Source organism: Budorcas taxicolor, chromosome 2 (assembly GCF_023091745.1).
Source record: "Budorcas taxicolor isolate Tak-1 chromosome 2, Takin1.1, whole genome shotgun sequence".
In the NCBI taxonomy this organism is placed as follows: domain Eukaryota; kingdom Metazoa; phylum Chordata; class Mammalia; order Artiodactyla; family Bovidae; genus Budorcas; species Budorcas taxicolor.
Window position 1 is genome coordinate 82,787,890 of NC_068911.1, and position 288,358 is coordinate 83,076,247.

Consider the following 288,358-nt stretch of genomic DNA (forward strand, 5'->3'; position numbering starts at 1 on the left):
CTCTATGTCTATGTGTACAAGTGGACACACAGGCATGTAATGCCCATGGAGTTTGCAAGCCTTTAAAGAAATTTTGAAAACACATATCAGACTTGTAACAGTGGTTAAATATATGGAAGGGAGTAAAGTGGGAAGATGTGGATAGAGGAACTTGAACTATTTACTTTTGATGTATTGGGTTGGCCAAAAAGTTTGCCAATCCGCCTTCAGGGGAGAGAACTGAAAGAAGGAAGAAGACTTCCACAATACTCTTGATTTCACCCTGAGGTTTGATCTCACTTGACCCCATCTCAAGGGGAGGTAAGGGATGGGTGAAGGCCACTGTGCAGTGGACCAGTCGCCTGCTTCTGCCAAAGAGGGAGAAAGGCTTATTATCTGCGAGCAGCCACATCTTTCATTCCCTTTCACAAGGGGCCTAAGGGTTTTCAGATGGCAACTCAGATCCAAGGGTCCCAAAATTGCATGAGAAGACGATCAACCTGGGTGCCTGTTACCAAAGGGTGATTCAGCAGGGGGTGGTCTGTGAGAGGCCACAGGAGTAGTTGAGTCTGTACATTAACAACTCTTCTCAGCTTTTTGGCAAGTTAACAGGATAGAAAAGGGCCCAAAAAACCTATATAAATTGAATGAAGTTTGTTTCTTACAGCTTTGGTTAGACAGATTTTCAATACATTTGACAAATGTATGTAAGGTGGGGTATTCGTTTCCTGCAGCTGCTGTAACAAATTACCACAGAATTGGTGGCTTCAAACAACAGAAATTTATCCTCTCACAGTTCTGCAGGCCAAACATGGAAAGTCAGGTTCACTCAGCAGAAATCAAGACATTGTCCGGGCCACGCTCCCTCTGGAGGCTCTCAGGGGAATCTGTTCCTTGGCTCTTCTGGTTTCCGGTGGCTGTCAATGTTTCTTGGCTTGAGGCTGTGTCATACTGATCCTCTTGTCTTTGCATTGCCTTCTCCTCTGTGTGTGGGTATAATCTCTCTCTGAGACATGTGTGGCATTTGGGGGCCACCCAGATGATAATAATTAGGGCTTACCCAGGATAATCTCATCTCAAGATCCTTCACTTAATCACATCTGCAAAACCCCTGTTTCTTTATAGGTTAACATTTACAGGTCCCAAAGATTAGGACCTAACATCTGTGGAACTGCTATAGACAATTTAAAATACATAATGAATATGAAATCAACTTTGGGGGCGCTGGCTTTTTGAAGAGCAGTCTGCTTCTAGAGCCCCAAATTGAGAAGCAGTGTGCAATCAGAAGGGATTAGCACATCACAGATAGAGAAAATAATCAGTGGTTTCAAACATGAGTTCTGGAGACCCCCCTCCCTAATCCTGACCTATTGAATCAGAATCTCTCCATCTGATTCTCACCCTCACTAAAGGCAGAAGAGTAGTTTACTGGTGTATAGGCTCCAGTTCACAGTCAAGCTGTTTCTCACACAGGCAACTCCATGTAGCTGACTTCTGGATAATTAGGAGAGATTAATTTGTTTACCATGTAGGATCCAAATAACTCAAGTTGAAGTAAAAAATGTATTATAGCTAACATTTACTGAACATTTATTATATTCCTAGTGCTGAGCAAATTCCCTCACATGTATTTTATTTAATTCTCTAAACTGATACGTGAGCTGGATTGATTTTGCTTAGGCTCTTGGTTTGTATCCTACTTAAACAAAGAGAAAAGATTTATTGGAAGGCCTCTGGACTGGCTCGTGGACCAGAAGGACTGCACGTGTAGAGCTAGGAAAGAGAAGGAACGGCAGCTCTGGGGAATTCAGCTCAGTTTCAGCCCTTGATGCTTTCCTCAGTCTACGGCGCTGTCTTCAGATGACTTTCTAAACTACCTTCCACTTCTGTGGGTTTTCACTTGCAATTTAAATTCCAAGTCACGTTAATCTTATCTTGCTGGGATAAAGGTGCTATCATTGGCCCCTGTTTGAGACAAAGCCCACCTTGGGCCAAAAGATCAGGTTCAGCTGTGAAGAGGAGGAATGGAGCAGATCCAAGTGATAATTGCTTCATAAACAGTGTTACCTTTATTTTAGGATGGGGAAGAAAACCATGTCTCAGAGGCTAAACTTTGTAGCAAGTTATAAAGCTGTCATCTGAACCCAGTTCTGCCCAATTTAGAGTTTGATTTCTCAATCACGATTCTCATCCCCAGATCTGCTACAGCCCAGAAACCAAAACAGATTCTGAAGTAGGTTCCAAGTGACGTGACCTGAAAGAGTGGTATTTTAGTGAATGTTGAGACCCAGAAAAGTATTTGTACAGTGAGATCTTTTCTCTGTTCATTCATTTGGTGAGTATTGTGTGAGCACATATTGATTGTTAAGCATTGGAGATGCAGTGTTGAACAAGGTGGGCACATTTTATAGCTTAAGTCTGGCTGCAAAAAGCAAAAACTCAAACAAGATGAATCCAAACAGTACTTATTGACTCAAGGGAATGGGCAATGTAAGAGAAACAGGCTACTGCCAAGCTAGATGCAATGCCACTGGGGCTTCTTTCTCCCTCTCCATCTTTGGGTTCTGTTCCCCTCTGTGTTAGCTTTGTTCCCCCATAGGCTCCCTCCATGTGAGTGCAAAGACAGCAACCAGCATCACCAGACCTGCGTCATCCCAATAGCCAGCAACAGCAAGGAAATAAACCTCTTTTCTCCCAGCATTATGGCCACTTTGAAAAAAAGTTCTGACTGGTCCTTCGTGGATCATTTGCTGAACAACTTAGATTCCAGTCACAGTGACCAGGGACGTGGTGCACACATTCTGACCTGCCCTTCTGACTCCTGTGTTTACTCCTACGGTGCAATATGTGAGGCCACATGATTGACAGAACCACCAGGATCACACAGAGTGGGCTAAAAGCGCTCCCCTAAAATAAAAGAGAAGTGCTATTGTAGAAAAAGGGGGTCGGGTGACGGGCAGAGAAAGAACATCGTGTTCTGTACAAATGACGGTTTGCTGCTCTTGTGACCTTGAGAGTCTATCCTCTCAAAGCTTTTTCTTTATTTTTGTTGTTGTTTAGTTGCTAAGTCATATCCAACTCTTTTGTGACCCAATGGACTGTAGCCCACCAGGCTCCTCTGACCATGGGATTTCCCAGGCAAGAATACTGGAGTGGATTGCCATTTCCTTCTCCGGGGGCAGGGGAGGGGGGTCACCTTCCTGGTCCAGGGATTGAACCAGCCTCTCTTTCATTGGCAGGCAGATTCTTTACCACTGAGCCATCAGGGAAGCCCTTTTTTTTTCTGTCTGTGCCTGTTGTAATTGAAGGCACTGGAAGTACAAGCTGATCTTCCCTGTGGAGGAGAAAGTACAGAAGCATATGAAACCCTTCCTACAGATCAGCTAGTTAGAAAGGCTGAAAAGTGAATATATTCCAATACATTCAAATGAAATCTACCAATCAGTGGCAGCCTGAGAAATTGTTTGAAATGTACATCCTTCATCCCCCCTTCACCAAGTCAATCAGAATATTTCTATGATTCTTCAGTTCAGTTGCTCAGTCATGTCTGACTCTTTGCAACCCCATGAATCACAGCATGCCAGGCCTCCCTGTCCATCACCATCTCCCAGAATTCACTCAGACTCACGTCCATCGAGTCGGTGATGCCATCCAGCCATCTCATCCTCTGTCATCCCCTTCTCCTCCTGCCTCCAATCCCTCCCAGCATCAGAGTCTTTTCCAATGAGTCAACTCTTCGCATGAGGTGGCTAATATCTGGTCTATACCAGAGTCCATGAAATGAAAGGAAGTCCAGAAAGAACAATGAGGAAAAATAAGATCATGGGGGAGAGAAGTAAATCAAACCTAGGATGAGGCATAAATAATTAAGTATGAAATAAAGGAGAGAAAGAAAAGCAAAGACATCCACAGTAGCAGAAGCAGTATTTGGATGGACAAGGCAAGTTCTCAGGAGAACTTTCCTTTCAATCCTATGGGCAGCTTTATCCTCATGTATCTGAGGGTTTTCTGTAGAAGCGATGACTCTGCAGCACAAGCATAGAAGGAACATGGGCTTAGGAGATAGAAAGACCTGGGTGTGAATTCTCATTTTGCCTCTGATCAGCCTTATTAATTAAGGTAGATTATCCATCCTCTCTGATAGCAGTCTTTTGATCTGGAAATTAGGCACAATATCTTTCTCACAGTATCCTCCTGAGGCTTGAGAGATAGAATGTATGTAAAATGCCTAGCAAAATGGTGTTTATTGGATTAGCTGCCTCCTATTTCCCTAGGGCTTCCCTGATGTGTTGGGGGGCTCAGCGGTAAAGAATCCACTTGCTCATGCAGGAGATGACGCTTCGATCCCTGGGTCAGGGAAGATCCACTGGAGAAGGAAATGGCAACTCATTCCAGCATTCTTGCCTGGGAAATCCCATGGACAGAGGAGCCTGGCAGGCTACAAGTACATGTGGTTTCAAAAGAGTCAGACATGACTTCACAATAAACAAGAACTACAAAAGATTCCCTTAAGCCTTTCTGAAGAGCTAAGACTAAGAAGGGCTTTGGAAAGAGACAGATTGGGGCCTAATGAAAAAGAGTTTTCTAATAATTTGAATCCCACTACAGCCCAATGAGCTGTGATCTCCTTGGTATAGACTGAATGTTTACATCCCCCAAAGATTCATGTACTGAAACCTCAACCCCCAAAGACAACCCCACCTGTTTTTGCAAATATGGCCTTTATGGAGGTAATTGAGGTGATATGGGCTTATAAGGGTAGAACCCTCATCTCATAGTATGAGTGTCCTTATAAGAACAGATACCAGAGAGCTTGTTCCTGCTCCACCCTGTGAGGACACAGCAAAGAGAGCTTTCACCAGGAGCTGGTCCCTGCTGAAACCTTGATCTTGGACTTTCCAGCTTGCACAGCTATGAGAAAATAAATTGCTGTTGTTTAAGCCACTCAGCCTATGGTATTTTATTATTTCAGCTGAAGCAAACTAAAATGCTCTCCTCACTAGAGTCATTAAAACAAGCTGACAATCACCTGTTGGAGATACAGAGGAACTTTCAGCAGGAGAGTGCATGAGAGCAAACTACCCCTGAAAGCCTTTCCCAGGACTTCTCAATCGTGGCTGCATGTTAGAATCTCCTGGGAAAGTTTCAGAAAAAAATATTGATGCCCAAGCTCTCTCTCCCAGACCGATTAAATCAGAATCTCTGGGTGTGTGCTTTAAAAAAACTGTTCAGCCAAGGCAAGGTTGAGAATCACTCCCTTAAGAGATCTGAGACCATTTCCAGCTCTGAGTTATTATTAATTTATGGAGATTTACATCTGGTGATACAAGAAAGGAATGTGTCGTAAACTTCATTTTACAGATACAGAAGAGGGAAAAGATAGAATTGTGAAGTAAGCTCCCAACATCAGATGTGAGCTGATAGTGACATTATAATATCACATCTTTCTGTCTGTGACCTTTGGAACCCTCTAATAAGATGCAAACCACTTTTAGCTGTGCAGTAGATGTCTACCGTTTTTGCTAGGCCAGCATTCCTACCCTTGTTTTGAAAGCTGCTTGTCTTTCAGGGGACTGCAACTTCTCAATTCTGTGGAGTCTTACTAGGGCTGTCAATCACAGGGCCCACCCCACATGACCCAAACTAAGCCAGTCAGACTCTTCAGGGAGAATGACAGTGGGAATATAGGTTGGTGGATTGGATTGTTCCCATTTGTTGTGGTGGTTTAGTCACTAAGTCTTGTCTAACAATTTTGTGACCCCACGGACTGTAGCCCACCAGGGGCCACTGTCCATGGGATTTTACAGGCAAGATTACTGGAGCTGGTTGCCATTTCCTTCTCCAGGGGATCTTCCAAACCCAGGGATTGAACCCGTGTCTCCTGAGTGACTCCAGTTTGTCAGGAAAGATTCTTTACCACTGAGCCACCTGGGAAGCCCCTGGCACGACCTAAAGAAACAGTATGTACTTCTTACTGAGATTATGTTGCTTCCTGCTTTTCTTTCTTCCCAAGCCCTGGCTCTGAGCATTTCCTTTAATTCTATGAACTATAGTATTTGCTTCCAGCAAATTCTATTTTCCACTTGGTGAGTCAAACCTTCTTTCAGTTGCTTGCATAACTGGCTCAAAATTGGTACCTGGAAGTGGACACGGCAAGAACAGACTTTTAGCTGTGGAAATAGCAGAAGTAGGTAGGTGCAAGGCAGTAAGAGTTCCCCGATTTAGTTGAGAAAGTTGAAGCCTGTTCTTTTTCTTGAAACTCCCAATTTTCATAAGCACCAAAAAATTTTCCCTTTTACTCAATCTAGTCCTGATTAATGTAAACTACTTATTCAAGATGCAAAGACTTATACTAGTAAGGTGTTCTTATTTGTGGCTATTTTGGGGATTGGCAGGTTAGGGCTACCACTGGGTATGCCTGGTAGCACTTTTTAAAAACTCATTAGAATAGCCTGCAGAGAAGGCAATGGCATCCCACTCCAGTACTCTTGCCTGGAAAATCCCATGGACGGAGGAGCCTAGTAGTCTGCAGTCCATGGGGTCACGAAGAGTTGGACACGACTGAGTGACTTCACTTTCACTTTTCACTTTCATTCACTGAAGAAGGAAATGACAGCCCACTCCAATGTTCTTGCCTGGAGAATCCCAGGGATGGGAGAGCCCAGTGGGCTGCCGTCTATGGGGTCGCACAGAGTCAGACACGACTGAATCGACTTAGCAGCAGCAGCAGCAGCAGCAGCAGAATAGCCTGTGTGCACATGAGGGCCTGGCCCAAACCAAGCCTTTTGCTTTTACAGCCCTTACACCAATAAGTGAGAACAGAAATGTAGGTACAGAAAGAAATACCCTACCAAACTCACCGTCTTTCTAAAATGACTAGAAAGAACCTATGGAAAACAAAAAAGGCAGAGCAAAGCAGATGAGCATCATGGTGATAAGGACGGCCACCGTTTGTTAAATTCTTACTATGTGCTATACACTGTGTTATTTAATCCTAGAAGACTGATACTATTTTATTTTGTTTCATTTTGTTTCTAAGGTTGAGCTGCAGATGCCCAGAATTGAATTGATTCAATCAGTCATTCTTCCGTTCCTGGCATGATATAATCATCCGTCTAGACATGACCCCTCTTTTTTTCTTATCTCTTTTGTCCCTCATCCCTGAGTGTATCTGATGTGTGTCCTTCCAATCTACTTTCCATAGACTTACAGATTCACAAAAATATGTAGCGTAGTGTCTGCTTTTAAAATGTATATAAATGGAGCATACTGCACATCTCACTCTGCAATTTGCTTTTTTTACACAGCATTAAGTTTCTGAGCTCCATCCCTTTTGATGCATACGCACATAGAGCTAGTGCATCTGTTTAAACTGCTCCACTGTATACTATCATGATGATATACTAGACTTCATGTATAAATTTTTCCTGATGGATATCTACATGGGTGTCTAGTCGCTCGGTCGTGTCAGACTCTGCAACCTCATGGACTGTGGTATGCCAGGCTCCTCTGTCCAGGGGATTTTTCAGGCAAGAATGCTTGAATGGATTGTTATCTCCTCCTCCAGGGGATCTTCCGGACCCGGGATCGAACTTGCGCCTCCAGTGTCTCCTGCTTGGCAGGCAGATTCTTTACCACTGAGCTGCCTAGGAAGCCCTGATGGATATCTAGGCTGTTGCTAATTCCTATTATACGAAGTGCTTCACTGAATAATCTTACAGACATCTCTCAGTGCATTGTGCAAAAATCTCCATAGGATTTACCTAGAAGTGAAATTGCTGTACCTTAAGTTTCATGTATTTTCAGTTTTATTATACTAAACCCTGCTAAATTATTATACTTTATAAAGCAGTTTTACTAATTTACACTTCCACCAAGAGTATATGATAGTTCTTTGAATAGATACTAGTATTATCTCCATTTTGCAGATGAAGAAATATACAGAATGTCCAGAGTTAAGCACTGTATCTACCTGCAATATGTCTATCTAGTTCCAGAACTACCCTCTACAATATACCTTAAATAGCAGTTGAAAATGCAAGTGGCAGAACCCAATAACAATGGCTTAAGCAATCTGGGGCGTTTATCATGTCACTTAACAAAGAAATTAGAGGGAGCTGGTTCCAGAGCAGCTGTATCATCAGCAACCTGAACACCCTTCAATTTCACCATCCTTAGCTGCTGAACTTTCACCCTTATGCTATCTCCTCTCAGCCCTAGGATAGCTGACATTGCTCTGACATCACAACTGAGTTTAGAGCAGGAAAAGGGAGGTAGCAATGACACTATGAAGCTCTTTTCTTGTTCTTACCCTTTTTCTGGGAAAGAAAAATGCCTTCCTTGAATCCCCATTCACCCCAAGCTACTTCCTTTTTTGTCTCATTGATCAGAGCCCAAATCTTCAGGCAAAACAGAATGAGATTATTGGGTCTAATTTAAATCAACCATGAATCAGCCACTGTGGCTTACAGGAAGGGTTTACTTTCGTGGATTTCAAACCATCTTCATGTCTGAAACTTGTTCTGTCAGCAAGAAGCAGAAGAAATGACTGTTAGATAGCAGTTTGGTTTTTCTTCCATCCTTTCAGCCTTCTCTTCACAGATTTTTTTTTTTTTTTTTTGCCAGCTTCTCCTGACCACTCAGATGTTAAATACTTGCTTTGTCTTGAAACTTTTCTCTTCCCAACAAGACCAACAGGTGGCCAGCAGGCCAAATATGAGTTTGTGAACGTCTCCCTATGCTGACAGTATCCATTTTCGTAGCTTCAATTCCTACTTACATATTGATAACTCCTAAATTTGTATCTCCAGCTTCCACCTCATTCCAGAGTTTCATATCCATATGTACTCTAGCCTAATTAGATATTCCTCAGACATATCAAACTCAGTATATCCAAAACTGAGCTTTTCATCTCCCACCCAAAGTTGCTCTTTCTTCTGGTGCATCACGTCTAAGTGAATGTCAACCTCTTGCACCAAGTTGTTCAAGTCAGAGCCCTTCTAGACTTCCACAAGGAAAGCTCTCAAATTTGTCTGCTTTTCTTTATTTCCATTGCAGACACCTTGATCTAAAACTCTGTCACTTAAGTATTGTATGGACCAGAAGCATGAGCAACTGTGTTGTAAATGCAGATCTCAGACCCTACCCTAAGCAACCTGAATCAGAATCTACTTTTTGTCAAAATTCAGAGAATTCATTAAAATTTGAGAACTTATCATCTTGGCTTTTGACAAAGCTTAATATCTAGAGGTGATGAAATTCCAGTTGCTGCTGCTGCTGCTGCTAAGTCACTTCAGTCATGTCCGACTCTGTGTGACCCCAGAGACGGCAGCCCACCAGGCTCCCCCGTCCCTGGGATTCTCCAGGCAAGAACACTGGAGTGGGTTGCCATTTCCTTTTCCAATGCATGAAAGTGAAAAGTGAAAGTGAAGTCGCTCAGTTGTGTCCGACTCTTTGCACCCCCGTGGACTGCGGTGTACCAGGCTCCTCTGTCTAGGCAAGAGTACTGGAGTGGGATGCCATTGCCTTCTCCAGAAATTCCAGTTGAGCTATTTCAATCCTAAAATATGATGCTGTGATAATGCTGCACTCAATATGCCAGCAAATTTGGAAAACTCAGCAGTGGCCACAGGACTGGAAAAGGTCAGTTTTCATTCCAATCCCAAAGAAAGGCAATGGCAAAGAATGCTCAAACTACCGCACAATTGCACTCATCTCACACGAAAGTAAAGTAATGCTCAAAATTCTCCAAGCTAGGCTTCAACAATACATGAACCATGAACTTCCAGATGTTCAAGCTGGATTTAGAAAAGACAGAGGAACCAGAGATCAAATTGCCAACATCTGTTGGATCATTGAAAAAGCAAGAGAAGAGCAGAAAAAACATCTACTTCTGCTTTATTGACTACGCCAAAGCCTTTGACTGTGTAAATCACAACAAACTGTGGAAAATTCTTCAAGCGATGGGAATACCAGACCACTTTACCTGCCTTCTGAGAAATCTGTATGCAGGTCAAGAAGCAACAGTTAGAACTGGACATGGAACAACAGACCAGTTCCAAATCAAGAAAGGAATGTGTCAAGGCTGTATATTGTCACCCTGCTTATTTAACTTCTATGCAGAGTACATCATGAGAAATGCTGGGGTGGAAGAAGCACAAGCTGGAATCAAGATTGCTGGCAGAAATATCAATAACCTCAGATATGCAGATGACACCACCCTTATGGCAGAAAGTGAAGAGGAACTAAAAAGCCTCTTGATGAAAGTGAAAGAGGAGAGTGAAAAAGTTGGCTTAAAGCTCAACATTCAGAAAACTAAGATCATGGCATCTGGTCCCATCACTTCATGGCAAATAGATGGGGAAACAGTGGAAACAATGACAGACTTTATACATGAGTATGAGTAAGCTCTGGGTGTTGGCAATGGACAGGGAAGCCTGGGGTGCTGCAGTCCATGGGGTTGCAAACAGTTAGACCCTACTGACTGAACTGAACTGAACTGAATATCTAGTCTTCCTATATCAATCTCTTGGCCCCTAAAACTCTTTCTCTATACTGCAAACCACATAAGTCATGTTCCCTCATTAAATTCTTAACTAGCTTCCCATTGCTTTGCAGATAAAAGGCAAAAGCCTACAGAATTCAAAGCCCTACCATAGTCCCCCTCCTGCCTAGTTCCCAGCCCCAATCTGGCTTGCCCACTGGGCTCCAACCACATTAGTATTCTTCTAATTCCTGTGCCAGGCAATGAAGTCCCTGGGAGTTTTTGCCTGCTGCTCCCCTGTAACAGCATGATTTCAGCTTTTCTGTGTGCCTGCTAGGGCTTCCTCTGTGGCTCAGCTAGTAAAGAATCCACCTGCAATGCAGGAGACTAAGTGACTTAGTGCCTGCTAGTCAGCTGTGTCCGTCTGCAACCCTATAGGCCATTGGCTGCAAAGCTTCTCTGTCCATGGATTCTCCAAGCAAGAACATTGGTGTGGGTTGCCATGCCCCACACCAGGGCATCTTTCCAACCCAGGGCTCAAACCTGCCTCTCTTTTCTCCTACATTAGCGGGCAGGTTCTTTACCATTAGAACCACATGGGAAGTCCACCTCCCTAGTGCATAGAGAACTCCTTCACTTCCTCAAAGAATTCCCCTCTCTTACAACCCATGTGATGTCAGCCACCCTCATGCTAAGCTCTCTTTGCACACTGTGCTCCTTCAAACCTTTATCATGTTCCTGTGGCCCAGATGGTAAAGAATCTGCCTGCAATGCAGGAGACCAGGGTTCAATCCTGAGTCAGGAAGATCCCCAGGAGAAGGGAATGGCAACCCACTCCAGTATTCTTGCCTGGAGAATTCCATGGATAGAGGAGCCTGGTGGGCTACAGTCCACGGGGTCGCAAAGAGTCGGACACGACTAGTTGTATTTAACAACGGAGTGTGTGTGTTTGGTTATTTAACAGCAGTCTGTCCCCATTGGATTGAAGTGTTCAGGCACTGCTTCAGCTTTTGCATTGTTACATCCTTCCAGCACCTCTCACAGTGTTTGACACATTGTACACATCAATGAGAGCTGTTGACTTGATGAATATGAATGAATAATCATCCCCAGGGTGCTGTCCTGGCTCAGGGTGCCCCTTCTTTCTTAGTTCAGTGGGAATCAAGAATCTGAAAAAGACTGAGGTCCAAGGAAGTATAATTTGGCCACCAGCAAGCAAATCAGGATGAAAATGTCCAATTCTGACAGATGTACCCCATGCACGTGCTGAAAGGAAAACAGAAACAGCCCGCCTCAGAGTGATGGTAAACATTTTGTTCCCTGGCCAGTGCCCTCCTCTTCAATACACTCCCAAGCTGACCTTTAGAAGGACTTTTGTCTAGTGGGAGGTCTCTTTTAACCTCCAGTGAATAAGGGTGTGAAGTGGTGTTTGCTTTTTTCCCTTTGTTCTCTGGCTGAGAAAAGTCTGGAGGCGGTTGAGTGAGGCTTAGTAATACAATTGCCTTCCCTTTCAAATGCTAAAAAGGGTTTTTGCTCTTGGTTTGGTATAATCTGAGTCTTGTAGAGGTCTGGAAGGGATCCACTCCCCTTTCTTTTGGCATCTTATTTCCTGTAGGCTAGGGCCAACTTCACAATTAATAGAAAAACCAAAGCTGTAAAAATATAGTCAACCTTGCCCTCCAAGCATCTCTGTGTGGTGAGCCAGCACAGGAGAGTTAATCACTACACTGACAGAGAAGGCCTCCAGGAGAAATGCAGGATGTCTATAGTCCCGCTGTCCTGGATCTGGCTGGAGATCCTGGCATCGAGGCATTCTCTTCTCTCCAGAGAGAGCTGGAGTCAAAGGTTGACTTACTCAAGTCAGCTGTTATCACAGACTTTTGATTCCCATACAGGTGTGGATCCAGGGCTTGGGGGAGCCCAATGTTTGTACAATTTGGTGGGCTCTCTTTAAGAAAGAGAACACAAACCATGAATAGTGAGATCTGAGGCTTTGAAAAGAACAACTGAGGGTCATCATTGGCTTCATGATACTGTTACCCAAACACAGAGTTTGCCTCTTGCTGGGTATCCAGCCAAAGATCAGGAGAAGGAAGGATTTATTACTTGCAGCAAGTAAGGTGATCACTGGGGTCCTTTCCCAGAGCAGCAAAATTGCAGTCTCCCTGTATTGCAAAATTGGAGAAGTTTTAGGCTAAAGGTACATGCATATCCATGAAGGGGGCTTAGGCAGTGTATGCATACTGGTAAAGGGGCTTGAGCAGAGGAGAATTCAGCATAGAATTGGGGAAAAGATTGACAGAGTGCAGGCTTTAACTGACTGAAGTCTCAAGGGTCAGAAAATGTCACCATCATCATATCGTAGGTTCTGACCAGTCTGTGGTCTCAGCATGTAGTTACAGTCCTCCACCTGGGTGGGAGCCTTAGTTCCTGCAGAACTCAAAAATGTGTATCAGATTGTGATGTATATCCCTTGAGGAGGAATTGGGACTCTTTTTGTTGTTGTTGTTCAGCTGCTCAGGCTTGTCCAACTCTTTGCAACCCCATGGACTGCAGCACGCCGGGCTTTCCTGTCCTTCACTATCTCCCGAAGCTTGTTCAAACTCATGTCCATTGAGTCAGTGATGCCATTCAACCATCTTGTCTTCTGTCGTCCCCTTTCCCTCCTTCTTCAGCCTTTCCCAGCATCAGAGTCTTTTTCAATGAGTTGGCTTTTCGCATCAGGTGGCCAAAGTATTGAAGCTTCAGCTTCAGCATCAGTCCTTCCAATGAATATTCAGGGTTGATTTCTTTTAGGATTGACTGGTTGGATCTCCTTACAGTCCAAGGGGCTCTCAAGAGTCTTTTCCAACACCACAGTTTGAAAGCATCATTTCTTCAGCACTCAGCCTACTTCAAGGTCAACTCTCACATCTGTACGTGACTACTGAAAAAAATCATAGTTTTGACTAGATGGACATTTGTTGTCAACGTGATATCTCTGCTTTTTAATATGCTATCTACATCACAGAGTGGCTTAGGCCAAAATTGGCTTCTCTAATATCAAGAAAACTGCCTGGTTCTCTTTCTGTGAGGACCCTCTACCCTGTCTGCTTACAGTTTCTTTGCCTCTGCCCCAGTAGAGTGTACTAGAAAAGCAGAGGCTTGGAAGCCGTTGGACAAGTTTTTCCCTCCCTAGAGCCTTAATTGTATAATCTGTAAAATGGGGCCGTCTATCTACAAAATTGATGCATGAGAAAGATGAAAGAGAGAAAAGAAAATACCTTGTGTTTGGTAGGAGGCATTAATTAAAATGCCATTTTGAAGACCTCCTCTCTGGGATGTTGCAGATTTATTATGAGCTAGCTTCTCTTTTTTGTGTCTCTTAGCTTTATTGAAGTTTTTCTCAGGTTTCATTCTAATCCACTTGAAATATATATTATTATTAACACTTTGAAACTTAGCAAAAGTTCCTGAACTGGTAGCTGAAGTCAGTACATTTCTTTTTTGAGATTTCAAGAATTTCTAACAACTTTAATTTGTTTTACTTTTAAAAGAGCCAGTCCAAGTTTGTTGTTGCTATTGTTTTCCTTGGGGACTTGATAAATTTGATGTGTTGTTTAATTTTTTTTACTGCTGTGCAAAGGTCATCCAAAGGTCAGTCTGGTGTGTGGTGTGTGGTGTGGTATGTGTGTATGGGGGGGGTGTGTGTGTGTCTCTGTGTGTGGTGTCCTGGCTGAGAATCATATTGTTCACCATCTCTAATGTCTGCCATCCCTCACCAGCTCTATGTTTATAATCCTGAAGGCATCTGAGTTTATCACAAATCAAAATCAGCTAGTAAACCTGCAGAGGAATGGGAAAGGATGAAGGCAAATAAAAGGATGACGAAGTGAAGTCATAGGTCACAAGTAGGTCAATAGTACTTGGGAGTCCCTGGCCTCATACCTTGTTCAACCCCCAGCCTTGCTACTACCAATTTTTAACCTATAGCCATATTCATCTGAACTTTTAAAATCTCACTTTGCTTATCTATAAAACTGAGATATTTATAGGACTTTTCTTAGAGGTTCACTGTGAGGGTTAAATGAGAAAATCCTCTCAGTGTGCAAAGAACAGTAACTGGAATAGGGTAAACCCTCAATAAATGGTAGTTATCATTAAGAGCATCCTGTATAGTCTGTATTGAGCATGATATACATTGCCTCATGTCCACAATACTGCCCAAGATGGGCAAATTCAGTCTTGACAAGAGTTTCGTTGTTTTAACGAGTCTCCACTTACTGCTCTTTACCAAATCAAAGATCCGTGGGTTTGTAAGATGAATGCCTATTTTCAGGTATCAAATTGTGGGGAAAAATATGTTTCTCAGAAATGAAATAGAGTAGTGCTCTTTCCATTACACTACATCTTGTATCTCTCCTCTCAAATTTCTCTTCATTAGAACTGTTAAAAGATAAACTGAAATGTATTAAAAATTTTAAGAGTTCATTTGAGAAAAAATGGGTTTGGATCTGGCAACATTCAATTGAGCAGATAGAAAGGAGCTCCAAGGAGCTATACCAAAAAGACTGTTATTATATGCAGAAAGGAGCAGCCCTTTTTTGTTAAGCAAAAGAATGAATTGGTACAAGGTTATTTTCTTTAGGGCATGGTGGGGATATATCAAACAGATTACTTAACTAGTGATGATCAGGAGATTCCTGACTGACTGGTTTAAGATTCCATTTCTGAGAGAGCAGAAACGGTAATTAAATCTCAGTATGGTGATATGGCAATGGCACCCCACTCTAGTACTCTTGCCTGGAAAATCCCATGGACGGAGGAGCCTGGTAGGCTGCAGTCCAAGGGTCGTGAAGAGTCAGACGTGACTGAACGACTTTACTTTGACTTTTCACTTTGATGCATTGGAGAAGGAAATGGCAATTCACTCCAGTGTTCTTGCCTGGAGAATCCCAGGAACAGGGGAGCCTGGTGGGCTGCAGTCTATGGGTCGCACAGAGTCGGACACGACTGAAGCGACTTAGCAGCAGCAGCACCAGCAGCATGGTGATATGGGGCTTATTCTAAGTGACTCCGTTTGGGGCCTGTTGTGTTTTGTTTTTTTTTTTTATAACACATAGTTCAATAGTAGATGTGCCCATTTTCAGCATAATTTATTAGCTGGATTACATACAAAGATATCAGTGTTACGTATAGGGACATCAGTGTGGGGTTCTGTAGAATTTTCATTGTACCCTCCATTGTCATCACTTTCGACCTATAATCCAAATACTTGGCAGATCAAGCTAACAAGGCAACATTTTTCCCATCTCAGGAAAACTAGTAGGCAGCTGTGTGGTGATGTTCAGAATTATCTTAATTCAAGCTGTAAGCTGATAAACTCTGTAGGACACTTTGGCTGAGGCTGAGAAGACCTGGATATGCAAAACTCACTGTGGGAAACCACGTGATGTAGGAAATAAACATGTTGTTTGGGATGGAGAACCCAAGTCCACCCGTAAATTCTTCAGCACAGTAGCTTTGAAACTTTAAACAAATGATATTGTCTATAAAATGACACCAGTAATCCCACCCTGCCTACTTCCGAACATCAGAGTGAAGATCCAGGAGATAATGCATGTGAAATATAATGTATGTGGATGTGCTATACAAATAAAATGTTTATTAATGTAATTGTTCATTGCTATGCGTGTGTGCTAAGTCACGTCAGTCCCACCCAACTCTTTGAGACTCTATGGACTGTGGCCTGCCAGGCTCCTCTGTCCATGGGCTTCTCCAGGCAAGAATACTGGAGTGGGTTGCCATGCCCTCCTCCAGGGGATCGTCCCCACCCGGGGATGAAGCCCCCATCTCTTAGGTTTCCTGCATTGGCAGGCAGGTGTTTTTTACCACTAGCGCCACCTGTTCATTGCTATAGCGTGTTATTTTTAGGGGGAAATTAGATGGTGGGAGTGGGACATGTTACATTTAGAAAAGGGACATGCATATATGCTTGTGTGTGTATTCTGAAAAGCCTAGAAGGGTATATGCCACACTGTTTATTGTGATGGACTTTTCCCTTTTGGGGGCCATGCCTTGGAGCTTATGGGATTTTAGTTCCCCAACCAGGGATCGAACCTGGGCTCTCAGCAGTGAAAGCACAGAGTCCTAACCACTAGATAGCCAGGGACTTCCCCTAGGGTGTTGTCATATTTACTTCTATATGGATTGCTTGAGTTATTTTTACAACAAGCATGTATTTTTATAATATTTTTATTTCAAGAAATTCCTCAAAAGCAACAAAGATCCCCTGTGCTAAACAGAAGTTCTTTCAAAACCTGTGATTTGGACAAATCGAATCCATTTTAACACATCTTATTCTAGACCTCCACCTTACCCCCAATATGTTATCAGATTATGTGAAAAGCAGCCCCTACTCTCCCATTTCACTTTAAATTCTACAGCCTAATATTTGGTGGTTGTTGCTTTTATTTGGATATCCTCATGTAATATTGGAATACTAATTTTCATACCACTGAGTATCAAGATTTGCAATTAAAAGGGATCCAATTTGAGCAGAGAACCAGCAGTTTCCATAAATCAGAAGCACAACATCTCAGAAATTAAAAGTTTCCTATGGGATTTGGTGCTTTCACTGCTGTGGCCTGGGTTCAATCCCTGGCTGGGAAACTAAGACCCCACAAGCCATGCAGCATGGTCAAAATTAAAAAAAAAAAAGTTTCCCATAAAAGGTTAAAAACAAACAAACAAAAAGCTTGCCTTTTAGGAAAAGTAAAATATGCAATATTTTCTCAGTAGCCAGGCTTGTCTGGCTCTTTTGCTAGTTGAATATCTTCCTCTCATTTTAGAAATTGGTAATATGTTTGTAGCTCTGTCTTCAACCTTCTATCTGACAGACTTTTCTCTGGAGATCTTTTCCATTCCTTGATTCTCCATGCATCTAGTACTATCTCTTTGCATATAAACCCCAAATGTTTTTCTCTAGCCCAACCACCCTTTTTATTTCTGTAAGACTTCTAAATTATCAGCTCAGTTAGGATTCATTCCTGGTATCTCAACTCTAGAACAAACTCAAAGCTCAAGTAATCTTTTTTTTTTTCCTCGCTATAATTCTCCCCAGTCAGCCAGGGTAACCAAGACTGTCATTTTATCTTGAGCTTCTCCCTTCTCTGTGTCCCCTTCCCCACAATGCTTTGCTTAGATTTTCATAGCATTCTTTGCTTCTTTCCCGGTCTACTCCCACCTCCTGGTTCAGGCTCTTGCTTTCACAAAAAGCAGTGAGAGTGAAGAGAGACGAGCAACGGGTGGTCAGGAAGCCCTCACAATGGGGCTGGCATGTGACTCAGAACTGTGAAAGATACTATCCTTGAGTGGAAAAAGTTATTCCAAAACAATGGAACAGCATCAGTAGAGGCACCCCAGGCATAGAGATGCCTGGCCTCATTAAAGAAAGGCAAGGAGGTGGAGCTTTCACCTTGGGTATGTATAGATATTCTCAAGGATCAGGTTGGACAGGTATGTTCATTGCTGGAAGACTCTGAATTTCAATCTGTAAACAGTGGAAAAATACAGACCTATGTGGCAAGAAAACCTATTATAAAACTGTGTGATAGTTAAGGGAATAAATCACACAAGCTTTGATTATGGCAATAGGAATTGATGTACAACACATTGATCTCTCAGAAGCAATTGAGTGACTAGTTGATCATGGGAGCAGAAAGGGTGGGAGATTAAAGCACCAGAAATGACTGAGTTAAAGTAGCCTGGGTGTTTAAAAGCATGCCTAACATTGAAGAGGAATGTAAATTAAGCTTTGTGCTTGTGAATGACAGTCAAGCTCAGTTTTAGGCATGTAGAATGTGATGTGTCAGTGGGATATTCAGGTGGAGGTGTCTAAAACACCCTATTACCTCTGTGAGGATGATCACCTAGGAAATCTATTCCTAGCTCCCTGCTGGATATATGACTTTTGTTTATATGTTCCATCAGCACAAAGACAAGCTGTCTAGCGTTGATTCCCTTACCACAGGCCACCTTCAGCTTCCACTGCCCCATGTTGGTTAATGATATTTTCATTTCCCAGACCCCCTTGTCTACCACCTATGGGTTGTTTTCAATTCCTTGCTCCTTTGATGCTTGTACTTATTTAGGCACCAAATCATATTGATTTTTCCTTTACAGTGTCTCTCATGTCTATATGTCTCTTTCTCTTCTAACTCTTCAGATTGCCTAACTGCCTGGTCCTTATTTTTTATAGCATAATAACCATCTTTTGATGAGACGCTTGCCTCCAGAATGTCTCCTAACAACCCATCCTGTCTACCACAATAAGGTTACTCTTCCCAAAACCCTAAATTGATCCTGCCACTCCCTTTCTCACAAACTTTGATTGACTTTCTGCCATCAACAAGAGAAAGTTCAAATTCCTTAATATTATAAAATTCATAATATGTCTACTCTAGCATTTTCTCTAGCCAAACTGATCTATTTGCCATCTGGGAACCTATTTTTCTCTCTCCCAGCCTTGCGTTATTGCTTGCAATTTTATTGGAATACATGTAGAGTGAAAGATAAATTTATAGAAATACCTTGAAATGTAAGAAGAGAGAGGCTTTGTGTTCTGGCAGAATCTCAGATGGGGCTCCATTGAATACTCCCAGCTACTCCTGGTATGCTGGTGGGCTCCAATAACAGACCTAAAGTCTAGCAAAGGGAAAGAATAAAGAAAAGGAAATGAGAAAAGAAGGGAAGAAAGGGGAGATACAGGAAAGGTGTAGGAGTTAGCCGGGAATCATACAAATACCAGAGTACTAAATAAGAGTCTTCATAAACTTTACAGTGATTATCCTCTTGTCTCTGAGTTTCTCAAGGCCAGAAACCAGATCTGATTCTCTTTGTCTCTCAGCACCCAGCACAGACTGACACACAGAGGCGGCTTCATCAGGAATTCTTCCATGAATTGTCTTCCTCATTGGAAAGTTCTCGGTTCCTATCCCCTCAGGTTTTATTTAGCAATTGTAAGGGTTTCTGCTGCTTTTCCATATACCTTTTCCAATATGTGCAGAACACTGTTGAAGAAAAAGGGGGAAAAAAACAGCACTTGAAAAGAGTTTTTTAAAATATGGCATGTAATAGGAAAAATTATTTACCCCCACCTAGTCCTATTTTTTTCATACATTTCCAGAATCATACTCAACTTTCTGTCTCACTTCCGGCAGCTTATGAGCAACTTTAACCGTTAACTCTTTCCAGCAACAATCATTCGTTGTTAAGTCGTGCCCTTGTCATGCGAGTATGTAATGTTTTCCCCCTTAATAAACATATTACTCTGTGCTAGTTGCTAATGAAGTTCATCCTCTCTGCCTCCACCTCTTCTCCATCTTGCCAGGCCATTTGGAATTCTAATCCTGTCCTGGATGCCCGCCTTCCTAACTGACGATGGGTGTCATCTGCTAACAGCATGTATCATCTGTCAGCTCTAGGAGCTTAGTTTCTGTTCTATCCATGTAAATCATTGATGAAATATTAAAGAATCAGTCCCAGAATAGAGTCCTGTGGGATATGATGTCTGACCTCCCTAAGTTTGACATGAGTGCTGTTGATAATGCACCCATAAGACTACCTACCACAGAGCCACACTTGCCTCAATGTGTTGATTGAAGGCAGTCTTGGGGAAGATAATTAAAAGTCTTTCTGGAGCAAAGAGCTATGGAGAAGTTTAGAGAGAAACTTAATACACTCACTGCCCAACTTTCTGCTAGGTACTTTACACCTACTGATTTACTCAGTCCTTTCACAGTTCTGTAAGGCAGTGTAGCGTAATGGGACACCCTGGACTCTAAGGTTGAACTGCCTGACATTGAAATTTCGCTCCGTACTTTCTAGCTCTCTGCCTTGGCAAGATGTTGAAATTTTCTGCACTTTAACTTTGTCATCTGAAAAATAAGAATAGAATTCACCTCAGAGGATTGTTTTGAAGATTTCATTGCACATAAAGCACTTAGCGCCTGACACATAGGGAATCTTCTACAAATCTTACCTATTATTATTATCCCAAATTAAAATCGAATAAACTGAGTTGGTATGCAACAGAGCCAAAATTTGAGTCCCTGGGCTATCTGACTCCAATTCTTAAGCTCTTTCTACTTTAACATGCAAACTTTTAAATTTATATCCCACATATTTCCAAAAGAGACTTCAGATGAAAATGACCATAGCAATCAGAACTGCATTTATGCCAAAACCTCATAATTTAAGTCAGATTTTTTGGTAGGGAGGTGTTTATATTTGATAGAAATCTTTTTAAAAGATGAGTTATTTTATAAGAGAAAAAAATTAACCTGTTTAAAATTAAAACTATAAAATATTAGATTTAAAAAATTATAGACATTATATATTTCAAACTACTAGTTAATAAGAGACTCTTTGGAAGTTCTTTTTGTTTTACTTTCCCGCTCTAATAACATAAGTGGTAAATGCTTGAAGTAGAAAACTTGGAAAACTATGAGAAGCCCAGGAAAGGAAACTCACCCATAATTCAAACACTCATAGTAATTACTATTAATGTTTTCTTGTATGCACTCTTTAGAGTTATTTTTCTATACAGAAATTTTCTTTACAAAATGGTATCACAAGATATATGCTATTTTGTGTAGACTGTTTTTAACTTAGTAATAGATTATAAGCATTTTTAATATCATTATTTTATTGCTATGTAAAATCTGTAAAAAATAAATGGTGTGAGAGTACCTTAAGTAATCTAACTAATCCCCTATTGTTGGGCATGTAGGTTGATCCTATTTTCTTTCCTATGATTATAAATAAAACTGTCATGAAGAATCTTGTATTATGTTGTTGCATAATTCTCTCGTTATGCACAAATCCTTTTTATCCTTAACAGATGGTTAGCCAGCCTCTGTTTGATCACTTCCAGTAACAGGGAGCTCACTTCTTTGCCAGACAGTTCATTCCATTTATGGACAACTCTAATTGTTAGAAAGTTCTTTATTTTTAACTAAAATCTGTTCTCCTTAACTTACTCTCATTGATTCTAGTTTTGTGGTCTGGAATTACCCAAAGCAATCTTTCCTTTTTGTACTTGGCAGCCCATCAAATACACAAAGAAGACCGTAATGAAACTCCCTAAGTATTCTCTTCCTGAAGATAAATATCTATGCTTATAAGTCTTATGATAAAAAAGGATAAGGCATTGGTAGCAGTAGGGGGTTCCTCATATAGGATATAAATTTGGTAACATCATATTCCCTTTTTGCTTTGGCCTCCTGGAAGCTCAGAGTCTTATTGGTTGTCTCATCTTTATAACTTTATCACCTCCATGTATATGCACTCTTTGCCCTTAGGTTTAATCATCGTATTTTGCCTGTATTTTTCCTATTATTTTTTTCTTAAAATTTTTTTCTTTATGGAAACATCTCTGTAAGCTCTATACCTCTGTGGTTCATCATAATCATATGATGCATCATAATCAAATATGTTTCTCTATTTTCTTTAGCCATTCTTTGCATGAAATTAGTTAAGCATTTTTGTTCCATATCATCTTTTAGCATATATTCAATCTTTTACTCCCAGTAGCTACCAGAATAATGAAATAGTTTTAATTCCCTACCCCTTTTCTGTGATGGAAAACTTAATGCGATAGGGAGATAGAAAACATAATTTCAGTCCTACTGAATCATTAATGTCTGCTGTGCTAAGCCTCTTCAGGTGTGTCTGACTCTGCAACTCTATGGACCGTAACCCACCAGGCTCCTCTCTCCATGGGATTCTCCAAGCAAGAATACTAGAGCGGGTTCATGCCCTTCAAACCCGTGTCTTTTATGTCTCCTGCATTGAAAAGCAGGTTCTTTACCACTAGCACACCTGGGAAGCTGTATTCATTGATAGTTTCTATCAAACTGACAATATCTCCTCTGTCATCCAGCAGCACCGTTTTCTGTTCTTGAAATAAATTAGAGTGCATATCTAAGCCTTCGGATCAATGATTAATACACATGTGCCATGGCAGAGTTTACAAACCTTTCTGTACCCAGCTAGAGGATGGATAATCCTCAATTGCAACACCTCTGAGAGAATGGTAACATTGTCCTCCTTTTACCCTGAGGGAACAGAGGCTCCCACATGTGAGACTTGAACCCAGGTCCTCTAGCTCTAAATCTGTGAGCCCAACCCCGCCCCTCAGGTACACTGACTTCAGAAGAGCTCTGGCCTGGCCTGGGCCACAAGGATTCCACTGTTGTTGGACGGGAGGCAGGCAACTCTGCATGTTTCCCCTTTCATTCGGAATCCGGCTCTGATTATCCTCTTCCCACAGAGAGAAGCGTGGTGGCTGCCAGTTGCATATGGCTTGACGAAGATAGGAGAGGACATAAAGGCGCCCCCCTCCTCCCTGTGCTCCCGGATGAGAATCAAGCAGATTGTTTCCTATTTGGAGGAAGTGCATGTGAGAAACCTAAGGCAGCAGGCAAACCTCAGATGAGTGAGAATAAAAACTACTCCCCCGACCCCCTTGCGCGGTTTTGCCTGGAGGAGCCAGGTAGGAAACCACCAGGGCTGTCTGTGGGCCAGAGAGCTGGGATGCTTCTGCCCCAGGAGCTTCCTTCCTGAATGTCCTCTCCTAAAGAGAGGCTGTGATTGCCTTCAGCCTCCCTGGAAGACCTCCGCGGCTGGCAGGCTGGCCTGGTGCAGCAGCTCAGAGTTGAAACCCTCTTAAAAATAGCTCTGTTCCCTTCTGGGTTTAGCAACTCACACTTGAAAAGCTCTTTATTCTTATAATGAATAGAGAACAGGGACTTTTCATTGAAAAAGAAGAGCTATAGCACAAAATAAATGCAGGCTGAGGGTGGTTATTCCTTTGAAGCGGTGGACAGAGAGGACTTCAGCACTCAGTTTTCACAGGTATCAGCCCTTTCCTTGGATTATTCCTGAAATAGAGGCATGGAGAGGCTTTTGAGCGGCTCTTGCTGTCAAAAGCACATGTGTGGCGGGCAGTATTTCGAGTGACAGCACTACTAGAGACCAGCTGAGCAGCCTGAAGTTGAAATTCCAATCTAATTAATTGACGGAAGAAGCTAAAGACCTGAAGGAAAGGTTTAACTCTTTGCTACCCATAAGCTACTTCTAGGGTGTTGTCCATACCCTTGAAGGACCGAGAGGGGCTGAAAATAAAAGGATGGGTGTGGGGGTTCAGGAAGCTGACACCTACTTTGGTGGAAAGAATTGCTGTTAGGTGTATGACGGGGAATCTTGTCAGTCAGAGAGGTCAGATTCCTCAGTTATGCCTTTTCCAGAAAGAAAAAGGAGTGTGGGTAGAGATATGAGGTAAAACTCTTAGTCTATGTTGTCAAGTCTTGTTTCCAAGTAATGCATTTTCTTTACGTCAAATGAAATGCAATTTTCAGGATCCCATTGAGCCAGTGAGAAATTCAATCTCAGCCATTATTTGTATCTCCTCCCCTACTTCAGTTATAAGCATCTGGGAGGCATATGTGTTGCATGAGAAAGAAGGGTGAGACATCTGAATCAGGTGTGTAATTAAAACTAGTCATTAGACAAAAGATGTCGAATTACAGTGTCTTAAGTTTGCTTCTTACCCAGGCTAAGGTAGCCAGGTGCTCTTTGACCAGGGAGCTGTTTTTGGCAGCTCTCCTTAGGTGGTAACTCAGGCATCTGGGCTCCTTCCATCATCGGCCCTTCTAATCATTGTCTAGACTTTGCAGTCCTTTGCTTTCTGCTACCCAGACCAGAAAGACATTGGAGGTGGCAATGGACAGATCATAAGGACATCTTAAGGGCCAGGCCTAAAAGTGGTGTATGTTACTTAGGCTCACATTCCATCAGCCAGATTTAGTCACTTAGCTCTGGTAAGATGTGAGAGCGGTGGCAGAGCAATAGAGTGGGTCTGTGTGCCTGGGAAGGAAAGGTGAAATAGAACTGTGAGGAGTAAATTTCCGTCGTTTAAGCCACCTTGTCGATGGTAGTCTGTTATAACAAGTCCGAACTGAGAAAGTAATCATTTCGAATTATGATGAGTTTACTCAAGTCATACCAAATTCATTCATTTTCCCTTTTGAGTTGGAGTATTATACTGTCAGAGTAGGGGGCTATCATAGACTTGGTTTATTTTTGATTCGTTTGAAGGCCTCAATAGCTATATATCTTGAAGGATTTGAAGTCATCAGACAGTTAAATGTAAGTGCTAAGCCTGAGCTTTGCTAACTGTTTATTAATAATAAATTGCTCTTATCTGTATAAATTCTGAAGCAACAGAAAAGTAAACGCAAATGTCAACCCAATAGAGAAAAAAATCCTCAGCTTTGCTTTTGGTAAAACTGATGGGAGACTATGGTTGGTAATGTGCCCACAATCTAACCCCTAATCATTCCTGATATTCCGACACCCTGTCCAGTCATGGGCTTAACTGGACCGCTGCAGGTTTCCCCCTAGGAGGCAGCTCAGGGCTCGGTGGAAGAGATTTAATGTGTCCTGAGCAGAGAGACTGAGAGAAACTTCGAAGAACTCAGAGAGGATTCAGGCAGCATTTGCAGTGCCTTCCCCCAAATTCACCAAGCATGGTTAGAAGTAGATGGAGTGGGCTAAAAGTGGCAGACATTATAATCCTGACATTTCTGGAAGGGCAGAAATTCTTATTTTACCAGCCAAGTTAGGATTGCAAGGAGAGAAATAGAGTGGTTACGTCTGGCAAAAACGGATGAACCTCGAGTTGGTCTTCTCTTCTTGTTGCTGTTTCAGTCCACATTTTGCTACTGGATTCATATGAAGATGTAGAAGGAATGTGTATCTCTTTTGAAGTTGTTTCCAAAATAGGAAGAATATCTGACATGACAAACGATGGGACCCAATTAAAAATTGTCTCAACTGAGTGCAACACAGGCTGGACTCTCCTACAAACACTTGAATAGCAATAAATATCAAGGCTTTTATTTAGGTTAAATTTTTTTCAAAAAAAAAAAAAAAGAAACCCCATATACAATGCAACTGCTCAGATACAGGGTTGAGACAGACAGCTTTGACATAAATTTTTATAAAAATGTTCCAGGGGTTTTATTTCATCTGAACTTAATATGACAACTATTATGTGTCTGATAAAAATGTTAATGCAGTCTCCAGCTGCATATGTTCAATAAATGATTGCTTAGAGTGTATTCCATGGTAGGTGTGATGCTGGATCCTGGGAGCTGATGGTAGCACTGTGTCTGGAATAATCTGTCCAGTGAAGGGCACGTACTTTAAGAGCAGAATTAATTAATTAAAGTGGAGCATTGGTAGGTGGAGACTTAATTCTGTTTCTTTAGGTTTCCATGAGGCAACTTCTAACCTATGGGAATAATATTTGAGTATTTTATTGTTAAATATTTTACCTGGAAATGACAAAAACACAGATGTAACTAGCTTAAACAATAAGGAAATTTAGTGTCGTTCATAACAATGATAATAAATTCAAAGGTAGTGCAAACATGTCATAACTGGAGTGAGGGACCTACATCTCTGCTCTACTTTGAACTCTTCTAGCCTCTAGGTAGAAGCTTTTTCTTCAAACCCTCTCCTCTAGTGGTTAGAAGATGGCTACCATCTGTCCTGGGACAAAATGCTTCCTCATTAGAAAAGCTCTCTTCTAACCAGTGAATAAAAGTTCTCACCTTCAGTCTAATTAAGCTAGTATGTATCCGGCACCCATCCCTGGTCCAACAGCAGGCTCTAGGATAATACCATGGACTGATTGGCTTAAGCTTACATTCTGGACCAATCACTTGACTGAACCAATCACTCTGACTGGCTTGAGTTGAGAATAGAATCAGTTTCCTGAGACATTTAGGCAACATGAAAGAGAGGGGCTTTTGTGAACATCAGGGCTCTTTTTGAAAGGAGGAGAATAGTAGAGATGAATGCCATATAGATGCTAAATCTAGTCAGAGGAGAATGAAGGTCTTACTGGGTGGGTGAGTTCGGGGGGAAGAGAAGCTAGGTAGCTTTCCTTTCTCTTTGAGGAAAATCGGCCCTCTCCTAATGGTGGTCTTTCTTTTTGTGGTATAGCTATAACACTTATCCTTAAAGCCCTGCTCAAAATGTAGGGCTTTAAGGGTAAGCCCTGCTTCAGTCCTACTTCTCTGTATCTGACTGTGTCATATGAAGTCAATTAGGTAGTGCTTAGTAAGAAGGCTAATTATGGTCAAGGTCCAGGTTCTACTCTCCACTGTATATTTACTGGAAATAAACCTGGCTATTTGATCATCACCAGTTGGATTCCTGTGTCTATTTCTAATTAATTCATAACCAGTGGGAGGCATGATTATCACCCCTAAAAACTTGCTGTCTGGAGCAAGCCAGAATCTAGAGGACTCCAGGAACTCTGTCACACAGAGGAAATGTAGAGTTCAATGTTGAAACATTCAGTTGCCATCAAATATCTAGATATATCTAGATATATCAGATATTCAGGAAGTTCAAAGGGTGTGAATTTTCACAGGCGTAGCTGTGGAGAAGGCTGTTCTGCTAGTAAGGAGAACCCTGTCATTGGAAGTATTCATGCACAGGCTGGATGGCAATCTTTCAAGTGTGCTTTAAAATGGAATTCTGCACATTTGGGAAGTTGAACACAGTTGTTTCTATATCATGATCCAACTTTTAGTTCTATGTATTTCTGCTTTGTAGATATTTTAAACCTATGGTTTTCAAAGTGTGGTCCCTGGAGCAACAACAGCATCACCTCAGAGGTTGTTAAAAGTACATATTATCAGATTTCACCCTAGACGCCTGTTATGGATTGAATTATGTCCCTCCGCCAAAAAGAAATGTTGAAGTCTTAACCCCCTGTTGCTGCTGCTGCTGCTGCTGCTGCGTCGCGTTAGTTGTGTCTGACTCTGTGCGACCCCATAGACAGCAGCCCACCAGGGTCCCCCGTTCCTGGGATTCTCCAGGCAAGAACACTGGAGTGGGGTGCCATTTCCTTCTCCAATGCGTGAAAGTGAAAAGTGAAGTCGCTCAATCATGCCCGACTCTTAGCGACCCCATAGACTGTAGCCTACCAGGCTGCTCTGTCCGTGGGATTCTCCAGGCAGGAGTACTGGAGTAGGGTGCCATCGCTTTCTGCGTAACCCCCCTAGTACATCATAATGTGAAGTAAGGTCACTGAAGATGTAATCAGCTAAGTCGAGGTCATACTGGAGTAGGATGGAAACTTAGCGCAAAATGACTGGTGTCGTTAGAAGAAGAGACAGACACAAGGCATAGATACACGAGAGGAGAATGCCATGTGATGATGGAGGTGGGAAGTGAAGTTGCACCTTCAAGCCAACCAAAGATGGCCGGCAAACCACTGGAAGCTAGGAAGGGGCAAGGAAGGATTCTTTCCTACCCAAGGAAGTTTTCAGAGGGAGCATAGCCTTGCCAACACTGATTTCAGGCTTCTAGCCCCCAGAATTGGGAAAAAGAATGTATTTCTCTAGTTTTAAACCATCTGATTTGTAGTCATTTGTTATAACTGCCCTAGGAAACTAATACACCAACTAAATCAGAAACTCTTACCTTGCTGCCCAGCAATCTGTGTTTAATCAGCCCTCCAGATGATTCTGATGCAGACTAAAATGTGAGAACCCCTGATTTCTATTCTAGATGTAGACTGATGCCTTGCACTCGAATATACATGTGAATGAATTGGGGACTTTGTTAAAATGCAGATTCTGATGCTGTGAACCTGAGGTAGGGCCTGAGATCCTGCATTTCCAATAAGTGCCCAGGTGATACTATATTGCTGGTCAGCAGACCACACCTGAGGGACAAAGATCTTGAGCAGGTTTATCTAACAGAACTTTCTGTAATGATGGAGATGACCTATGTCTGTACCGCCCAATAAGAAAGTCACCAGCCATCCAGAACTACTAGACCCTTGAAATGTGGCTATTCTGAGAACGGAACTTGAATATTTTAAAAAATATTTATTTATTTTTAATTACTTTGTTTTTGGCTGTGCTGGGTCTTCATTGCTGTGTGGGCTTTCTCTAGTTGCAGCGAACAAGAGCTACTCTTCGCTGCGGTGTGCCGGTTTCTCATTTCAGACTTCTCTTGTTGCGTAGCAGACTCTAGACTTGTGGGCTTCCGTAGTTGTGGCCTGTGGGCTTACTTCCTCCATAACATATGGGATCTTCCCAGACCAGGGATCCAACCAGGGTCCCTGCATTGCAAGGCAGATTCTTAACCGCTGGACCACCAGAGAAGCCCTGAACTTGAATATTTCATTTACGTTTAACTAACTTGAATTTCTATAGCCACATGTATTCAACAGGGCAAGTCACCATCTCCTTGTTCCTAGATTCTGCTGCCATGCTTTGCAGAGCTAACAGAGCTCCTGACTTTTATCTGCATCATCCCTAATTTAGTAGTCAGGACTGGTGGTAGAGTGCACCATGCAAGACTATGTATACTTGATAGTATATATATATTAGGAGCCACTGGAGAACATAAAAGAAATAGATTACAGGGTCTTTGCCCTTAAGGAACTTCCTGTTTATAACTGATTCTCATTGTATGTCTACCAGTTCCTGCCAAGCCTGAAAGTGTTAGTTCAATGTTAAAGGGGGGTCGGGGGTGGAATTAAGCAATAATTAGAAGAGATGATGCTTGGCAGGGGCTTTTTTATCTCAAGGCTACCAGATTTTGTTCATGGAATTTGAGAACATGAGTGATTTGCATATGTTGCATAAATTTGCATCTTGTATTCAAGCGACCTGACTCCAAGTCTATGAAGTACAATTTAATTAATTAGTGGAGCCTACTAGTGTTGTATTCAGAACAGAATTCAGGGCACCACACACTTGAAAGAGCTAGCTATTGACAACAGTTCAGGAGATTTCAGACCAGGTCAGGAGACAGAGAAAAGCAGAAGTTGACAGAGGAAAGGGAAAGAGAGATATGAGGAGCTTTGCTATCATCCCCACACCCCTGCCTTCTGCATACCTCCAGCCTTTGTGTCTTGGGTGGTTTATTTTGCACAGACTGCACTAGGTCAAGTGAAGTCCCACAAATGAATGGGATTAGAATTTTGTGCCAACTAGTGTCCATTTCCTTGTCTTTGGCATATTCCACCCCCCTTTGCCTTGCTTCCTTGCCTTCAGCTAAATTCTGCATGGGTGTTAGCAGACAGTTTTGAAGAGAAAAGATAGAGTAAAAGAGAAGGTGTTAGGCCCTGGAGATAGAAAATTAAATAACACAGGATCCTTGTCACAAACCAGCTCAGCACTACAGCAGGGGGGCTGGACCAATGAGCAGTCACTACCTTGCCATGAGCAAAGAAAAGTGATGAAGGTGTGTCCCAGGAAGAGCAGGGCCACAGGAGACAGACAGAAGCCCTGCTCATGTGGAGGGGTGGGAGGGAAGTTTTCACACAGGAGGAGCTTAGAGAAAGAGAAGGACTGTGGGTGGGGTAGTAGATTCCAGGCAGAGAGAACACCATGTGCAGAAACAGCATGGTGTGTTTAGCAAACTGTAAGTGTCACTAAATGGGAAGAGGAGGAAGGAGGTCAGGTAAGGCACAAAATCCAGATCAGCCTATAAATGCTTTATTAACTTGCTTTCAAGAGCAAAGGGGAATGGAAATAAAATAGGCACTTCAGTCCACCTCACTTAGGAATGATAACAAGCCAAAAATCCAAATAGAAACGCTAAGGCATTTCTCCCCAGTGACATTCTTCCCCTCCTAGAATCCCCTGACCTATGCTTGCTGTAAATCTACCCTTAACATTTCCTACACATGCCCCTTGCTAGAAGAACCGGAGCTTTTTTATGACCCAGGTTGACTAGAAGCAAGCACTTAAACAATGTAAGGTCTGTTTGCTGCCTGTAACCAAATATACCCCCCAGCCTGCTGGGTGGCCTGTACCAGTCAGTTGTGCCTGTGTGCTCACTTACTTCAGTCGTGTCTGACTTTGCAATCCTATGGACACTAGCCCACCAGGCTTCACTGTCCATGGGATTCTCCAGGCAAGAAGATTCAAGTGGCTTGCCATACTCTACTCCAAGGGATCTTCCTGACCCAGGAATCGAACCAAAGTGTCCTGCATCTCCTGCATTGCAGGTGGATTCTTTGCCCACTGAACCACCTGGGAAGCCCAGTGGTCAGTTGCTGCTACTGCTAAGTCACTTCAGTCGTGTCCGACTCTGTGCGATCCCATAGACAGCAGCCCACCAGTCTCCCCTCTCCCTGGGATTCTCCAGGCAAGAACACTGGAGTAGGTTGCCATTTCCTTCTCCAATGCCTGAAAGTGAAAAGTGAAAGTGAAGTCACTCAGTCGTGTCTGACCCTCAGCGACCCCATGGACTACAGCCCTCCAGGCTCCTCCATCCATGGGATTTTCCAGGCAAGAGTACTGGAGTGGGGTGCCATTGCCTTGTCAGTTAGGTAGAGCTAAAGGGTCATCCGGGCTTCCTTAGTAGCTCAGCTGGTAAAGAATCCACCTGCAATGCAGGAGACCCCAGTTTGATCCCTGAGTCAGGAAGATCCCCTGGAGAAGGGATAAGTCTACCCACTCCAATATTCTTGGGCTTCCCTTGTGGCTCAGATGGTAAAGAACCTGCCAGCAATGTGGGAGACTTGGGTTTGATCCCTGGGTTGGGAAAGTGCCTGGAGGAGGGCATGGCAACCCACTCCATTATTCTTGCCTGGAGAATCCCCATGGACAGACACGCCTGACAGGCTACAGTCCACGGGGTCAAAAATAGTCAGACATGACTGAGCAACTAAACACAGAACAGCACAAAGGGTCATCCATAAATGATCATGACAAGCACCTGAAAGAGTCCCCTCAGATCAGCTCACCTCTTTGCTGCGCTGTTTACTCCCTTTTTCTTCTGAAACCTCAGAATCAAATGTGGAACCTGGGTGCAGCCCCAGAGATCCTGCAGATTCTCAGTCACCAAACCTGAGCACCACAGATCTCCCCATCCCTGCCAAGCTGGTAGGATGGCTCAAGGATAGAGATTAAGTGTGGTGCCTCCCCTGTCTAACCCAAGTAACTGTACTGTATGAGAACACTGGCTTCTATATCTCATCGTTTACTAAATATTTTAGGAAAACGCAAAGTATAGAGCGTAAAGTAATGATCACTCACATATCTGTTTCTCAGCTTAAGAAATAAACATTTCAAGATCAGTTGAAGCCATTGTGTATCCCTCCCAAATCACATTCCTTTCCCACCTCTCAAGAAGTATTCAGTTCCTGAATGTGTTCATCACACCAAATACTTGCCTTTATAAGCTTACTGTGATATACTGTTTTAAATATTTCTAAAAATGTTACCCAGTGGTATCCTGGTAAATATTTAATAGCATTTACTAGGGAGGTTCTCCAAGGAGGAAGAAAAAAAAGACCTGACTTAAGTCATCTGCCAATTTCCATGGTGTAAACATTCCCACGATGGCCAGTTTCAAGTTACCACATGACGTGAGCACACAAGGATCTGGGGAGAGATGAGCCAGTTCTAGCGTCTCATTGATTTGTTATCATGCTCTGGGTCCTCTGGTAACTTGATTTTTTAAAATAGAAATCACACAAAAGTTTAATAGCATATTATACATGGGAGAGACCCAGGAAAACTGAGTAACACGCCAAAATGGCTGAAGCCCTCCTCTTAGTTACCATCTTCTGCTAAAGACTATAATATCTTGGGAGGGATTTTTCATTGGCCTGATTTGGATCACCTGCCATTCCCATGTTCAGTCATTCCAGCTAGAAGAATGGGCTGCCATGGTAGACAAGCCTGGGGCCTAAGCCCTCATCTGTAATCAGAGAGTTGGTCCAGGGGAGGTTTGCATTATGTTATAATCACACAGTGAGTGACTGGCAAACCTGCTAAAACTACCTGGAGGGTGGGAGATCATATCCACTCAAGAAGGGATCTTGATAAATGATAGAATCTCCCGTGGCTATAGAAATACCCAACTCTATTTCTCTAGCCTGCCTCACTCCTCTTCACTTCTGAACTGATACTGTATTTAGAGCACCTGTCACTAATTGTCAAATATCTTATGTTTCCTGCTGAATTATATTCAAAGTTAGTGATTATATCTCTGCTTTCTGTGTATCCTCTGTAGCCCCTGGCAGAGAACTGAGCTTATATTAATATGAGGCGTCTGATAAATATTGATTCTTAGAACCTGTGGCCTGCTATTTCAAATGGGAGATCTTTTCAATCCATTCCTATTGATTTCAACCAGAGTTTTAACTCAGAACTTTGACATTTTAATGAGATTCTGGAGATAATAACATTACCAAAAATGCATATAGTGCATTGCAATTTAGGAACCACTCTCACATTTTTTGGTCCTTACAACTGGATAGAAGGCAGGTACTATCCCCATTTTATAAATGAAGAAACTGGGGCTCAATGTGGCTAAATGTCTTACCCAAAGTAGACCTGGCTTTTTAAGTGGCAGAAACCGATTAGCTAACTGAGCTTTGGGAGGAAAGATTTCTATCACAGCCCCTGGAGAGGGCTCAGTGTTGTAGGAGATGTGGTAAGGGACTCTTCTGGAAAGAGCACTCTTGGGGGCTGATCTTGAGAAGCTTTGATCGCCTCTCCATCCATGAATGGATCAGCCTATGGAAACTCCAACTACGGTTGGGCATTTGCCGCCTGGAACATGTGTTCAAAGCCTGCAACTGAAGCATCTTTGTGGCCCCGGACTTTACTGAGGAGAGATTCAGCCCACGTTTAAATGCCAGATGATAGAAGCAAGTGGCCAAGCCGTGCAGGCATTTTTGCCAAGTTGGAATGGGAGCAAGTGTGACTAAGCCAATGGGACTAGAGGTGGCAAACAATTCGTGTCTGGTTGGAACCAAGCACCATGTTGGCGATAGCACTTCAGAACAAGCAAGGGTGACCATAAACCCGTGTTCCAAGGAGCCCTGTAAAGGAATGAGCTGTACACACTTCTGTTATTTAACAGGAGTTCACCAGAGGGGCCCATCTTTTGACCTCAGCAAAAACAGAAAGATTGTCCATGTCACTGTCAGGCCTTCCCTGCCTGCTGCTAGCCGGGCAGAAGCTTGTAAAGGCAGAACTTGGGGCCCCAGACATCTTGTTTCTGTTGCTTTTGCCAGAGAGTTGCTCCAGAGGAGGTTTGCATTGTGTTATAATCACATGGTTTGCAAAATGATAGTTAAGAGTCTGTTAGCATTTCCACCCCAAACCTCATATTTTCAGCTGCTCACAGTGACTCAAATATAAGAATTCTCTTTAGGCTGAAATTTGGCACACAGGGTCTCAGGCCCAGCTGGGGAGCAATTTCAACCTTTTTTGGGACCGGATTTCAATAACATCCATTTGGCTGTTTTTGAATAACAGCAGAAGCACAACAGAAGAGAAGTTAGCATTTTTATAGCAAAATGTTGCCATTATGTGACTGAAAAACTGGTACTGGGGGTAAAAAGGAAACGCACCCTAGCAACTCTCAATAAACCTGGCAGGTGATTATCCTTTAAGTGGACTAGGCATGTGTACTATTTTCTTAAATCTGTATTAAAAAACCCAACCACAAGTCTGTTGTTCAGAACTGAAGAAAGATTTTGTTTAATAACATATTGTGTTTTTGAAAAGCAAAGTTGACTCAGGAACAATGACACATACCAGTGGATACTGAATTTCTGCTACACCCACTCCTTGGTGCAATTGGGACAGTGGCAAATTGTAGGGTGCAACTGAATTCCCAAATATAAAGGGAAAGAAATTGCAAAGGAGCAGGGGACAGGGGAGAGTAAGGCAGCACTGTGACTGCAAAGGTGTGAGGAGCATCGCTGATGATCTGAGATCAGGGACCCCAGATCTGACCCTTCCTTCTGGCAGGAGGGGGACATCACAACTCAAATTCTCTTCTCTACCTCTCTGCTAACGACAACTCATCAAATTACAAATGAAAGATTCCAAACAAGCAAAATGATACCAAATTTGCTAATGAAATATTTCAGAAAAAATGAGAAGAAGGCATAGGGAATAATATAACATACACCCTTGTACCCACTACTCATTGCAAATATGATTCAGTTTTCTCTGTGTATTTTGGGCTTCTCTTGTGGCTCCAATGGTAAAGAATCTGCCTGCAATGTGGGAGACCCAGGTTCAATCCCTGGGTTGGGAAGTTCTCCTAGCAAAGGGAATGGCTTCCTGCTCCAGTATTCTTGCCTGGGAAATCCATGGACAGAGGAGGCTGGCAGGCTATATAGTCCATAGAGTTGCGAACATGACTAAGCGACTTTCACTTTTTCTGTGTATTTATCAGCTGTTGTGATGACTCTGTGTCTCTTAATATGAAGCTTTATTGTTCTTTTTATAGGACATTATGCCTCTACTTTGTATTTCTTTGAAATAATTATCTATATGATTCCTCCTCCTCTTCCTCCTATATTATTTAAGTTTATCTAAATTCTGTTTAAATCTATGCTTTTCCCCCTAGAAGTTCCTAAGTTCCATCACTGAAGAGGGTCACCTAAATCATGGTTTGGAACTTGAGATTCAAAAGCACCTTTCTTGGTTAGAACCAAAGTAGGATAATTTTCCTCAACGTCTGCCAAAATGTTGCCCCAACATACCTGAAGAACTCTGTGACTGTTCCATCACAGGGACTTATCCCAGAGTCTCTAAATTCCAGCCTTTGTATGCTTTTGCCATATCAATCTTCTGTATTTAGGAAAACTGCCCGTTGGCATGGCCGTAAGCCCCACCCCTTCTGTAGTGGTCAATGCCTTTGCAAACAGAAACATTGACTTACAGGTGCATTGATTCTGTGCATGCTACGCGGGCTCTCTCCTGATCTCCTAACCATGACCTCTGGGACAGCATCCAACCAATAATAAAGGGGTCAGTTTTAAGACCTGGAGATACATTTGCCCCAAGAAATCCCAATGCAACAGGCTGTAAAAGTCACGGTAGTTCCCTCTTTAGAAGCATTTCTCACTTATTTCTAGCTCATAGATCCCCGATTCTATTCAGGTATCAGGCAACCATATGCATCAGGGAGGCTGGACCCCCTCCAGGCCAAGGGAAGAAACAGCTAAGATTACATACCAGCTAAGAATCTAGGATCACCATTCCTCCATTAGCAATTGTGTAACTCTAGGTGAGTTACTAAAACTTGTGTTCTCATTTCTAGTCCTCTTGTCAGAGATTATTACAGCTGACTTGCTGGCGTTGGCAGAGTTTAAAAAAAAATAACAAAAACAGTAAACATAAACCCTAGTAACTTGTTGATGTTGTTGAGTTCCTGAATTAACCAACCATAGGAATTTTTGTCTGCTGTATTCACTCAACCATCTCCAACACATAAAGCAATACTGGCATATAGCAGATGTTTAATACATATTGGCTGAATTGAACTGACTTGAATCTCAGACTCACCAAATTTCAGACAAGTTGTTTTATTATGTGAGATAGTGAATAACCTCTTACTTCTAATTGAAAGCATCTTGATACACTGATACAATTTGTGTAGACCAGTGGTCCCCAACCTTTTTGGCACTAGGGAACCATTTAGTGGAAGACAATTTTTCCACAGTTGGGGGAGGGGGGATAGTTTCATGATGAGTCAAATGCATTACATTTATTTATTATTATATCAGCTCCACCTTAGATCATCAGGCATTAGATCCCAGAGATTGGGGACCCATGGTCTAGAAAATATGATTCTTTTCTATGACTGTTCCATCTAAATGAATATGGTTATGAAGAGAGCTAAGTTCATTACAGTGTGACTCCTTTCACACAGTTAATTCATTCAGGATTGGGTACTTTACCCAAAATGGGCCAATCATAGTCCTTCCCAAGGAGTCTGGAATTAAACTAAAGAGATTTAACTCACTCTTGCTGCTTTTTGAAATGGAAGAAAGGTAAACCTGTAGATTGTTGGCAATTGTATTTCCTGTGTGTACTTGTGAGCACCACCTAAAGATTGTCCATGGGATTTCCCAGGCAAGAGTACTGGAGTGGGTTGCCATTTCCTTCTCCAGGAACCAAAAGATTAGCAGTTAGCAAAAGGGTGGCATGAAGCAGATTGATGGAGAAATGAAGACAAAAGATAGAGAATGCTCATGGTGTATGTGTGGTTCCAATTGTTTCTGAAACCCACCTATATCTCAGTTTTGGGGATCTGGGAAAAAAATGAATTTTCTCAATAAAATCTCCCTTTTCCTTGGGCTGTTTTGAGTTCAGTTTAGTTCAGTTGCTCAATTGTGTCTGTCTCTTTGGGACCCCATGGACTGCAGCAAGCCAGGCTTCCCTGTCCATCACCAACACCCATAGCTTGCTCAAACTCATGTCCATTGAATTGGTGATGCCATCCAACCATCTCATCCTCTGTTGTTCCCTTCACCTCCCACCTTCAATCTTTCCCAGCATCAGGGTCTTTTCCAGTGAGTCAGTTCTTCGCATCAGGTGGCCAAAGCATTGGAGTTTCAGCTTCAGCATCAGTCCTTCGAATGAATATTCAGGACTGATTTCCTTTAGGATCAACTGGTTGGATCTCCTTGCTCTCCAAGAGGCTCTCAAAAGTCTTCTCCAACACCACAGTTCAAAAGCATCAATTCTTGAGTACTCAGCTTTCTTTATGGTTGAACTCTCACAACCATACTACTGAAAAAACTTTTGACTAGGTGGACCTTTGTGGGTAAAGTAATGTCTCTGCTTTTTAGTGTTCTTGTCTAGGCTGGTCATAGCTTTTCTTCCAAGGAGCAACCATCTTTTAATTTCATGGCTGCAGTCACCATCTGCAGGGATTTTGGAGCCTAAGAAAATAAAGTATGTCACTGTTTCCCCACCTATTTGGCATGAAGTGATGGGACTGAATGCCATGATCTTAGTTTTCTGAATCTTGAGTTTTAAGCCAGCTTTTTCACCCTCCTCTTTCACTGTCATCAGAAGACCGTTTAGTTCTTCTTTGCTTTCTGCCGTAAGGGTGGTGTAATCTGCATACCTGAGGTAATTGATATTTTTCTTTGCAATCTTAATTCCAGCTTGGCCTTCATCCAGCCCGGCATTTCACATGATGTACTCTGCATATAAGTTAAATAAGCAAGGTGACAATATACAGCCTTGAGTTTTGAGCTGGGTTCTGCTAATTGCAGAGAAGAGACCCTAAGAGTGTTTTGTTTAATTATAGCTATGAATGCTGAGCAAACAGCACCTTACTTCCTATAACTTATATGTACCCAAGAAAAGTAACAATTTTATATAAAGTATGTTATTGTTGTTGTTGTTAAGTCACTAAGTTGTGTCCAACTCTTTTGTGACCCTATGAACTGTAGCCTGCCAGACTCCTATGTCCGTGGGATTCCCAGGCAAGAATGCTGGAGTGAGTTGCCATTTCCTTCTCCAGGGGATCTTTCTGACCTAAGGATCAAACCTATGCTTCCTGCACTGGCAGGTGGGTTCTTTACCACTGAGCCACCAGGGAAACCCAAAGTAGAAATACTGAAGGACAAATATACTCCTGAAACACTATTGTAAACTTTGGGTAACTTACACCAATAACAATCTATAAGAGGCTAGTTGTCTCAAGTCTACCTTTAAGCCATCTTTTATGACCCTCTCATACCAACTCTCTGTCTTTGCCCATACAGACATAGGGACCAGTCTAAGATTCTTCAAGCTTTATTTACGATGCTGTGCTCTGCTACCATGTCCTGGTTATTCCTTGTGTCATATTCTGTAAGTAGAAATCCTTTCTATTCTAGGTGTTCAGTACGTAACTCCTGTATTCCGCCCCCCGCCCCCACCCCCACTTTTTTGGATTAGCTTCGAATATCTTCATGGTTTTCCTTTTATTTTTCTTTGAGGATTCAATGCACTATTCCAAGATTAACTATGTCTATTAACCTTAAACTATTCTAAAAGCCTCTTGATGAAAATGAAAGAGGAGAGTGAAGAAGTTGGCTTAAAGCTCAACATTCAGAAAACTAAGATCATGGCATCTGGTCCCATCACTTCATGGGAAATAGATGGGGAAACAGTGGAAACAGTGTCAGACTTTATTTTGAGGGGCTCCAAAATCACTGCAGATGGTGACTGCAGCCATGAAATTAAGACACTTCCTCCTTGGAAGAAAAGTTATGACCAACCTAGATAGCATGTTGAAAAGCAGAGACATTACTTTGCCAACAAAGGTCCATCTAGTCAAGGCTATAGTTTTTCCAGTGGTCATGTGTGGATGTGAGAGTTGGACTGTGAAGAAGGCTGAGCACCGAAGAATTAATGCTTTTGAACTGTGGTGTTGGAGAAGACTCTTGAGAGTTCCTTGAACTGCAAGGAGATCCAACCAGTCCATTCTAAAGGATATCAGCCCTGGGATTTCTTTGGAAGGAATGATACTGAAGCTGAAACTCCAGTACTTTGGCCACCTCATGCGAAGAGTTGACTCATTGGAAAAGACTCTGATGCTGGGAAGGATTAGGGGCAGGAGGAAAAGGGGACGACCGAGGATGAGCTGGCTGGATGGCATCACTGACTTGATGGATGTGAATTTGAGTGAACTCCAGGAGTTGGTGATGGACAGGGAGGCCTGGTGCGCTGCAATTCATGGGGTCACAAAGAGTCGGACATGACTGAGCAACTGAACTGAACTGAACTGATTGCTGGGTTCCATGTTGGTAATTCTTCACTAGACTGCAGGGACCATCTGGTTTAAGGCCATGACTGTTTGCCATTTGTGCAGCTGCCTGCACATCTGTATGTTCTGATACATCCTTTTATTATTTTCTGCTCTCCATTGCATGTTGTCAATGGCCTGGGGACTGCATCTGTTTGAGTTTTGTCTGTAGGGCTCCAAGCATTAAGTAGTATGTCAAACACTATGTAAAACAGAAAACATTATCTTAAGCAAGCTGGATTCATGGAGTCATGATGAATGGAAATGATGAGAGAGATTTGAATCCATGACTGGGACTGGATTCCATATTCAACTCCTAGCTAAGAAAGATTATTTTAAGTGTTACCACAATGAACTGCCATTTCAAATGCTTTGAGCTGAGACTGCTCACACAATGGTTATTTCCTTTGTAAGTACTTGTTATTTAGATGACTTAGCTATTTAAATATTAAGAGTTTTTTGTATTAGCTTTTTAGAATTGCTCAGGGATACACTCTTTTTTTTTAATTTTTATTTTTACTTTATTTTACTTTACAATACTGTATTGGTTTTGCCATACATTGACATGAATCCACCACGGGTGTACATAAAAATATGGAACGCTTCACGAATTTGCGTGTCATCCTTGCGCAGGGGCCATGCTAATCTTCTTTGTATCGTTCCAATTTTAGTATATGTGCTGCCGAAGCAAGCACTCACGGATACACTCTTTAGCATGTATTCCCCTTCTCCCTCTTTTAGGCTTCCCTGGTGGCTCAGCTGGTAAAGAATCCACCCGCAATGCAGGAGACTCTGGTTTGATTCCTGGGTTGGGGAGATCTGTTGGCGAAGGGATAGGCAACCCACTCCAATATTCTTGTGCTTCCCTGGTGGTTCAGTTGGTAAAAGAATCCACATGCAATGTGGGAGATCTGGGTTCCATCCCTGGGTTGGGAAGATCCCTTGGAGAAGGGAATGGCTACCCACTCCAGTTTATTCTGGTCTGGAGAATCCCACGGACTATATAGTCCATGAGGTTTCAAAGAGTTGGACATGACTGAGCAACTTTTACTTTTCACTTTCACTCCCTCTCTCTCCAGCTACACACACACACATAGAGGTGTTCATTTGAAAAATCAGGCCTTACGGCTAGATCTATACTTGGCCGACATCCTCAAGGTCACTGATTTTACTTCTTGTCTCTGCTGTGCAGGAGCCAAAGAGAGTGACTCATCAGGGTGAATAATGCTCTGTAATACTACCAGATTGTGTTGGTCTCCACTTCAAAGCTCTTCGTTTTAACAGAATAGTATTTCTCCATCCCGCTCACCCAAACAGCCCGCCGGGATGGCTGAGAGGCAACAGTTAGATGAACGGTAGCATCATTTCCATAGGATGGACTATGTTCCACCCCACCTATGCAACCCCCCAAATCTGGCAGCACCCCTTACAGAAGATCTCAGCCCAAATTCTAGTCAGGTTTTGGCTGACCAGTGATTATATCTCATCACCGCCTCTTCTCTTTTTTTCTCTCCTCCCTCTCTTTTACCTTTCCTTCTTTGTTTTCTTCCTGCCTCCCTTTCTTTCTTTCTTTCCTTCCTTTTCACTTATTTTGTTTTCACCCCTCCCATGATTATAAACATACTTTTCTTGATTAGTCTTCTGTTACTCCTCATCCCTTTAGTTTCTTTCTATCAAAAAAAAAAAAAAAAAAAAAAAGGGTTTGTGGCTTTATCAGAAAAGGAAGAAAGAAAGATGGAAGAAGGAAGAAGTTTCCATAGACTGGAATCTAGGAATCTAGTCTCATTTCCACAGCACCCTCATGACTCCTTGCAAGGACTGATTACTTTAAAAGTCACATCTCTTTGGTGGATCTACAGTGCAGGGTGGTCATGATGGGAAGAATTGATGGCAGAACTGCTGCTATTGAGCAGCCAGCTAATCACAGCACCAGGTGCTTTATACACGTATCATGAAATCCTCACAATTGAAGTAGCTTATTACCTTTATACACATGATTAAAGTGGGGTTCGGAGACATTGAGTAACTTGCCCAGAGTCACAGCCAGTAGCAGAAAGACAGATAATATCTAACTCTATACAGTGCCAAGATCTGTGCCTTTTTGCTCAGCTGCTTTGGTGAAAGGGGAGATATTAAGCAGTCTAGAATCCTAGCTTTTCTATACCTTTCTTTTCTTGATACTAATTTATAGAATAACTTGAAATAAAACAATTTTATGTGATCTTTCCTGGGTCACTTCAGCCCAAAGCACCTCCGTGTTGTTGCTGATGGTATTTAGACATATCCTTTTTACTGGTGAAAAACACATCTTAGATATTTTGCCAGTCCTTTTTCATGTCCTACATGTGAAGTCAGAGTAATAATATAATTAATCATTCAAACTGGGACACTTTTAAAAATGAAAAGAAGTGCTTTAATAACTATGCTGGGCAACCTGGAGCTGCCAGAGGTAAACTGGGATGTATGGCCACCCTCTCATGACAAACTGTAACCAAGCGAGTGTCTCTTATGAACAAAGAGAGTATTGATGATCTGGCCTTAACTAAATACTATGGAAAACTGTTTCTATGGTATGAAGACTTCACACGCTTAGTCTACAAAGGTGGGGCTTAATGGCAAAGGAAGTCCCTGCAGGACTTAATAATGCAGGTATTTACAACATGAAGATTTGTGCATAGATAATGTCTGTTTGACCTGAATCACCATTTGATTCAAATCATTTGAACCATGTTAACTTTATAATTGCTTTCAACGTAGATTCTCATGGATCCTTAGTCATGTATATGTGTGTATACACACACACACACACACACACATTCTTATTATCTTTATATTGAATTCAAAGAAAAGAGAACATGTTCCATGCTTTTTGATAATCACAGTAATAATAGTTGCCATTATTGAGCACTGGTCCTATGCCAGACATTTATATATATTACCTTGAGTACAAACACCCTCAGCAGTAAGTCATGTTAGCTGTTTTATAGATGATGGACCCCAGGCTCAGAGAAGTTAACTTCCTGAGGAGTCACAGCTAGTACCTGACAGACCTGCCAATTGAAACCAGATCAGCTGCCTTGCCCTTGAAATATTTAGTGAACGCATATGCGCCATGTAAGCACAGACAAATACTTGTTGGAAGGCCACACCATGCGTGTGAACTAGCATGTCTTTCTGGAGGAAGCATTCCTAGACAGAGTGAAGCCCTGAGTGTGACTCTGGAAAATGCTGAGGCATCGCTTGATATAAAAAGGCAGGATAAAGCTGATTCTCAGTTAACATTTGGAAACTTGGGGGTACAGCTCACTGTTTTCCCGGCTGGCCTCTGGATTGATTTCTCCTTTGTTGGCTGTGCTGCTGCTCTGCTCTTTATTCGTATTTTCAAGGAAACACAAGTAAAGCGACTGTTCTTTCATTGCACTCCCTTCCTGCAGTCAGCCTGCTCCTCCAAGCACCATGGGCTGGTTCCATACGCAGCGTGTCGTGTGGAAGGGCTGGTGGCAGCTGCAAGTTGGTGTGTGACACATTGAGTAGTCATATTTCTCTTCTCTGTGGCCCTCCAAAGCCCTTTCCAACATAACTTTTCCCCATCTGTTCTCGTTTGCACTGCATAATAGGGGACAGGTTTTGGAACTTGGGATTCAAAAAAACATTAAGAGAAAATAAAAATGAGATAGAATTTGAGTAGAAAGAAACTCACTGGCTCCTCCCTCCCCCTCCTCAGTTACTGGGATCATTACCAGAGTATTAAATTGATCAAGGTTTTCCTCTAGTTGATTCTCTTTATGTGGTAGTGGGGAAACATGGGAGCATTTGAAAATCTCTTTAAGCTGTCTGCATAGCAATGAGATAGACAGCATGGCCGAGTCATTAGCAGATACAGCATTGCCTGGTACCTGACTTAAAGCTTTCCCCCATTTGCTTAGGATCTCTAATAAGTTCCGTTAATTGCCTCATGCTCCCCTATAAAATGGAATGCTTTATGTGAATTTTAGAATACTTACAGACAGTTTTCTAAAATGCCATAAGCTCACCTCTGAGTATGCACTAAATGATTTTGGCAATGATACAAACATCTTTAAATTTTAAAAGTAATAAATTTCATCTAACATACACTAGGAAAAGAACTGCAAATGGCACAATATACCCATGATTTCACAGATATTTTTGCACAGGATGAGTCTAAACTAGGCATTTAAGTTTAAAAAGTGAACAAATTTAAAGAAGAGTATTCAGCAAGTAATAATAAAAATGAATATGGCAAAACACAAACAGACATGCAAACTTAGCAGCTTAGGAAGCAACCATAGCAGAGCAGTGGTCTTTTAATTCTTTATCTTAGGAAAATCTTTATTGTGTAGGCCTCAAGTTCCCAATGTTGGATGAATCACAAAATCATCGTCAGTCTAGCAGGGCCTTCTAATCCTTTTGAGATCAGCCTTCTTTGAGAATCTGATTAAAGTTATGTATTTACCCTGAAAATGCATATTACCATATACAAACACACTTCTGCATATAATTTCTGAGTTTTCAGAACCACTCAGGGCCTATCTGTGGAATCTTGCAGATTGGGGGAACATAAATTCAAGGTTGTGTCCACTTACTCATTCTCTGCTTCCTTAAATTCACAGGTCAGTTGAGCCTTTAAGCTACACCTTCTATATATCTGCAAGGAACACCATTTCCTTCACTGCCTGCTCAGGGCAAAGCCACCCAGCTTGCTGCCTACAATCATGTAGATAGTAGGGAAAATATCCTCTCTCTTCCCTCTCTCCCCACTTTTAAAAAATCATAAAAAGTGCAAAAAAGTTCCTTGGCTGACACTTTTGTTGCTTGTCCCAAGTCAGACCAATTAGTAGTGTCCTATTTTCCATCAGAACTTGAAAACAGAGGTGCATGATATGAAGCTCAGGAAAGGGTCCTTATTTGTTAATTCTGCAGAGAAGAGTGCCAGGTGCAGAGAGGTGATCTATAAATGCTTTCGATGGTATTGAACCCTTCAGCAAACTCCTTTGGAGCTGAAAATGCTCTGTTCTAGTAAATTATTCTCATAACCCATTTCCACCCTCTTCCCCAAATACCCAGTCATCTGTGAGAAAGCCAGTGGTAGTATTACTAAGAATAATGGTGACCACCTGCACTGAATGAATGTATCCCAGGCGCTGTACCTCCTCCCCTGCAGGTTATATATTCCTTCACTTAATATCTTCAGCTCCCTCATGAGGCAGGTAGTATTATCTTCTCATTGTGCAGATAAGGAAACTGAGGTCATAGAGTCAGAAAGTGCTAGAACCAGTAATCAGAGTCAGGACTGCCTCACTGCAGACCTAGCAATTTTTTCCTCTAAATGCTGAACTTTTTCCTTTTCAAAGAAGTGAAACTTATTACCCTGTCCCTGTCTTTCTGTTGTTCCCTTTTTCCTCCATCCTGCTATCTCCAATAATTTTTGTCCAATTATACTAGCCAATACAAATGTATTATCTCTCCTTCTGTTTAAACTCAAATGGTAGCCTATGACCCAATTGCCTTTTTTTCCTCCCAGTTATCACTATATTGAAGAGCTCAGTTCATAGCAATACATGAAGAATTTCCTTATTATTATTAGTTTTGATGATTTCAAGTTCTTTTCCTACTCCTACATTATGTATTTCATCTTCTGTAAAATGTTTATCAAAAAGAATAACATAAGGCTTAGAGCTGGACTGTGAAGAAAGCTGAGTGCCGAAGAATTGATGCCTTTGAACTGTGATGTTGGAGAAGACTCTTGAGAGTCCCTTGGACTGCCAGGAGATCCAACCAGTCCATTCTAAAGGAGATTAGCCCTGGGTGTTCTTTGGAAGGAATGATGCTAAAGCTGAAACTCCAGTACTTTGGCCACCTCATGCGAAGAGTTGACTCCTTAGAAAAGACCCTGATGCTGGGAGGGATTGGGGGCAGGAGGAGAAGGGGATGACCGAGGATGAGATGGCTGGATGGCATCACTGACTCGATGGACGTGAGTCTGAGTGAACTCCGGGAGATGGTGATGGACAGGGAGGCCTGGCGTGCTGTGATTCACAGGGTCGCAAAGAGTCGGACACGACTGAGCGACTGAATTGAACTGAACTTAACTGAAGGCTTCCACTCAATTTCCCTGTTCACATATAGAGAATTTTTCCTGTTTTCACCTACTTTGCTTAGAGCTACCCCTAACTTCCAAAGGAACTTCAGAGTATACAGTTTAAGGACTGATTCTCAGCAAATTAGTACCTGTGGAACCACTCAACCAGCAGATGGTTGATCTCTAGGCCATTTACCCTTAAGCCTTTCCCTGGAATTTCCAGTAACATCTTCTTCCTCCCTATCCTTAACCACCCCTCCCCTCGGTCCACTGTCAGGCATGCCCACCACAAAGCCCCCTGACTTTAACCTTTCTGATGGTTTGCGCCAATTCCATCTTTGCTGCCACTCTATTTCTTCTTCACATTTCTTTGAAATTTAATGGCTGGAAATCTAAAATAGCCCCTCGTTAGGAAGTGGTAAATTCTCTTAGAATAATAGAAACCAGCCTTGAAAGAGCTCTTGAATTCATCAGCATTTTCAATGAATTCAAATAAAAATTCAAGATGGTAGAATGAGCAGTGACCAAAATGTGATAAATTAATATGGATACTGTAACCATATAAAATATCTCAAGGATAAACAGAAGCACCCTCCCTCTATCTCTCTTCTTCACAAATTCACATCCTTTCTGCTCTTTTAAGTTGTTTTTCGATATCAGTTATGTAGAAAAGAGGAAGCAGCAGAAGCAGAAGAGCCAGAACTGCTCCTCTTCATAGTAATAAGGCTTTGTCTTCACAGGAACTCAAGTTCAGTTCAGAAACTTTCAAACGTGGTTTTAAAGGCTTTTTGTGAGGCAACTGTTCGTGAATCACACAAAAGTGGCCTTTATTAATAAGCATATTCTCTTCATTATAAAGAAACGAAAGCCTCAGAATAATTCACCAAATGTTTAAAGAGAAAACAAAAAACAATGTGGTAAACATATCAGGACGTGACGAGCTGTCCAGGTAATTGGCTGTTACTGTGCACCTGGTTCCAAAGACAATATTTAATGTATAATCTGTTTCATTTTGCTTGGGGGAGTAAGTGTAACCCTACCCCCTGGATCACATCTGCATTAAAATTAGGGGAGGCAGTCTTGTTTCAGTGAGTGGAAATTTATGCACATGAGTTGTCTTTTACATGGAGACAGCAATTATACCCCTAGAAATGCAGTCTGTGGGAGAAAATGACATATTCAATGCTGGGGAACAAAAGCCTAATGCGAAGGGGACATTAACAAGGTTGGGAACCCCTTCCCAACAATTAACATGATCATTTACAAAATCTGCAATCTATAAAATTATTTTAAAAACATGTTTTTCAAACAATGTGTTTTTCTCCTTTCTTCTCAGAAAGAAAGAAAAACATATTCAGCAGCAACCATGCAGAATCTATTCTACTGTAACAAATATTTTTAAATCGCTTCAGATATATTTAAGAATTGAAATAAACTCCAGAGAGTGGTAGATGACCCCTGGTTTAACAGCCTTATGAGGATGGAGGGGAAAACGTGGCCAAGAATTCTTCATTTTTATGTGAGGAAGTTGTGGTGTTCGAAAGTAACAATTCCTAATCAGAGTTCTTGAACGCAGGAAGACTGCAAACAGCATATGCAAATAAAAGTCTTTATTAGCTAAAACTGGATTAAAAAAATGATTTGTTGGTTGACTTGTTAAAAAGGACAAAGCTGGAGCCATTAAAATGGATTTAAGTTTTGTTTCTTCTCTCCATCTTCTCCGGAGACTCTTCAGAAAGGGATGAAAGATGTGTTTTTGGCCTTCATTTCCCTGTGCCCTCTCTACCTTCATGCTTCCTGAGAATATATAAACTACCAAGGATCATGTTTTACTTCATGTACTAACTCTATCACCAGTAGAAAAATATAAGTCCTGCTTAACTAAAATAGGTTTCCATAAATCAATTTGTTTTTGACATTTTCTAAGTTTTAATGCCTGATCTCAATTTTTGGTGCATTTTATTATTGTTTGAATAATTTTGTTTCAGATTCAAAGCACTTGTACGTTTTATTAGTCTGCTATGAGTTTCTATTTTATTTGGAATTTTTGAAAGCTTAAGTTTTTCAGTGAGTTTTTGTATATTTTCAGAAAGTAACATTTATAGAGTAACTTCAATGGACCAGGCATTGGGGAAACGCAAGCTGCAAATTCTAAATCCTGACTAACTTTTGGGAAATAGTAGGAATTTTAAATGTAAATAATCCCAAAAGAAATTAAGCTTAAAATGTTCTTAATATGTTCTGAACCACTAGAACATTAAAGTCATAGATATTGTAAAACAGCATGACAACATTATATATGGGAAAAGGGCATGATAGGATGGGGTTAGGAGCTCTGAATTCTGCTCTATATTGATTAACTACCTCTTCATGGGGGACTCACTCAAATTTTTTAAGCCTCTATTTCTCCTCCAGTTAAAAAGTAAAATGGAAGTAGAACCCAGTGACCTGGTTTCATCAACAAATCAATGGCATCAACTTCACTTACCACCATGACCAACAATAACAAACATGGGTGAGGGTGGGGTATGGTTTAGTTCAGTTCAGTTGCTCAGTCGTGTCCGACTCTTTGCGACCGCATGAACCGCAGCACACCAGGCTTTCCTGTCCATCACCAACTCCTGGAGTCTACCCAAACCCATGTCCATTGTGTAGGTAGTGCCATCCAACCATCTCATCCTGTGTCGTCCCCTTCTCCTCCTGCCCTCAATCTTTCCCAGCATCAGGGTCTTTTCAAATGAATCAGCTCTTCAAATCAGGTGGCCAAAGTATTGGAGTTTCAGTTTCAACATCGGTCCTTCCAGTGAACACTCAGGACTGATCACCTTTAGGATGGACTGATTGGATCTCCTTACAGTCCAAGGGACTTTCAAGAGTCTTCTCCAACACCACAGTTCAAAAGCATCAATTCTTCAGTGCTCAGCTTTCTTTATAGTCCAACTCTCACATCCATATATGAGGGTGGGGTATGGAGCGAGGATTAAATGATCTCAAAATTAAAAGAGACTTAATAATAGGCCAAACAACTAAATGATATAAGCAGGCATTGTCTGGATCATGATTTGATGAAAGACTTTTCTGAGAAAAGCTAGGCAATTAGAATCTGAACTGGAGATATACCAAGTAATTATTAATTGTGTTAGGTATGAAATGTCCCTATGTATTAGAGATACTTGCTGAAAAAGTAGGAATAGAATGATATGACAGCTGAAGTTTACTTCTGAATAATACTTTTTTCCTCTGCTCACCAAAAAAAGGGTGTGTAAGGGGGCATGGGAAATAAGTGAATCAAGTCTGGCCTAATCTTGATAGTTGCTTAACCAGGCAATAGGTTTATGGGGTTTGTTATTCTATTTTTTTTTTCTTTTATGTTTGAAAGTTTTCTTTAAAAAGAAACTATAGCATCACAAAATCCTCAAAAAAAAAAAAAAATTGAAAAACAATAAGAAAAGATAAGTGGAGGCTGTACTACATTTTTCTAAACTCTCTTCAAAATAGAAGACTCCATCATTCTTTTTAAAGGCTAAACAATGATCACTGTAAAGATAATAAAGCGGTTTTTGTTTTGATTTAAAAAAACAAATAGTACCTATTAATAATTAGAGCTGTGTTCTGAGTATTAAATTTACTGGTGCCTAATACATAAAACTGAAAATTAAGTAGAAGCAGACAATTCACAGTAGAAGACCTTCTGATGAACATTTGATTTGTCAACAAATCTTTGCTTGATTTGTCAACAGGGAACCCCAACCTTTACCAGCAATAGAGTAAGGTTTTCTAAATTGAAAGCTTGTCTCAGCTCTTTGAGAGGTTGTATGGAATAGCCTTTGCTGTGTGTTCACTCAGATCACTAAATTGCCTTTTTCCTCTCTCTATCAACTGGGTTATGTGACCATTTTCTATCCAGGAATAATTGCTGTCATCAATATCTTTTCTTTGCTGCTTATGTATTTCTTTTCCTTTCCAAGTTATACTGATGAGTACAACATCTTTAGCTGCTGAAGAGTGATAGGTTTACTTTTTTCATTCCACATTGGATCTCTAGGATAGCAACTGGAGGATTTGGTAACCTTTTGTACTCTGGTGAAGCACTTGGGGGAACTGAGTCATAGTTAAAACTTCAGACTATTAATTAACACAACACTGTGAATCAACGATAAGTCAATAGAAAAAGTTAATATCAAACACAAAAAATTCAGACTGTTCGCTGGCTTGAAAACTCATGGCTGTCAAAAAGAAAAATGGAGTGAGCCTTGAGTGCGTTTTACATACCCTAGTATACTTGGCAAAGTGTTGATGTTACCTTTTACAAGAGTGGGTGAACTTGACTCAACATAACTTACCTGCCTACTTAGAAAAATCATACCTTATTAAAATAGTTTTTATATTACTAGTAGTAAATAAGGTATTATTGTGGAGCTTTAGAATGAAATTGGTGAACTGTTTCATCAAACTGCAAGGAATCACAGACTGCCCCTCATCCTTAGTGATTTCTTTAGTAAAACAGAAATGAAGAGTCCCCTTAAAGAAAAGCAGCCAGTCCCACTTAAAAAGATCTGGGAAATAATAAGCGAAAACCAAGCTAATCTTTAAAACTTGTTTATAGGTTGGAATTTCTACCTGGTCAGTGCTCAATAGGAAAGAAAAATAGAAAGCTCTTTATATTCTTGTCAATAAAAATAACACTAACATTCCAATGGGATAATAGGTAAAGGGCATTAAATAGAAAGAAAATTGAAAAAACATAGTTGATATATTTATGAGCAAGTTACAATCTCACTAGCAATCAAAAGAATGCAAATTAAAACGTAGAAGTTTTTAAATTCCCAAATTGGCAAGGATAATAGAGGGTATGGTGACAAAGACACCAAAAGGTGTGGTGAGATGGACTCATAGTCTTAAATCAGTCAAAAAATCATACTCTCAGAGAGTATCTACTGACCTGAGAAAATGCTCATATATAACTGAGTAAGAGTAAACTATGTTATTTCCTTGTAATATATAAATATGCACAGAAAACACCAAGAGAAAATTATCCAAAATATTATATCTATTTATATCAGAAATAGTACAATTATTTTGTCTTATTTGAAATATTTTTTTCTTTCTATTTCCTCTGTATATTTTCACAGTGAATATTGCATTGTTATATTTCTGTTTCAAATAGATGTATTTTTATTATAACAGTACCAGTTACTTCAAAATTTTTAGGAAATACAAAATAAGAATTAAAAATGTAAATCAGGACAGCTAATGTGCTCAGGGTATCTTTGGAGATATTGAAAATGTTTTAAAATTGATTGTAGTGATAGGTATAAAAACCTGTGAATATACTAAAAACCATTGAATTGTACACTCAAATGGGTTAAATGGGTTAATTGTATGGTATGTGATTTATACCTCATAAACTTGCTGCCTGCATTGCCAAGATTACCACTGACAGCATCTTTTTGCATGGCCTTCCAAACTCATTTCTGTGCTCATACATATCTGCTTAAAGATTAAATCAGATTTTACCATGCATATCACTTAAAAAGCACTTTTAACTGCAACAGGTATAACTTTATAATCAAGAAGTATAATGGGACCTAAAGATGATTAGGAAAACCCAGTTCTGAATCCAGCCTTACTTTAAGGGGTTGAGACCTTGAGGAATCACGTGACTTTTTGGTAACAAACTTTTTCCTTGTAAAAGGCAGAGCTGAGACTAGATGAGATTTTTGGTCCCTTTCAATTTTAGACTTCTGTGAGTCTATGCTTACTTGAAGAGGAGAACAAAAACAGTACTAAAACTGGTTGAAACTACTTTGTAATAGCAAAGACTATTCATCAATGGGAACCGGCATTATTGGTTTGGTGATAAACAAAGAAAACAAAGGACAGAAGAGTGTATGGCATGGTATGATCTGTTTTAAAGCAAAAGAGAACACGTGTAGTTTTGCTATGTTTACAGAGTTTCTGTATTAAGAGGGTGGGTGACTGGGAAACTGATGATTCTGAAATTTCCATTTCCTTATACAATATATCCTTTTGTACTTGCATACTTTGTATCTTAAAAAAAAAAACAACAAAATAATCATTAGGGGAAAAATCTTGTCAACAAAGGGGCATAGATGTCTTGGGTGGAGTGATAAATGACCTTAAGCAAACTTGTCACTCACTCCTTTGCTTAAACCCCTTTAATCACTTCATCACTTCCCTGGCCTGATTTTGGGATACCTGCAAGAATGGGCCAGTCCTCTATGGTTGCTTTATGATATGCTCCTTTCATTCCAGACCCACTGGGCTTTGGACAGTTCCTAGAGAATCTTAAGCGCTTCATTCTCAAAATGTCAAACACAGCATCAGCAACTTCATATATTAAGCTTCTTAGTAATTCTAACTCGAGTTGTGGAATTTTGAAACTGAGAGACCTCTGAAATGCAACTCACCTCTCACGTTTACACTGGAGGAGAAGGTAGGCTGAAGCTAGGCTCTGAAATCTAGAAGTTACCTGCCTAAGGTCACACAGCTAGTCCTCCGCTATATGTAATTAACCTTAGCAGCTAATCTCTGGAGTTTCATTAAACAAAAGTAGGTTAATAAAAAGGAAGCCTTTGGATTTTAGATATTGGTAGAGTGGGGCTATACTAGGACTTGGAAAATTAATTTGATTTCTTATTCATGACAATGTCTTCATGATGCCAATGTTCAGAGGGACCAGTGAGGCAAAGGGATGTTCCTTAAAAATGAAAAGCCACTGTAATGCTGAATTCTACTAAGAGCTACACAGTTATATTCAAAATATACCGTTTAATTGGAGGAAGAAATTAATTTGGTTGTCCTGAGGGCATTTATCCACGGAAGTAGCTTTTAAAAATCCAAATCTCCACAATGTAGCTAAATTAACTGTAGTTAAGGGAATTAGATATCCTAAAGGAAATCAGTCCTGAATGTTCATCGGAAGGACTGATGCTGAAGCTGAAGCTCCAATACTTGGGCCACGTGATGAGAAGAACTGACTCCTTGGAAAAGACCCTAATCCTGGGAAAGACTGAAGGCAGAAAGAGAAGGGGACGACAGAGGATGAGATGGCTGGATGGCATCACCGACCTGATGGACATGAGATGGCTGGATGGCATCACCGACCTGATGGACATGAGTTTGAGCAAACTCTGGGAGTTGGTGATGGACAGGGAAGCCTGGCGTGCTGCAGTCCATGGGGTTGCAAAGAGTCGGACACAACTGAGCGAGTGAACTGGCTGAAGGGAACTAGAAACTCAAGCAGCTTCAGAATGTGAGCAAGACCAAGAACAGGGCTGATGGCTGATAGCCCTCGATAGCCCTCAAGGTTGTGAGGAACTGAGTCACAAGGAGACTGAGATGCAAGCAAAGAATGAGAGAAGACTCTGAGATCTCAGAGAAATTCTCTTTGGAAGGAAATGGACATACTAGCAGAGCACAAAAATGCCTAATTTGAATTCTGTTCTCTAATTCCTAACTCCCACTTCACACATACAAGTCCATATATGCTCCTTACCAGTTAGGTTTGTCCCATGACTGTCAGACCCTTTAAAAATACAGGCATTTCTATTTTTATAATGATTATTTCTGCTTATGAAATACAGAAAAGTTAGAACACACAGACATGTGTAAAAAAGAAAATAAGTCAACCCTATCCATGATTCAAAGCTATTACTACACATCTGAAAAAAATTGTAGCCTTTCATCTTATGTGAGTGTGAGGGATTCATGTGTTTATAATATCATGGGATTGGAATATTTGTATCCTACTTTTTCAACTTATGCTTTATCGTTTGCATTTCCAAAATTATTAGATGATGATCATTCTTTTACATAAATCTTTGTGTGATTGATGATTATTTTCATAGAATAAATTCCTGAAATGGGATTAAAGTATCTGGGTATAAATATTTGTAAGGTGTTTGATACACATCAATTATCTTTAAGAAACTGTTTTCCAGTTTACACTCTCCATAGCAACTAAATGTCCTTTATAAAGTCAATCTTACCACTAGAGAATATGCTCAATTGCTAACAAACTGTATAAAACATTTTATCTTAGTTTTATTTGCATTACCATCTCAATTTTTAGAGTGAACTTTTTCCCTAATATTCATATGTAAAATTTTATTTTACATAAAATAAAATTTTTATCTATTATGACATCTACTCAACTTTCTATTAAAAGGTACATTTTGTTAATTTTCAAATTTTTTAATATATATTAGAGTTTAGATAATTTTATAATTTTTAAATATATTAATTTAAAATTTTAAATGTATTAATTTAAAAAATATTTAATTTTTTAATTTAAAATTTTAAATTTAATTTAAAAATATATTTCATTTTTAATATATTAAAGAGTTGGGACATCCTTGATGGTCCAGTGGTTAAGAGTTCGGCTGCCAGTGCCCCAGGACAACTAAGTTTGTGGGCCACAACTACTGAGCCTGGGCTGTGCAACAGGAGAAGCCACCACATGAGAAGCCCACGCACAGCAGCTAGAGAGTAGGCCCCACTCACCAGGGAAAGCCTGCAGCAACAACGAAGACTCAGAGCAGCCAAAACATACCAAACAACACATTTTAACCCTTCTGAGTGTATGTTGTAAGTAGCTTAACTGCTTGGCTCCCCCGTGGTTTTATTTATTTGGTGATTCCCTGAGACATTTTAGGGGGAAAATTTTACATAGTCAAGCCAACCAATCTTTCTTATTTTTATTTATTATTATTATTTTTCATCTAATCTTTTTAATTTCTTCCATAGCTTTTATTTAGAAAGTCCTTTCCGGGAATTTTCTAGTGGTCTAGCAGTTAAGATTTGGTGCTTTCACTGCCATGGGCCTGGGTTCGATCCCTGGGCGGGGATCCTACAAGCCCTATGCTGCGGTCAAAAAAAAATAGTCCTATCTCCATCCAAAAGTATCTACCTATATTTGCTCTGAGTTAATTTATAATTTAAAAAGTAAGCTTTTTTATTTCTTCTGGAAATATTTTCAGGAATAGTGTGAGAGGACGCAATAACAGGATTTTGTCCAAGTGCCTCGACACTGTTTAATGAATAATCTTTCTTTCTGCAACGGCTTGGTAGTGCCTCTTTTATCATATGGTTGGCTCATAGCCGAGCACTGCTTTGCTTGTAACCTGCTGTGTGAGGAGTGACTGGATGAACTTTCCTAAATGGGAAGTGGCTATAGCCCCCACAGCTCTTTGAATATGGTGGATGGTCAATAGAGTTTTATAAGAAATGTAGTTAATGAGTCATTCATACACCTGTCAAAGTTTAATTGGAAGATAAACAAGTATCTGTCCTGATGGGTTAAATGTTTACTGTTTGAGGAAAAGGGTGCCAGTAATGATAGGATTTTTAGTGACCCTTTCAGGTTAAGATTTCCTTTCCACCCCTTACTATTCTGATCCAGTCATTTCAATCTTCGGAACATAATACTGGTTAACTGGTTTCTTATGGGCTTCAGGATTAGGACTAAATTCCAGATCTCAGGGTCTTTGAATTTATCATTGCCCAGGAATAGTAAAGATGCAGTTTGGTCAGCATTTCTCACACTTGAGTAATGTATGGACACATTTAAGAGGAAAAAAGTTCCACAGACCTTCACAGATCTGAAATAAGTTTTATAAAATTTCATTTAAATAAACTACATGAAAGGTACATAGCAAAAAATGGTAGCGGAATCACGGTTGCCTGACATACAATCCAGAATATGCATATTAATTACTTTAATATGACATCAATTAAAAAAAATTATAACGAAAGCAAAAGAACAAAGTTCATTGGAGATCCCCTAAGAGTATGTGTCCCAATTCCAATTTATCAAAACAAATTGGAGAATCACTATGCCATAAACCACATCCAGTCCTCAAACTTTGCCTTTTTTCCTAAGCTATTATGCCTATCTAGCTTTCAATGCTCAACTTAAATGTGAACAACCACCAAACTAGATGTAATCTCCATATGCTTGTAACTGTTACACAACTGTAAAATCCAAACTAAGTATGAACAAAACTGTAAAACCAATGCTTCAAATAACTTTATTTAATGAGACAGATGATATTGTCTTGCTGAACAAAAATGTCCGCTCACATTGTAAACCCAGTACTATCGCCTGCTGGAAGCAGAGATTTTTGGTGGGGCCATTCTACATGTCCAGACCAAATGAACAGACTTATTAGAATTTGTTTATTCATTCCTTCAACCATTAATCCTTATTTTTCTTCCAGAAACTTCTAGAAATTGAATTTCAGCACATCAATCCATCATGATTCTCATCAACACCAGCTCTCAAACATCCCACCAATACACTTCTAAAGAATTTGCTTCTGAAAGTTGATATAAATAAGTTGATTTTTGCTTTATAGGTTTTAATAAGACATGTTCCTTCATACCATTATGAAAGGAAAACTCACTTGGAGCCAAAAAGTAATGGCTTCAAGATGAGAGAAAATCACTCAATGGAATTACATAGTTATTTTAAATGAAATCATTTCTAAAAATTTACAATTTATAGTCTGTATTACTTACACTCTGCAAAATTTTGTGTAATAAATTCCCCCAATTTTAAAGGAAAATATTGTACAGGACTCTTAGGTTGCTCAAGACTGTTTCCTAATAGTTTTTGAAAGCTGTTGACTTTTAGAAATGAACATGTTGATCTGGGCGTAAAGGAGGAGGATATGCAGAAAACAGAAGAGTTGCCAATTCACAATGCAGCAGGCAATTAATTAACAAGAGTCTCGCTCCTTGAAACATACGATGAAGGAGATCTGGAAATCTTAGACCAACAGAAGATGTATTTCCTCCAAGTTACTTTTCTGGTGTGATTTTCCACCAGTTAAAACAGTGGATTAGATGTTGAAGTAAGCTATGGTTCTCAATGGACAGTGATTTCACCTCCCTGTACCCTCCCTAGACATTAGGAAATGGCAACCCACTCCACTATTCTTGCCTGGAAAATCCCATGGAAAAAGGAGCCTGCGGGCTACAGTGCCTGGGGTCTTAAAGAGTCAGACACGACTGAGTATCTGAGCCCACACAGAGCACAAGAGACATTTTTGGTTGTCATGACTTTGGAGGGAGTCTTATTTACATCTAATGGATAGAGGTCAAGGGTGCTATAAAACCTCTTACTCTGCACAGGACAGCACCCCACAATAATTATCCAGCCAAAGCCAAAGATGTCTACAGCACCAACACTGAGAAACCCTGGATTAAGATATCCAAGCCAAATGACTGTATCTGGACTGTACCCTTGTGTTAGTGGGGCTTGTTTGAAGGGCTTATCCTTGTGTATCCTCTTTTTTTATAAACACACACAAACACTCACACACACACTCAATCAACTTCTCTATGTTACAAGGCCACAAATAATGACTCAGAATCCTCCCAGAGAGTCTCCTGGAATACAACTTAGTTTACATGAGGGTTAAGTTAGAAAGGTTCTGCATTGAGCCAGCCATACAAAAAGACCACTATGAAGGAAGAGATAAAAGGAACAGTTAAGATCATAATAGGATTCATTAGTTCATTTATTGACTTATTCAGCAAACCTTTATTGAGTACTCACATGTGCCAGTCTGATAGGCATGATGATACACTGTGGACACAACCAAGCCTGGTCCCTGCCCTTATGGAGTGAGCCAACAGGGAAGCCCCTTACAGCCTACAGGATACTATAAAGAAGGTTACCTGAAGAGGTTAGTAACATGAGGACTCCCTAAACGGACCCTACTGAGAAACATTTACACAGAAGCTTGAGAAGCTCCCACATGTGTGTAATCTCATTTGAATTGTGCAACAAACCTCCTGAGACAGGTTGTACTCCCTTCATAAAGAGGGTAAAGATGTGCCCAAGGTCACAAAGGTTTTAAGTGACAGGGATGATGCTTCAGCCAAAAGACACTGACGTCCCTGCCACACTGTTCTACAGGGGAAGGTGGGTACATACAGGCACACATGCTTGATTGACCTGGAGTTTCCTCTCCAAATTCCCACCAATCATACAGGTACAAAGCCCTTCTCCTTCTGCATCTTCTTGCTTATATTACCTGGGGATTCTTTTCTAGGGGTTTCATGTATATTTGCCTTGTGTTTCTAATTAGATTGTAAACTCCTGCCCGCAGGGACCAGATCATCCATTTTCTTTGCAACCTTCTGCAGTACTGCAGTCACCCAGTAATGCCTGCTGCATGAATGAACCTGTAGAGATAAAAATACTTTATGGTATTACCATTTATTGCTTTCTTGCTTTTATTTGGCTTTGTGATAGGACTACATTGTAAACTTCTGGAGAGCAGAGAAAATGGCTTAGTGCTTTCCTTATACTCATCAGGCACCGTGCAAAATTTGATCCTCACATGCCTTTTTGATGCTCTGGATAATATTAGCACACTGGAGTGTTTTGTGTATCTAAGGACCGGGGTTGTCAACCTCTCTGTGTCGGGGAATGTTCCTTCCTTTCCACTGTAAGCTCCCATGGCGCCTAGGACAGGGCTAGATTACCGCAGAACACCAGCGCCCCCCCCCCCCCCCCCCCCGCCCCAAATGCATATTTTTATTCCTAAGGAGGCGGTCTGCGAAAATGGCAAGCTCTTGCATAACCCCAGACCTTGCGAGGAAATGAGCAAAGTGGAAGGGGATTTGAAGGCAGGTCAGAAATGGCCTGGGTGAGAATGCCGAGGCTTTTCTCTGTGCATCCAGCCTGAGTCAGCCCAGCAGGAGTCCAGCCGCGCGCCGCCCGCAGTCCCGGGCCGGGAGGCAGTCGGCCCGCCCGCCCCGCGCGCCCCCCGGGAGCTGTCCAGACGGCCCCGCCCGCGCCTACCTGGGCACTCACCCCGCCGCGCGGCCTCTCCGCCTCCCACCCCGGCCGCAGGAGCCCGTCTTGGGCCTGCCCCGCCGCCTCCCCGCCTCCGAAGAGCCCCGCAGGCGGCGCGCTCGCAGCCTCCTCCGGGCCGGCCAGACAGTCAGGGGCGCGCCGGGGGCGGCTCGGCCAGGCTCGGCGGGGCTCGGCGGGCTCGCCCCCGGCCGGGCGCCTGCAGGGGGCGCGGGGACGGCCCCGCCCCGCCGTCTTCCCTCTCCCTCCCGGCTCCCTGGATCCGCGCCGGGAGGAAATGATGTGTTGCTGCCTGGTTAATCACAGCTCCAGACACTCATTGGCCGAGCGCTCCGCAGCCACTTCCTTCTCCTCCTCCTCCCGCTCCTCCCGCTCCGGCTCCGGCTCTTTGCAGCCGCCGCCGCCGCAGCCTGCCCCTCGGCGCTGGGGGAACTTTTCTACTCTCAGTGACCGTCCCCCCCGCGACTGCCCCCCGGGCCAGCCCCCATCCGGCCCGCCCCGCCCGCGGCCGTCCTCCCAGCCCGTGCCGCGGCGCCTCGGGAAGTTTATTCCGCCCGCCCTCCTCCCCTTCCTTCTCCTCCGCCTCCTCTTCACCCCGCCTCCCCTCCCTCCCCCGGCTCTTTCCCCGGGGTGGCTGCCGCTGCCGCCGCCGCCGCCGCCGCCGCCGCTGCTGCTGCCAGGCTGCTCTTCGGCCAGCCGCACCGGCCCCAGGGCTGGAAGGCACCCGGCCCCCCGCACCCGCCCGCCGCCGCCGCCGCCGCCGCCGCCGCCGCCGCCTCTCGGGGACGGCCGCCGGCCCTCAGCCCCGCGGAGTTCCGGGCTCCCTCGCCGGCTGCACCGCCCCGCCCCGCCCCGCGCCGACCTGCAGCGCCCGGCTGGCTAGCACTCCGCCTCCCCCCGGCTCAGCCCCCCGCAGCCGCCGGACAAGAGGTGAGGGCAGGTCGCCCGCCGCGCCAGCCGGAGCCCGGGGGACCGAGGGAGGGGAGAACCTAGCGGGAAAAGGGGCAGGAATTGGGGGTGGAGGGTGGGCGTCTGCGGTGCCTCCCCCTCGCTTTCATTCCTTTCTCCCCCCAAGCCGATTCACTCTCGGTGGGGGAAGCAGCCGCGGAACAAAACTGTCTTGCGGTGGGCCTGAACTGCTGGTGGGATGTGGGAGAGGGCAGAGGCATGGAGTGGGGTGGTCTCGGGTTTGCAGTGTGTGTGCCTGTAGTGAACTCCTTCAGGGTGTGCGCCTCAGACTTGTAAATCGATCTGGCCGCCTGACCACGGGGCTCACCTTCCCAGCTGAGCTTGGTAGAGAGTCAAGGGATGGGCAAATCACCCCCACCCTCAAAATATCCGTCTCTTCCAAGAGGAATTTTCTGCTGGAGAGACAGCCAATAAACTCTGCTCAACGCCCTCCCTCCCTCCCTCCGTTCTTCCTAGCTGCAGTTTCAAAAAGCTTCAAAGCCAGGAATGTGGGATTCATCTTCCGATCCCCAGAAGGCAAATGTGGTTACAGATGTTGCACGGTACTTTGCCAAGTTTAAAACCCTTCCTTCAACACTGTAACCAAAACAGTGAGGCTGGAGCCGTGGGTGCGCTGGGGAGAGAGGTGGGCCTCTACCGTGCTGGAAGCACTCACTTCCGTCGGGTTCTAGACTGTTTCAGCTCTGTCCAGTTTGTGCTAGATAGGTCTCCCAATCTTCCCCGACCCCCCCCTTTTTCCCTCTGGAGTTTTGAACGCTCCTTGCATGGGAAAGAAGCTGTAGAAGCAGCTCCTTAGGGAAGAAAACATTCCACTTAGTAGCAGAAGAAAAGTCTTGGTTAAAAAGTTGTGCTTACTGTGGCTTTGGTAGAGAGATAGGAAAGTAATACAATGGATTTGTTAATTTCATTGGGCTTTCTTTCTTTTTTGAAGTGTGTGTGATGGGAGTTAGATTGTGAGAGAAGGGACTATCTCATCCGCATTTTGTATATTTTTGAAAAGAGGCCTGGCATTTAAACACAGACTAGCCCAGTGGTTTTAAAGAATCCTGTTCGAGAGATGCAGATTACTCTGACAGCCCAATGAAAGTCGGTGGCAAAAAATAGACACCACCTCCCCTTTCCCCCCAAAAAATTCTTCCTGGAAAGGTGGTGGTAAGAAATTTCAAGAGATGGGCTGATCCAAGTGGCGGGCCTTAAATGGAAACACTATAGTATGTCCTGGCACTTGTCTCTGGAGGTGGGTGGCTGGCGGGGGGCCCGGGCTCTGGCAGCCAGCAGACGCTAGACTTGTGCTGACCTCAGACACTGGCCTCGCCCTCCAGTTTTACAGTATGCTTGAGTGTGAAACATGGATCTTCCCCATTTTGCTGATGGGAACACAGGGGTCGTTCGGGAGGTTATCTTAGGCCTAGACAGGATTTGGATCACCTGGCTTTTGAGACCAAACCACTTTTTTTTCCTGATTCAGTTGTTTTTGTTTTCTATCCTGGAATTAAAAAACAGAAGTCTTTTGAGGCTGAGATGCGTAATCCTTAGGTTGATGGAATTGTGTGTTGGATAATCACATTTCTACAATCAGCCCTTGTGAAGATACTCAAAGGTAGTTAATGATGTTGCAATAAATTCTGGACAGATGAGAAAACAAGGGCCAGGATGGATTCATTCTCTTCAGTATGGGTGAGATTTACTTGAAGTGGAGAGAGTGGCTTTAGATAAAACTTGATATAGGTAGTAGTTTTACAGCTTTTGTTCCCTGGAACAGAGTGATTATTTGAATACGAATAAGTTTCTTGTTACCTCTGAGTAACTTAAAAGGATACCAAGGATGATGGAGGGTAAAGATGGAGGAGAATGCCGCATTCTGGAATGTGATGAATTAACTTCAGATGTGAGGAATTTAATTCTGTTAATAGTACTGATCGTTTTTCTAAGTAGTGATTTACCAAATTTGTGCACCTGTCCGTGGAATGGAAAACAGTGACTGAATCAGTAAAGAGAGACTATGCCTGGTTTACTCTACATTACACAGACCTAGTCCTGTGATGATTGTAATAGGCTTCTAGGTAAGGTTGGATTGAGTAGTACAGGCTTCTCAGCGAGGAAGGGCCAGGGCAGAAATGGATTTGAAAAATGATCCTGCTATTCAAGGTCACGAGGTGGAGATGGGATCAATGAGTGTATACTATAATTTTAGGCAAACAGGAGCTGGAACTAGGAATTGTCCTCTGTGACTGTTCTGCTGTTGGATCCCTGCCTCTTGATTTATTTTTACATGTTAGAAATTAGGGAAATATAAACTATTGGTGGTGGCAAAATCCTTTGATATGTTTTGAGTGAATTTAATGACAGATATGATTTGGGGAGGAGGGGACTGGATGTGTGCCAGACACTGTGCTCAGATCTTTACACGCACTTTTTCATTATATTTTCACAACAACCATATGTTTTATTATTATTCCATTCCTTTACAATAAAGAATTGTGGCTTGGCAAAACTTAGTTGCCCTAAGCTGTAGAGCTCATCAAGGGTGGAGTAAGGATTTGAACCAGGAGTTTGTGGGATGCTGGAACCTATGTTCTCGGCTGTTTTTGCCAGTGTTTGCCAAATTTAATTCATTTCTACACTATCGTCATAAGTTTACCATAATTAAGTCTGTCTCACTTAGTCTGTTAGTATTTTTCTTTAAAGCAGCAGTTTACCTAAAAAAAAAAAAGCCTTAAAGACACCGCGTTTTAAGAAGAAACAGTATATCACTGCTGTATTTGGAAAGCCAACTCACCTATAATTAGGAGATAATCCTAAAGATGCATTGACACTTAGATTGAAACCCATATTCTGGATAATGAATTCCTGGGTGTGTGTGTGTGTGCTGAAGGCACCTGGGGATATGGGTGGGGTGGAGGACGTAGGTAGATGATACAGTGTTGGTTGATATTCTGGTTTTTGATTGAGTGATGGGTTCATGGGTGCTGATTTTATTTTTAGACTTTATAACCTACATACAGGATACATACTTTTTTTGTAAAAAGATGAAGAAAATTAAACACATAACTATTAACATAATGATTACTTGGGGAATATTTCCCTGCACTATATAGACTTAGCTTGGTGCCTGTGTGAAGTAGGCACACAAGAACTGTTGGCTGATTGACAAGAACCCAGGTGATAATTTTAAAGCAAGCTGATTGTTGTCATACCCAAATAAGATTGAGGTAAGCCCCTCTGCCCACCCCCCACCCATTTTCTCCTGCTTCCACACTTATTTCCAGTGTTGTGACTAAAATAATAGCGGGCTGCTGTGTGGTTTCTCCTGACTGCGGTCATGGGAGAGATGGGCTGGGCTGAGGCTGGCACTTCTCAGTATCACCTTGTCTTATACATCTCGTGCTCAGGACGGGGCAAAGAATACTGTCATGAAGTGTTAAAACGCTTTCGTTTTTCTACCCGGTGGTAAGTGTGACTTATTCAGACTGGGGAGTTGGTATTTAAGTTAAATTAGTGCCTGGCTAAAATGTTCACAGCCTTAAACTGGTGAGGCTGGGAAATAAAGCTGTCAAGAGATTTTAACTGGAGTCCACATAGTCTCCTGTTTTATTTTTCCCAAGCAAATATTGGGCACTGTGGCTTTATTCCTGGAAATGAGGATTGAATTGGGTTTCCTGGTACAAAATGCCTTCTTTGATCTGTTGGAGTGAAAACTTGCTGTTTCTTTCTGCAGCCAACTCCAGCTCTTAGAAGAACCAAATGGAAGATTTACCTCTTCTCTTTTAGTCCTTAGCCATAGAGTGCCCTTGCTTGCTGTGGTAGTTGAAGAATCAGACGTTCTAAACCGGGATTTGTGTATTGGGAAGACCACTTACAGAAGAGCTTCCTCACGTGGGCGTGACTGGCACATCACAGCATTTGGTTCAGATAGAAGGTAGTTTTACTTGAACTTACGCTCGCAAAATTATTTAAGAGGCTCAGCAGCTTCCTTTTTGACGTCAAAGTGAGCGTATTTCCCTCCACCCCAATACTCACATCAGCTGCACGACTGATCAGTGTTCTTGCGCTCTTATGTGTGTCTGTGGAAATCTGAGCTTGTTTATGTGTCTAAAGACTCTGCTGTGATCATGAGAGCTTTGTTTTCCAGAGCCACCACGACTCAGTTGTTTGATTTTTGGGTTTGAGTCTCTGACCAACATTCCACTTTGCCCACTGGAGTTGCTTCACTGTTTGCTCTGGGTATTTGACCTTTATTTCTGTGACTGGGAAAGTGACTTTAAATTTTAGCCTTTCCAGAGTTTGTGGAAGTTCATGCAGCAGGTGAAGTTTGTGTTTTGGAGGATGGACTAGGTCAGAGGGACCTATTTAGCACAGATGTCCTGATGGGTTTGTAGGAGTTCAGCTCTTTCATCATAAGGCTAAGTCTTGGCTGTTTTGTCCTTTTCCACACTTTTGGGGAGAACCAAATCCTTCAGGGCTCAGAGTGGTTTCATAGCAAGCATGTGCTTCCTGGATTTTACCTTTTGACATTCTGCTAGTGTTTGGCCATCTTCAGTACTCATGCTGGGATTTGAGTGATCTCTTTGGGAGCAAGGACTTGAGGTTATTCATTTCTGTATTTTTAAAATTCTAAAGAATTCAGTTTCTGTCACTAAAAATTTTTCAAATCCTCTTAATGGGCTCCTTGTGTCTTATTCATCTTTTGTGTCTCTCTTGCACCTTATATAATACCTGACCCAGACCACACAGTCAGTAAATCATTTTTTAATTGCTAAGAGAATGAATGGATGGTTGTATATGAGAGGGGCAAAATAACCCAGTACTCTGGACAGTCAGGGAGGTGGTCTCAAGAGATGATGATGCCAGACACAGGTCCTTAAATGTGAGTTTGGGAGCTGGGGACAAAAGACACTCTTTAAGTAGAAGGAACTGTTGTTTATATCCATTTATTATGCATGGTATTATAACTTGTACTTAGTGATCTCAAAAGACATCTATTCTTTTTGATATATGTTTCCTTTTTGGATTGTTTTTGAATTTCAGGGTGACACTTCTTTTGGGGGGAAGACTATCTCAACTTATTTTTCCTACCCTGCAGAGCTAGGACTCCTGAAGTACTGTGTATGTGTGGGGCGGTGGGGAGTGGGGCTGGTACTCAAACATTGGTGAATGGACTCCTTGACACTGATTTTCTCCTGTTGCGTTTGTTCTCAAACAGTTGACAGTGAAAATAGTGTGGTAGGCAGTACTCGTGTGAGAGGTGGACGGTGGATGACCTCTTGGGTAAATGGATGGAATCCAAAGTAAACTTCTCTTTCAGTAGGTTTTTAAGGGCTGCTTTGAGTGGGTATCCCACGTAGACCTTTTCCACTTAAATGCTTGATGGCAGGGTGCCTTGCTCATTTGTGAAAGCCAGATAGGCCTTGGTGGCCACCATGCAGTATTGAGACCATTGAAAATAAGACTGCTGTAGTTTTTGTTTCTTTTTTTTTTTTTTTAGGTAGTTATGGAAGAATTATTGACTTAACTAAAAAGTAACTTTGAGTTTGATGAGAAATGTGCAGAAGGGATAAAGGAAGATAGGGGTGATCTTGGACAAAGCTAAATGTTAGATGTAGGGTGATACTTGGAGTTTGGAGAGCAGGGACTGAGAGAAACATAAGAAGAAGTTGAGCAAAACTATTTCTTGTCTAGAGGAGCTAGACTGAGAAGGTATCTTAAACCAAATTCTGAATCTTCACTATTGAAGATTGATGAGTGATGTTACACTCTGGGTGAAAATTGACTGTGCTTGCTCACTCTCCCTAAGTGATAGTTTGATGCTTATAAGCAAATATCACTAAGAGAGCTAGAGCTTTTGAGCTTGTAACTTGAGGTTAGGAACTTAAACAAGATAGAAATATATGGAGGGACCACTACAATATTGTAAAGTAATTAGCCTCCAATTAAAATAAATTAATAAAATAAATACCATCATGTCACCTTTTTCACATTTCCTAACAGAATGCTTTGTATGCATATAGTTGCTCAATAAATGTGTTGATAATTTGCATCAATCTTAAAAAATAGAAGTTACTGAATAAATTAAACAACCAGCCTAACAACAAGAACAAAAAAGAAATATATGGAGGGACAATCAGTAGGAAGAAAAAGTGAAGGTGGTTTTCTCAAGTGACCTTTACCTTCCTTTCTGGGAATAGGAAAATGGTAAGGGAAAAATATGCCAAATGATAATTTTTAATGCACTTTTTTGAACCTGAAGAACTGAACTATTGTGCACAGCAGGTTTCAAGAACAGACATTCTCTTATTTTATGAGTGTGGCCTAGTAAAAAATGGAAAATCTTAGTCCCCAGAGATTATATAAACACGCACGTTCTATTTCAATGTTTTAAAAACATCTTTGACTCTTTCTTGGTAATTCATTTTACATCATGACCAAGTACATACACGTGCATATTAAAAATAAAGCTGAATTACACATTTTACAGAACAATGTTGCAGGGCCTTCTAATTTCTAATTCAATTTTTGTTACAAAATATTCTGGTCTCTATGTAGTAAATTGATTTCATGACTTGCTAATGCGTTCTAACCAGCAGTTTGAAAAAACCTGTTCTAGGTATTGTGAAAATTAGCCGTAATTCGTTTATTGAATATTTTCTAATCTGGGTGAGAATTTTGTTTTTCTTCTTGTATGAGCCTTAGTCATTCTTACAGATGACCCACACCACTTTGCTCCCCCATCTTCTCCCCTACCCTGTTGTTCTTTTCTCTGTGTAAGGGTCTTTGATTGTTTTTCCAGATCAGGTTAAAGTGACTAATATGGGTTTTGGACCAGCTTCAAGAGTGCATCATTATCTTGATCCCAACCAACATCGAAGGTGGGGCTAATTGATTTAAACTGGTGGCAGGAGCCATTTAGCTCCCTGTTTATTTAGATTATATTTGAATGGAAAGGGGACTTTTCGGTAATACGGGGACAGTAGGTAACATGCCCCAAAAGGATGAGAGAGAGGTGGAGAAGGTGACCCTGTACATTTATTGTTCAGAAATGCAACACGGGATTAATAGGGGACAGCTCTTTGCATTAAAAGATGTAAGTAAGAGCATAAATCCCATGGCAGCAGCCGTCGTTGTTGTCATTGTCCTTATCGTTAACATTTCCTTGCCTTGCTGCTGCTGCCGCTTCATCTTTTTCCCCTTCTTTGTTCTTCGTTTATTAAACATTTATCAAGTTCAGTAAAAAACCAAGTTGATCACAAGGGGCACTTGAATCAGGGTTTGAAGAACTGCACATGTAACTAACTAATAGGGCAGAACTCCCAGGTATCTTGGTCACAAGATACAGAGGGATAAGGATAGACCAACTCCTTTGAGGAAGTAGCTGTTTAGCTGGCCTTGGAAAGAAGTACCATTTTGATGCTATCATTTGGAGAGGTATCTATTATGTATATGTGTAGGTTACAGAACAGGCAACATTCCGAAAGCAGGGAATGGGGCAAGTAAATATGAGGTAGCTGGCTTTTGTTTAAGAGCCTAGTTGTAAAACACAGAACTGTACATATTTTTAATCACTGGAATCAGACTCAGTGCCTTGGGGTATAGCTTCTCGGAGAGGCATTAAGACCTGAGACATTGCAAAGGAATAGCAGACTCTTGTCTTCCAGTTTGCGCTAATTTCAGGGCCAAAGTGTCCTGAGTAGAATGGCCAGTGTTATTTAAATGATTATATTGCATACCCTGCCCCTCTCCCACTTTTTTTTTTTTTTTTGGCTAAGCAAATATGGAAATTAATAAAGTTAAAAAGCTGTTTGCAATGTGACTGGAGTACCTGAAGGTCAGCACTTTAGAAGAAAACTTAGACAGAGTCAAATTATGGTTTACTTTGAATGCCAGGCTGGAGGTTTTAGACTTGATTTTTAGAGAGTGTAAATAACATAATAGTACCTGTGAAGGAGGCCCTGATCAGGCTCCTTATTTGCATTCTCTCATTCAAGGATCACACAACTCCATGTGGTAGTTCATCTTATATCCTCATTCTACAGAAAGAGAAACTGAGACTTAGAGGGGTGACGGAAGAAGTCTGAGGTCCCATGTCTGAGCTTTAATCCAGGCTATGCATCCCCACGTCGTCATGCTGTGGAGCGGAGCTTGAAAACTGAGGGTTTCTGGGCTGAATCCACCTTGCAGTTTTGTCCTGCTTGGTATTGCATTCAAAACATTTTTTTCAAATGGTTGCCAACATTTAAATAGGGGGAAATTTCACACAAAAAAGTCCAAATTTCCACCTACTCCTGCAGAATTGAAAGCTCTGGCAGCAGTAGGCCTCTATTCCTGCAGGAAACCTGTGATCGTGTCTGTCTGAGGGGATGTGTGTGCTGGGTTCACCAGAGTTCTGTCATCCTGTTTTTCCCGCAGGTACTGAGGCCCAGGCCCAGTTGCTATTTATTGTTTATTTCTTCAGACTCCTAACCAGCCTTACTGCTGTATGCTAACTGCATTGTCCCTGTAGGCATGAGTGTGAGACCTCTGTTATATAGCCTTCTGTTGGTGATCAGTCTAGTGATGAGGGCAGATGGCCAGAATCTAAGAAGAAATGAAAGTAGAATTAGGGTTTTGACTTTGGGCTGGGGAAGCCATAGATTAATTAAATCATTTTTGTGAAGAGAGGGAGGGATGGGTAGTGGGCAAGCATATCTAACTTTTGGAACACCAATGACTAGGAGAATGGTGTTGATCTTAAAGCAGAAGGTTAGTAAGAGGACCTGGTTTGAGATGGGGTGTGGTATTGGCATTGAGGTTCTGGTGGGACATGGATACAGAAGAGGGCTTATTTGAGTCTAGTGAGGAGTTGGAAATATGATACTGGAACCTTGGAAACAAGGCGTTGAAGCTGTGGGAAACGATGGAAGTGCCTTTTGGAAATGGGAAAACATGGGCTAAGATCTGAATGATAAATGAAGAGGCTACAAACAGTTCAAAGTCTCTTATTGACTTTTTTTGGGGTCAAGTGCACCCTGTCTTGCAAATAAACCAAATATTTATCTGAACAAAGGAGTACAATAACAGTCTTCAGCTTTTGGACATGGGAACTGATGAACATCTGCTCATAGACTCAAAGGCAGATATACTTTTTGATTAGTGACACCTTTAACTTATGTTTATGCCTATTTTGCTAAGCCTTATTTAGCTGAAAAGAATTCAAGCAATGATTTTTTTTTTTTTAATTGTATCACAGATGCCCTGAGATTGGGGGAAAAAGTCAAAAGAGAATGGTTCAGTTTGGGATTTATTCCTGCCTTTATCCAGTTTAGAAAGGCATATCCTTTTCAAATTCAGAGGAGTTTTTTCCCCTTATCTTGGCTTGTTTGTTTAGGATTCCCTCCAACTCATTGTTACTTAATCAGCTACATCCACCTCAGCTACTCTCCTTCTCCCCTGGTTCCCTTTTAATCCTTAAAAGTTCCATTGTCCTAGGACATTCTAAGCTTACGTTGAGTGATCTTTTTCAGGTGTGGGTATTGAACATGGAAATCTTCCAGGAGAGCGTTTCTTTGGTTCTCAGAAAGATCTTTGTCTTGGATATTTCAGTCTCCATTTTGGGCCATCTTGTTCTTTATTTATTTTTTCTCAAATTGGAGTTTTATTTCTAATACACAAATAGATTTATTTCATTACATGGACATGTTAATATGAGTTCTTAAAACTTTTTTTCTGGTGTCCCACCAGAACCTCAAAAATAATGTATTTTAATTCCCTGCCGGTCCAGTGGTTAAGACTCTGTGCTTCCACTGCAAGGGGCACGGGTTCAATCCTGGGTCCTGGCCCACCGCCCGCCCCCCCCGCCCCAGTCATTTTTATTCATTATAGTATTTTATGGTTCAGTTCAGTTCAGTCGCTCAGTCCTGTCTGACTCTTTGCGACCCCCTGAATCGCAGCACGCCAGGCCCCCCTGTCCTATGTTTTAGAAACCAATTTTGTGTTATAATGTTACATGTGCTCATGGCAAGACTTGAAGTACGGGAAGGACATACAGTGAAAGGTACCTGGTTCTTCAGCCTTCTGCTTTCCCTTTCTGGAGAAAAACCATGATTAAAACTAATTGTGTATCCTTCCGATGATAGTCTCTACATTTACAAACGGATGTGTTTTTCTTATAAGTGTTTCATATTGTGCACATTTCAATTCTATACCTGACTTTTTTCTTTTAACTTACCTTGGAAATGTTTTGCTACCAGTACCATCCAGTTCCCTCCTTCTTTTGAAAGGTATTTCATTGTGTGGATGTATCATAATGTATTCAGCCAGTCTTTCACTTGTTATTTTAGGTAACATTATGTGTTACAATGTTGCAGTGCCTATCTTTACATTTACTACTATATCTACATATTGATTTATATATAGATGGATATGTAGATCTGAAACCGTGTAACTCAGATCCATCTGTCTATCTCTTGTACGTGCTCTGTGTGTGTTGTGCTAAGTCGCTTCAGTCGTGTCCGATTCTCTGTGTCCCTATGGACTGTACCCTATCAGGCTCCTCTATACATGGCATTCTCCAGGCAAGAATACTGGAATGGATTGCCATGCCCTCCTCCAGGGGATCTTCCCCACCCGAGGATCGAACCCATGTCTGTATGTCTCCTGCTTTGACAGGTGGGTTCTTTACTTCTAGAGCCACCTGGGAAGCCCTATCTCCTGTATATCTAGGGGTCAGTATCTGGAATTGGAGTTGCTGAATTAAAGGATATTTACATTTGAATTTTCAGTATAGGTTGAAGCACAATGGCATGGTGGAAATGAGAAAGTAACCCATAAGACTCAAGCACTAGTCTGTTCTCTGGTGTAAACCACTGATGTGGTTCCCAAAAGTCACTATATCAACCTTTTTCTTTGTGGCACTTTTCTCTCCTTATCTGTCAGGAACGGCACAGACTCAGCTATTTCTGAAGTTTAATAATTTGCTGATTCTCTTCTGTTGTCTTCTGTTTTGGCTGTTCCAGTAAATGGAGCCTGATGACTTTTTCCCCCTATATAATTTTGAGTCTGTGAAGAATCCTGGGCTTTGGGAACCTTACTAACCACAGCTTTACTTTGATTGCTTTAAAGCACTGTGTCTGGTTTGTGCTTTATGTTAAAAGCAGAGCTTACGTGGTTGGTTGTCTCTCTTTCTCTCTGAAATACGGTGAGTGATAAGTAGGCCTTTAGTGACAAAGAAACTCATATAGTCAGCTTTTTATTATTGATCAAGAATAGAGCCAATAGATTTTTAGACTTAGGGAAAAATGTTTTATTTTTGTAATAGCATTTTTAGAAAAGCAATGGGTCTATGATAGACAATCTTTAAGAAACAGAAAAATTTTATGGAACAGGCCAGAGCAGACTGCTTTAACTCTTTCGAAGTATTTTATAGTATGAAGAAAGTAAAAGAGGGGATTGTTTAAAATTTTGAGATATTTAGCTGGTATAGTTTAATAAGATGATTGGATTTCTTGGTGGTTACCAAATTAGATGTACTTAAAAATTCAAAACCAAGTAAATAAAATGTAATATAAAATTCATGTTTATTCCCTGTACTTCGGTAGTTTTTTGGAATTGGCTCCCCTAAAATTAAGCAACATGCTTGGATTATTTCACTTGAAAGACTTGGGAATTTTGGGCTGCTAATATAAATGTAATTATTCTGGAAAAGATTTTGAGCCCCTGGTTACTCATCAAAAAAAAAAAAATCACTTACTAAAGCTCTTTGAGTATACAAATTTATTCAAGTCTCTTTAAAATAGTAAAAAAAAAAAAAAAAAAGAATCGAAATGTTCTATAGTAACCTATAAAGGATAGGTGTATATGCACAAAAACTATATATGTGTGTATGCATACACACATTATGAATAACATGGAAATTATGTATAATCACGAAATATTAGGTGAATTTCCAGGGACACATCTCACCTTAAAAGCTACCCTCTCAAAGAGACTTTCCTTGGCTATTCCATGTAGTTAGTGCTTCCTTTTCTGTATCTTGCATGTGCTACTATATATATAATATATGTATCTATACATATACATATGTATGTATGCATATATAATGCATAGCATATATATCATGTATATATAATCAGTATATCTGTGGTTAAATACCAAGAGCAGTATCTCTGTACTTGGTGTCTGGTAATCCCTGTGTTCATGTATCCTGTCCCAAGTACAGTATATTGCCTTATCCATTGTAGGCATGAAGAAAATTTTGGAATAAATTGATTGGCCATGGAGGTTATACAAAACAACATTGAGTACAAAGAGCAGGACACTATAAAACAGTATAATTCCATACACACAAAGTATGTACAATTCCATAAACATAAAACATAGTACAGTTCAGGTTTGTAGTCTTAGACTATACGGACATAGAAAAAAGAGGCTAGTAGGAAATACACCGGAATGTTAAGAATTATTATCTCTGGGCTGTGTGGGTCGTGCATAATTTTGAAGAGGAAATTTTTAGATACAGGTGGGTAAATAATGGAAGATTTTGTACCTCGATAATATATTTTACCCTTTGCGTGTTAAAGGTGGTCACCTTACCTAAAATGATGTATTACAATACTGTGGCCTTTTACCCTCTTGAGTAAAATGTACTCCATCTCAGTAGTGTGACAGGTTTTATATCTACTTTAGAAGTAAATTATGATCTGAGAGTTGCAGTTTTAAGTAACTAGTTTTAATTTCATATCAGTTGAAGTAAAAGGGTATTGAAAGTATATTAGATCTGGTACAAGTGTCTAATTATAATTATTGACATATTTTCAAATGCTCTCTTAAGTGTGATACATTGCCCATGATTGTGACAGCTGTGACTACATTAAACCTGCTGGAGTAATCTTTTCACAAAGGTTTGTTTAAACTTGGAATTGTCAAAAGGATTCTCCATAAAGTGGATGAATGCACATTTAGAGGTCAGTGGTGTTTCATTTCCCATGGTGCCTAGTGATTTTAGTCTGTTAAATGTTCATCAGAAGATTATCTGGATTTTGTTTCAAGAAAATGGGAATTTTATTGTTTTGTATCCTATAACAAAATAGGCGATGATAATCCATTGTGATTTGACTCTGCAATGATAGCGTAAATTCTGCTTGTTTCTCCTGCTGAAGATTCTTAACCACAAAATTCGAATCTTAAAATTTGATTCTGTTAACAACCTCATTTTTAAAAAGTGTTCCCTGGACCAAGATCATGCATCTCTTTTATTGTGTGGCCACTCCTTCCTTCTACATAGATTTGTTGACTAGCTACTTTGTGCCAGGCGCTGAGCATGTAGAGACAGACAGGCTGTTAGAGAGCTCGGCTTGGGAGAGACAGAAAAATGGTCAAGCCAAAACAGTGTAGCACCAGAACGGAGCTGTAAGCATAAAGTTGGGATGTGTGGTTGTTTTGAAAGGGCAGCACAGTCATTTTCTCAGGACAGTGATGTTCTCAAGCATCTTAAAAGATGGGCGGGAAGGCATCAGGTGGGAAAAGGGCTTTTGAGGCACAGAGGCTTGAGTGACCAGAGCCCTACTGCTTAAGTGTGGTCCTTGGATTAGCAGTTCAGTTTAGTTCAGTCGTTTCTGACTCTTTGTGACCCCATGAACTACAGCATGCCAGACTTCCCTGTCCATCACCAACTCCCGGAGCTTGCTCAGGCTCGTGTCCATCGAGTTGGTGATGCCATCCAGTGAGGCGGATTAGTAATTGTGGCATCACTTGGGAGTTAGCATCACTAAAATTGCAGTCTCAGGCCCACCCCAGTACTACTGAATCAGAATCAGCATTGCAGCACTATCACCAGGTGATTTGAATGCTTCTAAAAATTTGTAAAACAATAGAACACAGAAAGGGATAAAAGATGGGAGACCTAGAAAAGGAGACAGACTTTTTTTTTTTTTAACATGGTTTCCCCGAAACTTGCAGCATGTGAGATCTTAGTTCCCCGACCAGGGATCAAACCTATGCCTCCTGCAGTGTGAATGGAGAGTCTCAATCACTGGACCTTCAAGGAAGTCCCTGGGGTGTTTTTTTTTTTCCTAAACAGGAGGTTGATCATGCAAGAAGTGACATCATGAGATTTACTTTTTCCCAGAATTCCCTGGAAGTACAAGTAAGGCAACATTTAACAAAAAGTTTCTTGAATCCTCAGTCATACAGTGCTCCCCAACAAAGGCTCTCATATGAGCTTGAGAAGTGCAGGCAATGTCTTTCTGTCAGACAGTGTAAGTGACTAGAGTATGTTGGAAGTTTTGGGAAGGCTGGCAATGAGGAAAACCGTTAACTTAATCATCTATCCTGGGATATCCCTGGGGTCTTTCCAGTTTATTCCACAGTGGAACCCTTTATGGCTACACAGCTGTTCACGCCCCAGGGAGAGGGGATAGTATTTTGCTGAACACATTTTGGAAGAGACTAGGACTCATTCCCAAATTGCAGACACTGCCTATTCTGACGAGTAGGGTCACCCACTGTCCTGATTTGCCTGTGATGAAGAGCTGTGCCAGGATCTTCAGTGCTAGAGCCCTGGACAAACCAGGGTGAACTGAGCACCCTTCCTATCTGTTTACCATACCTTTGACTAACTCATTTTCTTCAAATGGTCTCAAGCCTTTTCCCTGAAAGACTTGTCTCTCAGGCTTATTCTAATAGAGCCATTCCCAAATTCATCTGCACATTGGAATTTCCAAACCTGATGCTCCACCCGCCCGCGCCCCGCCTACCCGCCACATCCCCCCTGCGCAAGGTTGTGATTTAACTGTTCTGGGATGTACCCAGAATTTTTAAAGGTTCCTCACATTATTCTAAGGAGCATGATCATTTGTTCAAAACAACTATACTTGTGGAAATGTGGTCTCGATGTGCACCTTAAGAATTTGCTATGTAATAGGAGAAACATTAACTGTTGGAAAGTGACAAAATGAAGAGCCGTGGAGCATTATGTTGGGGGGACCGCCAGTCAAACATGTCCCACTTTGCGGAACACACGTGGAGCCAGAGGGAACGCAGTCTGGTCAAGAAACGGCGGCAGATGTGGCTGGAGAGGATGGTGGTGATTTCAGGGCTGCTGAGGTGGGCGACTCACTGAATCTGATCCCGGTGAGGCAGGAGGAGGAGAGTCTCAGGTCACAGCAGGAGTGAATAGATGGTGAAAGCAGAGCAGAATGGGGGCCGGGGAGTGCTGGATGGGGCCAGGCTCAGCTTGACTAGTCTGCCTGAGGTTCTCTGGGACATCCAGGGGGAGCTGTCAGAAGAGCCTTCATAACTCAGGAGGAAAGGCTGATCTGGATTCCAATGAGAGCCTGTCCAGGTCCAGGCATGAAGTTCGAGGTGGGGAAGCAACCTGCCTCGGGAGAAGGGCTGAGAGAGTGATCTGCCACAGGTCCATGGGATGTGTGCAGGGAGAGGGACCCTGAGTCTGGAAAGCGGAGGAGTGGGTGGGATGCCCAGGGGAGTGTCTTTTCCACCCACCTGGAGGAAGGGAAGGGAAGGGTGGTCCTATGACCCAAACAGATAAGGGCTTTCCAGGGCAGTTTGTTTTGGTAATTTAGGTTAGTCCTGTTTGTGTATGCTTAGCGTGAGCGAGGAAATGAGATTAGAGGGGTTGAGAGGGAGGAGACTTGCTCAGGCAAATGACTCTAGAAGTTCTAACTGCAGAAGAAGCCTGGCATAGTATGGGGCGTTAGAGAGTAAATCTGGGTTTGTTTGAGGACTAGTCATCTCTGTGGTTACTCATGGGAGTTATTTCAACAAGGAATAATGATTACAAGGAGTATTCAGATATTCACAGAAAAATTGCCAGAGCTCTCTGGGGCCCGATAAGACTGCTTTACTTTCAAGTCATAGTCACACGCCTTTTCTCCCCTTTTCTTACTGTTTGCTGGACACAACAATGCCAAATTTTGAATTTATATGTTTATAAATGTCATTTTTTTTTTAATGGCAGTGGTAAGGCAGCATGTGATTAAATACTCAACCATTGGGCCTATGTAGCTTTCATTTGTGGAGGGCTTTGCAGTTTACTAAAATACCACCACATCTTTTATGAGCCTTTAGATAACCTTTATACAGAAGGCATGGCCAAAATTAATATATATTCTATTTTACAGGGGAAAGAAACAAGGAAAATCCTGAAGTTTAAATGTGTTGAAGACTTGTCCATGATTAAAGATGGATCCAGGATGTAGTCCTGGTCTTCTGGTGCAACATTTCTTCCGTTATATTTGGGGAGGGGTGGGGGTGGAAAGTGTGTCCTTTTTAAAAAAAAATTGGTTTGTAACTTCCCTGAGGATAGAGACCTTGTGTTCACTGTTAAAGTTGTTTACCGACTCTTCCATGACTCCTCCACTCGCTGCTATGTAGGGCCCTTGGGAGGTGGTGGTGGTGGAGGACAGAAGTTCCCTTTGGCCCAAGCAGCCCACTTTCAAGGCCTTCAAATTGGTCTTAATACTACTTTTGAATGACAGAGCCCAGAAATACACCAACAGGATTGAAGGAAGGCGTCCTGGATCATACAACTTTGAACTTTTGTCTCATTACTGGACCATGTAATTATCTTGAGACCAGCCCAATAATATTGCCTGGCATGTTTTGTAAATATTTAAAACATACACAGTTTTTGTCACTGAGTTTTGACATTTCTTTTTATAATACCTGAAGGCATCACAGTGGAAGAGGCCCAAACCTCTCTGGACTTCAGAGGGGCCTTCCTCTGTGTATGAGATACTTTGATGAGCTGAGTGGAGGGATGTGGAGATGAATCAGCCCCTGTCACAAAGCTTGCAGCTTTACTGAAAGCTGATCTTGTTTTGTAGCTCCTACAGGTCACACAGTGGACACTCAATAAATACTTGTTATTTTGAATCAAGGGAGATGTTATTTTGTGTTACGCATTCTCTATTTTATCACAATGGACCACTGTCAATTTATTTTTTTTAAAATTATCTTTCCCATGAGTCATTAAAGATCTAGTGTTAGGATTTGGGGAAGGGGAATGATGATGAAAGAGAGTAAAGAAACGGAATCAGCAATTTTTAGGACAAGAGAGGACAGGCTTTGAATAAGTGGTGAAAAGTTGAAAGCAGGGAGTTAGTTGCTCAGGGGAAATGGAAAGACATGGAGGCTGTTTTAAAAGAGCACATTGAGGGGAGATGAGGATGAGACAGGAGTCATTTGAATCTGATGACGTCTTCAAGGGGAAAACTGAAGGCCTTTTTCAACCTTAATTACAGCCACAGGACAATAGCGTATTAGAGCACTTTTTTTCCCCTGCCTCTGCAAAGGGCAAGTAGCGGATAACCTCTTTTCTAGAGTCATGTCTAAAAAAATCTGCTCTTAAGATGACTTTTTTTAGGGTGTCATGGCTTGAGGAAAAAAATGTAAAAATTTGACTCCCTTGTGTGTATTTACATGAACTTTTCAGGCTACTGGTTTATTATGAAGCAAGGAACTTTTTAGTCATTGAGGAGATTTCAGTGGATGAGTTAATGTTTGGTCATCAGAAAATGTATCATTAGAGCTTGTTTCTCTTGAGAGGAGAAAAAATATGAGTCAGATGGAGCACCAAGTCATTTCTCTCACTTAATTCAGCCACTCTCCTGCTGAAGGACCATCACCTCACAAGGATAATTCAGACAGTAATGACTACTGGTGGATTTTACAGTTTATAAAGCCTTTCCCCCAAGACCACCCACAATTCTGCTCTGATTCCTGTATTAAAAGTTGGCATTTCTGCTGAGGGAGGTTCAAGTGAGTTGTTTTTCTAGGGAGGATGCTTTAATCAATTGATAACCCGGAATTGCCATCTGCAAGTCTGAATGAGATGTTTTATTTGGTGAGGGGTCTACCAGTTGTTCATTGGCATTTATGAAGAATATTAAAAGGTAGTAAATGAACCGGTGACATTGGGGAGTGTGAAGTTTCTTTCACAGATAAACACTCTGCTACGTGTTCTGTGTTTGCCAGCTCTATTCATTCTCTTCCTCTCTTTGCTCTTGACCCTAGAGTGATTTCTATGTTGTGTTCCTTTTTGCTGGTGACTGAGATAATCACCAAAGCTTTGTGCAGATGTCTAACTAACTAGACATATGTCCATGGGAAATGGATGTGAAACGTCAGAAGTAAAAAATGCTTCCATTGTCTTTTACTTAAACTCTTTTATGGTCTATTTGATTCATGCTTTTATCTGTGTATTTTTTTTTTTTTTTTTTGAGGGGGAGAATACCGACTGTGTGATACGCCTTGCACTGATATGTGTTGGTAACACAGGGACCAAAGGTGCTTTTCCTGGCCTCAGGAGAGAGGCCAGGTCTCAGCTTAGAAAGGGAGACACATAAGTTAGCAGTTCAAGTACAGGCTGGCAGGTGCTGTCTGTCACAGGGGCGGGCAGAAGATGCAGCGAATCCAGAGGGGAGCACCTCACCAGCTTTGGGAGGAGGAGTGCAGAGAAGGTTCCACCTCAAAGGAGGTTATTAAGTACACACTTTACTAGAGGGGCTTGGTGGCTCAGTGGTAAAGAATCCACCCACAATGCAGGAGACACGGGTTTGGTCCCTGATTCAGGGAGATCCCACATGCCATGCAGCCACTAAGCCCATGGGCCACGACTATGGAGCCTGTTCTCTAGGGCCCAGGAACCACAACTACTGAAGCCCACATAGCCCAGAACCTGTGCTCCAGAACAAGAGAAGCCATCACAATAAGAATCATGGCCACCATAACTAGAGAAAAGCCTGCAATGAAGACCCAGCACAGCCACAATAAGTAAATCATTTTAAAAAAAGCCTAATTACCAAAGCATTAAAAAAAAAAAAAAGAATAAGTGGAACTAAGCCTAACAATGTAGGGGCAGAAATATTCTAGAGTAGGGAACATGTAGTCTAAAGGTAGAAGGCATAAGGAGAGTGGTACATGCTGGAAGCAGCAGGTAATTGAGTTTAACCGTAGCTAAGGGTACATGTGGGAATTGATATGACATAAAGCTGGAGAGGTGGTTGAAACCTACATTGTGTACGTGAACCGTGAACTCCCTGATGTTCAAGCTGGTTTTAGAAAAGGCAGAGGAACCAGAGATCAAATTGGCAACATCCGCTGGATCATGGAAAAAGCAAGAGAGTTCCAGAAAAACATCTATTTCTGCTTTATTGACTATGCCAAAGCCTTTGACTGTGTGGATCACAATAAACTGTGGAAAATTCTTAAAGAGATGGGAATACCAGACCACCTGACTTGCCTCTTGAGAAATCTGTATGCAGGAGGTCAGGAAGCAACAGTTAGAACTGGACATGGAACAACAGACTGGTTCCAAATAGGAAAAGGAGTACGTCAAGGCTGTATATTGTCACCCTGCTTATTTAACTTCTATGCAGAGTACATCATGAGAAACGCTGGACTGGAAGAAACACAAGCTGGAATCAAGATTGCCGGGAGAAATATCAATAACCTCAGATACGCAGATGACACCACCCTTATGGCAGAAAGTGAAGAGGAAATAAAAAGCCTCTTGATGAAAGTGAAAGAGGCGAGTGAAAAACTTGGCTTAAAGCTCAACATTCAAAAAACGAAGATCATTGCATCTGGTCCCATCACTTCATGGGAAATAGATGGGGAAACAGTGGAAACAGTGTCAGACTTTATTTTTTTGGGCTCCAGAATCACTGCGGATGGTGACTGCAGCCATGAAATTAAAAGACGCTTACTCCTTGGAAGAAAAGCTATGACAAATCTAGATAGTATATTCAAAAGGAGAGACATTACTTTGCCGACTAAGGTCCGTCTAGTCAAGGCTATGGTTTTTCCAGTAGTCATGTATGGATGTGAGAGTTGGACTGTGAAGAAGGCTGAACGCCGAAGAATTGATGCTTTTGAACTGTGGTGTTGGAGAAGACTCTTGAGAGTCCCTTGGACTGCAAGGAGATCCAACCAGTCCATTCTGAAGGAGATCAACCCTGGGATTTCTTTGGAAGGAATGATGGTAAAGCTGAAGCTCCAGTACTTTGGCCACCTCATGCGAAGAGTTGACTCATTGGAAAAGACTCTGATGCTGGGAGGGATTGGGGGCAGGAGGAGAAGGGGACGATCGAGGATAGATGGCTGGATGGCATCACGGACTCGATGGACATGAGTCTGAGTGAACTCGGGGAGATGGTGATGGACAGGGAGGCCTGGTGTGCTGCGATTCATGGGGTCACAAAGAATCGGACATGACTGAGTGACTGAACTGAACTGAGCTGAAGGATTCCTTCTCTGCTGGACAATTCAGATCAGATCCTCCTTCCAAACTATGCTATGAGGGAATTTTAGATAGGAAAGGATCTAATCAGATTTAGATTTTGGAACAATCACTAGTAGCAGTTCTGAGGACGATTTTTAAAAATATTATCTGTCTATGCTATGGAGTGAATTGTGTGTATTTCCCCCAGATTCATATGTTGAAGCTCTAACTCTCATATGTGATGGCATATGAAGATGGGGTCTTTGGGGGATGATGTTGTTGTTCAGTCGCTAAGTTGTGTCCAACTCTTTGTGACCCCATGGGTGCAGCACATCAGGCCTCCCTGTTCCTCACTGTCTCCTGTAGTTTGCCCAGGTTCATGTCCATTGAATCAGTGATGCCAGCCAACCATCTCATCCTCTGCTGCCCTCTTCTCCTTTTGCCTTCAATGTTTTCCAGCATCAGGGTCTCTTCCAATGAGTCAGCTCTTTGCATCAGGTGGCCTAACTATTGGAGCTCCAGCTGCCACATCTGTCCTTCCAATGAGTATTCAGGGTTGATTTCCCTTAAGATTCACTAGTCTAATCTCCTTGCTGTCCAAGGGACTCTCAAGAGTCTTCTCCAGCACCACAATTCGAAAGTATTCTTTGGCACTGTGGCTCAGATCATGAACTCCTTATTGCCAAATTCAGACTTAAATTAAAGAAAGTGGGGAAAACCACTAGACCATTCAGGTTTGACCTAAATCAATCCCTTATGATTATACAGTGGAAGTGAGAAATAGATTTGAGGGGCTAGATCTGATAGAGTGCCTGATGAACTATGGACAGAGGTTTTTGACATTGTACAGGAGACAGGGATCAAGACCATCCCCATGGAAAAGAAATGCAAAAAGGCAAAATGGCTGTCTGAGGAGACCTTACAAATAGCTGTGAAAAGAAGAGAGGTGAAAAGCAAAGGAGAAAAGGAAAGATATAAGCATCTAAATGCAGAGTTCCAAAGAATAGCAAGAAGAGATAAGAAAGCCTTCCTCAGCGATCAATGCAAAGAAATAGAGGAAAACAACAGAATGGGAAAGACTAGAGATCTCTTCAAGAAAATTAGAGATACGAAGGGAACATTTCATGCAAAGATGAGCTTGATAAAGGACAGAAATGGTATGGACCTAACAGAACCAGAAGATATTAAGAAGAGGTGGCAAGAATACACAGAAGAACTGTACAAAAAAGATCTTCACGACCCAGATAATCATGATGGTGTGATCATTCACCTAGAGCCAGACATCCTGGAATGTGAAGTCAAGTGGGCCTTAGGAAGCATCAATACAAACAGAGTTAGTGGAGGTGATGGAATTCCAGTTGAGCTATTTCAAATCCTGAAAGATGGTGCTATGAAAGTGCTTCACTCAATATGCCAGCAAATTTGGAAAACTCAGCAGTGGCCACAGGACTGGAAAAGGTCAGTTTTCATTCCAATCCCAAAGAAAGCCAATGCCAAAGAATGCTCAAACTACTGCACAATTGCACTCATCTCACACACTAGTAAAGTAGTGTTCAAAATTCTCCAAGCCAGGCTTCAGCAGTACGTGAAGAGTGAACTTCCAGATGTTCAAGCTGGTTTTAGAAAAGGCAGAGGAACCAGAGATCAAATTGTCAACATCCGCTGGATTATCGAAAAAGCAAGAGAGTTCCAGGAAAACATCTATTTCTGCTTTATTGACTATGCCAAAGCTTTTGACTGTGTGGATCACAAGAAAGTGTGGAAAATTCTGAAAGAGATGGGAATACCAGACCACCTGACCTGCCTCTTGAGATACCTACATGCATGTCAGGAAGCAACAGTTAGAACTGGACGTGGAACAACAGACTGGTTTCAAATAGGAAAAGGAGTACGTCAAGACTGTATATTGTCACCCTGCTTATTTAATTTCTATACAGAGTACATCATGGGAAACGCTGGGCTTGAAGAAGCACAAGCTGGAATCAAGATTGCTGGGAGAAATATCAATAACCTCAGATATGCAGATGACACCACCCTTATGGCAGAAAGTGAAGAGGAACTAGAAAGCCTCCTGATGAAAGTAGAAGGGGAGAGTGAAAAAGTTGGCTTAATGCTCAACATTCAGAAAACTAGGATCATTGCATTTGGTCCCATCACTTCATGGGAAATAGATGGGGAAACAGTGGAAACAGTGTCAGGCTTTATAATTTGGGGGTTCCAAAAATCACTGCTGCCATGAAATTAAAAGATGCTTACATCTTGGATGGAAAGTTATGACCTACCTAGATAGTATATTGAAAGCAGAGATATTACTTTGCCAACAAAGGTCCATCTAGTCAAGGCTGTGGTTTTTCCAGTGGTCATGTATGGATGTGAGAGTTGGACTGTGAAGAAAGCTGAGCACCAAAGAATTAATGCTTTTGAACTGTAGTGTTGGAGAAGACTCTTGCGAGTCCCTTGGATTGCAAGGAGATCCAACCTGTGCACCCTAGAGGAGATCAGTCCTGGGTGTTCATTGGGAGGAATGATGCTAAAGCTGAAACCCCAGTACTTTGGCCACCTCATGTGAAGAGTTGACTCATTGGAAAAGACCCTGATGCTGGAAGGGATTTCGGGGCAGGAGGAGAAGGGGACGACGGGATGAGATGGGTGGATGACATCACTGACTCGATGGACGTGAATTTGAGTGAGCTCCGGGAGTTGGTGATGGACAGGGAGGCCTGGCATGCTGTGATTCATGCGGTTGCAAAGAATCAGACAGGACTGAGTGACTGAACTGAACTGGGCTGCAGTCCATGGGGTTGCAAAGATTTGGATGTGACTGAGTGACTAAACACAGCACAGCACAACCTTTTGTATAATCCAATTCTCAAATCCATACACGACTGCTGGATGATAATTGGGGTTAAATAAGATTATGAGGGTGGGGCCTTCCTGATGGAATTAGTGCCCTTGTAAGAAGCCACATCAGAGAACTTGTTGTCTCTTTGCCATAAGAGGACACAGAAGGAAGGAAACCATCCTGAAGCAAGAAATAGAGTCCTCCTCAGGAACTGAAATGGCCAGCACCTTGATCTTGGGTTTTCTAGCCTCTAGAATTGTGAGAAAATAAATTACTGTTGTGTAAACCACCCAACATATGCTATTTTATTATGACATTCTGAGCAGACTAATACAGTCTATTTTATATTTGAGTAATTGTGAAACTAGAAACAGGGAGGATATTATGATAATTCAAGTAAGTAGCATTCATTTGGCTTAGTCTGTTTCGAAAAATATTTCAAAAAAGAATTCATTTGAATCAGTTCTGATGAGATGGATGAAACTGGAGCCAATTATACAGAGTGAAGTAAGCCAGAAAGAAAAACACCAATACAGTATACTAACACATATATATGGAATTTAGAAAGATGGCAATGACGACCCTATATGCAAGACAGGAAAAAAGACACAGCTGTGTATAACGGACTTTTGGACTCAGAGGGAGAGGGAGAGGGTGGGATGATTTGGGAGAATGACATTCTATCATGTATACTATCATGTAAGAATTGAATCGCCAGTCTAGGTCTGACGCAGGATACAGCATGCTTGGGGCTGGTGCATGGGGATGACCCACAGAGATGTTATGGCGAGGGAGGTGGGAGGGGGGTTCATGTTTGGGAACACATGTAAGAATTAAAGATTTTAAAATTAAAAAAAAAAAATCACTTAGCCAAAAAAAAAAAAAATAAGTTGCATATTGAAATTAGACAGTAGCCCCACTCGCTGCAACTAGAGAAACCCCACGTGCAGCAACAAAGACCCAGAGCAGCCAAAAATAATTATTTTGAAAAGATTCTCTTTAGAAAAGAATAACTTAATAAACATGAAAGTTCAATGTGAAAAAAAAAATTTCAGTGTGGAAACTATTCATGTTGACTCAAATCTAGTTTTGAGACGTTATTGTTATAAAACATCACTTCTGTGATAAGTCTTCTGGGAGAACTTTCTTAAACATCTCAACATACTACCTTTTATTACAGCAATCCACTCATGCCTTGAATTTTTAAATTTTGTTTTAATTTTTAAAATTTTGTCTTTTGCATATTGGTACAGCCCAATTTGTTGGTGGTGGTCAGTCACTAAGTTGTGTCTGACACCTTGTGACCCCATGGACTGCAGCACCCAGGCACCTCTGTCCTCCACTGTCTCCCAGAGTTTGCTTAGATTCATGTCCATTGAGTCAGTTATCAGTACTTAATGCCTGAGGGTTAAGTACGTTGGACAGTCCTCCTCTGCTTCATAAAATTTTGATACTATCATGTTGAGACTCTTTTAAAGGAATCTTGATGTTTGTATGGTTTTAGGAATTACTTGCAAGTGATAAAAATTTATTGGGAATTAATATCGTTTAGATCATGGAACTATGGCAGACTGTAATATTTGTGGTAAAGTTGGTACCTATCTGGGGTATGTTTGCAGAACTATTTAAAAGAGCATAGTTTTAAATACTTTTGTTTGTACATGTGAAGATGAGTCTTAACAATGTTGTCCAGCATTTAACCCTGTGCCAGATATTTTCAGGTTGAGTTTAGTCTCCTTTCCCAAGGTTTTGCTCTTTATTTTTCCCTCTGCTCTTTCTCCTCAAACTCCTCCAATTTATCCTCTTTTGTTGGCTTTTCCCCCGAGCTTAGAAATGGGCTTAGATCTTTCCTGCTATTAAACAAAATGTTTTGAACCCTATGACTTTCATAAGCCATTTCCTGAGGAAGCATTTCAAAAAAATGAGTCTACTCATTCCACTCATTTCACTGCTGCTGTTCCTCCTTCAGCCTTTGGTCATCTTCTCTGAAACATAATGCTGTCTTTGCCTCTGTTCTTCAGAAGTTGCTGCCATTGGTTACATATTTCTGAAGTGATGTGTATTCATTACTTCCTCAGTGGCCTCTTCTTTAGTGGTAGAGTCACAAGCTTATGAGGAGTTCTTTAGTCCGACCACCCAGAGTCAGCGATGCTCTGAATTGTACCCTCTGAGTGAATCCCCAGGCTTCGCTGACGTTCTGCAAAGTTTGGGATGCAGATTCTACCATGAGCTCTGTCTACCTTTGGACAGCCCTGACTGTCAGAAGGTTGGGTTTTTTGGTCTACAGTATGTGCAGTGTGTTTGTCCTTGGTCAGAGCTGTTCTTTTTTCAGCTATAAGGAATAGAGTACTATATCATATTTACATGATCAGACCTGTCTCATTCATCCAGATATTCTTTTATCTGAGCAGAATCTCTCCAGGGCTTCCCAGTGGTCACTGCCATCCCACCCACCTTATTGCTCATGCTTCTGTTTGATTGAAAGTCTTTGAAAATTGGTATTTAGAACTGATTGCAATATTCTTGAGTGGATTTTTCTCTCCTTTCATGTTTCTGACTGCCATGCTTGTACATATGGAAACTGCTGTATTTCAGAGATGCACATTGTTGTACTTACTGAGTTGATTACCCATGGAACTCAATTTCTGCTGCCATGGCCTGTTTTCCTTGCACTTCTTGTCTACCTGTGTCTTTGCCTTTTATTTCCTTTATTACATGTAGGACCTTAAATTTACCTTGATTGACTTCTAGTTTGTCAGGTCTCATTCCATAGCGCTAACCTGTTGAACCTGTGGGATTCCGTTATCACTTTGGGAAGAGATGAGTTCTACTGCGCTCTTTGACTGCAGTAACTCACAGATATATCTGCTTATCTTTTTGTCCATTGTCTTTTTTTTTTTTTAAGATTTATTTTTGGCTGTGCTGGGTTTTGTGCTGCGTGTGGGCTTTCTCTAGTGGCAGCGAGCAGGGACTGCTCTTACTCGCAGTACGCGGGCTTCTCACTGTGGTGGCTTCTCTTGTGGAGTACAGGCTCTAGGGTGTCTGGGCTTCAGTGTTGTGGCACATGGGCCCTGTAGTTGGGGCTTTCAGGCTCTACAGCACAGGCTTAATAGTTGTGGAGCACGGGCTTAGTTGCTCTTTGGTGTGTGGTATCTGGACCAGAGGTGAAACCCATGTCCCCTGAATTGGCAGACAGATTTTTAACCACTAGCCTACCAGGGAAGCCCTGTTTTTGTTCATCTTGACCACAGATATTTCATAGGAGACTTTGTCAGGTGCTCTTCTGAAATATGTTTCCTTGTGCTTCTAGTTTTGGAGTCATATTGAAAAACGAAGTTAGGTTCATCTTGCATAACTTGCTCTTAGTATTGAGATCTCCAGGGATTATCTCTTGCTAATTGTTTGAAATCCATTGACAAATTTGCCTGGAACTTTGGTCTGTGTATGTTGACTTTGACATTTTCCCCTCATTTTAATTTTTCCAGAGCATCTACTGATCACTTAATCCTTTCTGACTTGGTTTTTGCTGACTTCCTCTACCCCATCCCCCATCCCCCACCCCCCAGTTTTGGAATTTTCTGAGATAGCTTGTTTCTCTTCTTTCAATTTCCATCCTTTAAGGTGATGGATACTTACATTGTCCAGGAGGCAGTTACCAGCCACAGTCGAAGAAGAGATTTTATTGACTCTAAGGAAACTACTGACTTCAAGTGGAAAGCCAGAGCAGGAAATGCTGACACATGGAGTAAGGTTAAGGCTGACTATTCTGGGAATCGAGAAGAGCACGCTCGGAAGAAGTATCACCATATAACCAGTTGGACTTGTATGTTGCTGTTGCCAGGTTATATGTGTATAGTATGTTCATGGCCCAACTGGTACAATGAGTCATTTTGCAAATAAACATTAATAAACTTAACTGTAGCGTATTTTTAAAATAAAACCCTATGTGTAGTGTGCCAAGAGATAATAAATTTTGGAAGCAAAATAATCCTTAAATTGGCTGTTTTGACATGTGATTCTGCGTAGTGCTGCTGACCTTGGTTATTCAGATAGTGTGAAGTAATGTTTCCTGCCATTAGTTAGTGTCTGAATGTTTTCTACATGCTTCAGTTGTTGTAAATAACTACTACTAAACACTCTTAATTATTAAACAAGTTTTAAAAGATGTCAGTAGTAAATAGTGAACAATGTTGGTAATAAAATTTTTAAAGATTTTTTTTTTTTAACGTGGACCATTTTTAAAGTTTTTCTTGAATTTGTTACGGTATTATTTCTGTTTTGTGTTTTGATTTGTTGACCCTGAGGCTTGTGGGATCTTAAATACCCGACGAGGGGTTACACCTGCACCCTTTGTGCTGGTAGGTAAAGTCTTAACCACTGGACTGCCAGGGGAGTCCCAGAATGTTGGCAATATTTTTTAAATGATTTGTGATTTCAAGAATTCTCAGGAATCCTGTTTTTCATTCCTATATCCCAAACATTGATGTCTGTAGGGGATTTGGAAACAATAGGCCATAGTGCTTATCCCAAGAAGTATTTGTATTTATTATATGATAGATACAGAAATTGAGCTTATGTGTTTGGAAACTGTTAGGGCACTTTGATATTGCTGTAATTTAACATGTAATCTGTGGACCCAACTCACTGGACAGAGTGTTTTGTAGAATTATTCATTGATTATGGGTGATAAATTTAGCTGGATGATCACTGGTCTAAGTGAGAAATAGTGAAGGCTTGAACCAGGGTTGGAGTTATGAGAAGTTGGTTAGAATCAGGATATATTTTGAAGATAGAGCCAAAGGATTTTGCTACTGAATTAGATGTCAGATTATTCTAGGTGATCTTCATCTATCAAGAATTTCATTTGTATAATGGGGACAATTATGAGATCTACACTTAAGATTATTGTATCCATGTCAAGTGTTTCTCTGAACTTGCTAGAGCTCCTGTCTGTGCGCTGCTGCTAATACAGCTTCCTAATCCAGTCATATAATTCCCTTGACCTTCAGACTGTCAGCTGCTTACCGTGGCATATAGAAGAAATTCTAAACTGTTTAGATTGACTTCAAGATGTGTGGCATCTTCCTTAAGATTCTTTTCCATGGTTATCGTCAACCACATCCTCTTACACTCTTGACTATACTGTTCCAGTCAATCTGTGCTGCATGGTAAACCATCTCAAATGTAGTGGTATAAAACAAAAGCCATTTTACTCTACTCACATTTTAGCAAAGCAGGGATTTGGAAAGTGCACAGCAAGGATACCTTGTCTCTGTTGCACAGTGTCTGGGAACTCAGCTGGGAATGCTTGAAGGTTGGGGGCTGGAATCGTCTGGAGGCTCATTCCATCACATGTCTGGCTTGTAATGCTGGCTGTCAGCTGGAACACCTACATGTGGTCTCTCTGTATGGGCTATTTTGAGCTTCCTTAGAGCATGGCGGCTGGGTTCCAAGAACAAGTGTTGCAGGAGACAGAAAATGGAAGCTGCTAGTTTCTTAAGACTTGGTCCTGGAAACTTTTACTGTAGTCTGTTGGTCAAGCCGTCATGGAGCCCAGATTCAAGGGCAGGGGAAGAGGGAGACATCACACATCTTTTTTTTTTTTTTTTTAGTTGAAGTATAGTTGATTTACAATGCTGTGTCAGTTTCCGGTCTATAGCAAAGTGATTCAGTTTTTATATATATATGTATATATATATATAAAATATAATAGCTATATGTGTATAATAGGAATATATATATAATATAGGAATATATAAGGAATAGATATATAATATAATAGGAATATATATATAAAATATAATAGGAATATATATATATTCCTATTCGGATTCTTTTCCATTATAGGTTATTGCAAGATATTGAATATAGTTCTCTGTATTATACAGTGGGCTTCCCAGGTAGTTCAGTGATAAAGAATCTGCTTGCCAAGCAGGAGATGCAGGAGACTTGGGTTCAGTACCTGGGTGGGGAAGATCCCCTGGAGAAGGAAATGGCAACCCACTCCAGTATTCTTGCCTGGAAAATCCTGTGGACAGAGGAGCTTGGTGGGCTACAGTCCGTAGGGTTGCAAAGAGTTGAACGTGACTGAGCACACACACACTATGTAGCAGGTCTTTGTTGTTTATTTATTCTCTATATAGTAGTGTGTATCTGTTAACCCCAAACTTCTAATTTATCCTACCCCCACTTTCCCATTTGGTAACTGTAAGTTTGTTTTCTATGACTGTGAGTCTGTTTTATAAATAAGTTGATTTGCATCAGTTTTTAGATATCACACATGTGCTATCATATGATATTTGTCTTTTACTGACTTACTCCACTTAGTATGATAATTCTAGGTCCATGCTTGTTGCTGCAAATGGCATTATTTAATAGTCCGTTGTGTGTGTGAGTGCACACGTGTGTGTGAGTGCACACGTGTGTGTGCGCATGTGTGCAAGTGTGTATGTTTATATGCTACATCTTTATCCATTCATCTGTCAATGGACACATAGGTTGCTTCTAGTCTTGGCTATTGTAAATAATGCTGCTTTGAACATCAGGGTGCATGTATCTTTTCAAATTAGAGTTTTCTTCTTTTCTGGATATACGCCCAAGAGTAGGATTGCTGGATCGTTTGGTAACTATTTTTAACTTTTTAAGGAACCTCCGCACTGTCCTCCATAGTGGCTCTACCAATTTACTGTTCCACTGACCATGTAGGAGGGCTTTCTTTTCTCTACATCCCCTCTAGCATTTATTATTTACAGACTTTTTGGTGATGGCCGTTCTGACCACTGTGAGGTGTTACCTCAAGGCAGTTATGATTTGCATTTCTCTTAGGATTAGCGTAGATTCCATCTCTTAATGGCCAGAGAGCCAAAGAATTTGGGAGCCATGTTTTGAATCTGCCACGGCCAACTATTTATTTGCCAGCTTCCTGTGTATACTTTTGTGTCTAAGTACCTCTGTCCATAAACAATTTGAACCCGTCCCCAGTTCAAATACCATCTCTTTTTCCATATGGTCTTTGTCATATCTCATCTGGCTGAAAGCAGTTTCTCCTTCCTTTGTGTTCCCACAACATTACTGTTTGTAATTGTATTTTTCAGTTTTTTTCTTTATCGATAGATTATAAACTCTTTGAAGGTGAGGATTATATCTTGTTTACCTTTTCATATCTCAGAACATATGGGTTCCTTAAGTTGAAGATTCAGTATTGAATTGAGTCTCAAAATTGGGACCCTGATGGGCTGGGACTTGGCAGTGATTAAGAAGAAAATTTTAATGAGAATATTAAGAAAACTTTCTGTTTAATACAGATTCTTTCTTTTTTTTTAAAAAACAGACCTCCTGTTTATTTACCTGAATCAACCCTATTTATATATTTATTTTTGGCTGCTCCTGCAGCTTGTAAGATCTCAATTGTCCTACCAGGGCTTGAGCCAAGGCCCATGGGAACTTTTTTTCCTTTTAATACAAATTGTTTCAAAGCCTTTTGTGTGTGTGTGTGTGTGTATGTGTGTGGTGTGTGTGTGTGGTGTGTGTGTGTGTGTTTTTAATTGGCTCGCTTTTGTAAAGTAAAACTTTTAAACTTTTCTTCCCTGTTGCCATAACATTAGTTGCCTTTTGATATTATCATTTTCTTCCTGTCCAGCTCAACCTCTGCTACCTGGGCCTTATTGCTTTTACAGACTGTGTTGCCATCTATTACTGGATCAATTTAATGAGTCAGACTCAACATTCCAACTGAAAGTTATAAATAAAAACTCATACGTTGCACAGATAAGTACTTCATGAAATTCTTTTTCAGTTTTATGTATGCTTGCGTGCAATGAGTTAAAATGTAGCATATCTTTTATTACAGTTGGGGGTCAAAAATGTTTGGAAGATACTCCTATGTAAATTCTTCCTAAACGTTTGGTATTTCTAATGCATTTCTCTTGTTTTTATATTTTTAGTTATTCCTTTTGATGTCCTTTCTAAGAGCTGATCTGAAGATCCCTTCTGGGGACCATATATACACATTCTTTTATACTCAACCTTTTCTTCACCCACCCAGCCTATTTTAAAGATAAACTTCAGTGGCTCTGTGTGACAAATGTTGCTTTCGCTCTTATTTGAAGACTTTATGGTTACTTTCCTGTTCTCAAGAGAAGAGGTGGAATCTGCTTTTTCTTTTTTTCTCTTTTACATTTTTATTGAGGTATAGCACATATACAGTAAAATACATGTCCTAAACATACAACTCAATGCATTTTTTCATCCGTATTCATCCATATCAGTATCACACTGATAAAGTTAGAAAACATTTTCATCACCCCAGAAGGAAACAGCTTATTCTTATTTTCTCGAACAAGATGGGTGTGTGAGTAAATTACTAGATTCTTTCCAGGCCCATTATAGGGCATATACTGGTAATAATGTTGAGTTTTGAAGTACACGAAAGTCTAAAGCAACTCCAGGAAGTGTTAAAACAGAGGATGCTGAATATGAGCTTTGGAAGAATAAAAGGGGACCAGCTTGAGTGAGCCAAGAGGAGAAGCAAGAATGAATAATTTTGGGAAGAGTTCGGGGGAAGAAAGGTTTATCTGAATTTCAGAGGAGGAGATATTCTGTGACAAGTCATGACACACTTTTAATATCTTGAAAAACATAAATTTGTCCTCTTACGGTTGTGGAGGCTCTGAGAGGACAGTCCATTTCCTTTGGCTTGCAGCTCCTTCTTCCACAAAGTCCAAGCACATCCCTTCAGTAAGTTTCCCTTGTCACATCTTCTCTCTCCTGTTAAACCTCCCTTTGCCTTCTCCTTAAAGGACCTTTGTAATAACATTTAGAGCCCGCCTGGATAATACGGGTGCTCTCTTCATCTCAAGATCATTAATTTATCACATCTATGAAAGTTCTTTTGTCATATAAGGTAATATTCATAGATTCTGGGGTTTAGAATGTGGATACTGGGTTTCTATTCTTCAGGAATCTTTCTTCACAAAAGCAAAGTCTGATGGATATTTGTTTCTAGTTCAGTCTCCTTTTTACTACTAGATTAATTTTCCTAAAACACCACATTGTACAATTTATTCCCTTGCTCAGATGTCTTTGGTGACTCCCCTCTTAGCTAAAAAAATTAATATGACCTAGATAGACATTCAAGTTGCTTGTTCAGCCAAATACATTTCAGGCTCCTCTCTCTGCCTCTCCCTCCCTCTCCCTCCCATCCCACCTCACCTCTCCCCTCCCTGCCTCCCTCCCTCTTCTCTCATCTCTAATGTGGCAGTGTGCATTTCCTCACTGTTCATTCCAGCTTGACTCTTTCCTTGTGTGGTTTCCTCCCCCTGCCTACCTGTCTGCAGTCCCTTGCCGCTCGTGCTGTAAGGCCCTCTGAGCAGCATTCTCCTCACCATCCGTATTAGATTCGTACGGCTTCTGTAACAAATTACCACAGACTTGGTGGCTTAAACCAACAGAAATGTATTCTTCCGTGGTTGTGAGGATGAGAGTCTGAGATCAGAATGTTGAGCCCGGCCAGGCTATGGTGGGGACCCTGGCTTGCTGACCTCTTCCACCTTCTTCTGGGTGAGGGTATTCCTCGAGTTGCACCTGCATTACTCCAATCTCTGCCTCCGTCTTCACATGGCCTGTTCTCTCTGACTCCTTTGTGTGTCTCTTATAAGGACACTTTTCATTGTCTTTAGAGGCCACCTGGATAATCTAGGACAGTCTCATCTTGAGATCTTTCATTTGATGATGCCTGCAAAGACCCCTTTTCCAGATAAAGTCACATCACAGGTTCTGGGATGTATCTTTTGGGGGTGGGGAGGGGAGCCCCTTTTAACCCACTGCAACACCTCAGCTAGCAATCATGGTTTGCTTCTTTAACCTCTTGACATCATTGGCATAACTGCATGCTTTGGAACCCCTCATCCCTGTCTTGTTATTTTGCATGGCCAGACTGTAAGCTCTTGAGGACAGGAAGGCTCTTTTGCTCTGCAATCCTTAACTCCTGGCAGAGTGCTTAAGAAACTGATAAAGATTTTTTTTTAATGGAAAAAAGTGACATGTAAAAATCCTACCGTAATGATGATCAGGATGCTGTTTTGAAAGTGATCTTTCTCCCTGCAAGCTTTTTCTTTATTTCTGGTATTCTTTTTTTTGGGGGTGGGTGGGTTGGGGGGGTTTATTTCTCAGAAACCTTAAGTGAGTAGCTAGGAGAGAGCAGAGCTGATAGTGAAATTGCGGAGCTGAAACAGAGCAGAGAAATGCAAGGGCAAACCTTCTGGGGACAGTGGGTTTGGAGATCGGCCAGGGAAAGCTTTGAGGTTGATTGGCAGATCCGTCTCTGTTGGTTGGGTCTGCCTGGTCTCCTGGAAGTGTGGATCTCCTCTAGAGTCCTTTCCAGTGGATTTTATAAACCTAGAAGACAGTTCTTGTGGGCATCTGGATTTGATCTCCCTCAGCACAGTGGAGGATCATGACAAGGGCAGTCCCCAACCTTTCTTTCCCTGAGGACGTGACTTCATAGGATCATCTGCCCAGCAGGCTTATTTCTCCTTGGCCTTGCCCTGTAAGCACAGCTGCTTTTCAGCTTAGTGGGGAGCACAGGTCTTAGGCTATTTTCCCAACTATTTTCTTCATTTGGCTTAATTTCAAGGTTACCTGATAATATCTCTTTTTTCTTTTTCTTTAGTCTCAGTCTTACTTTGAATGGATGCTGGCAGTCTAACCCTGTTAAAGTCTAAGTAGCACTCTGATGTTTTTCCTTTTAAACATTTGAAGGGATGATTTTAGCCTTTTGGTTATTTTTAAGCTGGTGGTACCTTCATTTGTAGTTTTATTATACTGTGAATCCTAATATAACTGCTTGAGTCTGTGAAATGTAACCATTACTTACAGTGACAGCTTTCTATAGCAGGATTGCTCCGTAAGGCGCATGTTAATCTTGTCCCATGATATCCTGGCTGGAAACGAATGCAGAGACTTTAACATAATGGGTAAGGATGGCTGATGGTGTCAGGCAAGTATGGGTTTCAATTTCATCCTTCCATGTTTCCAGCTTTGTATCATTGGAGAAGTTAATTAACTTCTCTGAGCTTCCGTTTTATGATCTGCAAAATGGACATAATTCCTATTGTGTTGTTACGCATGCTGGGAGGATTAAATATGGTAATATGCATGCAGGTCTGTAGCATAGCAGTATCTGGTGCCTGATCTGTGTTCAAAAAATTGTGGCTACTGTTATTATTTACTTTGCAAGGAAAACTGGAACACTAGTGGTGTTAAGGAATGTTTCTACGTTCCCCACAGTCAGATTCTAACAACAGTCCAATGTGTGTGGAGTAATGTGGTGTTGAGTACGTCAGTCCTTGCTACTTGTATGGTATTTATTTGAAAAGTGATAGGAATAAAAACACACTTACTGACTGTACTCCTGAGCTGATGCTTTTTATTATGCTCGCTCTGTAAAGCTACACTTCTCATTAGTTCAAAGTTCCTCCCTCCAAACTGGGAGGATAAAGGTTAGAGTATGGCTTAATTAGTCTTAAATTTGTGTTTTTAGCCATAATTTTGTGACTGTTAGGTCTGAGGGATTTAATCTGTATCGCTTGGTTTTTATCACAGAGATGTGATTAAATACATTGGTCTTTGTACTAGGAAACCTTGAATTCATCTGCTGCCTTGCTAGTTTCCAGACTGAAGAAAAGAAGTCACAGTAGAATGAGCCAGAGGCGATATTTTGGATTAAGCTTCCTTTCTCTAAGCGCTGTCTCAGTGGACTTGAGTTTGAGCAAACTCAGGGAGATAGTGAAGGACAGGGAAGCCTGGCATGCTGCAGTCCATGGGGTCGCAAAGAGTTGGACATAACTCAGCAGCAGAACATCAACAAGCCCTTCAGTGTATCAGATAATTTTGGGGCTGGAGGGAGGATTGGGCGCTGAGTGCTAGAAATTTAGTACATTGGGCTATATCTGACTTTGAATGTTGGTTTTGTTACTGGATGTTGAAGACTTTTTTTTTAAATTTAAATTTATTCATTTTTAAGGAGGATATTTGCTTTACAATATTGTGTTGGTTTCTGCCGCACATCAACATGAATCAGCCATAGGTATATAAGTATCCTCTCCCTCTTCAACCTCCCTCCCACCTCCCACACAATCCCACCCCTCTAGGTTGTTACCGAGCACCAGATTTTGATTTGAGCTCCCTGCGTAGTACAGCAAATTCCCACTGGCTGTCTATTGTACATATATTAGTGTACAAGCTTCCATGCTACTCTCTCCATTCATCTCCCTCTCCCCTCCTCTTCCCCACCCTTGTCCAAAAGTCTGTTCTCGATGTCTGTGTTTCCATTGCTGCCCTACAGATGGATTCATCAGCACCCCCACCCCCACTTCTAGATTCTATGTATATATGTGTGTTAGGATACAGTATTTTTCTTTCTGACTTACTTCATTCTGTTTAATAGTCTCTAAGTTCTGGATGTTGAAGACTTTGGCCAGAGTTAATTGGCTCATGAGTTCAAGTATTCCTTATGTAGGAGCATGTGTTCATATAATTTTCATACAGTTGAGGGAGTCTTCTCGGATTTAGGGCCTTATAGTAGTTCTTTCACGGTTAGATGAATGAAAGAACTTCCATGTGGAGTTTTCTGCCTGAACGTAAACTGCCCGAGGGTAAGAACTTGGTCATATTTGCTATCATACCTCCAGTGCCTAAGACCCCCACTGGCTCAGTATGTGTTAGTCAAGTCCATGAATGGCTATGGGGAGGAAAGGTGATCTGGGGGGTTTAGAATGCCCTGTGGATTCCATGCCGCTCATTTCTGAATCAGCCTTTCCTAGGGGACAGGCAGTTGTTTGGAGGAGCTATCCCTTCATTCTGGGGGCTGTTATGTGTTGGGACATCAACTGTGTGCCAGACATGCCAGGAACTGGGAGCAAATGGCGCCAGAGACTTCAGCCAGGGTTGTCTTCAGCATCTGGCTTATTATAGTTTCTGTTTTTCAACGGATGTGACAAAGGATAGTTCCCTAGAATGACTCCACCTAAAGTACCAGGGTGATCTCCAGGCTCAAGGGACTAGATCAGTCTTCTAACCATTAAGCCTAAGTCAGTCCTGAGAATTTTGGTCCCTTTTATTGTCCCTGAGAAACTGATGGATAAATGTGGCCATTGACTTATTTACATGATTTCTCTTTCTTAATGGCCTTCTTTTGCTTCTTTCTGCTGCCCTCCCCTGGTTCCCACCCCAGGTAAGGATTCAAGTTCAGCCCTCATCTGCTTCCTGCCCCCTTAGGTAAAAGAATGAATCATAAGGGTTTGGAGTTCCTTTGTGACTGTCACGATGAGAAGGGGTTGAGAGTGAGCTGGTCTTCTAATTCCCTTCTTCCCTCCCTCTATCACAGTTTTGAGCCTGTGTGTTCTACAGTTTTTCTAAGCACCAAACTGAGATCTTTTATGATTTTCAGCTTTTAAATCCCCTCTTTTTTGATCTTTGGGGATCCAAACCAAGTATGGACAAGAGTAAGCAGGGTGAGAAACAGGGTTCGCCAGGGTGTCTGTAAGTTCACGTGCACGCTTCATTGTTTTGCCATACCTGGCAGGTGGTGCTGAACTTCCTGGGGGAAAAGGCCTGCTGTCTGTTACCAACAAGGGAGCAGGAAGTGTGGTTGCTGTCAGGCGGGCAGCCAGAAGGATATTTATAGTCATAGCCAGTGGCTGTGGGCCCATCATGGTTCTGGATATGCCTCCCGCCTTAGAGTTCCTGGTGTTCTTGAACTGAACCCTGCCCTTGTTGGCCAGACAGTGGTTAATGATAAAACAGATGGCTGCACGATGTGGTGCTCATGATGGCCTGGGTAGCTCTCAGCCTGCAGGTGCTGCTGTGGCCGACCCGAACCCTGAGTGGCAGAGCAGGGGTCTCCCTCCCCCTTCTGGTCAGGGCTTCGATGGTTTCCCAGCCTTTCTCTGAGTTGGCTTCACTGATGCAACCACTCACCAACTGGAGTCCCCTTTCTCTGTGCTTCATGGACCACATCTTGTGGAGATTTATGACACCAAAAGAAAATGCGGATCATGATTTTAGCTTCCTCGTCTTCTTGAATTCAGGTCAGATATTTAGACTCGCTTTGCAGAGGAGGCCACAATCTGGTGACACTTTGCATGTGTTCACTTGCTTTGGGGTGTAAGTACTAGAAGGGAAAAGTCAAAGTTCTCATAGGAAGTATCCCAAATGCAAAATGTTTTTCTTGGTCAGATTAAAGCATGAGCTTTTTTCTTCACCAGTGGGTGTTCTTGGGGCCCTCTCTGGTGGCTCAGACGGTAAAGAATGTGCCTGCAATGCAGGAGACCTGGGTTTCATCTCTGGGTCAGGAGGATCCCCTAGAGAAAGGAATGGTTACCCACTCCAGTATTCTTGCCTGGAGAATTCCAGGGCTTCCCTGGTGGCTCAGCAGTAAAAGAATTCTCCTGCCAGTGCAGGAGACACAGGAGACATGGGTTCGATCCCTGGGTCGGAAAGATCCCCTGGAGGAGGAAATGGCAACCCACTCCAGTATTCTTGCCTGGGAAATCCCATGGACAGAGGAGCCTGGTGGGTCCATGGGGTCATGAAGAGCTGGATACGACTGAGCAACAACAGCAGCCTGGGTGTTCTTAGGATAGAATGATGATGGTTCATTTGTTAGTTTGCACTTGCAAGTGGCAGAAAACACAACGTGGGTTAGCCTTAGTAAAATGAGAATCTAATATCGGTCATACTGAGGAGTCTAGAGTAGGGCAAGTTTTAGATCTGTGTTGACCCAGGACTCTAGCAGTGACCCCTGGACCCTGTTGTCTCCCCTCTAATTCTTCTTCCTTTGTCAGCTCCATTCTCAGGCAGGTGCTCCCTTCCTGATAGCAAAATGACTATGGTATATTCTCTGAGGTTCAAGTATAATGGAAAAATCAAACTTTGTTTTCTAGCAGTTCCTGCAAAATCCCAAGGGTCACTCTGTTCGGACCAGTGTAAGCCACGTTCCACACCTCTGGAGAATGCAGTGTGCTGATTGGCCTACTTCCCAAAATAGGAGGAGCTATAGCCCCAGCCCAGAGTCAAAGGTTGTGGCTGGAAGGCGCAAGGTGGTGTGGACAGAAACTGGGGAGGCAGACGGTTCCTACAAAATGATTCCATAAATCACCTGTTGGGGACTTTGTCATCATGGAAGAGTATTGTTTTTCCATCTCGTGGATTATTGCTTAGTGGTTACCACCTTCTAAGTTCTGGGTGTGTTTTCTGGGTAAGTCTGACATCCCTTTGAAGCACAGGGCCAATGATTTGCTGATGCCCCAGAAATACTGCAGGTTATCAAATGACAGTAAGTCTTAATGGATCCCACACTAGGTAGCTCTGTGGTGTGACATTAGCACAGTTAGCTTTCACTGTGTGCCATTCCATCAAAGACTGTAGCCGGACAGCCAGTCTTGACATATGTTTTGTTTGTCCCTGAAAGCACATGTCCTGTTTCTCTCTGGCCGCTCAGATTTGTTTTGGGTGACGGTCTTGTCAGCTCCGGGCTGGGCAGAAGGGAGGAGGAGAGGCCGCATTTTGGCAGTGCTTCAAGCCTGGAGCAGCATCCTGCAGCCAGCACCATAAGCTGGATAATTTGTCCACAGAGGCCTATGCATTATAGAAATGAAAATTCCTTCTCTGACAGCATTCACTGCTTAGCACGCAGCAATTTGGCTGTCAGAAACAGCTGGCCCTGCAGGGTGGGACAATAGAAAGGCGAGACCAGAGAGAGGCCTGCTTACTCAAGTCTCCCACCGTGTGGGGATCAGGTTACTGAGACTGTCATTAACAGCAGACTGCAAGGGTCTTTAAGGCAGAGCTTCCCGCGAGCGGGAGCCTGTGGCTCAGACAGACAGTGATTTCCTCCTCTTTCTGCTGAATGGGACAAAAAGATAAATTAAAAATAAACTATTAACCTTTGCTGACGCTTGTATTTTGGCTTTCCTGAAATGTTCAGTTCCGATTGTGTCTTCCCCTTGGTGATTAGCACTTCTGGGGAAGTTAATCCCTACTAAGCTAAGTATAGTTGTTCTTGGTATGTTCTAGAAAACTTAAGAGTAGGGGTAGAGGTGTGTGATGGGTTGCTGTACATCTGCATATTTAGGTCTGTAGCTTTTAGCTCTGCTCATGCAGAATCGATGCTGCAAGGACTGACATTGGGGAGCCCACGGGGCATGTTCGAGGACATTGGGGACCCAGATGCACGTGGGGAGACAGGAAAGGGACGGAGGAGCTGTGGGGCTTGAACCCGCTCTCCTGAGTGAATCCGCAGGGTAGCTTGCTCTCTGCATTTTCCTGTATTGATTCCATGACTCACGGAGCATGATCTAAGAAAAAGCACACTTAAAGGACAGAGGAGACAGCTGTCTGTTACAGGAGGACATGTTTTCTGGGTTTAATGGTGCCAGTTTTTCCCTATTAGTTTGTACACTAGAGATGTCCCAACTACTAATGTCTTGTAAAGGGTTTTTGTTTTTTATTCCATTTTTAAAAAATCATTCTTTAAAAACGTATCTTCTAAATATTATTCTTTAGAAGTTTTCAAGTGAACTTCTCTAGGAAAGCAGCAATTTTCTTCTTCTTCCTTTTTTTTTTTTTTTCAAAAGCTACATGTTGGGAATTCCCTGACAGTCCAGTGGTTAGGACTTGGCACTTTCACTGCCATGACCTGGGTTCAATTCCTGGCTGGGGAACTAAGATCCCACAGCTGCATGGCCAAAAGAAAAAAAAAAATAATTAAAAAAGGCTATATGTCAAAATGGGATTTTTTTCCATACAGTCAAGGTCTGCTGCTGCTGCTGCTAAGTCGCTTCTGTCGTGTCCGACTCTGTGCGACCCCATAGACGGCAGCCCACCAGGCTCTGCTGTCCCTGGGATTCTCCAGGCAAGAACACTGGAGTGTGTTGCCATTTCCTTCTCCAACAGTCAAGGTCTAGAGGAGGTTTAAAGCAGTGTGGTGGAAAGTACCTTGCATTTTGAAGTGAGTGGTGTTTCACTAATACTAGGTGGCTCCAGATAAGTTTGGCTGTTAGAATTCGGTTATTGTTCAGTGTGTCTGGAACTGTATTCCCCCCTGCCCCCATTTCCTTCTAAATCTGTTTCCCTTTTATATGATAGAGGCTGAAGTTCCCAGATGTTGTTTGGATTAAAGAGTGTGTGTGGGGAAGGGGAAAAAAAAAAAAAGCTTTCTTAATGATAATAACAGAGTCAGACTGGCTGGTTCCGTCCTGACAGGAAAATGGAGAGATAAAAACTCCATTAATGGTGTGTGCACTGCCTCAGTAGCCAATAAAACCATGCTGCCCTCACTGGAAGCCGGTCCCAGACTGGCAGCGCTCCGTGCCAACTGCCGGAGACAGCAGCTGCAGAGAGGGGCAGAGTCAAGAGTCCGTGTTACAGGGCTGGCTTGGAGGCGGTTCTTTTGTTCCGTTCCGCCTCCCCCTCCCCCTCCTCCGCCTCCTTGCTCCCCTTTTGCCCACTTTCCTTGAGGAACCCTTCTTAATGCTCACTGTTCCAGAAATTGAACCACATCTGATTAAAACCTAATGGTTATTCACAGAATGAAATTGGCTGGTAGTTTGCAGGCCTATTTGTCTGCGCTAATTTGGGTTTGTGACAATAGGAACTTGTTAATTTCTATAAAATGTATCTAAGTGTTAGGATTCTTAAAAGTGTGAGAGTTCTACTGAAGAACCAGGAGAAGTCACTGGTCGCAGATGTCTTGCTCTAATTCCTCTGCCACCCTCCAAGTATCTTTGAATTTCCATGCTCAAACTTAGCAAAAAAAAAAAAAAAAAATCTCATTCTGAAGAGTGACAAAGGCTTGGTTCAGCTCTGCTCATTCTCTGTGTGCTTTCTGAGCCCATTCTCCGAGTCAAGCCCTCTGCTTGGATCCTGGGCCAGCCAGGCTGTGAGCCGAGACCTGACTTTGGGCACTTACTGTCCCACAGCCATGTAAGCCCTGGGGTCTCCAGAGGAGGGAAGGAAAGAAGTGCTATTTGAGTGGTGTAGAAAGCAGCTCCGAAGAGGTTCCAGTACGCTAGTCCTGTCTCCGTTTCCTTTGAGTTTGAAATGCAAGTTGCTTTGACTTTTTAAAAATTTATTTTGCAGCATTTGGATTGTTTTTTTTTAGGTGTGGCATGTGAACTCTTAGTTGCAGCGTGTGAGATCTAGTTCCCCAACCAGGGATTGAATCCAGGCCCTCTGCACTGGGAACGCAGAGTCTTTGCCGCTGGGCCACCAGGGAAGTCCTTGCTTTGACTTTTTAATGTGTGATATGTGATGGAGAGGGAACAGATAATTTGGATATCGACTTTTGTGTCAAGTCTTATGCCACAGACTTCATATATATTAGGAAGTTGGTATCTGTAGCCTCATTTTACAGGTGAAAGAAATGTAAAGCTTGAGGAATTAGCTTCCTTAAGGCTGCTGCTGTTCCTGGGTGCAGTTTGAATGAAACAAATTGTAAAGAACCAGTGATTCATTGTCATTGCAGTGGGCATCCAGAAGAGGACCTGGGACATTCTTTATCTAGACCTGTCAGAATGAGGGAGGGTCAGGGTGTACACTGCTTTTAAATCCAGGAGAGCTCCGTGGAAGAGGCGAGACACACACAGTCGGTTAGCTTTTAGCACCTTCCTTGAGTGCATGCCATGTTTCAGGCACCATGCCAGGGCCTGGGGCTCAGAGCTGAAGAAAACAGTCCTGCTGGCAGAGAGAAGCTGGCCGTCATTTCCTGGTGGGCAAAGCCAGGGCAGGACATATGTGTCCAAGCACCCTGGGGGGAAGGGAATCGTGACAAAAATACCTGCTGGTGGCTTGGCTGGGAGTGAGACTTGCCCCATTGCCCCCGATGGAAGGCTTTCAGCACAGAATGAAGATGCTGGGTAAAATGTGTAAGGGAGAGCAGTAAGTGGGGATTTTAGGTGCCGCCTGTGTTCCCCTTTCAGAAACTCCATGTGGATTGCGAGCGATCTCAAGGTTCCTGCTGGCAGATTCTCCCTCCCAGGCCACACGAAGGGGCAGTGGCAGTAGTATCTCAAGTTGCTTTTTTCTCTTGTGACTAAACATAGCGGAGTAAGACCCACAGCAGACTATGCTCTTCAGGTGAAGCCTTCATGTTAGGTATTAAAAAAAAAAAGTATGTGATCTTTCTTAGTATAGTTTTTATTTGACTGGCAACTAGAGAGACCATTCTGAGGAAATGTGATTCCTCATTGATATTGAATGGCCTTTATTTAACACGTCACACTTGCATTGCTCTTCAGCTTATCTTTTTCTGAATGTCAGGGCATCACTGTGTTAATTTTACACGTTTGAAGGACTTGATTGAGTTCCAGATGGGACACTTTGCTTTTCATTTTTAGATTTTACTGTATAAATGACGCGTGTTCTAGATAGATGTTCACATATGTATCCCTACTGATAAAGAACAGTATGTGTATTCAATTCAAGATGTCAGTTGGCTAGTTGATTGCTGGTGACTTGCTCTAGCTAGCCCTGGAGGGTGTGGAATCTATGTGCTTACGTGTTAAGTCACTTTAGTCGTTTCCAGCTCTCTGCGATCCCATAGATTGTAGCCTGCCAGGCTCCTCTGTCCATGGGATTCTCCAGGCAAGAATACTGGAGTGGGTTGCCGTGCCCTCCTCCAGGGGGTCTTCCCAACCCAGGGATTGAACCCAAGTCTCTTATGTCTCCTCCCTTGGCAGGCGGGTTCTTCACCACCAGCGCCACCTGGGAAGCCCTGGAATCTATGTACTTGTCATCAATGTGAAAGTTTCCCTTTAGTCTGTGGATAGACTCTGCTGGTTGAGGGATCCTTGGACTGGCCTTTGGTTTTCAGTCCTACCTTTGGGGGGAGATAGGTTGCAGTTCCTTGTGAGTTTTGCAAGTCATTTCTTATTTATTAGTTAGGTTGAGAAGTTCTGATGCCCATTAGAGCTTGTTCAGCACCACCCTCTCTTATGCACTGTATTAACCTCTTCCATAGTGAGAGGAGAAAGGAATTCAAAGACAAAAAGTAACTATTTTTTAGTCCATTAAAAGGTAAGAACTATTAAGAAAGGAAGTGAGTATCATAAAAGTCAAGATTCTGGTTCTAATAATGACAACAACATCAGTAATAGTAATGGCTTACCCTTTCATGGTGCTCATATATCAGCTTCTGCTCCGAGTGCCTTGCGTGTATTCATTCATTTGGCCCTTACGATTACTACTCTGTGAAGCAGGTCCAATTCTTTTTATCTTAATTTTGCAGATGAAGGAAATGAGGCACATTAAGTTATATGCCTAAGGCACTAAAAGTTGCAAATGGCAGGGCCTGAGTTCTAACTTGGGCAGGACACGTCAACTTCTGCTCTGGGTTTTAACCACAGTGTAGGAGAAGAGAGTTAATGATGGGGGACCCGTGGGGGTGGGGTAGGGCCTCGAGTGCTGGTCATTTCCTAAAATGATAATAATTAGAGCCTTCACTAAAGGTTGTAGTTGCATGTTTTTTATATGTAACCCATATATTCATGTTATATGTATTACATGTGGAGATATATACATATACATGAATTCATAGTTATTTGAGAAATGACAGTAAATCCGTATGAGATACTTAGTTTCCTTACCATTGTTGATATTTGATGTACAATAAACATCAGAGTCAGAGAAGGCAGTGGCACCCCACTCTAGTACTCTTGCCCGGATAATCCCATGGATGGAGGAGCCTGGTGGGCTGCAGTCCATGGGGTCGCTAAGATCGGACATGACTGAGCGACTTCACTTTCACTTTTCACTTTCATGCATTGGAGAAGGAAATGGCAACCCACTCCAGTATTCTTGCCTGGAGAATGCCAGGGACGGGGGAGGCTGGCGGGCTGCCGTCTATGGGGTCTCACAGAGTCGGACATGACTGAAGCGACTTAGCAGCAGCAGCAGCAAACATCAGAGTTGGGAACCACTTACCTCTCTTTAGAGAGAATATATTCACATATGGAAGTTTTTATGGAAGCTTTTCCCAACCTGACAGGCCCCTATTTCTTCCATGTAATGTTTATATTTATTTGCCTTTCCCCTCCTAAATTACCTCACATATTGGATCTTGTCTTTGCCAAAGGCATTAGGAGTTGACTGCAACCTTGAAGTAGAAGTTAAAGCGTTTTATGTGACTGTGTGTGTGTAGGAAAGTCATACAAAGTTATGTTTAAAATAAAATAGCTTCTCGACATGTTATCTAAGCCACTCTTCATAAATCCAACATGAAAACTATGGAAGGACACCTTCTGGTTAAGTCAGTCTAAATTTGGCTACAAGTCTAAGAAACTCAGTTGAATGTGTTGTCTTAAAATAAACCTGATTGCACAGCAATGCTGATAGAACCAACAAAAATGCACCTGAGGCAACTAAAATAAATAAATAAAAGGTTATTATCGCAGAGGTCCCTCCCCCAATACTTAATGCTTTCAAAATTAGAACTAATAGAAGCTAGCCTTTTCCTTCCTGCCAATTTTAGAAACTGAGCCATTCTAACACTTATAGAACATTATCATTTCCCTCTGGGGTTTAAAAAGTATAAAAGCAAAATCAGGAGACAGATACTTATAAAATGGACAAGGGTTTAGTGACCTGAAACTCAGTGGAATTTTCTCAGAATTGTTGACCGTGTGGATGGTGAATAGCAACAATTGCTAATTTATTTTTTCCTACTAATCTCCTATCACTTTAAAGTGCTGCTGGAGAAGACTATAGCTTATTAACCTGTTGGTCTCCTAAGCAACTTGAAGTGAGAGAATTCAGTTGGCTGTGGTGTAGCCATTACCTGGGGGGAGGACAGAACAACTTATTGATCTTTTTAACTCTTCTGGAATTGTTTTTTGAGGGTAGAAACGTGTGGCATAAAGTTAACATGTTTTAAAAATGTATATATGTGTATGTGTGTATATACACATGTGCATATATACACACTTTATATAAAATGTTTTTCTTTCTTTTAATTGTTGCTTGGCAAATGGTGCACATTTTCCATGAGGAATGATGTTATTAAAACCACTATAAAGACTTTCACTGTAGAAATTCTGGCCCAGTTGGGCTTTTGGCTTATTGATGGTAAATATTGTATTAATTGTCAGGTAAGTTGTTTCTTAAGGGTTGCAATATCACAGATGATGCAAAAGCCAAAGTTTCAACTTGTGCTGATGTAAATTAATCACAGGTGTTGAATCTTGAGGCTTGTGATGCAAAGGCTGCTAATATAAGAAACTTCAGGCATGTTTTATTATATAGAATTAATCTATGTAACATGAATCCTGGTGCCAAACTATGTGTTCTAATTAATAGCAAACCAAATCAAGAGGCTATAATTCTGTTAGTGGACTGAATGCTTAATGACACTTGAGGGGATATAGAAGTATGGAAAATGTCTCTGCTTTGTGGTTACTCATCAAATTACTTGAAGAATCCAGAGATTGAAGTATACATAGAGAAGTTGGTAATAGCACTTGCTCTGGGGTTAGCCTGATCCCCATCATCCCAGTTCACCTCACCACCACCCCAAAGCATCGTTAGAGCCAAAAAGGGGTTCCAGAGGAGTCTGCCCTGATTCTGGGCATTCTGGCTTTGGTCCTGACTGCATTTGCCACTTCCTTCCTGCGTTTGTGTCTGTTCTTTTATTTCTCTTTATTCCTAATATGTCATTCTTAGAGCCCGTCCCATTTTAATTTTCTGCCAGTTACTGTCAGTCTGGGGCTTTCCTGGTGGCTCAGACAGTAAAGAATAGGCCTGCAATGCAGGAGGTCTGGGTTCAATTCCTGGGTTGGGACTATCCCCTGGAGGAGGGCATGGCAACCCACTGCAGTATTCTTGCCTGGCGAATCCCCATGGACAGAGGAGCCTGGCAGGCTATAGTCCTGGGGTCTCAAAGAGTTGGATTAAGCACACATACGCACTCTCAGTCTGAGCTTGGTGATGATTTGCAGATGCCCAGTCTCTCATCTGGTAGGTAATGTCTGTCTGTTCTATAGCTGGGGACTGGGGCTCAGGCAGTAATGTGCCCAAGATCCCCCAGCCTGGGATGTGACAGACTTGGGTTCAGTTCCCAAACTGTGTGATCCTAGTGTTTTGGCTCTTTGCACAAAGTGAATCAGGAGACAAAAGATGCTCATACAGTTAGCAGGCACATTACAACATATGCTCAAGGTCTAAGTTATATAGAAAAAAGCATAAGAGCTTTAAGCCTGATTTTTAAGTTAACAGTTTTTGTTGACTTGTTCTTACACTGAAACATTCACTCTTTTGTAGTATACAATTCAGTGGCTTTTAGTAAATCCACAGAGTTGTTCAACTGTCAACACTCTCTAATATTAGAACATATTCATCATCCCCAAAAGAAACCATCAGCGTATAAGACTGATTTTGAAGCTGAGATCATTGACGTAGAAGTTTAAGTTTGGGCTCCATATTACCTGCTGAACTAAGTGAAGGTAGAAGCCAAATTCCTGGGCCACTCCTTTAGTTGACACCAGTTTTCACTGACAGAATCCTCCAGAACAGTAAATTCCGAATCTTTCATTTGTTAAACTTATGTTCAATTTTGATGGACTAAGAAATCTCACATTCTTCTGCCCACTTATAAGGAGAAAGCAATAGCATTTTAAAACATTTTTCTTTTTTCATTCAGTTGTTTAACTGAAGTATAGCTGATTTGCAGTGTTGTGCCAATCTCCACGGTACAGCAGGGTGACTCCATTATACACATGTGTCTGTTCTTTTTTATATTCTTTTCCATTATGGTTTTTTCCCAGGATATTGAATATAGCTCCCCGTGCTGTACACTAGGATCTTGTTTATCCATTCTAAATGTAATAGTTTGCATCTACCAACCCCAGACTCCCAGTTCACCCCTCCCCTTTGGCAACCACAAGTCTATTCTGTGTCTGTAAGTCTGTTTCTATTTTATATATAGGTTTATTTGTACCATATTTTAGATTCCACGTATAAGTGATATCACATGGTATTTGTCTTTCTGACTTACACCACTTGGTATGATAATCTCTAGTTGCATCCTTGTTGGTGTAAATGGCATTATTTCATTCTTTTTTATGTACAGATTTTCTGAGCATTTATTTATGGTTTTGAGTTTTCGAAATATGTCTTCTATTTCCCTTATCTTGATGGCGAAATCATCTGCATCTCAAGACTTCTAGGTTGCCTTCATTGCAGGGTTTTTTGAATATATTAAATGGATCAATACAGTCATGATTTGAAATGACTCATGCATTAAGCAGCTTTGTGTATAAATGTAAAGTGATACCAGGCAGTCAGTGCTAATAACCAGCAAGCTTATTCCTTGGATCTTCCTTCTCTTTTCCTTAACATTCAACTTTGGCTATGGGCTCCTTTCTTTTACAATCTTTGTGTTTATTAAGTTCATTTAAATTGTATAGTAATTTAGGTATGTATTCTTTTCTTCCCACTATGTGGTGTAAAAAGGTTGAGGTTGAAAAAATGGGTCTGATGGGGAGAACCATTAAGAAGATAGCATTGTCATGGTGAGAAGAACTCATCGTTTTTCCCCCTCTGGCCCCCAGCACCTTGACTGAAGACGTCTGGGAGGACACCAGTCAGTGAGAGCCTGATGGTGCAGTTGCTAAGTCGTGTCTGACTCTTTGCGACCCCATGAACTGCAGCACACCAGGCTTCCCTGTCCTTCACTAACTCCCAGAGTTTGCTCAAATTCATGTCCATTGAGTTGGTGATGCCATCCAACCATCTCATCCTCTGTCACCCCCTTTTCCTCCTGCCCTCAATCTTTCGCAGGATCAGGGTCTTTTCCAATGAGTCAACTCTTTTCATCAGGTGGCCAGAGTATTGGAGCTTCAGGTTTAGTCCTTCCAGTGAATATTCAGAGTTTATTTCCTTTAGGATTAACTGGTTTGATCTTGCAGTCTAAGTGAGAGCCTCACCTAGGGAGTTATGTGGAGGCCTGGCTTCATGTACCACCTAGGGAATAATTTTCTCTGAAAGAAAATTAACATTATTCTTATAAGATGAATCATTTCCCTTCTTACATTCTATTGACATTTTAATTTCCAGTAATATTACAGTGTTAGCATATTTGAGTGTTATTCTCAAGCTATTGATACTTTTCTGTATATGTGTGATTTAGAAAAAGATTACGGTCTAAACGGTTGGAGTAGGGAATACTTCCTTGTTTTCATATGTAAGTCAGTAGGAAACTGGTTTTGTGTGTAAGTTTAGTTTACATATTGTCTTTTTGCATTAAAAAAATGCTTTAGTTCTCTCTTAGTCTCTTTAACTTAGGTTCTGGGGGAGTTTTATTGCTTTGACTGAAAAGTCACGACAACACAAAACATGTATTCCGGTAAGCCTACCTCCTTTTTTCCATTAGCGTAGTTATTTCTTAATTTTTACTGTTCATAGTTCCCTTAGAGAGTTCCTATTCTTCTTTGAATCCATTATTAGGGTTCACCCATTCATCTATCAACATTTATTAAGGACCCCTTGTTTATAAGACTACCCCTGATGTTTCAGAAATGAAAAAATGCTACTTATCTTCAAGGAATTCACAGACTCACTATGCAGTGAAATTAAAAAAAAAAATTGAAGTATGTTTTTTAGGTGCCATGATAATTAAATTTGGAAACAACAGATGAGAGAGCATATATTCTTAGACAGGGTGTGGGCATGGGGGCTTCAGGGAAGACTTCCTTCAGGAGGTGATACTTGAGCTGATCCTGAAGCATAGGAATTGACAGATGGAAAAAAAAAAACCAAAAACACCTTTCAGGTAGACAAGTGCAGAGGCAGAAGGCGAACACCATCAAGATATCCTCAGGGAGCTGTGAGGTCCCATCTGAGTACCTGTGGGGTGATGACTGGAAGGCGTTGGGGGGTCTTGGGCCAGGGATCTGCACATGGTCAGGGAGCCAGTGTCGGCGCTGTTGGTGAGTGCGTCGAGGAGGTCCCGGTGCAAGAGCTGGAGTGCTGCTGGTGGGTGATAGTCAGGGCTGGGGCCAAGGCAGCAGTGGGTCGGAAAGCAGAACTCCTCAGTTTGGTCATCGGTGTTCATTGGTGGTTCCATTGCATGAGACTGAACAGAGATGAGCAGCTTTGGAGTGGTGGGTGAGATGGACACGCTGACTTTAGTTTTGGTAATCCAGATTCCTTGACCTGGAAACTGGATGCATTCTCATGCTCCTTGAGGGACTGGTCTTGAGAGACCCTCCCGCCCCACTGTTTTTCTACTCCCTTTTGTGAGTTTTCTTACCCACTTATCCTTCAGTTGGGAAACAAATTATTGGTGAAAGTGAAAGCGCAAGTCATTCAGTCGTGTCTGACTCTTTGCCACCCCCTGGAATTATTCAGGCCAGAATACAGGAGTGGGTAACCTTTCCCTTCTCCAGAGGATCTTCCCAACCTAGGGATCAAACCCAGGTCTCCCACATTGCTGGCAGATTCTTTATCAGCTGAGCCACCAGGAAGCCCAAGAATACTGGAGTGGGTAGCCTGTCCCTTCTCCAGTGGATCTGCCCAACCCAGGGATAGAACCGGGATCTCCTGCATTGCAGGCAGATTCCTTACCAACTGAGCTATCAGGTAAACCCCAAAAGAAATTAAAAGCAAACCTCTGTGAGCTTAGAACTAAATTGCTAAATTAAATGAAAAGTGTTATCATTTTTTAATGAGTGGATTGGTTTGGCATTTCAGTACAGGAGTAGATTAGAAAACCGACTTTAATTAAAAAGGTAGTCTTTTCTGTTAATTCTTGAGGAATCCTGTTACTAATTGTAAATGAAATACCTAAACAGAGAATCTTTGAGGTGGGAGGGAACTTTGCAACTTACACCACCAATCTCAACTTCTGGGTAGGAAAAATGGAAGCCAGAGAGAGCACAGGTGACTTCCCAGTGGCATGTAGCTCTGGTCCAGGGGCACGCCCAGCTCATTTATGCAGTGTTTCCTCCCATTTGCCCCCTGATCCCCTGCAAATAATCCTATTGAGATAATAGAGCAGGGCTTGAAGAAGTCTAATGTTCAAGGCTGCTCCGTCAGTGGTAGACTCAAGTCCACAGGATTCTTGATTTTAAACTTATTTCAAATTAATCTCATTGTTCATCCGTCAGCAAGTGTTTGTTGACTATCTGGTATGGAAGGGATGGTATGGTACCCAGTTATTATAAAGCTGAACAATAAATAAGCTATTTTTCTCTTCAAGACGCTTGCCTGTTAGTTATTCAGATAACTTATAACAGGTCTGGCAACTACTTCTTATAAAATGCATAGCTTATCAGACATAATTATGGACATGTAGTACACATACAGAGCACCCAACAAGAAAACACAGCCATACAAAATCTTGTTCAATTTTAATTTTTTTAAACTTTACTTGGGCTTTTTTCATCTGTTACCTTGTCTGCACAGGGGCAAGCAGTTTCCCGCCTAGCCTTGGAAATGCCTATGTGCCCTTAGGCAAATAAAAATGAAACCAAATAATTAGAAAAAGAATGTTGATTGCCTTTATTCAGTTTATCCTTGTTGAACTTTAATTAGGAAGGATGATCTGGTGGAAATTTTGTTTAGGTTGGTAACATAAATAGTTGCAAGAGGGCATTGGAAGAATGGCTTTTATTTAAAACCTTTTCATATATTTGGCTGCACCGGGTCTTAGTGTGATGCATCGGACCTTCAGTCCTCCTCAGCAGCATGCAGGATCCTTAGTTGCTGCATGCTAGCTCTTCGTTGTGTCTTACGGGATCTAGTTCCCTGGTCAGGGATCAAACCTGGCCCCTCATCATAGGGAACATAGTCTTAGCTACTGGTCCACCAGGAAAGTCCTGGAAGAATGATTTTTTAAAGCATTAGTTCTCTGTTCATCTATTTTTGTACTACTCTTTTGTAATAGCCCCATTCAGTGTTTCTGGAAATTTCTGTAGATACAGTTCTGAAGAACTTAACCATGGAGTAGTTTTCTTATGAATAAATGTACTAGGAAAACTTACTGCCATTCTAAAATGAAGACTACTTTTATGAAATAGTAATTTTTCTAGAATTCTTTATGTGTTTCTTGTGTTAACCTGTTCCCACCAAATAAAGAGTTTGGTACATTTTGTGCTGCTTTGAATTTAAGTCTAGCTTCCTTGGTGGCTCAGATGGTAAAGAATCCGCCTGCATTGTGGGAGACCTGGCTTCGATCCCTGGGTTGGGAAGATCCCCTGGAGAAAGGCATGGTAGCTCACTCCAGTATTCTTGCCTGGAGAATCCCCATGGACAGAGGAGCCTGGTGAGCTACAGTGCATAGGGCCTCGAAGAGTCGGACACGACTGAGCAACTAAGCACAGCACAGAAACTTAGCGTTTAGTGATTGAGACGTTTTCTTTATCAAGTTTATGAGCTTGAAATGGTTAGTACTTTTTGTTTCTCTGTAATTTTAAGCTTCGTTCATGCCACAAATATTTACATAAGGCCAGTGGGATGCTGAACCAGGCATTGGAGATACAGCAGGACGTTGGATATACAGAGTGCCTAACTTTCTAGAAACTCTCTGTTGAAGCGTTGCTCATGCCTGTCTAGTAACATATATAGACCCAGGAATCCCAGAGTGAAGCTTTGGAGAAACAAACATCCCATTAGAAAACTAGCAAATCTGGTTCCGGCCCATGTGGGTGGTAATCCTGCAGACTCTTGTAAAAAGTGCTTTGAGATCGTCCGCTGATGAAAGCCTGCATGGTGTTACATGTGAGGGTAATCATCAAGGATTACCACATCCCTGCCAGACAGCAGATAAAATACCCATCCTCCTGGAAACGGGGAGCACGGAGGATCTGCAAGGATGGGATTTATGTCCGTGAAAGCGGGACCCAGCAGAGAGGTGATCTGACTGCTGGTGAAATTGGCTCTGCTAAGAGAGTAGTGCATTGAGGCAGTGGAAGAAATGGCGACTTCCTTCTTTCTTACCTTTGCCTGTTGTTAACTCCTCTCTACTCAAGATGCTCTGATTCTTTCCTCAGAACCTCTGAGAGCCTTAAATATAGCTAGGATAGAGCTACCTTGGATTGGGCTCTTTGGATTTCTCAAAACTCAGATCTCATCCCGGAATTGACATAACCATGAAATAACGGCAGACCTATTAACTGGGTGAAGACTAGCAAGATTTGAAGAAACTAATACCTATGATATGAAAAGGAGATAGAAAACTAAGGGGGTAAATGTGGTGGATCTGTTGAATTTCTTTATCTAGCTGCCAGCTGCTCTACCAGCCTGCAGGTAGCTGGTAACATCAGCTGACCAGAAATGCTGCATTTTCTTCCCAAAATGGTTAACAAGTCACCTTTTGGTCTTGCGCAGGTAAAGAAATAAGGAAAGGAGAGGAGGGAGCAGGAAGAGACCACGGTCGAGTGAGCTACACGGGCTGCATGTGCGTGAGGGGTGTGTGTGTTTCTCTGTCTTTCTCTCTGTCTCTGTCGAGTCTTCCTTTCCCTGAAGTCACACCTCCTGTCTGCTGAGGAGTTGACGAAGGTGTTTTCTGTTTTAGTCTGTAGCCTCCCCATCTGGCGTCTGGGTTTCTTCTAGGCTGCCACTGGTGGGGGAGTGAGTGTGGGGTATTAGTTACCCATGTTTTCTCCTTTCAGGTTTTTCTTTTAGTATTTATTTTAAAATTACTAGTGGTATGAGTCATAGTGGTCAAATTTTGGCAGTTTCATGTGATTCAACCTATTAATTCAACCCTTGTGATTCTCAACCTTCCTCAATATTTCCTCTTCTTACACCTGCTCCTTAAATATTAAATTTTTAATAATAGCTATCATCTCTTACCACCTACTGGATGTCCTGTGCTTCACATGTGGCAGCTCCGCAAGGGAGTCCTGATGTCCGTTTTGTCCCTCTGCAAGGGAGAGACTGTGGCTCAGACAGTTGGCCCAAGACTTCCCGGGTAGTGATTGGCAGGGCAGGACTCAACCCAGAACTCGTTGGTTCAAGTCTGGAGCCCTCTCGTTGCTACCGTATTCCAGTGCGTTTGTTTCCTTGAGTTTTATCATTATCCTTGTGCTTATATTTCTGGCACAAATAAGTGAGCCTTTGATTGGACAGAAAAATGGAATTTTGATGGGCCATCAAACCACTTTGGATGATGGTATTTGAGGTTGTAAGTTATTAGCAGGTTATCTTCAGAAATACAGTCTGGTACTTAACTGTACTCCCTCCTGTCATGGTTTACAGTAGATACCTCTCTTCTAAGCCAAATTATAATTAAAATTCTGGAAGAGAAAGTGCTCTGATATTTGGACTTTCAATCCATCCCAGGGAAATCTCGCCTTCTTCCTGTCCCCGCTTTGGCTGATCTTCTGCCTAGGCTTTGTGGTTCAGTTGCTAAGTCGTGTCCGACTCTGCGAGAGACACACGTTAATCTTTTTCAATCATCTCCTTAAAACATCCTGGAGACTTGGTTCATTCTCATACCTGCCTCCTCTCCCCAAGTCTTTTGCTAGTGAGTTGGAGTCCTATTCTGAATCTAAATGTACACCTGAAGAGAATAGTACTTTCAGGGTAGAATTCCTTCCCAAGATATCTTGAGAAATTTGTATTTTTCCAAATTACCAGAAAAAAATCAGTTAAAAAAGGTAAATGGGGAATGTGTTGCAGTTCTCCTGTGACAATTAAAACAATCAACATAGAGACGTTACTACATCAGAGGAATCCACTGACGTCAGGTTGAAAGCTAACCTGTGGAAGTGAAGGATAAGATTGACATTTCCCAGAGCCAGGTCATGATAGCAGTGCAGAGGAGAGAATTGGTCATGATTGCTTGTAGCTGTTGCTGTGTTATAAATGTGTGCTCGTGGGCCTGTCTGCTGCTACTGATGAATCACACTTACAAATAAAATACATACAGATTTATATGCATTGCGTGTGGTGTATGAATCGTGTGAGTGGTATTCCAGGAAATACGTTTCCAAAGGCAAAATAGGCCTTTAAGATGGCAGTTTCAACATGTGATTCTGTGTAGTGCTGTTGACCTTCTTCATGGATCCAAATGCAGGTTATTTCGGGGATCAACAAACCTTTCCTCCAAAGGGCCAGATAGTAAATATTTTAGGCTTTGCAAGCCATATGGACTCTGTCACAACGATCAACTCCGCTGTTTCATGTGCAAGCAGCCGCAGACTCTACGTAAAATGAACAAGTGGGGCTGTGTTCCAATAAAACTTTTGTTTACCAAAGCAGACCATGGGCTGGATTTGGCTTGCTATTGGAATGCTCCCCAATAATGCTCACTGACGTTTGCCAGCATTTGAACATTTGTTATAGGCTCTATAGTCCTTTGTAAATACTACTAAGTTTGTTTCTTATTTCTTAAACGTTTCTTTTAGGTATCTATAATAATGGGAAAAGGGTGTTTGGAAGGTCTTTTTCCTAATAGCTCATAATTTGGGGAATTCTGCGAAACTTTCTGAAAATTTCAGTGTCTCATTCCCAAATCCCGAAGCTTAATGGCTATGGAGAGTTTGGAAGTCCCCGGAGAAGGGGATTTGCTGTACCCTTGTGCTCGTCTCTACTTCTTGATTCAGTCAGCCTTTATCTTTCCTCAGCTTATGTGATTGTCCTGGTTCTGTGGGCTCTGTGGTGTCCCCAAGTGCATCAGTCATGTAGGACGTGTGACCTGCTCTTTTTCCCACTGGAGATTGGGAATCTTGGGAACTGGTTGACATCTCTTGTTGCTTTTCTTCAGAATTACTTGTAAATAATGCCTTGCCCACAATGGCAACCCACTCCAGTACTCTTGCCTGGAAAATCCCATGGACGGAGGAGCCTGGTAGCCTGCAGTCCATGGGGTTGCACAGAGTCGGACACGACTGAGCGACTTAGCAGCAGCTGCCCACATATTCAAGTATCTGGAGTAGATTATTCTTCAAGGATCCTTGACATTATAATCGGTTACAGCGATGTTATTTTAGAGCCAGACAAGAGGACACTTGTAGTATCGTGGATGATTTGTGTATTGTTTTGGATTGGTATACTTTACGCTTTTCTACCATGCTCCTTTAGAACTTGTATTATTTTAAGAAGTAGTAAACAGGGAAGGGAACTAAGACTATCTACTACAAGAACTCATTTCAATACTTAGGAATAGTCAGGATACAGGTTTAACTTACTGGTAATTAACACAGATTTTGGACTCAGAAACTTGAGTTGTTTTGCTACATGTTTCGAAAGTGTGATCTTGGGACAGACTTTCTTCACCTTTCTAACGTTGTTTTCTTATCTTTCAAATGGAACTATTAATACCTTCCTCTCCATTTTTGTGTTGTTAGGATGAAATCAGATAATGAAAGTGTGTAGTTAGCACAGCTCTAGAACTAAATGATAGCTGGCATTTTTACTAACTTTTTAAAGCTTTTTTGGAGGGCTCTGCTTGGTCTTCATTTCAGCATGCAGGCTTTTCTCTAGTTGCGGCAGGTGGGGGCTCTTCTGTAGTTGCAGCACTGGGGTGTCTCTTATTTGCAGAACACGAGCTCTAGAGCATTCGGACCCAGTAATTAAGATGCGAGGGCTCTCTAGTTGCAGTGTGTGGGCTTATTGCCCACAACATATGGGAACTTAGTTCTCTGACCAAAGATTGAACCTTAGCCCCCAGCATTACCACTGGACCACCAGAGACGTGCCATCAGTTCTTAAAGATGGGAGATATTAACCTTGTTTCATGGCAAAGGAAAACTTCAACAAACAGGGCTTAAGTGATTTATGTAAGATCACATTTAGTAGGTTGGAAAATTGGGTTTGACTCTTTCCTAAGTCTAGGTTCTTGCTGTCATATGCTGCTTCATTTCAGTTAACAGTAATTCTGTAGTAAGATACACCATGGTTTATTTGCATTGTGAGGCTGAGTGGATAGACAGGGAAAGTATGGGATGACGTCTTTTGTCTTTTTTTAAATTGAAATACAATTGACATATTTGTTTCAGGTGTACATTACAGTGATTCAATATTTGTGTATATTGCAAAATGATCACCACAATAAGTCTAATTAACATCTGTCACTATACAAGGGATGATGTCTTGAAAGGGCAAGGATCTGTAGTATTTGAAAGTCACAGCTTCTAGAAGCCAAGAATATAGTTATAATTAAAAAGTTGAGAAAACTTGCCCTGATTTTTTTCTCCTGTTGCTTAGCTGCTGTATTGACTGCCAAGAACATGTCTGATTTTAAGTACCTTTTATGCTTGCTTGTTACTCAGTCCCATCATATTACAACAACTTTTAAGAAACTATGCATGTTCTTGTAAATTGGATTAAAGAAAAATGTACTACTATGTTAAGCCTGCAGTTGGAGTTAGAATGTTTTTTTGGATTTCTCCTTTTCCCCTTCCTCACGCTCACCCTCCACTTCACAGGAATGTGCCTCTAACCACTATGGGTCGGATTTTCACAAGGCATGATTAGTTGCCAATAATTAAACGTCCATAGCTAAACAAGTAAATTGGCCAAGGTTTTGGAAAAAACTCAGTTCAGTGAAAGTTTTGTGACAGGTTGTAGCACTTTGCTATATGCACATGGTGTCTGACTTAACGATGGTTCGACTTCACGATTTTGCAGTGTTAAGATGGTGCGAAAGTAATACGCATTCGGTGGAAAGTGTACTTTGAATTGTGAATTTTGATCTTTTCCTGGCCTACCAAACGATGGGAAACATGCAGCGCTGTCTCATGAGGCTGGGCAGCGGCAGCTCCCAGTCAGCCACATGATCACCAGGGTGAACAGCCAACACACAGGCATGCTGTTTGTCACTTTCCGTACAGTGTTCAATAAAGTACATGAGATATTCAGCATTTCATTCTGAAATAGCTTTGTGGTAAGTGAATTTGCCTGACTGTAAGCTGATGTAAGTGTTCTGAGCAGGTTTGAGATAGGCTGGGCTCATCTACGATGTCTGGTGGGTGCATGCGTTTTCAGCTTGGGACATTTCAACAATGGGTTTATTAGGATGTAATCACGTAAATCAAAAGAGATCTGTATAGGTATTTATTTATAGCACTGAATTTAATTGGTGCACACGCCTCTGTTTTGTTTGTTTTTATTTTTTAAAACGCTCTTGGGGTTTTGAACAAGACCTGTCGAGATCTGTCATGGTTGCTGTTGGCATGGAATGGATTGGTGCAGAGATGGGTCCTGAGGAGAACATTTGAAGAGTCAAGTATTTGGAATTTGCTTTCCACCTTTGCTCTCATTTTACTGACTTCTTGTTCTTTATAGTAGACCACAGTTTTGACTTCAACCTATGGGTTATTTCAGAGCCTAATAATTTTAAGGCAAATAATAAACTATGCTTAATTTGAAGACTTGATTTTTATCTAGTAACTCTTGAGCACTAACTATATGCTAGGTACCATGAGGAAAGGAAAGCGCAAATGAATAATATGTGATCCTTGCCTAGCTTTATTTATTTATTTTTTGAGACAAAAGCAGTTCACGGCAGAGGATTAAGTGCCAGGTCATATAGAGTGAGTCTTGTAGAATATAAATACAGAGGAATTAGAATGGAAAGATCTGGAAAATGTGTCAATCATTAGGGAAGGCTGAAGCAAGGCAGGAGAGCCTGAACAGGGTCTTGAAGGAATTCCCTTCAGAAAAGGTGATAGGGCTGGGAAGTTGGCAGGGAAATTAGAAGTACATCTGTAATTTGAAAAAAGCACTGTTTTAAAAAGAATCAGAAGAATATGCACCAGTATTTATTACATTTTCTTGCTTATCTAAAGCTCCTCCCCAAATGTACCTATAACTTGAAGACATGGCCGGCCCTAGGAAGGGCAGAGACAAACTGGCCCATTTGAACTGGCCACCTTCTAAAATGCAGTTAGTCTTCAGCAGACATGAATGTAACTTCTTTGGTGTGAATCTGCCAAATTTCCTTGGCCCGGGATCTTGGAAAATACCAAGGTTTCAACAGTTTGTTCTGAAACTCAAGGTTTGTGGATACTGTTTAACTGGAGTTTGTTTTTAAAGATGTCCACTCTAGAAATGGATTTTTACTCTTTAACGTCACTAAATGATTGCTGAAAATGTCAAGTTTCTGGTTGACCTTTCTACGGGGGGATATTTTCTTGTGTCTTATTTTTAGTGTCTTATTTTTTTGTCCATCTTATTTTTATATTCTCAATTCTCTTTTCATTTGGATTGTGAATTTAAACTAAAGTGAGGCAAGTTTTTGAAGTTATTTGTAAAACATTTCCCTTCAATTCCAAGGTAGATGTGATTTTACTTTCAAATAATTATTGAGGAATGCTGTATTTTGGATTTGTTTTCTGCTTAAATTTATTTACCTGAAAGTGTTCTTGGCAAAGTGGTCCTTGAGATTTAAAAAAAAAAAAATGCTGTTCTCTGAAAGGGATAAGTTTTTCACTGTTTTTTTGAATGGGAAAGTTTACTTCTAATAAAAATTTCCTCTTCCTTTGGCAAATGTTGATGTTTTTGAAGTCTTCCTAAAGGAAAAGGGAGCTTGGGTGGCTTTTTGTTTTTTGTTTTTGATAGTTATCTGGAGCCCCTTTCCCTTCCTCTGTGTGCTTCTAACCCCACCTTTGTTTTATGAGTCTTTGAACTAGATCTCTCCACCGCCAAAAATGGAAGTTGAAATGGACCCAAATCAGCTTATTCTGGGTGGAAGCAAGAGAAACTGATTACTCTGGTACATGGGGCATCTCTCATAGCAGCCAGAGATCTGAGAGAGACTTGCATTCTGTATTTTTCGACAGCTTGAACCTTGTTTTTCCCAAGCACATAAAATAATTAATATATGCAAAAGCATTGTTTTTGTTGGTTGGTTTGTTTTTGTAATGGGTAGAGTACGTGGTATATGGACTTCAAAGGAACTTGATTTTGAAGTTTACCAACTCAGATCCTACTGGCTTCTGTGTCATTTAGAAAAATATTTAAGATTCATGTGGACTCATGATCTCAGCCTACCATGTGTCAGTTTTGAACCCTTTTCCGTCCTTGCTGCAATGGTAAATCAGCTGTGGTTGGTGGTCCAGTTTGAAAGGCTTGTCCAGTGTGCACTTTCTTTAGCCTGCACATTCACAACTGCAGACTTTTCTTCTGTATAGCTTAACTTTTCTTCCCCCCTGCAGCACTGGGCCGCTTGTGAGCATCACGCTGCCAGCACAAGAGCTACTGGAGAGTTCTCTTTATTCCTGGAGACTCTGGGAGTGCCTCGCCCACTGCTAGGAGTGAGTGAACGGAGCCTTGGGGAAGAGCCCACTGCTGGAAGGACCGTGGAGGAGATGCCTGGGAGCCAGCTCTAAGGTAGCCAAGCTTTTACCAGGAGCTCTCAGTGGCCTTTACCAGGGCCAGCTGTAGAGCTGTTCTGACAACTCCCCTCTTTTATGACATGGGAAATTCTGAGCCATAATGATCAGTTGTTAGTTTGTATGAACCCAACATAAGAAAGTTAGAACCAAACCCAGTGGCTCTTTATCCTTGCATTGCCTTGAAGCTAGGCAGTTTTTCTCTTTTTGGTGGCGCTGCTTGGTTATCTTTCAACTTTGCCAAGTTGTTCAGATACTGCCATTTCCCCGTAGGGGAAATGTATAAAAATGTATATGTATATAAAATGCTTCTGCCATTCTTTCACCCTACAGGACCACTACTTTTCCCCCCTCTTTCCTTCTAAGTAGACTATGTCTTTGAGCAGTTTTAGATTCATAGGAGAATTGAGTTCTCATAGACATTCCTGTCCCCACACACGCTTACCTCTCCCAGACTCTCAGTCTCCCCGGGAGAGTGGTCCACTCATTACAATAGGGGATCCTGCGTGGACACATTATAATTACCCAGAGCCCATGGTTTCCATTACTATTTGCTCTTGTTGTTGTACATTCTATGGTTTTGGACAAATGTATAATAATATAGATTCCCCTATTATAGACATTTTTCCTTTTAAGTAGAATTTTCCTACAGAAAAGTTTTACTGCCCTAAAAATCCTCTGTGCTCTGCCTATTAAACCCTCCACCCACCCACTCCCTGGCCACTACTGAATTTTTTAATTGTCTCCATACTTTTCTTTTTCCCAGAGCTATATTTTCATAATTTGCTTTCTTGGAGTACTTTGAAATCCATGTAAAGAAGTCTCACTCTCAAGATGAAGTGCTGTTAAGGCTGTGTTAAGCTATGGTGGTAACTCAAAAAACATCTTACATAGGGTCTGTAAGATATTTTTATGAGGAGAGGCCTGAAGTGCTCAATGTTGGTGGGTGTGCCTCTGAATTAAAAGTTGTGTTTGCCTGGATATGGTTTGCGTCTTGTACACAGAGACAGAAGCGTGAGGTTTCTGCAGCCTCCTTAGGTTCAGAATTTTGGGGCAAGATCTCTCTAGTAGCTGTCAAGTGTTTCCTTTTTTGAGGAACGTTCTAATTTATTATCTTCAGAAACTATTTTTTAATGTAAAAGTGTGTTTTTATTTAATTTCAAAAAGTATAAAATTATATAAAGATAAAATTTCCTCCCTCTTTTTTTTCTGTTACCTATAGCTAATAATCTGGAACACACAGTTTTTCATATACAGACTTTTCATAGGCACACAGAGTGTGTATATTAATTAAAAACGGATGGAAGTGGCTACACATTTGGTTTTACAGCTTGTTTTTTCCTTCTACGTGATATGCTTTAGAGATTTTTCCTTTTAAGCAGGATTTTCCCTTTTAGGAAGACTCTCAATATGAGTAATGACTTCTTAGTGTTGTGTGTATGGCTGTAACCTAATAACAACCAGTCGTCAAGTGAGGGGTTAGCCTGTAAATTTAAAGGGGGATGTGGGTGGGGGGGGGGACTTTCACATTAGGGCAGAAACAAAAGCCTTGCCTGTTGACATTGGACATTTAGTCATCGAGGATGTGAGTTTTTATCTTCCAAGCAGATGATGTGCAGCTTGGGGCTGTTGCCGAGGTGTCAGTTATGTCAAGTTTTCATCTCCTGGATGCCTGGAAGGAGCTTTGGCACTAGGCTGTGTTAATATATTAGCAGAGTTGTTAGTTCTGGCTACCGTCCTTGGAGCATTTTGAGATGTTTTCATGCCCATTTAAGGTGGCATGTGGTTGAATGAGTTTTAAGAGGAGGTAATAAAGAATAGGGATGGAATTAAGAGACTTGACTTTATTTTGCATATATATTTATTTGAGGGAGGAGGAGGAGATGATGGTGTTAGTTAATTGCTAGCCCTGTGATTCTTAATCATGAGACAGGGTTAAAATTGCTCAGCTCAATAACTTCCTAGTGCAGTTGACAGTGAGAACCACCAGAAAAGTTTTTAGATATCAGGGGCCAGGAATGAATATTTGTATTGTTATTATTTTATAAAATACTTAGTTTTAGGAATATAATAATCAATGTTTATATTTATAAGATTTAAAAGGTACAGAAGAGTGGAAAATAAGTCCTCTGTCTCTCAGTATTCTTCCTAGAGACAAACATTGTTACCCATTTCTGATGTATTCATTCAGAGATTTCAGGTATATATATCAACATATAATTTAAAGATTATTGCAGTTTCTTTCTTTTTTTTTTTAACCCAGGTGGTAACAACATACACCGTTTTGTTCTTTTTTCATTGAAATACTGTTTCTTGGAAGTTATTAATGCTACATTCTTTCCTAATGGAAGCCTAATGTCCCATTTAGAAGTGGGCTGTAATTTACTTAACCAGTACCTTATTGATGACTATATAGATCATTTCCAATTTTATTATCATTAACCAGGCTGTAGGGAATAATCTTGTACATATATCATGTTAAACATGCTTGTGAACGTATCTGTAGGATCCATTTCTAATAGTGGAATTGCTGGGTCAAAGAATTATGCACTTTTTAATTTGGGTTGAAATTTATTGCAAAATTGCAAGTTCATAAAACTTGCAAAGTTTTAGATTCCACCAGCAATGGATGAGAACCCTGCTTCCTCATACCCATGCCAGTCACAGTATAATTGCTAAACTGATAGGTTTTCTTCTTCACCAAATCAATAGGTGAAAAATGACAGTTTAATGGAGCTTTAATTTGCATTTTTTCTTATTTTGATTGACACTGAGCATATTTTCATAAGTTTTAAAGACCTTTTGTATTTCCTGTTCTGTTCCCTATGTGTTAATTCCTTCATCTATTTTCTATTGGGTTATTGATCTTTTTATTATCAATTCACAGGAGCTCCTATTTTATTATCAGATCACAGGAGCTCCTATACATGAACAAATTAGTACCTCATCCTTGTGATATTTATATTTGGTCATTTGTATAAAAATAATTATATTTATTGTTTTTATTGTTGTTGTTTTTTATTTGCTATGTTTGACTCTTTGTGACCCCATGGACTTTAGCCTGCCAGGCTCCTCTGTCCATGGGATTTCCCAGACAAGAATATTGGAGTGGGGCTTTCCAGGTGGTACAGTGGACACAAGACACAAGAATACTGGAGTGGGTTGTCATTTCTTTCTCCAGGGGATTTTTCTGAACCAGGGATTGAACCTGTGTCTCCTGATTGGCAGGTGGATTCTTTACCATTGAGCCACCAGATTTTGTATACTTAAATACCAGTTTATTTAGCAGGTATTTATTGAATCCCTCTTATGCATTAAGCACTTGTTCCAGGCATTAGGTTATACAATAGTAAAGAAAATAGATCCCAATTCTTGCTACACGGAGCTTACATTATAGTGGAAGAGATAGTCAATAAAAAATGTTTAAAAATATTTATAGAGGGGATTCACTAGTGATCCAGTGGTTAGGACTGGACACTGCCAGGGAGTGATCCCTGGTCAGGGAACTAAGATCCCGAAAGTCACGTGGCACAGGCCTGCCCTCCCCCTCCCCCCAATATTTATAGAGATAAATATATAATCAACCTTTTTTTGGCTTCAGGATTTTGCATCACAATTGAAAGACTGTTTCCATTCTTAGAGCTAAAAACTGATTTCATGGTTCCTTGCAGTGTCATGTTGTTCGTTTTTTTAGACGTAAATCTTTGATCCACCTGGAATGTTAGGTATGAATCTAACTCAGTTTTTCTCTAGGTGCTCTGTTAATTAAGATAAGGCTGAGTTGCTGTAACCAAGGAACTGAACTATGCTATGGGTCAAAGAATAGAGAAGTTGATTTTTGTCCTCACTTAACAGTTCCAGTGTGAGCAAAGGAAGTCTGCAGAACCACCCATATCCACTGGTCACTGGGAGGCAGGTTCTGTCTGTCTTGTGGCTCTGTAGTTACCGGTATGATCATAGCTGGGTTCCTTCCGAGTGAAGGACAAAGGAGAAAGTCCAGGGCAAGTGATCACATGTCACTTCTAATTCCACTGGTGAGGATTTAGTCCTGTGATCACATCTAGTTGTTGAGGGGGGTGGGGAATGCGATCTGTTCTGGTCAGCATGTGCCCAAGAAGTGAAGAAGGAATTTTAGTGGAAAATAAGCAGTCTCTGTCACATTGACTGGTCATTGCAATTTTACTGAATAATCCCAAATTTTTTCTTTTGATTTCTTTTGTCTTATAAATTCTCATATACATTGTAGTTTATTTCTGGGATATCTGTTTAGTTTCATTGATCTCTCTGCCTATGCATGTAGCAGGATCATGCTGTTTTTCTTAAACTCTTGGAGCTTAATATGTTTTTTCTCTTCTGTAGGGTAGTTCCATTTTACTGAATTTCCATATTTATTTTAAATTTCCTTTTATAGAATTTTTATATTTATCTGTGTTTGTGTGGTTTTGAAAAAATAAGGACTTTAATCATATATAGTCACCACTCTTTCCACCTGTTATTATGATTATTGGGATTGTGCTAAATAAGTTTTGTGAGAGAAGGTCCATAGCTTTATGGTGTTAATTTTTCTTATTTGGTGATCAATATTGCACAGTGTTTGGGAAACACTGATTTGGTTTCTATAATTGTTCTATATCCTTCACCCATGAAACGTATGTAAAATTGAAGTAGGAGAGAGGAAGGACCAACTTATTATAAGATATTGTTACTTTTATTTTAATACTTGATTTCTAATTATGGCTTGGTAAGTGAAGCAAAGTAAGGCAATGCCAAAGAATGCTCAAACTACCGCACAATTGCGCTTATCTCACATGCTAGTAAAGTAATGCTCAAAATTCTCCAAGCCAGGCTTCAGCAATACATGAACCGAGAACTTCCTGATGTTCAAGCTGGTTTTAGAAAAGGCAAACGAACCAGAGATCAAATTGCCAACATCCGCTGGATCATGGAAAAAGCAAGAGAGTTCCAGAAAAATATCTATTTCTGCTTTATTGACTATGCCAAAGCCTTTGACTGTGTGGATCACAATAAACTGTGGAAAATTCTGAAAGAGCTGGGAATACCAGACCACCTGACCTGCCTCGTGAGAAACCTATATGCATGTCAGGAAGCAACAGTTAGAACTGGACATGGAACAACAGACTGGTTCCAAATAGGAAAAGGAGTACATCAAGGCTATATATTGTCACCCTGCTTATGTAACTTCTATGCAGAGTACATCATGAGAAACGCTGGACTGGAAGAAACACAAGCTGGAATCAAGATTGCCAGGAGAAATATCAATAACCTCAGATACGCAGATGACACCACCCTTATAGCAGAAAGTGAAGAGAAACTCAAAAGCCTCTTGATGAAAGTGAAAGAGGAGAGTGAAAAAGTTGGCTTAAAGCTCAACATTCAGAAAACGAAGATCATGGCATCTGGTCCTATCACTTCATGGGAAATAGATGGGAAAACAGTGGAAACAGTGTCAGACTTTATTTTGAGGGGCTCCAAAATCATGGCAGATGGTGACTGCAGCCATGAAATTAAAAGACACTTACTCCTTGGAAGAAAAGTTATGACCAACCTAGATAGCATATTCAAAAGCAGAGACAGTACTTTGCCAACTAAGGTCCGTCTAGTCAAGGCTATGGTTTTTTCAGTGGTCATGTATGGACGTAAGAGTTGGACTGTGAAGAAGGCTGAACGCCGAAGAATTGATGCTTTTGAACTGTGGTGTTGGAGAAGACTCTTGAGAGTCCCTTGGACCGCAAGGAGATCCAACCAGTCTATTCTGAAGGAGATCAGCCCTGGAATTTCTTTGGAGGGAATGATGCTAAAGCTGAAACTCCAGTCCTTTGGCCACCTCATGTGAAGAGTTGACTCATTGGAAAAGACCCTGATGCTGGAAGGGATTGGGGGCAGGAGGAGAAGGGGATGACCGAGGATGAGATGGCTGGATGGCATCTCTGACTCGATGGACGTGAGTCTGAGTGAACTCCGGGAGTTAATGATGGATGGGGAGGCCTGGCGTGCTGCGATTCATGGGGTCGCAAAGTGTCAGACACGACTGAGCGACTGAAGTGAAGACTATTTCCCGATTAAAAGTTAATAAACTTGGAATGTGAAAAAACAATATTCCCACTGAAGATAGAAAGTAGTTGACATTTCAGAAGATTATTGTATAAACTTGTTTGTAACACAAACCTGGGCAAATTTTTGCCTATATAGATTTGATACTCATTGTTACTGCCTCTGAGAGTGGGTGTGTGTTAGTTTGCACCTTTGTTTAAATAATACACATCCCTCTTTTGTTTTCTCCTTTTTACCTTTTTATTATATAAAGTAAAACACAGATACAGATATCACACAAAGTATACATAGCTTAGTTAATTTTTGTAAGGTGAATATGTTTTGTGACCACCATGCAGATCAACAGAATAGTAGCAGCCCCCTAGAGCTCCTTGGCGTGTCCCCTACTTGTCAGTCTCTCTCCAGAGGTAACCAGCTTCCTGACTTCTATAGTAACTGCTTCATTGCCTTTCTGTGTGGTTTCATATCGAGCTTCTGTAATTTAGTCTTGCATTTCTTTTTATGTTTTTGAAGTTTCCTAAACCTTAGGTTACCCCTCCAGTCCTTTGCTTTCCTTATAGCTTATATGTTGAGAACCCAGCCATTTGACCTCTAATTTCCCACTGGCTGGGTTTAGTGATGGCATTGTGTTTGTTGAATTCAACTTGTTCTTTTTTTTTTAAGTAGGAAATGGTAGTTTAGGTTCACAGCCTGGGCATCCAGCATGCTCACTGATGCTGGGTAGGTCATTGTTTCTAGGCTTCTTTAATGGGCAGAAGATAACCATGTATATTTATTATATACTGTGTATATTTATTATATATATAAAATACTCAATGAGTTCATACTGATGCTTCCAATTCAAATTCAGTTTATATGGTTCTTATTTAACCTTTTTAGTATTATATCTCTAACTCCTTTATTCCACCCAGAAAATTTAGGTTGTCCGGAACAGCCTGGAACAATAGAATTTGAATTGGCTATAGTTACACGTTTGCTGCCTTCCACAGGATGCACACAGTATTGTCGACACTGCCACAATCCTAACACTGTATCACTAGTGATGAGAACTGAAAGGCGATAAAAACATCTCCTTTTTGATGTGCTGTCCCCATTCTCTTCCCAGTGTTCAGGAGGAGGAATAGGGGATATTTATAATTGTTGAAAATTGGGCAAATTTAAACACTGATTAGCTTTTAGATGATATTTGGAGGAGAAAGACTTAATTTTGTTGGATGAAATGTTAGTTTTATAGTCATGTTTAGAGAAAGTCCTTATCTGTTAGAGAATTTGTGGGTGAAATGATATGACTTCTGGGATTCTTGTTAAAATACATCAGGAATAAAATGGGGAGAATACGGAAAATGAGATTGTTTGTTTTTGGAACTGGGAGGTCAAAATAGGGTTTATTATCCTTTTTCTTTATGTAACTTGAAACGCCTGTTATAAAAAAATTTTTTTAAAATTTTAAATACAGTGAAAAGATGAGGACATATGATAGAGAAAGAAGGTGATAAGGAAGGAATAGTCAGGGAAGGGAAATATGAGTAAAGAAATCATCCTAAGCTGGTGGTTCGGTCTGGCTCAGTGGTGGTGAAGCTGGGTAGCATCTTGAATGAGGAGAACGGAAGGCCAAGAGATGCGATGCCTCAAAGGAAGCCAGCATGTAGGAGGAGAGAGGCAGAAGAAGAAACTACCACCCAAGGAAACTGAGCAGATCTGAACCAGAAACGTAGAGATAGCAGAGAGATGGAGCCTCCTAATCCCAGCTAGGGAAGAAGCCAGCGGGAGAAGGAGGTCATCAGCCCTGCCATGCTGCCCAGTGGGCCAGAGATGCCACTCTCAGCATCACCCAAACTGCCATGGGTCTGGGGGATTCCTTGGCCTCATCTCAGCTCAGTCAAAGAAAAATCTTGGGGAGTGAGGCTTCCGAGTCTGAGTTTCGAGGAAGCTACCTTGTGAATCTGAAGGATAAGGTGAAGTGTACAAAGTTAGAACCTTACCTGGAGGTGTTTGGTAATGGACTGAGTAGAGAGAGCGAGGATGTTCAAGGAGCTCTGTAGAGTGCTCTTTGTAGGGAGTTTTCTGCAAGGGGAGAAAAGGATAGATGTAAGAGGGCTTGGGGCTGAGGGAGGTGGTGGCTGCTGAAATAGTTTCGCTTATAATAATGTAAGAGAGGTTTGCTTGTCACAGTGGAGGTGTGAATGGTTCCTCATGCACAAGGATGACTGAATGGCGTGGCCAGGCATGCGGTCAGGGCCCACCAGCACCAGGGAGGTTACATTTTGGCAAGATCTGGAGTTTGATGGTTCGGGGAGCTTGTAAATGGTCATTGTGGATTAGATGTTCTATGCTTTAATATTTTGAATGACACACTGAAAGAGGAGAGATAATCAGGAGTACTTGAGAGGTCCTTCTGCTCCTCAGGTTCTCGCTGGGTCTTTATGTCCATCCCTGAGAAGAAGGCAGGAGCAGCGCTTTTATGTTTGTTGTTGGACTTTGCTCTTAGTCAGTGCTCCCCCTGCTCCTCTTCACAGCCTGTTCTCTTTCTTGTTTTCCTTTTCCTCGTAATCAGGTAACACTCACGTGTAGAACATCCAAGAGGGGTTGCCTGCCACGGGGTGGTGTTCTTCACTTGTTTGCTTTGGGACTGACTATTGGAGGGATTCCTCCATTTTCTGGATTTCCTAGTGTCTGTCTTTGAAAGTTGTGGGGAGAGGACTGAGGTGAGTACCCTGTTCTTCCTGCTTTTCTCTGCCTCAGGGTCTTTGTTTTTCATAATAGGATCGACCCATCATTTTTACCCTATAAACTTCCTACCTCTTTGTACTTGGGGGCGTCCTCTATTTCCTGGATTTTATTTCTTCTCACTTAGTTGAGTGCATTTATTTTTACTTGCCATTAATTTCTGATTTGGGTCCATTGAGCATTTGGGGTTGCGTGGGTGGCTTATGGTTATGCCGGTTTCCTGGTCTCTTTCCACGTGGTCCCAGAGCCTCTCCCTGTCTCATTTCTCCTCCTCCTTGTTTTCTGTATGGTTACTTCGCTGCTAACTTGTTCATCTTGTACACTGACCCTGTGTACACAGCTCATTTTCTTTCTCATGATCGTATTTATACTTTTGATGGATATATTTAAATGAACAGCTGTGCATTTGTTGAGTCATACCACAATTATCTGATTCTGCTTTAGCTGCTCGACTGGCAAAAGCATATTTCAAGCTAAGTTGTGAGAGAATTCCATTAATCACATTCTCGCTGGGGGAGGGGAAAGGAGAATAGACCACTAAGCAAAGTCTTTTTAAAGATTAATGTTAATTAGTTGTTCCATTATTTTAGAATAGATTGATTTTGTTACTATTTAAAGTGTCACCTGAAGAAACTTTATAAAGATATAAATAACTGTAAAGGTTTAATGATATCAGTCAGGCTAAATTCTCTGGAATTGTTGATGTGAGGATAAAGTTAGTAGCTGCTCTATTTAAACAGATAAGGGGCCTTTAAAAGAGTTTCTTTCTGTAAAAACTGGTGTTCTTGACTCAGCATTTGTTGAATTCATTGGCTCAGATTTTGTTTCAAGCCTCCTGAACAGATAACATATGATACAGAAGCTGTTACAACTTTCTTTTTCTTTAAATGTATTAATTGCTAATTGTAACCTCTGATTGAGTCTTTGGCTTCCATCAGCCAGATCTATTTTTCTCTTGACACTTCCTCAGGGTTCTTTCTGAAGGTTATTAATAGGCATGGAAGCATGGCTTTCCAAATAGCCTCAATAACTGTTAGAAGACAGGGGTGGGGTAGGGTGGGGGGTGGGGGTGGATGGAATATGTCAATTTCTGACTCGTAGGAGATGTATTTTCAAGCTCCAGAAGCTGTCTCCGAGGTCACTTGGGATGGCTCTGGGCAGATGAGCTGGTGTCCGCCACTAGAGAGCCAGGCAGTCCTGGCCAAATGGGCTAGTGTCCACCAGGGAGTCGTCTGGTATGCCCAGAGTCTGCCAGCCATCTTTTCCTTTGGCTGCTGCTCTTGGATGACACCCTTGAAAACTGAAATCCAGGTTACAAATGATATCTTTTAATTTATCTCCAATACCTGGTTGGAGCTATATTCCATAGAGGATGAGGGGCAGCCTCCTCCCCCAGTGACTTCCTTGCCAGGCTGTTAAAAAAAAAAAAAAAAAAAAAATCCCATAAACCTCACCTTCCTCTTCTCACCCAACCCAACGTGTAGCATTGACTATGAAGTTAAAATTAATGTGCTTTAATTCATATTACATGCCTGGTATGTGCCAGGCACAGGGATGTATAGCCATGCGCCAGATAGAGTTCTTACTCTCATGCTACTTGAATTTTGGTGTGTGGAATAAGGAATGGGAGAGGCAGAGTCATAATAAAAACTAATAATCTAGTACATAAGTGACAGGTTGCACACACTGCTAAATGCTGTGAAGAAGCTGGCAGGACACCAAAGGGGGTGAGCGTGGGGAGGGCTGATGGGGGAATGGACTGGAGTGTGTAGGGGCGCGTGGATGAGAAGAGCTCTGGTCAGGCTGCTAGAGAAAGGGTGGTTTTCCTTATCTCCACAGAAGTATGCTCTAGTGCTTCCCATTTGACAAACAAAAAGAGATATACCTCCCTGGTGCTGACATCCTAATTTCTCCCCACCCTCCAAATTATTACAGGTTAGTTCTGTTGGCCTTAGAATTGGGACAGTTGTGTCAGATGGCAGTGCCCAGGCCACCATTTGTCAGATGACTGGAGGGATAGGAAGATCTGACTTTAAGACTAAAGGGGAAACTGCAGGCAGTTAGAAATGTGGCAGGTGCTGAGAGGGCATCTAACTGAGGGCTTGGGGAGGAGGTAAGATGTTAGATGGACGTCACAGTGCCTCATCTAAGAGGAGGGGTGTGGGTGGGAGGCGGTGAATAAGAGGTTCCTATCTACCAGTAGGTTAAAAAAACCAAAAAACTCCCAGTTTGTAGACTTGAGAGAGAGGAGCCCTGAGCTGCCTAAGAGAATAAAACAAAGCAGCTGGGAGATGATGGGTGCTATCAGTTGAAACAAAGCAGGAGAGCCGTGGCTATTTGATACAGAGGGAATGAAGTGGAAAATGAAGGAGAGTTTCCATGTAGTCAGGCGCATTGAAATAAAACCAGGTCTTGAGATACCAGAAAGGTATGTGGTGGGTGATCAAAACATTGGTATCGGAAGCTTAGCTTAGCTATTATCTGTGTATCTGGTAGGGGTGTAGCAAAGTCAGTTCCGTCCTGTATACAATTAAAATAAACCTACTGGGGATTCTTCAGTTCTACATGAGCTTAACTTAAACTGCTTATTTATTTTTATTCAATTAAGCCTCATTTCCCTGCCCCTCACCCTTTTTTTTTTTTTTTAATATTATTCTTTTCCTGTCCATTCCAAACCATGTCTTGGGTCCATCTGTCACAGCTGGAATGTTTGGAGTGTAACTCTTTCAGTCAAAGTGCTTTCTTTCCTGAAATCATCTGTAATTATTTCCTCTGACCACAAGATGAACTGATCCAGGGGCTGGGTTTCAGTTCTGTAGTACTTGTCCAAGAAGCTATTTGTATTCATCTATCTTGAAAGATCAAATTACATGCTAATATTCTGAAAGTAACACCCCACCAGAAACCCTCCCGCAGCACTGAAGTCTATATAAAACCAAGTGCTGGCAACTTGCACATTGCCAGTTCAGACAGAGTGTGGTGTTAAAAATATTTAACAGGTCATTTGTGAACTGGAGAAAAGACCCTGACTTAACTTATATGGTATGATGGCTTTGGTTTAGCCTTTCTTTGCATCTATAACTGACAGCCCCTCTCTGTCTCCACCCTTTCCAAAGGCCCAGGTAGTTTGGAGCAAGCTGCCCTTGGGTTCTCTCTCTGCTTGTTGAGCAGAGAAGGGACATAACTATTGTCACATAATGGCTGATTTTTGTCCCACTTGGAGGTGGTGGTTGTAAGTATACCTTCCCTCAAAGTTTTGTGTCTAGAATTTATCTTACTGAGTCTAACTTTGCCCCCAAATGTGCCTGACTTACACTAATTCCGGTTTTTATTTTACCGTGTGAGTTGCAAGAGAATTGAAGAATGAGGATGGGAGGTGGGAGGTAGAAACTACTTGTATACTAGCAACATGGCTTATTTTTCCTTTCACATCAAGATCTTTTTTCCTTTTTTTTGGGGGGGGGGTGGGGGAGATAATTAGAGTATATGAAATTAATTTTGAGATTAGAGAAATGGAAAGAGGGCATGCTTGAAAGGTGACCCAAATAACCACGAGTAAAGATTGTTTTCCAAGAGGAAAATCAGGATAAAGTGCACAGTGTGTTGAAAATTGGATAAAATGTTAACGATGACAAAAACAGATTGCTGAACAATGACTGGCTGGTTTAGTGAGGGTTGTGTATGTTGGTTGATTAGGACCTGAACTCTGGTTAGGTGGGCTTTGAGTTTGACTTTGTGTCCTTGAGCGAGTTACTTCTACCTACCGATTTTTCTTGTCGGTAAAATGGAATTAATATGAATATTTATTTTAGAGCAGTGGTCCCCAGCCTTTTTGGCTCCAGGGACTGGTTTCGTGGAAGACAATTTTTCCATCACTGGGGAGAGGGGGATGGTTTCAGGATGAATCCAGCACATTACATTTATTGTGCACTATATTTCTATCATTATTACATTAACTCTACCTCAGATCATCAGGCTTGAAACCCCCAAGTTGGGGACCCCTATTATAGAGTGTTTTGGGGAGAGGTTAAACAAGATAATACATAGGGTCCCTAAGCACAGTGCTTGGTTACCTAAGTATCACTACTGTTACTGTACTAATGATGTGGTGTTGACAGATAACTGAGGGAAAGCAGAATCACTCTAATTTATGTTAAAGAGAAATTTTTTTTTTCCTTGTGGTAGGCATAGCATAGGCCGTATAAAAGATATATAACAGGACAGTCAAGATAGTCCTCACCAACAGTGAGAGAGCGTCTTTACGTGGATAGTGGGAAAGTCATTCAAAATAGAAATGGATGAATGTACAACCTGTCTTTCAAGATTCTAACTTGGAGATTGTTAGAAGTTGAATTGAGAAGAGTATCAAACAAGTCCCTATTGAACGACTAGGTGCTCGGTGAATTATGCATTGAACAAATGGACAAGCCTAATGAGTCTAGGCCACCAGGCCAGACGAATGAATATTTTGTAGGATTTTCTGATGGGAAAGAATCTCAAGGTTCCTCTTCCAGCTTCTCTTTCATCCTCTACATACAGATGACGAGTTGTATGCTGTTCATAAGTCTAGGTGTTAGAAGTATCTTTTATAGTATCAATAATTATCAACTAGATTACTTAATATGAGCCCTAAAGGTTGAATATAAAAGTGTACTATACTTTTGGTTATTCTGTGACTGACATCAGAATGCTTTGTGATTTTTGAGGGAATGTATTGCAGTGTTATCGGTGGTTTTATCCAGCTGTAAAACTGTGATGAGAAAAAGAAGTGCCAAACTTGGTCTCAAGCCCACACATGTTAAAACTGAGCTAAAGACTAGCTCCTTAACTGGATATCAGTCTGATCTATAAATGGAGTCTGAAAAGTACCATGGGATTTGGAAAGCAGTTCTATTTTGCCCTGATGGTTTGTCTGTTTTTAGTAGAATATCATGGGACTGTCCTGTCTCCCATGGGAGTAGTCCTGAGACATTGTAAGAGATGATACTGATTTAAAGAAGGGATGTGAGTTGACAGGAGGTCCCTATCCTTTTTCTGAGTAGCTCTTTGCCTTATGTCTGAAATATTAAGATCAGTTACCAGGGATAGAGAGCACCATCCAGGAACAGCAAGGAGTTGGTATGTACTGGAGGCAAAATTTTGCACTCTGAATCCTTCAGGTAATATTCTATAACCCCCAGTAGCCTATGAGTGTTTTCAGTTATGGATTTTGGGCTTAGACCTATTGCAAAAGGATTTAGTTGGATTGCAGATGGACATCAGACCCCTTCTGATCAGTTTCATGTCTCCTTTAAACACTACTTAATTGCGTATATAAAATACTATTCCTACATGAAATAGATGTGTATAATGGCTTCCCTTGACCGCTGGACTTGTGGACATCTTTGATGTGAGAGAGTTTAAAGAGATTTTTTAACCTGTGGAACAGTAACATTTTTGTCAGGTATTGAGCAACTGCTCAGCTTAAGATATTTAGTACCATCTGATTACCTGGTATGGTAGAAGAATCTATCTTTTAGGAGTGAGGCACTGATTCTCAAAGCATGGTCCAGGATTCTCTGGAGTTTCTAAGACTATCTCAGGGGTGTTCCACAGTGTCTTCTTCTTCCAGTCACACAGACATATTCATGTGTGAAGCTGGATTCTTTATGTTTCAGCTGATGCCACATGTCATACAGATTGAATGCAGAGTCATATATGAGAATCCAGTTGCTTTCTACTAAGCCAAACATAGAGATTTGTCAAAATGCATAATAATACCATTTTTCTCACTACAATTTTTTTTGGGGGGGATATATTCCTTAAAAATTAAAAAAAATTTTTTTTAAATTAATTTTTATTGGAGTATAGTTGCTTTACAATGTTATATTAGTTTTTGCTGTACAGCAGAGTGAATCAGCTATACATATACATAGATCCCCCTTTTTTTTGAGTTTCTTTTCCATTGAGGTCACTATTAGAGCACTGAGTAGAGTTCCCTGAGCTATACAGTAGATTCTCACTGGTTATCTACTTTATCCATAGTATCAGTAGTGTAGGTATATCAATCCCAATCTCCCAATTTCCTGTCCCCCTACCCTCAAAACAAACATTTCCCCCTTTGGTATCCATACATTTGTTCTCTACATTTGTGTTTCCATTTAGTTCTTTTTTTTTTTAATTTAGAAAAAAATGGGATAATATGTTGTTATTTAAAAACAAACACAGTAAATAAAACATTCTCCATTAGAAATTTTTAAAATTTCTAATAGAATAACTGTTGATAGAAATAGCCCACGTGACAAGTTCCTTAGAGTCCTCAGTAATTTTCAAGAGTATAAAGAGATTCTGAGATCAAAAATTTTTTAAATCACTGAATTAAAACATCCCTGAACTATTGATTATTGCCACTCTCTTCTCCCATTATCGGTTTCTCTTTTGGGCCAGCCCACTTCTGAAACTCCTTAGTTAAAAATACTTGAGTACAAAGGAGTTGAAAATTACTTTTAAAAGCAGTGTTTTCTTCTTAGCATATTTTAAACTTAGATCCCTGGGGCCTCAAGTTGGGACATTATCATATTGATGTTTTTCATAAATAAAATATGATCAGGAAATTTATTCCAGAACATTCTCCTTTCTGCATTTCTTTTACCTTTTTAGTTTTGAAAGTACCCTTTTTAATAGCTGAGTTAACTAGTCAGCAGAGACAGTCCAGACACTGAAAAAGTGACCAATAAGTGATGCTGACACATTTTCCCTGAAGATTTTTGGCAGGTTTTGAGCTATCTCTCTCTAAACAGCAGATTTTGTTCGGAAGCCTGAATTTATAACTCCTTTTTTTCCCTCCCCTGTTTTCCACTTAGGAGCCTAAATTATTGTTTCAATTTTGCTTGCACAATAATAATCAGTTAAAAGGTGTTTAGGTGTAGGAACTTTTGTTGGTTTTGTGACAGGTAAAATTGCCAGTGGTGATTGTCTTTAGAATTATTTTTTAGATTGTGAAAGAATTCTTGATTTTAAAGCTTTGGACTTGTTACCTGCTGACTATTATTACCTGCACTAAATTCTAGACAATAAAGTTAACAGTTGATAAATGCCTTAATCTTGCTACTCCTTTGCAGGTGCTTGTGTGTTAGGAGTGTGGAGGGGGCATTGCTAATTCTTTGGAATTTAAAGTTAAATCAAACTGATTAGTTCAGGGGAAATTTGAATTCAGCAAGTATTAAATGTGCACCTACTTGGCTTTGGTAGCGATGAACAAAATAGACTATAAACTTTACTATAATGTTTATAGTCTAGTGAGGGAGGCAGATGTTCAAAAGCACACACAGGAGTATGAATATGTAATTATTAATTATGATAAGTGGTATGAATGAAATCAACAAAATGGTATGTGAGAGTATAATGAGGGAATATGAGGGTATAGGAAAGCTTCTAGAAGGTAGTGACATTGGAGACTTCAAAGATGAGTAGGAATTTGCCAGATTGGATCCTGAAAGATGGGCCCAATCACTGGGAGTGGCAGCAGCGTTTATAGAGAGGTCCACAGACAAGCAGGAAGCTGGCCAGTTGGTGTGCCAAGGACAGTGGAATGGAGAAGGGCCTTGAATGTAGGGAGGTGAGTAGGGGGCTTACTTACTAGGGCTGACCATGTTTTACCCAGGTTCTGGCTGGGGGCTACCTCCCCGGCCTTCTTGGGTTTTCTCTCCTTATCACTCTTCTCTATAAGCTCTCTGTATCCTAGCCTGGTGGGTTTTTTTATTTTCATGTGAAATATGTTTTAAGTCCTCAGGATGCACCATGCTTCCCCTGGCCACAGGGTCTGTGTAGAAACCGAGAAACTGCCTTTTTCCTTAAATGCCCTCCTGTCTCCACCAGAGTGTTCACCGCTGCAACACAAACACGTGCACATGCACACACACAAACACACACACAAACTCTCACCCTTTTTGTAGTACCTCCTACTCAGCTTTGTAGTTCCTGTTTAGATATAATCTCCCCAGGGAAGCTCCTCCACCCTCCAGAAAAATTTCAAGTTGTTTTGTTAGCAGTCTTATTTAACTCTCTTTTGTCCTAACACTTAGTTCAGTTTTTAACTGTGCAGTCTTCTGTATGGTTATTTGAGTATGACCATAGATAGACTGTGTAAGCTCCGTAATAGTAAGGACCATGTTTGTATATCTTTATCATTTTAAGTTTCTAATTTCTAAAACATAGCAGGCTTCCAATAGTTGTGGAAGGAAGGAGAAAAGATGGGCTGGAAATTCAAAGATAAGACTGTAATAGTTCAGTGGTTTTCAAAGGCTTTTGATGATTATATCTCATCAGTTAAAAAGCTTTTTCAGTGTATACCCTCGTGGTGTATGTTGTTTGTAACTGTTATATAAAATAAATCTACATACCATAAAACATACATAAAGTAGAATTTTTAAAAAGATTTAAGGTGAAATATTTATGGTATTGCTAATGGTAATGACATTGTATTATTGACGAAAATCTCAAGTCACTCAGGATAATGTTTATTGTTTGTGATACTGGATGCAAATCAGTTTCTAATGTATTTTTTAATTTTGAACTTGGTGAGCCTGCTTCATGTCACATTGAACTGAATGTTAATTACTTTTCTCTAGTAAACTGATGAACTACTAGGAATAGAGTTATCAGCTCCACCATTTTCTTACTATTCTCTGGTACTCATTAATAGCATATTTAATCTGTAGTTAATATTTTTTGGGGGCTCCAAAATCACTGCAGATGGTGATTGCAGCCATGAAATTAAAAGACTCTTATTCCTGGGAAGAAAAGTTATGACCAACCTAGATAGTATATTCAAAAGCAGAGACATTACTTTGCCTACTAAAGTCCATCTAGTCAAGGCTATGGCTTTTCCTGTGGTCATGTATGGATGTGAGAGTTGGACTGTGAAGAAGGCTGAGGGCCGAAGAATTGATGCTTTTTGAACTGTGGTGTTGGAGAAGATTCTTGCGAGTCCCTTGGACTGCAAGGAGATCCAACCAGTCCATTCTGAAGGAGATCAGCCCTGGGATTTCTTTGGAAGAAATGATGCTGAAGCTGAAGCTCCAGTACTTTGGTCACCTCATGTGAAGAGTTGACTCATTGGAAAAGACTGTGATGCTGGGAGGGATTGGGGGCAGGAGGAGAAGGGGACGACAGAGGATGAGATGGCTGGATGGCATCACTGTCTCGATGGACGTGAGTCTGAGTGAACTCCGGGAGTTGGTGATGGACAGGCGTGCTGCGATTCATGGGGTCGCAAAGAGTGGGACACAACTGAGTGCCTGAACTGAACTGAACTTCCTTAATGGATTTAGAACACTTGAAATTTGGAGAGGGCTTATTTCATTGTATCTAGCCATAACAACCTGTGAAAGTGAAAGTCGCTCAGTCTTGTCTGACTTTGCAACCCCATGGACTATAGAGTCCGTGGAATTCTTCAGGCCAGAATACTGGAGTGGAGTAGCCTTTCCCTTTTCCAGGGGATCATCCCAACAAGGTCTCCTTCATTGCAGGTGGATTCTTTACAACCTGTGATTCCACTTAAATAAACCTTCAAACCTGACTATTCTAGAAGCAAACCATGTCCACTCTTTCACATTAGGTAACTTCCACTTCCACAAGATACCTCTTGTAGTGGATTGTCATAAAAGATGAAGTTATCACTCTGTTCAGTTCAGTTCAGTTCGGTCGCTCAGTCGTGTCTGACTCTTTGTGACCCCATGAATCGCAGCACACCAGGCCTCCCTGTCCATCACCAACTCCCGGAGTTCACTCAGACTCACGTCCATTGAGTCCGTGATGCCATCCAGCCATCTCATCCTCAGTCGTCCCCTTCTCCTCCTGCCCCCAATCCCTCCCAGCATCAGAGTCTTTTCCAATGAGTCAACTCTTCACATGAGGTGGCCAAAGGACTGGAGCTTCAGCTTCAGCATCATTCCTTCCAAAGAAATCCCAGGGTTGATCTCCTTCAGAATGGACTGGTTGGATCTCCTTGCAGTCCAAGGGACTCTGAAGAGTCTTCTCCAACACCACAGTTCAAAAAGCATCAATTCTTCGGCACTCAGCTTTCTTCACAGTCCAACTTTCACATCCATACATGACCACTGCAGTCACCATCTGCCGTGATTTTGGAGCCTCCCAAAATGAAGTCTGACACTGTTTCTACTGTTTCCCTATCTATTTCCCATGAAGTGATGGGACTGGATGCCATGATCTTCATTTTCTGAATGTTGAGCTTTAAGCCAACTTTCTCACTCTCCTCTTTCACTTTCATCAAGAGTCTTTTTAGCTCCTCTTCACTTTCTGCCATAAGGGTGGTGTCATCTGCATATCTGAGGTTATTGATATTTCTGCCGGCAATCTTGATTCCAGCTTGTGTTTCTTCCAGTCCAGTGTTTCTCATGATGTACTCTGCATAGAAGTTAAATAAGCAGGGTGACAATAGATAGCCTTGACGTACTCCTTTTCCTATTTGAAACCAGTCTGTTGTTCCATGTCCAGTTCTAACTGTCGCTTCCTAACCTGCATACAAATTTCTCAAGAGGCAGGTTAGGTAGTCTGGTATTCCCAGCTCTTTCAGAATGTTCCACAGTTTATTGTGATCCACACAGTCAAAGGCTTTGGCATAGTCAATAAAGCAGAACTAGATGTTTTTCTGGAACTCTCTTGCTTTTTCCATGATCCAGCAGATGTTGGCAATTTGATCTCTGGTTCGTTTGCCTTTTCTAAAACCAGCTTGAACATCTGGAAGTTCACGGTTCACGTATTGCTGAAGCCTGGCTTGGAGAATTTTAAGCATTACTTTACTAGCATGTGAGATGAGTGCAATTATGCGGTAGTTTGAGCATTCTTTGGCATTGCCTTTCTTTGGAATTGGAATGAAAACTGACCTTTTCCAGTCCTGTGGCCACTGCTGAGTTTTCCAAATTTGCTGGCATACTGAGGGCAGCGCTTTCACACCATCATCTTTCAGGATTTTAAACAGCTCTACTGAAATTCCATCACCTCCACTAGCTTTGTTCGTAGTGATGCTTTCTAAGGCCCACTTGACTTCACATTCCAGGATGTCTGGCTCTATTAGTGATCACATCATCATGATTATCTGGGTCGTGAAGATCTTTTTTGTACAGTTCTTCCGTGTATTCTTGCCACCTCTTCTTAATATCTTCTGCTTCTGTTAGGTCCATACCATTTCTGTCCTTTATCGAGCCCATCTTTGCATGAAATGTTCCCTTGGTATCTCTAATTTTCTTGAAGAGATCTCTAGTCTTTCCCATTCTGTTGTTTTCCTCTATTTCTTTGCATTGATTGCTGAAGAAGGCTTTCTTATCTCTTCTTGCTATTCTTTGGAACTCTGCATTTGGGTGCTTATATCTTTCCTTCTCTCGTTTGCTTTTCACCTCTCTTCTTTTCACAGCTATTTGTAAGGCCTCCCCAGACAGCCATTTTGCTTTTTTGCATTTCTTTTCCATGGGGATGGTCTTGATCACTCTATTAGATTAAATCATTTTTTAAATAGGATGCAAGTTTTAGTATATTCATTCCATAATTTAATGCATTATTTTGTATGGCCTGTGGAAATATGTACCCCTTTGGGGGCAAGTAGGCCAGTGCTGGAGATTGATGTAGACAAATGAGCTGTGTTAGACCACTGCTGAGAGGGGTGAAATTACCGCTGATGGAGAGCTATTGCACCAGGCATTTGCCTTTTGAACTGGATCATGAATGGCAGGAGGAGGGAGTTGGGTAGGAGAGAGGTAGAGGGGAGGCTCAAGTCACCTGGAGTGGAGGGAACCAACAGAGTGCTTCTGTTCAAAGGCACAGACCTTTGTAGGGATCCCGGAGGGAGGTGAGGCATTTGTATATTAAATAAGGGCTTGCTCTAGAAAAGATCTATGGTGAACATGGAAACAATAATAATAACAACAATGGAAACAGAAAAAAAGGGTCTCTTAAGTTTCATGTGCTTTTAAAAATATAAAAAGGAAGTCCACTGAACTCTCCTTTAACCCCTTCCCTCACCTTGCTATTAGGGAAGAGAGAGTCTGAAATGCAACTGTAGACAAATTGTGGTGGTAAGACAGAATCGGAGAAGGCAATGGCACCCCACTCCAGTACTCCTGCCTGGAAAATCCCATGGATGGAGGAGCCTGAAAGGCTGCAGTCCATGGGGTTGCTGAGGATCAGACAGGACTGAGCGACTTTACTTTCACTTTTCATTTTAATGCTTCAGAGAAGGAAATGGCAACCCACTCCAGTGTTCTTGCCTGGAGAATCCCAGGGTCGGGGGAGCCTGGTGGGCTGCAGTCTCTGGGATCGCACAGAGTCGGACACGACTGAAGCGACTTAGCAGCAGCAGCAAGACAGAATAGAGGTGTGGGGCATGAACAATCAGACTACTAACAAAAAAGTTTGAATTTAAGATGATGAGTCAGAAGGTGTCCATTCCAAACAGCTTAGATAGCAATGGGTTCTTGTTGTTTGCTTTAAAGCTAAAAGAGTAACATAGCACATGAACCTTTTCATTAAAGAACTTTACCCATTTTCTCTTTATTTTTGCCATCCAGAAGATTGCAAGTAGTTCAAGGTTTATTTTTTTTAAATTATTCTTTGTAATAAAAAATTAGTATAACCAAACTCTCATCATAATTTCCAAAATTTTGCAGGAATTACTCAAATGGAAAAGTTCTCTGTTGCTGTCCTTTGGAACATTGAGCTTCTGCCCATGTAGTTTTAGGGCAGTATCAACTTAAAGTTTATATATCTTATTTTCTCTCCAATATAGTTTCATATGTTAAAATTTTATTTGATTTCTTCCTGTCTTGATTGTGTCTATGCTTTGTTAAATTTAAAGTTAATGTAAGAATACGTTGCTTTGTCATAGATGAAGTGTAAGCTATAGTTTTGTGTTTTACTTTTTTTTCTTTTTTAGGGCTGTATGATGATTGTAAATTGCTTCCCCTCTAATCCTTTTGAAGGAAAAGTAAAGCTCAAACATAGTAATTTGGCTTGGATTATTAAGACACTTAATCTTTAGCATCATGTTAGAACAGTCTATCCATGCTTCTCAGAATTCTTGTTGCCATTTCTCAGTTCAGTGGAATAAGATAAAATTCAAACTTAAGTCCTTTATGAATACCCATCCTTATAAGTCCTTTAGGAATACCTAGCCTTATAACTGAGAATTTTTCATGTCCCTTTTGAGCTCTTTATAAGAGGGTAGACTCAGAGAATATTGTCTTGGATTGGCCACCAGAAGGAGAGAAATCTGATTAACACTTTAAGATGATTTATTTAGATCCATGTAAAGGGTACATGTTTAAATTACTAAGAAGTAAGGCAACATATGTAAGAGGGATTTGGAAGAAAGGCCTTGAATGACAAGTTTAAAGATGGTATGCTTCATTTGTCTTCCTGCAGTTACGTTTTTTGGTGGGGCTTACTGAACTCTTTTTTATTTTTTCCCTCCACAGTTGTACAATGGTGGATGGAGTGATGATTCTTCCTGTGCTCGTGATGATTGCTTTCCCTTCCCCTAGTATGGAAGGTAAGTGGCTCACAGTTGGTAGGATAAGTATACTGTGTAATGTTTACTGTCAACCAGCTTGTTCTTAATCCTGATTGCCTTCATTTGCATCACACAATTTTTTATAATTGTAAAATGCACAAGATATAAAATTTATCATCTTAACTATTAAGTGTATAATTCAGTACTAATAAGTACATTCACATTTCTGTCTAGCCATCACCACTCTCCATCTGTAGGACCTTTTATCTACGCAACCTGAAATCCCATACCCACTAAGCATTAACTCCGTTTCCACCGCTCTAGCCTTGGGCAACTACCATTCTACTTTCTGTCTTTATGAATTTGACTACTGTAGGTTTCTCATATAAATAGAATCATGAAGTTTTTGTCTTTTTTGTGCCTGGCTTGTTCCACTTAGCACAATGTCCTCAAGGTTCCTCCATGGTGTAGCATGAATAAAGTTTGAAGGCTGAATAGTATTACATTGTCGGAGAAGGCAATGGCACCCCACTCCAGTACTCTTGCCTGGAAAATCCCGTGGATGGAGGAGCCTGGTAGGCTGCAGTCCATGGGGTCACTGAGGGTCGGACAGGACTGAGCAACTTCACTTTCACTTTTCACTTTCCTGCATTGGAGAAGGAAATGGCAACCCACTCCAGTGTTCTTGCCTGGAGAATCCCAGGGACGGGGGAGCCTGGTGGGCTGCCGTCTATGAGGTTGCACAGAGTCAGACACGACTAAAGTGACTCAGCAGCAGCAGCAGCTTGTTCTTAATCCTGTCAGACTTAATCCTCCTCTTACCCCATTTTTAAGACTATCTTTTTAGAGCTGTTGAAAGGAAGGTAAAGAGATTTGTCATCTACTTCCTCCTTGCATGCATGCATGGCCTTCTCCGTCATCAGCATTCCCCCAACCAAAGTGATCCATCTGTTATAGTGGATGAACCTACACTGGCACATCATAATCATCCCAGTTTATAGTTTATATTAGGGTTCACTCTTGGTGGTGGGCATTTTATGGGTTTGGTCCAATGTAAAATGACTTATATCCATCATTGAAGTATCAGAGTATTTCACTGCTCTAAAAATCCTCTGAGCTCCACCTGTTTGTCGCTCTCCACCTCTGCAACATCTGCCCACTGCTGAGGCTTTTATTGCCTCCATAGTTTTGTCTTTTCTAGAGTGTCATGTAATTGGATTCATATACTGTATAGCCTTTTCATATTGGCTTCTTTCACCTAGTATTACGCTTTTATGTTTCCTCCATATGTGTTCATGGCTTAATAGTTCATTTCTTTTTAGCACTGAGTAATGTTTCATTGTCTGAATGTACCATAGTTTATTTATCCCTTCAACTATTGAAGGTCATCTTGATTGCTTCCAAGTTTCGGCAGTTATGAATAAGCTTCTGTAAACATCTGGGTACTGGATTTTGTGTGGGTATAAGTTTTCAACTCCTTAAACAACAAGGATTGTGATTGCTGGATTGTATGTTAGAATATGTCTAGTTTTGTTAGAAACTGCTAAGCTGTCTTCCAAAGTGGCTGTTCCATTTTGCATTCCCACTAGCAATGTATGGGAGTTCCTGCTGTTCCACATTCTTACCAGCCTGTGGTAGTAACAGTGTTCTAGATTTTGGCCATTGCTATAGGTATGTGGTAGTGTCTCATTCTTTAAATTTACATTTCCCTGGTGATGTATGAAGTATGCAAAAAAGCACCTCTTTTCATGTGCTTATTTGCCATCTGTATATCTTTATTTAAGTGTCTCTAAGGTCTTTGGCCCATTTTCCAATTGGGTTGTTTGTTTTCTTATTGTTTAATTTTTAGAGTTCTTTGTATATTTTGGATAACAGTCCTTTATCAAATATGTCTTTGGTATATGTTTTCTCCCAGTCTGTGGTTTGTCTTGTCATTCTTTTGACATTATCTTTCACAGGGCAGAAGTTTTTAATTTTAACGGAGTCCAGCTTATTAATTGTTTCTTTCATGGAGCATACTTCTAAAAAGTTATTGCTTTACTCAGTGAGGCCATCTAGATTTTCTGCGTTATTATAGGAGTTTATAATGTTTGTATGTTACAGTTAGGTCTGCGATCTATTAATATTAATTGAATAATTTTTATGAGGGGGGTATAAGTTACAGAACTTATAGATTTTTGGGGGCATGTGAACTTATAGATTTTTGGGGGCATGTGAACACCCCCTTTTTATAATATATATTTGATAATGTCCCTTGATTTTCTTAAAATGTAATTCTTATACACACCATACCTTTCTTATAAATGTAAGTTTTAAAAATTTAATATAATTCCTTGTCTGAAATAGAGAATTCTCTTAAAATAATAAGTAATTAACTAGGTCATATAATTAAAATGGCATTTATAGACAAATGTAATATAGTTGGGCATGAGTACACTATAAGATATAATGAAGTAACAAATGTTTGTATAAGAATACAGACATTGATGTACACACATATATATTAATCTTTGATGTCTTAGAAAACAGAAAATGTATTGGTATGTTTTCTGTTTTCTAAGACATCAAAGATTAATATATATGTGTGTGTATATAAATGTTTGTATTCTTATTGGTACTAGTGAATTTATTATATTGGTGATTTAATTAGCACAAGTGATCTTGCCTGCAGTGATTGAATTTTCTGAATTGGTGAACAAATTTTGGTAGAATCAAAACATGGACTATTTGTCCCTTGATTGACACAGTGACTATGTTTTGAGTAAATTTCATATACATTAAGACAGTATAAGACATACTTTCTATTTTTATGTATAAAAGTGTTAGGTATTAAGTTCAATTAATTATACAAAGAGTTTTCATGTGAATGAATGCTTCGTGGAACAGTGAGAACCTAAAGGGGCACAGGTAACTTAGTTGTGTGAGGTCACACGGGCAAAATGCTTTGGCATCTGCGGGCTTTACTCGTTCTATCTTCTCTTCTCCCCATTTGTAAAAAGCTACTTAAGGATGATACTGCCCATGCAGAGTCCACAGAAGAGATAATCAAGAGAAAAAGAAAACAAGAGCTGCCTATAATTCGCTGCACTTACATGTAATTGCTTTTAGCGTGTTGGTATAAATCTTTCTAGATATATAAACGAACTATATTTTATTGTGCATTAAGCAGTTTGGACTTTATTTTAAAAGGGTTGCTCCATGAAGAGTGGTGCTTATGGTGTGAATCTCAGCTTTGTTGTGATCAGATGGGCCAGTAAGACTAATGTGTCTGTTACAGGCTCTTGGGGGAATAGTGATTGGCTTTATACATTTGATAAGTTTCCAAGGAGGCATATAATACAACAAGTTAGTGTAGCCAACACTGTGGAAGAACAGTACTTGATATACTAGAAGTCTATTTTGTTATATGTTAGGTTATAATACTTGATCTGTTCCTGCTTCCTTCCCATATTCATTGACATATATTATAGATCTGCATTGTCCTGTCTGGGAGCTGCCATATGTAGCTATTGAGCACTCTCATTGCAGCTAATACAAATTGAGATGTGCTGTTAAGTATAAAGACACACTGGGTTTTGAAGACAGTAAAAATGTGAATTTTATCTGTTCCTTTTACAACTATGAAAATTTACAGTTACATGAAGTAGTTCCTACTATGTTTCTATTGGAAAGCACTATTGTCAACCAATTTAGGTATCGAAAGTCTGTATCCCACTCTAAGCAGTGTTGTTTGACACAGTCCAATAATATTGCAGTCATTTAAATTGGCACCAAAAAGATTTGAAATAAGGATCCTGCATGGAAGTTTAAAGGAGTAGAAGGTATATTAACTAGAAGATAGGTTGAATGGTCTTAGGTTGAAGGAATGAGGAATAAGAAGAAATGGACTGGGAACATTTGATGGCTTAACCGTAGTTCTCAGCTGAGGAGTTTATTTTATCTCCCAGAGGACACTTGATAATGTCTAGACAAAAGGCAAGTTGCTCAGATTTTCCCCTTTTTTGTGGCTATACAATATGATCATAATAAAACAAAAAAGTAAAGACCATTGTGAAATGAAATCCCTCCAAATTCCACGTGCTTCTCTAGATACACAGTATCATAGAGCATTCCTTCAAGTTTCACGCGCTGTCCTGGTTGGACTCATGGTGTAGGCACAATAGAAAAAAAAAGAGAGTGGAAAAGAAATTGAGGTAGAAATGTAGTATGAATAGAGAAGAAGTGGAGAACGAATGGGGGAAAAGGAAGTGAAAAGGGCCGTTATGAAAAAGTATTAGCAATTCAGCCATTGGTTGTTTTTTCCTGCTTTAAGCTCTTAAGCTGCCCAAAGAATCAAGCAAATGACCTCTTAATGCCACAGGGAAGATCTGTAATGAAATGTGTTAGTCTGGCTGAAACGGAAATGGATGCCACTAAGGTTTTGCTATTGAATATAACACCACCAGTAGGATGTTTATAAGTATGGAAAAAACACATCATCCTTTAGTTACAATAGCTTCTTTTTTTAAAAAACAAAACAAAACAAAACACAATATCCAGTTATAACCTAGAATGCGCTAATCATATTAGTCTTGTCTTCCTTCTATGACTCAACTCCTTGTTAACTATCAACAGCATATTCTATGAAAAGATTCTTTGTTTTTGCATGTTTACTAGAAAAATTTTTTAAAACACCACTGAGAACCTTAATTGTAATACAGTCTAATATACTCAACATTAGTCATAAAGTAAACGTTAAGTACAAAATACTTAACTGAAAGAGGTAAATAATAGGTAAGAGAACTAAAAGCTTTATATGAGCCTCGTAGATTGTCTCGTGCAGGGTTTTAGATGAACTAGGAAATGAACCCATGTTTGATGTTTGTATTAGAGTAGCTATGGCACCATGTTGATTGGGTTCAGTGGAGCTAGTTGGCATTCTTAGTGCATAAATAAAATCATAGAGATTTTGTTTTAATATATGTTGTTGGGTATTGTACTCCTCTTAGTCTATTAAAAATAAACAGAAAAAACAAAGGTTCTTTCCTTTTGTCTACCAAACTACTCCCAAATGTCTCTTAAACATTGATAGATATAGTGATAACATTTTAAATAACAGGTCCCAAACAGTGATTTTGGCAAAGTTTGACTTGGTCCCCAACCTTTTTTGGCACCAGGGACCACGTTCATGGAAGACAGTTTTCCCACAGACGGTGTTGAGGTGGGGTGAGGATGGTTTCAAGATGATTCACGCATATTTATTGTGCACTTTATTTCAATTATTATTTCATCAGCTCCACTTCAGATCTTCAGACATTAGATCCCGGAGGTTGGAGACCCCTGCTTTAGAACATTTTCAATTTCTATGGAATCCTAAATACTCTGGGGCCAAAAAGACCTCATGAGTCTGGAAAATACTTAACTATAACCACACTTTCTAAATGATTTATAGGTACTATTTATTGAGTGGTTAGTATGTGTCAGATGTTAGGCTGTTTTATATGTATTATTTTCCCATAATCCCTACCATTACCCTAATGAAATAGGTTAGTGGGAATGTGCTTTTGAATTGATCTAGACTACTGCTTAAGATTATACAGCTTGAACAGGGCTTCCCTGGTGACTGCAGTGCTGGGGAGACCTAAGTTCGATCCCTGGGTCAGAAAGATCCTCTGGAGGAAGGCATGGCAACCCACTCTAGTATTCTTGCCTGGAGAATCCCATGGACAGAGGGGCTTGGTGTGCTGCAGTCCATGGGGTCACAAAGAGCCGGACACAAGAAAAGCTGCTTAGCACTCACGCATACTTTGAGGAGTAGTGTTTAAGACTTTGTCATTATCAGTCTTCTTCAGAATTTTGCATTTTTTTGTACCCTAAATTAGCTACATCCACTGACATTGTATCTGGCACATAGTGGAACCAGTTCAATCCAGTCTATGTGACAGGCTGACTTGAGAGCTCATAATAGTGAATGATGAGTTCCTTTTACCTGGGTTTGTGTTTTTTATTTCTCTCCCATACTAGTATTCACTTTTCACATTCATTATATATACAACTCCAGCTGCAGGAAGAGTTTTATTTGCTCTCGTGGAGAAGAGCACTTGAGTCCTAATTACCCGTATATCCTTCCTTTTCCTTCCCATTAATAAGACTAATCATGCTCTAATACTGCTGTCATGCCACCCGGGAGAAGGCCATTTTTGTCCCAGAAACTCCTTGTTTGGTTTTACCTTTGTCCCCATGAGCTTCTGCAGGGATGAGCAGGACACAAATAACTTAGAGTGGAATACCATACTGCTTCTTCAAAAATATTTCAAAGCTAAGATGACCCACATTTTATTACATTTGCACGCCATAGTTAGATTTTATTACAGCAAGTTTTGTTGCCATAAGAGATTCTGGCCTGTCCTGGAGAAGATTGCTAAGTACTAAATTATTTTCGGGGTTGACTTGATTTTAGTATTTCCAAAGCCATCACTACTCAGACTTTCCAGCCCAATTACCCAGTGAGAGAAGGAAGGAGATCACTTCAATAGACTTTTTGTTAGGGTCAACAAAGGTGCCCCTCTTTGCCACTGGGGGTGAAGAATAGAATAAGCCTTTCTTTGAATTTCTCATTATTGAGAGTACAGGAAGTTCGTGAAGGGGTGAATGAATGTAAGAGAAATGTCTCCGTATTAAATTTGTTGCTCTCATTTCTCATTACTATAATTTATTCCTTTTGTTCAGAATAAAATCTTTTTTTATTTTTTTTTAACACATCATCGTATGAGTGATTTGCTGGGAAGAGAGATGAGATGCACTGAGCTGTTAGTCATGAGGACCTAAAATGTAAATATCACATGAAGCTGTGCACGTTCAAGATACCGCTTCTTTACTGTCGCATTTTCTCACCTACCAGAGTGAGTGTATTATTGACGCAAGGTGAGCTGTGACAAAGCTTCCTTTCAGCTTTTCCTTCCTGGGGAATGTTTGTTTCAGCTGTATGTAGTTAAACTAAAGCCACATCCATTTTTTTTTTTTCTTCTAGTGAACACTATAAAATGCTCATATTCAGTGCATTTATATGAAAGAAGTTAGTGGTAGGGTGTGGAACGGACTTGAAAATTCAATCAGAGTCAAATATTGAACAGATGGGAAAGCAAATCCAAGGCCCTAGCTCATTAAATGGTTTCCTGTGGTCAGCAGTGAGTGGGCAGTGCAACAGTTTCCACGCTTCTCTCTTACAAAGATCGGTCTCAAGGGGGAAGAGCGTGGATGCCATCTCCTCCTTATGGAAAAACTGGGGAAGCAGGAGATTGGTAGGCATGTCATGTGTGCTATGTCTTGCTTTTGAAAAGTAAACACCAAGGAAAATAAAACACATTAAAAAATTAATTTGTAAGGGGAAAGGGCATAGGAGAGGGATAAATTAGGAGTCTGGGATTAGCAGATACAAACTACTATATATAAAATTAGATAAACAAGGTCTTACTGTATAGCACAGGGAATTATTATATTCAGTGTCCTGTAATAAACCATAGTGGAAAAGAATATGAGAAAGCATATATATATGTATGTATAACTCAATCACTTTGCTGGGTACCAGAAACCACACTTCAGTTAAAAATTAAAAATGAAAAAAAAATTAATTTGTAACTCTCCAGATACTGCTGAGAACCTCCTTCTGCCATCTAGCATGACCTCAGGCAATTTCCCCTGATAATGGTTATATGCAGTAGTCATAATTACTCAGAACTCTTGTCGATTCCAAGATAGTGTAAGGCACAGGGCGGGGCAACCTTCAAGACCTTCCCTGACTCAGAGGAAGAAACACTTTAGAGTTGGACCCAGTGCACCTGCATTTAGAAATATCATGGAGTGGGGCTCACACACATCTGAAAAGAAAGTTTCCTGAAACAGCTATCACTCCATGCTTGATGTACTCCTGTTTCTTCTCTTTTTTATTCTATTTAGTTTTATTTCATTTAGACAGAACTCTCTTGAACTGCTAAATCGATTTGCCTACCCAGAATGGGTCATAACCCACAGTTTAAGAAAGACAGCTCCCCTCTGCTCCCAAGAGCTCATATTGCTCGGAAGTCCTTGCTGCCCTCAGGTGAAAACTCTGACAGCTAACCCAGACAGTCTCCAACAGTGTTGCTCCAGACCTTTTATTATTATTATTATTTTACAACTTTATGTAGCCTTCCATTCGCTCTCTGCAAGCCAGCGATTTGACAGGAAGAGGGAAGTTTACATTTGTGCCTTCTCAGCCGTGGTGGTAACACTGGAACAGCTGCTGCCTGATTCTAATCAGCTGAATCTGAGCTCTGCAGAGCTGGGTGTTTCCTAGATCCTCCACAATGCTGCATCTAATTCTGTTATAGGTTAGAGTGGAGCATGGGCTTTCTGAGGATATGTATATTTGCGGGATAAAGGAGGTGGTGAAATACACCTTAAAGCAAAAACAAAAACCCCTACCTATATTTTTTTATTCAAATGGTGACTTGGAGCAGGGAGTAGTGTCTTTTATTTATTATTTGCTGAATTTGTTTATTTTCTGAATTCTGATATTTACACCAAGCCAATACAAAATCCTCCCCTCCAAATAATAATAGTAAATCAGACCCATTCAGGAAAGTTGTGAAAAATAGAGCAAAACAAATAGTCCAGTTTAAACTTTGACTCCTGTGAAATATATAATGCTGTAAAATGCCATGTAGAGTTATACACTCATGTCTTCTGTTCATCTTTCACATCATTTCCTATTTCATGAGCTTCAAACAGGCAGTTTTGCTAAGCTTTAGGGTAATTTTTGGTAATTAAACGGTATTGCTAGTCAGAGTGCCTTCTGAAAGAAGACTCTTGGCCTGCATAGGAATCAAGCCTTTCTCAGAAGAGCATCAAACACTGTCATGAGACATCTTCTTCCTTTTTACTGTGTTTCTGAATGTGGGTTATCTTCCCTGTTAAGCGCCATTATCTGCAGTGCCATGTGGGACAGTAACAGGGAGGTGGTGAGGGGTCATCCGTGCAAAGTGAGCCCTAGGGTGAGAGAGGTTGGGACTTGGCGGTGGTCTTTGTTTTCTCTCTAGTGTCTGAGACGGTGCCTGGCACGTAGTTGGTGCTCAGTGAATATTTGACAAATGTATAATTGTCATAATATAAAAAAGATAATATTATAAGCGACCAAGGAACTGATCTGGATTGGGGACAGGACAGGAAAGCATATCCTTTCAAAGAATTTATTCCAAGTTTGGGAAAAGAGAACCAGTCTTAACATTCTTTTAGCTGATGGATTAGCATGAGGCCAAGGATCCGTACTGGTGATGTCAACATACCTGGAAACGGGTTCCTGCTGTCAAAGAGTCAAAGTCTAGTCGGAGGAGACACAGGTTGCAGCACCATACTGGGGGGTCAGCAGGAAGAGTCTACATAGCACATGGGGCTGGGACTGGGGACAGCGGTCCAGGGAGGCTGGGTTTGGAAGGATGGACAGCCATTAGACCAGCAAAGGAAGAACTGAGGAGGACTTTTAAACAGGGGAAGGGCCAAGTCCAGAGAAGTGGGTGGATGGGAGACACGGCCTAGGGGGTCCAGCAGGGCAGAGCAGCCTGAAGAAGGCATTCGGGTTGGGAGTTGAGGCCCTAAGTAGCCTGGCAGGGCCTTGTGCATAAAGTGTTTGTTTTGGATCTTGAGGGCACTGAGAGCTATTGAAGGATTGTTGTTTAGTTGCTACGCCGTGTCTGACTCTTCTGCAGTCCTATTGAACTATAGCCCAGCAGGCTCCTCTATCCATGGGATTCTCCAGGCAAGAATACTGGAGTGGGTTGCCATTTCCTTCTCTAGGGGATCTCCCCGACCCAGGGATGGAAACCGTGTCTCCTGCATTGGCAGGTGTATTCTTTGCTACAGAGCCACCTGGGAAGCCCACGGAAAGATTAATTAGGTGCAGTTTGTGTGTTTTGAAGGAATTGCGTGGTAGAAGTGGACCACAGGCTCCGTACAGCAAGATGAGAGGTGAAGGGACAGGGAACAGCTAGTCCTCCTGCAGGGTTTGGGCAGACAGGCCCACGTGCTGCCTTTTCAAAGGCATCCCAACTATAGCAACTCGATTGTGGCCAACAAAACAAAAACAAAACAAAAACAAAACCCTTAGTTCCAAGAGAAGACCTTTGTGGTAGGCAGCGCACAAATTCTAACAACAGCAGCAAACGACAATAATCTAACAATAATTCCACCACTACTTTTATTATGGAAACAGAAGGCTGAGCTGCTGACTTTTCTAGCAACTTTTGTGAGATATTTAAATCCCTCTCTAGCTGGCCCTTTGTTCCTGTGTTGCCATGGAGTGTCAGTAAGCCCAGCTCAGAATAACCCGGGCAGGGACATAAGAGGTGCAGCTTGCTTGCTGGCTGGCTGGCATGGTGGCTGGCCAGGTTACACTGTTTTCATTGCTCCCGTCTTGGGAGGAGGACCGGGCTGCTGGTTGCCCTGGCAGCTGTGAAAGGTGTATGTCTTGGCTGCCCAGAGTTGGAAGGGCAACCAAAGCTTGCCTGCCTACTGAGCATGTGCGGCTCGTGATTGAGCTGATAGCAGCTGAAAATAGCCCACTGTGCACCTGTCCCTTGTACACCAGCCCCGGGCCGACTGCCATTTAGGACAGCGTGGGCTCCCCTGCTGGCTAAGGTGAAGGGCTGAGTGGATCTCAGTGGTTCTTAGGAAGATCTTGGGAACTTTGGGCCTGGCTTAAAAGGAAACAAAAAAGGAGCAGGCTCTTCTGAGCGGTTCTGCTGGGCACTATTGTGGCTAGTGAGTGGCCACCGTGACTGCATATGGATGGTATGTGCTGAAGATGCCACACACTTCTCCTTGCTCAGCCAAACGGGGTCTGACAAATGGAGAGGTCTGTTTCCTCTTGGAGGGAAAGGCTTTCCTAAAAAAGCCCTGGACAGCAGCCATCATGGTGTGCTAACAGTTTGAGAAAGCGGGAGACATTGAGTTAAACTCTTTTGCTTGATTTTTTACCTGCTCATTAATCCCCCGTGACTGTCAGTGGATCACTTCTACAGGGTGTCTCTTTGCTAGGTTATTCTTTCTCAGCAGTCCAAATGTGGGCACAGAATGTCATCCCAGCATGTTAGGAGCTGTCTGTTTCCCTTTGGGACTCTTTCCACTTCCTTCTGGGCTTTCATCTCTGCTGCGGGCTTGCCATCGTTGGGCAGGCTTGGCACGCCGGTGTGGATGGAAGCAGGCTCTGAAAGGAAAAACTTCTCAAGTGACTGGCAGTAATAAAGCTACTATTTAAAAGTGCCCCTTCTTAGAGACGAGGGTTATCTTTAGGCTGTTGGTGCTCTGCAGAAACCCTGGCCTGTTGCTCTTGCCTTGGTTTGTGTTTAGATATTCTTGCTCCCCAGCCAGTGGCCTCACGACACATCTCGGATTTAGCTACCTTTCTCCTGCCAAGGTCCAAGATTATCATGGAAGTTGGGAATGGCGTGCTGTGCTGCAGAGCTGGGGAGGGGGGCGGTGAAGGGGTGTGGAATGTGTGTTTGAAAAGCCAGTTCTGGTTCACAGCACTCTGAAGAAAGGCTTTCTGTTTCCACCTAGAGTGTAGGCACCTGGGACCTTTCTGTGGGCTTGGGAGTAAGAAACAATAAACTGAAAATGACCCACACTCAGCTTTTTTCATGGTGACTTGTAGGATCTTCAGTCTATGATGAGGAAGCCAGTTTTAAGTGTGTTGAATTTAGGAGTTCATGAATTCTTGTGGACTGTATTCATTTTTAGACTTGGGGTAATAAAGATAGGCAAAGCAAAGATCACATTATAATACAGATGCACAAAGCTTGTAGTCATGGGATTCCTTCTTTCTTTGACCTTCCCTGGAGCTGTGAATCTACAGGACCTTGGGATGTGATTGGAAAATTGGGGGACAGGAAAGCAGCCATGTCAGAGGTTTGGGCTATGCCCCAGTTTTTTCCCCTTGGGTATTTTGATCTCTTTGGCTTCATTTGGGCTGGAAAGAAGAGAGTCTAGAAAATATCTCATCTCTGCTTTTCTCTGCGATGGGATAGGGTAGGGAGCTTGAGAGGAGGAATTTAGCTGGATTTAACTACTTCTAGATGTTTTTGCCTTGAGCTCTGGGTGTCACAATACCTAGAGGCTGGCAGTCTAAGACTGTTGTTAACAAACTGGAGCGCTGCCCATCTTTTTTGAAGGGTTTATCTCTGATTTGAAAGCTTCCGGAAAGGGAGTGGGGGTGTGGTGGCGGCTGGCTGATGGTAAGCAGAGATTGGCGACCTTGGAGGCTCTGTCCCTGATTCCCAGAGAAGAAGGTCATGGGCTCTGGAGGGGAACAGAAGTAGGAGCTCTGTTGGCCCTTCTTTGCTGTCTGGTCCCATGCAGTATATTTTCAGTATAGAGCCTGTGTAGGAAACCCTCGCTGGAGCAGCCATGCACTCCCCAGATATCCTAAGGGGTGGTGGAGACAGCCCAAATGAGTCAGGAACATCTCTTCCCACGTTGTGAGCAGAGCTTCAAGCCTATTATGCTATGGGTGATACCGCGTCACCGACTCTCCTGAATCTAAACAGGAAATGACTTCTCTGAAGTGTTTATAATTCCCCAGTGCATTTTCCCCCTCCTTCAGCCTGTGGTCCTCTCTGTTACTCTCCCAACAACTGGAGCTTCACTTAGATGAAAGAATTGTCAGTAATACATGGGACAAAGTAGGGGTATATTGTCTTGGAAAGAATTCCTTGGTAGGTACTTTCCATTAGGCCTGGTAATCATTTGTTTATATGAAGCGCCAATTCAAGAAGTTTGGAAACAAAGTGAAGAAAGATTAAATAATGACCCCCATATTTCTCCCCTATGAAGGAGTTGCTTCACAGACATGGCACACATGTTAAAGCTAAGTCTTTGCTGTGTTCATAAAATCATAAAAATCACGGAAGAGACAGACCAGTATTGTCTTAGGTCAGTACCCCACAATGCTCTTTAACTTGTTAGTCATTTAAACACAGACTGAGTTTTTGGCTTTGAAATAAAAGGTGTGGCTGCTGCAATAGACTTCATTTACAGGGATTATTTCAGAGACAAGGAGTCAGCCCAGACACAAAATAAACAGATGGAACTCTCCCCCACCGCTCCCCCCAGCTTCAGCAGTTCAAATGCAGGGTGACTTAGGAATCCTTATCACCTTCAGCAGAGCAAGAAGGGGAAAATGATGTAATTCACTCTTCCTCACTCCCTGCTGAAAATGCCATTATTTTCACTGATAGGAGAAAAATGGTAGCAGAGACCAGGCGCATCCTTTCCCTGCTGAGCAGGCAAGTCCTGCAAGACCTCTCTAAGCTGGCTGGAGCCAGGGCACTCGTGTTTTGATCATTCTGATCACCATGGTATCAAAGAGGCTGGAAGGACCTCCCATAAAAGCCCTGCTCTTCTACTGATATTAAATAATTCCTTGTTTTCAGAACTCTTGCATTTTACTTCTTTCTTCCAACACACACAAACAAGCAAACAGAAAACCTACCATACCACAAAAAGTACCGATTTTCCACACTTGTAAGCCCGAGTAGGTGAGCAGCTGTGACGCTGTGGTGAGCGCCTGCAGGGAGAAGGGGTTTGCACAGACACGCTGGCTCGGTGACTAAGCCTTGCCTGAAGATCTCTGCTGACATTTAAAGACTTTATAGGCTCAGTCTGCTCTGAAAACCAGCATCATGTCTCTTCCCACCTCTAAATCCTGTCTGTGAAGAGAAAATGCATTCTGGAGCTAAACGTTCATCAGGCGTGTCCTCCCGCCAGGGCCTGAGGCAGTTGTGGGGAGCCTGACGGCGAGCTGAGTGGGCTCAGCTCCTCCCCTCATGGGGTGCACAGTCTGGAGGGGAGACTTGGAAGTGGGACAGCCGTGCAGACACGTGTGTGTGAGTGTAGATAGGGGCTTCTGCTTTACACTTGGGGGTGTGAACAAAGGCTCCTCTGAGGAGAATGAGGTGAGATCTGAAGGGAAGACGGGCACAGACTTGGGGGGAGCTATCCTCAGGAGGGAACCCCAGCATCCCATGGTGGAGAATTCCATACCTAGCAGACCTGGGCTCCTGAAGCAGGAGGAACCCTTCCCGGAAGGATCAGAGGTGAGGCTGGAAAGGTGGAGAGCAGGTCTGCCAGGGCAGGGTGACCACTGTGTCTCCCCCCATTTTTGAGGGAGACAGGGTCGCAGCTTGTGGGATCTTAGTTCCCTGACCAAGGATTGAACCTGGGCCCCAGCAGTGGAAGCACCGAGTCCTAACCGCTGGGAATTCCTTGTGTATCTCCCTTTTGAGGGTCACGGAGTCAGGCTTGTAGATCTGAAATGGAGGCACCATTAGCTCAGTGAGGGAAGCCTGGAGAAAGGGCACATTTAGAGTGGAGGCATCGTGAGTTCAAAATTGTGAAAACCCTACTATTATTTTTTATTGTCGTTATTCTAATTTATATGTGATCCTATTCAATTGCCCCTATTCCTATTTTCTTTTCGGCTTGTAAAACTTTACCAAATATCAATTTCTCTGTTCAGGTTTAAAAAAAAAAATGATTTGGGTTCCCTAAGTGGGTGTTTTATAATGAGAGCATTTAGGCACCTGGGTGTCTTTTATTTCCAAGCATATAGCCTGCTTTCTTGCCAGACCATCAAATGCCCTTCACTAGGCAGTCTGGACAGACCTTTGTGTTTCTGTCTCAGGAGCAGGCTTGCTGGCAGTGATACCTGGCATTGCAAAATCCTTCCGTAAGCCTTTGTTTAATGCCAGAGATCTCAAATGCTGAAGATTCTGGAAAGGTGCCATACTGCACTCTCGGATTAGGAGCTGATGGAAGGCCTCCCGTATCTATGAGCCTAATAGAAGCTGTCATTTCAAATGAATGAACTGTTTATACTTTTGGAAGAAGTCCACGGATGTTTGGGGCTCCTTTTTTAGCCTATAAAGTTCTGAGATGTTGGACAACAGTCTAGTAGACAGCAGTCTAATCATTACAGTGTTGTTTGTGCCACTCTGAGGTGAGTTTGTAAGAAATTCAGCTGTTCCTTTTGCTGATTCCTGGGATCACAGTTAAGGCTGGTTGACTTGGAGCATTTTCTCATTTGTCTTCTATGTCAAAGACTTCAGTGGGAAACATGGGGTTTTGTGCACCATTAGGAATGATCATCAACTGAAATGCCTTAGAGCATTCTGGAGTGCATGACTGGGCAGGTGGGCAGGAGAACATGGAAATCCCTTCATAGTGTGCATAGGTTGCTCAAGTCCCACTTAAGACATGAATGTGGGTCCTCTTGCTCTGAGGCACAAGATCATCCCAAACTGTGGACAGTCTTAGAAAATCCGCGATGCTCTTTGCTCTGCCTCTTCCTCTGCCAGTCCAGGATTAGGCTGTGAGAGTAGGTGTGTCCAGATGGTGAGCTGGGTATTGCCCAGAACAAGGAGAATCTTTTAAAAGATTCGGCCTTGGTGAACCCCTGGGATCCCCAGTCTGAGCCTGTGGTTGCAGAGCCAGCCCCGGATCCTTCCAGGTGGCGCCGAGGACTCCCTGCTGCTCCCAGCCAGACGTGGGCTGCCAGTGTGTTCACACAGGCCTGGTTCTGGGGCTCCAGAGGGCACAGGGTGCCAGCCATAACACTGAGTAATGCTGGGAGGTGCCTTTAGAACAAACAGTGTGGGTGAGCTCTGCACAGAGGGAATACCTCTGGCTTGACGTTTCAATTACTGAATTATTTAAATGAGCGTCAATTAGGTAGAGTAGACTGACTGCCTTCTGCCAGAGCACTTCCTGGTTATTTGCACAGGCAAGTGTAAAATGCTTCATATCAGATGTGGTGCTTCCTGGCTGGACTGTTGAAAATCAGTCACAGAAGGTGATTATCCTTCCTCGGTGTTCCCTGATGTGTAGTGTATTTATATCTCAGTCTGAGAGATTAGAGGTCCACAGACCCTTGTCTGTGGCCCTAAAAAGGGCTTTGTGATAATTCTCACACTTCCCCACCCCACCAGCCTACTCCAAATAAGATATCCCAGGCCTACACATGTTACGGTTATTCCTAAATTTTAACAAGATGAAAACAGTGAGTCATAGGCATTTGGGGGCCTGCTGTGTTTCTTAGAATTGTGAATATTAAGATCTGAAAATGGTACTACCTTGCTTTTAACCTGCTTTGCTGAATTAGTGATCCTGGCTCAGAAAATCCTCTTGGGGTCTCTTAGGTTGATCTACTCTGTTGGATAAGATTGCCAAAGTGGCGTTTAACTAATGTTTGGGTCTAGTGTAGATGTGTGTGGGGGTGCATGGGGTCATTCTTATATTCTTGTGAATTTAAAGTCTTTATATTTGGTTGTATAAGAAAACCTGATTCACTAAGGGCTCTGCCAATCAGTTATATGGGAATTCACAAATTAAGAAAAGTAAATGTTGGTGAAACGCAAAATAGGAAGCAGAGTTGGTGGAGTTTTTATACTTTCCCATTTGCTAACTGCTGAACTGAACTCATGGTCCCATATCAGAGACTGAGTTAATTATTACATAGAGTTAAGAGTTGTCTTCCTTCTTTTTTCCTTTTTTCTGATTGTGGCAGGGAAGATCTGAAAACCTTGGTTTTTAACTTAGAGTATAACCCCACAGGATAAAATCTGATTAAGATCTGTACCCAGTTATGCCTGGATAATGCAGGGTTGGGTCTAGTGGGCTGAATCTTGCTAAAGATGGTATGTACTTGAGGCTGCTCACTTCTGGCAATATTCCCTAGGTCACAGTTTAAACATCTGTCAGACCATCCCCATGTCCTTTCAAAAGCCAGACCTTGGCAAGGCAGGAGACATCTTGTGCCTGTGCGCCTAAAGTTTGGGCTCTGACTTTAAGAACTGAGTTCACTCTGAAGGCACATTAGAGAAATTATTGTCATTACTTTATTTCTTTTAATTGACTTTAAAAAAAATTTTATTAGAACCACCAAGTGCGATGAATTCTTTGGTACCCTGAACCATCTGTTTCCATAGAATCAGTGATGAGTGAGCCCTCTGTGGCCTGGGGTGGTGGTGGTTGTTCCTGGTAGACCGTACATGTAGCAAGTAAATGATTCATCCTCCTCTATTCATTATCAGTCTGTGGCCAGCTCCTCTCCTGTCTTATTTTCATTTTACCCCTTCAAGCCCTCTTCTCCAACCCAGCATCAACAGATACAACCTCTTTAATGTGTTCAGTAAGTATTTTTGGATATCCATGACCTTTAAAAATTATTTAGGGTCTTAAAATACACATTTGTGTTTCACATTTACATAAATTACATTACTCAACAGCGTTTCAACGTACACTTTTAAATTCTCAGCTCTGATCGCAAATCAGTATGACACCACTAACTCTGCGCCTCACCCCGCCCATCCATTTCCCTCCAGAGAGCTATCACCTGTTGGGCAGCATAGTTGGCAGCTCTCGGCACAGCTTCGTGCCATCCGAGAGTGGCAAGCGTGTCTAGACTCCCTAGAAATATTATCTTTCAACTTGCTTTTGGCAAGAGTTACCTTTTTGCTGGATTATGTCAACCGATATGTATGTTTCTCATCCTCATAGAAATAGATTGGTGCTGGAATTTCTCTTGGATTTCTCTAGGCAAGGAAAAAGAAAAGACTACCCCTCGGCTCATTAGCGTTATTGCTCATTAAAAATGTCTGAGGGCTCTTGCTCCTTGGGGGTGAGTCTGGTGACATACATACACTGTCAGCGGCTATTTTGGATTTTCTGCTTTCGGGCATGTCTCTGCTCTTGGATGAGCCCCTTGTGGTTTTCAAAAGACCTAGCAAGGCAATTATAAATAGAAAGCTTGTGTCTGTGTGTCTGTATGCGCTTACTCCGTGGGACGAGGCACCCACATTACAGTGGGCAGTGAACTATTTTTCACTGCTTTGAAGAGGGAAGAAGAAAGACGAAGAACGCTTCTCTCTTTTTGAGATAACCCACACCTCCACACATACCCACACAAATCTGTGTAAATGAACTTGACATTTTCAAAGACCTTACCTTAAGGTCTCCTCTTGAAAGCACAGCCATCTGACCTGTTATTTTAAGAAGGAAGCCATTCTCTCACTGACCTGCTGCCACAGAGGTTTCAGGGACTAGAAGGCAGCCTGTGTGTGCTGCAGACCTTCAGGGGGTTTTGAAAGGCGACACCCCTTTATATGAACATTGCTTTGGTCAAAGTGGCCTCAGCAGACTAATCAGGGGCCTCCAGGAATTGGCTGTTTATACGCTGTCTTCGCTTTCCTTCTCCACTAGTGGAAACGTTAGTACCAGCAAGTCTGAACTAATTATTCTAACACAGGAAAGAAAAGAGTGATTTGAAAGATGAAACTGCAAATGAGTGTTTTCAGAAAGAGACAATTAGGAGGTCTGGTGAGGTATGCTTCACTGATGATCTGTCTTGTGCCTTGGACCAACCTGTGTAGGCTTTTCCTTTAGTCCCACTTGTTACTTTACTGTTCAAACACTGTTCCGTTCCCTTTGTCTTTTTGTGCCTCCATCCTCAATAATTAGTGCCAATTTTTTTTTTTCTGCCAGGTGAAAATGTTTTAGCAGTGATGAATTCCCATAGTAATTAATGTAAAAACTTAAGTGTTCCCCTACGGAAAAATTAATCTAGACATCTAAGCGAAACTATCGATAATATGGATATGTAATTATAGACCGTGCACCTTTGTGAACTCTTCTGTACTGTTGTGTTTCTGAAGCAGACAGGTGATGGCAGGAACATCAGCTGCCCTTGTGTGAGTAGTTGACGGGGTTTTGTATGCAGCTAGTGGGAGCTGGTATTAGCAGATGCCATGTATCTGGGAGCCTCTTCTACAAAAAATAAAAGTAATGAGCATTATGTTCTGGTAAAAACATTCTGATTCAAGAACTGGGGTATGAGAGCCCACCAGACCAAAGATATCTTGAAAGCCACAATGGGAGAAGTCCATTTTCAGAAGCCTGTAACAGATGATAACCGTTCTTCAGCCTGGTAGGATCTAAAAGCACACCCAGCTTATAGAAACACACTCATATCTTGAGAGGTGATGATTATTTGGTGGTTGGTCAGATGAGAGATATAAGATCATAACCAGTGGTGATGCTTCACCTGACTTTCGGTTCGGTTAATGTGTTTGTATTGGTCTTGGAGAGACTGCATGATTCTCCCAGTGGGGTTACAACCCACACAGTGATTTTTGTTTGTTTGTCTTCCTTTCTCTCTCCACTTTGCAGATGAGAAGCCCAAGGTAAACCCCAAACTTTACATGTGTGTGTGTGAAGGCCTCTCCTGTGGGAGTGAGGACCACTGTGAAGGCCAGCAGTGCTTTTCCTCGCTGAGCATAAATGATGGCTTCCACGTCTACCAGAAAGGCTGCTTCCAGGTCTACGAGCAGGGGAAGATGACCTGTAAGACCCCGCCGTCACCTGGCCAGGCTGTGGAGTGCTGCCAAGGGGACTGGTGTAACAGGAACATCACGGCCCAGCTGCCTACTAAAGGTTCCCATGGACTTTTCTATTTCTAGGTGAAGGGTTTTAGTTAGTCTTATCCCAGTTCTTTGTGGGTTAAAGATGTGAGTAGCCACAAGGCTTTCCTCCTACTCTTTGAACAATGGGTGACAAGGAAGTTTAGGTCCAGTGAGGAAGAGAAAGGCATGGCCTTTTGGAATTTATAAGGGGGATGGGCGTATTGGGGAAAGTGAGCAGAGTGATACCTACTGTGGGGACGATTTGGCAGACCAGATGTCATGAGAGGGTGAGTAGCTCCTGACACCTTTTTCTGAAAGGGGCTATGAGATCATAATTTCTAAAACAGTTGTGCTTATTAGGGACTTGTCTCTATGTTGCGCATGTAGAGAAGGAAATGGAACATAAGGCTCTGGTATATGAGAGGACTACCTTTCCTTCTCAAGAGGAAGGAGACAAAGCCATTCTCCTGTATCAGACGCCCAGTGACCTGTCACTGCAGCCTGAGGCTGGGTGAGATTTCACCTCAACCTTATAGTTTCTGTGGAACCGTCTCCATATTATAGTCAATATGGACTTCAGTCCTCTTCTGAAACTGCTTCCCCATAAAATGAGCCCTAAACTGCATCTCAAAGTCCCTACAAATATTAATGTACCTTAATCTGTAGATACAGCCCAAGCCAAATTTACTTTCTTAATATATAGTACATTTTTAACAGGTGTCCTTAATCAATCTTACACTCACACAAAAAAGAAACAAACTATAGGAGAGGTTATGAGGAGCATCCAAGGCCAGAAATGCTAACTAGCAAGAGAGAGAGAAAAATGAAAAAATAACAACAAAAACAAACAAAAAACTGATACAAGATCATGTTGCATAATTCATAATTTTTAAAGTTATGGTGAGGACCTTAAGGTCTATATAAAGGTTAAAGTCTGATAAGCAAATAGGATTGAATAATAAAATAGATTTTGTATTAAATGGTTAAAACTAAAAAGGGTACTTGATGGCATAAACTTTTAAACTTTGTGAGTTAAGCTGTGATTAATAGAGTGGATGGACCATGAAAAATGTCTGCATTCACATAAAAATCATGTCTACAGTATGAAAAGTTTCTCATCTGCAGAAGACTCTGCCAGATTAGAGTTGTAATACAAAATTTATTTACTGAAGGAATTTCTAATTTAATTAGGGAGGCATGATATTTATAATTTAATGTTGTACATAATTAGTTTTATACTTTATCTTACAAATGACATGTACCTTGGAGTATTATGTGCCAAGTTGTTGATTAATTTGGATTTGGAAAGTTTAGAGAAATTTATAAAGGAAATTCAGCTTGAGATTGGATGACTGAAGGGCCAGGAACATGGAAAGAATATGACCTTCATGGGGAAGAACAGGGCTTGGTTGTCTTAGGAAGGGGTCTGAAATTCAGAGGTGATAATAGCTTTGGGATCTTTTACTTATGACCTTCACTATCCAGCTAAGAAGCTTTGACTTAACTCACTAGGCAAGATGAAAGCCTCTGTGACACGTGAGTCAAGTTTAGGTGAATGAATGCATAAATGTTTGAATGGGTAAAGTGATAATGTCTGAGCCAGAGTCAGTGTGTGATTAGGTGCGTGCGTGAATCAAAGAGTGAATGTTTTAAGTGAGTGAATTAATGTTGACTACGTGAGTTAAAGAAAGTTGAATGAATAGGTTCCTAGGCATAAATCATGATGTAAAAATAGCAATGAGAATACAGCAATAGATATCCAACATAGCACTGAAGAGAAGGCCCACAGATTGGATAATTTGGTCTTAACTCAGATAGCACTTTCTCATAGGAATATTGCAGCATAATATCTGTCTGTAAGGGCTTGATGATAAAACATCCTTACAGATCAAATCTTAACAAGGATAGTATGAGATTTATATAGTACTTTATATTTTACAGACACTTTTCACACAGATGCATTAAGTTGGTTCTCAGTGGAATTTTTTCAAAATCCTATTGTGTCTAAGTGAATAATGGTTAAATGACTGGGCTGTTGGCCAGGTATTATGAAGTATTTTAGTTTTAGCACTTTGCGACTTATAAAACTATGTGGTCGGGAATGGGAGCTACTTGTTAGGTATTGGTTATGCTAAATATTAAAAACAATGATCCTGTAGCCAATTACCCTTCTCTCCCCCATCTCCAGGGAAGTCTTTTCCTGGAACACAGAATTTCCACTTGGAGGTTGGCCTCATCATTTTGTCTGTAGTGTTCGCAGTATGCCTTCTAGCCTGCCTATTGGGAGTCGCTCTCCGAAAATTTAAAAGGCGCAATCAAGAACGCCTCAACCCCAGAGATGTGGAATATGGCACCATCGAAGGGCTCATCACCACCAACGTTGGAGACAGCACTTTAGCAGTGAGTCTGGGCTCCAGGGGACCCCTAGCATGACAGAGATGGCTGAAGATGCTTTGTTACTTCAAGTATGAAATGCTCAGAAGTTACTGATGACTGGACCAAGCGCACTCATACTACTGGTGTCTTATTTCTAAGCAAGGATATGCTGGCTCGCTTATGTGAGTTTAGTCTCCTCTACGTGAGAACATTGTAGACAGACGTTTACATTAAATGAGTGAGTGAATTTATTTTAGTTGAATCTTGGTAGTTATTTTTCTTTGGGGAGTAAAGGGACAGGGACAGACAATGGTCACCTATAATTTTGATGGTGAGAGGGCAGAGTTGGAGTTTATGGTACTCAGTTACTCTATTTTTAGCAATAATAGGGCTTTTAGGAAAAAAGGCACCCTTTGCCTAATATTAAAAATCACTTTCCTGTCTAGATTATTTTAACACCCTGTAATTTAAGACTTTAAAACCTGACATCCAAAAAAGCAGCTATTACATTTTTTGTGCTCCTGTGCTGCCCCCTTGTGGAGGGCACTCATTTGGTTAAGCCAGTGCTGTCGAATAGAAATACGGGCGGCACGTGTAATTTAAAATTTTCTAGTTGTTGTTGCTGTTCAGTTGCTAAGTTGTGTCCGACTTGTTGTGACCCCATGGACTGTAGCATGTCAGGCTTCCCTGTCCTTCACCATCTCCCAGGGTTTGCTCAAACTCCTGTCCATTGAGTTGGTGATGCCATCCAACCATCTCATCCTCTGTTGCCCCCTTCTCCTCCTGCCCTCAATCTCTTCCAGCATAAGGGTCTTTTCCAGTGAATCGGCTCTTGGCCTCAGATGGCCACAGTATTGGAGCTTCAGCATTAGACCTTCCAATGAATATTCAGGGTTGATTTCCTTCAGGATGGACTGGTTTGATCTCTTTGCTGTCTTTAAAAAAGTTAAAAAAAACAAAAACAACCCACATATGGTATTAATTTTAAGAATATATATAACATGACTTAGGTAACATAATAATCATTTCCGTATATAATCATAAAGAATTATTAATGAGATACTTTGCATCCTTTTTTTAAAAATAAACTTTCAAAATCTGTTGTACATTTGACACGTATAGCACATATCATTCAGGTCAGCCACATTTCTCTGGCTCACTGTCAGCCTTCAGCTTGCACAGAGTTAGAAACCACTGTATTTGTATGTTTTAAAGTTACTCTTTTTGTGCAGTTTAAAATGATGAAATCACATTAAGAAGTGACTGTCTTTTTTCACTTTTTGAAATTGTTTGCTACTGCTAAGTCACTTCAGTCGTGTCCAACTCTTTGCGACCGCATAGACAGCAGCCCACCAGGCTCCTCTGTCTCTGGGATTCTCCAGGCAAGAATACTGGAGTGGGTTGCCATTTCCTTCTCCAATACATGAAAGTAAAAAGTGAAAGTGAAGTCGCTCAGTCATGCCCGATTCTTAGCGACCCCATGGACTGCAGCCTACCAGGCTCCTCCATCCATGGGATTTTCCAGGCAAGAGTACTGGAGTGGGTTGCCATTGTCTTCTCCGTTGAAATTGTTTGTCAAGTGTTAATTTTAAAGCATCTTTAAGCTTTAAGTAGCAAAACAAAAGCAAAAACAATACCCAGCTGTGGATGTGACTGGTGATAGAAGCAAGGTCCAATGCTGTAAAGAGCAATATTGCATAGGAACCTGGAATGTCAGGTCCATGAATCAAGGCAAATTGGAAGTGGTCAAACGAGATGGCAAGAGTGAACGTCGACATTCTAGGAATCAGCGAACTAAAATGGACCAGAATGGGTGAATTTAACTGAGATGACCATTATATCTACTACCGCGGGCAGGAATCCCTCAGAAGAAGTATGAGTAGCCATTGTGGTCAACAAAAGAGTCCAAAATGCAGTACTTGGATGCAATCTCAAAAACAACAGAATGATCTCTGTTTCCAAGGCAAACCATTAAATATCACAGTAATCCAAGTCTATGCCCCACCAGTAATGCTGAAGAAGCTGAAGTTGAACAGTACTATGAAGACCTACAAGACCTTCTAGAACTAACACCCAAAAAAAGATGTCCTTTTCATTATAGGGGACTGGAATGCAAAAGTAGGAAGTCAAGAAACACCTGGAATAACAGGCAAATTTGGCCTTGGAATACAGAATGAAGCAGGGCAAAGACTAATAGAATCTTGCCAAGAAAATGCATTGGTCATAGCAAACACCCTCTTCCAACAACACAAGAGAAGACTCTACACATGGACATCACCAGATGGTCAACACTGAAATCAGACTGATTATATTCTTTGCAGCCAAAGATGAAGCTCTATACAGTCAACAAAAACAAGACCAGGAGCTGACTGTGGCTCAGATCATGAATTCCTTATGGCCAAATTCAGACTTAAATTGAAGAAAGTAGAGAAAACCACTCGGCCATTCAGGTATGACCTAAATCAATCCCTTATGATTATACAGTATAAGTGAGAAATAGATTTAAGGGACTATATCTGATAGATAGAGTGCCTGATGAACTATGGATGGAGGTTCGTGACATTGTACAGGAGACAGGAATCAAGACCATCCCCATGGCAAAGAAATGGAAAAAAGCAAAATGGCTGTCTGAGGAGGCCTTATAAATAACCGTGAGAAGAAGAGAAGCGAAAAGCAAAGGAGAAAAGGAAAGATATAAGCACCCGAATGCAGAGTTCCAAAGAATAGCAAGAAGAGATGAGAAAGCCTTCTTCAGCAATCAATGCAAAGAAATAGAGGAAAACAACAGAATGGGAAAGACTAGAGATCTCTTCAAGAAAATTAGCGATACCAAGGGAACATTTCAAGGAAAGATGGGCTCGATAAAGGACAGAAATGGTATGGACCTAACAGAAGCAGAAGACATTAAGAAGAGGTGGCAAGAATACACAGAAGAACTGTACAAAAAAGATCTTCGTGACCCAGATAATCATGATGGCATGATCACTCACCTAGAGCTAGACATCCTGGAATGTGAGGTCAAGTGGGCCTTAGAAAGCATCACTACGAACAAAGCTAGTGGAGGTGATGGAATTCCAGTTGAGCTATTTCAAATCCTGAAAGATGATCCTGTGGAAGTGCTGCACTCAATATACCAGCAAATGTGGAAAACTCAGCAGTGGCCACAGGACTGGGAAAGGTCAGTTTTCATTCCAATCCCAAAGAAAGACAATGCCAAAGAATGCTCAAAGTACCACATAGTTGCACTCATCTCACATGCTAGTAAAGTAATGCTTAAAATTCTCCAAGCCAGGCTTCAGCAATATGTGAACGGTGAACTTCTAGATGTTCAAGCTGGTTTTAGAAAAGGCAGAGGGACTGGAGGTCAAATTGCCAACATCTGCTGGATCATCAAAAAAGCAAGAGAGTTCCAGAAAAACGTCTACTTCTGCTTTATTGACTATGCCAAAGCCTTTGACTGTGTGGATCACAATCAACTGTGGAAAATTCTGAAAGAGCTGGGAATACCACACCACCTGACCTGACTCTTGAGAAATCTGTATGCAGGTCAGGAAGAAACAGTTAGAACTGGACATGGAACAATAGACTGGTTCCAAATAGGAAAAGGAGTACATCAAGGCTGTATATTGTCACCCTGCTTATTTAACTTATATGCAGAATACATCATGAGAAACGTTCGGCTGGAAGAAGCACAAGCTGGAATCAAGATTGCCGGGAGAAGTATCAATAACCTCAGATATGCAGATGACACCACCCTTATGGCAGAAAGCGAGGAGGAACTAAAAAGCCTCTTGATGAAAGTGAAAGTGGAGAGTGAAAAACTTGGCTTAAAGCTCAACATTCAGAAAACGAAGATCGTGGCATCTGGTCCCATCACTTCATGGGAAATAGATGGGGAAACAGTAGAAACAGTGTCAGACTTTATTTTATTGGGCTCCAAAATCACTGCAGATGGTGACTGCAGCCATGAAATTAAAAGACATTTACTCCTTGGAAGAAAAGTTATGACCAACCTAGATAGCATATTGAAAAGCAGAGACATTATTTTGCCAACAAAGGTCCGTCTAGTCAAGACTATGGTTTTTCCTGTGGTCATGTATGGATGTGAGAGTTGGACTGTGAAGAAAGCTGAGTGCCGAACAATTGATGCTTTTGAACTGTGGTGTTGGAGAAGACTCTTGAGAGTCCCATGGACTGCAAGGATATCCAACCAGTCCATTCTGAAGGAGATCAGTCCTGAGTGTTCTTTGGAAGGAATGATGCTAAAGCTGAAATTCTAGTACTTTGGCCACCTCATGCGAAGAGTTGACTCACTGGAAAAGACTCTGATGCTGGGAGGGATTTTGAGCAGGAGGAGAAGGGGACGACAGAGGATGAGATGGCTGGATGGCATCACTGACTCGATGGACGTGAGTCTGAGTGAACTCTGGGAGTTGATGACGGACGGGGAGGCCTGATGTGCTGCGATTCATGGCGTCACAAAGAGTCGGACATGACTGAACGACTGAACTGAACTGAAGCTTTAAGTGAGAAAGAGAACCACATGTTATGAATAGGTTACCTCAAGTGCCGAAGGGAAAATTAATAACATTCTACAGGGGTACTATGCGGAGTCATATGGTCCCTTTTAAAAAGGCAAAGATCTGTGAATATTAGAAAGATGTTAAAAGCCATGCTGATACCAAATCGATGCTCTCCTTGTCATTGACTGAGGAATTGAAGGATGGTCAGGGTGGCAGCTTTTAATGTGATTTGGTGGTATTTAATGCCATGACTGTGCATTGCCTAAAACTGTCTTTAATTAAGTCTTGTTCTGCTAGATAACAAAGCTAAAAGTGACTGGGAGTTCTGCACTTAAGCGTTTTGGCTGAAGAAGACTTGCTCTTACCAGTCTTGGGAGCTCAGGTGCTACACCTGGATGACTGCCCTTAGCCAGCTGTGCAGACATTTGATGGTGGCTGATACACGCTGGGAACTAGCCTATCCTACTGCCCTCTCCATCGCTGGACCACAGTCAAGTTTTGTATGAAAACAAGGGGGAAGAAGCCTTGTTTAGCTTTCTTTCCCCTACCAACTCAAATTATGCTACATCAAACTGGGAAGAGAGGGGATAAGGACATTTCATTCACAAAGTAGAAAACCAGTTTTTCTTTAGAAGTGTACTTAGAAGTTTATTTTGCATTTTAAGGCAGACTAAATGAGTTCTTTGAGTTAGTAGCCAGGAAGATACAAGGTTGAATCCTGACAAAACTTTAGCAAAAGTATGAGATCGAGTAGTGAGAATTTTGTTTCTTAGAATTGCTAATGTAACTAATCACACTGGGCACTGCTGGGAACCTCTAGACTAAATTACTATCTAAATGGCTTCTATAATTCTGAAAGCAGAATGGTAGCATATGCTAAGATTGTCTTCTCCATTCAGCCATGTTCAGCTCAGTTCAATTCCTCAGTCGTGTCCGACTCTTTGCGACCCCATGAATCGCAGCACGCCAGGCCTCCCTGTTCGTCACCAACTCCCGGAGTTCACTCAGACTGACGTCCATCGAGTCAGTGATGCCATCCAGCCATCTCATCCTCTGTTGTCCCTTTTTCCTCCTGCCCCCAATCCCTCCCAGCATCAGAGTCTTTTCCAGTGAGTCAACTCTTCGCATGAGGTGGCCAAAGTACTGGGGTTTCAGCTTTAGCATCATTCCTTCTAAAGAACACTCAGGGCTGATCTCCTTCAGAATGGACTGGTTGGATATCCTTGCAGTCCATGGGACTCTTGAGAGTTCAAAAGCATCAATTCTTCGGTGCTCAGCTTTCTTCACATGTTAAAGGACAGTATATCACGATATGACTTAGTAAACAACACTGTTTGAAGCAAGTCATCATTATTGGTTTACAGACTTGCTTATTTAAGTGATATTCTCATTTACATGACTCAGCAATGTGTACCTTACTAAACAGCTCCCCTGCACTGGAAAGGAAGCCTTGGCATCCAAGAGTTGAAGTAATGTTTGTTAGTCTTTGGTTGATATTTCTTTTTCCCCCCTCTCCTGAAGTCTATGAACTAGGTTTAGAACCAGGACTGCACATTATTTAAAAAAAACCACAGTTTAATTTTCAAAACTATTCTCTCAAAAAAATGGATGAATAAAGAGAAAAGTGAACAGCAAAAGAGATAGGGAGATGTGAAACTACTTCGTCTACGTTCAATTTCTTGCTGATTATCTATTTTGTGGCTTTTAAGAATTCTAAATTTCTTTCTTTGGATGTTCAGATTTTGTTAATTTTGCTGATCAACAGTATTTCAGAGTGGTGCTCAGATTAAGTAAAACACGATGAAATCTGAACAAAGAAATGTATTCCTTCAGCAGGCCAGCTACAATGTTTGGGAAAGGAGGAGCTTTGGGGAGTGTTAGCTCAACATTGCTGTAACATTACCACAATCACCATAGGCTCAGTATTGTTTATTATAGAAAATCCATTCCTGATTCAAAAAGGCATCTGCTTCTTGGCTTGCACTGAGAGTAAGAATGGAAAACTTATGAATGAACTAATTGGGAATCTTTTTTGCAGTGTGTTCATTTTTAAAAGTAGATTTGAAGTGAAGTGAAGTGAAAGTCGCTCAGTCGTGTCCGACTCTTTGCAACTCCATGGACTATACAGTCCATGGAATTCTCCAGGCCAGAATACTGGACTGGTAGCCTTTCCCTTCTCCAGGGGATCTTCCCAACCCAGGGATTGAACCCAGGGTCTCCCACATTATGGGCAGATTCTTTACCAGATGAGCCACAAGGGAAGCCCAGAAGTAGATTTGGGGTATGGTTTTATGTTTTAATGGAAGTTATATTTCTTTTTCTCTCTGCTTTGTGGGTAATTGACATCAAGAATGACATATGGTATATGAAATCATGTGTGAGAAACTTTTGAAAATTGTAAAGCACTATAGAATTTAAAGAATCTGTCATCAGTTAAAAAAAATTTTACAAGTAGACAACAATTTTTTAAAAAAGGAAATGACATAAAGGTATTAATTTCGTGATTCTTGTTCCTTGCCTACCTTAAAGGTAACCTGCATCCTGGACACTCTCTCTGCTTGAGTGTACCACTTTGAGGATGCACACGGCCACTGCCTTAGAGTTGTTTGTTCCTCATTCCTAATTTGTTTGTTGCTTATTAGAGTTCCTTAGCTGGCATGTCAATTAACGTATATCCCTTGATAGATACCATGGGCAGGGCAGAATAGGGTTAACTGTGCTCAGCCTTTGGACTTGAAAACCTTTTATTTTTGCTCCACTTTCTGTCTACTGCTTTCCTTTGGGCTCAGCCCTGTATTTTGGGCTTTTTAATTTACATCTTTGACTTGGTCCACTCATTTTCTTTCTTCAGCTATTCTGTTCTAAAACTCTGGGTATAAGAAAGGACTACACAGGAAGATCCCTCAGGGAAACCAATCCCATATTAGGGAAGGGGCTAGCTTCAGGTTTTCCTAAAGAATAAGATCAGTCCTTCATCCACTGGTGCTTTCCATGCACACGCATGGGTCACGTTTCCAGGATTGCAACCTTCATGCAAGTTACACCCAGATGCACGCTCTGACCCGGAAGCGGTTCCTCAATCCTTTCTCTTTCTCCTTGTTTTGCACTACAGGATTTATTGGATCATTCGTGTACATCGGGAAGCGGCTCTGGTCTTCCTTTTCTGGTACAGAGAACAGTGGCCCGTCAGATCACACTGCTGGAGTGTGTTGGTAATTCTCTTTTCCCTTTCTTTGTGGGTTCTGTGCAGGGTTCGCTGTGGTTCTAGAAGTACATGGACCTTGGAAAATCTGCTGCTGCTTGTCTCTTGCTTGTTAAATGTAAGGAGGTGTGAGATAGCCCTGTGGAGTAGCTATGCTTCTACTCTGTGACTTGTGTTGGAGCACTTGAACTTGGTAAAGTTCTTTTCAAAGGAGTCTGCCACTAGTTAGTATAGACAATACCTAGTCAAAGGCTTTCAGTTTTAAGTAAACCCTTCACGATATTGGGACTACTTGAAAATGAACTAATATGGCTGTTCCTGACCGAAGATTGGCATTGGTGAATCTGAGGTAAGTTGGTTTTTGGACAATAATCTTGATTATTGCAAGTTTTTACTTTCTCATTCTTCCCCCTTAAAAAAAAAAAATGAAATAAATTTGCCAACGCTACCCTTATAACTCCTTTATTTAAAGGAGCTATGTGCATTTCTCTGTGGCCTCTTACATTTTTTTTTCCTGTATCAGAATATATTTGTGTAGAGATGTAATCATAGTGTGTATGTAATGTGTCCCTGTTTTTAGTTTTAAGCTCATACACATTTTCATGTATTTGTACACATCACAGGTATCTGAGTGACTGAGTAATTGTCTATTGAGTAATAACTTTAACAGTACTGGAAAAAAAATGGCACATACTGCTTCTTTTGAGTGAGCAGAATAAACTTCCAGGAACTGGGGCTCCTGGGTCAGATTTTTAACTTTTTATGCCTTGTCTTATATATTGCTGAATTGTCCTCTTAGAAGATGGTGCAGCATGCTTTTTTTTTAAGTCCTGATTTTTTGGATATTTGCAAGTCACATGACAGTTTTCATTAATTTCTCCCTTAGATGGCGTGCAGGGATGGCCACAGTAGCAGTAACGGATTAGAACCATCTTCACACTCTCCTCCTTGTTCTCCCAGTTTGAGAGGCGTGAGCTGGCTTTGCAGCTCCTGCCATCTCATTTTTTGCTTTCGGGAGGTGACTGGCCATCCTCGGTGGTTTCACCCTTGGCTGCTACCCTCCGACTTTTCTTCCTGGTTTCACGGAAGCCAGGACATCCCCAAATACAGCAGGGGAAGTTGGGTGGGCAGAGGTAGTCAAAACAGCGACTGCCACCTGCAGGAACACAGGCTGCTGGCAGGAGCCTGTGGCCTGTTCTGTAGGTCTGTGGCTACTGTGATTGTTTCTGAACTCCCACTTCATGCTTCTCCACGGTCGACTGTGAGTAGGGAAAATACTAACAAAAGTGGAAAAGCTCCCAACATGCTCACTGCTTACAACCAAGGTGGTTTTCTTATACCAGCTAACATCCTATTTGATTATGAACAAGGGTGACTGGATTGGGATCAGAAGGCAGAGAAGGGGGACATTACCCCCAACCCTGCTGTCGCATGGTACTCACCATTCATGCAATAGCAGCCCTCAGAGGTGGACCCCAGAGTCCAGAGGACAAGATGATATTGCATCTTTAAAAATGCATACTGTTTGTGGTTGTATCGATATTCTTCAGCATTTTTAAAAATAGTTCAAATTCATTGTTTAACTGCCTTAATGCTAAAGAGCCATGCATTTCAGTAGCTTCTAGTGTTCATGTAGTACAGCCTTGGATAAAAATATATGTCATGAACTGTTTGGATAGTATCTTACCATTTTTGGTTCAAAAATACAGGGAATTAATTGGACTAGATCAGTTGTTACAGGTGGTGATCAATGAACCTCTAAATTTCAGGTGTTAAAGTATCCTCTTTTGGGTCTCCATGGCCAGGACCTTGAGGCAGCTCGGCTTCCGTTTTCAGGAACTTATGCGTAAGGTTGCATTTGCAAAAAGCATTTGACAACTTAAAAGCCTTTGAAAAGCACTGAAGTAGGTTTCTGTTTCAGTTCTGTCTACTTACGCTGACATCTGTCTCTGTTTCCTTTATAGAAAGGATTTGAGGCAACCATATAGTAATGTCCACAATGCTCTGGGGTATTTTTCTCTCCTTCCTAATGAGAATATGAGGACAAAGGGCTAATAAAGATACAGAATGGAACCAAAGGCAGGAGAAGATTAGTGTTCCATTTTGTAGCAGTCCATGCTATAGATCTTAGTCTTCATCTTAAACTACAAATGCTGGACAATTGCCATGACTTTATTCAAGTTAATCCTGCACCCAATACGATTTTTATGACTTGACAGTGGCCCACAGAGCTTCAGGACATAATCTTCTGGACAGACATGCTTTCCTTCTCCATGTTTGGGTTTGCGGCGGCTTGGTTTTGCAGGAAAGAGCTGTTTCCCTGTACATGCATATATTCCTGTGTATGGTCATTACCAGCCGAGATTACCATCAGCCACTTGCCTTGGTGGAAGGCCCCATTGCTCTGCAGGTCGGATCTCCTGCTGTAGTGTTCTAGGTTCCGCGCCCGTCTTCACCTTTGATTATACCCCGTGATGATCCCCACTGTCTCATGGTAATTCCCGCCTCCACCTAACCTCCCTGATCATCTACCTGTAATTAAGGAGACGAGTGGAAGCAGGAGCATGTTGTTGACAAGCTGCCAGCTGTGCCGGGACTGTCCTCCATGGATCAGATCACAGCTAGTCACCGTGCTTTGAAAATGTCTTCTCCAAATGGCCTTTTCAGTGTCGCCCACTTGTGGCCTTACAGGGACTGTCTCACAAGGGAACACCCATAACCAGTGTCAGAAATCAGGACTGTTCTGGGATTACTAAGACTTTGCAGATCCTCTTTGGAAATATATCCTCTGCCAAGAAACCCTTTACGGACGGCAGCGGCTGCCCGTCTATTTCCTACACCAGTATTGCTCTGTTTGTGTGTGCGTGTGTTAATCCTTCAGAGCATACATCTCAAACTTCATAGTCTCCTTTGTGAAAAATATAAAGGCCTATGTAAATTCACCAATTTGGACTCTTAGAGAATGCCTGTGTTGATCCATTATGAAGGGGAGGAATCACATAAGCTATTCAATTTAGCCACATACATGTTTCTCGGTTTTCATCAACACTGAAGTCTAATAATCTATACCATTTCCTGAGTGTTACTAACTTTCATGTGCTTTTACAAACCATATGCATTTCATACCTTTTAAGAGAGGGATGTAAATGTAAACTCTGTAGCTAGCAGCTCATTGTACGAATGCAGGTTCTGAGAGTGTTTAATGTGATATCACAATAGGCTGGGAGGGGCAGTTTCCACCTTGCTTTCGGATGTCTTTACAAGCAAGAGGTAGTGGTATTTATCAGGTTGGTCATAACATCTTACAGAAAAACCCAAATGAACTTTCTGGCCCACCCAATATATTCCCTAGTGGCATTTTTCCAAGGGAGGGGTTGAGCGTGGCGGGCACAGTGTAAATGGTAACCTGTCCTGTCCTCCTGCCCGGTGTCACCTCTGCGCTGCTTTCCACAGGGAAGGGCAGGTATGGCGAGGTGTGGAGGGGCAGCTGGCAAGGGGAGAACGTCGCTGTGAAGATCTTTTCCTCCCGGGATGAGAAGTCGTGGTTTAGGGAAACAGAATTGTACAACACTGTGATGCTGAGGCATGAAAATATCTTAGGTAAGTACACAATTCCCTCATCAATTTTTTTCTAGAAAGAAATAACTGCCTGCCTTTGCCCTCTCTGATTGGGTGTGTGTGAATGTGCAAGTCTCTCCTGAATGGTGACATAGGGACCGTCAGCATTTATATACACTGTTGAATTTTCCTTTCACACCAATCTCTTGTTTAAATCTGCAGAGAAGCTAAGTTTGAAGATTCTCTGGATGATGCAAAGGAAATTGTTATTGCTAAGTCTTCCTCTGCAGGTTGTTATTTAAATAACAAAAATTTGCCCCATATTGTTCACTTCAAGGCTTCCTCCGTAGTTCTGCTTACCCCACCCTTTTTGAATATTTATTACTTGAATCAAGCTAAGAAAGATCTTTGGACGATTTCCTAGAGATTCATAGCTCCCAGGGACATCATAATTAAATGCACATTCCTTCAAACAAGGCATTGCTTTTTAAAGCCCAGATTTAGAGAGGGATTTAGCATACATTTTAATTTGGAAACTAAAGCTTGGAAACATTTGTGAAATATGTGGAGAGCTGATTGAAATACTGCTATGGAAGTATAAAGGGTTAGAATATTTCTTTAGTCCGTCGACTTCTTTTTGAGGAGTTTCTCTAAATGTGTTTATACTAATACCTGTGCGAGGAGTGCTGCCTGGAGTGCTTCTTTAATAGTGGATGTAAAGTATCTATAGAATCCGACTCTTTATTATAGGATAGTGTGGGCTACTTCATGGCTGTTGGGTTGGGTGTGGCTTATAGCAAGACCGCTGCCAGAATGCACTTCTGTTCCAGCACTGCCAGTGTAGTGTTTGCCAGTGTGATAATGAAGCCTGAGTCAGTCCAGTCCAGTCGCTCAGGTGTGTCCCATTCTTTGCGACCCCATGAGTCGCAGCACGCCAGGCCTCCCTGTCCATCACCATCTCCCGGAGTTCACGCAGACTCACGTTCATCGAGTCCGTGATGCCATCCAGCCATCTCATCCTCTGTTGTCCCCTTCTCCTCCTGTCCCCAATCCCTCCCAGCATCAGAGTCTTTTCCAATGAGTCAACTCTTCACATGAGGTGGCCAAAGTACTGGACTTTCAGCTTTAGCATCATTCCTTCCAAAGAAATCCCAGGACTGATCTCCTTCAGAATGGACTGGTTGGATCTCCTTGCAGTCCAAAGGACTCTCAAGAGTCTTCTCCAACACCACAGTTCAAAAGCATCAATTCTTAGGCGCTCAGCCTTCTTCACAGTCCAACTCTCACATCCATACATGACCACAGGAAAAACCATAGCCTTGACTAGACGGACCTTAGTCGGCAAAGTAATGTCTCTGCTTTTGAATATACTATCTAGGTTGGTCATAACTTTGCTTCCAAGGAGTAAGCGTCTTTTAATTTCATGGCTGCAGTCACCATCTGCAGTGATTTTGGAGCCCCCCAAAATAAAGTCTGACACTGTTTCCACTGTTTCCCCATCTATTTCCCATGAAGTGATGGGACTGGATGCCATGATCTTCGTTTTCTGAATGTTGAACTTTAAGCCAACTTTTTCGCTTTCCTCTTTCACTTTCATCAAGAGGCTTTTTAGTTCCTCTTCACTTTCTGCCATGAGGGTGATGTCATCCGCCTATCTGAGGTTATTGATATTTCTCCCGGAAATCTTGATTCCAGCTTGTGTTTCTTCCAGTCCAGCGTTTCTCATGATGTACTCTGCATAGAAGTTAAACAAGTAGGGTGACAATATATAGCCTTGACCTACTCCTTTTCCTATTTGGAACCAGTCTGTTGTTCCATGTCCAGTTCTAACTGTTGCTTCCTGACCTGCATACAGATTTCTCAAGAGGCAGCTCAGATGGTCATCTATTCCCATCTCTTTCAGAATTTTCCACAGTTTATTGTGATCCACACAGTCAAAGGCTTTGGCATAGTCAATAAAGCAGAAATAGATGTTTTTCTGGAACTGAGTCAAATTGTCTGCAAATCATGGTGTGAAAGTTGTTCGATGCTTGACTCTTACCGGTTTGATGGTGTGTTTCGTCTCAGAACCGTCTGTTTCTGGTGTCCTTTTCTCCTCTTCCCCTCCTCGCTGGGCCCCAGGCCTCACCTAGTTCTCCTCGCTTGTGCTGCTGCTGTTGGTCTTGCCTTTCCAGTCCATCTTGTGATACTAAGTTATCTTCCACTGGGGAGCTGGGACGCTTCTGCTCAAGATGTCTTTGACTCTCATACTGCTTGCAACATCTGTGACGTCTGAGCCTGGCATTCCAGGTGCTCCGTTCTGAGGTCTCAAGGGGTCCCTGCTGCTTCCTCTATACACGTGCCCACACGCAGCCACTTCCGGTGTTTGCTATTCCTCGGTATGTTCCATGCGTTTGTCGTGTGGCTGCTGCTCACCCACTATCCCCATACCCCTGCTCCAGCCACCCCTTCTTGCATTGAAACTTCTCAGTTCCTTCCAGACTCTCCCAAGGGAGCTTACCTCTACTCTTCTGCCCTGCTGTACTTTGTACCTCCACTAGATAACCCTTATCATACACTGCCTTATACTGTAGTTTGTGTGTGTGTTACAACAGTAACGATTAGTTACCGTGCAGTAAGCACTGCTGCATGTCATGTCCATTTTCTCATTAATCCTCGCCTTGACTGTAGAAGGGTAGATACTCCTGTTTTCCTGGTTGTAACTGATAAGGTTTTTGTTTTAACAGCCAGTCCCAGGGACAGTTCCCTGCATGTGGTAGGTGCTCAGTAAATATTGATTAAATTGGATTTAATCATTCTGGGAATTTGAAAGCCACCTTTGCAATACAATTCATGGGAAAGAAGTTAGGTTCCCTCAGTGTGATCACAGAAGGCAAAACATCGTCCACTTGTTACCCAATGATCCTCGGAAATTCTGAATTAATGAGTTCTGGTACCCTCATCATAATTACAGCTACATGGATTAATTTTACTGTGTAGTCAGTCCCTTTAGTTGAGAAGGCACATAGAAAATGTACCACCTTTTTCAGTTTAACTTCTTCTTTAGCAGCTTTTTGGATGTAGAGGCTTGGAGGTTGCCTGTGATCATTTTCTTTTCTATCAAAAGAGCATATTGTTTTGAATATGAGATCATGATTTCCCCCACCCCTGAGTACTGCCAACTCTAGCCCCCAAGAAATACATAATTGTACACACACATACACACACAGTTCTGGGCCGTCACTGTTTATCTCCCTAAAGCAATCAACTCCTTCTTCTGCTTTGTCTGGTGTAGAAGTCAGCAGGTAAGTGAATGATAGGAGGCTGTGTTATGGTGTTTGGAACAGTGTCTGGGAGTTTGGGAAGCTGGTTTCTACTCACATAATTAGAGGCCCACCGTATGACTCTGGGCCAGAGTTGTATGTTTCTGAGCATCCTTTTCCTCATCAGTAAAACCAGGGAGATTGAGTTAATGTAAGAATTTCAGTCCAAAACTTATTTTTTGGCCAAGCTACACAGCCTCTGGGATGTTCACTGTCCAGGGATTGAACCCTGTCTGGTAGTGAAAACACTGTGTCCTAATAAACCACTGGATCACCAGGGAATTCCTGTCATCTTACATTCTTTTTTTTAAAATTACGGTACACATGATATCACTTACATGTTAAATCTGAAATATGACATGAATTTATCTCTAAAACACAAACAGACTCACAGATGTAGAGAACAGACTTGTGGCAGCGGGGAGTGGAGGATGGTGGAGGGAAGTATTGGGAGTTTGGGACTAGCAGATGCAAACTTAAATATAGAATGGGTAAACATCAAGGTCCTACTCTATAGCATAGGGAACTATATTCAATATCCTGTGATAAACAGTAATGGAGAAGAATATGAAAAAGAATGTGTATATACGTATAACTGAATCACTGTGCCATACAGCAGAAATTAACACGACATTGTACATCAACTATCCTTCAAGAAAATAAATTTTTAAAAGAGATTATAGCACTAAAAAAATTACTGTACAGTATCCATTAAGTTGACTATTTCAATCATGTAAGTGAGATGTAAGTACATTCATATTGTGCGGCCATTACACTCTCCATCTGTAGAAGTATCTCATACTCTTAAAAGGTACTGATCCACCATTTAATGTCAGAACTTTTCTAGACCAACTGGAAGGAAACTACCTAAAAGATACTAAATTACAAAATTTGGGGTTGTAATTGAACCCGGAGCTATTTTGAACTATGAGTAACCAACTGTACTTGAACACTTACTGTGTGGTACCGCATCTTACAAAGCATTTTACCTGTACTAATTCTTTTATTCTCACAGTAACCCTTTTACGTATAGGACGGTGCTGTTCATATCTTAGAAACGAGGAAACCAAGGTGGTGATTTTCTTTATATTTAATATAATCTTTAAAAATTTTTTCTTTTAAATTTTTAATTGGAGAATAATTGCTTTACGATGTTGTACTGGTCTCTCCTGTACAACAGTGTCAATCAGCCATAAGTATACATATGTCCCCTCTCTGTTGAGCCTCTGTCCCAGCCCCCAAGACGGTGATTTTATGTGACAGAGGTGGGCTCACCCAGCTCAGGGTGGTGAGCCATGTGAATGCCTAGTAGTGCTGCCCTGGAGCCTAACACTCTCAAACCCTATGCTCCACGGCATGCTGACCTCACTCCTCCACGGTCAGAGCTGCCTGGCGCCTGGTTCCCACAAGAGCTGCCACTCAAGAGGCTCACAGGGGTACTGCTTACCTCACTTAAGAGTTGGGTTTTATTTTAGTTCTTGAGGAGCCCGGGAAGATGACTTTGGCTGTTCTGAAAGAGGCTTTTGCCCTAATCACTTTCTCTCTGTGTTATGAACACATCAGATGGTCGGGCCAGACTTCCAACTTATGGGCACCTGTTCGGCCTCCACTAACAGTAGAGGGCTTTGACTCAAACTGCAAACGCCCCATAAAATTGCTCTAGCATGTTGAAGCAAATGTAGTTACAAATTCACACTTGAGTGGTAAACAGCTTTTAAAAATCCTACTTATTTGAAAGTCAGTTTTCTTGAAGGTCTAAAGCATAATTAAGGGCCAGGAAAAATCCCTTTCTGAGAACCTGGGGACTTAGAGAAGGTGAGAGAATGAGTCTTATTTACTTATTTATTTAATTAATCACTCAATCAATCAGATGCTGTTCTCCCTTGGCCAGAGGAATCAATAAAGGCTACACAAATTTATCACAGTGATTTAATTTCTTTTGAGTGATGCTTCTATAGTTTGGGATACTCATTTTTGAGAAAGTCATTAAAGATGGATATCATGTGGTATAAAATGATTAAGCAGAAACATTTAAAAATTGAAGTATAGTTGATTTACAATGTTGCATTAATTTCTGCTATACAGCAAAGTGATCTATTTATACACACACACACACACACACACACACATTATTTTATGTGTTCTTTTTCTGTTATGGTTTAATCTCAGGATATTGAATATAGTTCCGTGTGCTATATAATAGTGCATTCCCTGATGGCTCAGTGGGTAAAGAATCTGCCAGCAATGCAAGAGACACAGTAGATGCTGGTTAGATCCCTGAGTCAGGAAGATCCCCCGAAGGAGGAAATGGCAACCCACTCCAGTATTCTTGCCTGGCGAATCCCATGGATCAAGGAGCCTGGTAGGCTACAGTCCATGGAGTCACAAAGACTCAGACACAACTGGACGACTAAGCACCAGCACAGCTATATAATAGGACCTTGTTGTAGCAGAAATCTTTTCTACATCTAAGTGCACAGTTTGATTTATGTTGTGGTCAGCTAAGGGTTCCAAGAGCATCAGCTATGGGGACCCAAAAGCTGGAGAACTGAAGAGTGAGAGACTAAGGCTGGCTGTGGGGACCACCTTAGAGGAAGAGGGAGAAAGATGAAGATTCAAGGTGCAGAAGTGTTACTCAGTTCACTTCACAGATGCCCCATGGGTACAGATGTCAGGATTGTCTTTCTCTGAGTAGAAGCCAGCTTGTCTGAAGGCAGGATGAATTGGTAGGGAAGAGAATGGGTTCTAGAGCCAGACTGCTGGCTGGCTTACTGACGTTGATGTCAGTGACCTTAACGTTACTGGCCTTAATGTCAGTAACATTACTGACCTTAGTGTCAGTGACTTTAATGTTAGTGATGTAATCCATCCTGTTCATGTGGTTGGTTGTTGGAGGATTGTACATGAGGTGTTTAAACCTGTGTCTGGCACACTGCTACTTCTCACTAATTAGTAATAGCTTCTGTTGATGATCAAATTAGGTACTTTTCTCTGTTCCCAGCACTTTCTTATGCAAGGTATGGTGCATCAGGGCAGCTAGCATCAAATTTGGAGTTAGCAACTTAATAGCTGTGTGATCCTTGGCACCTCCCAGCAGCAACTCAATTATTTATAAAATGAGTATAATGTTATTTATCCAACTGGTCTATTGAGAAAAATCCCAATTTGTGAAAATATTATAAAAATCAAAATTTCTCAAAGTGTTACAAATTTTATATAAAGTACTTCATCTAAAGTAAAGCATTTTAAGTGTTTTCCTTTTCTTTCATTCTTTCACAAGTCATTTAATTCTTCAAGTCTTATCTTTTTTTTATTTTTTTCTGTCTTTTTTTTTTTTTAAATCCCCTTATATTTCTAAGTTCTAAATTTCACTCTCCATCAAGTGTGTTCATAAGGCATAGATCTATAATGTTAGGAAAGCATCTCTGTAGCAGAAAAGACAGGTACACTATTTCACAGGTTAAGAAGTGCCTCTGACTTCAAGTTCCTTCAGTGTGCTGAAAAGTTCCCTCAGAATGTCTAGAAAAGTTTCTTCTTTCCTCTGTATCTACATCTTTCACTATCTCACTTCTCTTTAAAAACATATTACTGAAGTATAGTTGACTTACAGTGTCATATTAATTTCTGCTTTACACACAGTGGCTCGGTTATACATATAAATTGTCATAATCTTTTCTTGTGTGGTTTATCACAGGATGAGTCTCTCACTTCTTTTCGAGACCACTTCAGTAGTCACTTCTTGATGGAAGCCTCCCGTAACATCTAGTCTGAGTTATTATGATTCCCTGCTCTGGGCCCCTGTTGTCCTTTGCACATATTAGTATACAGTAAGGCTGTTTTCACATTATACTGTAATTTTTCCTTTTCAAATCTGTGTTTTCTAGCCTGCAAATAACCATCATCTTGATTGCCCTGTGTGACTGACGAAGAGGATGCTTGTTATATTTGATAGATTCCTTTTTAAATTTAATGAATCAGTCAGCTATTTAATATAAACTCACCCCTTGATTTTACAACAGAGACAATCCAAAGAGCCTAAATGAGTTGTCCAATATTACACAGCAGATCACAGGCAGATCGAGACTGGAACACAGGTGTCTAGGTTCTAGGTTTTGTGTTCTCTCTGGGTGGACGATGAATGATCTGTGCTTGGAATGCCAGCATGATGAAGGGTTTGACACTATTACTGTGGTTAAGAACAAAGATATTATTCCTATCTGAATCTTAATGCAATGTAAAATATTTTTAAAAGGTAAAAAAAAATTTTAAGGATTATTTACAATGGAAGTGAATATGAAAATTTCCTATTCATTAGCAGTGCCTTTCGAATGCATTAATAAGTACATTCTGTTTCTCTGCTGATGCCTCTGTAAACCTTCTTTCATGGTAGTTGATGAGTTTAATTATTTTTGTCATGGGTGCTCTCTACTATATGGGTCACTGTTTCTGTGTACTAAAGCTGTAATGTGGAATTCTCACTTGTCTGTTAATTTTTGTCTCCAGGTTTCATTGCTTCAGACATGACATCAAGACACTCCAGTACACAGCTGTGGTTAATCACACATTATCATGAAATGGGATCGCTGTACGACTACCTTCAGCTTACTACTCTGGATACAGTGAGCTGCCTGAGAATAGTTCTGTCCATAGCCAGCGGTCTCGCACATTTGCACATAGAGATCTTTGGGACCCAAGGGAAACCAGCCATTGCTCACCGAGATTTAAAAAGCAAAAACATCCTGGTTAAGAAGAATGGACAGTGTTGCATAGCAGATTTGGGTAAATTTTTTAAAGTATTTTTTAATTTACTGTTTTTTAACTTTTGTTGTGTTCCCTTTTAGCTGGGTTGCATCTTTTCCTCTCCTAACACTGTTACGAAAAATTTCAGGAATGCAAATTGAAATGGCTTCATGGTGAACACCTGTATATTTACCACCTAGATTCTCCCATGAACATTTTACTGTTATCACTTATCCAGCCTCCTATTTATCAGTACACCTCAGTCTTTGTACATTTCAGAGTAAACAACAGGCAAAAGAGCCCTTCTTTCCAGTGGCTTCAGCGTACACACCACTGTATCATCACTGGAAGTTTTTGTTTACTTTTTTCTTTTCAGGTAAAATTTACACTTCACATTAATTGCACAGATCTTAACTCTTCAGAGTTTTGACAGATGCTGTTAAGTCCAAATCCCTGTTAAGATACAGACCTTCCTATTACCTTAGAAAGTCATTTTGGGCTGGTTCAGTTCGTTCCTGCCCCAACCCAACCTGAGAGGCAACCACTACTGGTGCTTTCTGATTTCACAAGCCTTTACAGAAAGTAGGTACACAGTTAAATAATATGGAATGAGTTTATCTTTAAAATGGTATCTAAAGTTGTTCTTCTGTAACCAACGCAAAATTATATAAATCAAAGAGGCGGGGGCAAATCCCCAAACCAATTTACCATTTGCTCTGCTGAGATATCTCATTCTTAGGTGGTAGAGTGATTCTTAACATAGCTTTAATTGCATTATAAATAAGATTATTTTCATTTACAGTGGCATTCTATATAAAACCTACTTACCCTAGACCCCTAGAATATTGGCTGAATGATAGGCTAATGAGAACTGAATTGTAATATTGGGTCTTCATTGCAGTGAACTACTGGGGATGCCCACTCTACTTGGATAAAAAATGTTTATCTTATTTTCATATCATTGTAGGTCTTGTAGGTATGCTAATAAAGGTTTAGGCAGTATGAGCTCTAATTATATAAATGATAAAATTGTTGGTTATTAAACACAATATTTGACATATCAGAAAACTTTATTTATTTTGAATCCCTTTAAAGTCCTTGTGTTCATGTTGAGAAATTATTTTACAGTGTTTTCCAAGTATGAGAAGGCATGCCACTAACATTTTTGTTGTGGCAGGTTGTGGTGTAGAAGACTGTTACGACTATGCCAGGAGTTATGAACCTAAGGTGATTTGTGTTTCCCAGTTATTGACCCAGTATTTTTGTGCAGGTCCTTTCATCTGTTTACCTGCCCTAATTGCTGACCTGCTTATAGTCAGTGCAAGAGTGGGGGAGCTTAGCAAGGGGGATTTCAGTATTTGATACTGTGCCTGTACTTATAATAGTGTGTTCATGTATTAATTCATGTTACTGAAAGTCAGTTATACCTCACATGATTCTTGTGTAAGATTCAGAAATTTTATAAATGCTTTGCAAATAGTCATTTAAATGGTAGATACTGTTATAGTCCAGAGGCCAAGGGAAGATGGGCAGACTGAGGCAGCTGTTGGTTTTGGTTTATGGGACTTGGGAGAAATTTGCAGCAAAGTCAACTGATTATTTAATTACATTTATTTTGGCCTACAGCCCTCCACTTGGATTCATGGTGTCAAACACAACTTTGTATTTTAAGGGGTGTTCAGGGAAGTAGATCAGTAGTACAGGAGATAGTTCCTATGCGACCACAATTTATATTAGCTTTTTACTTTATACCTAGAAATTAAGAGTCACAAGTATGTTGTTATTAATATTGCAAAACTACCAGTTTTAGCAAAAATACCAGTATTGTATTTTCCTAACTTTTGATTATAAAAAAACTCAAACATAAAGACTGAAAAAATAGTTTAATGATCATTCATATCCACAACACCTAGATTCAACAGTTATTAAAATTTTGCCAAATTTCCTTTATCTTTATGTGGCTGAGTATATATATTTGCAAATTCATTAGAAGATAAACTGTAGACATCACAATTCTTTACTCCTAAATGCTTCAAAATGAACCCCTTAGAAATACTTCCCTTGCATAATCATACTTTATCACACCTAAAAGTTACTGATTATTCTTTAATATCATTTACTGTATCCATTTTCAAGTTTTTCCAGGTTTTTGAAATAGGAATTGAGGCACATTTCATTTGGTTGGTTTGTCTCGTTTAGTTAGTGTAATTACTGATTATTGGGAAACAAATTACCTCTAAAACTTAGCAGCTTAGAAGAACACAAATTTATTATCTCACCCAGTCAAGTCAGCAGTCTCAGAACAACTCGAGTCTATGGTTCTGGCTCCTGATCTTAGAGGGGTAACAGTCAAGCTCAACTCAAGTCTGTGGTTCTGGCTCAGGGTCTTAGAGGGGTAACAGTCATGCCGTCAGTCAGGGCTGCAGGCATCTGAAGGCTTGCTTGGGGCTGGAGGAACCTCCAGGGTGGCTCACTCACATGACATGCTCGACTCCTTATCACATGGTCCTGTTCACTGGGCTGCTGGAGTGTCCTCCAACACTATGAATGACCCCAGAGAGCAAACAGGGAAACATATGTCTTCTATGTCCTAATCTTGAAAATAACACACACTTTTCTGCCATGTTGTATTTGATGGTCCAGCCCATGCTCAAGGCATAAGAAATTGAGTTTCCCCTCTTTAAGGGAGAAGTTTCAAAACACTCATGGGTATATTTTTAAACCACCACAGCTAGCATCTCTATGCCTATTTAAACTGCGCTTGTTTTGTATTCTGTTATCTTGACTATTTGGTTCTGGAAATGATGGAGGGGCATATATGATTTGGGAAATGTTCATAATAGCTATGGAATCTTAGGATTGATTATAAAATTAAGGGAAAGAGGAACCAGTTGCCAGTGTCTCTGGTAATTATTAAGGCTGAGATGACATGCATGCTATCTCCTGGCTTTATATGGAGTCGTCATCCCACCCATTCAGAGCCACGGACTCGGGGGAGAAGCATCCTCCACAGATGACCTGAGGGATCCCCACTGGGATACAAAGGTTTACACAGCCTGCTAACTCCACTCTGGCAATTTTCATTATTCTCAGTGTCAGAGACAAGATCATCTTCAGTTGGTCTGCCTATGCATCAAAAATTCCATTCTCAAATAAACCATGCCTGTATCTGTCCCTTGGTCTGTGAGGAATGTGGGTCTCTTTAGTTGGCTGATTAATTCTGAAATGAGTCATGGCTTAAGAAAGTGCTTCAAAACCATTTAACATAAGAGCTGTGCTTTGAATCTGGGGTCAGCTTATTGTTCTCGGTACATGTGGCTGTTGAGATAAAAGCCTGTGGGTTTGGCCCAGGTTACTGTTCAGATGGAGCTTTCCTGGTGGCTCAGTAGTAAAGAACCCACCCGTCAATTCAGGAGACGTGGGTTCGATCCCTGGGTTGGGAAGATCCCCTGGAGAAGGAAATGGCAACCCACTCCAGTACTCTTGCCTGGAATATCCCATGGGCAGAGGAGCCTGGCAAGGTACAGTCCATGGGGTTGTAAAGAGTCGACATGAATGAGCGACTAAACAACAACTGTTCCGATGAGTGGTCCTTTTTTAGGGACAGAGCAGGGCCCGGAGCAGTCGCCTCTTTATGTAGTGATAACTTACCTCAAAGTCGCTTCTTCAAATGGTTTGAAGTTTGTTTGGAGACCAGTGGGAGCTGTGCTGGAGCTGAGAGCTTCTTTTGAGGCTCCCATTTAACAAGTGAGTCTGTTTTCTTGTGGATTTTGAACACCAGCTTCATGTTGGTTTGGTGTATTATCTACTCAAACCTTTTTGTCTCTGAGGTTCCTATATTAATTTAATACACCCAGGATGTTTCTGGCATCAGCTCTATTTCCCGCTCTCAACCTAAGTCATCACAGCAGCACTCCAGGGATGACTAGGGGTGGTGGGGGGTGGGAAATGTGGCAGTCACCTTGGATGCCACAAGAGGGCGCTGTTGACCGGGTTGGGTTGAAAACCTTCAGCAACCCTCTGTGAGAAAGGGTTGACACTGTTTGTCTCCTTCCTTTTAGGCCTGGCAGTCATGCATTCCCAGAGCACCAATCAGCTCGATGTGGGGAACAACCCCCGTGTGGGCACCAAACGCTACATGGCCCCTGAAGTTCTCGATGAAACTATCCAGGTGGATTGTTTTGATTCTTACAAGAGAGTCGACATTTGGGCCTTTGGACTTGTCTTGTGGGAGGTGGCCAGGCGGATGGTGAGCAATGGTAGGTAACTAGCTCATATAATGTTGTCCTTGTCTGAGTCCTCTTGATCCTGCTACCTTTAAAAGGGCAGAGGGAATATTTAAGTCCACATTGTTCCATGAATCATATCTGTGAAGCTGTCGGCATTTATATTTGATTCATGGCTGGTCGGTGGAAGGCGCATAAGGGCAGTCTGCTTTAACTGCATAAAAGGAGATGGTGGTAGAAAAAGTATTTCTGCAAAAGACTACGTATTCCTTGATTGTTGGTATTTTTCCTTCAGTCTGTACTTTCCTTCGTTCCTCCATCCTCATGATTCTGTCTTTCTCCCACCCTTCCTCCTCCTTTGCTCTTTTCCCAAGTGACGTTTATCATGAGGAGAATGCTCAAGTAAATCTAAGGCTGAATCCTGCTCTTTTAGATAAGTTTCCTTCTCAAGCTTGGATTATTGAGAAGAGGCTCAGATTGCACACCAGGAATTCACTCCTTTGTAAGAAGCAGGCTGCACTTGCTGAGGAAGTGAAGTTTACATTCAGGAAGCTCTGAATAGGAGGCTCATCCTGGTCCTCGTATAAGGAAGTTTCATGAAATGGTGGTGTTGCCTTATCTGCTAGGGAAGCACATATTTGTCGATAATTCTTAACCTATATTCCCTACCATAACCTTTCACCTCCATCTTTCTTATTAGCCAAAAACACCAAAAATGCACTGTTGAACTTTAAGTTTACTGCATTCTGGAGGCAATACCTATTCTCAGTCAAGTACAACATGTGTCTCATCTACCCACAAAGTGGTATCAGAGCAGCATCTCTCAAATCCACTAAATTGACCTCTTCACACCTTCACAATTGGAAGTCTTACTTCACAGAGGACACATCTGGAAATTGTTCTTGGAAAGCAGAAGAAAATGCTATATGTTTAAACCGATACTCATTTTCAGGAGATGCTCTGCCTTCCTGGGACCCACTAGGATCCTAGATTTAAAGTGTTAGAGAATGCGTGGAGTCGCTAACACAAGCTCCATCTCACCTTCCACTGATACTTTCTTACAATGATTGGAATTCTTGGGGCAACCATAATTTTTGAGAATAACACAGCCAGAGAATAGGAGGTTCTGTGAGAGAAGTGGAATTGGGGTAACATAGTTTTAGTGTGTAATAATTTAAATTGGCAAGCCTTTGGGGTAGCATTCCCTCCTCCGCCCCACCCCCAAGCAGAGTTTAACAAACTCTCTAAGGGTATCAAAGCCCTTGTTTCACATTAAACATAAACACACAAATATTGTAACCTGACAGTTCTTTTAAAGTTTTTTTTTTTTTTTTGGATGGAGTCATGAACATTTTCTTGGTAACTGTTTCTCAATTGTTGGGAGCTACTGACTTGTGTTTTGTGCCATTCAAGCGCCTTGAGAATTGTTTGCAACAGAGTGATTGTTTTGCTGATTTATAAAGTTCTGTCTGAACTTTGCCTGAAATTGCACAGCAACTTCATTTCCCCCATGCCCCTCCCTAATAATTCTTGAGAGGCTTAGAACTGAAAATCAAATTATAATTAGTTTATCTTAAACACGTTAGAAAAGGATTGGTGTCATAATAAACCGTGTGATGGGAAACTTGCCCCAGATGAAGAGGAAGTTAATGTTCCAAGGCCAGGATGGTAGCAATCCAGCTGTGGGTGCTGGAGCTGTGCCAGGCCAGCCTGTGGATGAAAGCCGAACTTGGCAGAAACTCCGGACTTGGGCTTTGTAAGAACTCGTGTTGCAAATTCGTTCCCTGTGTCACAGGCTTAAACCCAAATGGCTTTTGAAGATCAGCTGTGATTAATAGGAGTCAGTTGGAAATTAGAGTCATTGGTTTAAAATGTAGCTCAACAAATAGTTTTCTCAGTCTATCTTCTAACATTATTTCTGAAAATCGTGAAGGGTAGAGGGAGAGAGACTATTTTGGATGTTTTCTGATTTACTGATCTCCTACTTACATCATGGTTTAGATTGTTCTCTGTTTCCTAAAATTTTGTGGGTTGAGCTCCTGTTCTGTGGTTTGATTTTTAGGGGGCGGTAAGTCTCATTTTAAATCAGCCACTGTCCCTTGACAATGACTAATTTGGTATTTTCCTCTTTTCTTGAGTTTCCCTTCTCCCATGAATATGTACATGCACAAAGACAGAAATTAGTTTATCCAAACTCAAAATTGCGAGTGTTCAAGGCTGCCTGCAGATAATCTATTCATATTGAGTAGTAGTATTATCCCCAAACAGAAAAATGAGTAGGATTTGCCTTTGCCTTCCAACGTTCATGTTTCTTTCGCCGCCTTCTTTGTGCAAGCATGTATATATTATATATTTTACTTAGTTGTAATTCTGTAATTCTTAGATATAATTTGTATCTTCTTCATTTGTGGTTTTTTAGTGTTAATCTGTTTTCATTTTTGGTCATATTAATGGTCAGTTCATGAATTTAACTGCTTCCATATTGTTAGATATCCTGTCTCCTCCATGTGGGCCAATAGTAGATGTCTTTGTTCATATAACTTTTTCATTTAGGGAATTATTCTTAATTTGAAACAAAGTAGACCTATTAGGTCAAAGAATATGGATGTTTTTATGGCTTGACACATATTGCCAAATTGCTTTCCATAAGAGTTGTTCTAATTTACAATATCCCGCTCACCCCAGGGTGTGATGTACCTATTTCACTTTCTTACTAGCTTTAAGAACTGACATTAAAAGGATATATATTTTTGAAATTATTGCATATTAAATGTACCTCGTTTAAATATATGAATATCTTATCTTAGGAAGGTCATTATCATTATGCGTCCTTTGAGTTCCTGAGTCTATTGTAAAAATTGATGACCAGATAGTTCTCTTGGAGCAATGCGATCCTCAAGTGAACCATGAGTATAAAAATATGTTGCATTTTATATTTTCATGGGAACTTTACATTTCTTTGCTACTAATAATAAACTTCATGCTGTGTCTGTACAGGAAATGAGAGTTCAGTCCGTTTTCGCATCTGAAATTATCTCAGTAGGATCTTTTGGAATTTACTGTTTGTGTTTAGTTTGATACTGAATTTGGAATTGGTCAGAAGGAAAACCATTTTCTCACCATTTCTGGGTGAACGTTCTATGCGGATCTAAGGCAGGGTTTTGCTTGGATCACTAGTGCTTAAGCTGCAAAGTGTGCAGTAGGATCACCTAGAAACACAGACTACTGAACGCCCTTCCCCCGCCCACCCCGCCGAGTCTCTGATTAATAGGTCTGGGGCTGGACCCAGGATTTTGTTTTCTAACAGGGCCCCAGGTGATGCTGTGCTGTAGTCAGCGACTGTACTCTTGAGATCCCAGGTAAAACTGGAACATATTCTATCAGTCTTAATCAGGCCAGGAAATAAAGACTGTCCCTAGGATGCTGATAGAGCCTGTGTAAGCAGGATTTCTTGGTTTGTGTTCTGATACGTGAAACTTGCTCTCTCTTCCAAGCCAAAGAAGGGTCCCTTTCTCCTTTTGGTCTTGTAGCTAGGGCGTGGCCTTTCTTTCTGGAGTTTTGCTACTTCTCGGGCAGTACTCTTCCTTTCTTCCTTTAATATACAGTTATGCAGACACACTACTTTCTCGTTACCTGGATTCAGTGTGACATGGAGACAGAACTTGACATGTGGACACCACAGGTAAGTGGGTGCATCACAGCTCTTCACTTGCGCCATTTAGCTTTGGGGCTAAAATGGGGATCAAAATACCTCTAGTAGCCCCAGCCAGGCATCCTGCAGCCGTTCCTTCCTGGGATCAGAAGTCCTTTCTCTGAAGCCTCAGCTTCAGTGTTTAGAACCCTGTATGTAGAAACAGCAGAGCTGTGTTGCTCTAATACTGTGGTCATCTTCTGCTTTTGGCTTTAAAAACTGAAACGATCTTCATTGTCCCTCCTTTGGCACACCTTTGACTGTAGCGTCATCCCAGCAGCATGAGCCTCTGTTATACCCCTCGCGTTTCTCCTCTTCTCTGCCCACAGGAGGGTTCTGCAGACACGCTTTTGTTGCCCTGTGACTGGCTTTACTTTGTGATGGAATCCAGTGTGTCAAAAAGCATTTGTATCTTCTTGAAAATACCCTGCTGGCCAAGCTACATCTCTTAATGGGGTGTGGACTAGGAAATACTTGTTAGAATAAGCTTGTGTTTGGCACACATACTTTGGAAAACCGCTTCTGTGAGCCCTTGGGCTTGCCAAGGAGCCATGTGTGCATCCAGTTCCTAAGCACAGTGGGCTTGTGTACAGAAACCATGACTCGATTTTCGTCAGCAACTTAACATCCAGCGTGTTTCATGATTTTATTTCACTACTTCAGTGTCTATTAAGGCTTGAACAAAGGGGAGAAACAGAGAACTTTTTAAGTATTCAAGTGATTTCTTTCAGGTTTGTCTGAGGCTTTAAGTGTGGGTTTGGGGCAGGAATATGGAGGTGGAGTAGGAAGGAAGGATTTTTTTCCTTGATTCCTGGAACTTTATGGCCTTGAGTTAAAGGTCTAGACCAGAGGAGGGCAGTCAGTTGACCTCACGACAGAATAACGAGAGGCGAGCAGAACTTTACTGGGTGAAATTTGCTGCTTACCAGTCTCTCTTCCTCGACACACCTTTCAGAGCAGCCCTCCACCAAGGCACACCTCTGTGATGCCAACCTTCTAACAGCCCCGGCATCAAGTGAATGATGCATTCCTCTTGTAAGGCCTCCACAGCCAGCAAATGCTTGGATCTCTAGTGGAGCATCTCCCTCTAGGTTGAGGTATGTGAGATGTAAGGTGTCTGGTCATAGCTTAACTCAGAACATAGCCGCGCATCTCTCTTAGGCCCTTTGACATCTCCTCTGACAGCTGTAACGTTAATCAGTATTTTTAGTAGGGCTCGATGGGGCAGCCTTCTCTGCTGTGGCGCTATTTCTTTGCTGGGAATCCCAGTAGCGGAAATGACTTTTTTACAGATTTCAGATGATGCATTTAGTCTTGACTTTGATGTACATGGTTCCGCAGGCCCATGAACTGGAGTTGGGGTGGTGGGATGAGGTCATCGCTGCCAGACGTGTACTTTACTTAGCAGAGAACAGAGCTGTCCTTCCAACTGTGCTCCTGTTTCAGGAAGGGCACCTCCCTTGGGGAGAAAGACGGCTTCCCAGCAGGTGCGCCCTGTTGGCTTACAGGTGTGACTCTGAAATCTCTGGCAGTGAGGCAGGGTCAAGCGGGACTGGGACTGGAGCCCCTCGGCTGTCACCGCCTTGGCTGTGAGAGTGCCATCCATTTGCCTGTCCCTTGTTTTTTATGTGGGCCGTGGCGTGAAAACTGTGTTTGAATCCCTCCTGAGAGGCGTGTTAAGCAAAGTAACACAAGTAGATTTTTTTTTAAGACAAGTAACATTTTTCATTTATTTTTTAAAACATATTTGTTTGGCTGAGCTGCGTCTTAGCTGTGGCATGTGAGATCTAGTTTCTGACCAGGGATTGAACCCTGGCCCCTTGCGTTGGGAGCACAGAGTCTTGGCCACTGGATCACCAGGCAAAATAGATACATGTTTTGAATCTTGTTCCTACCATGAAAAAATGCGTCTCTGAAAACAGTGCTTCCCAAGATTCTTTCATCCATGTACCACCTTTATGATCTTTTTCCTATCCAAGTGCCACTTGGACCATTATTTTCTTAATTGTTTGAAATTTTTCAAACATTTCTTCTTAAAAGGAAATGAATGTTACTGCCAGAAGTGGGAAAGCCAGTATCCCATGGCATTAAATGGAAGATAATGTTCAAAATGCATATACAGTTATTTAATTAAGATGAAAAAACATTTTGTCTGTGAACTGTTTTCTTACAGGTCATCCTTGAAGGAAACACTGTATTAACGTAGAGATTTCTCAGCAGCCAACCATAAAGCACTCTGATTCAATGTAAAATGGCTTTAGTTGTAATGTTCTGATTTCTGAAGGGCTTTATAATCCCTGTAGGCATTAACTGTTAATGGTAGCACTCTGTAAGTATGTAGGTGCTGGGGATTCTGCTTCCCTCACCTGTCACTGGGATGTGTCCACCCAAGTTGTGAGGCAGTGGGGAGAGTGAGCCCACTGCTGTGATGCGATGTACGCACTGTCCCCTTTGGGGCTTGTTGGGAAGAGATATAGAATACAAACAGTGAAATGGATTCTGGTTTGTCATTAATTAGCAGTGTGCTTAGACAAGTACATTTTCCCTGAGTGGTCCTCAGTTTCTTCTGAAGGAAAAGAAGGCTGTGATCTACCTGACTATAACATTGCATGGATGTATTATTTTTTTCTTTTAATTATTGGATATTGGAGTATAATTGCTGTACAGCACTGTGTTAGTTGCTGCTATACCATGAAGTGAGCCAGCCATATGCATACATATATCCCCTCTGCCCCTCTCCCACTCCCCATCCCACCTCTCTAGGACACCACAGAACACTGCCCTCAGCTCCCTGTGCCGTCCAGCAGCTCCATGCATGCATCTTTGCCTCACCTTCAGATTGTTCAGATTATAGCTAAATCTACAAACCCTTATCTGCAATTGAAAAAATCCCCAAAACTTCGAAAGCCAAATGGTTTGAGTATGGAGGATCACAAGGAAGGCCCTGTTTCTGGATACTTGCATTTTCAGAAAGACCTCTCTGGTGTTTGATGTGGTTTGAAGCCCTGTCCAGGGCTTTCTTGAGATCGTGATGTGTCCTTTACAGGTGTTAGAACTAAGGCCTGGCAATAAAGGCTTCTACTTACAACCATGCAGTGAATTAATGCCAGGGATATTGTTGGTATATTTGCCCCAGAAAAAGATATCACTTAGACATATGTCCAGGAATAAAACTAATTGCATAAATCAGATACACATGTCCAAAGTTGTGGGGGAAGAGGTTATGGATAATTTCTCTGATTCTTTCCATGGCTCTTGAAGTTTCACCCCCCCCCCCCCGCCCCCCCAACCCAAGGTGAAAAAGCAAGGCCTGGCAGGCTTTGTCCCTCCTTGACCACCTTGAAGAGCTCCTCTCTGGCTGTGCTCCTGGATCCTTTGTTGCTGTACCACTCCTTTGGCACTTGAAGTACTTTGTATTTTTAGTCCCTTTTGCTGAGTGCACGCTGTTCTCTTCGCTGGCTCACGATTTGGCAGTTGCTTATTGGGTGCTACTGTAAAAGGACTGGAAGTCCACTTGTTTTCTGGCAGAAGAGGAATAGTTGTAAGTAACTTCCTGCCTCGACATGAGTCACTTCACAGCCTAACCTTGACCTCTCACCCTCCCCACCACATGTGTACCCGTATCAGCCAAGGGAACGTCCCTGCCCCTCTCCAACATGGAAGGATCATTGGAAACCCCTTGTCTTTGTTCCATATCCCCTCCTGTGCTCTGCCGGCCTGGAGTGCCCCCCCACCTTGGTGTGTTCTTGTCCCATAGTCTTTCTCGACAGCTCATCTCTCGGTTCCCTCAAGTCCTGGCTCCCAGAAAGTTTTTTATGTTTCCATGGCACCAGGTTTATGTCTGGTACTTACACCACACAAGTGGTGTGGTTTAATTCTCTAAAACGCCCTGAGCACCGTGTCCCCCACCTCTTCTCCCTACTCCTAGTTTGTATTCTTTTCATATCTTCTTTTCCCATTATTTTCATCACCAGCATCACATCTTTATTTGTATATCCTTAGACAGTCCAACCAGTCCATCCTAAAAGAGATCAGTCCTGGGATTTCTTTGGAAGGAATGATGCTAAAGCTGAAACTCCAGTACTTTGGCCACCTCATGCGAAGAGTGGACTCATTGGAAAGGACTCTGATGCTGGGAGGGATTGGGGGCAGGAGGAGAAGGGGACGACAGAGGGTGAGATGGCTGGATGGCATCACTGACTTGATGGACGTGAATCTGAGTGAACTCTGGGAGTTGGTGATGGACAGGGAGGCCAGGCGTGCTGTGATTCATGCGGTCGCAAAGCGTCGGACACGACTGAGCGACTGAACTGAACTGAAGTGCAAAGGACAGCCTCTGGATCACACAGTTTAAGGGATTAAAGTGGTTTTTGAGCCAATTTGGAAACTAGCAAGTAAAACTTGGACTATCTATCCTTGCCTTTCAAGATATATAAAGGGGTAAAATACAATTTTTTTTTTAACAAGATTTCCATTATCTAAGCAAAAAAAGAGAGGGGCTTGTCCTCATCTTCCACTAGAGTTCCTTGGAAACTGAGAGCATGTCTTATACTTTTATCATCCTCAGTGTTTAGTATGATGTGCCAAACATGGTTGGTATGTAATATACTTTGAAATAATTGCTTTCCTTGACCAGAGGGAGTTCCAGATGATGGTGGAGTTTAATCCCAGACTTATTTTATTCTGGGGAAGCATGATCAACATTTAGATGGAGAGAGTCAACCGTTTGTCCAATGGTTGACAAGAGGTGTGACTAAGTCCCAGACATAATGAATTAAATGATCTCTTTAAACTTGATTCCTTTTATTAAAAATGGCAGTTAAAATTAACTATAAACCCAAAAGAAAACTTCATCTTTGTATAGTGAAATTTACTGTTGAGTATTCCCAAATTCTGTTTAAAAAATCTAACTGTACTTTTGTATTTACATAAAAATTCAACTTCATAGTTGCATAACCCTTCCCAAGCTGGCGAGGCAAATTACTCCCAAATGGCTATCATGCTAGATTTTTAAAGAATGATAAAGCAGGCACAATCCTGCTGTTTCTTACAAATTCATGTGGCCCTTATAAAGGTATAAATTATCTTGCAGGTCTGTGTTCAGCTCTATTTTCTGTGATGTCTCCTAGTAATACGTGTATTGAAAATAATTAAAATATTGTTTGAATGCTTCCTAGGGGCCTGACAAGAGTAGTAGTAGGTAAGGCCTCTGAGATGAAGTATCTTAAGTTGTCTTTTGAAAGCAGTGATTTATGCCCAGTCTGAACTGTTTGTTTGCCAGGAATGGTGTTAATCCACTGACTAGTACACGTTACAAACACAGTCAAGCAATGTAAGTTGGATTTTAAAATATCAATTATTTTAAAATGTAATTTAGACTACATTCCATTTTAAAAATAAATCTATGAAGTTTAACATAACTATAGTATTTAACAGATGTTCCTTATCATGACTAATCTTTTCCATAAATGGTTTGTATTTATATGGGATCTGTTAGAACAGCTTCTTACTGTTAATTTCTTTGACAAATGAAAAGGAGATTGCAAAACAGTTATCTTCCCGTCTGTGCCAATAATCGATCTGGTAGGTATTTAGGAATAGAAGTTAGAAGGAAGAGGGCAGTAAACCAGGGAATCCACTAGCCGCATCGTTGAGGTCTTTGATGATGGAAGAGAAGTAATGGATTTCCTGGGTTTTATTTCTATAAAGAAAAGAATCCATTTTCTCATTCCAAATTATTTAAATTTTTCTGTTTGTGGAACTACTTTTCTTTGCAAAGAGTAAGGAACTGATGTAATTTTGCTGGGGAAAAAGATTTCTAAGGCATTGAAAACCACGCCAGAGCAGAAATTAGCCACTTTCATAATTGCCTGGGAGTGAGGAAGAGTTCATTCTTTTTAGCCATTCTTCTCCTTTCCAATGACTGTCCTCCACATTTTATTTTGTGTCTTTGATCTAAGAGGAAATAATAGAGCCATCAGACAGACAGCTGTGAATGACAGAGGGTACTTAGAACATACTGGATGAAGGAGGAAATTGCATTTCATATTACATTATTTGCATCCTCCAAAGGGGATGGATTATTTTACAGCAGTGACTTTTTCCCTAATAACAGAAAGGGGTATTTTGCTGATGGTTTTGGATTATTTGCCTCTAGCTCTAGTTCCTGGACTGCATTTCATTTCAGTTTATGGTCTGAAGTTACTAGATTCATGTACCTTCTTTAGGTATCTTGACCCTATTTAATCAAAGAGTTTCTCTTTAAGTAGTGGTCATATTTTCTTCTAAACAGTTTTTACCCCTAAGTTCTCTGCAGGGCTTCCTTCCTTTGCTTTGTTTTCCATGTATATTTTCAAGACCTACCTGTAGCTTTTAGGATCATTTTGAAGTTTGAGGAAGGTGATCAGTACTTTTTTCTTTTTTTTCTGCACTGTATCCTGTGATGCCCATCAATAACACCCTGGAAACCTCTATTCTTTCGCTAACCAACACAATTCTTGTCCATGTATGAAGGTATTGTGGAGGATTACAAGCCACCATTCTATGATGTGGTTCCCAATGACCCAAGTTTTGAAGATATGAGGAAGGTAGTCTGTGTGGATCAACAGAGGCCTAACATACCCAACAGATGGTTCTCAGACCCGGTAAGAGTACTATGCTTGCTTCATTTCAGAGCTATACTGTCTATACATTTGTATACAACTCTGTACACACCAGAGTTTCAGCTGGTAGAGTGATATGGTCTGTTGCTTTCTCTTCCTATTTTATGTAAAAGGGCTTTAGACCTAGTTGAACAGGTTCACAAAGTGGTCTCATTCTTGAAAGAGCCACATGTATAAATCTTGATAACAAATGACAACATTCACAAGATTTTTTGCCCTTGACCAGATCCAGGATTTGGGAGAGTCATTACTATGCCACTAGCCCTAGGGCTGCAGTTTCACCTGTAAACCAAGAGACTTGAATTAATGCTTTTAAATTCTTTTCTGTCTCTGCATATCTGAAATTCCAAACATAGGCTGTTTAATGCTGACAATCCTTAACTGCTGTTGTTAAGTAGTAAGTAGCAAATCTTAAGACATTGAGAAATGACCCTATTTGCATATTTCAGTATTAGCTCTGAGTTAGTACTGTGGCTTTTAATACCCATAAAACCATCAAGGGGTCCAGACTGGCATATGTAATTGACTTGATAAAGTCAGATGGTAGCATTAAGACACTCAAGAGTGGCTGCTTTACCAGTGGCCAAGGCTTTGATTACTGTGTAAGGAGGATGGTAATAACATCACAAGGCCTGCAGAGCCCTGCAAAATGGTTGAAATAACATCTGCCCAGCTACTTATTCACTGTGGTGTTGGTTCTTTCTCTCCTCAGACATTAACCTCCCTGGCCAAGCTGATGAAAGAATGCTGGTATCAAAATCCATCTGCCAGACTCACAGCCCTGCGTATCAAAAAGACTTTGACCAAAATTGATAATTCCCTAGACAAATTGAAAACTGACTGTTGACATTTTCATGGTGTCAAGAAGGAAGATCTGACATTGTTGTTGTTGTCCAGCTGGGACCTATTGCTGGCCTGACTGGTTATCAGAACAGAATCCATCTGTCTCCCTCCCCAAATGGCTGCTTTGACAAGGCAGACATCTTACCCGGCTGTGTGCTGGGGAAGACACCAAAACCACCCTAACCTCGCTCAATGACTGTGACCTGGGCATTTCACAAACTGTTCACACTGCAGAGACTTAACGTTGGACAGACAATGTTGCAAAGGTAGGGAACTGGAGGAACACAGAGAAATCCTAAAAGAGATCTGGGCATTAAGACAGTGGCTTTGCATATCTTCACAGGTCTCCTAGACACTCCCCACGGGAAACTCAAGGAGGTGGTGAATTTTTAATCAGCAATATTGCCTGTGCTTCTCTTCTTTATTGCACTAGGAATTCTTTGCATTCCTTACTTGCACTGTTACTCTTAATTTTAAAGACCCAACTTGCCAAAATGTTGGCTGTGTACTCCACTGGTCTGTCTTTGGATAATAGGAATTCAATTTGGCAAAACAAAATGTAATGTCAGACTTTGCTGCATTTTACACATGTGCTGATGTTTACAATGATGCTGAACATTAGGAATTGTTTATACACAACTTTGCAAATTATTTATTACTTGTGCAGGTAGCAGTTTTTACAAAACTGCTGCATGCATATGTTAAAGCTTATTTTTATGTGGTCTTATGATTTTATTACCAAAATGTTTTTAACACTATACTCTGAAATGGACATTTTCTTTTATTATCTGTTAAATTCACATTTTAAGTGCTTCACATTTATATGTGTGTAGACTGTAACTTTTTTTTCAGTTCATATGCAGAACGTATTTAGCCATTACCCACGTGACACCACCGAATATATTACTGATTTAGAAGCAAAGATTTCAGTAGAATTTTAGTCCTGAACGCTGTGGGGAAAATGCATTTTCTTCGGAATTATCCATTATGTGCATTTAAACTCTGCCAGAAAAAAATAACTATTTTGTTTTAATCTACTTTTTGTATTTAGTAGTTATTTGTATAAATTAAATAAAATGTTTTCAAGTCAAAGTGAATTTTGTTCAACATAAAAAAAGATCTACATATTATAAGGCATTTTCTTATGGAAACAGAAGCACAAAACTAATTTGTAAGTCAAATTTGCATTTAAAGTCTATTAACTAACTTTAAGGTTCTAAGGAGGATGCCCTCCATCTTAAATTTGGTACCAGAAAATTTAAACTTGGTGGGGTGGAGGGGCTGCAATTTTATTTTTTTCTTAGGTTTGTTACCCCCACTACAAAGCTGGGGAAACTGTCTGACCTGCCTCCTTAGAAAGAGACTTGTGAATGTAAGTGGAAAGAAGGTCAAAGCATTTTGTTTAGTGTAAAGATCCTGTGTGAGGGAAAGCAGTCTTCGGCATCTTACCTGCCTTTGCTGCTTGGGGAGAGTTGGTTGTTGGCTCTTTAAACTTGTGTTCAATGGGGTTTAAAATGTAGGATTTAGAGTAACTCAGAGTAGAGGTGTTCAAATTCTGGAATGTTCACCAGAGGTAAGTTAATAACTTCATTAGTAAGCATTTATGTGGAGAGCATATATTAAGGTCACATTTAACTTAAAAAATTGTGGTAAAACATAAAACCGATTTTACCATCATAACCATTTTTATGTATACAGTTTAGTGGTATTAAGTCTATTTACACTGTTATGCTGCTACTGCCACCATCCAGCCACAGAACCCTCTCCATCCTGCAGAACTGAAACTGTTAAATGATAGCTCTCCATTTCTCACTTCCAATCCTTGGCACCCATCATTCTATTTTCTTTAGTTTGGCTACTCTAAGTACCTCACAGGAATGGAATCACACAGTATTTGTCCTTTTGTGAGACTGGCTTATTTCACTTAGCATAATGTCAAGGTTCATCTTTGTTATAGCATACATTAGAATTTCCTTCTGTTTTATAGTTGATAATGTCCCACTGTATATATATACAATGTTTATCCATTTATCTTTTGAGGGACATTTCAGTTGCTGCTACTGCTGCTGCTAAGTCACTTCAGTCGTGTCTGACTCTGTGCGACCCAAAGACGGCAGCCCACTAGGCTCCTCTGTCCCTGGGATTCTCCAGGCAAGAACACTGGAATGGGTTGCCATTTCCTTCTCCAGTGCATAAAAGGGAAAAGTGAAAGTGAAGTCGCTCAGTCGTGTTCAACTCTTTGCGACCCCATAGACTGCAGCCTACGAGGCTCCTCCATCCATGGGATCTTCCAGGCAAGAGTACTAGAGTGGGTGGCCATTGTCTTCTCTGACACTTCAGTTGCCTCCTCCTTTTGTCTGTTGTGAGTAATACTGCCATGAACTTGGGTGTATAAATATCTCTTTGAGTCCTCCCCCTTTCAATTATTTTGGCTGTATATTCACCAAAAGTGGAGTGGAATTGTATTTAACATTTGAAGTATTATATACATATATAAAATTGTACAGCTTGATGCATTTTTATAAATTTATACACTGATTGCACCCATGGAAACAGCACCTAGATCAAGAAGTAGAACACCAACTTCTAGAAGAATGTCAGGATCATGGCAGCATGAGTTCTTTTCTCTCTGGTGTCACATCCATAACTGAACAAAAGTGCCTCTGCACATTATATACCAGGACAGCAGGGATTACTGCGTATCTCTGCACCTCAAAATAGAACTTAAGAAGGGCTGTGGGTCCCAGGGAGACAGTAAGCCTGCCTCACTCCTACTTGCTGTGATCAGGAAAAGGAAAACTTGAAGAGTATAGAAATGAGTGTCAGACACTCACGGGAGAGAATTTGTAGAGGTTCAGCCAACCTGATGGGAGGTTCCAGGACACTTAGAGCTGGACAGAGGTGAGTTTAAAGGCAGAGGAGAGAGGGGACTCCACTGAGGCACCTGATTTGCCCAGGATGACACTGCAGTCCTCTACACTTGGGTCAGCTTTGGTGGCTACCTCTTTGCCAGTAGAGATGTAAAGCCCAAATGTGAGTGACAGGCTGCCTGGCTGCTAGAGACACTTATTTGTCTCCAGCAGCTCGTAGATTTCTGAGGGGGGATTTCTGTGACTGGGAGGAAGGAGAGGAGATGGAAGGAAGCAAACAAGAATGCCAAAGAACACCAAAATAATGTGTTTCCTGCCATCTGCTTTGGGCTTTCAGCTAGCAGTCGACTCAGAGATCTCTGGGAGTATTCCACTCATGGATCTCCCTGTCAGGTCATGGGCACCCCCAAAGCCCCAGGCAGCTAAGCCCACAGCTCCTGGCTCTTTCTGTGCTCCTGAATGCAGCCTTGAAAACTAACCCTGGCAAGGAATAACCAGAAACGTGAGCTACAGTGTCATCTTCTGGAACACAAAAGGTTTTTAGATGCCAGCCTGTTAATGTGCGACAACCAAAGAAAACAAATCCTTCACTAAGAAAAGTGTCTGCTATTTCAAAAGCAAAAGCAGAGGTGCATAACCTCAAACACTATGAAAAAAATCAAGGAAATATGGTACCACAAAAAGAATGTTAGTTCTCCAGTAACTGAACTCAAAGGCATGGAATATTGTGATCTGATAAAAAAAAAAAAGAGAAAATAGCTATTATGAAGAAATTCAACAAGCTATAAGAACACTCAGAAAGGAAATTCAGTGAACTTAGGAGAAGGAAATGGCAACCCACTCCAGTATTCTTGCCTAGAGAATCCTGTGGAGAGAGAAGCCTGGTGGGCTGCTGTCCATAGGGTCGCACAGAGTCGGACACAACTGAAGCAACTCAGCATGCATGCTTGCAGTGGAGAAGGAAATGGCAACCCACTCCGGTATTCTTGCCTGGAGAATCTCAGGGACAGAGGAGCCTGGTGGGCTGCCGTCTATGGGGTCACACAGAGTCGGACACAACTGAAGCGACTTAGCAGCAGCAGCAGGAATAAATTTAATGATTATAGGTTCTTTATCAAAGAGACTGAAATTTTAAAAAGAACCAAATTCTGGAGCAGAAGTCAATGAATGAGATGAGGAATGCATTAGTGAGCAAAAATAACAGATCTGATGAAAGAAGAAGTAAGTGACTTGAATGGTAGGAGTTTAGAAATGATTCATTTAAAAAACAGAACTAAGGTTTATAAAAAGTGAAGAAACTCAGAGTTATCAGAAAAGCAAATACTAGATAACTGTACCAGAAGGAGAAAGAAGGGGGCAGAGTTTATTTAAAGAAATAATCAGAGAAGTCCCCAACCCTGAGGAAGGAATTGGACATACAGGTCCTAATAGAACAGCCTATTATCCCAATGCAGACAGACTGTCTCCAAGACCCAGTCTAATAAAAACTGTCAAAAATCAACAGACGTGGACATGGTTGGGGATAGTGGGGTAGGAGATGAACTGGGAGATTAAGGCTGACACGTACATACCATGTGTAAAATGGCTAGTGGGAAACCTGCTATAACGCACTGGAAGCCTGTTTGCTGCTCTGTGATGATCTAGATGAGCGGGTGGGAGGGAGGTCCATGAGGGAGGGGATATAGGTATATATACAGCTGATTTACTTCATTGTACAGCAGAAATTAATCAACACTGTAAAGCAACACTCCAATAAAAGATCAATGATGAAGAAGCAACTAGGGAGAAATTCAAGTAACTACAAAGTAATCCCCGAATAAGCTATCAATGGATTTCTCTGCATAAACTCTATATGCCGAAAGAGAGAAGGACATATTCAAAGTGCTGAAGGATTAAAAACTGTCAACCAAAATTAAACAACAAGCCTATCTTCAGATATGAGGAGAAGTAAAGACTTTCCTAAATGAGGACTGAAGGAGTTCACCAACAGACTTGCCTGCAAGAAATTCTAAAAGAGTTTAAGCTAAAATGAAACCATGCCAGTGATAGAAAAACATATGGAAGTTCATAATACTCTGATAAAGGTGAAAATTAGAAAACTTTTAACTTTACATTAGAATGGTTTGTTAATCACTTAATGATAGTATAAAGTTTAATTGGAAAAAACTCAAGAGTAACTACTATAGCTTGCTAATTTATGGCATAAAAAGGTTAACTGTGATGTCAAAACTATAAGAGGAGGATTAAAGAGGGGAACCTTTATAGGTGAACAAAGATAAGTTCCTATCAGAATAAAAAGGGCTGTTTCATCTATAAGATCTTAGCTTCTGGTTAACCAAGAAGCAAAAGTCTATTATAGAGTCATAAAACATGGGGAAAGAAAAAGAGACTGAGCAAATTACAGGGAAAACCACCAATTTGCTAAGGTATGCAGAGGGGGAAAAAAAAACAAGGGAGCTGGTAAACCACCAGAAGTAAATGATAAATTCTTGCATAATCACTAAATGTAAATGGACTGAAATCACCACGTTAAAGGCAGACAGTAGCTTGAATGGATTAAAAAAAAAAAAAAAAGCCAGCTCTATGCTGCCTAAGGAGACTCATCAGCCCTAAAGACACACAAAGGTTAAAGGTTTGGAAGAGGACAGTTCATGTAAATGGGCCTCCAATTCCATCAGGTCTTCATTAATAATATTGTGTTGCATGAATTCAATGAAGTCATCCTTACAGATCTAGCTTGAGGTTCTTGCTAAGGCTCACTGAGTTGCTCAAGACCTCTGGATTCCTCCTCTTAACACACATTTGCAATTTTGAAAGTTTGCAACTCGAATCTTCGTTTGTAGAGAAGCGTAAGAGACTACTATGAGCTACTGTAGGCCAGTAAAATGAACAGTGTAGACGAAATGGACAAGGTTTTAACTTAGAAAGACTGAACCAAGAAAAAATTAGAAAATACGAACAGACGAAATACAAGTACTGAAACTTGCTGTGTGATTAAAAAATTCCCAACAAAATTCCAGGACCAGATGGCGTCACAGACAAATTCTACCAAACATTTATAGAAAAGTTAACACCTATCCTGAAACTATTCCAAAATTTTGCAGAGGAAGGAACACTTCCAGACTCATTCTATTAGGCCATCGTCACCCTGATACTAAAACCAGATGAAGATACCACAGAGGAAAGAAAATTACAGGTCAATATCACTGATGAGTATAGACACAAAAATCTTCACCAAAGTACTAGCAAAGTGAATCCAACTATACATTAAAAAGCCTCTTCATGAATCACAGCCTTGCCAGGGCACGGGGAGCTGTATAACTCAATGAAGCTGTGAGCCATGCCATGCTGATCCACCCAAGATGGACAGGTCATAGTGAAGAGTTCTGACAAAACATGGTCCACTGGAGGAGGAAATGGCAGATCACTCCAGTATTGTCAAGAGAATCCCATGAACAATATGGAAAAGAACAAAGATACGACATCAGAAGATGAGCCCCTCTCTGTCAGAAGGTGTCCAATATGCTACAGTGGAGGGAATTACTAACATTAATAGCTCCAGAAAGAAAGAAGCAGCTACACCAAAGTGGAAATAGCACTCAGCTGTGGATATGTCTGGTGGTAAAAGTAAAGTCTGATGCTCTGAAGAATAATATTGCATAGAAACCTGGAATCTTAGGTCCATGAATCAAGATAAATGAAGTCAAGTGGGCCTCAGGAAGCATTATTATGAACAAAGTTAGTGGAGGTGAAGGATTTCCAGCAGAGTTATTTAAAATCCTCAAAGATGCTACTGAAGTGCTTCACTCAGTGTGTCAGCAAATCTGGAAAACTCAGCAGTGGCCAGAGGACTGGAAAAGGTCAGTTTTCATTCCAATCCCAAAGAAGGGCAATGCCAAAGAATGTTCAAACTACTGCACAACTATATTCATTTCACATGTTAGCAAGGTTATGCTCAAAATCTTTGAAGCTAGGCTTCAGCAGTACATGAACTGAGAATTTCCAGATGTACAAGCTGGATTTAGAAAAGGCAGAGGAACCAGAGATCAAATTGCCAATATTCGTTGGCTCATGGAGAAAGTAGGGGAATTCCAGAAAAACATCTGCTTCAGACATCTGCTTCATTTGACTCTGCTAAAGCCTTTGACTATGTGGATCACAGCAAACTGGAAAGTTCTTAAAGAGATGGGAATACCAGATCACCTTACTTGTCTCCTGAGAAACCTGTATGCAGGTCAAGAAGCAACACTTAGAACTGGACATGGAAGAACAGACTGGCTCAAAATTGGGAAAGGAGTATGACAAACCTATATATTGTCACATTGCTTATTTAATTTATATGCAGGGTACATGTGAAATGCCAAGCTGGAGGAATTGTAAGCTGAAATCAAGATTTCTGGGAGCAATAGCAACAACCTCAGATATACAGATGATACCACTTTAGTGGAAGAAAGTGAAGATGAACTAAAGAATCTCTTGATGAGGGTGAAAGAGGAGCGTGAACAGGCTGGCTTAAAACTCAAGAAAACCAAGATCATGGCGTCTGATAATATCACTTCATGGCAAATAGAAGGAGAAAAATAGAAGCAGTGACAGGTTTTATCTTCTGGCTCCAAAATCATTGGAGACAGTGACTGCAGCCATGAAATTAAGACACTTGCTGCCTGGAACAAAACCCATGATAAATCTAGACAGCGTATTAAAAAAGGAAAGACACATCACTTTGCTGACAAATGTCCATATAGTCAAAGCTATGGTTTTTCCAGTAGTCATGTACAGATGCAAGAGTTGGATCATAAAAATGGCTAAGTGCCTAAGAATTCATGCTTTTGAATTGTGGTGCTGGAGAAGACTTAAGACTCTCCTGGACTGCAAGATCAAACCAGTCAATCCTAAAGGAAATCAACCCTGAATATTAATTAGGACTGATGATGAAGCTGCAGCTCCAATACTTTGGCTACCTGCTGCGAAGAGCTGACTCACTGGAAAATATCCTGATGCTGGGAAAGACTGAGGGCAAAAGGAGAAGGAGGAGGCAGAGTATGAATTTGAGCAAACTCTGGGAAATAGTGGAGGACAGTGGAGCCATGTATACTGCAATCCATGGGGTTGCAAAGAGTCGGACATGACCTAGCAACTGAACAACAACAACATACATTAAAAGAATCATACACCATGACCAAGTGAGATTTATCCCAGGTATGCAAAGATTTTTCAATATCCACAAATCAGTGTGATACATGATATGAAAAACTGAAAAATAAAAACTAAATGATCATCTCAATAGAGAAAAAGATTTTGATAAAATTTAACATCCACTGGGGAAAAAAAAATCTCTCCAAAAAGTGGGCATATAGGGAAAAATATACCTTAATATAATAAAAGCCATATATGACAAACCCACAGCTACCATCATACTCAACAATGAAAAGCTGAAAGCTTTTTTTCTAAGATCAGGAACAAGACAAGGATGTTCACTCACACCACTTTTATTCAACATAGCTTTGGAAGTCAGCAATCAGAAAAGGAAAAGAAATAAAAGGAATCCAAGTTGGAAAAGAAGTAACACTATCATTGTTTACTGATGACATGATTCACAGAAAATCCTAAAGATGCCACCGGAAAACTAATAGAGCTGATCGATGAATCTGGTAAAGCTGCAGAATACAAAATTAATACACAGAAATCTCTTGCATTGCTATACACTAACCATGTAAGATCAGACAGGGAAGTTAAGGAAACAGTCCCATTTACCACTGCATCAAAAAGAATAAAATACCAAGGAATAAACCTACCTAAGGAGACCAATAACCTTAACCTGTACTCCAAAAACTACAAGACACTGATGTAAGAAATCAAACGTTATATAAACAAATGTAAAGATATACCATGATTTGGGATTTGATGAATCAATCTTATCAAAATCAATCTTATCAAAAGACTACACAGTGCAATCTACAGATTCAGTGCAATCCCTATCAAACTACCAATGGCATTTTTCACAGAACTAGAACAAAATTTTTAAAAATTTGTATATAAACCCAAAAGCAATCTTGAGATATAAAACAAAAAACAGATCTGGTGGAATCAGGCACGTTTGAGTTTGTACTATACTATAAAGCTAAAGCAATCAAAACTCTTCTGGTACTGGCACAAAAACAGAAATATACATCAATGGGACAGAATAGAGAGCTCAGTAATAAGCCTACCCACCTGTAGTCAATTAATCTACTACAAAGGAGGCAAGACTATATAACAGAAGACAGTCCTTTCAGTAAGTCACACTGGAAAACTGGACAGCAGCTTGTAAAAAATGAAATCAGAACATTATCTAACATCATGAACAAAAATCAACTCAACAGATTAAAGACCTAAGTGTAAAACCAGATAACGCAGAACTCCTAGAGGAAAACACATGCAGGACACACTTTGACATAAATTGCAGCAATATTTTTTTTTGGATTTGTCTCCTAGAGTAATGGAAATAAAAACAAAAATAAATAAATGGGATCTAACTAGACTTAAAATCTTTTGTACAACAACAGAAACCATAAAATCAAACTACAGCCTATGGAATGGGAGGAAATATCTGCAAACAACAAAAGGGATTAATCTCCAAAATACATAAACAGCTCACACAGCTCAATTAAAGAAAAACCATTCAAAAAATGGACAGAAGAGCTAAATGTACACTTCTCAAAATATGGCATACAGAAGGCAAAAAAGCACATGAAAAAAATGCTCATCACTAATTATTAGAGAAATGCAAACCAAAACTACAATGAGGTATCACTTTACACCAGTTAGAGTGACCATCATCAAAAAAACCTACAAACAGATTTGTACACACCCTGGAGAGCATGTGGAGCAAAGGGAATTCTCCACTGTTGAAAATGTAAACTGGCATAGCCACTATGGAGAACAGTACAGAGGTTCCTTAAGAAACTAAAAAGTTACCGTATGATCTTGCAATCCCACTCCTGTGCACATATCCAGAGAAAATCATAAATCAAAAAGATATATATACTTTCCAGGTGGCACTAGTGGTAAAGAACTAGCCTGCCAGTGCAGGAGATGTTAAAGTCTCAGGTTTGATCCTTGGATCAGGAAGATCCCCTGGGGAAGGGAATGGCAACCCACTCCAGTATTCTTGCCTGGAGAATTCCATGGACCGAGGAGCCTGGCAGGCTACAGTCAATGAGGTAGCAAAGAGTCGCACGTGACTGAGTGACATAGCACAGCAGAGCATATGTAAATGTATATATGTGTGTATACATATATACATATAATTAACTGAATCACTTTCCCATGCAGCTGAAACTAACACAACATTGTAAATCAACTATATTTCAAAAAACTTTTAATTTAAAAATACATTAAGCAAATATAGATCTAAGTGGATAAAGAGACAACAATATAATAAAGGGGATTTCAGTATCCCACTGTTAAGAGTGGATATGCCATCCAGACAGAAAACAAGGAAACGTTTGAATTGAACCACACTTTAGAACAAAAGGACCTAACATATTATAGAACATTCCATCGAACTGCAGCAGAATACACATTCTTCACAAATGCACATAAAACAATCTCCAGAATAGATCATATAATAGGGCACAAGACAAATTTTAACAAATTTAAGAAGGTCTAAATCAAAGCAACTATCTTTTCTAATTATGACTAGTATAAAAGTAGAACATGGAAAGGCTGGAAAATATACATATGTGAACTAGACAAAACATTTCTGAACAACCAATGGGTCAAGAAGAAACCGAAGGGGAAAAAATTATCTCAAAATAAATGAGGAAGTAAGAACAACATACCAAACTCACAGGATATAGCAAAAGTGGTTCGGAAAAGAATTTACAGTGGAAAAATGCATATACTACAAAATTATGAAGATTCTAATAACCAAAATTTACACCACAAGGGAATAAAAAAGCAGAACAAATTAACCCCAAAGTTAGCAGAAGGAAATAGGATCAGAACAGAAACAAAGCAGAGACCAAAATATCAATAGAAAATATCATCAAAATTAAGAGCCAATTCTTCCAAAAGATAAACAAAATAGACATGCTTCTAAACTAGACTAAGGGGAAAAAAAACAACCCTCAAAATTAGCAATGAAAAGAGGAGACATTACAACTGATACCAGCAATAAATAGGGTAATAAAAGACCATTATGAATAATTATGTGCTGACATGTTAAACTAGAAGAAATGAATAAATTTCTAGAAACACACAACCTACCAAGACTGAATCGGGAAGAAATAGAACATCTAAACAAGACAAGTAAAGAGACTGAATTTTAAAAACCTCACAACGGGGAAAACCCCAGGACGTGATGGTTTCACCAGTGAATTCTACCAAACATATTAAAAAAAATTAAGACCCATTCTCCTCAAACCTCCAAAAAAGTGAGAAAGATGGAACACTCCCGCATTTATAGTACAAGGCCAGCATTACCCTGATATTAAAGCCAGATACGGATACCACAAGAAAATATTCCTGATATATATAAATGCAAAATTCTCCACAAACTATTAGCAAACTGAATTCAAGAATACATTAAAAGGTTTATATACAATGGCCAAGTAGGATTTATCCCTGGGTTTGCCATACACAAATCAATGAATATAATACATCACATTAATTAATGAAAGATAAAAATCACATGATCATCTCAGTATACACAGAAAAGGCATTTTACAGAATACAACAGCCTTCCAAGATAAAAATACTTAAAAGAAGGGATATAGAAGGAATATACCTCAACTTAAAGATGCTATTCAACAAACCCATAGCTAAATCATACTCAATGGTGAAAGGCTTCCCTCTTAAGATCAGGGATACAAGAAAGCTTACGCTCACCACTTTAATTCCATACAACATTGGAAGTCCTAACTAGAGCAATCGGGTAAGACAAATGACACACAAACTGGAAAGGAATAAGTAGAATTGTTGCTATTTGCATATGCTATCCAATTTTATACATAAAAAATCCCAATGACTCAATGAAAAATCTGTTGGAACTAACCAAAAATTTTATTAAAGTTGCAGGACACAAAATCAACATACAGAAATCAATTGCTTTTCTATACAATAATGATGGAATGTCTGAAAAATAAATTATTTCATTCACATTGGCACCAAAATCAATACTTAATTTAACTAAGGAAGTGAAAGATATATATAATAAAATTACAAGACTTTGCTGAAAGAAATCAAGGACACAAAGACATCCTTTGTTCGTGGATTGGAAGAATAATGTTTAAGATGTCCATACTTCTCAAAGCCATTTATAGATTTAAAGCAAAGCCCATCAAAATACCAATGGCATTCTTCACAGAAATAGAAAAAGAAATCCTAAAATTTGTATGAAACCTCAGAAAACTTTAAATAGCCAAAGCAATATTGAAGATAAAGAACAAAAGTAGAGGTATCATACTTCCTAATTTCAAACTACTACAAAGCTATCATCATAAAAACACTATGGTATTGACACAAAAATAGAGACCAATGGAACAGAACAGAGATCCCAGAATTAAATCCCTGGATATATGGTCAATTTAACCTGACAAAGGAAGCAAGAAACCCAATGGGGAAAGGATATCTCTTTAACAAATGGTGTTGGGAAAAGTGGATAAAAACATGCAGAACAATGAAAGTGGACCCATCTCTTAATACCACTCACAAAAATTAACTTGAAATGGATCAAACATTTGACCTGATACTATAAAACTCCTAGAAAAAAATGTAGGAAGAATTTTCTCAACACTGGTCTTAGCAATGATTTTTTTAATATAACACCAAAAAACACAAATGATAAAATGCAAAAATCAACAAAAGGGACCACATCAAACTTAAAAGCATCAGCGCAGCAAAAGAAACAATTAACAAAACGAAAAGGCAATCAAGAGAATGGGGAGAAAATTTTTGCAAACCATGTATTAGACAAATTAATATCTAAACTATATAAAAAGCTCATAAAACTCAGTAACAAAGTAAAATCCAATTAAGAATGTGAAGAGCTAGGGCTTCCTTGGTGGTCCAGTCATTAAGAATCTGTCCTGCAATGCAGGGGACACCAGTTTGATCCCTAATCCAGGAAGATCGCATATGCCATGGACCAACTAAGCCTGTGTACCACAACTATTGAGCCTGTGGTCTACAGACTGAAAGCCACAACTACTGAAGCCATGTGCTGCAACTACTGGAGCCCACACACCCTAGAGCCTGTGCTCTACAACAGGAGAAGCCCAGAAGCCTGTGCACCACAACTAGAGAACAGTCTCCACTCACTGCCACTAGAGAAAGCCCACACGCAGCAAGGCAGACCCGGCACAGCCGAAAATAATTCAGTAATTTTTAATAATGTGAAGGACTAAATAGACAAGTTTTCCAAAGAATACACCCAAATGGCCAACAGGTACATGAAAAATGTTCAATATCACTCATCAGGGAAATAAACATCAAAACTGCAACCAGTTATCACCTCACACTCATTATAATGCTATCAACAATAAAAGAAGAAATAAGTGCTAGTGATGATATGGCAGACAGGGAACCATTGCACACTGTTGGTGAGAATGCAAATTTGTTCAACCAGGAAAGAAAACAATATGGAGATTCCTGAAAAAAATTAAAATAACATCTACTGGGGGATATCAAACCAGTCAATCCTAAAGGAAATCAACCCTGAATATTCACTGGCAGGACTGATGCTGAAGTTCCAATCCTTGGGCCACCTTAAGTGAAGAGCTGACTCACTGAAAAAGACTCTGATGCTGGGAAAGAATGAAGGCAGCAGGAGAAGGGGACAACAGAGGACGAGATAGTTGAAAGGCATCACAGACTCAATGGACATGAATTTGAGCAAACTCCAGGAGATGGCGAAGGACAGGGAAGCCTTGCATGCTGCAGTCCTCTGGGTTGCAAAGAGTCAGACACGACTTAGCAATGAAAAAACAACAAATCATGGTGGCAGAGTAGGAGAATGTGGAACTCACCTCCTCCCACAAATACATGAAAAACACATCTACATGTGGAATAATTCTCACAGAGCACTAACTGCATAGTGGCAAAAGAATTCCTGTAAAACCTAAGCTACAAGAACGATCTCTATATACTGGGTAAAACAGGAAAAAATGGTATCAGGTTGGCTGGCACCTATAGCCTTTGAGGGGATCTATGGGAAAAGGACCCATATGGGTGGACCCTTGCCTTGAGGAATGAGTAGGCTGAGCTGTAATCTGGGCATCCCAGGCCTGGTGTCCTTCCCAGAGGTGAGACACCATCTCTGCTGTAAAATCTGCTGAGACAGAAGGACTGGAGAGGCCAAAACCCAACTTGTGGGTAGTGCACACTTGTTGGCTTGCTAACAGTCAAGGCAGAGAACAGCCTTGCACTGGCAACTGCAGTCTCACCACACTTTCCAATCCAAGGGGGTAAACACCCCAACCCTGCTCACTCCACACTATAGACTAACACAAGATCTGGGCAAAGGTTTAATCCAGCTATGCAGAGACAGAGTGGAGCCCTGGGGTGTGATCTAAGTGGAGCTGCAGAGCCCACTGTCAGCACAGATGACCAACCTAGATAGCATATTGAAAAGCAGAGACATTACCTTGCCAACAAAGGTCCGTCTAGTCAAGGCTATGGTTTTTCCAGTAGTCACCTATGGATGTGAGAGTTGGACTGTGAAGAAAGCTGAGCACCGAAGAACTGATGCTTTTGAACTGTGGTGTTGGAGAAGACTCTTGAGAGTCCCTTGGACTGCAAGGAGATCCAACCAGTCCATTCTGAAGGAGATCAGCCCTGGGATTTCTTTGGAAGGAATGATGCTGAAGCTGGTGGCCCTCCAGTACTTTGGCCACCTCATGTGAAGAGCTGACTCATTGGAAAGGACTCTGATGCTGGGGGAGATTGGAGGCAGGAAGAGAAGGGGACAACAGAGGATGAGATGGCTGGATGGCATCACGGACCCGATGGACGTGAGTCTGAGTGAACTCCAGGAGTTGGTGATGGACAGGGAGGCCAGGTGTGCTGCGATTCATGGGGTCGCAAAGAGTCGGACATGACTGAGCGACTGAACTGAACTGAGGTTGCAGTGGACATTGATGGCACACACAGTGGGCAGCTCCACAAGAGCATGCAACAACTGAGTCCTGGATCTTGGTAGACAAGCCCTGATCAGGAATACACAGTGGCTTATTTCCCATGAGAAAGCCCAACTCTGCCCTCTCCACATCACAGTTTAGCACCAACTCTGGGGCAGAGAGATTCTAGGAGAAGTCAGCCATAGAGGCAGCCCATATCTCAGGCAGCACCACCACCCCAACAATTCCTGCAGCCACAATGCTCCAACTGTCAACCACAGACTATCTCATACCATAGTCTTGCACTAGATCTAGGACAAATACAACAGAGAAAGACATGCAATCACGGCCTGCTTCTGAGTGGAACTATGTACACCAATATGGGCAGTGTATAGGTCCCTCTGTGACTGGACAGACCTCACCTGCTTCAGGAATCACCTCCTTTTTAAGTAGGGCACACACTCAAAAGCAATAGAGCCTGACTGAACCTGGAGTCTCAGTGCTTCTACTCCAACAATTAAGAGAACAAACCCTACTTCCAACAGATTGGTGACAGCAACAGAGCAAAGAAGCCCCACTTCAAATCCTACACAGGCTCTAGATACTACCACACCAACCACACCACCTATAAAGGGGATAATAGCCAGCACACTCGAGGAAAGACATGATTGGCATCTGTGTTGAAATTAGCCCTTGCACCAAAAATATTGGACATACACAGTTTACACAGGGACACTGTCACATAAAAACTTCTCTTTAAGACCACAGTAGATAACCTTCTCCTAAATTCATAGAGACAGAGAAGGTTAATTAAAATGAAAAAACCAGAGGGACTATTTCCAATTAAAAGAACAAGGAAACCTCCTGAAAGATTAATGAAATACACCTCCCAAGTCTGTTAGACCCTAAATTCAAAAAGGAGATAATAAAAATGCTAAAGGAATTAAGAAAGATTACTGTTAAAAATGCAGATCACTGTAACAAGGAACTGGAAACTACAAAGAAGAATCAACTGAAAGAGGTAACTCAATTGCCATGATAAAACCAATGAATAGCAGACTAAATGACACAGAATTGAGAATAATCCAATTAGAAGAGCTAACAGAAAGACAAATGGAAAAAGGAAAACAACATATGAGATCTATGAGACAACATAAAACCTATGCATAATAGATGTTTCAGGAGAAGAGATTGTGAAGAAGATTGAAAATGTATCTGAAGAAATTATGGCTGAAAACTTCTCAAGCCTCAAGAAAGAAACAGATATCCAGGTACAAGAAGTACAGAGAGTCCCAAACAAGATGAATCCAAACAGACACACACCAAGACATATCATAATTAAGACGGCAAAAGTTAAGAGTAGATTCTAAAGGCAGCAAGAGAAAAAGAGTCAGTTACAAGGGAACCCCCATCAAGCTATCAGTTGATCTCTCTACAGAAACCCTGCAGGTCAGAAGGGAGTGCCATAATATATTCAAAGTACTGAAAGGGAAAAATCTACAACCTGATACTCTACCCAGTGAGATAATCATTTAGAATAGAATGGACAATGAATAATTTTTCAGACAAGTTAACTAAAAGAATTTAGTGATGCTAAACCTATCCTAAAAGAAATATTGAAGGGTATCTAAATAGAAAAGCAGCAAGATCATAGAAAATAAAAAATCACAATAGGAAAGGCAACTATATAAATGGATTGAAGATCACTTAAACAAGCAGGACATAGATTAAAAGCAACCAAAAAATTATAAAAGTTATTATAACTAAAATAAACAGTAAAAGGATAAGCAAGAAGATGTAAAACAGGACATCAAAATTCACAAAATGTGAGAGAAGAGAGTATAAAAATGTAGATCTAGAATGTGTTTGAATTTGAATGACTCACTTTGAAGCAGATGTAGTCATGGGTCAACATACTTGATTTCCATGGCAACCATATATCAAAAAGCAACAACAGATTCACAGAAACTGAAAAGAAAGGAACTCAAGCATTATACAAAAGAAAGTCATCAAACTGCAAAAGGAAAACCAAAAATAAAAAAGAACTGCAAAAACAACTGGAAAATAAAGTTTAAAATGGCAATACATACTTATCAAAAATTACTTTAAATGTCAATGAACTAAATGCTCTGATCAAAAGATGCAGATTGGCAGACTGGATAAAAATGCAAGAATTTGGTATATATTGCCTACAAGAGACTTACTTCAGAGTACCAGACACAGAGACTGAAGGAAGTGATGCAAAAAGGTAATTCACGCAAGTAGCAATGACAAGAAAACAGGAGGAGCAATACTCATATCAGACAGAACAGACTTTGGAACAAAGGCCACAAAGAAAAACAAAGAAGGGCATTATATATAAACAGATCAGTACAAGAAAAGGATATTAAACTCATTAACATATATGCACCCAATACTGGAGAACCTAAATATATAAAACAAAGACTACACCAAGTATAAAGGGAGAAACCAACAATAACACAATAATAGCAGGGGATTTTAATACTCCACTGACATTAGTGTATAGATTATCTAGACAAGAGTGTCAATAAGACAACAAAAGTCCTAAATGACATGACAGACTAGTCAGACTTAATATCTACAGGAACAAAACAAAAAGAGACTACATCTTCTTTTCAAGAAAAGAAATGTTTTCTAGGATAGACCACACAGTAGGTCACAAAATAAGCCTCAACTAATAAAATAGCATGAAATTAGAAAACAAAAATGAAAAATGGGAAAAGAACAAACACATTGGCATTAAACAATATGCTACTGAAAACCAAAGGGTAAACAGTGAAGTCAAACAAGAAATCAGAAAATATCTTGAGATGAACAAAAATGGAAATACAACCTTACTAAATCTGTGCAATGTATCAAAATAATTTTAAGAGGGAAGTTTATAAGCAATACAAGCCTTCCCCAAGAAACAAGAAAAATCTCAAACAACTGAAACTACCACCTAAAATAATTAGAAAGAGAAGAACCAAAAATAAAAAACCCCACAAAGACAGCAGAAGGAAGAAAATACAGAGAGGAAATGAAAGAGATAAAAAGTGATAGAAAAAAAAACAATAAAAACCAAGAGTTGGCTTTTTCAAAATATAAACAAACCTAACAAACTTTTAACCAGGCTCACCAAGAAGAAAAGAGAGGACCCAAATAAAATAAGAAATGAAAGAGGAGAAATAACAACTGATACCATGAAATACAAAAAAAAACATAAGAGAGTACTATGAATAGTTATACACCAACAAATGGGATGGCCTAGAAGAAATGAACAAGTTTACAGAAACATACAGCCTGCCAAAACTGAGCAAGAAGAAATAGATAACTTGAACATAATTATCACTAGAAGTGAAATAGAATTTGTAATAATAAAGCTCCATGAAAACAGTCCAGAACCAGTGGCTTCACTGGGGAATTTTTTTTTTTCACTCATCATTTTATTTATTCTTTTATTTTTTAATATAAATTTATTTTAATTGTAGGTTAATTACTTTACAATATTGTATTTGTTTTGCCATACATCAACATGAATCCACCACAGGTATACATGTGTTCCCCATCCTGAACCCCCCTCCCTCCCCGTACCATCCCTCTGGGTCATCCCAGTGCACCAACCCCAAGCATCCAGTATCATGCATTGAACCTGGACTGGTGATTCGTTTCATATATGATATTATACATGTTTCAATGCCATTCTCCCAAATCATCCCACCCTCTCCCTCTCCCACAGAGTCCAAAAGACTGTTCTATACAAAGGGAGAAAAATAAAATCAATAAAATTAGAAATGAAAATGAAGAGATCACAACAGACAACACAGAAATACAAAGGATCATAAGAGACTACTATCAGCAATTATATGCCAATAAAATGGACAACATGGAAGAAATGGACAAATTCTTAGAAAAGTACAACTTTCCAAAACTGAACCAGGAAGAAATAGAAAATCTTAACAGACCCATCACAAGCATGGAAATGGAAACTGTAATCAGAAATCGTTCAGCAAATAAAAGTCCAGGTCCAGACAGCTTCACAGCTGAATTCTACCAAAAATTTAGAGAAGAGCTAACACCTAACCTACTCAAACTCTTCCAGAAAATTGCAGAGGAATGTAAACTTCCAAACTCATTCTATGAGGCCACCATCACCCTAATACCAAAACCTGACAAAGATGCCACAAAAAAGAAAACTACAGGCCAACATCACTGATGAACATAGATGCAGAAATCCTTAACAAAATTCTAGCAATCAGAATCCAACAACACATTAAAAAGATCATACACCATGACCAAGTGGGCTTTATCACAGGATGCAAGGATTCTTCAATATCTGCAAGTCAATCAATGTAATACACCACATTAACAAATTGAAAAATAAAAGCCATATGATTATCTCAACAGATGCAGAGAAGGCCTTTGACAAAATTCAACATCCATTTATGACAAAAACTCTCCAGAAAGCAGGAACGGAAGAAACATACTGCTGGATCATGGAAAAAGCAAGAGTTCCAGAAAAACATCTATTTCTGCTTTCTTGACTATGCCAAAGCCTTTGACTGTGTGGATCACAATCAACTGTGGAAAATTCTCAAAGAGATGGGAATACCAGACCACCTGACCTGCCTCTTGAGAAACCTATATGCAGGTCAGGAAGCAACGCAACAGTTAGAACTGGACATGGAACAACAGACTGGTTCCAAATAGGAAAAGGAGTTTGTCAAGGCTGTATATTGCTTATTTAACTTATATACAGAGAACATCATGAGAAACACCAGGCTGGAGGAAGCACAAGCTGGAATCAAGACTGCCGGGAGAAATATCAATCACCTCAGATATGCAGATGACACCACCCTTATGCCAGAAAGTGAAGAGGAACTCAAAAGCCTCTTGATGAAAGTGAAAGAGGAGAGTGAAAAAGATGGCTTAAAGCTCAACATTCAGAAAACGAAGATCATGGCATCTGGTCCCATCACTCCATGGGAAATAGATGGGGAAACAGTGGAAACAGTGTCAGACTTTTATTTTTCTGGGCTCCAAAATCACTGCAGATGGTGACTGCAGCCATGAAATTAAAAGACACTTACTCCTTGGAAGGAAAGTTATGACCAACCTGGATAGCATATTCAAAAGCAGAGACATTACTTTGCCAACAAAGGTCCGTCTAGTTAAGGCTATGGTTTTTCCTGTGGTCATGTATGGGTGTGAGAGTTGGACTGTGAAGAAGGCTGAGCACTGAAGAATTGATGCTTTTGAACTGTGGTGTTGGGGAAGACTCTTGAGAGTCCCTTGGACTGCAAGGAGATCCAACCAGTCCATTCTGAAGGAGATCAGCCCTGGGATTTCTTTGGAGGGAATGATGCTAAAGCTGAAACTCTGGTACTTTGGCCACCTCATGTGAAGAGTTGACTCATTGGAAAAGACTCTGATGCTGGGAGGAATTGGGGGTAGGAGGAGAAGGGGATGACCGAGGATGAGATGGCTGGATGGCATCACGGACTCGATGGACGTGAGTCTGAGTGAACTCCGGGAGTTGGTGATGGACAGGGAGGCCAGGTGTGCTGCAATTCATGGGGTTGCAAAGAGTCAGACACGACTGAGTGACTGAACTGAACTGAACTGACCTCAACATAATAAAAGCTATATATGACAAACCCACAGCAAACATTATCCTCAATGGTGAAAAATTGAAAGCATTTCCCCTAAAGTCAGGAATAAGACAAGCGTGCCTACTTTCACCACTACTATTCAACATAGTTTTGAAGTTTTGGCCCCAGCAATCAGAGCAGAAAAAGAAATAAAAGGAATCCCAATTGGAGAAGAAGAAGTAAAACTCTGTTTGCAGATGACATGATCCTCTACACAGAAAACCCTAAAGATTCCACCAGAAAATTACTAGAGCTAATCAATGAATATAGTAAAGTTGCAGGATATAAAATCAACACACAGAAATCCCTTGCATTCCTATACACTAATAATGAGAAAATAGAAAGAGAATTGAAGGAAACAATTCCATTCACCATTGCAACGAAAAGAATAAAATACTTAGGAATATATCTACCTAAAGAAACTAAAGACCTATATATAGAAAATATAAAACACTGATGAAAGAAATCAAAGAGGACACTAATAGATGGAGAAATACACCATGTTCATGGATTGGAAGAATCAATATAGTGAAAATGAGTATACTACCCAAAGCAATCTATAGATTCCATGCAATCCCTATCAAGCTACCAATGGTATTCTTCACTGGGGAATTTTAACAAACATACAGGAAGAACTTATACCACTGAAGAGCAGGAAACACTCCCAAAGTCATTCTATGAAGCATTCATCACCCTGATAACTAAACCAAACAAAGTCATTACCAAACAACAAAATTACAGGTTAATCTCTCTGATGAGTATAGATGCAAGAATATTAAATAAAATAGTAGCAAACTGAAGCTAACAATGCATAAAAAGAATCATACCTCAGGATTAAATCAAATTCATTCCACAGTCCTAAGGATGGTTCAACATACTCAATTTGATGCACCATATTAACAAAAGGAAAGGCAAATGCCACATGATCATTTCAATAGACACAGAAAAGGTACTGGGCAAACTTCGACATTCACTCATGATAAAATCTCTCACCAAAGTGGGTCTACAGAAAACATATCTCAGCATAATAAAAACCCTTTATAAAAGACCCACAGCCAACATCATACTCAACAGTGAAAATCTGAAAGCCTTAAATTCAACAACCATCCAAGGAGGCTCACTCTCACCATGTCTATTTAAGATAGTATGGGAAGTCCTAGCCACAGTAATCAGATAAGAAAAAATTTTAAATGTCCAAGTTGGGAGGGAAAATTTAAACATGTCACTATTTGAAGATGGCATGGTACTTTATATAGAGAACCCTAAAGTCTCCACACAAAATCTATTCACTCTAATGAATGAATTCAGCATAGTTGTAACATATAATATTAATATACAGAAATCTGTTACATTTCTTTACATTAATAATGAAATATCAGAAACAGAAAGTACAAAAGCTACCCAGTTTAAAATTACACCAAAAAATAAAATACCCATGAATAAAAACCAAGGAGATTAAAGATCTATATACTGAAAACTATAAAACATTGATAAAGAAAATTTAAGATGATTCAAAGAAGGGAAAGATAGCCCACACTCTTGGACTGGAAGAATTTTGTTAAAATGGCCATACTAATCAAAGCATTCTACAGATTTAATGTAATTCCTATGAAAATATCCTTGACCTTTTTTTGTTTTTTACAGAACTAGAAAAAATAATCTTAAAATTTATATGGAACCACAAAAATCCCAAAACTGCCTAAGTAATCCTGAGGAAAAAGAACAAAAGGTGAAGCATAACCTTCCAGAATTCAGAGAAATAAACCCACGCACCTATGGTCATTTAATTTACAACAATGCATGCAAGAACAAAATGGAGAAAAGACAGTCACTTCAACAAGTGGTGTTGCAAATGCTGCTACATTTAAATCAATGAGATTAGAAAACTCCCTTACATTAAATACAAAGATAAACTAAAATGGTTTAAAGACATAAATGTAAGACATGACACCATAAAACTCCTATAAGAGAATATAGGCAAAACATTCTTGGACAAAAATCATAGCAACATTTTCTTGGATAAATCTAAGATAAAGAATAAAAGCAAAAATAAACAAATGGGATCTAATCAAACTTAAAAGTTTTTACACAGTAAAGGAAACCATGAACAAAACAAAAAACAACCTACCTAATGGAAAAAAATCTTTGCAACTGATGCAATTGACAAGGATTTAATATACAAAATATAGGAAGAATTCACATAACTCAGTTCAGTTCAGTCGCTCAGTCATGTCCGACTCTTTGTGACCCCATGAACCGCAGCATGCCAGGCCTCCCTGTTCATCACCAACTCCCGCCCGGAGTCCACCCAAACCCATGTGCATTGAGTCGGTGATGCCATCCAACCATCTCATCCTGTCGTCCCCTTCTCCTCCTACCCTCAAATCTTTTCCAGCATCAGGGTCTTTTCAAATGAGTCAGCTCTTTGCATCTGGGGGCCAAAGTATTGGAGTTTCAGCTTCAAAATCAGTCCTACCAATGAACACCCAGGACTGATCTCCTTTAGGAGGGACTGGTTGGATCTCCTTGCAGTCCAAAGGACTCTCAAACTCTCAAGAGACTTCTCCAACACCACAGTTCAAAAGCATCGATTCTTCAGTGCTCAGCTTTCTTTATAGTCCAACACTCACATCCATACATGACCACTGGAAAAACCATAGCCTTGACTAGATGGACCTTTGTTGACAAAGCAATGTCTCTGCTTTTGAATATGCTATCCAGGTTGGTCATAACTTTTCTTCCAAGGAGTAAGTGTCTTTTAATTTCATGGCTGCAATCACCATCTGCAGTGATTTTGGAGCCCCCCCCAAATAAAGTCTGACACTGTTTCCCCATCTATTTGCCATGAAGTGATGGGACCAGATGCCATGATCTTCATTTTCTGAATGTTGAGCTTTAAGCCAACTTTTTCACTCTCCACTTTCACTTTCATCAAGAGGCTTTTTAGTTCTTCTTCCCTTTCTGCCATAAGGGTGGTGTCACCTGCATATCTGAGGTTATTGGTATTTCCCCCAGCAATCTTGACTCCAGCTTGTGCTTCCTCCAGACCAGCGTTTCTCATGATGTACTCTGCATATAAGTAAAATAAGCACGGTGACAATATACAGCCTTGACATACTTTTTCCTGTTTGGAACCAGTCTGTTGTTCCATGTCCAGTTCTAACTGTTGCTTCCTGACCTGCATACAGATTTCTCAAAAGACAGGTCAGGTGGTCTGGTATTCCCATCTCTTTCAGAATTTTCCACAGTTTATTGTGATCCACACAGTCAAAGGCTTTGGCATAGTCAATAAAGCAGAAATAGATGTTTTTCTGGAACTCTCTTGCTTTTTTGATGATCCAGCAGATGTTGGCAATTTGATCTCTTGTTCCTCTGCCTTTTCTAAAACCAGCTTGAACATCTGGAAATCCACAGTTCACGTATCACATAACTCAGTGTCCAAGAAAATCAATAATCCTAATAAAGAAATGGGAGAAGACCCCAACAGACATTTTTCCAAAGACATACAGATGGCTAAAGGTACATGAAAAGATGTTCAATATCACTGATTTTAGAGAAATGCAAGTCAAAACCACAATGAGGTATCACCTCACACTGGCCAGAATTACTATCATCCAAAGTCTACCAATAAATGGAGAAGTTGTGAAGAAAAGGGAACCCTGTACACTGTTGCTGGAAAGGTACATTTATGTCACCACCAGGGAAACCAGTATGGAGGTTCCTTGAAAAACTAAAAACAGAGTTACCATATGATCCAGCAATCCCACTCCTAGGCATATATCTGGAAAAGATGAAAACTCTATTCAAAAAGAGACATGCACCCTAATATTCATAGTGGCACTATTTAAAATAGCAAAGACAAGGAAACAGCCTGATGCCTATCAACAGATAAATGGATAAAGAAATTGTGGTAAACAACTGAAATTATCTAGTCATAAAAAAAGAGTGTATTATTTCCATTTCTAGCAATGTGGGTGGATCTAGAGAATATTATACTTAGTGAAGTATATTAGATGAAAAAGACAAATACTATATGATATCACTTATATGTGGAATCTAAAAATAATGGAAATAAGTATATATAAAAAATAGAAATAGACTCTCAGAGGAAACAAAGTTATGGTTATCAAAGGGGAGAGTGAAGAAGGGTCAAATTAAAAGTCTGGGATTAACATTTTCAAACTACTATATATAAAATAGACAAGTAACAAGGATTTGTTGTATAGCACAGGGAAATATATTCAGTACCTTATAATACCTGTAATGGTATATAATCTGAAAAAAACCTGTAACTGACACAATATTATAAATCAACTATACTTCAATAAGAAAGAAAATTGCTGGTGATTCTAAATTTTAAAAAGATACACAAATTCCACAAGGATTTCAAAGAGATATACGTATTTCCATGTTTATTGCAGCATTATTCACAATAGCCAAGATACAGAAGCAACTTAAGTGCCTATCAACAGATGAATGGATAAAAAAGTAGTATATATATGTAATGGAATATCACTTAGCCATAAAAAAGGAGGACATCTTGTCATTTGAGACCCATGGATGGGCCTTGATCACATTATATCAATACTAAGTGTAATATCACTTAATGTGGAATCTAAAAAAGCCAAACTAGCAAAAACAGAGAGTAAAATGTGATTACTAGGTGATGGGAGTGGGGAGATAGGACAGAAGTTTAAAGATACAAACTTACAAGTAGTAAATAAGTCCTAGAACTCTAATGCATAGAATAGAAAATATAGACAATGATATTATAATCAACAAACTTCCTAAAAGATTAGAGCTTAATTCCAACCACTAGAAAAGATAATAATTAGACAGTGTGATAGTGGTGCTAATTACCACAACAGCAATTATAATACGTAAATGTAACAAATTAACATCATACACATTAAATTTATGCAACATTAGATGTCAAATATATTGTAATTTTTTTAAAAAAGCAGAACATTACTAGCACTTGTAGAAGTCTCCTTTTTGCTCTTGTCTCACTTCTAACCCCAAGAGTTGGAACTATCCTAACAACATATATAATATTCACTTATTATTAAGCATGGCATAAAACCACACAGTATGGATGGTAGCAGGTAGGTACACAGGTGTGGAATCACTGGATTATAAGGTTTGGTATATGTTCCCATTTTCCAAAAGGGATTATTCAATATATATTCCAACCATGTAGGACAGCTCTGGTTGTTCTTTATCTTCAACAAAACTTGAGTTTCTTTTTCATTTTAGTAGGTATACATATTTTAGCTAAACAAGGAAACAAAAAGGATATAGTGAGTAAATGATACTGTTTAAATATCTCCTGCCATTCTCCTTAGTGATTACAGAATTTATATGAGAGTAAGTTCTAAGAAGTAAATATACAGATTTTAGTTTCCATGTGCTGGTTGAATGTGAGTCTAGCATTTAGTGATACACATTTATACAACATGGCCTTTCAGCAATCTAATGGTTTCCTTAGGTACTCACCCACTGAACACGTTGTTCTAAGTCTGGAGGATCATCTGTGCAGATGGATAGTTCTATGTGGGTCTCAAAATGGCATATTTCTAAGCAGTTTAGACCACAGCTGACCTCTCCCTTATTTGCTGACTTTAGGACCCAACCTCACTTAAGATATATGTATTTGAAGGAGCTAGAAAATGGGTGAGCTAAGAAGATGACAAAACATTCTAGCCCCTACAAAGAGCCAGGTGTATGTGGAATCATACTATCCTGGTATCCAGCATGCAAAGTGAGGACAGAGTTATGCGGGTGTTGGGACTAGACCTCTCGACTCCAAGACCTTGAAGTGCAACCTTGATTAGGCCACACATCAGTCCTGAGTTAACCTTTTCTACCTTCATTGCACTGGATCACATCCTCTGAGTTGCAGATCATGACTGAAAGCTCTAGGGTGAGTGAGGACCTGTTTAGTTCGCTCAGTTCTTTAAAGCAACCCCCTTGTTTTCTAACGTAATGGAGACATCCTATTCAAAGCACCTGTAAGACAGGCAGGTTCTCATGAACGTTTGTAGGCATTGTACCAGACATGAAGCAATTGTTTCCCAACTGAAAACCCTCCCTTATATATGCTACTTTGTTATGCTTGGGCTAGGAGAGCACACCATTTGGGAAGGGGAGGGGGTGCATTAGAGGGAGATGGGTCTGCAAGAAGAGAAAGGAGAGAAGACTTTCTTCTTGTGGCCTTCTTTCTATTCTCTCAGCATCCCCTCAGCCTCCCTTCTTAATTCCAGCACTGGCAGTGCCTTCTGGTAGCAGGAAGTGGATCCAATGCAGTTCTTCTAGTATTTGCTGAAGTAGCTTTCTTGTGCCTCCCACCTCCAGACACCAGGATCTTCTGACAAGTGTACAGTTCTCAGAGGGCAGAGCCCAACTGCACAGAGCCCCGTCTCTAAACTCACAGCATCAGCATCAGCACCAGCCCCTCAAACTGTCTTTTTCAAGATCCAAGTGTCAGCTCCGTGGTCCTCTTCTTTAAACCTCTAATTTCTAATAATTCCACCCTCTCTTCTTTATTGTTTAACCCTTAGGTGTATAGCTGCTTCTCGTAATTTCCTCCTCTACCATACTTTAAACTGTTATTTGGTCTTTTTAGTTATTCATTTAATAATTATACCTACTTAACTCTTCTCTTTACTAAAGAACTCTCCCCAAATCTGGTGCGGCCTCTGTCCCCCGACTAAACTTGACTGATAGATCATTATCCCATTATGTCTTTCCTGATAGTTTTCAAGGTAGAATAGATGTTACACCCCCAAAATTACAGATCAGAAAACCAAGGCAGTAGCAAAGGGTGACATTTCACCTAATTAGCAGAACTAAAATTGGATACCTAAGCTTTTAGGCCACAGCTCCTTTCAGTACCCTGTGCCTTCTCCTTGACTATTTCCACCCTCCCCCCTACACACACCCTGGTTTATGTATCACCCTAAAAGAAGAACTAAGAAAAGGAAGATCATTTGGTCCAGTGTTTGTTGTTTCATTTCTTACTGTGTTTGATCAAGTGACACATATCCTGGACTAATCTTTCTTTTTCTAGGATATTATATTCTCAAGGGAAGAGCTAGTCTTCCAATCTCCCCCTCCACCCCTACTCCTAAATAAATTATGATTTCTCCACTTAAAAAGGAATACCCTGAAGGATTCTATCAATTATTACAGGTCTGTATTATCTCTGAGCGCTTTGTTCGCAAGCTTCTTTCTCCAAAGCTTCCTGCCTCACATTCTCTGTCAGGGACCTAAGGCACTGTTTTTCAAAACCTAATTAATTCACATATTTCAGGAGGTATCCTGCGATGCAAGACCTATTCTCTGAGTTCATTGCTGCATTGAATTTTGATAGTTTCCACCAGCTGAATCACCCTAAGTGGCTTTTATGCTTGCCATACAATCTTTTATCCCCAAATCTGATGCCACCAAAATAACGTCCATAGCTCTTCAACTTCACTGTTAAAGTAACTCATTTATTTATTAATGAATAAATAAATGCATTTATTTATTAATGAATAAATAAATGCATTTATTTATTAATGAATAAATAAATGCATTTATTTAAGGAAGGTCTGCTAAATCTCTCCAGAGAGGAGCTTCTCCCTCCTGTCCTTTCTCTCACACTGATGACCTTTAGTGTTTGTTTTGGTTATAGCCCTTTCTTCATCCTGCCTGATATTATATATTTTTGTGCTATAGACGTTACCCACTAGATGGTTATTATAATTTCAATAATAATGTTTATTGAATGTTCACTACCTGCCAGGCACTGTACTCACTGTTTTGCAGGTACTCCTCATAGCAAGAGTAGCAGGCAGGCACTATTACTATTTTTATTTGACAGAAACTGAGGCTCAAGGTGATTTTGATGGTGTCCAGTCTATAGCCCAAAAGCAGAGAGCTGAGATTTGAACCTGGACACACTGATTCTGGCACCTGTGCTCTTAATATATATACTATGTACTGCTGCCTGTCAAAAGAATTATTCATCTTTCTGCTTTTTTTGCATGAAAATGATGGCACTGACTTCCTTTTCAATAGAATATGTATGCTAAATTGCTTTACTATGAGTATGTGGTTGGCTTTTTTTCCCAACAAATGATCTTCTTACACAGTTTCGACATTTTTAGATGTGAATATAGGACACAAATGTACTTGCCAGATAGGAACTCAGTTGTTGAAAAAATGCCTAGAAAAACTCAGATTATACAAAAATATTTAACTATTACCTTTGAGTGGTGCTACTCTGGGCTATTTCTTCATATTTGCTCTATTTTCCATCTTTCTATAATGAAAAACATTACAGAATGTTGAAATGCCAATTTTGTGCTGATTTCAGAAGTCAGGTCAGTCTGCTACTTACCAAGAGACTTACTTAGTGAGTGACTTATCAGTGAATTTGTAACTTTTTCTAAATTATATACATCATCACTGTTTAAAAAGATTAGTAGCTCTACACCATCCACCAAGATGGTGACATAAAACATTCCTGACTTTGCTCCTCCCGCAACCAAGAATAATAACTAACAACTCTTCATAGACAAAATATCACTGAGAGAATCCTAGAACATAGGGGTGAGGCTGATAACCCCCTGCAACACAGAGACTAAAACAGATTACATTAGAAGGGTAAGAGGAGTGGCTTGTGCTAACTGTATCACCCAACCCCCCAGGCTGGCACAGAGGTATCCACACAGAGAGGATCTCCCCTAAGCCTACAGTTCCAGCAGGGGGAAAAGAAAGCCCAAGATGGTTACTCAGTTCCCCCAGTGTTATGGGTTGCTTTTGGAGAGCCTCCAATCTGGTTTCACCCCATGGAAACTGCAGGAGAATCTGCAGGGCTCGACCATTGGGAATCTGTTTATGATAGAGAAAGGGAAGGAGCTTGCAACAACCAGCAACTGGACTCTGGCAGACTCTACCTGAAGCACCCTTCTTAGTAGTCCCAAGCAGAGGCTTTTCTTCTTCTTCAGAACCAAGTCACTGGTGCAGCCAGACCAGGGTACTGGATGAGATGCAAGTCTGTCAGATTTGGGTCCTCAAACAAAGACTTGCTGGCCCTTGAACATGGTCTGTCCCCACCCAGGCAGGGGAGCTGAGTCATAGCCTAGCCTACTCCTGAATATAGCTCCCGACACTGTCTGACCAGAAAGACTGCCAAGAACACCTGGAAGCTATGTAGCTCCGCAGTATTTGAGCAGAAAGTACAGCAGGCAGAACTGAGAGGCTTCAAAGCCAAGACAGTGCCCCCATTGGGCCAGGGAGCTTGGGGCACGGATCAGCCTGAGTCAAGACCACGAAGAACCTCACTAGCTTTGGAGCTGGTTCTCCCATTGTGCCCAGGCAGTTAAATGATTCATAGCCCTCTCCATTGTTGAATGCATCCTCCAGTCTGTCCAATCAGGAAACCTAACTAGACCACACAGAAAACTGCAAAGCTCATCTAACAGCCTTATTTATAGTGGTACTTGTTCAGAGAGCAAAGTTTGTGGCTTTTCTCATCAGCAAAGAATGGCTGACAAGAAAATCGTCATACTTGGGATTCTTCAGGATTCAACACATAGTCTTGCCTGATTTATGTCCCCTAAACAAGCTATGCAGGCCCTGTGACACATCCTGATGCTCCATCAATGCAGAGAATTTAATTCATACCCCAATTACTGCTGAGGATAGTCTAGGAAGCCAGATCTATGACCCAGGCAATGATGGAGCCCATCCTGAAGTCTTCGCTTGGGAAGGGAACAAAGCCAGCAGTCCTATCCAACTGTTCTCAGCTAGTGGCAACCCTCACTCTTGACCTCAGAGCCTAAGTGGTGACCTCACCCAAAACAAAACCCTGATAGTGAGCCCTAGGACATTACCAGCAGTCATGTCCAGAAACCCATATTGAGCTGTAGTGAAGAACCATCTCTGACAAAGTGAACCTGTAAAGCCTAGAAGTGGAGACTACTCAAATGCACAGACAACAACATATGGAATACAGAATCATGGAAAATCAGGTTCACGTGACACCGAAGAAGCTAATAAAGCTCTACTGCTGCTGCTGCTGCTAAGTCGCTTCAGTCTTGTCTGACTCTGTGTGATCCCAAAGACGGCAGCCCACCAGGCTCCCCTATCCCTGGGATTCTCCAGGCAAAAACACTGGAGTGGGTTGCCATTTCCTTCTCCAATGCATGAAAGTGAAAGCTCTGTTAACTGACCCTAAAGAAATGGAGATATATGAACTGTCAGGCAAAAAGTTCAGAATAATCCTTTTAAAGTAGTGTAGTACAGGAATACAGAGACAATTAAAGAAAATTAAAAACACAGTGCATTACCAAAATAAGAAGTTCAAAGAATAGCAATTATTAAAACAAACCAACCTCAGAGATGAAAAATACAATGACTAAACTGAAGAACCCAATAGAGAGCTTCAGGAGAAGCCTTAACCATGCGAAAGAACTAGTGACCTAGAACACAGGACATTTGAAATTATATTATAAGAGAAGAAAAAAGAACAAAAATGAAGAAGGCTACAAGATTTATAGGACACAATCAAAAGAAATAATGTCCACATTAAGAAAGTTCCAGAAAAAGAAAAGAGAAAGGGACAGAAAGTGTATTTAAAGCAATAATGACTGAAAACTTCCCAAGCCTAGGGAGAGAAACAGACATCCAGATTCACAAGGCCCAAAGAATCCCAAACAGGTTGAACCTGAATAGAGCCCACCAAGATACATTATAGTTAACCTGTCAAAAATCAAAGACAAAAAAATGGAAAAGCAGAAAGAGGAAAAAGAAGTTATATAAGTGAACCTCCATAAGACTGTCAGCAGACTTCCTCAAAAGAAACTCTTCAGGCCAGAAGAGAATGTTATGACTTATTTAAAAATATTGAAATAATGAAAAATCAACCACCAATTACCAGAATTAAAATTCAACCAATGACTTAAAAACTCCCAGCAGACAAAAGACCAGGACCAGACAGCTTTACAAGTGAATTCCACCAAATATTTAGTGACATTAACAACTATCATTCTCAAACTATTACAAAAAATTTCAGAGAAAGTAACATTTCAAACTCATTCTGTGAGCCTAGTGTTACCCTCATACCAAAATCAAAGATATCACAAAACATTACAGGCCAATATCACCAATAAACACAGAAGCAAAAATCCTGAACAAGATATTAGCAAATCAAATCCAACAATACATTGAAAGGATTAGGATCAAGTGGCCTCTATCCCAGGGAGGCAAGGATTTTTTTTTTTAGTATTTGCAGATCAGTGCTGACACACCACACTCACCAATTGAAGAATAAAAACCATATGATCATCTTAATACATGCAGAAAAGACTCTTCACAAAATTCAACATCCTGAATCAGTTTTAATGAGGTGGATGAAACTGGAGCTGATTATACAGAGTGAAGTAAGCCAGAAAGAAAAACACCAATACAGTATTATACTAATGCATATATATGGAATTTAGAAAGATGGTAACGATAACCCTGTATGCGAGACAGCAGAAGAGACACAGATGTATAGAACAGTCTTTTGGACTCTGTGGGAGAGGGAGAGGGAGGGATGATTTGGGAGAATGGCATTGAAACATGTATAATATCATATATGGAATGAATTGCCAGTCCAGGTTCGATGCATGATACTGGATGCTAAAAAAAAAAAAAAAAAAAGTAAAAAAAAATTCTCTAGAAAAACGGGCAGAGGGAACATTCTCACATTCTCAACATAATGAAGCTCACATAAAGCAAACTCACAGGTAACATCATACTCAACGGTGAAAAGCTGAAAGCATTTCCTCTAGGATTAGGAATAAGACAAGGATGCCCAGTCTAGCCATTTTTATTCAATATAGTACTGAAAGTCCTAGCTGCAGCTATCAGAGTAGAAAAAGAAATAAAAGGAATTCAAAGAAATAAAACTGTCACTGTTTGCAGATGAAATACTATACATCGAAAATCCTAAAGATGCTACAGAAGACTAGAACTCACCAATGAATTTGTTACGGTTGCAGGATACAAATTGAATATACAGAAATCTGTTTCATTTCTATTCTCTAACAGTGAAATATGAGACTGAGAAATTAAGGAAAATAACCCCAATTACCATCACATCAATATATATATTCACACACACACACCCTCTAGGAATAAGTCTACCAAAGGAGGTAAATAACTGGTACTTAGAAAACGGTAAGATGAAAGAAACTGAACATGGCAAAAACAGATAAAAAAACATTCTGTGTTCTTTGCTTGGAAGAATTAATACTGATATGACCATGCTACCCAAGACAATCTACAGATTCAGGGCAACCCATATCAAAATACCAATGGCACTTTTCACAAAATTAGAAAAGAATAGTTCTAAAATTTTTATGGAAACACAAAAGACTTCACATACAAACAATGTTGAGAAAGAATAACAGAGCTGGAAAAATCATGATCCCTGACTTCTGACTAGACTACAAAGCTATGGTAATCAAAAGAGTATGGTATTGGCACAAAAACAGACACACTGATCAATGGAACAGAACAGGGAGCCCCAAAATAAACTTACATGCTTATGATCAATTAAACTGTGACAGAGGAGGCAAGAATATACAATATTCTTCAGAGACAGTCTCTTCAACAAGTGGTGCTAGGAAAACTGGAAGCTACATGCAAAAAAAAAAAAAAGGACTTGGACAGCTACATGCATGAGAATGTGTCTAGATCCTTATCTTACACTATACACAAAAATTAACTCAAAATGGATTAAAGTTCTGAATGGAAGACCAGAAACTATAAAACTCCAGAAGAAAACAGAGGCAGTAAGCTCCCAGACATAGGTCTTGACACTGATTTTTTTGGATCTGACTCCAAAAGCAAAAGGAAATAAAACAAAAATAAACAAGTGGAACTATATCAATCTGTACAGCTTATGCACAGTAAAGGAAACCACTAACAAACTGAAAAGACAATGGATTGAATGTGAGAAAATATCTGCAAACCATGTATCTAATAAGAGGCTGAAATCCAAAATGTGTAAAGAACTCACAGAGCTAATAGCAAAAACACCAACTGAGTGAAAAATGGGCAGAGAACCCAAATAGACATTTTTCCAAAGAAGTCATACAGAGGACCAAACGACACATGAAAAGATGCTCAATATCACTAATCATTAGGAAAATAAAATAAAAACCACAATGAAATAATCTTACATTTTTCAGAATGGCTATCATCAAAAAGACAAGAGATAAGCGTTGGTTAAGGATGTGGAGAAAAGAGAACCCTTGTTGACTGACGGTGGTAAGGTAAACTGCTATAGCCACTATGGAGAAGAGAATGGAGATTCCTCAAAAAAGGAAAAACAGAAGTACCATACAATTCAGCAATCTCACTTCAGGGTATTTATCTGAAGAAAATGAAAACACTAATTTGAAAATGCATCTGCCATGCCACATTCATTGCAGTATTATTTATAATATGCTAAAATAATTACATTGTAAGTCATTCATTGACCAATGAATGTATAGAGATGTGATTACACACCCTCTTTCACACACACAGGAATTCTTTTCAGCCATAAAAAAAGAATGGAATCTTGCCATTTGTGACAACATGGATAGACCTTGAAGGCATTATGCTAGGTGAAATAAGTCAGAGGAATACAAATACGATATGATCTCACTTATATGTGGAATCTTAAAAAAAAAAAAAAAAAGAAATAAATAAAAAGCTCAGACTCATATGTACACAAAAAAGCACTGGTGTTTGCCACAGTCAGTGGGTGGGCAAAATAAGTGAAAATGGTCAAAAAGTACAAATTTCCAGTTATAAGATAAACAAGTTCTGAGGACATAGGTACAATGTGGTAACTATAGTTAATAATACTGTATTATATATTTGGAAGTTGTAAGCAAGCTTTCAAAAAAATAAAAACTATAAATAAGTATAGTAATAGATGTTGACTACACTTACTTGTGCTTATCACATCCCAGTATGCACAGATGTGGAATCATTTTGTTGTATATCTAAAATATTTTATATCAATTATATCTCAATAAAAACATAACAGCCAGTTGGCTTCATGTTCTGTATGAGTGTTTCCCAGCCTCTTCCTCTCCTTTATTTTCTTCTGGGTTTGTATAAGAATTGGGAAAAAGAACTCATCTAGTTAATTCCTAGTTACCCAAAGAAACCTAGCAGGTTAAAGTTTACAATTTTAAAATAATAATGGAAACCTACTATATATTGGGATGGCCAAAAAGTCTGTTTGGATTTTTCCCCACATATTACAGAAAAGCCTGAACAAACTTTTGGCCAATTAAATACTTAAGTAGTTATCATTTCCAGTGCTTCCCCCACCCCCATCATGTAGAGCCAAACAAGAATACACAAAAAAACTATACAAAAAAGGTCTTATGACCCAGATAACCATGATGGTGTGGTCACTCACCTAGAGTAAGACATCAGAATGTGAAATCAAGTGGGCCTTAGGAAGCATTACTACGAACAAAACTAGTGGAGGTGATGGAATTTCAGCGGAGCTATTTCAAATCCTAAGAGATGATATGCCAGAAAACTTGGAAAACTCAGCAATGGCCACAGGACTGGAAAAGGTCAGTTTTCATTCCAATCCCTAAAAAGAGCAATGCCAAAGAATGTTCAAACTACCACACAATTGTGCTCATTTCACATGCTAGGAAGGTAATGCTCAAAATCTTTTAAGCTAGGCTTCAATAGTACATCAAGAACTTCTAGATGTACAAGCTGGGTTTAGAAAAGGCAGAGGAACCAGAGATCAAATTCCAGAAAAACATAGTAGATGCTTCACTGACTATGCGAAAGTCTTTCACTGTGTGGATCACAACAAACTGTGGAAAATTCTAAAAAGAGATGGGATACCAGACCATCTTACCTGTATCCTGAGAAACCTCTTGTATGGAGTTCAAGAAACAACTGTTAGAACCAGACATGGAATAACAGACTGGTTCAAAATTGTGAAAGGAGTACAAGATGTATATTGTCACCCTGCTTATTTGACTTCTATGCAGAGTATATATCATGCGAAATACTGGGCTGGAGAAATCAAGCTGGAATCAAGATTGCCATGAGAAATATCAACAGCCTCAGATATGCAGATGATACCAACCTTAGGACAGAAAGTGAAGAAGAATTAAAGAGCATCTCGATGAAAGTGAAAGAGGAGAGTGAAAACAATGGCTTAAAACTCTATTAAAAAAAAATTAAGATCATGGCATCCAGTCCCATCACTTCATGGCAAATGGAGAAAAATAAAATAAAAGCCGTTACAGGTTTTATTTTCTTGGGCTTCAAAATAACTGCAGATGGTAACTGCAGCCATGAGATTAAAAGATGCTTTCTCCTTGGAAGGAAAGCTATGACAAACCTAGACAGCATATTAAAAAGCAGAGACAACATTTTGCCGACAAAGGTTTATCTAGTCAAAGCTATGGTTCTTCCAGTAGTCATGTTTGGATGTGAGAGTTGCACCATAAAAAAAGGGTGAGCGCTTTTGAACAGTGGTGCTTGAGAAGACTCTTGAGAGTTCCTTGGACTGCAAAATCAAACCAGTCCATCCTAAAGGAAATCAACTCTCAATATTCATTGGAAGGACTGATGCTGAAGCTGAAGCTCTGATACTTTGGCCACCTGATTTGAAGAGCTGACTCACTGGAAAAGAACCTGATGCTGGGAAAGTTTGAAGGCAGAAGAAAAGGGCAACAGAGGATGAGATGGTTGGATGGCATCAGACTGAATGGACATAAACTTGAGTAGACTCCGGGAGACAGTTGGGGACACAGGAGACTGGTGTACTGCAGTCTATGTGGTCAAAGAATCTCACATGACTTAGTGACCAAAAACAACAAAGAGCCAGAGTTTCATCTGGTATTATTTTCCTTCTGTCCATAACATTGTTTCCTTTCTTTACCAGTTTTTAGTGTGGCTCTGCTAATGATGAATTCTCTCAGCTTTTCTATATCTGAAACAGTATTTTATCTTCAGTTGAAAGAAGTTTTCACCAAGTATATAATTCTCAGTTGACATTTTTCTTGTTCCTTTATCTTGTCTGCATTTTTTCCTATGAGAAATCTGATGCCATCCTAATCTTTTTTTCTGTCTAGAATAATGTGTCTTTTTTTTAAAGCCTTCTAGTTGGCTTTAAGAGTATGTTTTATCATTGCTTTTCAGCATTTGATCATGATGCACCTTGGTGTACTTTTGTCTTTGTTCTTGGAGCTTATTGAGTTTCTTGACTCTGTGAACTTATTATTTTCACCAAATTTGGATATTTTTCATTACTTCAGTTTTGTTTTGTTTTTTTTTTAGTTTCCCATGCTCTTTTTTAGAGACTTCAATTATACACATATTAGGCTACTTAAAGTCCCGCAGTTCACTGATGCTCTGTTTATTTTTTATAATTCTCTTTTCATTCTATATTTTTGAGGGTTTCTATTACTTCATATTCAGTAATCTTTTCTTCTGTAATGCCCAATATGCTCTTAACCCCATTTAACTTTTCATCTTACATGCAGATTTTTTACCTGTAGAATTTCAGTTCAAATGAGTATTTTGTTTTTAAACAAAAATCTTCCATGTCTCAAAGTTCTGTCCATATGGAACACACTTAAAATAACTGCTCAATATCCCTGTCTGCTAATTCAAAAATGTGTCAATCCTGGGTAGTTTCAATTCACTGATTTTTCTTCTCATAACAGGTCTTATTTTCTGGCTTCTTTAGAATTCTGGTAACTTCTTATTGGATGCCACACTGAATTTCACCTTACTGGATGCCATATATTTTTGTATTCTGTAAAGTATTTCTAAACTTTGTTCTAGGATGCAGTTGTTACTTGGAAACACAGGTCCTTTTGGTTCTTGGGAGCTTTGCAGGTGACCCAGTAGTAAAGAACCCACCTGCAATGTAGGAGATGTGGGTCTGATTCGTGGGTCAAGAAGATCCCCTGAAGAAGGATATGAGAACCTACTCTAGTATTCTTGCCCAGGAAATCCCATGGATAGAAGAACCTAGCAAGCTATAGTCCAGGGGGCTGCAAACAGTCAGACACGAATGAGCAACTAAACAACAACAAAATTTGTTAGGTGGGCCTGGAGCTATGCTCTGTCTGAGAATCATTATTTATTCCTCAATATTGAGGCAAGCCTCTTGCATGTACGTTACCAAATACCCTATGAATTACCATTTTTCAATCTTAAAAATAGACCTTATTTCTGGTCCTGTGTGAAGATCAACAGCAGTTGCCTCTCTTCCTTTCAGGATGTTCTTTTTCCAGCTTTGGGTAATGTCATCACATACATGCACTGATCAGTACCCAGCTGAATAATCTTCATATAATATAGGCCTTTGCTTCCAGAAGAGCTCATCTGAAATCTTTATACTCTGCCATTTGCCACATGCATTTTCTCTAGTGCTTAGTGATTTTTAGATTGAGTTGATACCTTAAGCAGTGGTTCAACATGCAGTCTCTAGATCAATGATAGCAGTATCAACTGGTGACTTACTTGAAATGAAAATTACTAGGTTGCATCTAAGACATAAAGAATTGGAAACTTAGATGGGGAGAAATTTTGTGGAGCCAGGAGTCTGGGTTTCAACAAGCCCTCCATACAATTCTGATGGGTGCTAAATTGAGAACCAGTGCCTGAGAACTCACAGTTTGAGTAAAGAGGGAAGGAATCTTAGGTAACATTTCAAGTACCATTGAATCCTCTTAATTATGCAGCTGCCAATCTCACTTGCACACAAATTGACCCCAATCATGTAAAAAGTTGAAGATGACAGGGGTTGTTATTCAAGATGAAGAGAATATGAGAAGCAGGCTTTCAAGGGAGATGAACTAAGGGACTGTGCTCAGGGACCATGTCCCCAGGTTTTGGGATTCCTCAGTCCCTAATCCCAAGGCTGGTAAACAAGCTATTGGCTTCAGAGGGGTAGTTGGCAGCTCCAAAAAAGGGGGAGAGGAGTTCATGCCATAGGGCATTGTACACTGGACAAGAGTTGCAACAATGTTGGGTAAAAGCACTTATCTTGAAAAAATTGGCCTTCAACAGCAGTCGGCCAGTTTCCCAGGCAGGCAAGATTTGTTTGTCCAAAAGGCTTTACTGTGTCTCTCTTGGCCACAGGATGGCCCTGCCTCTCCTCTCTGCCAGTCAAAAATGGGACAAGAAAGACAGAGAAGAGACAAAAGTTGCTGTTCTGTTTCTATAGTGGTTTGCTTCTTCTTTGCCAAACAGTAAATTTATTCATATTTTACAAAATAGGCTCTTCTTGAATATACCCTAATTTGAAAGTGAAAGATTGGTGGCCTGAAAAACATCTTAGATAGTATGAAAGACCTGGGTGACTTTGCTAATTGCTGGACACTATATACAGTTGACTCATCTGCCCCAAAGCTGTGAGTATTCAGGAATTGTACCACATATTCTTTGCCCATAGAACTGTTGAGTCTGCAGCTGGGGCCCCTTTACCCTCATCTCTGTGCTCAGGCCTGCCATTCCCAAGGTTCTGATATTAATCTAGTTTCAAATTTTCTCACTTGTTTATATGCTCTTCTCAACAACCATTTACTAGCAATTTACTAAAAGCCAAGTTTGTAGCAGGTGATAGACAACATCAAAACAGAAGTGCTTTTAAAGAATATAGCCATGCAAAAATGCAAAGGGTACTCTTAGGGTAATAGGAATTCTGGGCCAGGAGTTCTTTATTACTCCAAGGTCTACATAGTGTTTTTTGTCTGCATACAGTCACTGAGGTCTGTGTATGTTCCCTGTAACCAAGTGTTAGTCTCCTATGCTCACACTCCCTCACCTCTGCCAAGTTCCTCATTTAGAGCCTATATATAATTAAAATCACTAGCACTTATAAACCATTTAATACATGCAAACATCCTATAAGGGCTTAACATTATCTAATACATCACCTCAATTTTTACAGTAACTTAATGAGAGGCTATTAGGCTATTATTATCCCAATTTACAGATGAAAAAATTGAGGTATGGAAAATTTAGGTAATAATCCTCATTCCTGCCTTGCAATAACAATCTCATCTAGGTTTTGGAGCTGTGTCCTGAATGCAGATTCCCATGCCTGGGTTAGTATCTGCTGCTGAAATTACTCTGCCAGTGCCTACCCAGAGGAATATTCATTGCAAACAAGAACTTGTTTCTTACCTGGGTCTTAGTATGCACCTTATTGTATTTTGGGCTGTTTGTTTTCTTGATTATCTTTCTAAACTGTGAGCTATCTGATAGCTGGGATCACTTGGCACATACTTGGTATCTATTTACCTCCCTTTGCAGTAGATGCTGAACAGATGTATCTTAAATGCTGCTGGACCTTCCAGTAATACCTGCCTCACCTGGCAGCTTTAGCTAATCTAGGGTACTTACATTTAAGATTACTTAGGTAGGCTGAGGGGAGTGTATGAGGGAGTAATGATGAATGAGGAATTCTGAAAAGCAGCCAATCTAAGGAGGTAGCTTTTAGTCATTTCCAACTGACTGCTGCTCTACAAAAATGATGACCCCATGCTGCCAGTTTTCCAGTTTTTCAAAAAAGTCAGAACTATGGGTTGTTATATAAAATTTGCCAAACCAAGAAAATCTAAAGTCCAAATTTTGTATACGCATTCTACATATTTTACTTTTTAAAAAGAACTAATATATAGTTCCTTTTTAGATGATTTGTTTAACATGTAGAGACACAGATATACATCAGTTCAGTTCAGTCGCTCAGTCGTGTCCGATTCTTTGCGACCCCCTGAATCACGGCACGCCACACCTCCCTGTCCATCACCAGCTCCTGGAGTTCACTCAGACTCACGTCCATCGAGTCAGTGATGCCATCCAGCCATCTCATCCTCTGTTGTACTCTTCTCCTCCTGCCCCTAATCCCTCCCAGCATCAGAGTCTTTTCCAATGAGTCAACTCTTCGCATGAGGTGGCCAAAGTACTGGAGTTTCAGCTTTAGCATCATTCCTTCCAAAGAAATCCCAGGGCTGATCTCCTTGCAGGCCAAGGGACTCTCAAGAGTCTTCCCCAACACCACAGTTCAAAAGCATCAATTCTTCAGCGCTCAGCCTTCTTCACAGTCCAACTCTCACATCCATACATGACCACTGGAAAAACCATAGCCTTGACTAGATGGACCTTAGTTGGCAGCATAATGTCTCTGCTTTTAAATATGCTACCTAGGTTGGTCATAACTTTTCTTCCAAGGAGTAAGCATCTTTTAATTTCATGGCTACAATCACCAACTGCAGTGATTTTGGAGCCCGAAAAAATAAAGTCTGACACTGTTTCCACATCTATTTCCCATGAAGTGATGGGACCGGATGCCATGATCTTCGTTTTCTAAATGTTGAGCTTTAAGCCAACTTTTTCACTCTCCACTTTCACTTTCATCGAGAGGCTTTTGAGTTCCTCTTCACTTTCTGCCATAAGGGTGGTGTCATCTGCATATCTGAGGTTATTGATATTTCTCCCGGCAATCTTGATTCCAGCTTGTGTTTCTTCTAGTCCAGCGTTTCTCATGATGTACTCTGCATAGAAGTTAAAGGAGCAGGGTGACAATATACAGCCTTGACGTACTCCTTTTCCTATTCGGAACCAGTCTGTTGTTCCATGTCCAGTTCTAACTATTGCTTCCTGACCTGCATACAGATTTCTCAAGAGGCAGGTCAAGTGGTCTGGTATTCCCATTTCTTTCAGAATTTTCCACAGTTTATTGTGATCCACACAGTCAAAGGCTTTGGCATAGTCAATAAAGCAGAAATAGATGTTTTTCTGGAACTCTCTTGCTTTTTCAATGATCCAGCGGATGTTGGCAATTTGATCTCTGGTTTCTCTGCCTTTTCTAAAACCAGCTTGAACATCTGGAAGTTCACTCTTCACGTACTGCTGAAGCCTGGCTTGGAGAATTTTGAGCACTACTTTACTAGCGTGTGAGATGAGTGCAATTGTGCAGTAGTTTGAGCATTCTTTGGTATTGCCTTTCTTTGGGATTGGAATGAAAACTGACCTTTTCCAGTCCTGTGGCCACTGCTGGCTTTTCCAAATTTGCTGGCATATTGAGTGCAGCATTTTCACAGCATCATCTTTCAGGATTTAAAATAGCTCCACTGGAATTCCATCATCTCCACTGGCTTTGTTCATAGTGATGCTTTCTAAGGCCCACTTGACTTCAGATTCCAGGATGTCTGGCTCTAGATGAGTGATCACACCATCATGATTATCTGGGTCGTGAAGATCTTTTTTGTACAGATACACATATGGGCACTCAAAGAAATGGTAGTTTATGATAATATCCACTAACACAGCCAGATCAAAAGAATCAATCATGAGGCTAATAGAAGTAAAGATTTCAAAAGGAGAGAGAAAAGAGATCGAGACCAATGAAAACAGCTCTGGGATAAAGGGGAAAGTGTGACAATCTTATTTTTGCTAGCTCAAATACAGCATTCACTAAATCTCTTCTCTCACTAATGTGACAGTTCATAGGACTGACAGCTAGGGAGTTGTAATGCCTTGCTATTGTGGTGTCAAAGTTATAGGGACCCAACTTCATCTGTTCTGGAGTTTGGAGAGATGTTTTTTGGGGTTGCTTATTTCTTGCTCTGTGGAAGTGTTTTCTAGAAACTCCTTTCACCTACAGTCATATCTGCAATCTTTATTGTTTGCTCCGGGAAAGGCCCACAACACACAAATCTGAAAGGATAATTTTCACAAAAAGATGATTTTGAAATACCATTTATATGGAATGTGTTGGAAATTTCCTTTTTTTTTTTTGAATGTGTTGAAAATTTCTTAAAAATATGATACCATCACCATGAAATGGAGAATCATTTGCTAATTTTTATGAATGTTTCTTCAACACTTTATTATGCACCATGTATGGTTATAAGCAGCTTCCACTGAGCAATGGTAGGTAACAGGAAATAAAAGCTGCCACATTTATCTTTTTTCAGAGATGTACAACTGGTTGGGAAGAAGATGGAGCCAGCTGTAGGGGAGTATGTTCAAAGCACTTGCAAAATGAGAATGAGGAAAGGAGAGAAATCAGAAAAAAACATGCATTCTGACTTTTGACTGAGAATCTCTTTGCCAATTTCTGCTCACACATGAAGGCTTATTCTTTGCACTTTGCAATCTGTAATATTGCAAAACAAAGTCAGATTTTTCCCTCTTATTTTAATACTCAGTAAGGCCTAGGCTGAATTAGCTTTTGTTACTTGCTACAATCATGTAATATGACCTCTAAATAACATCATTCTCAAGCATATTCCTAACTGTGATTATTGTATGAAAGATCAGATTAGATGTTGACATATGTGAAAATTAAGAATAACTAAATAAAAATCAGGTGGCATAACTAAGAGAGCAATATAGTTCATTCTTCATCTCATTCTCCCTCACAAGAAGAACAAGCAACTATCCATGGGCAAGACACCACTGAAAAAACTCTAGAACAGGAGGGTGAGGTTGAAGCACCCCCTACACCATAGAGACTAAGACCCATCACGTTAGAAGGTAAGAAAAATGACTACACACTGCATTGCTCCTCCCAAGACAGCGCAGCACAACAATGAAAGGTCTCCCCTTCAGTTTCTCCAGTAAGAGGGAGAACCTGGAGTGGACATCCAGCTTCCCTAGCATCATTTTTGGGAATCCTCATGCCAGCCTCATCCCACAGAAATTACAGGGAAATTTGCTTGTGGACTTGACCACTGTGAATCTGATTGTAATGGAGAAGGGAGTAGGAGCTTGCAACAGTTACTGACAGCATTTGGATCTTGGCAGACTATGTTCCTGCCTATAGTGCACAAGCAGTAATACCAATAAGCAGCTCTGCTCAATGGCAGAATGAAGTCAGTGGTACAGTTTGACCAGGAAATGTGGTGGGGTGCAGGTCTGCCGGATTTGAGTCCTTAATGAAGAGTCATGGCAGCCCTGGACACTGGTTTGCCTCTTCCCAGGTGGGGGAGCTGAGTCACAGGCTGACTCACTGCTGAATATAGCTACTGGCCACATCCAACCAGAAAGTCTGGCCAAAATACCTGGAAAGTGTTTAGCCTAGCAATGCTAGAGTAGAGAGTAGAGCTGATTGCCCACAGAGCAAAGCCATTGGCCAGGGAACTTGGGGAATAGTTTGATTTTAATCAAGAACACAAATAAGAGCCTTGCTAAGCTTGGAGTTGGTTCCCCTACTCCACCCAGGCAGGGGAGCTAATTTATAACACTTTTTGCCGTTGAGTATAGCTCTTGGTCACTTCCAACTAGAGAGATGATCAAGAACACTTGGAAAGCTGCTTAAAGTTGGCTCACCTAGTTCACCTAGGCAGGGAGCTAATTTCTAGTGCCGTCCTCTGTTAAATATAGCTACCAGACCTGCCTGACCATAAAGACACAGTCCTACTTACAATGGCACTCACTTGAACAGACAGCACAGCCCATGACTTTCCCTATTAAAAAAAAAGAAAAAAGGACCCCATATGGTCAGGAAATTCAGTGCATAGTTTGCTTTATTTGGGTCCCCAAAGAACAAGCCATGTGGGCCCCGGAGTCAGTTCTGCTGCACAGTCAGGTCAAAGAAGCTAATTCATAGCTCTGGCTACTATGAGTATAGTATTGTCCCTACCATCTAGGAAGCTAGACCAAAGAACCCTGGCAGCTATGGACCCCATCCTACACTGGAATCAAGCCAGCAGTCCTGCTTACCTTTTCTAAGCAAGTGGCAACTCCTCCAAAATTGGAGTATGGACAGTGACCACACCCAACAACGATAGCAAGCCTCAACTGCCCAAGGATGTTATCAGCTGACCTTCTGCAGTACAACTTGAGCTGACTGGTGAAAAACTGTCTCGACTAAAGCAAACCCATAAAGTCTAGAAGAAGATACTACTTATTCAAATGTACAGACACCAATATAGGAAATAAATCATGAAAGATCATAAATATGATACCATAGAAAATTAATAAAACTTCAATAACTGTCCTTAAAGAAATGGACACCTATGAAATGTCAAAAAGAGAATTCAGAAAATCCTCCTAAATTTAGTGAACTATAGTTTCCTGTGGTCATGTATGGATGTAAGAGTCGGACTGGGAAGAAGGCTGAGAGCCGAAGAATTGATGCTTTTGAACCGTGGTGTTGGAGAAGACTCTTGAGAGTCCCTTGGACTGCAAGGAGATCCAACCAGTCCATTCTGAAGGAGATCAACCCTGGGATTTCTTTGGAAGGAATGATGGAGCTGAAGCTCCAGTACTTTGGCCACCTCATACGAAGAGTTGACTCACTGGAAAAGACTCTGATGCTGGGAGGGATTGGAGGCAGGAGGAGAAGAGGACGACAGAGGATGAGATGGCTGGATGGCATCACGGACTCGATGGACATGAATCTGAGTGAACTCCGGGAGATGGTGATGGACAGGGAGGCGTGGCGTGCTGTGACTCATGGGGTCGCAAAGAGTTGGACACGACTGAGCAACTGAACTGAACTGGGAAACACAAAAAGACAACAAAATAAAATTAGGAAATAATACATGAACAAAATGAGAGATTCAAGAAAGAAGTAAAAGTCATGAAAAACTCTAGAAATTCTAGGCCTAAAAAATACAATAAGTGAACTAAAGAGATCAATAGAGAGCTTTAAAAACAACCTTGACCACAGAGAAAGCGTTTAGTGATCTAGAAGACAGGATATTTGAAATTACGCAGTCAGAAGAACAAAAATAAAAAAGTGAAGAGTGAAGAAAGCCTATGTGACTTATGGGATGTAATTAAAAAACTAATATCCACATTACAGAAATTCAAGAAGGACAAAGAAAGGGAACAAAAGTCTGTTTAAAGCAATAATGACTGAAAATTATCCCCCTCTGGGAGAGAAATGGACATCCAGATTCTTGAGACCCCAAAGACTCCAAATGGGTTGAACCTGAGTAAAGAAAAGTAAAGCTACACTAAAATACATTATAATCAAGCTGACAAAAGTCAAAGGCAAAGAATTTTAAGAGCCACGAGAAACAGAAGTTACATATAAATAATCTCCCATAAAAAATCAGTAGATGTCCTAATAGAAACATTTCAAGCAAGGATAGAACTGTATAATATATCCAAATTTTTGAAAGGAAAAAATTTCAAGAATAACCATACATGGCAAGTAAACAAGAATTCCATACATGGCAAAGCTGTCCTTCAGAAATGAAGACAGACTTTCCCAAACAAAAGCTCAGGGAGTTTATCATAACTGCACCCATATCACAAAATATGCTAAAGTCCTTTGAGTGGAGATAAAAGGACACTAATTATCATCATAAAAACATAAGAAGGTAGCATAAAACTCACTGGTAATGGTAAATATATAGGAACATTTCAAATCTGTAAAATGATAATGATTATGTGTAACCCAAACTTTAGTTAAAAAATTAAACAGTCTTGGTACAAATAACCTTAACTACAATAGTCTATTATTGTATATAATACATAGAAATATATAAACTATAACATAATAACCTGAAGTGTGAGGGAATAAATAAAGTATGAGAGTTAGGAATTTTATTCAAGTTAAGTTGTTATCAGTTTGAAACAGGGGTTATCAATTTTAAAGTATTTTATGTAAGCCTAACAGTTTGTACAAGGGGAAAAATTCTGTAATTATTTACACAAAAGAACATGATAAAAAAGGCAAAGCATATTGATACCAAAATAGAAACATCAAAACAACAAAAGACAGCAGAATAAGAAACAGGAGCAATGGACCTGCAAAACAGTCAGAAAACAATGAACAAAATGGCAGTAGTAAGTCCTTATCCAACAGTAAGTAAACATAAATAGATTACTTTAAACATAAATTCTCCAGTCAAGAGACATGGAATGACTGGATAAAAAAAACAAGATACAACAAAATGCTGTCTGAAAGAGACTCACTTTAGCCTTAAAGACACAAAAAGAATGAAAGAATGGAAAAAGATGTTTTGAGTAAATGCTAACACTTCTTCCCCCTATGACCCAATCCCTGACAAAAAAAGAAAGCAGAGTTAGGTACACTTAGACAAACTTTAAAATAAAAATGGTAAGAAGAGAAAAAGTTAATTATATAATGATATAGGGGTAAATCCATCAAGAAGCTAACAATGATAAATATTTCTGTGCCCAACACTGGAGCTCCCATATACAAAAGCAAAAATAACAAAGTTAAAAAAGAGAAAGAAACAACAATACAATAGCACTTGGAGAACTTAATACCACATTTTTGACAATGGGTAGAGCAAATATCATACAGATAGAGACTGAACGGAGAAACAGCAGATTTTAAGTACATTATAGCTCAGATGAATCTAACAGACATACAAAACATTCTACCTGGTAACATTCTTCTCAAGCACACAAGAACATTTTCTAGGATAAACCACATGACAGGCCACAAAACAAATCTTAGCAAATTCAAGAAGATTAAAAATCATACCAAGTACTGTCTTGGCTGTAATGGTTTGAAACTAAAAGTAACAGAAGAAAAACTGGAAAATTCACGTATGCACGGATATTGACGGTGTACTGAACAATCCAAGAATTAAAGAAGAAATTAAAAGGGAAACAAAAAGTATGGAGACAAAAATGGAAACACAAAACACCAAAACTTATGGGATGCAGCAAAGCAGTCTAAGAGGGAAGTTCACAGCAATATATGCCTAGAAACAAAATCTCAAATAATTATGCTTCAAGGAACTCAGAAAAAGGAAAACAAACTGAGCCTAAAGTAAACAGAAGAAAGGAAATAATGATTGTAGCAGATATAAAGGAAATAAAGAATAGGAAAATAGAAAAGATTGATAAAATTAAGGGTTGCTTCTATGAAAAATTGGCAAATTATATTAATGAAGGAATAAAGAACAAAACCCAACAAATTATAAATCAGTAAGGGGATATTATAACTACCAGGCTCCTCCATCCATGGGATTTTCCATGTAATAGTACTGGAGTGGGTTGCCATTTCCTTCTCCAGGACATCTTCCTGACCCAGGGATCGAACCTGGGTCTCCCACATTGTAAACAGATGCTTTACCATCTGAGCCACCAAGGAAGTCCAATAACTACCACCACAGAAATACAAAGGATTTTAAGGAGCTAGTATGAACAACTATATCCAAACACTCCACAGTGCAAAGTCACATCACCTGTGTCTGACTCTTTGTGATCCCTACAGGCTCCTCTGTCCATGGGATTCTCCAGGCAAGAATACTGGAGTGGGTTGCCATTTCCTTCTCCAATCCAAACACTCTAGACAACCTAGAAAAAAATGGAAAAATCCTTATAAATACAACCAACCAATACTTAATCAGGAAGAAACAGAAAACTAGAAAAAGATCAATTACTAGTAAGGGGACTGAATCAGTAATAAAAAGTCTCCCAAGGAAAAAAGCTCAGAGCCAGATGGCTTCACTGGTGAATTTTACCAAACATTTAGAAAATAATTAAAATTAATCATTTTCAAACTCTTCCCCCCACCCCTCCCAAAAAACCCACGACAACAAAGAGGAGGGGTCATTCTTAAACCCATTTAGAAAGGCCAGCATTACACTGATATCAAATCCAGAAACTGACACCACAAGGAAAGACAGTATAAGCCAATAATACCAGTAACTAGAGATGCATGAATTCTCAAAAAACTATATTAAACCAAATTCAGTACGATGTTAAAAAGATAAAACTCAGCATGAAATGAAAGATCACATGAGATTTATCCCTGTGATGTAAGAATGGTTCAACAAACCCAAATCAGTTGATAAGATACATCACATTAATGGAATGAAAAAAATCACATGATCACCTCAACAGGTGCAGTAAAAGCATTTGACGAATTTCATGACAAAAGCCCTTAACAAACTGGGTACAGAAGAAATATATCAGCTCAACCTGATAAAAATCATATGTGATTAAGCCCACAACTAACATCAAACTCAATGGTAAAAGGCTGAAAGATTCTCCTTTAAGATCAGAAACAAGTGTGCCCACTCTCACTACTCCTATTCAACATAGTACTGTTTGTTCTAGCCACAGCAATCAAGCAAATAAATAATTCAAATCCATCAGAATTGGAAAGGAAGAAGTAAGATGATTTCTATTTGAAGATGACATAACTTTATATATAGAAAATCCTGGAAGGGGATCAGTGGAGTAAGAGGAGGTAGAACTCACCATTCTCAACAAACATATCAAAAATACATCTACATGTGGAACAATTCTCATGAAAAGCTAACTGGAAACTGGCAGAACGCCTAAATGATCAAAGCTGAGGGAAAGATCCCACCTAACCAGGTAGGATGGGAGAAAAAGCATTAGGTTAGGACCTGAACCATGGAAGGGGTCTGAGAGAAAAAGACAGGCTGCATGAGTGGGCTCTCATCCAGGGGAGTATGCCACAGACTGGGTATCCCAGTCCCAAGGCCCTGGACAGGAAAAAAAAGCCCTCTTGGCTGCTAAGAGAAGTGCTGAGACAGGTGGAAAGGCTGGAGAAGCCTAGACTCAGCTCAAGAGGAGTGTGTGGGTATTGGGTTGCCAACAGGGCAGAGAGACCACTGTGCTCCTGGCTGCTGCCTCAGTGTACTGGGAGTACAAGCTGGGCAAACTTCCTGGCCCAGCTCACTCCACACAGTGGCCTGTCATGGGATCTAAGGCAGCAAGGTACTGGGAAAAGACTTGATCTAGTGAAGAGACAACAGCCATTGCTGGCGCTAACTGAACCAGCACCACAGAGGTAGCACAGACCTCTGGAAGCAATGCAGCCACAGCAGTCTTCGTGACCAACATGTCACAATCCCCACTCCCAGGCCGAAGAACACCCTGACCCCACCTCCCATGCCTCAGTGTAGCACTGGGTCTAGGGTTGCCAGGGCCTGGAAGAAGACTTGATATAGGCACACAGGAGCAGACCAGGGGACTAAGATGTTGTCTGGGTAGACTGATGGTGGCCAACATTAGCAGTTGCCCAGGAGGCATCATGAAAGCAGTGCTGACCTCTGATGTGCATGGCTCTGTGTGTATGTGTTCAGTCGTTAAAACTGTGTATGACCCTTTGTGACGCCATTGACAGCAGCATGAGAAGCTTCCCTGTTCTTCACAGTCTCCCAAAATTTGCTAAAATTCATGTCCACTGAGTCAGCAATGCTATCTAACCAACTCATTCCACCACCCTCTTCTCTTTCTGACTTCAATTTTTCCCAGCATCAGGGTCTTTTATCTGATGAGTCAGCTCTTTGCATCAGGTGGCCAAACAATGGACCTTCACCTTCACCATCAGTCCTTCCAATAAATATTCAGGGCTGATCTCCTTCAGAATTGACTAGTTTGATCTTGCAGTCCAAGGGACTCTCAAGAGTCTTCTCCAGGACCACAATTTGAAAGCATCAATTCTTCTGTGCTCACCCTTCCTTAAGGTTCAACTCTCTCATCTGTACAAGACTACTGGAAAAACCATAGATGCGATGATACAGATCTCTGTCAGCAAAGTGATGTCTCTGCTTTTTAATATGCTGTCTAGGTTTGTCATAGCTTTCCTTCCAAGGAGCAAGTATCTTTTAATTTCATGGCTGCAGTCACCATCCACAGTGATTTTGGAGCTCAAGAAAAGAAAATCTGTCACTGTTTCCACTTTTCCCCTTCTATTTGCCACGAAGTGATGGGATCAGATGCCATGATCTCAGTTTTTTGAGTGCTGAGTTTTAAGCTAGCTTTTTCACCCTCATCAAGAGGCTCTTTAGTTCCTCTTCACTTTCTGCCATTACAGGGCTATTATCTGCCTATCTGAACTTGTTATTTCTCCAGGCACTCTTTCAGCTTGTGATTCATTCAGCCTGGCATTTGGCATGATGGTACTCCTCATATGAGTAACGTAAACATGGTGACAATATTCAGCCTTGACATACTTCTTTCCCAATGTGGAACCAGTCTGTTGTTCCATGTAAGGTTCTAACTATTGCTCCTTGACCTGCACACAGGTTTCTCAGGAGACAGGTAAGGTGGTCTGGTATTCTCATCTCTTTAACAATTTCCCAGTTTGTTGAGATCCACACAGTAAAAGGTTTTCAAGTAATCAGTGAAGCAGAAAGTAGATGTTTTTCTGGAATTCTCTTGCTTTCTCTATGATCCAGCAAATGTTGCCAATTTGATCTGTTGTTTCTCTGCCTTTTCTAAACCAAGCTTCTATGTCTGGAAGTTCTTGGTTCACATACTGCTGAAGCCTAGCTTGAACGATTCTGAGAATAACTTTACTAGTATGCTAAATGAGTGCAACTGTCTGGTAGTTCAGACATTCTTTGGCACTGTCCTTTTTTGGGACTGGAATGAAAACTGACCTTTTCCAGCCCTGTGGCCACTGCTGTTTCCCAAATTTGCTAGTGTGTTGAGTGCAGCACTTTAAACAGGATCATCTTTCAGGATTTGAAATAGCTCAGCTGGAATTCCATCGCCTCTGCTAGCTTTGTTCATAGTGATGCTTCCTAAGGCCCACTTGACTTCACACTCCAGGATGTCTGGTTCTAGGTGACTGACCACACCATCTTGGTTTCTGAGTCATTAAGACCTTGTTTGTATAGGTCTGTGTTATTCTTGCCACCTCTTAATATCTTCTGCTTCTGTTAGGTCCTTGACATTTCTGTCCTTTATTGTGCCCATCTCTGCATGAAATGTTCTCTTGATACCTCTGATTTTCTTGAAGAAATCTCTAGTCTTTCCAATTCTATTGCTTTCTTCTATTTCTTTGCATTGTTCATTAAAGAAGACTTTTTTATTTATTGCTATCCTCTGGAACTCTGCATTCAGTTGGGAATAATATTTCCCATTCTCTCTTGCTCTTTCACTTCTCTTCTTTCCTCAGCTATTTTTGTAAAGCCTCCTCAGACAACCACTTTGCCTTCTTGCAATCCTTTTCTTTGGGGATGGTTTTGGTCACTTCCTCTAGTACAATGTTATGAACCTCTGTCCACAGTTCTTCAGGCACTGTATACCAGATCTAATTCCTTGAATCTATTAGTCACCTCCACTGTATAACAGTAATGGATTTGATTTAGGTCATACCTGAATGGCCTAGTGGTTTTCCCTACTTTCTTCAATTTAAGCCTGAATTTTAAAGTAAGGAGTTCATGATCTGAGCCCATGGTCAGCTCCGGGTCTTGTTCTTGCTGACTGTATAAAGCTTCTCCATCTTCAGCTGCAAAGAACATAATGAATTTGATTTTGGTATTGACCATCTGGTGATGTCAATGTGTACAGTCATTTCTTGAGTTGTTGGAAAAGGGCGTTTGTATGACTAGCATGTTCTTTTGACAAAACTCTGTTAGCCTTTCCCCTGCTTCATTTTGTATTCCAAGGCCAAACTTGCCTGTTACTCTGGGTATCTATTGACCTCCTAGTTTGCATTCCAATCCCCTATGATGAAAAGGGTATCTTTTTTTTTTCATGTTAGCTTTAGAAGGTCTTGTAGATCTTCACAGAACCAGTCAACTTCAGCTTCTTGGGCATCAGTAGTTGGGGCGTGGACTGGGATTACTGTGATGTTGAAAGGTATGCCTTGGAAACGAACTGAGACCATTCTGTCATTTTTGAGACTGCACCCAAGTAGTGCATTTCAAACTCTTTTGTTGACTATGAGGGCTACTCCATTATTTTCTAAGGGATTCTTCCCCACAGTAGTAGATATAATGGTCATCTGAATTAAATTCTCCCATTCCCGTCCATTTTAGTTTATTTCTAAGATGTCAGTGCTCACTGACAGAACATGGTCCACTGGAGGAAAGAACGGCAAACCACTCCAGTATTGTTGCCACAAGAACCCCATGAACATGAATAGTATGAAAAAGCTAAAAGATATGACACCAGATCAGACCCCCAGGTCAGAAGGTGTCCAATATCCTACTGGGGAAGAGCGGAAAGTGAAGTGAAAGTTGTTCAGTCATGTCAGATTCTTTGCGACCCCACGGACTATACGGGACTATTCTCCAGGGCAGAATACTGGAGTGGATAGCCTTTCCCTTCTCCAGGGGATTTTCCAGGGGTTGAACTCAGGTCTCCCGTGTTTCAGGTGGATTCTTTACCCCCTGAGCCACCAGGGAAGCCCAAGAATACTGGAGTGGGTAGCCTATCCCTTCCCCAGGACATCTCCCTGACCCAGGACTTGAACCAGGGGAAAGTGTGGAGGGCAATCACTAATAGCTTCAGAAAGAATGAGGCAACTGGGCAAAAGCAGAAATGACACCAGTGGTGGATGTGTCTGGTGGTGAAAGTAAACTGCAATGCTGTAAAGAACAATATTGCACAGGAACCTGCGATGTCAGATCCATGAATCAACGTTAAGTTGGAGGTGGTCAAGCATGGCTCCTTAAACTCCCACAAACCAACACACCACAGTTTCCATTCCCAGCTGAGTTAATGCTATGGCCCCATTTACTCCACATCACAGCTTGATGCTGGATCAGGAGCAAATAAGTCCTGGGAAAATATCTGATCTAGGGATGCAGGGGAGGCTCAAGGTCTGGGGGTTCAGGTGTGGCGAATGCAGCTAGTGTTGGCATTTTCTTTCAAGAGCACCCCAGAAGCAGTCCAGGCCTCTAATAGCTGTGCTGCTGCTTCAGTTCCTGCAACCACAAGACCTGAATCCCAGTCCCAGTCAAGCAAATGCTCTGGCCCTGCCCACTCCAAGCCACAACTCTGCACTAGATTTGGGACAACCACAATAAGAGGAAAAACACAAACGTGGATTGCATCTGAGGTGAGCCGCATATGCCTTCACAGGCAGTGCATCAAACCTCTGTGAGAGCATGGGCATCATTTACTTTAGCACTCCCTTCCTTTGGGCCAAAGATCCAAGGGCAGGGAGAAAGAATAACACACACTTAAAAAGAGAGCCAGATTAAACTCAGGGCTTCCCCTTCAGTAACTGGGGAGTAGACATCGTTTCTGATAGTGTGACTACAGCCATGAAGCAGAAGGGAAGTCTTATCCCCACACACTGCATAAATTTTAGTTCCTCCAAAACCAACCAAAACCCCTATCTCTACACAGAGATGCTCCCACATAAAAACACTTTTCAGACTTTGATGAATTACTGTTTCACCTAAATTCATAGAGACAGAGAGAGTTAAGTAAAATAAATGGCAGAGAAACTTACTCACAGTAGAAAGGATAAGAGAAAGCCCCTGAAAAAAAAAAAAAAAAAGTAAAACAAGTAGTCTACCAGACACTGAGTTTAAAAAGTTGGTAATAAAAATGCTAACTGAATTAAGAAAGAGTATCAATATAAATGTAGATCATTTAACAAGGAACTAGAATCTATAAAGATGACCTAATCAAAAATATATATTTAAATTTCTGAGAAAAAAATCATTCCAGAAGCAATTGATAGTCAATTCAATGATACAGAACAAAGTGTAAGTGATCTGGAAGAAGAAAAATGAAAATCACCCAATTAGAACAACAGATAGAAAAACAAATTAATAAAATAAACACAGCATATGAGATCTACTATAAAACATGCCAACCTACACATAATAGGACTCCAGAAGAAGAGAAGGAAGGCAACTGAAAATGTATTTATTTGAAGGATACTGGCTGAAAACTTCCCAAACCTAAAGAAGAAAATAGACACCCAGGTGCAGGAAGCAGAGAATATCCTTAAAAAAGATGAACCCAAGCAGAACCACAGCAAGAGAATTATAATTAAAATGGCAAATGTGAAAGATAAATAGAGGATTCTAAAGGCAACAAGAGAAAGAGTCAGTTATAAGGGAATCCCCATAAGGCTATCAGCATTTCTCTGCAGATATTTTTGCATGTCAGAAGGAAGTGGTATGATATTATCAAAATTCCATCCACCATTGCAACAAAAAGAATAAAATACCTAGGAATATATCTAGTTAAAGAAACAAAAGACCTATATATAGAAAACTATAAAACACTGGTGAAAGAAATCAGAGGACACTAATAGATAGAAAAATAAACCGTGTTCATGGATTAGAAGAATCAATACAGTGAAAATGAGTATACTACCCAAGCAATCTATAGATTCAATGCAATCCCTATCAAGCTACCACTGGTATTTTTCAGAGAGCTAGAACAAATAATATCACAATTTATATGGGAAAAAAACCAACCTTGAATAGCCAAAGCAATCTTGAGAAAGAAGAACGGAACTGGAGGAATCAACCTGCCTAACTTCAGGCTCTACTACAAAGCCACAGTTATCAAGACAGTATGGTACTGGCACAAGGACAGGAATATAGATCAATGGAACAAAATAGAAAGCCCAGAGATAAATCCAAGCACCTATGGACACCTTATCTTTGACAAAGGAGGCAAGAATATACAATGGAGAAAGGACAATCTCTTTAACAAGTGGCTCTGGGAAAACTGGTCAACCACTTGTAAAAGAATGAAACTAGAACACTTTCTAACACCATACACAAAAATAAACTCAAAATGGATTAAAGATCTAAAACGTAAGACCAGAAACTATAAAACTCCTAGAGGAGAACATAGGCAAAACACTCTCCAACATAAATCACAGCAGGATCCTCTATGACCCACCTCCCAGAATACTGGAAATAAAAGCAAAAATAAACAAATGGGATCTAATTAAAATTAAAAGCTTCTGCACAACAAAGGAAACTCTAAGGAAGGTGAAAAGACAGCCTTCAGAATGGGAGAAAATAATAGCAAATGAAGCAACTGACAAACAACTAGTTTCTCAAAAATATACAAGCAACTCCTGCAGCTCAATTCCAGAAAAAAAAAAGACCCAATCAAAAAATGGGCCAAAGAACTAAACAGACAATTCTCCATAGAAGACATACAGATGGCTAACAAATACATGAAAAGATGCTCAACATTACTCATTACCAGAGAAACGCAAATCAAAATCACAATGAGGTACCATTTCACACCAGTCAGAATGGCTGCAATCCAGAAGTCTACAAGCAATAAATGCTGGAGAGGGTGTGGAGAAAAGGGAACCCTCTTACACTGTTGGTGGGAATGCAAACTAGTTCAGCCACTATGGAGAACAGTGTGGACATTCCTTAAAAAACTGGAAATAGAATTGCCATACGACTCAGCAATCCCACTGCTGGGCATACTCACTGAGGAAACCAGAATTGAAAGGTTTTGATTTGCATTTCTCTGATAATGAGTGATGTTGAGCATCTTTTCATGTGTTTGTTAGCCATCTGTGTCTAAGGACATGCCTAGTAGCAGCTGTGGGGTCAGGAAACCTTTAGGCAACCTGTGTGCCATCTTGGAATCTTTTCTCCAGCTTATGAGTGCCAAGACCTGACCCCAACCAAAACCCTTATGTAAGCATCAGTGCTAGGCCTCAGGCCAAAAAATGGACAGGGACATGCCCCCACCCATCAGCACACACACATAAAAGCAATTAAGGAATATATAGAACAATTAGATGTAAAATATGATATCAAAAACAATAATCATGAGAGGAGGCAAGTAACAATGCAGGATTTTTTAAATGCTTTGATATTAAGATATTAGCAACTTCAAATAATCAGACAGCTAGCTAGATATGTAGAAACCTCATAGTAATCACAAAACAGAAACCTCTAATAGTTATACACACAAAAGTGAAAAATCCAAACAAAATGCTAAAGATAATCAACAAATCACAAGAGAACAAAAGTAGAAGAGGAAAAGAAGACCTACAAAAACAACCTCCAAACAATTAACAAAATAGCAGTAAGAACATATTGATAATTACCTTAAATGGAAATTGATTAAATGCTCCAACCAAAATACATAAAGTGGCTAAAACAATAAAAACAATATCTATATATATGTTGCGTACAAGAGACTCGGTTCAGATATTGAAATTCACATGGGCTGGAAGTGAGGGGATGGAAAAAGGAATGTAAATGTAAATCAGAAGAAAGCTGGGGCACCAATACTTATATCAGACAAAACAGACTTCAAAATAAAGACTGTTTTAAGAGACAAAAAGGATACTACATAATGATCAAGGGCTCAATCCAAGAAGAAAATATAACAATTGCAAATATATGTGTACCCAACATAGGTGGACATAGATACACAGGGCAAAGACTAATGAACATAAAAGGAGAAACCAACAAAATATAGCTATTATATCAATGAACAGATCATCCAGACAGAAAATCAATAAGGAAACAATGGCCTTAAATGAAATATTAGATCAGATATAAACAGAACATTCCATCAGAAAGCAACAGGACACATTCTTTTCAAATGCCGGTAGAACATTCTTCAGGGTATATCATATGCTACACCATCAAGTGATCTTGATGGTGTAGCATGTGGTAGATCTTGATAAATTTAAGAAAACTGAAATCATATCAAGCATCTTTTCTGACCACATTTTGAGACTAGAAATCAACGACAAGAGAAAAACTACAAAAAACCCACTAGCACCTGGAAGCTAAACAATATGCTTCTAAACAACCAATGAGTCACTGAAGAAAGAGAGAAAAAGAAAAACTAAAAAAAGAGGGGCAAATGCAATAACAGAAAACCTCAATGATCCAAAATCAACGGGACTCAGCAAAACCACTTCTAAGAGGGAAGTTTATGACACAAGCTTACTTCAGGAAGCAAGAGAAATCTCAAATCACCTAACCTTACAAACAAAATCCAGTGTTAGTAGAAGGAAAGAAATCATACAGATCAGAGCATTAATAAAACTAGAGATTAAAATTAGAAAATAAAAGATCAGTGAAACTAAAAGCTGGTTCTTTGAAAACAGTTAATAAACTTTTATCTAGACTCGTCAAGAAAAAAAGGGAGAGTGCTCAAATCAATAAAATCTAAAATGAGAACTTATATACAATAGCAGAGAAATACAAGATCATAATAGACTACTACAAACAACTATATGCCAACAAAGTGGACAATATAGAAGATATATACAAATTCTTAGAAAGTTATAATCTCCTAGGACTGAACGGAGAAATATGAACACCGATTACCAGTAATGAAACTGAATCAGTAATAAAAACTTCCAAAAAACAAGTCCAGGCCCTGATGACTTCACAGGTGAATGATACAAAACATTTGGAGAAGAGTTTAACACCTATCTTTCTCAAACTGTCCCAAAAATGCAGAAGAATAAGTCCTTTTGAACACATTCTATGAGGCTGACATCACCCTAATTCCAAAACCAAAGATATCACACACACAAAGAAATTTATAGTTGATCTATTGATGAACATAAGATACAAAAATCCTTAACAAAATAATAGCAAATAAAGCCAACATATTAAAAGGATACACCATGATCAAGTGGCACTTATCCCAGGAATGCAAGGATTTTTTAATATCCACAGACCAGTGTGATACACCACATTAACAAATCAAAGAATAAATAAATAAATGAATCTCAGTACATGCAGAACAAGTTTTTGACAAAATTTGACATCCATTTATGGTGCAAACTCTCCAGGAAGTGGGTATAGAGGAAACATATCCCAACATAATGGTCATGTGTAACAAATTCACAGGTAACATCATACTCAATGGTAAATAGCTGAAAGCATTTCCTCCAAGATCAGAAACAAGGTAAGGATGTACACTCTCACCACTTTTATTCAACACAGATTTAAAGGTCCTAGCTATAAGCAATCAGAAAAGAAAAAGAAATAAAATTCATCCAAATTAGAGAGAAAGAAAAGTAAAATTGTTACTGTTTTCAGATGACATGATACTACACACAGAAAATCCTAAAGATGCCCCAGGAACACTACTAGAGCTCACCAGTCAATCTGGCAAAGCTGCAGGACAGAAAATTAACATACAGAAATCCATTGCATTTCTATACACTAACAATAAACTATTAGCAAGACCATTTACAATCACATCAACAAGAATAAAACCCAAGGAATAAATCCTACTTAAGGAGACAAATGACTTGTACTTGGAAAACTTTAAGACACCGATTAAAGAAACTGAAGATGACACAAACAGAAAGTATGGACTGAAAAAGTTGATGATGTTAATGAAATTAGAACATTCCCTCAAATCATTTAAAAAAATAAAATCAAGGTGGTTAGAACTAAAAGTAAAACATGAAATTATAAAACTTGTAAAAGAACACAGGCAAAACACTTTTTGACATAATTCATAGCAATACCTTCTCAGATCTGTCTTTTAAAACATAAAAAACAAAGGCAACTATAAACAAACGGGACATAAATTTAAAAGCTTTTTCACAACAAAGGAGGCCATCAACAAAAAAATTAACCTACTGAGAGAAAATATTTGCAAACGGTGTGACTAACAAGGGGTTAATATTCAAAATACACAGTTGATGTAACTGAGTATCAAAAAATAACAATCCAATCAAAAAACGGGCAGAAGACCTGAATAGATCTTTTTTTTTTCAAAGATGACCCACTGATGATGGCCAAGAGGTACATGAAAAGATGCTGAACATCGCTAATTATTAGATAAGTAGAAATCAAAACCACAATGACATATCACTTGTCACAATGGCTATTATGAAAAAGTTTACAAATAAATGCTGGACAAGGCATGGAGAAAAGGAATCTCTCATTGACCATTGGTGGAAATGTAAATTGGTGCAGCACCTATGGGAAACAGCATGGGGGTTCCTTAAAATAAAAGCAGAGCTACCATGCAACCCAGCCATTCCAACTGGGATCAGTTCAGTTCAGTTCAGTCGCTCAGTCTTGTCCAACTCTTTGCGACCCCATGAATTGCAGCACGCCAGGCCTCTCTGTCCATCACAAACTCCCAGAGTTCACTATCTGCAAAAAAAACCAAACACACTAATTTGTAAAGATCCACACACCGCAAAGTTCACAGCAGCACTATGTAAAATAGCCAAGACTTGGAAGAAATCAAAGTACCCATCAATAAATGACTGGATTAAGAAGATGTAGTATATATACACAAGGGAATATAACTCAACCACAGTAAATGAAATACTGCCATTTGCTGCAGTGTGAATGGACCCAGAGAATATTATGCTTACTGAAATAAACCAAAGAAAGACAAACTATACAAATATCATATACTATTAATTATATGTGGAATCTAAGAAATAATACAAGTAAATGTATATGCAAACAGAAACAGATTCACCAACAAAGAAAACAAATTGTGGTTGCCGAAGTGTAGAAGAAAGTAGGGAAGGACACATTGTGGTAATGGGATTAACAGAAAAGAAAAAACTTTTATATATGAAATAGCTTTAAAAAAGGATTTACTGTATAGCACAGGGAACTACACCCATTACTGTACAAAAACCTGTAATGGAATATAATCTGCAAAAATACTGAATCACTATGCTGTACACCTGAAACTAATACAACATTGCAAAGCAAGAATACTTCAAATAATTGCTATAATTTTAATGACCACACCATAAAAGTTGTTAGAGCTACTTCACGAATTCAGTAAAGATGTAGGATACAAAATTAACATACAAAAAGCCATGTTTCTAAATACTAACAAATAACCTCAAATTTAAAAAAATCTGTTACTATTGTGTCAAAATAATAAAACAGAATTTAAGGAAGAAGGTGAATGATCTTTACAGAGAAAATTACAAGACATTTATGAAAGTAATTGAAGACTAAAATTAATGGAAAAGTATTTTGTGTTTATTGATTAGATACTTAAAAATATTAACTCTTCCATAGTACTGAAAGTGAACTATAGATTCAGTGCAATCTCTGTCAGTAGTCCAATGGCAGTTTTTACATAAATAGAAAAAAAATTAATCCTAAAACTTATATGAAACTATACTTTGATTTGTGAAAACAATCATGAGAAAGAAGTAAGAAGCACTACATTTCTTGATTTTAAGCTATATTATAAAGCTATAGTAATCAAACAGTAAGGTAGAAAAAAAGCCACTAGATAAATAGACCAAGGTAGCAGAATTAAGACCCAGAAACAAACCCATGTGTATATCTTCAACTAATATTTCACAAGGTGGCCAAGAATACTTAATGGAAACAAGACAGTTTTTTCAATACATAATGTTGGGGAAATTGGATATTCACATGTAAAAGAATGAAACTAGATCCTTATTTTACACCACTCAGAAAAATTAAGTCAAAATGAATTAACAACTTGAATGTAAGACTTAAAATCATAAAACTTCTAATAAAAGAAAATATAGGAGGTAAGCTTTCTACTAACGGATTTGCTGATGATTTATGGATGTTATTTCAAAACAAACACAACAAAAGCAAAAATAAACAAATGGGACTACATCAAACTAAAAAGGCTTTGCATGAAAAGAAAAAAAAGCAGAAGTAAAAAGGCAGACTACTGAATGGAAAAAAAATAGTTGCAAGTAATTTATCTAGTAAGAGGTTAATACCCAAAATCATACATAAAGAACTTATACAACTCAAAAGCAAAAACAAACAAAAAACCCCAACAATCTGAGTAAAAAATGAGCAGAGGATCTGAATAGACATTTTTCCAAAGAGGACATAAAAATGGCTTGACAGGCACATGAAAAGATGTTCAATATCACTAATCAGGAAAATGCAAATAAAAACCACAATGAGATATCATCTCACACCTGTCAGAATGGCTATATCAAAAAACAACAAGTGTTGGCAAGCATATGGAGAAAAGGGGATCTTTGTGAACTTTTGATAGGAATGTTAACTGGTATAACCATTATAAAAGTATGAAGTTGCCTCAAAAAAATTCAAAATAAACTACCATATGATCTAGCAATTCAACCTCTGTGCATTTACCTGAAGAAATAAAAACTCTAAATTGAAAAGATATCTGCACCTGCATTTTCACTGCAGCATTATTTATAATAGCCAAAATATGGACACAATCTAAGTGTCCATTGAACAAAGAATGAATAAGATGTGATACACATACATGCACACAGAGAATGACTATTCAGCCATAAAATGAATGAAACTTTGACACTTGTGACAACATGAATAGACTTTGAGGGAATTACGCTAAGTGAAATTAGCAAAACAGGGAAAAGCAAATACAGTATGATCGCACTTAGACGTGGACTCTAAAAAATCACCATCATTTCCACCATGACCACTACCCACGAAAAGGAGATCAGATTTATGGTGGAAGGAGGGAAAACTGAACAAAGGTAGTAAAATACTAGAAACTTCAAGTTATAAGATGCACAAAGTACTAGGAACGTAACATACAACCCTACTGATTATAGTTAACATCACTATAGGTATATCAGAAAGTTGGTAAGAAAGCAGATTCCAAGAGTTCTCATCACAAGGAAGACAATTTTCTTTCTGTATCTGTATGAGATGATGGATGTTTACTAAACTTAGGGTTGCAATCTTTTCACAATGTTTGTAAGTTTAATCATTATGCTGAACACTTCAAATCTGCACAATGCTGTAAGGTTCATTATTTATCAACAAAACTAGAAAACACATACAGAAAGATCTCATCCTTAGAAAAAGGAACTTCACTTTGACATAAAAGCACATAGCTTAATATAAGATTTGCAAAGCTGTACATGAGGTGTACTACAGTGACACTATATCTACATCTGTTTATATATTTAATACAACTTGTGAACATAAGAAAAAGAATAGTAGTAATTATAGATACCAGAATAAAAAAATAAGTTTTCAAATCTATATTGTTTCACAAAAAGCAGAAATTAATATCTTTTAAAGTCTATTGTCAATGGTATACTTAAGATTGTAAGCAGTAGGGTTTTAAAGTTGAAGTTACTCTTTTTGATTTAGGTCTTAAGGCAAACCCATTATCAAAAATTGGAAGATGTTATGGTATATTGTTTATTTCTCCTTTGAGGTAGGCTGATAGCCCCCCAGCTATCAGTTCAGTTGCTCAGTCACGTCCGACTCTCTGTGACCCCATGGATTGCAGCACACCAGGTTTCCCTGACCATCACCAACTCCCAGAGCTTGCTCAAGCTCATGTCCATCGAGTCAGTGATCCCATCCAACCATCTCATCCTCTGTCATCCCCTTCTCCTCCTGCCTTCAATCTTTCCCAGGATCAGGGTCTTTTTCAATGAGTCAGTTGGCCAAAGTATTGGAGTTTCAGCTTCAGCATCAGTCCTTCCAATGAATATTCAGGACAGATTTCCTTTAGGATGGACTGATTTGATCTCCTTGCTGTTCAAGGGACTCTCAAGAGTCTTCTCCAACACCACAGTCCAAAAGCATCAATTCTTCGGCACTCAGCTTTTTTTATGGTCCAACTCTCACATCCATACATGACTACTGGAATGACCATAGCTTTGACTAGATGGATCTTTGTCGGTAATTTCTCTGCTTTTTAATGTGCTGTCTAGGTTTTTCATAGCTTTTCTTCCAAGGACTAAGCATCTTTTAATTTCAGGCTGCAGTCACCATCTGCAGTGATTTTGGAGTCAAAAAAATAAAGTCTGCCACTGTTCCACTGTTTCCCCATCTATTTGCCATGAAGTGATGGGACTAGATGCCATGATCTTCGTTTTCTGAATGTTGAGTTTTAAGCCAACTTTTTCACTCTCCTCTTTCACCTTCACTAAGAGGCTCTTTAGTTCCTCTTTGCTTTCCACCATAAGGGTGGTGTCATCTGCATATCTGAGGTTATTGATATTTCTCCCGGCAATCTTGATTCCAGCTTGTGCTTCACCCAGCCCAGCATTTTGCATGATGTACTCTGCATAGAAGTTAAATAAGCAAGGTGACAATATACAGCTTTGATGTACTCCTTTCTTAACTTGAAACTATTCCATTGTTCCATGTCTAGTTCTAACTGCTGCTTCCTGACCTGCATACACATTTCTCAGGAGGCAGGTAGGGCAGTCTGGTATTCCCATTTATTTAAGAATTTTCCCCAGTTTGTTGTGATCCACACAGTCAAATGCTTTGGCGTAGTCAATGATGCAGAAGTAGATGTTTTTATGGAATTCTCTTTGCTTTTTCTATGATCCAACGGATGTTGGCAAATTGATCTCTGGTTCCTCTGCCTTTTCTAAATCCAGTTTGAACATCTGGAATCTCAGTTCACGCACTGTTGAAGCCTAGCTTGGAGAATTTTCAGCACTGCTCTGCTAGGATGTGAGATGAGTGAAATTGTGCAGTAGTTTGAACATTCTTTGGCATTGCCTTTCTTTGTGATCAGAATGAAAACTGGCCTTTTCCAGTCCTGTGGCCACTGCTGAGTTTTCCATATTTGCTGGTATATAGAGTGCAGCACTTTCACAGCATCATCTTTTAGGATTTGAAATAGCTCAGCTGGAATTGCCTCACCTCCACCAACTATGTTTGTAGTAATGCTTCCTAAGGCCCACTTGACTTTGCACTCCAGGATGTCTGGCTCTAGGTGAGCAATCACACCATTGCGGTTATCTGGGTCATTAACATCTTTTTTTGTATATTTCTTCTGTGAATTCTTGCCACCTTTTCTTAATATCTTCTGCTTCTGTTAGGTCCATACCGTTTCTTTCCTTTATTGTACCCATCTTTGCATGGAATGTTCCCTTGGTGTCTCTAATTTTCTTGAAGAGATCTCTAATCTTTCCCATTCGTTTGCTTTCCTCTATTTACACTGATCACTTGGGAAGGATTTCTTATTTCTCCTTGCTATTCTTTGCAACTTAGCATTCAGATGGATATATTTTTTCTTTTCTCCTTTGCCTTTCACTTCTCTTTTCTCAGCTATTGTAAAGCCTCCTCAGACAAACATTTTGTTTTTTTCCATTTCTTCTTTTTGGGTTGGTTTTGATCACTGCCTCCTGTACAGTGTTACAAACCTCCGTCCACAGTTCTTCAGGCACTCTATCAGATCTAATCCCTTGAATCTATTTGTCACTTCCACTGGATATTCATAAGGGATTTGATTTAGGTCATACCTGAATGGTCTAGTGGTTTTCCCTACTTTCTTCAATTTAATTCTGAATTTGGCAATAAGGAATTCAAGATCTGAGCCACAGTCAGCTATCGGTCTTGTTTTTGCTGATGTATACAGCGTCTCCACCGTCGGCTACAAAGAATAAAATGAATCTGATTTTGGTATTGACCATCTGGTGATGTCCACGTGTACAGTTGTCTCTTGTGTTGCTGGAAGAGGGTGTTTGCTATGAACAGTGAGTTATCTTTGCAAGATTCTGTTAGCCTTTGCTCTGCTTCATTTTGTACTCCAAGGCCAAACTTGCATGTTACTCCAGGTATCCCTTGACTTCCTACTTTTGCATTCCAGTCCCCTATGATGAAAAGGACATCTTTTTTTTCAGTGTTAGTTCTAAAAGTTTTTGTAGGTCATCATAGAACCATTTAACTTCACCTTCTTCAGCATTAGTGGTACATGCAGAGACTTGGATAACTGTGATACCGAGAGGCTTGCCTTGGAAACAAACGGAGATCATTATTTCCTTTCTGAGATTACACCCAAGTACTGCATTTCAGACTCTTTTGTTGACTATGAGGGCTACTGCATATCTTCTAAGGGATCCTTGCCCACAATAGTAGATATAATGGTTCAGTTCAGAAGCTCAGTCATGTCTGACTCTTTGCAACCCCATGAATTGCAGCACGCCAGGCCTCCCTGTCCATCACCAACTCCCAGAGTACACTCAAACTCACATCCATTGAATCGGTGTTGCCATCCAGCCATCTCATCCTCTGTTGTCCCCTTCTCCTCCTGCCCCCAATGCCTCCCAGCATCAGAGTCTTTTCCAATGAGTCAACTCTTCACAGCGGTGGCCAAAGTGCTGGAGTTTCATCTTAGCATCACTCCTTCCAAAGAACACCCAGGACTGATCTCCTTAGAATGGACTGGTTGAATCTTCTTGCAGTCCAAGGGACTCTCAAGAGTCTTCTCCAATACCACAGTTCAAAAGCATCAATTCTTCAGTGCTCAGCTTTCTTCACAGTCCAACTCTCATATCCATACATGACCACAGGAAAAACCATAGCCTTGACTAGACAGACCTTAGTTGGAAAAGTAATATCTCTGCTTTTGAATATGCTATCTAGGTTGGTCATAACTTTCCTTCCAAAGAGTAAGCGTCTTTTAATTTCAAGGCTGCAGTCACCATCCGCAGTGATTTTGGAGCCCAGAAAAATAGAAGTCTGACACTGTTTCCACTGTTTCCCCATCTATTTCCCATGAAGTGATGGGACCAGATGCCATGATCTTAGTTTTCTGAATGTTGAGCTTTAAGCTAACTTTTACACTCTCCTCTTTCACTTTCATCAAAAGGCTTTTTAGTTCCTCTTCACTTTCTGCCATAAGGGTGGTGTCATCTGCATATCTGAGGTTATTGATATTTCTCCCGGCAATCTTGATTCCAGCTTGTGCTTCTTCCAGCCCAGCATTTCTCATGATGTACTCTGGATATAAGTTAAATAAGCAGGGTGACAATATACAGCCTTGATGTACTCCTTTTCCTATTTGGAACCAGTCTGTTGTTCCATGTCCAGTTCTAACTGTTGCTTCCTGACCTGCGTATAGGTATCTCAAGAGGCATGTCAGGTGGTCTGGTATTCCCATCCCTTTCAATATGCTACTGGAGATCAGTGGAGAAATAATTCCAGAAAGAATGAAGGGATGGAGCCAAAGCAAAAACAATACCCAGCTGTGGATATGTCTGGTGATAGAAGCAAGGTCTGATGCTGTAAAGAGCAATATTGCATAGGAACCTGGAATGTTAGGTCCATGAATCAAGGCAAATTGGAAGTGGTCAAACAGGAGATGGCAAGAGTGAATGTCAACATTCTAGGAATCAGCTAACTAAAATGGACTGGAATGGGTGAATTTAACTCAGATGACCATTATATCTACTACTGTGGGCAGGAATCCCTTAGAAGATATGGAGTAGCCATCATGGTCAATAAAAGAGTCCAAAAGGCAGTATTTGGATGCAATCTCAAAAACGACAGAATGATCTCTGTTCATTTCCAAGGCAAACCATTCAATATCACAGTTATCCAAGTCTATGCCCCAACCAGTAATGCCGAAGAAGCTGATGTTGAATGGTTCTATGAAGACCTATAAGACCTTTTAGAACTAACACCCAAAAAAGATGTCCTTTTCATTAAGGGGACTGGAATGCAAAAGTAGGAAGTCAAGAAACACCTGGAATAACAGGCAAATCTGGCCTTGGAATACCAAATGAAGCAGGGCAAAGGCTGAAAGAGTTTTGCCAAGAGAACACACTGGTCATAGCAAACACTCTCTTCCAACAAGAGAAGACTCTACACATGAACATCACCAGATGGTCAACACTGAAATCAGACTGACTATATTCTTTGCAGCCAAAGATGGGGAAACTCTATACAGTCAGCAAAAACAAGACTGGGAGCTGACTGTGGCTCAGATCATGAACTCCTTATGGCCAATTTCAGACTTAAATTGAAGAAAGTAGGGAAAATCACTAGACCATTCATGTATGACCTAAATCAAATCCCTTATGATTATACAGTGGAAGTCAGAAATAGATTTAAGGGACTAGATCTGATAGATAGAGTGCCTGATGAACTATGCACGGAGGTTTGTGACATTGTACAGGAGACAGGGAGCAAGACCATCCCCATGGAAAAGAAATGCAAAAAAGCAAAATGGCTGTCTGGGGAGGCCTTACAAATAGCTGTGGAAAGAAGAGAGGCAAAAAGCAAAGGAGAAAAGGAAAGATATAAGCATCTGAATGCACAGTTCCAAAGAATAGCAAGAAGAGATAAGAAAGCCTTCCTCAGCAATCAATGCAAAAATAGAGGAAAACAACAGAATGGGAAAGACTAGAGATGTCTTCAAGAAAATTAGAGATATCAAGGGAACATTTCATGCAAAGATGGGCTCAATAAAGGACAGAAATGGTAGGGATTTAACAGAAGCAGAAGATATTAAGAAGAGGTGGCAAGAATACATAGAAGAACTGTACAAAAAAGATCTTCATGACCCAGATAATCACGATGGTGTGATCACTAATCTAGAGCCAGACATCCTGGAATGTGAAGTCAAGTGGGCCTTAGAAAGCATCACTACGAACAAAGCTAGTGGAGGTGATGGAATTCAGTTGAGCTATTTCAAATCCTGAAAGATGATGCTGTGAAAGTGCTGCACTTAATATGTCAGCAAATTTGGAAAACTCAGCAGTGGCCACAGGACTGGAAAAGGTCAGTTTTCATTCCAAATCCAAAGAATGCTCAAACTACTGCACAATTGCACTCATCTCACATGCTAGTAAAGTAATGCTCAACATTCTCCCAGCCAGGCTTCAGCAATACGTGAACCGTGAACTTCCTGATGTTCAAGCTGGTTTTAGAAAAGGCAGAGGAACCAGAGATCAAATGCCAACATCCACCGGATCATGGAAAAAGCAAGAGAGTTCCAGAAAAACATCTATTTCTGCTTTATTGACTATGCCAAAGCCTTGATTGCGCGGATATAATGGTTATCTGATTTAAATTTGCCCATTCTGGTCCCTTTAGTTCACGGATTGCTAAAACGTCAATGTTCACACTTGCCATATCCTGTTTGACCATTTCCAATTTACCCTGATTCATGGACTGCCAGAGTCCAGCTCCAGCAGCCAGGGAGTCAACCTGAAGGGATGAGCAGGGTTGACGAGAAACTGAGGCAGCCTCTTAGTTTTTTTTGGACTGCCTGTTTATTTCAAACTTATGAATCTCTTTTATACTTTTGCAAAAGCATTAGGTCAGAGGTTTGATATTTTTAGTTCACACTGACCCAGATTTATTTTTCTCTAAAAATCACTGTTGCCCCTCAAAAGGAGTTCCTTCCTCAGTGCTTCTCTTATCTACTTTTTCTCATGTGTCCTTGTGAATACACTGTAATTCATGTTAATGTCTGGGCTGCCTACCATATTCCTCAGTTTATTTCTTATCTTTCTAAGTTCTGTTTGCCCCTAGTATCCTAAGCTCACTATTTCTTAGAAAGGGCTCTAGCTAATAATATCTCTAAAGTCCCTAATTTCTATAAGCTATAGTAGAATATTGTAACATTACAGCAATCCTTAAATCTTTAACTTCTAACTATTTTAATTATTCCTAAGCCCTAAATTCAGCAAACTCCTTTGCCATAAACACTTTTCTCACAAATGGGCTTCAGACAGCAATCCCTCCTATGGCCTCAAGCTGTGGCCTGGGTGCTCATCCTGGAACAGCCTTTTGCAAAAGTCATTGAACAAATGTCAGTGATTAACTTTATGAATTATTCTTTGAGCACAGCTGCAGAAGGCTTTATGTCTTCTCCTGCTCCTCTCAAAAACAATAAGCACCTTAATATTCTCTTTAGTCAACTCAGCCGAGGAAAGGAAAACACAGGTCAGAATCACAAAGCCTAACGCCTCCATTCTGGTCCATGCCTATGGAACAAAGGGAGGGGGTTTAGGGCCGTGCCTCCATTTTGTCAGTAATGCCTAAAGCGGCTCCTGACAATGGACCTAACATTCCAGGTTTCTATGGAGTATTGTTCTTTACAGCATTGGACTTTACTTCCATCACCAGTCATATCCATAGGTGGGCACTGGTTTTGCTTTGGTTCAGCCTCTTCATTCTTTCTGGAGCTATTTCTACACTCTTCTCCAGTAGCATATTGGGTACCTACTGACTTGGGGAATTCATCTTTTAGTGTCATATCTTTTTGCCTTTTCATACTATTTATGGGGTATGAGCCCCCAACTATATCCTCATCCTAATCCCCAGAACTGTGAATATTTCCCTGGTAAAGAATCCACCTGCCAATGTAGGAGTCGTGGGTTTGATCCCTGGTTTGGGAAAATCCCCTGGAGAAGCAAATGGCAACCCACTATAGTATTCTTGCCTGTGAAATCCCATGGACAGAGGAGCCTGGTGGTCTACAGTCCAAGGGGTTGCAAAGAGTCAGACATGATTTAGAGACTAAACAACAACAAAGGGGAATAAAGGGTACATCTGGGATTAAGGTCACTATTCAGCTGATTTTAAGAAAAGAATATTATCCTGAATTATTTGGGAGGGACCAATGTAATCACAAAGGTTCTTAAAAATGGAAGAGGAATCCAGGAAGAGGGTAGTTAGAGGGAGATATGATTATGGAAAACAGGCATGACAAATGCAATATTGCTGGCTTTGAGGTTAAAGGAAGGGGCTGTTAGCAGCTTTAAGAGCTCAGGAAATAAACCTTCCTTTAGAGCTTTTAGGAAGGAATATAACCCCATCAACAATTATTGTTGCCCAGTGAGACATGTGTGGGCTTCTGACTTATTAAACTGTAAGATAATAAATTGCCATTTTTAAGCCAGTATGTTTGTGGCAACTTGTTATGGCAGCAAGTAGGAAACTAACACACCTTAATCAATTCTATAAATTTAAACTTTTAATTTCTATAATTTAAATTTGTTTCTAAATGTTGAGATTCACTTAAACGTAATACAGGCTTCCACTTCTGACCATGAAAGAGTAACAAAAGTACAGAACTGCCCTCCTAACATTAGTAATTAGAAAATGGAATAAAATATATGTCAAGTTTTCTGTTGTGAAGTTGCTAAGTTCTGTCCAACTTTTTGTGATCCCATCAGTTCAGTCCGCCAGTCGTGGCCAACTCTGCAACCCCATGGACTGCAACATGCCAGGCTTCCCTGTCCATCACCAACTCCTGGAGCTTAATCAAACTTATGTCCATCGAGTCAGTGATGCCATATAACCATCTCATCCTCTGTCATCCCCTTTTCCTCCTGCCTTCAATCTTTCCCAGCATCAGGGTCTTTGCCAATGAGTCAGTTCTTTGCATCAGATGGCCAAAGTATTTGAGCTTCAGCTTCAGCATCAGTCCTTCCAAAGTATACTGAGGATTAACTTCCTTTAGCATTGACTGGTTTGACTTCCCTGCAGTCCAAGGGACTCTTAGGAGTCTTCTCCAGCACCACAGTTAGAAGGCATCAGTTCTTCAGTGCTAAACAGATGCTAAACATTGTTAACGACTAAAGAAGTGCAAATCAAAACTGCAACGAGGAATTACTTCACACTGGTCACAATGGCCATCATCAACAAGTCTATAAACAATACATATTGGAGAGGGTATGGAGAAAAGAGAACATTCCTATACTGTTGGTAGGAATATAAATTGATACAGCCAATATGGCAAACTAAAAATAGAGCCACGTATGATCCAGCACTACCCTTCTTCAGAATATACACAGAGAAAATCACACCTTTAAAAAAATACATGAACCCCAATGTAGCAGTATTTACAATAGCCAATACATGCAAGTGACCTAAATGTCCATTGACAAAAGAATGGATAATATGTGGTACATACATAAAATGGAATATTCCTCAGCCATAAAAAAGAATGAAATAATGCCATCTGCAGCAACATAGATGGACCTAGAGATTATCATCCCAAGTGAAGTAAACCAAAGACAAATACCATGTGATACCACTTATGTGTGAAATCTAAAGAAAATGATACAAATGAACTTATTTACAAAACATAAACAGACTTGCTTAAAAAACAAACTTACAGTTACCAAAGGGGAAAGGTAAGGGGGAAGGGACAAATTAGGAGGTTGGGATTAATATATACACACTTCTATATATAAAGCAGATAATCAACAAGAACCTACTGTATAGCAAGGGGAACTCTACTCAATATTCCATAATAACCTAGACTAGAAAAAGATTCTGAAAAATAGATATATGTATAACTAAATCACTTTGTTGTATACTTGAAACTATCAATGTTGTAAATCAAATATTCTCCAATATAAAATTTTAAAAAATTCATGTGGCCTAATAGGCCTAATATGTTTGGATGATCTGTCCATTGATGTAAGTGGGTATTGAAATTCACTAGTTCACTCGTGGCTCAGATGGTAAAGTGTCTGCCCGCAATACGGGAGACCCGGGTTGGATCCCTGGGTTGGGAAGATCTCCTGGAGAAGGAAATGGCCACCCACTCCAGTAATCCTGCCTGGAGAATCCCAGGGACGGAGGAGCCTGGTAGGCTACAGTCCATGGGGTCGCAAAGCATCGGACACGACAGAGACTTCATTTCACTTCATCATCAATTTCTCCCGTTATGTTTGTTATTCTATGTATTTAGGTACTCTATTAGGTACATTTATAATTGTTATTTCTTTTTGGATTAATCCTTTTGTAATGTCCTTTGTCTCTTTTTAAGCCTTTATTTTAGAGTCTATTTTATATGATAAAATATCACTTCTCCAGGTTTCTTTTCATTTCTAGTTACATGGAATACCCTTTTCCATCTCCCTCAAATTCAGTTTGTGTGTTTCTTTAGATCTGAAGTGTATCTGTTTGCTGTAGACAGCATATATGAGCCTTGTTTTTGTATTCAGTCAGCCACTGTCTATTTTTCACTGGAGGATAACTGCATTACAATATTGGTTTCTGATTCATATCAACATGAATCAGCCATAGCTAAACATATGTTCCTTCCTTTTCAAACCTCCCTCCCACCTCCCATCCCCCACCCTATCACGTTGTCACAGAGCTCTGGTTTGAGCTCCCTGAATCATACAGCAAATTCCTACTAGCTGTGTTTATTACATATGCCAGTATGTATGTTTCCACATTACTCTTTGAATTCGTTCCACACTCTCCTTCCCCCACTGTGTCCACAAGTCTGTTTTCTATGTCTGCTTCTCCACTGCTGCCCTGCAAACAAGTTCATCCATACCATCTTTCTAGATTCCATATGTATGCATCAACATATGGCATTTGTTTTTCTCTTTCTGGCTTACTTCACTCTGTATGATAGGCTTTAGGTTCATCCACCTCATTAGAACGGACTCAAATGCGTTCCTTTTCATGGCTGAGTAATATTCCACTGTATTTATGTACCACGGCTTCTTAATCCATTCATCTGTTGGTGGACATCTAGGTTGGTTCCATATCCTAGCTATTGTAAATAGGGCTGTGATGAACATTGGGGTACATGTGTTTTTTTCAATTTTCGTCTTCTAAGGCAATGGCACCCCACTCCAGTACTCTCTCCTAAAAAATCCCATGGGCAGAGGAGCCTGGTAGGCTGCAGTCCATGGGATCGTGAAGAGTCGGACATGACTGAGCGACTTCACTTTCACTTTCATGCACTGGAGAAGGAAATGGCAACCCACTCCAGCGTTCTTGCCTGGAGAATCCCAGGGATGGGGGAGCCTGGTGGGCTGCCGTCTATGGGGTCGCACAGAGTCGGACACGACTGAAGTGACTTAGCAGCAGCAGTAGCAGCAGCAGACTATATACCCAGTAGTGGAATTGTTGAGTCATATGGTATTAATAGTTTTATTGCTAGTTTTTAAAGAAATCTCCATATTGTTCTTCACAGTAGCTGTATCAACTTACACTCCCACCAACAGCACAAGAGGGTTACCTTTTCTCCACCACCTCTCCAGCATTTATTGTTTGTAGAGTTTTTTGATAATGGTCTTTCTGACCAGTGTGAGGTGATACCTCATTGTAGTTTTGATTTGCATTTCTCTAATAATGAGTAATGCTGAACGTATTTTTATGTGTTTATTAGCATTATGTATGTCTTCTTTGGAGAAATGTCTGTTCAGCTCCTCTGCCCACTTTTTGTTTAGGTTGTTTATTTTTCTGGTATTGAGGGGCATGAGCTGCTTGTGTATTCTGGAGATTAGTCCTTTGACAGTTGTTTCATTTGCTATTATTTTCTTCCCTTCTGAGGATTGTATTTTCACCTTGTTTATAGCTTTCTTTGCTGTGCAAAAGCTGTTAAGTTTAATTAGATCCCACTTGTTTATTTATTTTTTTATTGCCATTACTCTAGAAGGTGGAACAAGACAGAAAGCCCAGAGATAAACCCAGGCACCTATGGGCACCTTATCTTTGACAAAGGAGGCAAAAATATACAATAGAGAAAAGATAGTCTCTTCAATAAATGGTGCTGGGAAAACTGGACAGCTACATGCAAAAAATGAAATTAGAAAACTTCCAAACACCATACACAAAGATAAACTCACTGTCTTTTGATGGGAGCGTTTAGTCATTAGAATAGTTATTGATAGGTGGGTACTCACGGACATTTTCTTAAATGTTTTCAGAGTTATTATTGGTTTTTCTTTTTAAAATAGATTTTCCCCCTGTTTAGGTGTTTTCCCTTGTGATTTGATGACAAGCTTTAGTGTTATGTTTGACTCCTTTCTCTTTTTTGTGTATCTATTATAGATTTTTGGTTTGAGATTACCAGATTTATATATAGCAACAAGTACATTATTATTTTAAGCTGATAATCTCTTAAATTCTTGCATTCTAAAAACCTTGTGTTTTACTCCTTCCTCTGTGTTTACTGTTTCTGACATGATATTTTACATCTTTGTTTCGTGTATCCATTAGCTACTCATTGTTGATACAGATGATTTTACTAGCCTTGTCTTTTAACATTCCTGCTAGTATTATAAATGGTTGATCTACTGCCTACTTGGAGAAGGAAATGGCAACCCACTCCAGTATTTTTGCTTGGAAAGTCCCATGGACGGAGGATCCTGGTAGGCTACAGTCCATGGGGTTGCAAAGAGTCAGACACGACTGAGTGAGTTCACTTCTTCATTTCACTGCCTGCTAGTATTACAAATGGTTGATCTACTGCCTTCTATGTATACCTGCCATTACCAACGAAGTTTTCTTTCATAATTTTCATATTTCTTGTGTTTTGTTTTTTTCCACTTAGAGAATTTCTTTTAACATTTCTTATAGATCCAGTTTAATGCTGCTTAACTCTCTTAGCTTCTACCTGTCTGTAGAATTCTTTATCTCTTCTTCAAATCTGAAGGAAAGCCTTGCCAGGTAGAGTGTTCTTGGTTATGTTAACTAATAACACCACTAATCTCTGGCCTACAGTTTCTGCTGAAAAGTTAGCTTACAGTCTTGCGGGCACTCCCTTATATGTAACCAGTTGCTTTTCCCTTGCGCTTTCAAGATTCTGTCTTTAATTTTTGCCACTTTAATTACAATGTATCTTATTGTGGATCTCTTTGGGTTTAATCTTGTTTGGGACTCTGTGCTTCTTGGACCTTCATGTCTGTTTCCTTTGCCAGGTCATTAGGGAAGTTTTCCAGTTATTACTGCTTCAAGTAAGTTTACTGTCCCTTTCTCTTTACCTTCTACTTTCTGGATCAGTATAATGTGAAAGGTAATATGCTTGAGGTTTTCCCAGAGGTCTCAAACTGACTCATTTTTTTTTTTTTTTTCTGTTCAGTTCCAGTGATTTCCACTACTGCCTTTCAGACTGCTGATTCACTCCTTTTCATCACCTATTCTGCTGATTCCTTGTAGTGTATTATTTCAGGTGTCATACTTTTCAGCTATATGTGATCATTTATATTTTCTAATTCTTTGTTAAATTTTTGTGTTCCTTCTTCATGAGTTCTTTGAAAACATTAATAAGATTAAAAAGCAATGTTTCAAGAAAGAGATAGAAAGGCATAAGTTATCAGTAGAAAAACCATAAAAGGAAAAACAGTAAAAGAAGATACCCTATATACATCAAAAGCATAACAAGAAAATATTATAGACAAAATTATGCCAATGAATTTGATGACCAAGGTGGGTGAAATGAACAAATTCTTGGAAAAACATATTATGAAGACTGCTTCAAGAAGAAATATAAAACCTAAACAACTTTGTATCAGTTAAATAAGCTGAAAGTACATTTAAAATCTTTGTTATGAAGAAAATCTGGGCACAGATGTTATCACTGGTAAATTTTATCAGGCATTTAAGGAAAAAATACCATGCCTTTTCAAACTGTTTCAAAATAAACATTGTTCATCTATTTTTTGATGCCAACATCATGTTACCATAATCAAAGACATTATAAATAAACTATAAACCAGTATTTCTCACAGAGATAGATCAAAATACTTGTGGTAACAGAAACTGGTTTGAACAACATATTTTAAATCAAGCTGCATATAAAAAGTGGAGTACATTACAAGAATGTAAGTTTGGTTTATCACTGGCATCCAAGTTGGGGAAAAGATAATCTTTATTTATAGATAGTATATATAGAAAAGCTTAAAAAGACTCAAAAAAAAAACCAACCCAAAACCCACAAAACTGTTCTACCTAATCAATGAATTCACTAAAGCTACAGGATTCAAATAAACATATATAAATGTTAGTTGCTTTTCTATATGCTAACAATAAGCTACAAGAAACTGAAATAATCCCATTTATAATTGCATCCAAAAAATAAAATATGTAGAGCAAATTTCACCATGGAAGTGCAAGACCTATATACTGATAACTATAAGAGACTGATGAATAAATTTGATAAGTGGAATATTTATTCTGTGCTCACAGATTTTAACAATAATACTTCTCCCACTGTGCATACTACTGTGCATACTACATGAAACCATTTATATTTAATCAATCTATCAAAATTCCAATGGCATTTCTCACAGAAATAGAACACACAACTCTTAAATTTATGTGGGACCATAAAAGATCCTGAATAGACAAATCACTATTTAGAAAGAAGAACAAAGCTGAAAGCATCACAATTCCAAATTTCAAAATACATTACCAAGCTATAGTAATTGAAATAGTATGGTATTGGTATGAAAATGAACACCAGTGGAACAGAGAGCTCAAAAATAAACCCTTGCATATATGGTCAATTAATGTACAACAAAGCAGCTAAGAATATACCATGAGGAGAGGATAGATTTTTCAATAAATGATTCTTGGGAAACTGGACAACTACATGCAGAAAATAAATCTAGGCCTTTATCTTACACCATACATGCAAAGTCATTAAATGGATTAAAGATTTGAATGTAACACACAAAACCAGAAAACTCCTAGAAGATACCACTATACCAAATATCTTCCACATGGCAAAGGAAACCATCCACAAAATGAAAATACCATCTATGAAATAGAAGAAAATATTTTCAAATCTGAAAAGGGGTTAATAGCTCAAATATATAAAGAATTCATGACTTAATAGCAAAGGAACAATCTGAGTAAATAAAAAAGATCCCAAAAAACATTTTTCCAGAGATGATATATGAATGATTAACTGTACAGGAAAAGGTGCTCAAGATCAGAGAAATGCAAATTAAAACAATGATAATTCATCTCACTTATCAGGATGGGTATTATCAAAAAGATAATAAACAAATGTCGGTGAGGATGTGAAAAAGGGACACTTGTGCACTGTTGGTGGAAATGTAGACTGGTGTAGCCACTATCAAACTCTGTATAGAGGTTTCTTAAAAAGTAAAGAAACCTGGATCATATGATCCAGAAAATCCACATCTGGGTAAACATAGGAAGGAAACAAAAGCACTGTCCCAAAAGATATCTGCATCCCCATGTTCACTGCAGCATTACTTACAATAGCCAAGGTATGACAACAAGCCTATTAACAGATGAAAGGGTAAAGAATATGTGGCATGTATATATACAATGGAGTACTATTCAGTCATAAAAGAGGCAATCCTGCCATTTTCAACCACGTGAATGGTGCTCAAGGGCATTGTGATTAAGTTAAATAAGTCAGACAAAGGAAGGCAAGTATCCTATGATCTGATATATGGAATTAAAAAACCTCAAAATCATAGAGACAGGTATCAGATTTCTGGTTATTAGAGGTGGGAAAATCAGATGAAAGCAGATAAGAGGTACAAACTTTCAGTTATAAGATTAGTAAGTTCTGGGGCTACAATCAACATGAAAGAGTAAGAGGACATGGAGCTCAGTTCAGTTCAGTTACTCAGTTGTGTCCGACTCTTTGCAACCCCATGAACTGCAGCATGCCAGGCCTCCCTGTCCATCACCAACTCCCAGAGCCTACCCAAACCCATGTCCATTGAGTCGGTGATACCTTCCAACCATCTCATCGTCTGTCATCCCCTTCTCCTCCTGCCCTCAATCTTTCCCAGCATCAGGGTCTTTTCAAATGAGTCAGCTCTTCACATCAGGTGACCAAAGTATTGGAGTTTCAGCATCAACATCAGTCCTTCCAATGAACATTCAGGACTGATCTCCTTTAGGATGGACTGGTTGGATTGCCTTGTAGTCCAAAGGACTCTCAAGAATCTTCTCCAACACCACAGTTCAAAAGCATCAGTTCTTCAGCATCTCCCCACAAAAACAAATAAAAATACATCTACATATGGAACAATCCTTATGGAAAACAAAATTGGCAAAAGAGATCCCATACAACCAAAGCTGTAAGAAAGTTCTCCATAGAAACAGGTAGCCAGAAAAACGTAGGGCATCAGGTTAGAGCCTATTTTCCAGGAGTAATCTGTAGGAAGAGAAGGTCCTCATGATACCTTCTCATGTGCCTGTTGGCCACCTACACTTTCCCTCTGGAGAGTTGTTTATTCAATTCTTCTCCCCATTTTCAATTGGGTTGTTTGATTTTTTTGATGCAGAGTTTTATGAGCTGTTCATATATGTTGGATAATAATCCCTTATCAGTCAAGTCATTTGCAAATATTTTCTTCCATTCAGGACGATATGGTATGATGTCACTTACATGCAAAATCTAAACAATACAAACTAATGAATATAACAACAACAAAAAGGTATCCTTTCCCTGGAAAGTGAGCAGACTGAGCCACAATCTGGGCATCCCAGTCCTGGGGTCCTATTTGGAGGAGACAAGCCTCCTAATTAGCCAAGAAACTCACTGAGACAGATAGAACAAGCTTATGGTTGCCGGGGGGAAGGATTGGGGCAAGGTATAGTTAGGGAGTTTGGGATGGACATGTACGCTCTGCTATATTTACAATGGATAACCAACAAGGACCAACTATAAGCATGTGGAACTCTAGTCAGTGTTACGTGGTGTTATGAGTCAGCCTGGATGGGAGGGGATTTTGGGGAAGAATGGACACATGTATATGTATGGCTGAGTCCCTTCACTATTCACTTGAAACTATCACAACATTGTCAATCAGATATACCCCAATACAAAGTTGTTTTGTTTTAATAGCGTGGCATTGGCACAAAAACAGTTATATAGATCAAAAGAACAGAATATACAGCCCAGAAATAAACCCACATACCTACAGTCAATTAATATATGACAAAAGAGGCAAAAATATACAATGCAAAAAGACAGTCTATTCAACAAGTTGAGCTGGGAAAGCAGGACAGTTACATGTAAATCAATGAAGTTATAATACTCCCTCACACCATATACAAAATAAAAACATAAATATAAGATATATATAAAGACATAAATATAAGACATGATAGCCTAAAATTCCTAGAAGAGAACATAAACAAACCATTCTGACATAATTCACAGCAGTATTTTCTTAGTTTCCAAGTCATAATAAATACAAGCAAAAATAAACAAATGTGACCTAATCAAACTTAAAAGATTTTGCACAACAAAGTAAAGCATCAACAAAATGAAAAGACAACTTATTGAATGGAAGAAAATATCTGCAAATGATGTAACTGACAAGGGATTAATCTCAAAAATATACAAATAGGTCATACAACTCAAATCCAAAAAATAAACCATCTAGTCAAAAGGTGGACAGAAGACCTAAACAAACATTTTTTTCATATAACACCTGCAGATCGCCAACAGGGACATGAAAAGATGTTCAGCATCACTAGTTATTAGAGAAATGCCAATCAAAACCATAATGAGTTATCACCTGACACCTGTCAGAATGGCTAATCAAAAAGTCTATAAATAGTAAGTGCTGGAGAGGGCATGGAGGAAAGGGAACCTTCATACACTATTGGTGGGAACGTAAATTGGTACAGTCACTATAGAAAACAGTATGGAGGTCCCTTAAAAGAGTAAAAATAAAGCTACTGCATGATCCAGCAATCCTACTTCTGGGTACATATCCAGGAAAAATTTAAAATTCTAATTTGAAAAGATGAACCCCAATGTTCATAGCATCTCTATGTACAATAGCTAAGACATGGGAAAAAACCCAAGTGTCCAGACAATTTGGTTAACACACACACACACACACACACACATACACACACACACACGCTGGAATAATACTCAGCCATGAAAAAGAATAAACTATTTTCATTTGCAGAAACATGAAGGGACCGAGAAAGTATCATACAAAGCAAAGTCAGTCAGACAGGAAAGACAAATACTGTATGATATTACTTACATGTGGTATATAAAAATACAAATGAATCTATATAAACATCAGTAGACACACAGACATTAAAAAAAAAATCCATGATTACCAAAGGGAAGACAGAGGGATGGAGGGACAAATTAGGAGCATGGGATTAACAGACACAAACTACTATACATAAAATAGCTAAGCAACAAGGATTACTAATACAGTACAAGGATTTATATTCAGTATCTTGTAATAATCTATAATGGAGTATAATCAGAAAACAAGTGGTGGGGATATAATGTGCAGTATAAGCTTCCCAGGCAATGCTAGTGGTAAAGAATCTGCCTGCCAATGCAGGAGATGCAAGAAACAAGAGTCTGATTCTTGAGTTGGGAAGATTCGCTGGAGTAGGAAATGGTGACTGACTCTAGTATTCTTGACTAAAATTCCATGGACAGAGGAGCCTGGCAGGCTACAGTCCATGGGGCTGCAGAGTCAGACATGACCGAGTGTATACACAATCACCCACAATGTGCAGCCTGGTGATTAGTTACGTACAGAACTGTAATTTGAAAGTTTCTAGGAAAGCAGATCTTAAAAGTTCTCACCACAAACACAAAATATATATATATATAAAATGTGAGATGATGGATGTTAACTAAATTGTGGTAATCATTCCACAATCTGTACATATCAAATTATTATTTTGCATACCTTAAATATGACATTTCATTTCAATTATATTTTAATAAAACTTGGAGGGGGAGATAAAAAGGTTGAATCCAACAACATATATTCTGAATCCAGCAATTTATAAAAATTAAGTTCCATTTCAAGAAATCAAGTTTGATTTATCATTCAAGAATCAATGTATTTCATTATATTAAAAGAGGAATAAAAGACCATATGATAATTTCAGTAGATACAATAAATGTATTTGACATTCATGCAGACGTCATGCATGATTAAAAAAACTTTCAGGGGCAGGGAATAGAAGGGAATTTCCTCAACTGGATCAATGGCATCCATAAAGAGCCTACATTTAACATCATATTTAATGATGAAATACTAAGTTGTTTTGCCCATATGACTGGAAACCAGGCCAAAACATACCTTTTTATCTCTTATATTTAACACTGCATAAGTGGTCCCACTCAGGAAATAAGGAAAGAACAAAAGGCACAGAGATTAGAAGACAAGTATACTTGTAAACACCTTCATGGATCACAGATTTATCATGGTGAAGGAACTCGTGTAACTCAATGAAGGTATGAGCCATGCCATGCAAGGCCACCCAAGATGGACAGGTCATTAGAGAAGTGAAGTGAAAGTGAAAGTCACTCAGTTGTGCCTGACTCTTTGCTATAAAGTCCATGGAATTCTCCAGGCCAGAATACTGGAGTGGGTAGCCATTCCCTTCTCCAGGGGATCTTCCCAACCCACGGATCGAACCCAGGTCTCCTGCATTGCAGGCTGATTCTTTACCGGCTGTGCCACAAGGGAAGCCCCGTTAGAGAAGAGTTGCTGCAAAACGTGATCCCCTGGAGGAAATGGCAACTCACTCAAGTATATTTGCCTCAAGAACCTCATGAACAGCATGAAAAGGCAAAATGGTATGACTCTGGAAGATAAGCCCCCCAGGTTGGAAGGTGTCCAATATGCTACTGGGGAAGAGTGGAGAGCAATTACTAATAGCTCCAGAAAGAATGATGTGGCTGGGTAAATGTGGAAACAATGCTCAACTGTGGATGTGTCTAGTGGTGAAAGTAAAGTCAGATGTTGTAAAGAACAATATTGCATAGGAACCTGGAATGTTAGGTCCATGAATCAAGGTGAATTGGACATGGGCAATTCAGAAGACACCACGAGATGGCAAGAGTGAATATCAACATTTTAGAAATCAATGAACTGGATTGATGGATGTGTATAAAATGGATGGGTATGGAAGAATTCAATTCAGATGACTATTGTATCTACTACTATGGGCAACAAGAATATAATCAATCTGATTTCGGTGTTGACCATCTGGTGATGTCCATGGTTAGAGTCTTCTCTTGTGTTGTTTGAAGAGGGTGTTTGCTATGACCAGTGCATTTTCTTGGCAAAACTCTATTAGTCTTTGCCTTGCTTCATTCTGCATTCCAAGGCCAAATTTGCCTGTTACTCCAGGTGTTTCTTGACTTTCTACTTTTGCATTCCAGTCCCCTAAAATGAAAAGGACATCTTTTTTGGGTGTTAGTTCTAAAAGGTCTTCTAGGTCTTCATAGAACCGTTCAACTTCAGCTTCTTCAGCGTTACTGGTTGGGGCATAGGCTTGGATAACTGTGATATTGAATGGTTTGCCTTGGAAACGAACAGAGATCATTCTGTCGTTTTAGAGATTGCATCCAAGTACTGCATTTCAGACTCTTTTGTTGACCATGATGGCTACTTCGTTTCTTCTGAGGGATTCCTGCCCACAGTAGTAGATATAATGGTCATCTGAGTTAAATTCACCCATTCCAGTCCATTTTAGTTCGCTGCTTCCTAGAATGTCGACGTTCACCCTTGCCATCTCGTTTGACCACTTCCAATTTGCCTTGATTCATGGACCTGACATTCCAGGTTCCTATGCAATATTGCTCGTTACAGCATCAGACTTAGCTTCTATCACCAGTCACATCCACAGCTGGGTATTGTTTTTGCTTTGGCTCCATCCCTTCATTCTTTCTGGAGTTCTTTCTCCACTGATCTCCAGTATCATATTGGGCACCTACTGACCTGGGGAGTTCCTCTTTCAGTATCCTATCATTTTGCCTTTTCATACTAGATGGAGAAGCTCTATACAGTCAACAAAAATAAGACCAGGAGCTGACTGTGGCTCAGATCATGAACTCCTTATTATCAAATTCAGATTCAAATTGAAGAAAGTAGGGAAAACCACTAGACCATTCAGGTATGACCTAAATCAAATCCCTTATGATTATACAGTGGAAGTCAGAAATAGACTTAAGGGACTAGATCTGATAGAGTGCCTGATGAACTATGGAATGAGGTTCGTGACATTGTACAGGAGACAGGGATCAAGACCATCCCCATGGAAGAGAAATGCAAAAAAGCAAAATGGCTGTCTGGGGAGGACTTACAAATAGTTGTGACAAGAAGAGAAGTGAAAAGCAAAGGAGAAAAGGAAAGACATAACCATCTGAATGCAGAGTTCCAAAGAATAGCAAGGAGAAATAAGAAAGCCTTCTTCAGTGATAAGAAAGCCTTTCTTCAGATAAGAAAGAAATAGAGGAAAACAACAGAATGGGAAAGACTAGAGATCTCTTCAAGAATATTAGAGATATCAAGGGAACATATCATGCAAAGATGGGCTCAATAAAGGACAGAAATGGTATGGACCTAACAGAAGCAGAAGATATTAAGAAGAGGTGGCAAGAATACACAGAAGAAATGTACAAAAAAGAGCTTCATTACCCAGATAATCATGATGGTGTGATCACTAATCTAGAGCCAGACATCCTGGAATCTGAAGTCAAGTGGGCCTTAGAAAGCATCACTACGAACAAAGCTACTGGAGGTGATGGAATTCCAGTTGAGCTATTTCAATTCCTGGAAGATTATGCTGTGAAAGTGCTGCACTCAATATGCCAGCAAATTTGGAAAACTCAGCAGTGGCCACAGGACTGGAAAAGGTCGGTTTTCATTCCAATTCCAAAGAAAGGCAATGCTAAAGAATGCTCAAACTACTGCACAATTGCACTCATCTCACATGCTAGTAAAGTAATGCTCAAAATTCTCCAAGCCAGGCTTCAGCGATACGTGAACCGTGAACTTCCTGATGTTCAAGCTGATTTTAGAAAAGGCAGAGGAACCAGAGATCAAATGCCAACATCCGCTGGATCATGAAAAAAGCAAGAGAGTTGCAGAAAAACATCTATTCCTGCTCTACTGACTATGCCAAAGCCTTTGACTGTGTGGATCACAATCAACTGTGGAAAATTCTGAAAGAGATGGGAATACCAGACCACTTGACCTGCCTCTTGAGAAATCTGTATGCAGATCAGGAAGCAACAGTTAGAACTGGACATGGAACAACAGACTGGTTCCAAACAGGAAAAGGAGCACGTCAAGGCTGTATATTGTCACCCTGCTTATTTAACTTATATCCAGAGTACATCATGAGAAACACTGGACTGGAAGAAACACAAGCTGGAATCAAGATTGCCGGAAGAAATATCAATAACCTCAGATAGGCGGATGACACCACCCTTATGGCAGAAAGTGAAGAAGAACTAAAAAGCCTCTTGATGAAAGTGAAAGTGGAGAGTGAAAAAGTTGGCTTAAAGCTCAACATTTATAAAACGAAGATCATGGCATCCGGTCCCATCACTTCATGGGAAATAGATGGGAAACAGTGGAAACAGTGTCAGACTTTATTTTGGGGGGCTCCAAACTCACTGCAGATGGTGACTCCAGCCATGAAATTAAAAGACGCTTACTCCTTGGAAGAAAAGTTATGACCAACCTAGACAGTATATTCAAAAGCAGAGACGTTACTTTGCCGACTAAGGTCCGTCTAGTCAAGGCTATGGTTTTTCCAGTGGTCATGTATGGATGTGAGAGTTGGACCATGAAGAAGGCAGAGCTCCGAAGAATTGATGCTTCTGAACTGTGGTGTTGGAGAAGACTCTTGAGAGTCCCTTGGACTGCAAGGAGATCCAACCAGTCCATTCTGAAGGAGATCAGCCCTGGGATTTCTTTGGAAGGACTGATGCTAAAGCTGAAACTCCAGTACTCTGGCCACCTCATGCGAAGAGTTGACTCATTGGAAAAGACTCTGATGCTGGGAGGGATTGGGGGCAGGAGGAGAAGGGGATGACAGAGGATGAGATGGTTGGATGGCATCACGGACTCGATGGACGTGAGTCTGAGTGAACTCCGGGAGTTGGTGATGGACAGGGAGGCCTGGCGTGCTGTGATTCATGGGGTTGCAAAGAGTTTGACACGACTGAGCGACTGAACTGAACTGATGGGCAAGAATCCCTTGGAAGAAAATGAGTAGCCTTTGTAGTAAACAAGAGTCTGAAATGCAGTACCGGGGAGCAATCCCCAAAACAACAGAATCATTTCAGTTCATTTCCAAGGCAAACCATTCAACATCACAGTAATCTAAGTCTATGCCCCAACTAGTGATACTGAAAAAGACGAAGTTGACTGATATTCCGAAGACTTACAAGACTTTTTAGAACTAACACCCCAAAACAATGTCCTTTTCATCATAGGAGCCTGGAGTGCAAAGGTAGAAAGTCAAGACATGCCTGGAATAACAGGTAAGTTTAGTCTTGGAGTAGAAAATGAAGTGAGAGAGAATACATTGATCACAGCAAACACCCTCTTCCCATCACCCAAGACAACTCTAGATATGGGCATCAGTAGATGGTAAATATGGAAATAAGACTGATTATGTTCTTTGTGGCCAAAGAAGAAAAGCTCTATACAGTCAGCAAAAACGAGACTGGGAACAGACTGTGACTCAGATCATGAGCACCTTATTGCAAAATTCAGGCTTAAATTGAAGAGAGTAGGGAAAATTACTAGGTCATTTGATGTAAATCAAATTTCTTATGATTATACAGTGGAGATGAGTATAGATTCAAGGGACTAGATTTGGTAGACAGAGTGCCTGAAGAACTATGAATGGAAGTTTGTAACACTGTACAGGAGGCAGTGATGACCAAAACCATCCCTAAATGATGAAATGCAAGAAGGCAAAGTAATTGTCTGAGGAGGCTTTACAAATAGCTGAGAAAAGAAGAGAAGTGAAAGGGAAGGGAAAAGGGGAAGATATACCCAGCTGAATACAGAGTTCCAGAGAACAGCAAGAAGAGATAAAAAGCCTTCTTTTTTTCTTGTCTTTTTATTTATTTTTATATGTGAATGATGCAAAGAAATAGAGGAAAACAAAAGAATGAGCAAGACTAGAATCTCTTCAAGAAAACTGGAGATATCAAGGGATCATTTCATGCAAGGAAGGGCATGACAAAGAGCAGAAATGGTAAGGACCTAACTAACAGAAGCAGAAGAGATTAAGAAGAGGTGGCAAGAACACAAGAGGCAAAGGAGAAAAGGAAAGATATACCCATTTGAACACAGAGTTCCAAAGAGTAGCAAAGAGAGATAAAGCCTTCCTAAGTGATCAATGCAAAGAAATAGAGGAAAACAAAAGAACAGAAAAGATTAGAGATCTCTTCAAGAAAATTAGAGATACCAAGGGAACATTTCATGCAAAGATGAGCTCAATAAAGGACAGAAATGGTACAGACCTAACAGAAGTAGAAAATATTAAGAAAAAGTGGCAAGAATACACAGAAGAACTATACAAAAAATACCTTAATGACCCAGATAACCATAATGGTGTGATCACTCACTTAGAGCCAGACATCCTGGACTACAGAGTCAAGTGGGCCTTAGGAAGCATCACTTTAGGAGAAGGCAATGGCAACCCACTCCAGTACTCTTGCCTGGAAAATCCCATGGACGGAGGAGCCTGGAAGGCTGCAGTCCATGGGGTCGAGAGTCAGACATGACTGAGTGACTTCACTTTCACTTTTCACTTTTGTGCATTGGAGAAGGAAATGGCAACCCACTCCAGTGTTCTTGCCTGTAGAATCCCAGGGACAGAGGAGCCTGGTGGGCTGCTGTCTATGGGGTCGCACAGAGTCAGACATGACTGAAGCGACTCAGCAGCAGCAGCAGCAGGAAGCATCACTACGAACAAAGCTAGTGGAAGTGAGGCAATTCCAACTGAGCTATTTCAAGTCCTAAATGATGATGCTGTTAAATGGCTGCACTCGATATACCAGCAAATTTGGAAAACTCAGCAGTGGCCATAGGACTGGAAAAAGCCAGTTTTCACTCCAATCCCAAAGAAGGTCAATGCCAAAGAATGTTAGAACTACCACACAATTATACACATTTCACATGCTAGCAAGGTAATGCTCAAAATCCTTCAAGCGAGGCTTCAACAGTACATGAACCGAGAACTTCTAGATGCACAAGCTGGATTTAGAAAAGGCAGTGGAACCAGAGATCAAATTGCCAACGTCCACTGGATCATAGAAAAAGCAAGGGAATTCCAGAAAAGTATCTACTTCTGCTTCACTGACTACACAAAAGCCTTTGACTGTGTGGATCATAACAAACTGTGGAAAATTCTTAAAAGAGCTGGGAAAACCAGATCACCTTTCCTGCCTCCTGAGAAACCTATATGCAGGTCATGAAGCAAAAGACAGACCAGAAAGGGAACAACAGACTGGTTCACAACGTCAAAGATGTGTATTGTCACCCTGCTTATTTAACTGCTATGCAGAGTACATCATGCAAAATGCCTGGCTGGATGAATCACAAGCTGCAATTTTGATTTCTGAGAGAAATATCAACAACCTCAGATATACAGATGACACCACTCTAATGGCAGAAAGTGAAGAGGAACTAACGAGCTTTTTGATGAGGGTAAAAGATAAAACTGAAAAATCTGCCTTAAAACTGAATGTTCAAAAACTAAGATATGGTATCCAGTCCCATCACTTCATGGCAAATAGAAGCGGGGGGAAAAGTGGAAGCTGTGGCAGATTTTGTTTTCTTGGGCTCCAAAATCACTGTGGACGGTGACTGCAGTCATGGAATTACTGGTTTCTTGGAAGGAAGGCTATGACAAACCTAGTCAGCATATTAAAAAGCAGAGACATCACTTTGGCAACAAAGTCCATCTAGTCAAAGCTATGGTTTTTCTGGTAGTCATGTATGGATGTGAGAGTTGGACCATAAAGAAGGCTGAGCGTTGAAGAATTGATGCTTTTGAATTGTGGTGCTGGAGAAGACTCTTGAGAATCCCTTGGACTGCAAGGTGATCAAATCAGTCCATCCTAAAGTAAATCAAACTTGAATATTCATTGGAAGGACTGATGCTGAAGCCAGAGCTCCAATACTCTGGTCACTTGATGAGAAGAGCTGACTCATTGGAAGACCCTGATGCTGGTAAAGACTGAAGGCAAAAGGAGAAAGGGGTAGCAGAGGATGAGATGGTTAGATAGCATCACCAACTCAATGGACATGAATTTGAGCAAACTTCAGGAGATAGTGAAGGGATGCCTGGTGATAAAGATGCCTGGCCTATTACATTCCAGGACGTTGCAGAGTCAGACTCAACTTAGTGACGGAACAACAATACTTGTAAAACTATACTCCTAGATAACGTGATCATGTAGACAGAAAATTCTAAGGAACATTCAAATACCTACAACAATAAATGAGTTTAGCCAGATCAATTTTCAATAATGAATTGCATTTTTACATACTAGCAGCCCACAGTTGGAAACAGTGAAAGAAAACAATACATATTCCTAACAACAGTATCTGGAGAAGGCAATGGCAACCCACTCAGTACTCTTGCCTGGAAAATCCCATGGAAGGAGGGGCCTGGTGGACTGCAGTCCATAGGGTCACTAGGAGTTGGACACGACTGAGCGACTTCACTTTCACTTTTATGCATTGGAGAAGGAAATGGCAACCCACTCCAGTGTTCTTGCCTGGCGAATCCCAGGGATGAGGGAGCCTGGTGGGCTGTCGTCTATGGGGTCGCACAGAGTTGGACACGACTGAAGCAACTTAGCAGCAGCAGCAGCAGGACTTAAAAAGTCACATAATTTGCATAACTTAAAATCTTCCATCCTGGAGGTCAGACCTCTGAAACGATTTCACTGGGCTGATGCTGGCAGGATCACAGTTGTTCTGGAGGTTCTGGGGGAGGACTGTTGTCATTTTTCCATTGTTCAGCTTTTAGACACTACATTCCTTGGTTTGTGGTTGGACAACTTTGACCTCTGCTTCTCTGATCTCAGCTCCTCTGACTCCTGCCTGCCTCTTTTCTCTTTCAAGAGCCTTGTGACCTCATTGGGCACACCTGGATACTCTTGTGTCTCTAAATCCTTACCTAATTCCATCTGTAAAGTCCCTTTGGCCATGTAAGATTACATAGTCACAGGTTTTGGGGATTAGGACACAGCCATCTTGGGGGAGGGGCACTACACTTTCTACCACAGCATGTGATTAAATGATGGACAGAAGGCTGAAGGGGAAGGCTGGAATGAGGACAAGAACATCTTTCCAATTTGCCTCATTTTTAGTAGTTACCTGAGAGTACATGGCTGTGACTGGGCAAAGAACAGTTTCATGCCTTAAATCAGACTAATTCTGAATATTTTTATATCTCAAGTGAAAACAAATCTGTATAGAATTTTTCACTACAAAGAGAGAAGCCTGATTATTTTGATTATTTGTTTTTGTGGTCTGGTAAATGGCAAATTTCATCAGGTGTTTTTGTTTTGTTTTGTTTTGTTTTGTCTAGCTTCTAACTATGAATTGAATGGAGCACAAAGCAGCATTTCCCAAACTTTAATGCATTTTCAAATCTGGTTTAAAAACATGAAAAGTACAACTTGAAATTCTGCTTTCCAAAATGCTCTCAGGTGATGTGGTGCTGCTTATCTGAGGATTACATTTTGAAAAAGGCAAGGACTGAGATTTCTGTCAAAAATCTTCCTAAATGTACAAGGAATGTGGAGTGAATACTTTGAGGGGGAAATCAGTCATCAGTTCATGAAGAATATAGTAAGGGGGTGTGTGTGTGTGTGTGTGTGTGTGTGTGCGCGTGTGTGTGTGCGCGTGCGCGTGCGCGTGCGTGTGTGCGTGCGTAGATGAAATAATGTTAACTAGTTATACTATTTAATTCAGAGGAAGAGCTTAACATTCATGCATTATCTTAGGACCTAGGGTCAAGAAACATCGCCACCTGTAAGCCTATCTGGTCTGAGTTAGAAAACTGGTGACCATTTGAGGTAAGCTGTTCAATCTTACCCAACCTGCCTGACAGTTAAGGCCGTGGAGCCAGTAACGCACCAGCACTGACGCACAGGAACAAGTGACTGTGAAACATTCAGTGATTCTGTGAGCTGGCTGCTAGTCCATTGGTAGCCTGAGAGTTTGTTCTAGTGATCCCTGGTGGAAGTGTTGTTCAGCCGCTAAGTCACGTCTGACTCTCTTTGCGACTCCATGTACTACAGCCTGCCAGGCTTTTCTGTCCATGGGATTTCCCTGGAGTGGGTTGCCATTTCCTCCTCCAGGGGATCTTCCAGACCCAGGGATCGAGCCTGTGTCTCCTGCACTGTAGGTGGATTCTTTACTGCTAACCCACAAGGGAAGCCACGGTGGGAGTATTTACACCACGGAAATCGGTAAGTGCTGTGGGGTCGCAAAGAGTCGGACACGACTGAGTGACTGAACTGAACAAACAGTGCTGGTCTGCATTCCCGCTTTCCCTTAGGGAGCTGGTTTATCAGCACAGCACTGCCACAAACCCACTATTTAATTTGTATATTTTAGCAACTGACGGGTGGTATGCTAGGTCTAGATTCAGCCTTTCTCCCTAACCTACCTGCAGGTGCGTGCTGTCAGTGGCTCCCTCCTTTGTAAACACAACTTTATGCATGTCCACAGTTTCACATGGCCTCCTCTAAGCCTGGATTTCTCCTAGTTTCCCGGAGCTGAGTTGCTGTGTGGGCTATAAGTGAATTTCTCAGAAGTAATTTAACATACTTAGAATCACAAACTCTACCTGAATTTTTAGACTGCTATTGTGAGATGCTCCAAGGGCATCTTAGAACAAGCCATTTATCTAAAAATCACTCCTTTTAGAAAGTTGGGCCAGTCGTGATATTTATTCTGTCACTAAAGGTCTAATCTGAAGAGGAAGAGCTGATAGGAAGCATGAAAAATGAAGCCTGGTAGGTGTGCGTGGGAAAAGGGGGCCCTAGGGTGCAGCTGGAACAGATGAGAATAGAGATCCAAAGATGTGGTATTTGTCTGTGTCGGTGGAGGGACTGTGAATAGGGATTAACAGCAGGGAACAGGGTAGAGAGAAGAAAAGAAACAAAGATGATAGTTTTCCAGGAGCCCCAAAATTAGTTGGTTAAGTCTCAAAGCTCGTGTATTATTATTATGAACCAATTAGTTGGGCACTAGGCAGTTTACAGAGTGATTTTATAAAAATTTGATGGGAGCAGTATCTTATTTACTGATGAAGAAAAAAAGTTTAAATCACAGAACTGGTATGAGGCTAAGCTCAGACAAGGGATGGGCAAACTACAGTCTTTAGGCCAAAAATGGCCCACTGTCTTTTTTTTTTTTTTAATGAAGTTTCATTGGAACATAGCCCTTCCCAACTCTATAGTCTTGCCTGGGGTTCCTTCTGCTCTATAACAGCAGTTGA

General features: G+C 40.5%; 1 protein-coding gene and 1 non-coding gene across 2 annotated transcripts; one reads left to right on the forward strand and one right to left on the reverse strand.

Annotated features, from left to right (window-relative positions):
* Window positions 1-39,694: 39,694 nt before the first annotated feature.
* On the reverse strand, window positions 39,695-39,801 carry LOC128044107 (U6 spliceosomal RNA). Its single transcript, XR_008199075.1, has one exon. It is a non-coding gene; the product is annotated as a U6 spliceosomal RNA (small nuclear RNA).
* A 19,160-nt stretch (window positions 39,802-58,961) lies between these two features.
* ACVR1 (activin A receptor type 1) lies at window positions 58,962-198,307 on the forward strand. The gene is made up of 11 exons (XM_052636250.1): window positions 58,962-58,986; window positions 118,235-118,409; window positions 140,680-140,753; window positions 159,948-160,211; window positions 162,369-162,580; window positions 170,192-170,291; window positions 173,735-173,881; window positions 181,645-181,920; window positions 185,943-186,140; window positions 196,312-196,442; window positions 197,173-198,307. Exons 3-11 carry the CDS (start codon window positions 140,687-140,689, stop codon window positions 197,305-197,307), a joined length of 1,530 nt encoding a protein of 509 aa, XP_052492210.1. The 5' UTR covers window positions 58,962-58,986; window positions 118,235-118,409; window positions 140,680-140,686; the 3' UTR covers window positions 197,308-198,307.
* Window positions 198,308-288,358: the final 90,051 nt, after the last annotated feature.

Bases quoted from the DNA above. Each gene is read 5' to 3' on its own strand.
- ACVR1 (XM_052636250.1), top strand. From the start codon at position 140,687: ATGGTGGATGGAGTGATGATTCTTCCTGTGCTCGTGATGATTGCTTTC. The intron at 170,292-173,734 runs GTAATTCTCTTT...TGCTTTCCACAG, and splicing joins CACACTGCTGGAGTGTGTTG to GGAAGGGCAGGTATGGCGAG. The intron at 196,443-197,172 runs GTAAGAGTACTA...TTCTCTCCTCAG, and splicing joins ACAGATGGTTCTCAGACCCG to ACATTAACCTCCCTGGCCAA.